Below are 227,709 nucleotides of genomic sequence, written 5' to 3'. Positions count from 1 at the left end.
GCCAGGCTCTGACTGGAGAGTGGGGGTCTTGGTCTCTGAATATAACAGCCACTGTGAATGCAGCAATTTTATGGAAGAGGAAATGGGAGAACAGAAAGATTAAGAGACTTGCCTAAAGTCACTCAGCAGTGGAGTCAAGCCAACTTACCCCAGAGCTCTGGGATCTAATTTCATACTCTATAGCTTGCTTTAGGTAAATCATAGGCAAACAGGGTGTCATGTGCTCACTCTTTCCTTCTTCTGCCTCATTTGCAATTCTTCCAGGGGATATTACTATGCTCAGTACAGAGAATTAGTTAGCAGTAAAGCCAGACCCACTCCTGCAATTTACCGAGAGCTATCCCGTGGCCACCGTACCGTATGGACCATTGGCAGCAATACTGACCGCCCAGGGGATCCTCCTGCCGAGCACTGGGAGGCAGGCTGGGGCTTGCATCTGCCTGGGACAGATGCAGACATCTGATAAAGGCTGGACACTGGGAAAACAGGATAGGGGCAAAAGAGCCCCCTCTTTGCATTGAGGTAGTCCACACTTAAACCCAATTCTAGCTCCTGTCACTGCCAACAATGAGGTAGTCCTGGGTAGGGAACTTCCCGTCCCTCCGCCTCTGGCTCTTCAGCTATGAAGTAACAGTGCACTCAGCCTCAGAAATGCTGACACATTGTGAAGAGAATAAGAAGCAAGAGAAGGTGTGGTAGAACAATGCATCTCACAGAATATGGACTTGTCCCCAAAGTGATGCTGGAGTTAGTACGTGCACGGTGGCGGCAGGGGGCATAATGGGTGCTGCGGGTGAGCATGGTGGGGAACCCTGGAAGCCAGATTCCGGTCCACTTTAAGAGAAGCCCGGTCTGATGTGCCTCAGCTGTGAAGGAAGACGAAGTGGAACACCTCTGGCTCAGGCTATCTCAAGACCCAAGGGAGACCCAGTCAGAGAAGCCGCAAGTTGTGAACTTACTCCACTTTGTTATGGAGTGAGGGGCAGGGATAGACAAAGCACTTATGGTACTTACGGTGCCCACGTGAAGTAACAGCAACTCATGTCTGCCATCCCAGCCTCATGGACACCTGAGGTAGAGAGATGCTGTTGACTTGATTCCAGGAACCATAAGAGTGAGGATGCAGAATTCTCAGCTAGTCCTGAATGTTCCCTTTCTCCTTCCACAGGCTGCATTCCCTTCTAGCAGCTGGCTGTGGATACAGCCACTGAGGGGATTGGAAACCTCTCACAAGCTTTGTGACCTCACCAGCCAGGCAGATTCTGCTATCAACTCCAGCAGCACATGGCTGCCCATATGGAGACCTAAGACTGGCTACAGCTCTTTGCTAGAGACCCTGGTGCTATGACATCCATAACTGGATCAGGCCAAATATACCTGTGCAGGTCCCATGACAGTGTATGCACTCTGAGACCAGGTGACTCTTCCCCAGCAGGCAAGCCCACGTGGCTGCTTCCCAGTGGAGAGCCCTCAGCCTGTGGCTGCACCTGACTGCAAAAGCGGCCTTCATGTAAGGGTATTTCCTGAGTCCTGATGGAGAAGGGGATGCCTCGTGGAAAGTATATAATTTTAAGTAGAGAGCATCAAACAGAGTTAGAATCCTGGCCTTGCTATGCACTTGCTTAAGACATTTGACAAGTTACCTGCCCTTTGTGTGCCTTGCTTCTCCTCTTCAACATGAATATGGGGACAATTCTTGCTCCATAGGGTTGATTTGAAAGGGGAAATGTCTGATTCTTGTATTGTACCTGGCACCTATCAGCCCTCAAAATGACACACCACTTTCCCTGTCATTTGGAGCACACATCTCTTCTCAGCCCTTTTCCACTGGAAAGCCAGGCCATACTTGTTGGCCTCTCCTTGTCTTTTATTTCTCCATTCAGACCATCCCCCTAGGTATCCTTCAGATGTCAGCTAGAAGAATGTCACCTGCTCACCAGCCAACCTGAATATTTTTCACCACCACATTGGATCCGTTCCCTTCATTGCTCAATTCACAAGTATGAATTGCATTTGCTCATTTTAAGACAATGTTCTGTCTCTTCTACTAAATTGTGATTTATAAGGTCAAAGGCAAAGCTTTTCTGTTTACTGTTGTCATGGTTACTAATCTTTTTCTTTCACTGTTCATCCACTGCCTAACCTGGTGTCTTTCACATTTATGATTTAGGTTTACTGAGTGGACTCAGGAAGGGAAAAGCCTCTGCTGAGTGCCTTCTTGAGGTTGGATTTTGTATCAGCCATGTTGAACAATATGGACTAAATTCCTGACTTGCAGGACAGATGTCCATAGATCTCCAGAAGGCTGCCTCAAGAGCAAGAACCAGTGAGGGTGGAAAGGAAGGCCTTTTAACAACTGGAAATGCAGAATTTCTAAACAAAAAACCCTAACTCATTCCCTCTGAGCCCTGCAATCCTTTGAATGAGGACCTCAGGGACTTCTTCCATCTGAGACCAGCTCTGCCTCAGAATGAAAACCACCTCCACCCCACTGAGTGGAGTGTTGTCTTCTTTGCTGTAACCCCTATTTCATCCCGGAACTATCCTCAATGATATCCTTAGTTGGCTAGTGCCCTATGTATGGCAAGGTTTCTCTCAGCTTTCCAAGGGGAAGGGAACAACTGGATCCATTTGCTGGGCTCCCCCGGTGGGTAGTGCTGAGGAAGGACCAGGCCCACTGGTTCCTCCCAAGGAGATGAGGAGGAGGATGAGTGTCAATGGCTAGGAACACACCACCAAGCCAGGAACTCACTTTATTGTTACAAGCAGTTACGTTACTTATATAATGTTGAAAATGAGGGTGGGGATTTTAAGAAGCGGGGGGGGGGGGGGGGTAGGTAAGGGCCAATAGTAAACCGTGACTTTTGAAATGATTGGTCCCAAGAGCGCAAGTGGAATTCCAACTCCTATGAGGAAATAGCAGGCCAGAAGCCATTAGGTGTCTTGCTGAGTCATAGCTGGCCAGAGGCAGATCGCCAAACTTTAGCTAGGCTCAGGAAGTTCCACTAGGCCTCACGCCCGGCCCTCTCAAGGCCCAACATCCATTCATTGTTGCTAATATTGTCAGGGGTCAATGTGCTATGTCCTTCTGCCAGTAGAGAGGTCTGTTAGCAAACAGTCTTTGGGACATAAGATAACTTATTATGTTAATTACTTTTGTCATTACTGTGACAGAGAGAAAGGCAGATAGAGAGAGAGAGAGAATGGGCATGCCAGGGCCTCCAGCCACTGCAAATGAACTCCAGACGCATGTGCCCCCTTGTGCATCTGGCTAACATGGGTCCTAGGGAATTAAGCCTTGAACCAGGGTCCTTAGGCTTCATAGGCAAGCGCTTAACAGCTAAGCCATCTCTTCAGCCCGCTCCATGGTGATTTTTAAGTCCAGTCAAATTGGCAGTGAAAATTAACCATCACATTTACTAAAGGAGAGGATCTCCAGGCCTGAACAAAGGTAAGAAAGCTGAGCATATATACACATGTACTTTCTTGGGATCCATGGCTCTTGTCAGATGAGAATTTGAATAATTCACCTCTCAGGTGAGGATTCTCTCTGCAACAACCTGTTACAGTTATCTTTTCATTTCTGGGACAAAACACCTGACCAAAAGCAGCTTATAGGAAGACAGAGTTTATTTCAGCTTACCATCTTGAGGGGAAAACTGTATCATAACAAGGAAAGCATGAGAGAGCAAAATCTGGCTATCACATCTTCTTACCACAGCTGGGAGGTGACAGCAAGAGTGAGCTAGCGCTGGCAAGGGGCTTGGATTGTAACATCTCAAGGCCCACCCCAAGTCACACACCTCCTCCTGCAAAGCTTCACCTCCAAAATTGCCACCACTTGGGGATCAAGTATTCAAAATACATGAGGTTGTGGGTCACATTTCACATTAAAACTACCAGCTCCTGCCAGAACACCTCTGAAAACAAGCACAGCCCCGAAACCTGTATTTCCAGATCAGGATGGCTTCAAACATCACAGAGCCCTCTCTGGGTGAACTTCAACTTCCTTAGAATTTGTTTTCCTTTCCCACTTGTCACCATGTGTAGGATGTCTGCTTCCATTATTTTCAGATTTTGGGACATCTTCTCAAATCATACTCTCATGCTCTCAACTGTCCCTCATACACTGTAGAATGTTTTATCTTGGGCTGAGTTCCTGAAATAGGCACATCTCAGGCGTTCAAACACTACTATAATGGTGGTATTGCAATCACTGAGTAATGCCATGATTCATCAAGTATGAAGTGATTATATGTTGATGTGATCAAGACCCAAAGTTCAATACATGAACAGGCTGGTTCAAGTCATAACAATGTCTCAGTGATGCTCAAACAATATTGTTGGTAACACACATTTTGATATGCTTTTTAAAAAATTATTTTTATTTATGTTTATTTGAGAGAGAAAGAGAGAGAGAGAGAGAGAGGCAGAGAGGGATAGAAACAGAGAAAGAGCGAATGAGCATGCCAGAGCCTTCAACCACTACAGATGGACTCCAGATGCATGCACCACCTTGTGCAGCTGGCTTACATAGTTCCTGTGGAATTGAACTTTGGCTTTGCAGGCAAGTACCTTAACAACTAAGCTATCTCTCCAACCCTTGTTATCCTTTTTGACACTGGGGGATAACTGTAATATTTTAAATATTCAGCTGTAAGTTGCATAAGCATATATAATTATAATGGTATTTGAATTTTTATTTCATACAGTGAAGATCTGGAGATGATAACCAGAAAATAGAGCTAAGTCAAATCTTTTTTATTAAAATAAAAACTTTTTTTTCTGTCATTGAAACATTGTGTGGTAAGGATGCCCAAACTCCACAATCATCATTAATCCCAAGCAGGTTGGGTCTCATTTTATCATTTTTAACATTTGAAAACCATTTTCTAGCATCATGACCACATATATTGGTGGTACAGCACTTGCCTAGCAGGTTTAAAGCCCTGGTTTTTATCTCTATATCATCAGCACCTACACACAAAAAGCAGTCCTTCTTCCTGACCCATTGTATCATAAATTCTAAATCTCTAGATAAGATGTCAAACCCTAGAAGGCCTTAGAACATTCAGCAATCAGTTAGTTTCCTGTCAAGTCATTACTCTTCCTTGTTTTTCATTTCCTCATTTATTTCTAAGCCCTTAAGGCTATTTCCCTTCTATGTCTATTTCCAAAACAGTGGGAGCTATGGAGGAAGTCTCTCAGGTTTTGTTTTGCAGAAAATATCCTCAGTTCTTTTTTTTTTTTTTTTTGAATGATATTTTCACTGGGTATAGAATTCCCAGCTGGAAATCGTTCTTTCAGCATTTGACACCAAGGCAATTTAAAAAATATTTCATCTTTTGAGAGTTTAGTAAGCTCTTAGCAAAAGGATTGATCCTAATTACCTTGCCTGGCATTTCCAGAAAGAAAGTTGTTAAGCTTTCTTAAAAATACCTATTGATGGGCTGAAGAGATAGCTGAACAGTGAAGGTATTTGCTTTTGAAGCCAAAGGACCCAGGTTTAATTCCCCAGGACCCATGTAAGCCAGATGCACAAGGGGCACATGCATCTGGAGTTTGTTTTCAGTGGCTGGAGGCCCTGGTGTGCCCATTCTCTCACTCTCTCTCTCTCTCTCTCTCTCTCTCTCTCTCTCTCTCTCTCTCTGTCTCCTTGCAAATAATAGAACAACATTTAAATTTAAAAATACCTATTGATACAAATTGACTTTTCTTAACCTTATGAGATCTTTTACTTGCATTAAAGTGGAAATTTTGTAATTTCAGGATTAGATGCACCACCTGCCCTTGTAGCACTGTGTTATAGAGCCATAGCACTGGAAAATAAAAACTATATCTTCCATAGCTTTCGTTTTGTTTTGTCGTCTTACGGCACTGTAGGTGGAACCCAGGGCCCTGTGCATGCTAGGCTTATGTCCTACCACTGTGCTGAATCCCCAGCCCTTTTCAAAGGTTTTACTAAATGTCTAAGTAGGACATTTGATAAGGCAACATTCACTTATTATTTAGAGTTCCTACTATGTGGCAGGCATTATTCCTTTCTGTAGTAATGATTGAACCTAGAGCCTGTGCTAAGCAAGCATTCTATCAAGTACTGTTCTCACACGGAGAACACAACAGGGATTAAAATACACATGGACATTGTCCTCACAAAGCTCACATTCTAGTCAAGGAGAGAGAACAATGCACAGGCAATTACCATACAGGCACCAGAGACAGGCCACTGGAAGCCTTTCTGCAAACCAGTATTAACCATCCAGCCAAGTGACTTTGACAAATCCCTGGCTAAAAAATACTACTAATAATAATTGTATTCATGCATTGCACTCATCAGTGTAGAAATTCTACTAAAGGGGCCACTGGAGAGATGGCTCTGTAGTCAAAGGTGCCTGCTTTCAAAGCCTGCTGGCCTAGGTTCAATTCCTCACCTGTAATGGAGTGTTAGCAGTTCAAGAAAGAGTCCTTGAACCCCAAACCCTGGGTTAGAGTCTATATTTAACCAAAGAATTGAGAAAACCAGACTGAGAAGTATAATTATTAAATCACTACATTTATTGAGGGAAGCATTAAACTAAAGGAAGGAAAATGGATATACCGAATAGTCTGAGAGCCCATTTGGTGGGCCTGGAAGAAACATGAAAAGAGATTTAGAAAAGAAAGTACAGAGAGCTTCTGCGCATGTAAGAGGGATTCTTGTGCCTCAGCCCAGGCTTACCAGGACCTGCAAGTTGAGGAGTAATAAACAGGCAGCCAAGAGAGAGCATGGCCTGTGGTAAAGGTCTCTGTACAACCTCACTGTGGTGGCTTTACCTTCAGGCTCGGGTGAGCCAGAGAGTGAGGGCTGACTGGTCTGACCTAGGTGCTGGCTCAGAAGAGGCCAGCCATGATGCCAAGTTCTGGGGCTGAGCTTAACCAACCGCAATGTCAGGATCAGATTTAAATTCTAGGAAAGGGGAACTCCCTCCCAGGGAGGGGCTCAGGTTGTTCATGGAAAAACAGACCTAGGGAACTCCTGTATTCAAGAGATGAACAATCAGATCATTCTTTGATCTCTAGCAAAGTGGAGACTACAGGGCAGACTTAAGGACATTTCTGTATTTACTTTCTGGGGCCCAGTCACCCTAACTGCCTTATGTCCACCTACGCAAAGCTGGCCGTTTGCGTAGCAAGTAACACTGGTGCACATACGTGTGCATGCTCTTAAAAATATTAAAATAAATTCTATTAAAATCTGGGTGTAAGCAAATGGGGCATATCTATTTATAGGCTTAGTGGACTGCTGTGTTAATTCTTCATAATGATCAGCTCCTTTTCTAAGAACACCTCTTTTACTAAGGCCCTTGATGAGAGCCAGATTCTCCTCTGGTCTATGGTGTCCAAATGTTTTCCTTTATGAAAAAGACAGAATTGAGAGAATGAGACTCCCAGAGCTCACAAGCCTTTCTCAGAGTAACCAACTAAGGATATGTCTGTGATATTGACGTAGGATAGAAATAAGCCAGGTGTGGTGGTCCACACCTTTAATTCCAGCACTTGGGAGGCAGAGGTAAGAGGATCACTAAGAATTCAAGGACACCCTGAGACTACATAATGAATTCCAGGTCAGCCTGAGCTAGAGTGAACCTTACCTCGAAAAGGGGGTGGGGGCATGATCATGACGTGGGAGGAGGGACATGGAAAAGAGGATATGCCGTCCCCATGCCTGCTCTGTTTTTACTGATAGAATCAAACACTTTGGATAAGGTAAAAACAGAAAACTTCTTCAAAAGACTTCAAACTGTCCAAGCACCCTGGAGGGAGCCAAATCACCCACTGAGATAATCCCGGAATCTTTAACATACCCCTTTCATTCCTAGGTCTGTGGTGGAACCAGCCATAAACTCTGTTTACAATGGGAAATTACTTGTTACAAGTTACACTCTTCAAACATGCTAGAAGGGAGGTGTGGTTTCCTAGAAGCCTTCAGGAATATAATTTGAGAGTCACCTGGGGTCCCCATTACAAAGAAAGTTAATTGCAATCCCCACTTGAGGTGGCTGCATCCACACTCCAGGTGCACTTGGCTCTTTTCCTAGGTCACTCTTCTTGAGAGAAGGCCACACCTGTTGGCAGGTGTACTTCTGCTTTCCCTTTCCTGGTATACCTTTTCTTTCTTTCTTTCTTTCTTTCTTTTAATAAAAGTTACCAACTCTGCTTCCCAATGGGCTCAGCCTAAATTCTTTTTGAAGAATTCTCTGGAAACCAGGAGCCTGGAACTCACCTGGGTGGAAGTGCCTAAACGGGGACTGGGTGGAATTTGTATTCCAGACACATGGTGGACATTGCATTCATAACCTCGCTGCAGCTGCTGTTACCTGCACAATATTGAGTCCATCAATATGTCATCATGAATGATGAAGGCAAGCAAAAATAAAATGAATAAGCCAGAGAAACTGGTTGGGGGGGAAAAAAAGCATTCATTGAAAGGGGCATGAGGGTAGGGACAAGAGAGAAGAATGAGAAAGGACTGTGATCAAAATATATCATGTACCTATATAAAATTTGTCAATAAAAATTGTTTGTTCTTTAAAAAGAAACTCCCCAAGCTGCAAGAAGACAAATGGATGGGTTTAGGTAGAGAGTATCTGAGAGTAAAATGTCTTTGTTGCTTGACACCACCTGACAACGAGGAGAGTTGGAGATCACAGTCCATTTTGGTGTTATAGAGGAAAGTATCCTAAGTTTGGTAACACTTTTGTTTATTTTCAGTATCTAGATTTCCAAACTCTTTCTGTGTATTCATCTGAGAAATTTGCTGTGATTCTTGGACTTTAACTTAGTAGACTTCCAGTAAATAATGAAATTGCCTATATCAGCAATTCCTGCATGTCACTGAGGTTGCTGTGAGTGACAGGTGCTTGCAGGGAGCAGAGGTGGGAGGGAGCAGAGAGCGGCCCGCACAGAGCGGGGAAAGAAGGCTGGAGTGTAGGCCCTCACCAGGACTGCTCCCTACGCCCCTCAGCCTGTCTGCCCCTGCCCCACCCTTTCTCCTGGGGCTCTACCCTTTTAAAGTCATGGGTGCTTTCATGCAAAAGTAATAAGAAGTGAAGTAGAGGGCTGGAGAGATGACTTAGTGGTTAAGGCACTTGCCTGCAAAGCCTAAGGACCTGGGTTTGGTTCTCCAGGTCCCATGTAAGCCAGATACACGTGGTGGCACATGCATCTGGAGTGCTAGAGGCCTTGGTGTGCCCATTCTCTCTCTCTCTCTCTTCCTCCCTCTTTCCTTCTGTCTCTAATAAATAAATAAAAATAAATAAATCAGAAATAAAAGACTTTTTTAAAGAAAAAAGAAGTGAAGTAGAACATGGGGAAATGTGCCGGCCTGCAGCACGAAGGTCAAAACAGACCCCGAAGGAGGGAGTGGGAATGAATCTGAGACAAGAACACAAGGAATGGAGCCAAGACAAGTTCTGATCAAGGCTCGGGTTTATTCAGGCAGACACAAGCTTATATAAGGAAGATAGAATTTTCTCAACAATGCCTACGTGCCTAAGGTCAGCTTCACCTGGGCCATGTGGTAACGCCCCTCTATCAGGTGCCTATGCCTTATGTTAAATAACGCCTTTGTGACTTTGTAACTGTCATCTCACCTGGGCTGCCTTCTCACCTAGGCTGTAGGATAAGGCCTTTGTGCTAAGAGATTAAAGATCACCTGTAGTCAAAGAGCAGCTGCAGCTCCCAACATGGAAAGAGGAAAACCTAGCTATTTGGGTTAAAGTCAAGGTGATAGAGATGTGAACTCCAAGGTTTCAAGGTCATCCCTTCTTGTGGAACACTCCCAAAGCATCATAGCAGGACCCTGGGACTCTAATCTAAGGGACAGTATCTAGCATGCTCACAGAAATAGTGAGCATCAATATTTGGTACATAACCAGAGCTTTATGTGTGTGTGTGTGTGTGTGTGTGTGTGTGTGTGTGTGTGTGTGTGTGTGTGTTTAAGTACTTGCCGTCTCTCTGTTTGGCCTATATATTTGTGTACATATGTGCTTCTGCATATGTGGAAACATTTTCATGCATATGCCAATAAGTATGAGCTGGGTGTGAGTGTATATACACAGATGCATATATATGTGGTGGATGTGTGGGTATATATGTATAATATGTATGTGTACATGTGTATAGATAGGTATCCATAGGTTTTGGGGTAAGTATGAAGAGGTGACAGAGGGGGAGCGTGTCTAATGTGTGTATGTGTGCATTTGTGTGTGTATGTCTAGGTGTGGGCATATTTGTGCATAAATGGGCATATATGGGTGCAAGTTTGGGTAGAAACATGTGTGCATGCATGTGAGATATAATTGGATGTGTTTCTCTTTGAGTGTGTCTGTCAGTGTGTGCATGTTTATGTTCACACACTCATACATGGAGTGAGTAATACTTAGTCTGTCTCTAGCAAGGAGGCCTCTCAGGGCTGCCAAGACAGAGGAGGACTGTGGAAGTCTGTGGATGTAGGCTCCATACATGTCCATCATAGCCTTCACGTGTTCTTGGGCTCAATAGAAAGTTAACTGAGGATAATATAATTTGTCTTTCTTTGGTTATATAAAGTCAGTCAAACATTTAGCACAATTTCTGGTCCAAGGTTATCACGCAGTAATGTTTAATTTTGGAGCTCTTATCCTGACTGGAAGTTAGATAAAATGCGAGACCTGCCTGTCTGGCCTTGCTTTACCTCGTCAGCTACCTTGCTAATTGTGGAAACAGCACACAAGCCAACTTGGCCTTTATGAGCCACTTACATCCACCTAAGTCCATGAAGAAAGCAATGGGGTGGGAAGGCAAACTACTGAAATTAAGTAACATGCTTACTGCTCATTGGCCTTTAGTCCACTGCCTTTCTCATTAACCATTTTGAGTGCCCATTGTATCCCAGTGATTCTGCGATCCTCCTCATTGTAGTGTGTATGAGAGAGCCCATCCTATGAACTGAGTCAGAATAATGATGCTAATAAAAAGCCAACCTCGAAGACTTTTGAGTTCTATCTTGACTTGGCCGCCTGGAGACTAGCAAGTGTTCTCCATCTACCCAACTCACCCTCTCTCTTAAGAATACATTAAAAGAATGTTAATGCAAAAGACACAGCTCTCACCTCAAAGGGATAAGAGATAGTTTATTCTGGAGCAAAATATGAGTGACCATGGCCTAGGAACACAGATATTTAGGTTACCCCAAATTCCATGTTCCAACATGTTAACAATTTCATGAAGGTTTTATAGTTACAGAACAAAAGAAAATCATAAATCAAGGCACTTTTCAAATACATTGGCTGATCATCACACAGGCAGGTTATAGCAAAGGGGGAAAATCTCCTCCTAGGTCTAGATGCTATCTGATGACATTTTTAGCCCTAGGGTTGGTGGAAGCTGAGGTCTGTTCTTACATTCCAAAAAGAACTACACCTGTTCACCTGATAGTCATCAGGATGTTACTTCAGACATAGAGTGGGCAATAAATGGCTACTAAGGGCCTAAAGATAGCCCAAGATAATTTGGTTTTGACTTGCAACATTCCATCTCTCTGTGATCACAGGACCTTTATCAGTCCATTCAGCCTTGCTGGAAGTAGGTGTAGCAGAACCAGCTGTTTTCTGGGGAGTTTAGTTCACTGAGCTTATAGCTTTCCTCTTCATTTTGATAGGAAAATGTCCTTTAATGTGTGAAGTCACAGTGATTGGAGATGACTGTTAAGTGCCCATTGCATCTTGACACCCTAACTTGACAAAATTAAATGCTGGCACACCTCTGTGCCTCTTAAAAGTCTAGTCTTAAATGTTATCAGTGCTGAAAATGCAGACAAGTGGACCTCATTACCATATAAGATGGAATATTTGCATTAGACCATTCTAGGCTACACTTCTTACTCTGCTACTTAATAACCACATGTTGCAGTTACTTTCTCATTGCTGGTACAACCACCCAACCAGAAGCAGCTGATGAGAGGAAACGTTTTATTTTAGGCTCACAGAGTTCAGGGGAAACTCCATAATGACAGAAGTAGCTGGATCTCTTCCATAGATCCATATAGAAAGACACCACCAACAGCCAGCAAAACTCAAACAGCCAGAGCTCAAATCTACCCAGATCTACCCCCAGTGACATGCTTCTTCCCCAAAAGGGTTCCACCCACTGGATACTTAAGTTTCAAATTTAATCTTTTATGTTAAAATATTTTATTTATTTATTTATTTATTTGAGAGAGAGAGAGAATGGGCACACCAGAGACTCCAGCCACTGCAAAAGAACTCCAGACACATGCACTACCTTGTACATCTGGCTTACATGGGCCCTAGGGAATCAAACATGGGTCCTTTGACTTTGCAGACAGATGCCTTAACTGCTAAGCCATCTCTCTAGCCCGCAAGTTCAGTTTTAATCAAAAACACCTGAGTATATGGGGCCATATACTCAAACCACCATACCATGTGACCTTGCTTTCTGCTATGAGTCCCAGCCTGCTCAGCAACAAAAGAGAATAGCATTGTGGTTAATCTTCATTGTCAACTAGATTGGATTTAGAATATCTATAGAAATATATCTTTGGATGTGTGTATGAAAGAACGTTTCCAGAAAAGTGTAACTGAGGAGGGAAGACCTGCCCTGAAGATGGACAACATTCAGTGGGCTGAAGCCCCAGACTGAATACAAAGGAGAATGTGGGGCTGGAGTGGTTAAGGTGCTTGCCTGCAAAGGACCCATGTTTGATCTCTCTCCAGATCCAACAAAAGCCAGCACACAAAGGTGACGCAAGTGCAAGTTCATGCATGTATAGTAAGTGGCTGTGATCCTGGCACTCCAATTCTGTCTTTATCTCTCTACCTCTCTCTCTCTCTCTCTCTCTCTCTCTCTCTCGCTTGCTTGAAAAAACAGGAGAACATGAGCTGGACTCCTTTGTTCATCTCTCTATGCCACCTATGGACACAGTGTAACTAGCTGCCTCATATTCCTTCTGCCTCAGATGGAGCTGCTCTCAACACTATGCCTTCCCTACCATGATGAACTTCACCCCTTTACCAGGTATTTTCTCTCAGTGATGAGACAGTAACTAACACAAATATGTACCTCATATTGCTTATAAGGATAGCCTAGGTAAGTGGTCTATGAAATAGAAATTAGGTAGGCAGTCTAGGAAAAGAGAACCCCCAAAGTGAACAGATGTTTTTATTTCTCTTGGCCAAAAGAGGAAAATATCTTTGTGTCTGCAGAGGAAACTGGTATTTCCTTATCTCTTTTTCCCTCAAGGAGTCCCAGCAGTTTCCACCTTGCTGGAGGCCAGAAATAGCAGAAAGGTCTGGCCTTTCCATATCTCTTATTCCCTAAAGGAGTCCTTCTTCCCTAGAAACCTGGAAGGAAGATATGACTAATGCTGTAAGTCACCTAAATACCTGTATTGAGAACTGGACCAGTCAATTCCCCCATCCAATAGTCTTATTCCTATGAAAGACCCCAACGGTCTTCTCAGAATGCCTCCTACTATACAGGACCGTTGCCTCTTTTCTTCTCTGAAGAGAATTTTTTAAATTTATAATTAAATCTGTCTAAGCCTTACCCTCTGTGGCCTGGAATGGATTTCATTCATCAAATTTGTAAGACAAAAACCTAATGGCTACTGACTCGATGGATGTTCTGTGTGACAGTGAGTATCCAGCATCCAACCTCCTGGGTTAAAAGCCCAAGAATGGCTCCATTACTTTCAAGGACCTCCTAAAGTTTGTTTGTTTGTTTTGGGGGGAGGGTTTTGTTGTAGCCCAGGCTGACCTGGAATTCACTATGTAGTCTCAGGGTGGCCTCCAACTCATGTTGATCCTCCTACCTCTGCCTCCCCAGTGCTGGGATTAAAGGTGTGTGCCACCACGCCCAGCTCAACCTCCTAAATTTTTATGTCACTGGTGTTTCAGAGTTTACAGTGGCATCCATTATCACAAGAATCCTTTCCACCCCAACAAAAATTCCTGCCCTGTAATTCTTTCTGCTTTCTCCACCTCCTTATTGGGCCTTACAAATTGAGAAATAATGTGGTGGCAAGTAACACACAACTCTAGCATTGCTTTTCCCCCATAGTCATGGCTCTAGGCCAACAGTGGTTCACAGAAGGGAACACACATGTGTCTGTGTCTCCAGAAGGGAGATTAAACCTGGGATGAGACAATTAGAAAGAAGGCATTTCAAAATTTGGGAGCACAGATGAATACCAAAGTAAATTACACCATAAGCCAGATGTTCCAAGAACTCCTTTTCCATTTTTCTTGCCTGAAGGAAAAGTTTCTGTTCATAAGAAAAACAATGAGCAGAAATTGCTATCACAAAACAGCAATTCATGGTTCATGGTTATTTAAAATGATCCCATTCGAAAACAATCAAAGATATGCATGATGATTTATAAAAAGAGTTGTTCATTTCAGTGGTATTTATCATATGTAAAGTGTGGAAACATCTCAAATGGCTCACTATAAAGGATTTGTTATATAAAATATGGTACTTTCCTTTGGATGGACTGCTATATGACCATTAAAAATCATGTTGTTCAAGGCTCAGGGAATTTTGCAGAATGGGGGGTGGAAAATACTGTAAGAGCCACAGAGTGGGAGGGAATATCTAGAAGCATTAACCCCCTCCTTGACTGACTGCTGCTATCACAACTCAGAATCCACAACACCATAGTGAACACCAGCAATCCTTACTAAAGAGGGTGCTCGATGGAGTGGGGTCAGGGAGGTGGGAAATGATGGCATATACATACCATGTATCCATAGAAATTTCAACTTAATAAAAAAGTTATGTTTTGGAGAATATTAAACAATTTGAGGAAATGTTTGCAGCATTTTTAAAGCAAGAAATGTAGGTGGCCATATCTGGAAGTGGGAAACCAATCAGAATCATATCCAGATAACAATTTTGTGTTCCAATGTCGAGCTCCCACTGATCTTGAGCAATAAGAGGGTCTACACTGTTTAAATTCTCTCTAAATTAAAAATGGCTATCCCATTTATCTGGTGCTGACTTCACTCTCTGTTGGAGATTCTGCTTCTCTTTTTTCAGACAGTAGCTTGACCTGAGGAGATAAACGACACAGTGCACTTCACCCCGGCCCCAGATGAAACCACAGAGGAATTGGGGACATGAGCAAGAGTGTTTCTGTCTTGGGGAACCGGATATCAGCACAAGGGTGAAGGAGATAGACACTGAGGACACTCAACACCTACCAAAGCAGAGATCCAGAGGCTTCTAACAGCCCATCACTGAAGTACACTTAAATTGCTCCCAGCATGGCTCAGGGAATTTTGTGGAAGAGGGGGCAAAAAGATTGTAAGAGTCACAAGTTGTGACATTTTGCACAGAGACATTGCCTCTCCCCCATAACTGATTGCTGCTCCCCGCAATGTATGACTCACAATCCCCATGGGGTTGACCTGCATCCCCAGTGAGGAGGGCCTCTTTGGAAAAGGGGCAGGGAGGAGGGAAAGAATGGTACCAACATGTGTTGTTTACATACTAAGTATGTCCATAGCTAATAAAAATAAATTTAATAAAAGAAAGAAATGTAGGTTGCAGAGTACAGTATATTATCATATTTCATGTCACCATGTCATCCAGATATCCATCAGCATCAGCTGGAACTTCCTAAATTTTGGGATCCAAACAAGATGAATTAAAATTTCCAAGTCTTTCGGGTTCAAGTTCCAAGATGCCTGCTACTGTTACAATTCAGTCTGCTTTTTTTTTCTTTAGCATGCATGTGTGTGTGTGTGCCATGTGTTTGTATGTTGGGAGTATGTGTCCCTATGATGTGTGCCAGTGGAGGATGTTGGGCATAACTTCTCTATCTCTCTTCTACCTGATTTCCTTGTAATAAGGTTTCTTACTGAACCTGGAGCTCACAGGTTTTTTTGTTTTGTTTTTTTTTTTTAGCTAGGATGGCTGTCCAGGAAGCCCCAGCAATCCTTCTGTCTCAACACTGGGGTTACAGGTATGTGTGACCATACCCATCATTTTATGTGGGGGCTAGGGATCTAAACTCAGGTCTTGGGCTTATGCAGCAAACACTCTTACCCACTGAGCCACCTTCCCCCGCCCCTCACCTGCCTTCGGGCAGCCACTTCCTGGTGATTTGTACAACAGCCTTGGGAACCCACACAATCACCTAAATGCAGAGAACAACAAAGACGATTCCACCTTCTCACAAGGCTGTTTCCTCCCACCACCTCTGTCTCATTATGTTGCTTGAGCACTTCTCAGTCCTCTCATTCTCTTTGCTCCCCCACCATTGTCCTAGGGATGCCACTTCTCTCTCTCCTTGCAAACTAGCCATCCCACAGCTCACTCTAAGGACATCCCCAAATTACATGTTCCAAACTTCCACATCTTTGTCCATCTCAGCAAAGCAGTTTCATCTTGCTAGCCACACAGCATGTAAGGCCTGGACTCTTTCTCTTTCTGCTTTTTGGCTCAAGCCATAGCCAGTCCTGCAAGAAATCTTGCTAGTTCTGTCCACCTCCACTGTAACTCACGTGGCCCAAATCATCATCACTTAACTGGATGTTAGCAGCAATTTCCGATACCCCTCCCCAAATCCTCCTTATCCTCCTACTATCCATTCTTTTAAAAAATATATTATTTTTACTTATTTATTTATTTATTTATTTATTTGAGAGATAACGAGGCAGAGGAAGGGAGAGAAAGAGAAAGAAAGAATGGGTGTGCCAAGGGCCTCCAGCCACTGCAAATTGACTCCAGGTGCATGTGCCATCTTGTGCATCTGGCTTACGTGGGTCTTGGGGAATTGAACTGAGGTCCTTTGGCTTTGCAGGCAAGTGCCTTAACCACTAAGCCATCTCTTTATCCCCTACATCCATTCTTAACTTAGTTTTCATAACCTTAATCCTCTCTTATCCCTTGCTGGCTGAAAGCCTGGCAAGAGTTTCTGTTTCAACCAGAGCCAAAGTGGTTCAGGATGATCCAGCCCCAGTTGCTCCAGAACCACATTTCTTTTGTATGTTGTTTCTTATTTATTTATTTTATTTGAGATCCATAGTTATATGAATCTATCTATCTATCTATCTATCTATCTATCTATCTATCTATCTATCTAAAGGGAGAAAGAATGAGCATACCAGGGCTTCTAGCTACTGCACACAAACTCTAGACACACATGTCAGCTTGTGCATCTGCCTTATGTTGGTACTGGAGAATGAAACCTGAGTCCTTAGGCTTCTCAAGCAAGCACCTTAACTGCTAAGCCATCTCTCCAGCCCCTTGGACCACATCTCTACTTCTACTCCTCATTGAACACAATCTTATCACAAGGGCATCCTTGCCACTACTCAAGCACACAGGCATCATCCTGCCTTGGAATTGCATTCCAGTGTCTTGTTCTGTCAGAGGCACGCTTGTGCACTTGCTGAATTTCCTCATGTCCTGTGCTTTCATGGTCAAGGGTATCCTTCTCAACAAACTTGCCTCCTAAGCATATTTGAAATTCACTTTGAGAATCACGTAAATAATAAACTCATGGCCACAACAAACTGCATGCTAGATAGAATTGTGCATCTATACAATGGGTAGAATGCCTATGTATCCCAATAAATCACATGTTGAAATCTGATCCCTCCAGTGTGACAGCATTTATAGGTAGAACCTGAGGGAGGTAGTTATGATTGTGGCCTTGCAAAAAGGGCTCCAGAGAGGTCTTTTGACCTCTTTTTTTATTTATTATGTATTATTTATATTTATTTATTATGATTGTTATTAATATTATTTATTATTATCAAGGTAACATACCCTTTTATGTTAATTTCTTTTCCATCACTGTAATAAAGTACTTGAAGCAATTAACTTATAAAGAGTAAAGATTACTTTGACTCATAGTTCTGGAAGTTTCAATCCAAGCTTAAGTGGCCCCATCCAACTAGGGCAGCAATTGTGGTTCATGGAGGGAGCACATGTGGAGCAAACAGCTCACCTCATGATGCAGGAAACAGAGGGAGCAAGAACTGGCAGAGTCCTGTCAAGGGCATATGCTCACTACCCCTGCCTCATAAAGGTTCTGTCAAGTCCCAATAGTGCCATCCTGAGGATCAAGCCTCGACCAAATGGACCTTTGAGGGACACTACACATATTTACACCATAGTACTTATTTGCAAAAAGGAAGAGAGAGAGAGAGAGAGGGAAAGAAAGAAGGAAGGGAAGAAAGAAAGAAAGAAAGAAAGAAAGAAAGAAAGAAAGAAAGAAAGAAAGAAAGAAAGAAAGGAGTTCAATGAAAGATTTTGTTTTTTGTTTTTGTTTTTTTCAGTGAGCCTATAGAATCTTGGTAGCCCATTGCGCTCTGAAGTGTCATTCAAAGTCCCTTCCAAAGAGAGAGCATGGACACATTTGTCAGATTCATCCAATGTACCGACTAAATGTAGCCTGGCTTGAGTGGTACAAATACCATGTCTGTTGGAGACCCCTCGTGTCCTTCAGCATAGGTGACGGCGGGGCCTGCATGAGGGGCTCTGGTTCACCTGCACTGCCTCGCTCTCCCTCTAGTCCACACAGCTGGATGCTCCAACCTCATAGGAATGTTTATGGGTCCCCCGAACACCATCCCTACTATGCCTTGTACCCCTGCTGCCAGCTCCAGTGTTCCCTTCTGCTAAGTCTTTGGATCCTAGACAAGCAGAACTTAGAGACTACGTCCAAAAGCAAGCTTCCTGTGAGTCCTCATAATCCCCAGATTGGCTCAGGGTCCCTTCTTCAGTTCCCAGTTCTTCCTTCCCTGGAGTTGTCTCCCCCATAGCATCATGACACTTCAGTTCCAAAAACGTAACAGGAAAACAACTCACCTGGGATGTTCACCAGGAATGCGGACTCCTGTGGTCTATGTATTAGAGATGCAATCTAGAAAACTCATGTTTAAGACGCACCCGATGTGACCTGTTGCAAGTGGCACAATGCACACAGCTTGAGACATTCTCTTCTTGTCCACATATGCACACTGAGGCCAGAAGACAACCTTGGGTATTAGCCTCAGAAACATTTCTCACCTCCTTTTGTGACAGTCTCTCATTGGCCTGAAGCACACCAACTAGACGGGCTGGCCAATGAGCTCTAGGGTCCCTCCTGTCTCTGCCTCCCCAGCACTTGTATTACAGGCACCTTCCTCACACCAAGCACTTTAAGTGGATTCTGAGGATTGAACTCAGGTCCTCTGGATGCTTGCAAGGTAAGCACTTTACCCACTTAACTATCTTCGCAGCCCCAAGACCATTAACTCAAACTTTCTGAATCTAGAGTTCTTGGTTTTCAATACCTAGTGGGCATGCTTGCACCAAGCAGCCTGTCACAGCTGTAAACTCTTCATGTGTCACCTTCCTCAATTCAAAACAATAACAATGCACCAGCTAGACCATTAATATACCAAAAACTTGTATGGAATCTAGAACAATTTACGAAGAATCTATATTGGAACTGGGTACCTAGCCTTGGCATCAGGAGAGGAGATATTCAATAATTTCTCTAGCCTCTTCAGTAGCTTATCCCTTCTCTGGCTGTGATGTCCTGGTGACACCCAGGGCCTCCGCAGGGCTATCCCATTGCTAGATGAAACACTTTCCGTTGGTATTTTTATCTTTCTTCTTTCCCATTCCCAAGGACCTGTGAGCCATGTTGCCCCATAGGTCCCCATGCACCAACCCTTCCCTTCTCCTACTCTCGTACCTAAGTCTCTGCCTCAACTTAAGTTCATCTCAGGCTTGGAGGGTGAGGCAGGAGTAAGGTGTTTCTGAGCCCTGGAAATGGACAAAAGGGAATGAGAAAGGAGAACAGGGCTCTGGACTCAGGATGGTGGTCTAAAAGAATCTAGTCCTATAGCCAGTCACAACTGACTTTTATTTATTTTTTAAAATTTTTATTTATTTATTTGTTGAAGAAAGAGGGAGAGAGAGAGAGAGAGAATGGGCACACCAGGGCCTCCAGCCACTGCAAATGAACTCCAGATGCATGCACCCCCTTATGCACATTGCTAACATGGGTCCTGGGGAATCGAACTTGGGTCCTTTGGCTTTGCAGGCAAATGCCTTAACAGCTAAATGCCCTCCAGCTCAAGACTAACTTTTGAACACTCTGGAGCGTTCCTTGTATATGATGGCATTTGGAACTCAGGGAGATGATGCAGGGAAAGGAATGAGACTGTGAATCCAAGAGTCTTTGCCAAGAAAAATAAAATTATCTGAGAATGAAGGGGAGAGTATCAAAATGGTATGGACAGTGCCAACTATGCTGAATGTAGAGACTGCACCTCGGGGTGAGGGCAGGGAACTGGCTTAGTAAGTGAAGGGCTCACTGTACAAGAATGAGACCCTGAGTTTGGATCCACAGCACCCCCATGAAAGGTAGGCATAGTGGTGCACACCTGTAATCTCAGTGCTGGGGAGGAGAGAGGAGTACCCAGAGAGTTCACTGGCTAGCTAGTCTAGCCACATCAGTGAGCTCGATGCTAAGTAAGACATCCTGTCTCAATGAAGGGGATAGAGAAAAATTGAGGAAGACACCCGAAATTCACTTCTGGCCTCTATCTCTTTCTTTGTCTCATAAACACACACACACACACACACACACACACACAAATACCCATGCACACCACACATACAAATTTGCAAAAGTCCACTTGTGTATGTCAGGATATACTGAACCTTCTCTACAAACATTTTCCAGTGTCTAGTTTACATACATTTGGATGTCATCTGCCTGGGGTTCACACTTAAGAGAATCCAAGGGAACTGAATGAAGGCTTCTTTTAGGAGAAAGGTGGGGAAGAAAACAGGCTAATGTTGATCCTTGGATTTTAACCAGTTAGGAAGTGGCAGAAGTTCAAAGAAAGAAAATGGAGAAGAAGGAAAAGGGGAAGCTGAATCGGAGTGTGGTGCGTAAGTGGTGGGTATTGATTAAAGGAGACTGGTGTCCATGGAACAAGGCAACAGGAGATTGAGATCTGAGCACAGAGGAAAGGGTCTTCACAGACAGGTAGGTCTGAATAAATAATGGTTTTTAACATGTCTTACATAACTGAGTCTCTGATAAAACATCTGTCCCCCAAACTGTAGTTCATGCCAACAATGAGCCCAATGCACTCACAGAGCCTCCTTCAGCTCCACGATGCATCTGAATCCTGTCCACATTGTTTCCCCAGGAACCCCACCTGAGCATTCTGTACAATCGTGGGAGCAGGCTGCAAAGGAGCTTCGCCCCTGTGCTATGCACCGCCTGTGATATTATATCGTGCTGCCACACTCTCCTAGGGAGCAGAAGCACTTTGTTACTCCATAGGCTAGGTAAACACTGGCTAAATATTGATGCATGCATAATTAGAATGACTCAAATAATTCCAGCATAAAATTATCCTTGCAGTCAGAGAAGAAACAAAATGAAGTAATTTGATCATGAGAATGAATACAAGCTGACTCTCCATGTTTAGTGCAGCTAATTGGAAACCACTTATTATTCAGACCTCACTTTGCCTTCTGTTCTGCATTATTTCTTCTCCTTGCCATGAGAACAAGGAAGGTGAGAGGAGACCCCCAGGGACAACATAGTATTAACATACTGGAGCAAGAGAATTGAGCTTATTTTCCTGCACTTTTTTCCACATTGATTTTAAATTTATTTATTTGAGAGAGAGGGAGAGAAAGAGAGAGAAAATGGGCATGCTAGGGCCTTCAACCACTGTAAATAAACTCCAGATGCATGTGCCACCTTGTGCATCTGGCTTACGTGGGTCCTATGGAATCTAACCTTGGTCCTTTGGCTTCACAAGCAAACAACCACTAAGCCATCTCTCCAGCCCACCCCCCTTAATTTTGTCATCCATAACACACTTTCATGGCCATGTCCAAGATTATAGCTCATTCTGTTCTATTCCACTCAAACAATCTAGATATTAGGATGTGGTTGACATGGTGGTAGGTGTGATCTGTTTTATGATAATTTTATTGATATATAATCCATCTATTGCATGATTCATTCAATGAAATTTGTTCTGATCAGTGACTTAGTTCACAAAGCTGTGCAACCATAACTACATTTCATCACTCCAAAAGAAACCTTGTATTCATTAGCAGACACTGTCCCCACCCATTTAAATTCAAATACCCACCTCCAGCTCCTGGCCACCACTGTCTGTATTTTTATCTCTATGGATTTGCCTTTTGTAAGCATTTTCTGTAAATAAAATCCTACAAGGTGTAGCCATTTGTATTTGGCCTCTGAAACTAATGAAGACTCTGTGTTGTGTTTTCATGGTCTAGCCATGTTGCAGCATAATGTACCCAGTTAATTTATTCAGATGTCAATTAATAGAGACTTGAATTGCTTCCTCTGGAGTGACTGTAATCAATGCTGCTATGACTACTGTTGTGCAAGTACCACACATGGAATCTTTCACTTGGTTTTGAAACAGGACTTTCTCACCCAGAGACTTACTAAGTTGGCTTCAAGCTCACAATACTCTTACCTCAACCTCCTGAGTGCTGGGACTACAAGCCTAACACCATGATGCCTGGCACTACACACATAATCTTGAACCTTGATCTATTGTAAGTGCTGTTCACACTGCTGATGGGGTGTCAGTGCACCCAAAGGCACCATCTCATTTCATCAGCTTAAGGATGAAAGGTCCAACCAGGACCCATATCTCCTCAGTTTTGGCTGCAAAATCCATGTTTCTCATCTTGCTTTCTGTCTTCTAAATTTAGAGGTTAAATGGCAGGAGGAGTCATTGATTACTTCAAGTGATGTATTCAGCTATAAGACCTTGGTTATGATACTTCACTGATCACAATGTTCTGTTTGAAAACCACCACCCCTAAACACATACTCCCTTGGAGAAGACATGTGAAGGTATGGAAGAAACACTTCTGTGTGTATCAGGGCAGTGTTGTCAGGAGATGGTGGTATAAAGAAGCTAAAATTGGGATGGAGAGATGGCTTAGCAGTTAAATGCTTGCTTATGAAGCCTAAGGACCCCAGTTTGAGGCTTGATTTCCCAGGACCCACATAAGCCAGATGCACAAGGTGGTACATGCATCTGAAGTTCATTTGAAGTGGCTGGAGGCCCTGGCACACCCATCCTCTCTTCCTCTCTCTGCTGCCTCTTTCTCTCTCTGTCTGTCTGTCACTGTCAAATAAATAAATAAAAGTAAACAAAAAAAGAAGCGAGAATCAGTTTTATTTTCTGAGGAATGGGAGGTGGTCTGAATGCTTGTGTTCCCCTAAAGTTTGTATATTGAAATCCTCACCCAAAGTAAAGGTGTTAGAAAACAGACCCCCTTGGGCTGGAGAGATGGCTTAGCAGTTAGGCGCTTGCCTGTGAAGCCTAAGGACCCCGGTTCAAGGCTCGGTTCCCCAGGTCCCACGTTAGCCAGATGCACAAGGGGGCGCACGCGTCTGGAGTTCGTTTGCAGAGGCTGGAAGCCCTGGCGTGCCCATTCTCTCTCTCTCCCTCTGTCTGTCTCTCTGTGTCTGTCGCTCTCAAATAAATAAATAAATAAGAAAAAAAAGAAAACAGACCCTCTGTGTTTAGGGCTGGTTTGGTCACAGACACAATTAAGGGTCTTATAAGAAAAGTCTAGAACAAAGTATGGTGGTACATGCTTGTAATTCCTGGGCTGGGAAGGCAGAGACCAGAAGATACCTGGGTTTGCTGACCAGGTAGTCCAGATACATTGGTGAGTCCCAGTTTCAGTGGAAGACCTTGTCTGACAAAATAAGGTAGAGAGCTATTGAAGACGATACCTGACATTCACACACACACATGTACCCACACACCCCAGCACGTATGTTTCTACCCACATGCATGTGGACATGGTGTGGGAAGGGGTATTTTGATCACTTTCTAGCATGTAAAGTGTAATAAGAAAACAGCATTTGTAAATCGGAAAGCCCTCACCCGAGCCAAACCCCATTGGCTTTCTGACGTTGGACTTCCACTCTGCGGACTTGTAAATGTTTGTTTACATTTGTGTGTGCCAGTCTATGGTGATTTGTACAGGAGTCTGACGTGAGTGAGGGGCTGTGTCAGAGAAAGGCTGGAGGATGGGAATCTGAAAGATGTCTCCTCTTTCCTCTAGATTTCATCTCTCTCTAGCCTACTGGACCGTCCCTGCAGATGGACAAGGCCTCCCTTCAGGGTCTTTACAGTGCGTGTCACACTGACAGTGCTCTTCGGTCTGTCTACCAGATGTTGCCAGCACTCTTCAGACCTTGCCCTGACTCTGTCTTTGGCCATTTATTTCTGAGAGGGTGGTACAGTTAGGGTGGCTAAACCCCTGAAGTTAAAAAAAAAAAAAGGCATGAAAGCCTGTACTTGCTAGAAATTCAAGATGGTCTGACTTCTTATCTTTTGCCTAGTTCTCTAGACCTGTTTTTCCACAAACAACCTCTGGGAGAAAGGTCTTACATAGGATTTAAACATTGTGGTTAGTCAGGTTCAGCCCCTGAAACTTGGTGTCAGGGCTAGGCCCTTCCTGAGACAGCCCCTAGCCCTGACCAACTAGCTGTCCCTCTGGTTCACTTGAACCAGAAGACAGCCCATCACAATAAGATTATAAATATCTTTACAAGTGGAGGGCAGGCTCTCAGATCACTTGGGAACTTCCAGCTGTGGGTGAGTTTTTCCCTCAGCTGGGCCTGAGTCTGGCCCTAGCCCAGGCCCAACTGGGTTGAGCCAGGGGAGGGCCCCCTAGCCCTTACTCTCCATATGGGTTCTTTATCTCCTCCAGCTCCCCACATAGCAGGAGTTCCTCTAACTTTGTTTTCTCTCTTTTCTTTCCATGGTTTTTCTAGGCCCTCCACATCAGATCTCTAGCCATGTAGGTCCCTTTCTTTGGCCATATACTTTGCTCAATAAATATAATTATCCTTCTCAGTCGTCGTCTTCTTCTTCTCCTTCTTCTTCCTCCTCCTCCTCTTCCTCTTCCTCCTCTTCCCCCCCCTCCTCCTCCTCCTCCTCCTCTTCCTCTTCTTCTTCTTCTTCTCCTTTTTGGTTTACCGAGATAAGGTCTCACTCTGGCTCAAGCTGACCTGGATTCTACCATGTAGTCTTAGGGTGGCCTCGAACTCACGGTGATCCTCCTACCTCTGCCTCCCAATTGCTGGGATTAAAGGCGTGCACCATCATGCCTGACTCTCAGTCTTCTTTTTTATTCAATTCTTTGATTGAAATTAGAAATGAACCTAGGGTTTGGGGCTCAAGAACTTTCCTGGACCCCTAGCACCCCATTACATGTCTACCCAACATTCCCTTTTTTCTTTTCCCTAAGAAACCTATCCATGCTTCCATGCCACTTCCTCCATGGTGGCTCAGGGACTGGGCCTTAGGAAGTCAGAAGACAGTGGAGAGCAACAGTGTAGGAACCCCTCAAAGGGCACAGTACTTTGGGGTACTGGTGTGTAGCAGAGACTACAGGCATCCCCTCTGCCTTCCCCTCACTCTTGTCCCATGCATGCATGCCCATCTTACTTGAAAGTCCTGACACCAGCATGTCCGTGCTTCTTTATGTGAGACAACCGGCAGTGATGGGAGTCAAAGCTCCTCATAGGCACCCTCAACAATAACCAGTGCTGGTGATTCACAGTGAACACTCATTTCTTGAGTAGGATAATTCTGAGAAGATTCTAGAGCTCTCCCAAAGGATCAAGCTAGTGAGCCTCAGTGACAACTGTATGACTTCCCTTTCCTATATTATTTTCCTGCTGGGATCCTGTTGCAAAACAAACTCTATTAGTTACCTTTCCCTGCCACTGTGGCAGAATTCCTGACAGAAGCAACTTAAGGGAGGGAGGATTTATCTGGGCCCCTGGTTCGAGGGTTCAGTGCATCACGACGGGGGAGGCACGGATGCTGAAGTGGGGCTGGGGTGGCAGAAGCTTACAGCCGTGACTTCTCATGGGTGCTGATGAGGAAGCCAAGAGAAGTCAGCCGAGCTGGGCTGTATCCTCCAAGGCCCTCCTCCCAGCCACCTACATCCACCGGCTGGGCCCCACTTCCTACAAATCCCAGGGCCTCCCCAAAGAGCACAACTAGCTGGGGATAAATTTTTCAAACATGTGAGCCCAGAAGAAAACATTTTGCATTGGCTCTTCATCCCAAGGGTTGGTTTGGAGGAAAACTCAAAGTAAGACCAGGTGTTTTCTTTCACAATCCAATCACACCAGAATTCCTTGCTGACACTACTCTGAGACATTCCCTCCTCTTAAGTGGGGGCATATCAGCTATCTTCCCGTTTGTGCCTCATTTTCTGAAGGAGGTTCCAAAGAGGCGGGTTAGAAGCTGAAGTCTCCTGGAACGTACTGTCGTTTCAGGATGAGCATCATTGATATTTGGGTAGAAGTAGCAGTAGAGCAGGAAATTTGTACTGGATGCTAAGCACACCCACCACTGCTGCCATTTCCTGGGACTGTTACCTCTAGTGTCACCGTCTCAGCTCTCATGATGAAGTTAGGTATGTGGCAAGCACTCAACACAGACTGACTCTCAGTTAATAAAGGTATTCCTTACATAGAAATGAAGAAAATGTATCTCAAGTTCAGGATCTTCCAGTGTTGGTCATACTCTTCTCTCCTGGCACGTGCTGTATTAGTACAAGGGTCAAATTGCTGTCAAATAAATAAGCAAAACCCTGAACCACTGGCACAATAAATAAACTTGTGCATGTGATCAAATAGTTAGGTTAAGTTCACACAAAAGTAAATAAATGTTAGACAGAAAATAACAACACAGCTGGGCATGATGGTGCACACCTTTAATTTTAATACTTGGGAGGCAGAGGTAGGAGGATCACCATGAGTTCAAGGCCACCCTGAGACTACATAGTGAATTCCAGGTCAGCCTGAACTAGAGTGAGACCCTACATCGAAAAAAATAATAATAATAAAGAATACCACCTGTGAGTTGTATCAGTGTTGATATTTTGGCTGTAATATTATTCTATAGTTCTGCAAAGAGTTATCATTGAGTGAAACTGAGTGAGGCATATGTAGGAGCTCTCTGTATTACTTTGTAAAATGGCATGTGAACCTATAGTTATAAAAATTCCCTTTAAATTATAAAGGATCAAAAGTAACACAGGCTCTCTAAATTTGTTAGGCTAGTGAAACAGCTCAGCTCCACAAGGTCATTCAGAGGTCCAAGTTCCCTTTGTCTATTGCCCCAACATCTTCAAGGGTGCTATCTTCACCCATGGTGTTGAAGCCATGTTGGTGACCCAGCAGAGTTTCAGCCACCAACAAGGAATATGGGAGGGCATTTCCTTTTCTACAGCACCTGCAGGGGTTGCATGTGTCATTTTAATCCCACTGTACTGGCAAGAACTTGGCAACAATAGACCTCTAGTTCAGGTGAGGCTGAAAAGTAGTTTTGATTCTCAGTTATCTTGTGCTAGAAAAACACTATTACTGGGCTGAGGAGATGGCTCAGTGAATGACATGATTACCATGCAAGTGTACCTGAGTTCCAATTCCCAGCACTCATGGAAAGTTGGACGCTGTAGCATGATCACCTGCAATCCCAGCATGCCTGTGGGGACAAGGGAAGCAGGGACAAGAGAATCCCCTCAGAAGCTCAAGACCAGCTAGCCCAATGAATGAGGTGGTAAACAAGAGACCCTGCATCAAACAAAGTCAAAGGCAAAGATTCAGGCCCAAAGTTGTCCGCTGTCCTACACACACACACACACACACACACACACACACACACACACACACAGTTTTTAATTTTTTTTAATTATTTTATTTATTTATTTATTTATTTTATTTGAGAGAAAGAATTGGTGTGCCAGGGCCTTTAGTCACTGCAAATTAACTCTAGACACATGTGCCACCTTGTGTATCTGACTTTATTTGAGTACCAATGAATCAAACCTAGGTCCTTTGGCTTTGCCAATAAGTACCTTAACCACTAAGCCACCTCTCCAGTCCAATTTAGTTTTTGATTTTTAAAAAAGATCTTAGCTTCTTTGCTACTGACTTGGGGGAAGGAGGCTCATGAGCCAAGATATGCACAAAACACAGATCTTGAGGCTGGAGAAGGCAAGCAAACAACATTTTCTCTAGTTCCACCATAGATAACCAGACCAATTGCCAATATCTTAACTTTTACTCAGTGAAAATGATTTCCAGTTACTGATCTCCAGAACTATAAGAGAAGGAAGTTGTGGTTTTAAGCTACCAAGTTTATGGGAATTTGTCACAGCAGTCACAGGAAAGTAATACTTCATCACACAATGAATAATCCAGTTTCAATCAATGAGGAAATATCTCCTAGCTACATTGGTTTGTTGAGAGATGGTAATATGATTCGTGACTATCCAATCAGAATCTTCCCCTGGATTGGTTTTGGAAATAGCAAAAAGTAATTGCCTTTCTAAAGGGTCTAGGATATAGGGAGTTTGTTAGCTTTGACAGACAACAAATTCTATCCTTTTGCCACAGAGAAAGAGCCAGTCAGAATCCAGCAAAGTGAGCTTAAAGACAGAGGGAGATCCGGTTGTGCTTGAGGCCCAGAGTTAATAGTCCATCTTTTGAGTTTCCATGTACAGAAGTCCATCATTTTTACCTTTGATTGGTCTATACTGGATGAATGTATACAATTTTCAATGCGAAAATACTCAGCAGAGTTGCTCTCCAAGTTCCTCAACTTGAAAAGATGACTGAATGCAGTGACAAGCATGAGCTTCAGCACCTTGGCAGTCCCTCGTGTCCTTCTGGGAAAATTCCAAAGGCTTGAACTTCCTTGTCCAGATTCTGTAGAAAGACAGCCTTTTGCTGTTAATTCCAGTAAAAGTCCCAAGGAAGACACTGAGTGGATAACCATGGGTCACATGAACAACTCTTAGCCAATCACTGCAGCCAGGCAATGGGATATCTCTTTGCCAGGAAACTCAAAACAACATGAAGTTTTAGTCTTCACTATTTAACCACTTTGTTTAATCAGTCCTGAGAAGGGAATGAGGACTACTAATAAGATATTTCAAATGTTTTTAAAAGGAAAAAATAAAACCATTGACCCAAATAGCATGCTTGATAATTCTTAATAAGTGCTACAAATGCTTATAAAAAGTGTTAAGATGTTTAATTGCTGGATAAATGAAATATAAACATTCATTATGTTGCTGGGAGAGTTCTTTAATACATAATGGGGAAAAGCATTTTATCAAATGCACTGTAAGTAATAAATGCTTATTTCTTTTTCTATAACTAATTAATTCCTAAATTGTTAATCAACATTTAACTTGCTTAATTTTGTTTTATTCATTCCCCATCTCAAGTTTTTTCTTATTGTTATTATTTCTTATTCTCATTATTATTGAAGTAGGTTCATCTAGAGGCAGAACAGCAGAGAAGAAGGTGCTTAAAGTGTGGACAGACTTTAGCCAGAAACCATGACTTTCAACCCCAGCCCAGTCGTTTTTTTCCTTCTGTGTGTCTCCAAGCCACTTAACACTACTTGATTTCCTGGGGCTATAATAAAGACTCTGCTACCCATCTCAGAGAGTCATTGTGGTACTTGTCTTATGTCACAGCACTTCCAGGACAGCCTTTCTCAACGATGCCTCTTCTTTTACTATGCCTCAGAATTGCTTGGGACCTTCGCTAAAAATGTAGATTTTATTAGGTCTAGAGTAGATCAGAACCTAGGCCCAATATTTATAACAAGTTCCATATGATGTTGATGCTACTGGTCCAAACTTTTGGGCAGCAAGGTTTTATTATGTCCACCAAACTTATAATGATGCCTTTATAAACTGTCTCAAGAGAAGTCATTTGTTTCAGTGGTAGCCACTAGTATATTGCCTGTGCTGCAGTAATAACCCTACAAGTGCTCATGCAAACTATTCAAACCAAAAATACTTTTTAAGGATATGAAAGCAGGAGGGGACTAGTTGGGAGAAAGAAGGGATTCATCAAGGCTGAGAAGAGGAAAAAAGAAAGTAAAAAAAGAAGCAATTTCTGACATAAACTAGTCCAAAAGAACATCTATCAACTTGGACTTTGAATGGGGACAATCAGATAAATGACATTCACTTATTCGTTCAGCAATCTATAAAGATGTTTTCTGTGCCAGACACTAATCATGGTGGAGATGCACCTCCAATAAAGGGAGTCTCTGACCTCACGGAGCTTTTATTCTAAAGATGATACAAGAACATTTCAGATGGACTAAGTGCTAGGAAGGAACCAAAAAAAAAAAAAATCAAGACTTTAAATAATATAATGGGAGGTCAAATTTGTGTTTTCCTTTCTGTGGTGACCTTGAAGGTTACATATTAGACAGGATGACATAAGGTGAAGGAAGCCTGGGTCTTTGGATGAGAGGGCAGAGCAGAGCTGTCTCCTTCCCAGCAGACTGGATTAGTCTGTGAGGATAAAAAATGCACCTTTATTACACCAAGCCATTAAGACTCGCCGTATATTACAGAAGCTTGTCATGCTCACTCTAAATATATACAGTTGTTACATCCTTGCTGGGATTCTAAAGTTGTCCTTTTTAGACTTCTCAGCGCTGGAGTTGCTCTCCACTACTTAGAACCACACAGCCTTAATGCTGGTGTTTGTGAGAATTTGCTGAGGTTAAAGTTGTGAAAGTGTTTCCTAATATATAAAGTGATGCACATCTCTGAGGGAAGCTGACAGCAAATTGATCTTTCTGAAATGCCCCTGCTGTCTGGATCTATTATTGGGGAAAAACAAAACAAATTGGATATTGACTTATTGAGGTCAATTTCTTTCTCTGATCATTTCTCTTAGTTTTCAAAATTTTTTACGTCAATTCACTAACTTGCAGTGAAAAACTAAAGAAGTGATTATAAGATGTGCTATTTTCCTTTAAATGTGTTTGCATTTTGAAAAGGCCCTTGGGGACAGATGAGTATTAACATTTAAATTCACCCCTTCTCATGTTTATCAACACAGGAAATCTGGGTATCCCCTAGAGGACCCTGGAATCGCCCATGGGAAATCTCCCTTCTGTGCCGTATCCTCAGGGGTTCTGTCTTCCACCTGCTGCTCTCAAGAGCATATAGCTGGGTTTCCACCCACGGAGCACTCTCCCTCTTTTCTTCAGATCTTCACACATCCCAAGGAGCCACTGGGTACAAACCTGTCTCTGTCTCCTAAGATCTGTGGCAGAACCACAGCCACCCATGAGTCAGCAGGAAAGCCAGGGTCCTATCAAGGGCTTGGCTTGCATCCATAGCTTCATTCATTGTGTATTCCTGTGGTTGAATTTGTCTTTATGCCTTTATTCATAGTCTTATGGAAAACTGAGCAGGAAGTGGCATAATTCACATAAGCCCCTCTGAATCTGAATGTGGGTCCCATTCAGCTGAAAAGAGCAGCACAGGAAGTCAAACCATCCATCCTTCAAATTATCAAAATGAAATCCTCCCCTGCCATGGGCCCATTCCAAGACACATATGGAATGTGTACACAGAGCGTGCGACTTTCCATAGAATCATACTCCTAGCAAGGAGACAAGAAGACAGGCCCATTAAGAAGACCTTTAACAAGGAGGCTAACCTTCCTTTCCACGTGACTAAGGTCTTGGTCTCTTCAGGAAGAAACGTTAGTCTTGGCATCATTACCTGCTCAGTTTCTAAAACACCTGAAACTAGAAAACCAAGGAAAATCAGGGACACAAGAAAATGTGGGCATACATAAATATGAAGATTCATGGAGATTGAATGTCCGGTTCCTTAGGGACCCTCATCCATCTCCTATGGACCGTCTACTTGTGTATCCATTCATACACCCACCATCCATCCATCCACTCACCCACACATCCACCTACCCAGCCACCCACCCACCTATACAGACACACACCTCCATTCATTCACCAATCCACCATCCACTCACCCACCCACCCAGCCAGCCAGCCGTCCATCCATCCAATCCATCCATCCATCCAAGTTTATGAGTCTTGTATTCATCCTCGGCGGCACAGAAACAAAAACGGAAATGGAAATCTAAAGGCAGAAATTAGAAGTGGGAAGAGCAGTAGAGGTGACCCCCGAAGGGCTCCTGCGACGCTGGGACAGTCGGACAGGGGCATTTGGGAAGATTCACGGAGTGAGCTGGCTACCCCGGGCCGGCTGTGGCGGGGCACAGCACCTGCTCATCATAGAGAAGATGGGTCCTCCGGGCTTCCTAGAGAGGCCCGGAAGTGGCTCCAGGGAACCGGTCTGACAGCTCGACAGCTCTGGCTCCCACGCGAGTTCAGCTAGCTAGTTGTGGGCTGCCTCCACGGGCCGAGCTGCCGTCTGCCGCCGTGAGTGAGCCGGGGTCGCCAGGGCCGTCGCTCTGCACGGGGACCCTGGCCTGGAACGTGCCCGGGCTGCGCGGGGGCGGCGGGCAGCTAAGCGTAACAGTGACTTTTGAGGGTGACTGACAGGGGGCTGCTGAAGGTGACAAGGGACAACTTCGGGGTGTGGTTGTGAGTAACGCCGACCTAGTTGGCGGGCCTAACATCTTCCTCTCCGATTCCAAGGTGCTGGCTCGGGTTGGCTTTCTAGAATGTCGTCAAGGCCCCAGACACCGGCTCTCCTGTTTTGCTCCTTTTGTTTTTTGCTCTAGTTTTGCAGACTTCGGGATCCACGTAGAGCTTTCCGTGGGTACCTAGCCGTGCTGGAGTCAAACCTCTCGTTTACATCGTATTTTAGGGGAAATAGTGCCTCCTCTTTGTGGAAAACGATTTGGATTTACCACTTACAATAGCAATGTGAGGTTCACATTTAAAATGCATTATAATTATTTTTTTTTTGTAAAAAGGTAAGTACTGGTTGTAAGTTAGATTAGCTGGGTGAGTCACAGGAGTGAGAAACCCCAGATGAGAGTAACTGAAAGTGGTGAGATAATGGAGTGGCAGGCCTTTAACCCAGTCCTGATGTGAAGTTCTGTACATGGCTCTTAGTCAGGCCTGGCTTCAAGCCTTGGACCCAGCTATCTCACTGTGATGAACAGCAGCTCAGGAACCAGGTGTATCTGACTCCACTGCTCATGTCATAATCACAGTAGCTCCTGGGCCCAAACAGAGGCCCCAACCTGAAGCAACAGAGTCCACACTGACCTGAGTTGTGCAAACTTTTTCAGTCAACTCATTCTGCAACCTGCCAGCGTGGAAGGTAGAACCTGCCTTGTCTATGCCTATAAAGGTGAAAGTTCTTAGATTGGAAGTCAGGAAATCTGGGCTTTAGGCTGTTTTACCAGCTGTCTGTGTGACCCTGGTCAACTCACTAAATTCCTCTTATCTTTGTCATCTCTTCCCTAAAATGAAAACAACAGCTGTCTACATGTATAGTTTATTACAGACGAGGGGCTTTAAAGGTGTACTGCTTATACTTCAGGACGATTATGAGTTAGTTACTGGAACGTTCAGCTTTACAGAGATGATGAAAACAGCTTATCACAGTGGACTCAGAGTTAATCACCCTGTGTTTCTGGGCCTCAGTTTTCTCATCTGTGAAATGGGATCCACTAATTAGGATTTGTCACCTAGGACTGTGATGGACACCAAATGAACTAATTTGTGCACAAGGTGTAGCACCAATGTCTACCACAGAATAAGGCCTTAGTAAATGGCAACTGACACCACTTGAATAGGAAGTGGAAGCCATGATGTCCTTGAGGAGGGAAAAGGCATGGGTATGGGAAGGGTCGCTGAACAGCTTACAGTGCTCATCCCACTTAGATGACCTGTGTCCAGTCTGCCAAGTGCAGATAGCCTGAGAGGAGGGCTATTCTCCCATGGAGGTTTTAAAAAATATTTTTGTTTATTTGGGAGCAGAAGGAGAGAAAGAATGGGCATAACCAGGGCCTCTTGCCACGTTCCAGATACATGTGCCATTTTGTTTATCTGGGTAATGGGGAATCAAACTCAGGACAGCAGGCTTTTCGAGCAAGTGTCTTTAACCACTAAGCCATCTCCCTAGTGCTCACATGGAGTAATTAGTATTAGTTGGAGAAACTTATTATAAAATTATTAGCTCCTTTGTCATTATAATTGTGGAGATTGCATGTGCTTCTTTTATGTGTGTGCATGTGAACATGTGTGTGTGAGTGTGTGCCCATGTGGAGGCCGGAAGAAAACGTTGGGTATCCTTCGTTAGGAATTCTGTTTATCTTTCTTGAGACAGGGTCTCTGTTTGGTCTGGAGCTGGCCAATTAGGCTAGATTAGCTATCCAGTGAGCCTCACAGATCTAGCTTTCTCTTTCCCCTCAGCACTGGGAATACAGGCAAGCCCAACACACCCGGCATGTTTGGATGGGTAGTGGGGATCGAACTCAGGTCCTCATGCCTGTGAGTCAATAACTTTACCAGCTCATCTATCTCCACAGCACCACAAGTGCCTTTTGTGCACAAATATCTAGGGGACAGGAATTGGAGTGGCTAGCTGGACAAAGAGATCTGACACTTTCGATTAAGACCCTGAGCCATCGGCAGCTGCCCACCAGCTTCTGTTATACTCAGAACTGTGCTGTTGCCCATGTCGGTTATGTGAATGCCAATTTTTCACCAAATGCAGTGCCCACAGTTAGCTGTGCTCCAAAATATGTCCTGCCTCTTGGATTTTATACTACACCTCCCTTTCATCTCTCTCAGGGTTTCTCCCCCTGACATCGCGAGTTATGTGTTCATCTTTATTGCTTTGACAGTATCATATTAAAAATGAATGAATCATTTTCACATCCTTCACAAAATCCACAGAGCACCATCGAGTAAGCCCTGTAGCTTCGAGATGTTTTCTTGCTCTCACCCCGGTAAAAGAGGTTACTTCTAACCAGTGCTTTGTATAGAATTTAAAATATTGAATCACAGGGTCACATGACCTGGAGATAATTTTAATCTTCCTCATGATGAACTTTGTAAATTTTTGAGCCATAGTCTTACTCATGTAGCCCAGGTTAGCCTTAAATTGGCAATCCTCCTGCCTCTGCCTTCCCAGTGTTGGAATGGCAGACCTAATATTTTACTTTTATGCAGGCCATTTTGAACAGTTTTGAACTGCTCAAAACTCTGTTGGTGAAATGTTTAATGGCATCTAGATTTCTGCACTGCACTAAAATGCCAGAGGGCCCATGGCATCATGGTGTTGAACCACAGGGCTGGAGGAGCTGTGTGCATAATCTAAGGTTTTTATTACCGATCCTTAGATTTAATTAAGCCTCTGTACATCTAAAGCATTCTCAGTCATCTTTTATTACTTTCTGCTCCTAACTTCCCCATGAAATGTCAACTTTATTACCCTCACTTTACCTTAGCATTATCAAGAGGTCAGACAGATTTTAAATTGCTTTCATTCTTTCCCCTGTTTGTAATTAAGGTTCCTTTTTTTTCTTAATCATGTGCTTAACTTTAACCTGTTTCTGCAAAAATGACAGCTCAGGTCAGATGCTACCTCCCCCGCCCCAATAGGAAAGCAATTACTGAACAAAGCTGCATTTCTAGAAGGGCCTTCAAGCAGTTGCTATGTACAGGCAGGTCCGAGTGCACAACCCTGGAAGGAATAGATGGAAGGTAATTAATAAAACAAACTGTAAGTGATATGAAAATGGGAAAACTGGCTGGAGAGAAACTGTATAGAACTTTTTCTCCTGGTTTTATCATTCATGAGAATTTCCTGGCGTGTTTTGCAGAACAGGTTTGCTGTGTTTTTTGTGTGTGCTTATTTTATAAAAGGGGGGAGGTGGTTTCTTAGAGTGTCCTTAATGGCTTGTGACCCCAGAAGGCTTTCTACACCTGGAGGACAGGTTTTGTTCTCTTTGCCATTTGTTTAGCTAAAGTGTTTTCCTTCTAGTTTCTCTTCTGGTCTACTAGTCAGCTCGGTTCCTGCCACCGCCCCCCTCCCCCATGATTCTGGAATGGCAAGGGAGTAAGGAGCAGCACCCATAGGCTGGAACTCCTCATCTGTAGTTGCACATGAGCCATGAGTGACTAGTGGTCTTGTCAATGGAATAGAATGTGGAATTCTAAAACCAAAGAATAATTAGAATTTTTTTTTTAATTTGATAGGAGGTCTCATCCATGTTTTGGGTCTCTTAAATTAGGATTCTTGTAGAGATAATTGAAATATCTTAAACTCTTATCTGGCATCCTGTTAGTCATGATTCTTACTATCAAGTAGATGGAACACTTCCCATATCCTGTTTCCATCAGTGCTGTTACTTCCAACTTCACCTGGGGGCTGCCTCTCGTGACCCCAGGTTCTTGCCACCTTTTTCCCTGCTTCTCACTAAGCACACCAGAGCTTAATCCTCAGCTATCACCCTCACACCCCACTCCTCATCCCTCCTTGCCTGGACTCTGTTCTTAGCTTCTCCCTCCACCAGGGGAAGATTGCTCTTCACCCTGCCAGTTCCCTGCTATAACCCCCCACAGCTTCATGTTGTCCAGAAAATAGGGTTCCAGTTCTCCAGAAGAGGGCACAAGGTGACCACTAATGACTGGCCATCCTTCTGGTCCAATATGCAGCTGCCTATGATGGCTTTAGTTCGTGTGCCAGCTTCCCTGTGGCACATCCATTTATTTGTAGTGTGCCTCCACTTCCTGCCAAGCTCCCTGAACCCTTGTGTGTCCAGGTTCCGCTCTGAGTCTGCTCTTTCAGACATGTTCCTGGTCTGCGCGTCAGAACTGGACTTTCCCCCTCCATGTACCACCTTCCTGTTCCCACAGCATTGTGCCTCTGTGAATTTAGAACAGCTATCTCTCGCCTTTATTCTTGTGTTAGGTTTTCATTTTAAATGTCTCTCAGGCTGGAGAGATGGCTTAGTGGCTAAGGCGCTTGCTTATGAAGCCTAAGGACCCAGGTGTAATTCCCTGGTACACACGTAAGCCAGATGTACAAGGTGGCACATGTATCTGGAGTTTGTTTGCAGTGGCTAGAGACCCTGGCAGCCTGTGCTCACGGTCTCTCTCTCTCTCCTTAAGCCTCTTTCTCCCTGTTTCTCTCCCTCTCTCAAACAAATAAATTAATTAAATAATTGAATGTCTCCCAAGTACTTAAGTGCTAAAGGCTTAATCCTCATCCGATAGCCCCATAGGGATGAAGAAGTGGAATCTATAGGAGGTGGGGCCCAGTGGGAAAAAGTTACATCATTAGAGGGAGTGTGTCTTGGAAGTAACTATTGAGATCTCATCCCCTTCCTCTCTTACTTTGCTTACCTCCACATGAAGGGTAGCTTGGCTCCTCCACACACCCTCTGCCATGATGTTCTGCTTCACCACAGGTCCAAAGCCAGCAGAGTCAACTGGGCTTGGATGGAAACCTCTAAAACTTGTAGGCCACAATAAACTTCCTGCTATTCAAGTCTCTGTCACAGTAAGACAAGGATGACATCTTGTTCTTCAGATTTGTGCAAAGGCCTCTCTCCTTCATTGAAAGGTCTAGGATACCAGAGCTCTGCCTCACTGAGCTTCATGCATTTTTCATTCTTTAACTCAGTACTCCTTAGATGTTTCAGTTAAAATGTAAGCATTAAATGGCATGCATAACAATGGTTCTCAGACCCTGTGGAGCCCTGAATAATTTGTGCCTGTCTCAGTTTTATTAAATTGGATATGCTTCATGGTATTTGGAATCATCCAGTTCTGAGCATCCACCAAGTTCTGGGTTCAACTAAGGATGCCTCAGTGGAAAAGGCAGGCCTAAGTTTTTTGTTTGTTTGTTTGGTTGACTTTCCATGTGTATGCATATGTGTGGCATGCATGAATGTGTGTGTACATATTCACATGTGTGTGGAGATACATGTGCATGTGCAGATGTACTGAATGTGGAGGCCAGAAATCAATGTTAGGGGTCTTCCTCAGTTGCTTCCCACCTTATTCTTTGAGACAGTCACTCGCTGTGCTTGGAGCTCACCCATTTGGCTCATCTCACTAGCCAGCAAGTCCCAGGGATTCCTCTGTCCTTCTTCCCCAGCACTGGGATGATGGATGTACACCACCACACCGGACATTTCACGGGGGTTCTGCTGACCCAAACGCAGCTCCTTGTTCCTGCTGGACTTATTCCATGGGAACAAGACCAGACCAACAAGCAGAAGGTAGGCAGTTTTCGATAGTGAAATGTGCCCTGAGAACACAGAGCAGCACTTAAGCCAAGGAAATTTCAGTCAGGTAGGGTTCCCAGAGCCCCTCTGAGGAAGTGATGTCTGAGTTAATGTGAAAAAGGCTGCAGCAGGCACATGTCATGCCAGGGTGAGAGCAGGATGCACTGGTAAGCTTGGCATCTTTAAGGAAAGAAGAGGAAATTCACATGGTTGGGGAATAGGTTATCATAAAGTGGGCAGTTGAGGACAGGTCATTGACATGAGGTCAAAAGTCTGGATTGAACTATCAGTAAACAATATTACTGGATCTGTAAATAGCATTTGTGATAAAGTCATATGGCTATGTTAACAAAATTGACTACATTTATCTTTATGGACACTCTGATTACAAATAGGAGCATTCTACACCAGAAAACAGGACCAGAATGTGGCTCAGTGGGAGAGAACTTGCCTTATATGTGAGATACTGGGTTCCATCCCCAGCTCTGAAAAAAAAAATGCATACATGAGTCACCATTAGATATGTTAAAGATGGGCTGGCATGTTGGTCTTCTTGCACTCTCCTGGAAGCATAATGATTGCACTTGTTTCATGGAACCCTCAGAACCCAGCTGCCGTCCTCCATACCACCTTGCCTGAACACTTCTTACACCTCTTCCATATCCTGAACCTCTGAGACCATCACTTAAACCTTGTCTTTGGCTGTGACACCAGAAGATTCCCTATGTTGGATGCACATCACCTCAGTGGCCACAGATCCACTGTACACAGACTTCCGGAGGAGCATGCTGAACTCTGTGTAACCCTGTGCTATGAAAGCTGTCATTGAGGCATGTGAAAATATAATGACATATCAGATTCCCAAACAGCTGAAAGGAAAGGGAATCTGAAAGATGGCTTATATCAGGTGGCCATACCCTATCAGGGGGTGAAGGGTATTTAGTATTGTCCATACAACCTTCATAAGCTTGTAACCTCACCTGCTCTACCACCTGGATAAAGCAATAGGCTCAGAGCAATTAACTTGTCTGAGGTGATATAACTGTGAAATCAACACAAAAGTCCACCCTTGTCTCAAAGTGCACCTTTTAGAGATAAGAATGAGAGGGTTCCTGGGGTAGACCTGCCATGGGTGGGACTCCAACTAAGCTTGGGAAAGTAATTTAACCTCTCAGATTTGTTTCCTCACTGGAAAACAGGAGTGTTATTCTGGAGAGTTCTAACACCACACAGCACACACGTGCAGAGAAGTGACATGTAAAGAAGCATCAGCTCTCAGCCAAGGTTAAAAAACCACTTAGTGGCAGAGACTCCTACCTTGTGTTTCTACCCCAGCCTGCCCAGTCCTTCTATTGCTTTTGCCTATGTATACACACTGACTTCACACTCACAGCCCTTTGCACACATATATCCTTCTACCTCTGTAGCTCTAGCCCATGTTGCTCTCCCCACATCTGGCCACATGTTCTTCCTGGTACATATTTAGTAACCCAAATCTTGGGCACCCAGCACTGAGGGAGCTGGAGCTTCTTCTGGTCTCCCTTCTAACTGCACCTAGGTGTTGCTGTTGCCTTGAGTGAATGTGTTTGTCACATGCCTAGGACGATCTGTGCACAGCTGGGTCCATTTCTGTCTCTATGTAGAATGAGGAAGATAGCCCTTTTTTGCTTGTTTTGCTTCGTTCTTGAAAGGAAGGAATCTTGAGGCCTTGAGAGGAATTTGGGGAGTAGAAACATAGATTAAAAAGGGAGGGAGAAACCCAAAGGCATTGAGTACTTGCTGTTCAAGTACCATCAAGATGTCTGTGGTGGAGGGAATGTTTGCTACATAAAGGAGGTATTTTTATTCTTTTTTTAGTATAAAATTAATAAAGTAGTATTAAACAAGCCATGCTGAACTAACATTTTAAACACAAAAGTGTTTGAAGTTTTCTACAGAGTTCTGTCTTTGATTTTCTGGCACATGGGGAACATGCTTCTCCCTAACAATTTTGAATGAATTCTTTTTTAAAAGATGCTGATCTTTTCTGAGAATCAACAGTAATGCTTTATATTTGAAAAATGCTTTATGGCTTTCAAAGCACCAGCAGGCACATTATCTAAATTTAATCTCCACCTTGTCAGGCAGGCATGGAAGATATTACTGTGTTCGCTACTACATATAAACAAATATGAAGTCCAATAAGTATGAGCCAGGCATGGTGGCACACACCTTTAATCCCAGCAGTTGGGAGGCAGAGGTAGGAGGATCGCCATGAGTTTGAGGCCACCCTGAGACTACATCATGAATTCCAGGTTAGCCTGGGCTACAGTGAGACTCTAGCTCAAAAAAACCAAACCAAACAAAAAAAGAAGTGAAGGGAAAATGGCTAGTATGAATAAAACCTAGGTCTCAAGGTGCCTCCTCCCACTGAACTATATTGCCTATTTATTGTTTTCTTTTGTTTTGATTTGTATTTTCAGTGCTTAGGTGAAACAGTAGGGCTTTGCACATACTGGATGAGTAATCTACCACTAACTATAGCCTCTGCCTCATTTTATTCTTATTAACTCAGAATTAAAGTGAACCACATTCTCCTGCAGGTTATAATACTGTTGCATACTTCTTTTTATAGGTACTGTTATCCCTTCACCATCACACATGGCTATCCAAAGATCCCCAAAGGAGACTGTCCTCATTACAGGAGGAGGTGGATATTTTGGCTTCCGGTCAGTACATCTACAGAATATGCTCCTGGAATCACTTTACTGGTAGTGGTTTATAAAAGCATAGCTTTCAACCCTGACATTAATGCTGCAGAAATATATTTCTTTGAATTGTATTTGCTTGCTGCCAGACTTTGAAATTGAAAACCACAAATATATTCCACTTCAGCAAATATTTTATATAATATTCTTCATAATATTTAGAAACATTCCTTAGAAATGCTAAGGAATCACGATCTGCTGATTATTCCCATCACCAAAGAGAACTTAAATAAATATACTAGCTATGTTGTTGACTCTTCTTGCCACTGAGACCAAACGCCTGACAAGAAGTAACTAGAGGGAAGAATGGTTTATGTTGGCTCACAGTTTAGGGAGATACAGCCCCCCCATCATGGTGGCAGGGTCATATGTCTAGTCAGGAAGCAAAGGACTAACATAGAGTGGATCCAGGCTATCAAATCTCAAAGCCCAATTCCACCTGCCCACTTCCTTCAGCAAGGCTCCACCTCCTAACTGCCTTATAATCTTCCAAACCAGTTCCAACAACTTTAGAGCAAGTGTTCAGACACATGAGCCCATGGGAGTCTTTTCACATTTAAGGGACAGCAGATATTATTTCACAGTGTGTCACTGTCATTTAGGGAAATAAAAGGATTCTCATTTAAAACTTTAAATAAGACCCAGAGCAATGAGCATGTAGGGTAAGACAACTTGGGTCAGCCCCATCATGAATGGCAAATAATTTGCTACATTTTCCTAGACATAGCTGAAGGGTGAATTGATCTAGATTCTGATCTTTTTCATTTCAAAGCCTTGGCTGTGCTCTGAACCAGAAAGGAGTCCATGTGATCCTGTTCGATATTAGTAGCCCTTCCCAGAGCCTTCCAGAAGGAATCACGTTTGTACGTGGAGACATCCGCCACCTCTCTGATGTGGAGACAGCCTTCCAAGATGCTGACATCACATGTGTATTCCATATTGCCTCTTATGGTATGTCTGGGCGGGAGCAGCTGAATCAAACCCTGATTGAAGAAGTCAACGTGGGTGGCACGGACAATGTCCTCCGGATCTGCCAGAGGAGAGGAGTGCCCAGGTTAGTTTACACAAGCACATTCAATGTCGTCTTCGGAGGTCAAGTCATCACAAATGGGGATGAGTCACTGCCCTACCTGCCTCTCCATCTTCACCCAGATCACTACTCCCGAACCAAATCCATCGCAGAAAAGAAGGTGCTAGAAGCCAATGGGTTAGCCCTGGACCAAGGCAATGGGGTCCTCCGAACCTGCGCACTGAGGCCAGCCGGTATCTACGGGCCTGGAGAGCAAAGGCACCTTCCCAGAATAGTGAGCTACATCGAGAGAGGCCTGTTCAAATTCGTGTATGGGGATCCCAGCAGCCTGGTTGAGTTTGTCCACGTGGAAAACTTGGTTCAGGCTCATCTTCTGGCCTCTGAAGCTCTGAAAGCTGACAAGGAACACATTGCCTCTGGGAAGCCCTACTTCATCTCAGATGGCAGACCGGTGAACAACTTCGAGTTTTTCCGGCCACTGGTAGAGGGCCTGGGCTACGAGTTCCCGACCACCCGCCTGCCACTCACCCTCATCTACTTCTGTGCTTTCCTGATAGAGGTGGTGCACTTCATTCTGGGTAGACTGTACAACTTCCAGCCCTTCCTCACCCGCACCGAAGTCTATAAAACTGGCGTCACACATTACTTTAGCTTAGAGAAAGCCAAGAAGGAGCTTGGCTATGCCCCTCAGCAGTTTGGCCTGCAGGAGGTGGTGGAATGGTTTAAGGCCCACGGTCATGGCAGAAGTGCTGAAGGTCAGGACTCCGGATGTCTTCTTTGGGATTGGGTGTTGGTCTTTCTCTTGGCTGTGTCCTTTCTTACTTGGTTCCCTCCATCCACGACTGTGTCAGCATGAAGAGGGAGCAGACATCAAAGCAGATCCCAGAGGCTGCTGCGATTTTCAAGAAGTGCCACACTCTTGTCTCCATGTCACTGCTTAGGGATGGGTTCTTGGACTAAATCTTTCTTCTTTTGTCCCAGTGCAGGAAATAAGGGAGTAAATAAGAACAAAAGTAAGTTTGAAGTTTAGTTTCTGTGTCCTTGAACCCTTACCTGGGTGGGCTGTAAGTCACTTGGGAGGCAAAGAGGGGGCTTAGTTGGGTTGGAGATATATTCTTTGAATATCTCAAAAGCCAAAACTGCACTTGTTTCCATTCCACAAACTGTGTGTACATAAGATTGACTAACCCTCAGACTGGCATGGAAATAGCAAAAACTAACAGGCTTGAAAAATGTAAAAAATAAAAGATAAAACAAAAATCACCATATTGAGTCAGATCATCCCTAGCGGACCCCTAGTGGACCAACCTCAGAGGATAGTGAGTGTTGAGAAGTGAGCTAGCTGTGTACAGTTTGTGTTAGAGATGACCCTTTGCCTTTTGTGATACATTCCATCTGCGTGACCATGGGCAATGTGGGTTAAGCAGAGAGACTTTGAGCTTATAGCAGCCTTCGAGGATTTTTGCAGTCAGGTTCCCATTTCTGGCAGAAATCACCCAACCAAGAGCAGTTTGTGGGCAAAAAGGTTCATTTTGGCTTACAGACATGAGGGGAAGCTCCATAATGGCAGGAGAAAATGATGGCAAGCGCAGAGGACGGACATTACCCCCTGGCCAACATTAGGTGGACAACAGGACAAGACAGTGTGCCAAACACTAGCAAGGGTGCACTGGCTTTAACACTCATAACCCTGCCCCCAACAATACACTGCCTCCAGGAGGCGTTAATTCCCAAATCTCCATCAGCTGGGAACCTAGCATTCCGAACACCTATGTTTATGGGGGACACTTGACTCAAACCACCACAAGGATTAAATTAGGAAAAGCATCCAGAGTGCCACTCAGCACGCACAGCCATTATTATTCTCAGTGGCCATCATACATTCCTTAGGAAGGTTTTCTTCCTGGGACTGTTCTCTTCAGATGGCCTATTGTTATCTGAACTTTCTGGAACATAAGGTCATTCTATCAGCACCTGAAAAATATGTGTTCAGTGTTTTTAACATTGGGTGTTCTATCAGTAGACTGAAGTTTAGGAAACAGCTAAAATCCAATGGCTAAGCTGATGATGCCATTGTTAATTTGAAAATCAAGTATAACTCATACAGTGGGTCTCTTACTGGCTCTGAAGGTGACTTCCAATGAAGAGAAATGGAAGCATTTTCTGAGGACTATAGTGGAAGATATTCATGTATCCACAGTCACCTGGGAAACAGAATGGAAGAAAACAGCCTTTACCCCAGTGCCAGTGTCTCATCCACAGATAGGTGGTTTGAACATGGTGGGGGACATCACTGTGGAGGACCATTTGTTAAATCATTCTGGGAGTATCTGAGAATACAAATCCACAAAATGCCCCTGTTGAATGCTGCCTGGATATTTTGGGAAAAGCTGTGAGCTTGGTGCCAGAAGACCTACACCATAAATATTTTGTATGGCCTTCACCAAGTGCTTGGAGCCTCTTGAGATCTTTGTGTTCTTATCTAGGAAATGGGAATTTGCTGCAAACTCACTCATCTTCCAGGGTGTGTTGTGACAAGATGTGTTGAAAGGACTTTTAATATATACATTGCAATACAAATATGAGGTGGTGGTTATTATTTTTTATGAAAATATAAGCCTTAGGAAGAAGGCTTCACTTCAGTCTGGGGTGATTTCCATGAGTACACACAACATACTTAGGGTCCTCTGTGGCAGGTTTCTCTGCCCTCCACAGACTTTCAAGCTAGGAGTAACATGTCACAGCATATCCACATGAGAAGCTCAGTGGTATACAAGGTAAGTACAGTAAAGCACATCTGTCACCACTGAGAGCCAGCACAGGCTTTTAGAACATGTTTTTTTATCATGTGTGCATGCACCTCATGGTGCATGTGTGGAGGCTGGAGAACAGTTTCTGATGGTCTTCACCTTCCACTTTGTTTGAGGCAGAATGGTCTCTTTGTTGTTCCTTGCTGAAAATCACCAATTCCCCTGCCTCTGCCTCCCATCTCGCCTGATAGGCATGCTTGGATTATAAACCCACACTGCTGTGCCCAAATTTTAATGTAAGTGCTAGGGATCTGCTCCTCACACTTGCACGTCAAGCACTTTATCCATTAAACCATTTCCCCAGTCCCCAGAATGATTTCAGCAATGTCTTTCAAGTGAGTAAGGACTTCTCAGCTTTCTTAGGCCAGGAATACTGACTAATAATGTTTCCCTCTTACTCATTTGGGGAGTCTCCCTGTACTGAAGCTACTGACATGAAATTCAGTACATGTGCTGCAGTGTCAGCCGGTATGCAGATTTTTGGCACCTATCCACTCCCTTCTTGAAATATGGCTGATTTACTTTGTGTGAACTCACACTTTTCTGATGGTTCTACTTTTTTTTTTTTTTTTGGTAACAAATTACTCGTTGTATCACTTTAAATAACTGGTATTACAACCTAGGTTCCTTGGGACAGGCTGCATCTTCACTGGGTGGCTCTTGCTTAGGGACTGTCCGAGGGTCATCTCATGAGGTCAGCTGGCATTGGCAAGCACCTGCAGGTTTTGGCTGGGTCATCACATGACTTAGCAGGAAGCCTTAGGTCTTACGAGGCTTCTCCGGCGGCCTGCCTAGATGTCCTCAGGACATGGTGGGTGGATGTCCCCCAAAGCAAGTGATCCAGGAAGGTAAGGTGGCCCCTGCAGCACTGTCTTTCATGGCTTGGACTCTGGTGTTACATACTGTCACTCCACAGTTTACTGAGCACAGAGATCAATCTTGCTCCATGTGGGAGGTAAATTAGTGGAAGGCTTTGGAGATATTCATGGAGGCTGGACTCTAGCTCATGTGAGTCCTCGCTATTTCTAGGTAGGCAGTATTTACAGTTACACCTTTTAAACAAAACTTTTTATTTATCTTAGAGAGGGGGGCCAGATATATAGAGAGAATAGATATGCCAGGGACACCAGCCACTGCAAACAAACTCCAGATACATGCTCTACCATGTGCATTTGGCTAATGTGGGTCCTGGGAAATCAAACCTGGGTCCTTAGGCTTCACAGGCAGTGCCTTAACCACTAAGCCTTCTCTCCAGCCCTAGTTACACACTTCTAAGCCTGCTTCCTGCTAGCAAGGCTTTAGGGCTCCGAAGCATTATTATATTTTGTGCTCCCTCCTATTTGGCCCAAACTGTCAGGGATTATAGCAGATATCATGATCTTGAACACTTTCTGTGTTTCCTATGTGACTTATTGTAGTTCATACCACTAGACAGAAGCTTAACCCACAAATCTCTCTGAGCTTGATCTTCTACTGAAGCTTCTGTTCAGGCTCCTGAGGGACATGTGCTTGAACGTCTGCAAAGCCCTTTGTCTGAATAGTCCTCTGAGGAGCCCCCTTAAGCCTCTCTGAGGTCTTAAAAGATTTCAGAGCCACATCATGCACCATAATTTCCTCGGACTATCCTTTTACACAGGTTGGCTCTTCAGTGGGAGCTCCAAGAAGAGGCAATCAATCAGCGGCCAGCGTGGAGCCTGCCTACACTCTCCTGCTCCATTTTTCTCCCCACTTGTAAATATCATTCTGACCTATTAATAATTTACTGTCTCCAACCATTTGAGACTGGGAGAAATAGCTAACCCACATTAGGATTTAGCTAAGTCAATACTTAGTAAGTAACTAAGGATACTGAACATAGGATATGGTGGAGATATTAGATGCTGTAGAATGCCCAGGAAAGGGTGAGAGCAGAGTAGATAGATTTCCTTTTGGAAATCCTTGTTTGATTCCCATAATGCAATTTCTGGTCACATGGGCAGAGAGTGCCATATCATGGATAATAGCAGTCCCAGAAAAGACAAACACTTGATTCAAGCACTCAGTGACTTTCCCTAATCAATGACACTTCTCAAGCCTGGAGGTGTTTTCAGGAGACGGTTTCCTAACTCCCATAGCAGCTGACCTCAAAACAGCTGGTATTACTTTGTCATTGCCTCAATTGGATTGTAAACAACTGCTGAGGAATCTCCTATCTTCAATTCCTTTCCAAACCTGCAGGACACCTGGCCTTACAAACAGACTGGAAGATAGCCTAGAGAGAGGTTGCTTCCATGCTCCAGTGTGTATGAAGGATGGTGCCCCCTTAGAAGCCTACCCCTTTGGTTTCCATCTCATTCAAATCATCACTGTTTGCTCCCATCCCTTGCTTTGGAGGAAGACACCCCATGCTGCTTTTTCATGACAAAAAGCCATCCCCAGCCATTCCTTTGGACTGATCACCTGCATGCCTGGTCAGTCAGAAGGCTCCCATCCTCCTCTGCACAGTCACTGAGCCAGGAAGGACCCTCAGTTTCCTCTTCTGAGCCTTTTCCCAGAGCCTGACCGAAGTTCTTGCTGCTAGGATTGCTGATTGGGATGGCAGGCTTTCCTCCTCCCCAAAGGACAGAACTGAGCCCTGATGAAGGTTGCTGGGCTCCTCCATCCCCTGTTAAGTACAGCCAGGACGTGGAGGCAAGAAGCAAGCACTCACATTACCGTGGTTTCATGACCAGCTCACTCTGGACTAACTCATCCATGCTGATTCTGGTACGTGAATGTCTACATTTTTTTTTTTCTGTTTGGGGGTCCTTCAAGTTGTTTTTTTCTCTGGGAATTGGACAATGTCTTTACACAGAATCCACAGTCCCTAAGCACCTGGGAAAAGGTAATCATACCAGTGTTTTGCAAGGTCAGTCACTCTCCATTCCCATCTGTGCCCTCCTCTTACAAAGGAGACTTCTTTTGATGACTTCTAGCTAACTGAACATTTGCTTGAGTTTGTCCCCCAGAGTTGGCTAGTTTCTGTGTTTGCAATCATGTCCAGATCATGTAGATTTGGGCTGGATGAAAGTCTAGTTCAAGCTCTCTCATCCTGTAAGAATGGACAAAGCATTTCCTTCCCCAGAACTCACGCCCATCAGGACGGGAGCCACGTGTGCTTTGTGTCTTATATCCCAAGAACACAGGAAAGTTGTTTCATGTATCCAATAAGGTTTGTTGACTGGGTAGATGCACCTCCAGGTGACAGCCTCTCATCTGAGATGGCATCCACTCCCTAACTATCCTCTCCTTTAAACCTGTAACTGCTAATCCCACATAGTAAAAACACTCAAGGTGGAGTGAAGATGGGTAAAACCACAGAGCAGGAATCTCTGAAACTGGTCTTTTCACTGTAACACCCAGGAAATAAGAGGCAGTGAGAAGGGTGATCAGAACTAATGATTCATTTATATGTATGTTGTCAAAATAATATAAAAAAATTTAAGTAGGTTCAGTGGCACATGCCTTTAATCCCAGTACTCTGGAGGTAGGAAGATCACTATGAAATCTAGGCCAGCCTGATACTACATAGTAAATTCCAACTGAGCCTGGGCTAGAGCAAGACCCTACCTCAAAATAATAATGGTAATAATATTAAGAAGAAGTTGTGTTGTAATATGTAAAGGGGCCGTATACATGCACACTTCAAATGCTTTCCCTGCAGTTGCAAAACAGAAGGTCCAGTATTTATTGTCTTCCACCGGAGCCAGCCCAGGCCACAAACATGTGCTCCCTTGTAAGGTGCTAGGGGAGAGGCTCTTGGATTGTGAAGGCAACTTCCCTGTCTAGTGCTATGCTACAGAAGGTGCCAATTCCTCTCCACTGAGACTATGAAAGGGCCAAAGGGACTCAGCAATGGGCCTTAGGATGCAGGTACCACCCACCAGCTCTTTCCTCAGGGCCTGTCTGCTCTGTTGCCTAGAAAGCATGCCACACCTCTGTAAGCTTTCCAGCCACCCTGAAGACCCTTGCTTTGGCCAAAGGGCCTCATTTACAAATCCACTTGGTTGAGCCTGGTTAGCTGTTCTTTTAGTGCATGCGAGCAACTATTTGTTAATGAAAATCCAAGAAGAAATAAAGTCAGCTCAGTCCATAGGATCTCAAATCTATGTAAACACATAGAGCTCCTGTACACCAAGGGAGAAAAAACACTAAACAAGCATTTGTTATTGAACTACATAATTATGACTGCAGCCAAATCTAACTCATTACAAAATTGCATAGAGCAAAGTGATCTAGGCACATGTCTTTTAGCCAGCAAGGGATTTATCTGCAGAAATTTACAATGTTCATGATTACCAGAACTGGATGGAGCATGCAAATAATTAAAATTCATTACTGATATGTAGAATTTAATACTGGCAAAAGGTCTCAATCTCTTTTTCTTTAATCTTCCAATAGAGCCCTTCTTACGAATCTCAGTAAATGTTTTTCTCTCTCTCCTTATATTTGTGTGTGTTATGAGAATGGGGCTTTTGTGTCAATAATAGTCCCTAGGAAATAATGATTTGAATACGTAATGTGGGATATTTTATATATTGCCCAGGTTTTAAGAGGAATTATTTGCCATTTTTCTGGGGCAATTACAACACCCCCATTGTGTGAGAGACATAGGGAACTTTGCTCAACATGTTCAACAGGAGGATAATGATGGATGAACCAATCACCCCACTAAGCTGATCTACTCAGATGAATGTTCTCAATGAGTAATGGCTACTGTTTGTTGGGCATTTATGCCATGTGATATTCTCTGTATTTCTTGGACTTATTTGATTTACTCAGTACTTTAGCAAGTAAGTATGTTATTCTTTCCTGTTTACAAGCAAGAACACTGAGGCTTTGGGAGGTAGTGCATTGCCAAAGTGACCCAGCTAAGAAGTGGCAAAGCTTAGATAAGAATCAGGCCCACTCAAATCCAGATGCCAAAATTCATGTTAAAAGTGACTTTCTTAAAGCCAGGTGTGGTGGCATACGCTTCTAATCCCAGGAATCAGGAGGTAGAGGTAGGAGGATCTCCATGAGTTCAAGGCCAGCCAGCCTGGGACTACAGGGTGAATTTCAGGTTAGCCTGGGCTGGAGTGAAATCCTAGCTTGAAAAAAACCAAGTGACTTTGTTGTTTTAACATAAGATAACTCAAGGCCAAACATCACACAAACAGCATTGGCAATGAAAAGAAAGCATTTTATGTGTTACGAAAGATAAGTAACTGTAAACGGGATTCCTTGCTATACAAATTCAAAATAAGCTATGTGAATAATTAAAGCAGTGTATGGCTGGGGAGAGAGCTCATCTGTAAAGTGCTTGCTGAGTACTACCTGCATTCAATTGCTGGGGATGGTAGCACACCCTTACACTTACAACCCTAGTGTTGGGAGGTGGGGACAAGGGGACCCCTGGAGATGGCTTGGCCAGCTAGTGTCTCTTGCCTTATCGCTGTAAGCTAAGACTTTTAGTACTATATTAAATAAAAGAGAAGAAAGTAGGCACCCTTTTCTTGTTCCTAATTTTAGTGTAAATATTTGAGTTTTTACCCATTTAGCATAATGTTAGCTATAGATTTGTTATGTATAGCCTTTATTACATTGAGATATAATATCTTCTATTCCCAGTTTCTTCAAGAATTTTATCATAAAAGGATGTTAGATTTCATCAAATAGCTTTTCTGCATCTATTGAGATGATCATATAACTTTTGTCATTGAGTCCATGTATGGGAGGTATTACATTTATTGATTTGGGTATGCTTACCCTGCCTGCATCTCTGGAATAAATCCAGCTTGGTCATGGTGAATGACCTTTTCAATGTAGTTCTGTATTTGGTCTGCAAGTATTTTGTTGAGAACTTTTGCACCCATGTTTAAAAGGACATTAGCCTGTGATTTAATTTTTGTTATGCCTTTATTTGGTTTTGGTGTCAGGCAATACTGATTTTGCAAAAGGAACTTTGTTAGGGTTCCTTCTTTTTCTATGTTACAGAGCAGTTTGAGAAGCAATGGTGTTAGTTCTTCTTTGAGGGTCTGGTGAAATTCACTAATGAGTCTATCTGGTCCTTGACTTTTTTAGTTGAGAGATTTTGTTTCTTTAAATAACTGTTTCATTCTTACTGTTTGTTATAGATCTACCTAGATGGTTTATCTTTGTTTAATTTTGACAAGTCATATGCACCTTGAAATTCATCCATTTCTTTTAGATTATTCAACTTAGGGGGATGTATATTTTCTTTTGTTTTTGTTTTTAAATATTTTTTTTAATTTTTTTGTTTGTTTTTTATTTACTTATTTATTTATTTAAATTTTTATTAACATTTTTCATGATTATAAAAAAATATCCCATGGTAATTCCCTCCCTCCCCACCCCCACACTTTCCCCTTTGAAATTCCATTCTCCATCATATTACCTCCCCATTACAATCATTGTAATTACATATATACAGTATCAACCTATTAAGTATCCTCCTCCCTTACTTTCTCTTCCCTTTATGTCTCCTTTTTAACTTACTGGCCTCTGCTACCAAGTATTTTCCTTCTCACACAGAAGCCCAATCATCTGTAGCTAGGATCCACATATGAGAGAGAACTTGTGGCGCTTGGCTTTCTGGGCCTGGGTTACCTCACTTAGTATAATCCTTTCCAGGTCCATCCATTTTTCTGCAAATTTCATAACTTCATTTTTCTTTACCACTGAGTAGAACTCCATTGTATAAATGTGTCACATCTTCATTATCCACTCTTCGGTTGAGGGACATCTAGGCTGGTTCCATTTCCCAGCTATTATAAATTGAGAGCAATAAACATGGTAGAGCACGTACTTCTAAGGAAATGGGATGAGTCCTTTGGATATATGCCTAGGAGTGCTATAGCTGGGTCATATGGTAGATTAATCTTTAGTTGTTTTAGGAACCTCCACACTGTTTTCCACAATGGCTGGATCAGATTGCATTCCCACCAGCAGTGTAGAAGGGTTCCTCTTTTTCCACATCCCCAACAACATTTATGATCATTTGTTTTCATGATGGTGGCCAATCTGACAGGAGTGAGATGGAATCTCAATGTAGTTTTAATCTGCATTTCCCTGATGACTAGTGACGTAGAACATTTTTTTAGATGCCTATATGCCATTCGTATTTCTTCCTTTGAGAATGCTCTATTTAGCTCCATCGTCCATTTTTTGATTGGCTTGTTTGATTCCTTATTACTTAACTTTTTGAGTCCTTTGTATATCCTAGATATTAATCCTCTATCAGATATATAGCTGGCGAAGATTTTTTCCCATTCCGTAGGTTGCCTCTTTGCTTTTTTCACTGTGTCCTTTGCAGTGCAAAATCTTTGTAATTTCATGAGGTCCCAGTGATTAATCTGTGGTTTTATTGCCTGAGCAATTGGGGTTGTATTCAGAAAGTCTTTGCCAAGACCAATATGTTGAAGGGTTTCCCCTACTTTTTCCTCTAGCAGTTTCAGAGTTTCAGGTCTGATGTTAAGGTCTTTAATCCATTTGGACTTAATTCTTGTGCATGGCGAGAGAGAAGAATCTATTTTCATCCTTCTGCAGATATATATCCAGTTTTCAAAACACCATTTGCTGAAGAGGCTATTTATGACAAGCCTACAGCCAACATATTACTAAATGGGGAAAAACTGGAAGCTTTTCCACTAAAATCAGGAACAAGACAAGGGTGTCCACTGTCCCCACTTTTATTTAATATAGTTTTGGAAGTCTTAGCCATAGCAATAAGGCAAGAGACACACATAAAAGGGATACAAATTGGAAAGGAAGAGATCAAGTTATCATTATTTGCAGATGACATGATTCTATACATAAAGGACCCTAAAGACTCTACTAGCAAACTGTTAGAGCTGATCAAAACCTACAGCCATGTAGCAGGATACAAAATAAATACACAGAAATCAGTAGCCTTCATATATGCTAACAACAAACACAGAGGATGAAATCAGAGAATCACTCCCATTCACAATTGCATCAAAAAAAAAAAATAAATAAAGTACCTTGGAATAAACCTAACCAAGGAAGTAAAGAATCTCTACAGTGAGAACTTTAAAACACTCATGCGAGAAATTGCAGAAGACACTAGAAAGTAGAGAAACATCCCTTGTTCCTGGATTGGAAAAATCAATATTGTGAAAATGGTAATCTTACCTAAAGCAATCTACATATTTAATGCAATCCCTATCAAAATTCCAAAGGCTTTCTTCATGGAAATAGCAAAAACAATCCAAAAATTCATTTGGAATTACAAAAAAAACCTCGAATATCTAAAATAATACTGAGCAACAAAAATAAGGCTGGTGGTATCACCATACCTGATTTTAACCTATACTACAGAGCTATAGTAACAAAAGCAGCATGGTACTGGCACAAAAACAGACATGTAGATCAGTGGAACAGAATAGAGGACCTAGATGTAAGTCCAAGTAGCTATAGCCACCTCATATTCAATAAAAATGCCAAAAATACTCATTGGGGATGTATATTTTTAATGTATGCCTTTATGGTTTATGCATTTCATTAGTATCTGTTGCAACAGTTCCCTTTTCATCTGTCACTTTATTTATTTGTGTCTTCTGTTTCTTTTGGTTAGTTTTACTAAGCATTTATTTATCATGTTTATCCTTTTAAAGAACAAACTCTGATTGATTCTTTGTATATTATCTCTATTTCCTTCATTTCTGCACTGACCTTATAATGTTCGTCTTCTGATTTGGGGTTTGGCTTTTTTTCCAAGCTGTTAGGGTATATCATCAAATCATTTATTTGAGATCCCTCTAATGTCTTAATAGAGGAAATTATGGTTATAAACATTTTTAGCCTGCCTTCATTGTATCTTATAGGTTTTGGTAAGCTGTGCTTTCATTATCATTTGATCATAATGTTTTCTAATTTCTTTCTTTTATCAGTTATTCATTTATCAATTGATAGTGTATTGCTTAATTTCTGAGTTGTGTATGTTCTATATTCTCTCTTGATGTTGATAAGTAGTTTCACTCCATTGTGATTAGATAGAATACAATGAATTATTTCTATTTTCTTGAATTTGTTAAAATTTTATTTGTGTCCTAATGAATGATCTGTTTTAGAGAAAGTTCCATGTGTTGCTAAAAAGAAAGCATATTCTGGAGCATTTGAATAGAATGATCTGTAAATGTCTGTTAGGTCAATTTGTTCAATAAAATGTCATTTAATCCAAAGGTCCCCCCCACCTCACTAGCATGACCTATCAGTTGGTGACAGTAGGGAATTGAAGTTGCCCACTACTACTGTCTGGGGATACTCTGTGACTTAACATCTAACAGTGTTTGTTTAAAGAAATAGGGCACACTTGTATTCTGTGCATATATGTTAAAAAGTTTAATGTTCTATTGTTGGAGTGTTCCCTTAGTCAATATAAAGTGAACTTCTTTATCTCTCCTGACTAATTTTTGCTTGAAGTCTACCTAAAATAGCAACACCTGTTGTTTCCTTCGACCATTTGATGTACCATTTTCCATCCCTTCACCCTAAGGGTCTTTTTTAAGATAATATTTTTTAAATATATTATTCATTTATTTATTTAAGAGAAAGGGAGGGAGAGAGAGAGATGAGGAGGCAGATAGAGAATGAAAATGGATACATCAGGGCTTCCAACCACTGCAACAAGCTCCAGACGCATACACCACCTTGTGCATCCGGCTTGCATGGTTACTGGGGAATTGAAGTGGATCCTTAGGCTTTGTAGGCACGTGCCTTACTGCTAAGCCATCTCTCTAGCCCATCTGTCTTTTTGTAAATATATTTTTATTTATTTACAAGCATAGAGAGAGAGAGAGGTAGAGAGAAGAGAGACAGGGAAAATAGATTCACCAAGGCCTCCAACCTATAAATGAACTCCAGATATGTGCATCATTTTGTGCATCTGGTTTTACATGGACACTAGGGAATCAAACCTGAATTGTTAGGCTTTGCAAGCAAGTGCCTTGACCTCTGAGCAATCTCTTCAGCCCCAACACCTCTTTTCTAAATTTTGGAAATTTTTATTCTATGGTTTTGTTGAAAGTACTTATTGTGCCTTTTAAAATTATTTTTTATTTATTAGAGATTGAGAATGGGTGCAATAGAGCCTCTAGCCACTGCAAACAAACTCCAGATGCATGATTATAACTTGTGTATCTGGCTTTTGTGGGAATCAAACCTGGATCCTTAGGCTTTACAGGCAAGTGCCTTAATGGCTAAGCCGTCTCTCCAGCCTCTTACTCTGCCTGTTGACTGAAATCTTTTTCCTTCTATGCTGATGATTCTTAGATTTTACTTCTTTATGGTATCCCAAATATCTTGAAAGTCTAGCTTACACCTTCTTATTAATTTATCTTTCTTCTTTTTAGAAGGTCCAAATTCTCCACCTCTTCTTTAAGCTCAGATATTATGTCCTTTTCTTGTTGGTGGGGTTTTCTACAGTGTTTATATTCAACTTATTGTGTTTTTAATTTTTGGCATTCCTGGTTGGTGTTTCTTTAGCATTTCTACTTTTTAACTCATATCTTGTACCAATCTCTTGGTTTCATTCAACTTACTGTGCTCTCTTGAAATTCCTTCAGCTTCTTCTTAATACCCATTTTTACCTCTTTGGACATACTTATAATCATTCTTTTAAATTTGCTGTCTGGTATTTTATCTAATTCACTCTTGTTGGAGGCCATTATTGTGGGATTCATGATATCTGGAGGAATTGTGTTGGCTTGACTTTTTGTATTACTCATATTATTGTCTTAGGATTTTCTCATCTCAGGTTATTTCATTGCTTGGGTTTTTGGTTTGTTTTATCAGCTGTATGCTTAGGTATATAGTAAAAAAGTTATACCTTCAGTCTAAGGGCTCAGGGTACCTAGGGTGACCTTTATATTACTCCAGGAGTAGAATACTAACATCAGAAGTAACCAAAGCTGGTGAATATATCTGTTATACAAATGTCATAGTAGTGAATTAATAGCCATGGTCCCTTCAACTTAAATAACTGTTAGAATATACTGTGATTTTGATTACTTATAAGTGGGCAAGATATGGAGTGGGTTAGGATAGGGACTAGTGTTAACTTTAAGAAAATAGAGGTGGCAAAAGTATCTGAGAGAGGGAAGGTAAATGCTGTTAGTGTCCACAGATTTTGGAGGTTATTAAGGTTATGGAAGGGTGGAGTTATGGAGTTTAAAGAGGAAGGGATACGACAGAGAAAATACAGAGAAACAATTGGAAAGAAAAAGTACATGAGCTGCCTGGAGAGATGGCTTAGTGGTTAAGACACTTGCCTGCAGAGCAAAAGGACCCAGGTTCGACTCCCTAGGACCCATATAAGCCAAATACACAAGGGGGCGCATGCATCTAGAATTCATTTGCAGTGGCTGGAGGCCCTGGCATGCCCATTCTCTCTCTCTGTATCTCTACCTGCCTATTTCTACATCTCTCTCTCTCTCAAATAAATAGATAAAAATAAAAAATTTTTTAAAAGTACATGAGTTGTATGTGGGAAGTATTATAGAGAGGTAACAGTAGACTGGATAGAGAAAAATACAGAACAAACCTAAAATCCAACTGAAAATATATAAACCCAAACAAAACCATCATGAATACATATGCAAAAATGGATATTAAAAAATCGAGGCACTAAGAGATTAAATATATATTTAAAATAACCAAAAATTAACCCAAATGTATAAGTGATTTAAAAGGTAAAATATACTAAATGTGCATCAAATCTAAAACATCAGAATTTTGACCTTGGTGGGATGGGTTTTTAATTCTTTCCCTCCATGTGATGTTTCCTTTTGTAACCTGCCCTAATATGGGAGTTATAATTCATACTTTCAGATCAACCCTATAGAACCAGATTTGGGATATGTATTGTCTCAGTGTAGACAAGCCAAGTTTCCTTTCAGAGTGAGATTCTATATCACCTACACTGATGTGTGAAGATGATTCCCTCCTTGGACTCTCAGCTTGTCTCAATTGGGCAGGTCTTCAGATTAGCTGGTCTCAGTGCTGTGTGGGAGGGGGCAAGTGGGAGCCTTGGGCTTCCTGCAATCTCTGGTGTCCCCTACAGGTGGTTGGGGGAGGTGAGGCTGTGAAATGCTTCTTCCGGAGTTCAGCTGGTCTCCCCTCCTTTAGATTCTACTGATTTTGCAGGGATGGTGTAAGTGGGGAGAATGTCATCTCTATAGGTCTTTATCTAAGTAATAGGCATTCTGACTGTTGTGATTCACCTTGCCCTAAAGGCTGATACTGTGAATTTTTTCCATATACTTATTAACCATTTGTATTTATACTTTTGAGAAGCAACTTTTGAGGTAATTTGCCCATTGTAAATTGAGTACTTATTTTATGTAAAGTGTTTTTGAGATCTTTACATATCCTGACTTTTGCACTTTGTCAGATGAAGGCTGGCAAAGGTTTTCTCCCACGGAGTCTGTCTCTTCACTCCGTGTTTTCCTTTACTGCACAGATGCTCTTTAATTTGATACAGTCACACTTGCCAGCTCTTGCTTTTTGTTTCCTAAGCTTTTAGAACCTAGCCAGGAAACTTGCCTGTGCCAATATCTTGAAGTGTTTTCTCTGTTTTCTTCTAGTACTTTTAAATTTTCAGGTCTTTTTTTAAGGTCTTTGATATATATTTTGAGAGTAATTTTTTACATAAAAGATAGAGATCTCCAATATGGATATTTAGTTTTCTCAGCATGATTTTTTTAAAGGCTGCCCTTTCTCTAATGTGCTTTTGTCACTCTTGTTGAGAATCAGTTGGCTAAGATGTGTAAGTTTATTAATGGATCCTTTATTGATCTACACATCTGTTTTTGTTCCAATACCATGCTGTTTTCATTGCTATGGCTCTGTAGTATATTTAAAATCAAGCATTGTGCTGCCCCCAGTTTTTCTCTTTTGCCCAAGGTTGTTTTGGCTTTTGAGAGTCTTTTGTATGAATTTTAGGGTCATTTTTTCCTAGTTTGCTGAATCATGAGTATTTTGATGGGTATTGAAATGAATTTGTACATCACATTGGATAGTATGTATATTTTAACAATATTAAGTTTTCTAATACATAAATACATGTCATCTTCCTACCTTTTAGTTTCCTTTTCAATTTATTTCTTCAGTGTTCTGTGATTTTCATTATATATGTCCTTCACATTCTTAGGTTTAATCTTAGATATTTTATCCCTTTTTAATATATTTTTTTAATTTTTTGTTTATTTATTTGAGAGCAACAGACACAGAGAGAAAGAGGGAGAGAGAAGGGCACACTAGGGCCTCCAGGCACTGCAAACGAATTCCAGACGCATGTGCCCCCTTGTGCATCTGGCTAATGTGGGTCCTGGGAAATTGAGCCTCAAACCGGGGTCCTTAGGCTTCATAGGCAAGCGCTTAACCACTAAGCCATCTCTCCAGCCATTTATTTATTTATTTATTTATTTATTTATTTATTTATAAGCAAAGAGAGAAAGAGAGAGAGCATGGGTATGCCAGGGTCTCTAGCCACTGCAAATCAACTCCAAATACATGTGCCTCTTTGGGCATTTGGCTTTATGTGGGTACAGGGAATTAAACCTGGGTTGTTAGATTTTGCAAGCAAGGGCCTTAACTACTGAGCCATCTCTCTGACCAAATTATTTTATTCTTTTGTAGTCATTATGAATAGAATCACTTCTCTGATTATTTCTTAGAAAATTCATTCATTAGTGGTATAGACAAGCTACTCATTTTGCATGTTGGTTTTATACCATGCTGCTTTACTGAGTTCATTTATTACTTCTAATAGACTAGGGTTTGTTGTATAGAAACATTATCTTGAAACACAGAAAATGTTAAGTATTCTATTATGTGAGTGCACATCACGTGTGTGAATGTGTATGTGGAGGACACTAGACAACCTCAAGTGTCATTCCTCTCAGATAACATTGACTTTTGATACAGGTTCTCTCATTGGCCTGAGCTTACCAAATAGGCTAGATTAGCTGGACAGTGTGCCCTAAGGATCCATCTGTATCCCCATTGCTGGGGTTACAGGAACATGTCATCACACCTGGCTCTTTTATGTCAGCTCTGGAGATTTAACTCAGGCCATCATGCTTGCAAGAAAAGTACTTTACTGACTAAACCATCTCTTCCCAGCCCTTTCTTCCTATTTATATGCTTTTTATTTCTTTCTCTTGCCTCTTATCTCTGGGTAAGGATAAGAACGATGAAGGCTTGGCTGGAGAGATGGCTTAGTGATTAAAGCACTTGCCTGCGAAACCTAAGGACCCATGTTTGATCTCTCTCCAGATCCCACATCAGCCAGACACACAAAGATGAGGCAAGCACAAGGTTGCACATGCCCACTAGGTGGCACAAGCATCTGGAGTTCAATTGCATCATCTAAAGCCATGATGTGCCAATTCTCTCTCTCTCTCTCATAAAAATTAAAAATACATAAATAAAAAATAAAAAAGTAAGAATGATAAGGATTGAAGAGATGGCTTAGAGGTTAAGGCTGTTGCCTGGGAAGCCTAAGAACCCACATTTAATTCACCACTACTCATGCAAGCCAGATGCACAAAGGGACATGTGCATCTGGAGTCCTTTCTAGTAGCTGGAGGCCCTGGCATGCCCATTCTCTCTCTCTCTCTTTATCTCTCTCTCTCCCCCCCTTCTTTCTCTTGCAAATAAATAAAATAAAATAATTAAGGAAGAAAAAGAATGATGAGAGTGGACCTTTTGTCTTATTCATGATCTTAGAGAAATACTCTGTTACTTCCATTGTGTGTATTAGCTCTGAATTTGCCATATATGGCCTTTCTATACCTAATTTGTTTCAGACTGAATGATGGAGGGATGTTGAATTTGAGGAAATGCTTTTCTTCACATCTATTGAGATGATCATGTGATTTCTGTCTTTGATTCTATCTGCACAGTATATTACATTGATTAAGTTGCATGTACAGAACCATCCTTACCTCCCTGAAATGAAACCACCTCCACTATAGCATATGATTTTTTTCTTTTTTTGGTTTTTTGAGGTAGGGTATCACTGTAGCCCAGGCTGACCTGGAATTCACTCTGTAGTCTCAGGATGGCCTCAAACTCACAGCAGTTCTCCTACCTCTGCCTCCTAAGTGCTGGGACTAAAGGCGTGCATATGATCTTTTAAATGTGTTACTGAAGTCTAGTTCCAAATATTTTCTTGAGGATATTTGCATCTATGCTTATTAAGGATACTGGACTATATTTTTTTTTTCTTTGTGTTGTTCTGGTTAGGTTTGGGTAGGTATCATTTTACCATGTTTTTCTGTATTTCCTCATGTTTCTGTGTTAAGATTTATGCCGCTGTTGGAATGAGTCTCTCTTCTGCTTTAACATGATGAATTTCTTCGCAAGCAGATTTCTCCTTGTGATATGAGTGTGAGGGTTACAGTCAGTTTCTTATTGCTGAAACAAACATCCAACCAGAAGCAGTTATGGCAGGAAAAGGTTTATTTATTTCAGGCTTGCAAAGTCCAGGGGAACACCGTCAATGGCAGAAGAAGCTGGATCCCTGCCATAGAGCCAAGCAAAGAAACACCACCAAACAGCCAGCAAACACCAACCACAGTGAAATGTCCGTGCAGTTTCAAAATGGGAAGATGCAGGCACAATGACACAGGAGCAGTGTACCCTCAGGTGCTCTCAGCAACAGCACCCTGAGAGTTCACATGGGATGTCACCAGCTCCCTCTACTGGCAGCTGCTGCTCAGACCCCAGTTTTTGTACCTCTTTAGGCCAGTAGAACTTGCTGAACTCTGTCACCTTTATCCCACAACCAGAGTTTTAGGCAAAGCTCCAGCTCCAGGAGTTCCAATGAACTAGGTTCAGCAGCTCATCCCACTATGCCAATTAAAAACACAGCTAATGGTGAAAAGCAGAAAGAGGAGGTTTGATCAATGGGACCACACTGGGAAGATGATTAGATAAGGAGGTTCATCCACAGATCCCTGACCTGAGCTGTGAGTAGAGGAAGGACGGGGGGGGGGGGGGGGGGGGGGAGGGAGGGAGGGGGCACAGGCTTCGCATGGTAAGAAGCCCTGGTGAAGTGTTATCTGATTGATCTTTATCTCAGTGCTGGTTCTACAAGGTGGTTCAAAGATGTTATCACTGGCATCACCTTGGAGAGCAATCTGGTTCCCACAAGATGCTTACTGTGGCTCCTGGGCACACCTCACCATCACAGATGATTGCTCTTAACTGGAGGGTGGTCTGTCCTTCAAGACTTTGTGGTTTCTGGACTGTAAGTAACTGCCGGTTCAGGATGATGACTTTGCCAGGGGGGGTGGGGTGATGGTTAGTGAGAGTCCTTAGGTCCCTCAAATATGGTTGTAGAGGACCCTAGTCTCTGCTTCTCTTTATTCATGTTCTGACTCCTCCTTTGAGCCTGCTACATGCTCCCACCATGATGTTCTGTCTCACCACAGGCCCAAAGGAACAGGACAGCTGGTCATGGACTGGAACTTCTAACCTGTGATCCCAAATAAACCCTTTCTCCTTATATGTTGGTCAGTTCAGGTACTTTGTCCCAGTCACAGAAGGCTAACAATGGAAATTAGCTTTGTGAATGGTATGAAGGTTTCTAATCTGACATTTCGATAAGCAGTCAACATGGGTGCGAGAGTATCTCTGTGGCATATGCTAATGTAGACTCTCTCAGGCCTACAGGAGGGCTATACCTGGATCACATAGTAGTTCTGATGGTATAGTATTTTTCTAAGTAAGTATGGAGGTTCCTAAAATAACTAAAAGTGGGTAGCAGTGCAAAAATCCATCTGTTTTTTAGGACAGCTGTCCTGTTCCTCTGGGCCTGTGGTGAGACAGCACATCGTGGTGGGAGCGTGTAGCAGGCTCAGAGAAGGAGTCAGAACGTGGATAAAGAGAAGCAGAGACTAGGGTCCTCTACAACCACATTGAATTCGCTAGTGACTGACCACTTTACATTTCTCATCCACAGTGCATAAGGCTCCTCTTTCCCATATCCTCGCCAGCATTTGGTATCATTTGTTTTCTGGATGGCAGCCATTCTGACTAAAGTGAGCTAGAATCTCAATGTAATTTTAACTTACATTTCCCTCATAACTAAAGATGCTGAACATTTTTTTCATGTATTTATTAGCCATTTGTATTCCTTCTTTTGAGAACTCTGTGATCAGTTCTGTTGCCCATTTGTTAACTGAATGATTGGAGTTTGCTGGTGTTTGACTTCTAAAGTTCTTTATAGATTCTAGCTATTACTTGCCTGCTACCTTGATGTTTTATCTGAGTTGTCAATTATCTGAACAATAATTGACCTGCTCATTCTTCGCAATTCAAATTCTTTCTTCTCTACCTCTCCCTCCACCCATGTTTATTTATATTTAGCAATGAAGATAGAATAGTTTCAGTTATTAAAGATGTATAAAGTCTTGTGTATGTTTACCAGGACATGTACCCTATTTTCAAAGTTGCTGGTCTTGACGTTTTTTACCTGACTCTTAGAATCAGATTATAAGCTCCAATAAAAATCTCAAATCTCTTTACGTTTGCATTAATATTATAGCTTAATTTGAAAAAAAATAGCATACACAGTTTTAAGATGTTGGTTTCATAAATGTGGTACAGCTCTCTATTGGTTTTGTTTGCTTTATTGTTATTACTATTGTCTTTTTGCAAAGATTCATAATTTTCTTGGATAACTTTTGTTTGGTTTATTCTCAGTAAAATTCAGGCTCATTGTAAGAGAGGGTGAGGACTTGGAAGGTACAGAAAGGAGAAGGAAATTAAGGTATTTATGTTTATTTTACTTTTATTAGAATTATTCTAATATGGCTAGAAAGATGGCTCAGTTGGTAAAGAATTTGCCTTGCAAGCATGTGGACCTGAGTTTAATCGCAGAGTCCTTATTAAAAAGCCAAATGTGGGCTGGAGGGATGGCTTGGTGGTTAAGGCATATCCCTGCAAAGCCAAAGGACCAAGGTTTGATTCTCCAGGACCCACATAAGCCAGATGCACAAGAGGGTGCATGCATCTGGAGTTTGTTTGCAGTGGCTGAAAGCCCTGGAATGCCCATTCTCTTTCTTTCTATGTCAAATAAATAAATAAATAAAACATTTTTTTAAAAAGCCAAACATATTTCTTCTTGGCCTTTTGGCTAAAATCAAGTGTACAAAACCAAACGCGGTGGCATGAATTTGAAATCCCAGCACTGGGAAGGCAGAGGCAGGAGGATACTTGAGGTTTACTGGTCAATCAGTCTAGCCTCAGTGAGCTCCAGGCCATGGAAAGAACCTGTCTCAAAACAGCTGAACCAGGCATGGGGCCACATACCTTTAATCCCAGCACTCTGGAGGTCGAGGTGGGAGAATTGCTGTGAGTTCAAGTCCACACTGAGAGTACATAGTGAATTCCAGATCATCCTGGGCTAGAGTGAGACCATACCTCAAAAAAACAAGAAATAAAAACAGGTGAATAGGTGCCTGAGGAGTTGTCCTCTGGCTACAAACATGCACACATGTACACACACAGTAATGGTATGCACACACCTGCAGCCACACAAGCACACAAAGACATATTCTCATGTGTAATGGCTGGCCAATTGAAACATATCTGAAGTTTATACATTGATTTTTGTGTCCAGACATTGCTGCATTGTTGCTGGTTCCACAAGTTAATTCAGGTTTTTCTTGAGGTTTTTTTAGATGATTATGTCAGTCTGAAAATACTGACAAGTTTGTCTCCTTTTCCAATTTTTATCTTAGTTCTTTTCTTATTTATTTGGCCAGAATGACCAGTGTAGAATTAAATTATCCCAGTGTCTGTGTGTGATGAGCTTGCATCTGTATTTATTTCATCAGGTGTACAGTCTCCTGTAGGTTTTTGGTAAATACTCTTTTCAAGTTAAGGCAGGACTCTTCCATACTGGGTCTACTCAAAGTTGTGTGGAACACGAGTTTAATTTAATTTTTTTTTGAAATAGTTTCTCTCTATGTAGCCTTGGCTAACCTAGTTCTCACTATGTATTCCAGGATGACATTGAATTGTGACAATCATCCTGCCTTTGCCTCCTGAGTGAGGTAAAGACAAAGGGATCCTTGGGCTTGCTGGCTAGGAAGTCAGTGAGCTCCAAGTTCATTGAGGACCTTGTCTCAAAAATAAGATGGGGAGTGACTAAGAAAACATCCAACATTGACCTCTGTCCTCCACACACATGTGCATGCACCCCATTCATATCACATGAAAAACAGTTACTGTCTTTTGGGAATCAGAATCCTCAGTCTCTTCTTCTTCCCCTGGAGATGTTGAGTCAGCAACAGAACATGGGAAAACTTTCTTTGCGAGAAATCCAGAGACCAGTTCATTGGCCCCTGCATGGTGGATGAACACAAGATCAGCTGTTCAATGCTAACAGGCAGTCATGAGACTCACTCTAGTCCCTCCCCAGGTCTAGTTATGTGATCAGGAGAAAATGCCAAGCTCTTGGATTAGATTTTTCCCAGGAAGAAAAGCAACTGGATGGTACTTTCAAGGTTAAAATTTTTTCATGGGTCTTGCCTAGGAACAGACATCTCTTACATGTCTTGAAGTGCTGATGGGACCCAGCCTGGGGCCACTAAGAGCCAAAAAGAGCTAGGTGCTCAGTGCTCTTCAAAGGACAGCAGAGGGAGAAAGAGATCACAAGCTCCTGAAACCCGCAAGCTTTCTACTTGGAAACTGACAAGTTCAGAGAAGACAGTCACAGAAATGGTTTGGATGCCGCTGGAACTTCACCAGGGTGGAGATCTTGCCAGAAATGAAGCAGTCTGTAAAGACTGGGAGAGGTAGGCAGCTGCTTTTTCAAATGAGTAGACACCAATGTAAAGCTACAAGGAACAAACGGACACATTGCAGGAAATGGTCCAAAAAAATTAATCTCTACCCTAAAAAAGTACAAGCATATGAATTACCTGGCATTCAAACTGTCATGCTTAATGAACTCAGGAAAACTAAACAAAACAAAATTTACATTTTCTGTCATAAATAACACACACTTCTTAGGTGTTTACTAGTCACTGGGGAAGGCTATTAAAAGGTACTTATTGATTAAATATCCCTATATTTTTTCTTTCAGGGACTGTTTATCTTATTGACTTGGAAAGAAGGAGTCCTATTAAACTGGAGTTCTTTGATATTTTATTAAAGTATTCCTCACTCTCTTTTTCTCACTCTCTGATTGTATTTTGATAAATGCCAGTTATAAATTTCAGCAGAGTGACATTCAGCAGCCTAACTTTAGGTTAATATTTTTGGTGCTTTTGTTTAAGCAACCTTTCTCTGCTCCAACATTGTAAATGCCTTCTAGAAATATACTATTTTCTTTTTTATCATTTTTGATCTATAATCTAACTGGGCTTCATTTTTTTACATAATTTGTCATATAATTATTTTAGGATAGAACTATTAACACATATTAATTATATAGATCAATGAGATTCATTGTGATTTTTAAAGGTTTTATTTACTTATTTATTAGAGACAGAGGGAAGAAGGAGGAAGAGAGGGAGGGAGGGAGAGAATGGCCCTCTAGTCACTGAAAATGAACTCTAGATGTATGTGCTGACATGTGCATACATCTGGCTTACATAGGACCTGGAGAATGGAACTTGAGTCCTTAGGCTTCACAGGCAAGCACTTAAACTGCTAAGTCATCTCTCCAGCCCATCACTGTGGAATTTTCACACATGTAAGCACTATCCATTGGATATATCCATTCTTCTACCTTCATCTCTCTCTGCCCCCAGCACCCTGCCTAGTCCCCAGTCATCCCTCTTCTGATTTCATGGATGTATTTTTTTTCCTTTCCACATATAAGAAAGTACATGTGATATTTGTGTTTATGTGTCTGGCCTATTGTGCTTGACATGATGTCTTCTAGTTCTTTCTATTTTCCTACAAATGTCATGAATTCTTTCATTAGTGCTGAATAATAATGATTCATGGATGCATACTATATTATCTTTATCCACTGATGGGCACCTAAGCTAATTCCATATGTTAGTTATTGTTAAAGTACCACCATGAACATGGAAATACAGGTATCTCTTTTAAAAGTGCACTGACATTTCTTTTGCATATATTCCAAGGAGTAGGATAGCATAATCACATGGTAGTTCTGTTCTTGGTTGTTTTTTTTTTTTTCATTTTTTTTGAGGAAACTTCATAAAGTTTTCAGCAGTGTCTATACCAGTTCACATTTCTATCAACAGTATATAAGCATTTCTTTCTTATACATCCTTACTAGCATATTGATGGTGGTGGTATTTCATCGTAACATTCTAGCTGGGGTAGCATAGTATTTTATTATCATTGTGTTTTGCATTTCCCTGATGGGTGATAATATTGAACATATTTTCACATATCCATTTGGCCATTTGTAATTCCTTCTTTTGAGAAATTCTGTTCAGATCATTCATCTCATTTGGATTACTTTTGTGGTATTAAGTTCTTTATAGTCTTCATTGTGCAGATGAATGGGATCCATTGACATTTCCACACAGGCATAAATGGCACCTTGGACCTGTCCATCACCCTGGATATTAAATAGCACTGACAGGTGAGCATCTGGCAAAGATTTTCTCCCATCTTAAAAGTTGCCCCTTCACTCTGCTGATTGTTTCCTTGCCTGGGCTTAGTTTTCATTAGTAAGTTCTTGCTGGTATTTCCTGGGCTTTTGGAGACTTAGCCAGAAAATGTTGCCTGTACTAACATCTTGAAGTGTTTCTTCTGGCTCTTTCAGTGGTTTTGGTTTGTACTAAACTCTTCAGTCTACTTAGAGTTGGCTTCTGTATACATGATAGGGGCATAGCTTCAGTCTTCTATATGTAGATACTCAAATTTTCCACCACCATTTTTTAAAGAGGCTGTCTTTTCTCTGATGCATGGTTTTGGTAATATTTTTACCATTATTACTGATTTGCATGTGTTTAACCATCCTCCCATTACTAAAATGAAATTTAATCAGCATATGATCTTTTTAATGTTACTGAATTAATCTTGTCAATCCTTTTTATATATTTTTCCATGTATAATCAGCAGGGATATTAGTCTATAGTTTTCTTTTGATGTTTGGTTGACAGGGTTGTTTTTTTTTTTTTTTCTTTTTTTGAGACAGTGCCTCACCATGTATTCCAGGCTGGCTTTGAAGTTGCAAGTGCCCTGCCTTTGCCTCCTGCATCCTGGGAATATAGAAGTACCCCCACACCTACTGGTCTATAGATTTCACTTCTGTTTGTAACTTACCATGTTTTGGTAGCAGGATAATACTGGCCTTGAAGAATGGGTCTGGAGGAGTTCCCACTCTTTCAGTTCCATGGAAGAGTTTGAGAAGTATTGTGATCACTTATTCAAAACTTTAATTCAGCAGTGAAGCCATCCAGCCCAGGGCTTTTCCACATGAGAACACATTTATTGCTGATTAAATTACATCCCTTGTTATTGGTCTGCTCAGGGGTGTTTTTGAAACTACTTGGATCAACTTTGATAAGTCAAATATGTTCAAATATTTGCCCATTTCTTCTAGTCTTTCCAATACATTAGCACGCAGTTTCCAGAATAATTTTCTGTAGAATCATTAGTAACATCTATTCATTTATCTTGAATTGAGGTTTTATATTTATCAAGTATGTTTCTTTTCAAAGAGCCAACTGGCCCTTCTTTGTACTGTTCTTGCCTAGGTTGCTCAGTTCATATTTTTCTGCTATTATCTTTGTTATTTCTTCCAATTTGGGACATAATTTGTTTTTATTTTTTAAGACCCTTGAGATGTACCATTTGGTTATTTTAACTCTATTCTTTCTTTCTTATTTAGGCATCCATTATTATGAACTTTCCTTTATATATTGTATTGCTATATTTCAAAGATTTTAGGATGTTGTAGTTTCACTTTCATTTGTTTTACAGAAATTTTCATTTCCCTCCTGATCTCCTCAGTGAAACACTGTTGAACCAAAGCTGTGTTGTTCAACCCCAATGTGTTTGTACAATTTATAAAATTTCTCTTTTTCTTTATTTCATAATTCATTTCACTGTGATCAGAAAAGATGCAAAACATGATTTCAAAATTAAAAACGTTGGGGCTGGAGTGATGGCTTAGAGATTAAGGCATTTGCCTACAAAGCCAAAGGATCCTGGTTCTATTCTCCAGGACCCATGTTAGCCAGATACACAAGAGGGCACATGCATCTGGAATTCCTGGTGAATCTTGGTCTCTCCAGCTTCTCTGCTGTGTCTAAGAATAACCTATCCTCCTTCACTTTTCAGAAGAATAGTGTATTTTGCTGGGGTTTTGCTTAAATCCCTCCCTATGCTGGTTTTATATGGCTCCTAAGCCACCATCTTACTCTGATGTCCACCCTGTTTGTTTTAAACCTTGTATTGGTTGAATATTTCTTTGCTATGCCAAATGCCATCTTTTACTGTGCCATTATGGGGGGGAGTTGTTGTTTGGTTGGTTTTTGGTATTATGGCTCATTTAAAAGACCTGGGACTGTGGGGACATTTGAACATCATTGGGATTGAAAAAAAAATAAACTATGAGTGCTTTTAAAGTTGGACAAAATGCATTGCATTTTCACATTATGAATGGTTATCATTTTATGGAGGCCAGGGGCAGAAGGTGATGATTTGGTACTGAATGATAGGTCCCCAGCTGGTGGCAATTTGGGAATTCAAGCCTCCTGGATATAATGTATTATTGGAATAGTCTTATGGGTCTTATATCCAGCTTTCCCTTGCCAGTATTTGGCACAGTCTTCTGGTGCCGTTGTTCACCTGATGTTGGCCAGGAGGTGATGTCCATCCTCTGCTCATGCCATCATTTTGCTCTGTCATCATGGAACTTCCCCTTGAGTCTGTAAGCCAAAATAAACCCTTTCCTCCCCCAAGATGCTCTTGCTGTAATGTTTCTATCAGCAATACACAGCTGACTGCAACAGAGCGTAAGCCTGCGAGGGCTGAAACTTGCCAGTAGTTGGGATTGCCAGTTTTGTCCTGTCTCCTGGGACTCTGTCAGTTCGATTAGAAAGCAAGAATATACCCCCAGCTGTGGAGCCAGGCAGCAGGGTAATAAGCTGTCTTGTCTCTGTTGTGCTGCTATTCCAGATCCCTTGACTTTTCAAGGTTTCCATTTTTCTTCTGTTGGCTCCCAATGTTTTCCTATAACCAGTGGCTTCCGCATGCAGCTGGGTGTACATCTGTCGTTTCAATTTTTTATTTTTATTTTATTTATTTGAGAGAGAAATTGGTGTGCCAGGGCCTCTAGCTATCGCAAACAAACTCCAGATGCATGTACCACCTTGTGCCTCTGGCTTATGCGAGTACTCAGGAATTGAGCCTGGGTCCTTTCAGCTTTGCAGGCAAATACCTTAACTGCTAAGCCATCTTCCAGCCCTGTTGTTTCCATTCTTGGTGGATGTGGTAGTTAGCACAGACGTCAAATAGATGCAGGAGTTTTATTCAAGTTTGTAACTTGGCTGAAGGAGGTGACTTTTGGGGCAGATCCTATGGTCCAGCCTAAGGTGTGTTTGGGGGCTGATCTAGAATTCGAGCCTAAGGTAACCAGAGAACAGTCAGAGCTCTGCCTGGGGTTCCGAGTTTGCTTGCTTATGGTGCTGGTGGTTGTATTTCTCTCCACATGGATCTGTGAAAGGGGTCAGCTTCTTCTGCCATTATGGAACTTCCCCTGGGTCTGTAAGGTTCAGTAAATTCCGTCGTCCCATAACTCGTGCATGGCTTGGAAGTTCATCCCAGCAATGTGAAGCTGTATCAGGCAGAATTGGTACTGAGAGTTTGGGCATTGCTGTGTGATAAATCTGGAAATGTGGATTTTGGTCTTCTCAGAACTTTTGTTTTGGATGAATGGACATGGATTTGGTACTGGCAACTGAAAATGCCTTCCAGAGCAGTAAATCAAGTTTTATGGACTATTCTGATGAGAGTTTGAAAATTCTAAATATAGAAAGAATTGTCTTTGGAAACTTTATGAACTTTCTAAGGGGAAGGAAAGATGACAAAGAACTTTGTTGGAACTGAGGTACTGACATAAAGGGCTGGCTGTGTTCTGCTGCCCATGCCTAAAGGGTTTGATCAAGGTTAAATTTGTCATGTAATGATATGTTTGGATAAAGACATAGAACTGAGAAATTTAAGATTTAAGGTTGGAAAGACTCAAGCAAGTTTAAAATTACTGGCACTAAGACTGGTTACTGAAGCTGACTACTGTTAAGCAGATAGCAGTATGATTAAAGATGGCCCAACTGCTTTAAATTGAAACAATAGAAAGGAAAGACTGAATGGTATAAATACAAACTCTTTTGAAAAATGTTGATTGAAAGGAAAGGACTTGCTCTTCAAGGTCATGATTTATTTTGTCCCTGAATTAAGAATATGGCTGTTGTCCTGCACACCTGGAATTGGTTTTGGAAGCAAAATGAATGTATGGAGTGGGTTGTGAGGTGCACACAGTTACAGGAGCCATTGCGGAGATACACTAAATGAGGCAGGGCATGATAACCCTGACAGACCAGTGAAGCCATTGAAAGGTTTAGGTATACCAGGACTGTGCAAAGGCTACAATGGAGGCTGTTGGCTTAGGATGGAAGGTTCCCTAGCTATTCAGTCCAACTGGAGGAGTAGAATTGGAAAATGTGGAGACTGTCAGTCATTGGTTATGATATCAGATTTGAAGTGCAGATGTTTGCTTGATGGTTATTGAGTTTCTCTTGGTCCAGTCTCTCCTTGTTATGCCTGATAACAGTTGGAAATGTTTTCTCTGTGCCTTTATATGTTGAAAGCATGTAACTTGTTTTGATTTACAGGACTCACAGTTAAAAGACAGTCTTAAATCTCAAATGAAACTTAGAACTTTGGAACAATCTTTAGTTGGTAAGACTATGGGGACATTTCATGTTGGACTTAATACAATATAAAATGTGAGATCATTATAAATCTATTGGGGTCCAGGGACAAAATGTGATAGGTTAGATGTCCCCAAGTAGAATCAGGAGTTTTATTCAAGCTTAAAACTTGGCTGGAGGAGGTGTCACTGTGGGTGGATGCTAGGGTCCAGCTCTAAGGTGGGTTTGGGAGCTGATCTAGAATTCCAGACTAAGGTATTGCAAAGACCAGTTGGAGCTCTGCCTGGGGTTCCTGGTGCTGCTGGTGTTATTTCTCTCTGCATGGACTTGTGAATGGGGCTCACTTCTTCCATCACTATGGAACTTACCCTGGATCTATAAGCTTCAATAAATCCCTTCCTCCCATAACTGTGCCTGGTTTGGAAGTTCATCCCAGTAATGTGAAGCTGACTCTGAGAGTGGAGGAACAGGTAAATGCTGTCTGCCTCTGTTTAGGCACTTTGCCCCAGTCCATCCCACTTCCATAATTTTTGTGTGTAGTTAATGTAGGGGTCAGATTTGAAGTTCATAAGTGAAGCTCAAATAATTTTTTTTCAGTGAATACACAATGAACAAACCACTAACTAGCATTGCCAGAGAAGTTCTCAGCTAAGTCTCCACAAGACTCATTTTGTGTCTCTGTGGACAAGAATCATTTGAACTGTAAAGACAAGGTTTTCCACAGCATCAGAAAGCCTGGACAGTTCATAGAAATACTGTTCTTTGAATTTTCCTGTGAACTAGTTATAACTTTTTATTAATAAGTTAATGGAATTTGGACATGTATGCATCTTACAATTTTGAGTTATGACTGCATCCATTTTTTAAAATGATCACCTGGTAGATCTAATTTCCTCTTTACTTTTTTACTATACCTTATTCATCCTATAATAGAATTTTGTCGTGGGTTTTTCTGAAGTCTTTGGACTAGTGTGACCTATCTGACCACTGGAGGTACATGCTAAGACAGTCATAGGATAACACATGGAATGGCATCCTGAGGACCAGGTCTGGGTGGCAAAGAAAGGGAAGTGACAGGCTGGGGAAAGCATTCGATAGGGGAAGTGCTTGCCTTACAAACACAAGAATCTGAGTTTGGTTCCCATAACCCAAGTATAATAAAAGAAAAAAAAGAGAAGCCATGTCTGGCAGGCCTGCTCTGCTCCTTCCACTTCTGGAAGTTCTTCCAAAAGCTGATAGGCTGAAGAGCAGCCACATGATAATTTTATAACTTTCTCTACATAGTTTTTGCTAAAAGAAACACCAATTTGTAACCTCAAGAAGAGTGTGATAGATAAAAGAGAAACTTTAAAAAGATGAATTGTAACTGAACCTATCTTGTGGCTGAATTATTTGTTTGTTTCACTTGGTATCATAAAAGTGAAGAATAGTATGTTTGAAAAAAACAGTTCCGGGCAGATGCTGTATTCATTCAGACCATTTTTTTTATTCTTTTAAATGTAATAGAGTCATTTAGTTTATACATCAACAATAGCCAACATCTGTGTGGCTCATTCACATAATTCTCTATGTACACACAGCACATATTATTTATATAAAAATAAATTAAGTTTTAATAATGAAACAAAAGCTTACAAATGCAGCTTTTTAAAGCCTAGTGAAAAATAGGAAACAAGGATGTTTCTGAAAGAGATGGCTTCTATGGACTATGGCTCTTAAAGGAAATATTTTGAAAATTAAAAACCCAAGACACATCACTGAGAAATTTTAAATGCCAACTTTATAATTCTGCATATTTCTGATCTCATTACTAACTTTTATAGACAGAATATGGCTTTACAAATACTTCCAAAAAGTTAAATATGACCCACGTTCAAGGTTAAGTTACATTCCTTTTACAGTGGAAATGATGGGGCTCCTTGTAAGCCACCCTTGCAATACAAGTCATCATTTTGTGCTCCTAAATTAGCTATCTTAAATGTTAAGTTTGGATTCCTTGGAACTGAATTTTGTAAATCTGTATGTCACCTTGGACGTTTATGTCTAAATTGGCATCTAAAAGCTTTCATCACAAATAGTTGGAAAGGATATAAATGTTGGCATGTTGTAGATGTTGCATCTTTAAATAAAACTGCTAATATTCTTTTTTAAAACTGCATCAAGAGGCTCTAAATATAAGTAATGACAGATATTACCCTCCCTTCAAAAATGACATGAACAAGGGAAGTTTTTAATAGGAAATAACACATTTTCCCTTTTACTCTTCGAATCTGTGTTTTTGTAACAATTCCCCCTCAAAACTATAGCCCAATTACTTTGAACTTCTATATCATTTAACCATATATCTGTAACAAAATTACTTCTTACCCTTTAGTCATGGGCACTAAGCTTTTAAAAAGATTTCTTCAGGATTAAGCTTGATCAAGAAACACATACAGTATAAATCTTAACACCTAAATTATTAAACACAGTGAAACATAATTGGAAAGAAGAAACAGACAACAGCGGCTTCTCCCTCCAGTTATTGTGTCAACTGGAAAATGATTCTGTCATTTTAAGAAAATGCCAAGGCACAGCATAGATGCTGTTCTTTCTGGATCTTGTGTGTGGAGTCGGTGAGCCCTGCTCACAGGGATGGAACATGGGAGAGTCCTGTCAAGCAGCATGTATGTGTTAAAAAAAAAAAAAAAAAAAAAAAACGAGAAACTGAGCTGGGCGTGGTGGCACACGCCTTTAATCCCAGCACGCGGGAGGCAGAAGTAGGAGGATCACCTTGAGTTCGAGGCCACCCTGAGACTACATAGTGAATACCAGGTCAGCCTGAGCTAGAGTGAGACCCTACCTCAGAAAACCAAAAAAAAAAAAAAAAAAAAAAAGAGAGAGAGAAATTGGAATTTGACACAACAAAGCTCATAGGCATGAAGACTAGAATTTGATCCCAGTGCCAACATAAGAAAAACATCCAGAGGAGCTGGGAGTGGTGGCACACACCTTTAATCCCAGCACTCCAGAGTTCAAGGCCACCCTGAGACTATATAGTGAATTCCAGGTCAGCCTGGACTACAGTGAGACCCTACCTCAGAAAAAAAAATCCAGGAGTGTTGGCACTGATCTATAATCGAATGGAATTGGAAACAGAAGGTTCTCTGTAGCTCACCAGCTAAGCAATCTAGCCTAGCTGGTGAGCTCCAGGCCAATTAGAAAACCTGTCTCAAAAGAGGTGTGGCATTCCAGAGACTGACACCTAAGGTTGTCTTCTGCCCCTCCCCCCACATTAACATGTGTACTCACTCATAGCCAAAAGAGTCAGAAATCTACTGAATGCTCTGTCCCTTTAAAAGAACTGGGAACTTCCAGACTTTTGAACCACATTCAGTCTCTCACCTTCTAAACATCCACATTTTAAATCCTACACCTTGAGTCACAGTCTGCAGCCACAGCATCTGGGAAAATTGTGCTGTCTTAAGAAAGATTACCAACAGCCCCACCGAGAAGGGCCCTCAGTGAAATGGGGGCAGAGAAGAGGGGATGTAAGAGGATAATGGGAGAAGAATGGGACCAACACGGGATTTGTTCATACAGTCAAGTTCATAATTAGTTTTTTTTTTTTTTTAAATGCAGTGAGAAGACAAAGATCTGAAAAGTAGATACCTGGAAAGTTCTGGAATGTTCCAAGGTTGGCTTACCACTGATCAGTGGCTTAAAGACCACTGGCCCTGTTGGCTTATGTTTAGGTCATAAGTAGGATATAAAACACATAACTGTGAGCTTTTGTTGCCTGACTCCTTGTTAAAAGAGCAGCAGCCCCAAAAGCTTCCTACAGTAGACTAGACCCAGGAGTCAGGTTTGCCTGCAAAGCCTAAGGACTCATGTTTGACTTGCCAGAATCCATGTAAGTCAGATGCACAAGGTCACGCATACACAAGGTCACGCATGTGCACAAGGTGGTACATGCATCTGGAGTTTGGTTACAGTGGCTGGAGGCCCTCGCATGCCAATTCATTCTCTCTGGCCCTCTCATTTATTTATTTGAGAGAGAGAGTGAGCGATCAAGTGCCAGGGCCTCCAGCCACTGCAAACGAACTCCAAATGCATGTGTCCCCTTGTGCATCTGGATAACATGGGTCCTAGAGAATTGAACCAGGAACCTTTAGCTTTGCAGGCAAACACCCTAACCACTAAGCCATCTCTCAAGCCCTTGCCCTCTCATTATAAAAGGCCAGTCTCTTGGGCTTGCCTCAAAAAAAATTTTTTTTAAAGTCTTATGAACCATGGAAGCTGATACTGGAAATGTGTGGACTAGGTGGGCTAAGGTTTCCTGTACACAGCTTTGCCCTCCATTTAAAGAAATTGGATAAATGTCCCTATAAACCTAACATTATAGCTGCTTGTTTAAATAGCAACTGAGCTCTTGGCTAGGACCCAGGGTCTTTGCAGCAGTCACATAGCCAATCAGGGTACCTGAGTAATTATGAATAGGGCCACGACCTCCCAAGGAGCAGGCAGAGCAAGGACACACAAACGTTTGCCTAAGTTGCCATTTGGGTCTCTGGTAGGCTATTTAAAACATGCCCAAGGTTTCTACCCTCACTACCAATAACTAGACACCATCAAGCCTCTATTATCAATTAAATCTGCCATAAGGACCAGACTCCATCATATCCCACTTCCTGTGGATTCCAGGCAGCTGGTCTGTCTAGCCAGCTGGCAGGCTGGGGTAGCGCATACGCACTGAGCTGAGCCCACAGAGGGAGACAGAGCTACTGGAGCGCCAGTGACTTTAATTGTGGAACCATGTGCCTTTTAGTTAAAATTCTTTTCAGAATCAAATGAACTACTTCCTTACATTCCCAGCTCATCTTCTGTGGGAGTCATTACCTGGGTCACTGGTAGGATCTCATTGGCCAGAAAGAAAATCCTGTTCCCTGAAAGGTCAGTCATAGAAAGCTTAACAGAGGGAGACTCTTGTTTTTATTCAGTGAGGCTGAGAACATGACAAGCCAAACGTGAGGAGCATATTTCTGAGATCCTCTATCAGGGTATAAGTTAAAATTGGCCAAGGTAGAAAAAAAAATAGCAGGAAAACACCCCAAGTCCTGGCCACTGGGGCATCTTCGGAAATATCTTGATGGTGGCTCAAGGACAGAACAACGTCACAGATAAGTCTCTTCCCAGGGCTGAAGAGCAATCTCCTGCCTACCAGTGCACACGCACGTGGCCCTAGGAGTAGAACTTGCTGTTGCTGACTCTCTTCTCTCTCAACCTGAAATGAAACAGATCAGCCCGTCAGCACGGCAGGACACAGGCTCCCCACAGAACACTGTGGCCGTGCTCTAACCACAGTTGCAGGTCTGTCGTGGATGCATGGTTCAGGGCTGAGAGGGGAGGCTCTGACTTCCTCTTGGCAAAATGGAGTGACAGTAAAGATATAGAGAAGACACCATGGGTGAAAAGCTTCTACAGTGCTCCAAGGGTGCTAGAAATATACTGAAATGCTACTTGGAATGGTGGGACAGGTTAGGATACAGGCGGTGACCATCCCTTGTCCATGATACAACCACATGCCTCCCCTGGGGAGGGTCCTACCCTGATCTGAACAGCAGGACTAGCCTAGAGTTGATCCCCCAAAGAGGACAACTGAGGCATTTGTAGTCGCTGGAGCTGGGGCTGGGGTGTACGGTGCATGCCTAGCATGCACGAGGTTCTCAGTTTGACTTCAAGCACCACAAAAAACCAAACAGTTAGTGGTTACTTATTTTCATTCTTGCACTGCAATGCTCTTCTAAGGGAGGCAGTCCTACTTAGGGAAGTGGCCAGTGTTTAAAGTATTACTCTAAGTTCATTTATGGAGCAAAGAAAACAGATTGTACTCAAGGCCCAGAGGCCCCAGGATTGCTGCTGCAGCGGTGGGGGGGATTACCTCCGGTTGCACTTCTCCTGGTACAACTGTAGCTGGTTCTCATTGACATTGAATTCCTTGATGAGGGCATCTCGGTTGGTGCTGCGCAGGTTCTGGTGTGTGTCGTACAGAAAGAGCTGGTTGTTCAGCTCTTCCTGCCTCCTCCGTAGCTGGCGGCAGGAGGAGTAAAGTTCCTCTTCACTCTCCTGGAGGAAGGGAAGGAGGAGAGAAACAAATGTATGTGTGACCCCTTCCAAACCAGTATGGGAAAGTGTATGTACCCTACATGCATCTGAAAGAACAAGAGCAGAGACTTTGTAACTGGGACTTTCTCTGAGAAGCCAGAGCCTGTGTTGACCTAAGATTAAAACTCATAATTGGGGGCTGGAGAAATGGCTTAGTGGTTAAGCACTTGCCTGTGAAGCCTAAGGACCCCGGTTCGAGGCTCGATTCCCCAGGACCCACGTTAGCCAGATGCACAAGGGGGCACACGTGTCTGGAGTTCATTTGCAGTGGCTGGAGGCCCTGGTGCACCCATTCTCTCTCTCTACCTCTTTCTCTCTGTCGCTCTCAAATAAATAAAAAGTGAACAAAAAAAGAAGTTTTAAAAACACTCAATTGTTTCTTAGATAGAAAATTAGTTTATAAAGCCCTTGGTCTTCAAAGTGTTGCTTAATTGTGAAACATCAAAACCACAAAGGCATTGCATGGCTCCTATTTTTTAATCAAATTTGTTTTTTTGGAGTGTATAACCTTGGGGCTTTTACCTAAGTGCAAAAGCAGCCACATGTGTGAAGAGAGGGTGACAGGCTGGCAGAAGGCAGATAATTTAAGATCTAATGAGAGTCTTAAAAAGCAAAGTATCTGGGCTGGAGAGATGGTTTAGCGGTTAAGTGCTTTCCTGTGAAGCCTAAGGACCCCGGTTCGAGGCTCGGTTCCCCAGGTCCCGCATTAGCCAGATGCACAAGGGGGCGCCCACGTCTGGAGTTCGTTTGCAGAGGCTGGAAGCCCTGGCGCACCCATTCTCTCTCTCTCCCTCTATCTGTCTTTCTCTCTGTGTCTGTCACTCTCAAATAAATAAATAAAAATTTAAAAAAATATTATTATAAAAAAAAAAGCAAAGTATCTGAGGACTGCAGAGATGGCTCAGCAAATAAAAGCACTGATTTGCAAAGCCTATCAGCCCAGGTTCAATTCCTTTGCCACACAACACAGCACACCCATACACATAAATAGTAAATAAATAAATAAGAGTAACTGGCTCTAGTATTGATGAATCCAGAAAACATGAAGCTAAATGAAAGAAGCCATTCTGAAAGAGCACATGTTACATGAGTGGGCAGATGTACAAAGTACCATTGTCAGGAGAGAGAATCGTGACAACTAATGAATATCATGTCTATAATTTTTGGTTTACATGTGTGCTCTCCTCTACTGCTCTACTTCCTTACTTCCTTGAGAAGGGATAATGCCTCTAAGTGAACCCATAACTCACACCATGTTTTGGTTATACTGACCAGTGAGTCTCAGCAATCCTCCTCTCTGTGCCCCTTGGCCCTGTGGTTAAAAGCATGTGCAGCCATGCCTGGTTTTATGTGTTGGTGGTACAACCCTGCCCTCCTCCCCGGGGCTTTAGCCTGGGTACTGGGGATTGAATGCAGATCCTCATGCCTGTACAAAAAGTACTATGACTGAGCTACCTCCCAGCCTGAGTTGTGTTGTTGTTTTTTTTAATTTGTTTTTGAGGGTGATAAAAATGTTCTGAATTGATTGTGAGATGGTAAGTTTTACAACTCTGCACATGAAAGGAGTGATTACATGATATGCTAACTAAATCTCAATAGATCCATTCCCAATCTGTAGAAAAAGTCAAGAGACCAAGATGATATCTCCAGGCAGAGCACATGACTTGGTTCTATCCAAGAATGAAGTCTCCCCACCATCACCACTGCAGGAACATGACCCAGCCAGGCCAGTGAGAATGATACACAGGACTTCGGCTGGTCCTTGGTATACTTTTTTTTTTGAGGCGCACTTGCAGGGTGGTGTGTCCATTTCCTGACAGACGCACTGTAGCCCTCTACTGTCATGTTTACAAAGTTGCCCATGAGGTTGGAAGACAAGCAAACAGAACCACTGAATAAGCACCAGGGTGACAGACACACAAGAGCTTCCCTCAAAGAAGAAAGAGTCCCCCCATGTGCTACAGGTGCAGGAGCTACGAGGGTGAGAACAGTGTGTGACTTCCTGGAAGATTTCTCTGTGGTATGTGATGCTATTTGATAGTTCTTATCCCATGATAGAAAGTCTGTCCAAAAAGTTTGTCAATCCTGCCAATGCTTTCTCAATGGAGTTTAAAAAAATAATTTATTAATTTGCAAGCAGAGAGAGAGAGAGAGAATGAATGAGTGTGCCACGGCCTCGTGCCACTACAAAACTCCAAATGCATGTGCCACTCTACATCTGGTTTTATGTGGGTACTAGAGACTAGAACCAGGTCCTTAGGCTTTGCAGGCAAGTGCCTTAACTGCTGAGCCATCTCTCCAGCCCTCAACAGACTTCTTGACAGTTGAAGCTCTTTTGCATTTCAGAAAAACATTCCACTCCATTAAACTATTTCCTTGTTCATCTATAAGTAACTCCTCCTCCATTCAAGTTCTCTCATGCAATCACAGTGGTTTGGCTTTGGTATTCCCATCACATCTGTAGTTCCTTCCTTTGGGGATGTCTGGAACCCTTCAAAGTCACCCATAAGGATCAAGATCAATGTCTTACATGCTCCTGTGAATGTTGCTATGTTGACCTCCTCCCATGAATCATGAATGTTATTACAGCCTCCAGAATAGTGAGTCCTTTCCATCACAGGAATCCCTATGTTTAGCAGCTACAGCCTTATGAAATGTATTTCTTAAATAATAAGCCCTGAAAGTCTTTGATCCATGGGCTGCAGAATGGATGCTATGTTAGCAGGCATGGAAACAACATTAATCTTGTGCATCTCCACTAGGCCCCTGGGTGACCAGCACATTGTCAATGAACAATAATACACAGAAACTTTTTGTGAATAGAAAGTCTCAACAGTGGGCTTAAATTTTGCTATAAATCATGTCATAAATAGATGCACTGCCATCCGGGCTTTGTTGTTCCATTTAGAGAGCGCAGAGTAGATTTAGTATAATTCTTAAGGGCCCAGGGAATTTGGGAATGATAAATATTCATCGCCTTCGACTTCAATTCACCAGCTGCATTAGCCCCTAACAAGAGTCTGCCTGTCCCTTGATGCCTGGCACACAATGCTGTCTGTAGTGACAGAGGTCCAGGGGAAGCTGTTTCCACTTTGAGACCATACAGCACCTTCATCAGCAACCCTGTCTAGGTCTCCTGAGTGGCCTCCAGCTTCTGCGCCAGCACCTGCTGTTCCCCCATTCTCTCACGCAGAGATGGCTTCTTTAACTGTCATGAGCCAGCCTCTGCTAGCTTCTGTCCTTTCTCCTGCAGCCCCCCACCCCACATCTTAGCTTTCTCAGAACTGAGGAGCCAGGGCCTTCCTCTGGATGAAGCTGTGACTGACTTAATCTTCTAACGAGATGACTGGAACTTTCTCCAGTTGCCAACAAAGCTATTTCTCTTTCTTGCCATTTGTGTTCATAACGCAATTTTTCTTCAAAAAAGCTAGCTTATGGCCTGTCTCAGCTCTTGACTTCCTCACTGAGCTTAACTAGTTCTAGCTTGCCTTAAAGGGATAGATGTATAATTCATCCTTTCACTGGATCATTATTAGTTGGGACTCTTGTTTCTGAAGGAGTGGAGGCCACAGAGAGGAGAGCAATCAGCGGGTGAAGCAGTTACAACATACACATCTGTCATTTAAGTGAACCGTCTCACACGGGAACAGTCTTCAGCATCCCAAAACAATTACAATAGTAAAATCAAAGACCATAGTAGATAAAATAATATCATACATGTTGGTGATGCTGTGAAAATTAGCTGTATGTAACACAAAGATGCCAAGTGAGAAAGTGCTGCTGGGAAAGGTATGCATAGGGTCTTGTTCCAAACAGAGTTACCCCAAGCCTTTAATGTTTTTGAATATGTTTGTAAAAACTCCAATGTATACAAAGCAAGGTTTACCTGTATAGGTATAACATGCATATTTTATTATGCTCTAGGTAATTTTGATTTCTTATTTAGGAAATTCTTATTTTCAAATACTGAGCATTTTCAACATGTCAAATTTTATTATGTTATAGCCAAATAGTGACTCATGAGATCATTATTTTTAAAAATGCATGAAGGTTTGCTTGCTAATCAAGCATACAATGAGGTTCATAAAGTTCCTGAGACAGAGATGTGAACAGAATATATAATCCATTTGTACAACACACAGTTGTATGTCTCTGAAATCACGTTACTTTGAACTTCTGTTGTACATGAGATTACTCAAATTATGAAAGGTCTCTCTTTATCCTGTATCTGAAGAAGCTTTTACTTTATACATTTTGGAGCCTGATGTTTCCTACTGACTCTCTGCTAAATAGAGAATTTTTTTAGCACTACATATTCTTCTTGATACTTTTTAGTGCTTCGGTGGTTTGTGAGACAGGCTGTGTTCCAACCCACAGGTACAAGCAATCCTCCTATCTCAGCGTTGTATGTACACAGGACTACAGGTGTGCACTGCAAGCCTGGCTGCCTCCACTTTCCAAGTAACTCCTTGTAACTGCGGCAGTGTTAGATTTCTCTCTTCATAAGAGTCCAGTCCACTTAGTAAGTTAAAAACAAATTTCCACTGTGTCATTGTCATGACTGTTCATTCCTTTAAGGCCTTTTTGATCCTTTACTTTTACTCTCTTGGTTAAGTTTCTGTTTATCTCATTTCCTCCTTGGTTCTCTGTGCTTCTCATTCTTTCAGTAGCACTCTTCTACAATGATCCCAATTAACGGGGCATTTTGAGCTTTCCCTTGGCAGGGCACCATCTGCCCGATTCCCCAGTTATCAACATCAATACCCTTGGGACACTAATTGTACCTGGCTCCTGTGATCAATATTTTTAGCTTCAGACAATAGGTTTCATGATAATATATTTCTGTTTCACAAATTTTTCCCTGATACTTAGCATCACAAGATTTTAATAACAGTACCCCTGCAAGATGTAATTATTCTACAGAATAAGCCATTGCCTGGTTTTCATCTCTGTGTCAATCTATCTAGAAGTTTCTCTTCTGAATTAAAAAAAAAATACTATTGGTTCAGGGGCTGCATGGAGGTTCCCTTCATGTAAGATTCCTGCACATCCACAAATACATTTTTTCCTGCTCTGATAGGTACGTACTATGTTCTCTCCTCTTCCCAGTCTATGAAAGGCATTTTTCTGCCTTCTAGTTTTTTGGTACAAGCTTGATATTTGACTTTACCTTATAACTAATCTAGTGTGCTCAGAAGCTTGGGATTTTTATTTATCCTAACAGTTAATTTTTTTTTTTTTGTACTATGATTAAGGCTATGGATGGTGTCTGTGTTTCATCCCTCCTGGGACCCAGGGAAGTCATGAGGCAGAGACACTCCCCTCAGTGAGCTGTCTGGCTGTTGTTCCCACCTCTTCTTCCTTTATGGTCTCCATCTCACAGTGCTGTTGCTCTGGATTTTCAGACAGTTCTTCCACTCTGTCTATGGAACACTAGTGTAGATATCTTTCCTTGAATTTAAAAATGCATTACAGGGCTGGAGGGATGACTTAGCAGTTAAAGCGTTTGCCTGCAAAGCCAAAGGACCCAAGTTCAATTCCCCAGGACCCATGTTAGCCAGATGCACAAGGGAGCGCATGCATCTGGAGTTTTGTTTGCAGAGGCTGGAGGCCCTGGTGTGCGCATTCTCCCTTTCTCAAATAAATAATTACATCAGTAGTCAAGGTATTCTTTGCTTCAAACTCCAGAAGCTCTTCCAGGGCTCTGCCTGGGCATCTTTGAAAGCTCTATGGCTTGTGTGTTACACTGTCCACCCCCATGGCCAGCTCCACGCAAGTCTTCCTTCCTCTTGTTGTCATGTGCCAGTTATGGTCATTGCAGCTCAGAGTTTGGTCTGCTCAGAAGACACATCACATTATTGGGCCTGGAGTGATAGTTGTAGCAGTTCTGCTTTTTGGACCTAGCACTGAGCAAACATAGAACGTCTTTCTCAACTCAAAGACTAGGGCCAGCTCAGCTCAAGAGTACAGATGCTGCTCCTCTGGGATCCTTCCAGTGGGTTCATTCCTATGCCTTTTATGCTCCTCATGGGTGGCTTGAACATTTCTGCATTGTTCCATGATTTTCAAAGCCGCTGATATGCTGTGGTTCTTCTCTAAGGAAAGGACACATCAGCTACTTCTCCTTCAGGTAGAGCCCTACTAAGCTGGCCTTTCCACAGAGTCCCTCCACCCCTTGGCACCTGGCTCCCACCCAGCACACAGGCAAACACAGTCTACCCCAGATCAATCCTCAAGAAATGCTAGGAAAGCCCGTTTCCTCAATGTCTCCTCCAGGTAATGGCTAAGATGCACATTTAAGCTTCCACACTCTTCCCTGGCCGGTTCCACATCTGAGTGGTGGTGGCCCCCCTCCACTGAATGGCGACACTGGCTATAACATACAGACTGAAAACAAATTGTTTACTTTCAGAGAACAATTCACCATGGATCAAAGAAAATGGTCCTTTTGTTCTGTGATTTATTATTCCATTGCCAAATATCTAGCCATGGGGAATAATTTTTAATCAAAAAAAGTTATATGAAGACCTTTATTATTTATAAAGGAAAAAAAAAAAACCCTGCCAACAGCTACAGGATGCAGCAGGAGACCAGCTAAGTGACCGAGGGATCTGTGACTGAGGAAATGAAACATCAATGGCTTTGAAAAACCATGTAACAATGCAGAGGAAATGCTTCAAACCATCTGTGCAGTGGGAAAGGGGCATGTGTGAACCCAGCTTTGGAAATATCACATACAAAAAAAACTTACAAAGAAAAAAAACCACAGCAGGCCACTAACAGGCTGTTTATGGGAATTTTTTCAACTCTCCCTCCTTTTTTACTCTGCTCCCCAAATTAAATATAGTAGGTAATAAAATGAGACTAAAAATACTTAAAAATCACATATAGGGCAAACTCCATAAGGGACTAAGAATTGATAAAGTAATTGCGACATGAAAACGGGCTCCCCAGAAGAGGTTTAAAGTACTTATTGGCAGTTTTCTGGGGCTTTAAACTCTATTTCAGCAAATGTTTCATGAGTAACCTTGGTCAGGGCCCTCACTGGATCAATCCCTTGCTCACAAAAGTCCTGCTGGAGGCTTTTCTCAAAGTCTCTCCCTGGCATTCAGAGGCTATGAGGATAAATCCAGCAAGGTTTAACCGCGGGCACTAGAGAAAGCTCAGCATACTACATGTGGCCTCCACAGCCTCCAACAGAAGCCACCACTCTCCTGTGGATGGAGATGCCAACTGGCACCTGGGAGTGGCACAGGACCAGGTGACAGATGTGCAGCTCAGATGAAATTTGCACACACTGAGGTGGTGCTTCCTAAAGCTCTCTTGGAGAGAGCACATTTGCAGAGAGACTTTCCGTCTGGGACCCCACTCAGCACAGCAAAATTCCCAGCAGCAGCCAACACACTGGGCTTCCCTCATCGAGGAAGCCCAATCTAGATAAACACAATTTTCTTTCAAATGTACTAATTTTCTCTGCCGCCGATGATGTCTAATCATTTAAATTATTTCTAATGTTTGTGGGTGTTTACGACAGCCCTGCAAAGCAGCAACAGGACAAATGCTGCCCTGCCTCCATCTGAAGCAGTTTCTCTGGAAACTGTCTGCAGATGGGCTTTATGGACACAGAGGGCAGCGCAGCGACAGAAGGGGGAGACCAGCAGCAGGCGGGAAGAGGGGATCTGACGCAACAAAGCACCTTCGAGCTTCCTCACTGAGGGCTTAGGCATGCAGGTCTACAGTTCTACCATCCTCCATACCTGGAAAATTGAACCTAAGCAGTAATTCAGTAAGTACAGGGATACCTACTTGAACACAGGCCTTAGTGATAAAGGGGGGGTGGGTGGGAATGTCCATCTACATGCCTGGCTCAAAGGCATGCTGCCAGTCTACTTAATGCCATCACAAAAAAGTCCTTCTCTTTCTCAAAGGAGGACTTTGTCACCCAGGGGACATTTGACAATGTCTGGAGATAGTCTGTTATATGAGGTAGGTGCTACCAAACATCCTACACCACACAGGACAATGCTCACAACTAAGCATATTCTCATCCCAAATGTGAATGATGCTAACATTTAAAAAGAAAAAGCCAGGTTTGTAGACAAAACTGAAAAACATACAAATATGCCTAGAAAAATGAAGTAGAGACCTAATGCTAACTTTCTCTCCTTTCCCTCTACTTACAAAATTAAGACTCCAATCTGGCCTATTGTTTCAAAATTCAAGCAAAACAATAGCTCTGGCTATAGACGTATTAATGATCTCAATCTTATTCATGATAAACTGATATGCTGATATGAGCATATTCATTCTAAAGAGGAAAAAGATGAGACCTAGATATGAGACTTAGGAGTTGTCTGTTGGCTAGGTCATTATCCATGGCATAGGAGCTCTCCTGACCAACCATTCCTATCATAAGAATAGTTATAGAAGAAGAAATTGTTTAGTCCATAATTTAAGATTAAAATGAAAACTCTAACTTTTACCTAAACATTATATTTAGTCTTACAGTTTGAGATGGAAAACTTTCTATCATATATCCTCTGAAAATGGATATATGGATATATGGATCATCACGAAATTATGTTATATACCTGAGAATGGTGCCTCTAGCTGTCTAAAATCTTTTGGCCCCCAACTCCTGTATCTTTCATGTCTGCTCCCTTCTTTGATCTTGTTGCACCTAAAATTCTTTCAAGTAGGAAACTATAAAGGTTGAGAAAAGGGAACACAGGAAAACAGTGATGCAGAAAAGCCGCATGCTCTCACTCCTAGTCAAGCTTATGAATCTGTACTGTGTGGACTGTCATCATGGTGCCAAAAGGCATTCCCACCCCTACCACTCCATATGCAGGTTCTCAGCTGTGTTCTAGAAATGCAAGCAAGGAAGTTCCAAAATCACGGTTTAGTTCTTACAGCCAAAACAACCACTTCACAGGCCATGAATTCTCTCTACGTAGAAAACAACTGAGATGAAGATCTGGGAACAAGACCAAGCCCACCTCCACACACTGGGGTCCAGAATAGCCAGAGTCCTCACGTGATCACACTACTCCCTGGATGCATCCCTCTTTGTCATTCCATGGTGGAAGAACAGCAGGGCCTTGGCAGATGGGCCAACAACAACACTGGCCACATGTGTCCGAGTGTGCAGGAGCTTGGTGCACTGTTCCCATCCTCTTTAATATCATTCAGTGAGGCAGGATCTTTCGGCTGTACCCATCTCTTATGGTAAAAACATGAAATGGCCTCCATGGGCTCATGTGTTTTGATACTTGCCTCCCAGTCAGTGGCACTGTTTTGGAAGTTGTGGACCCTTTAGGAGTTGGAGCCTCTCTGGAGGACGTAAGTCATTGAGGCAGGCCTTCAGGCTGACCACCTACGCTTACTGTCTGGCAGCTGCCCAAATTCCCCTGCCATGCAACCCCCTCTTGCCATGCCTTCCCCGTCATGATGGATCTATTTAAATCATGAGCCAAAATCAATGTCTCTCCCCTTAAGTTGCTTCTTGTCGGGATCTAGTCATGGAAACAAGTACCCAATGGACTACCCACACAGGTTATTCAAAGGAGGGACCAAGAATCTTCAAAATCCTAGCAAAGCAAGAAAAGAAGAAAGGCTCCTTGGCAGTGGGAATACAGGAGAGTCCCTCCTCATGGGAAGCAGGGGTTTCTCCCAGATGGGCCAGGATTGTTCCTGTTGCATGAATGCTCACAGATCCTTTGATAGGTTAACCCAGGATCAATAATTGGGAAAGGCATCCAGAAAGCATAAGCTCATCTAGAAGAACACTGCCCAGGCCAGGCTGATGAAGAAGTGTGACTATGAGGCCCTCAACTCCTCCAGTCAGCACTGCCGACTCCAGACTGCTATAGCATTCTCCTGGAAAGAAGGCTGTGAGGAAAACCCAAGACCTATGGGAACCTGCAAAAGAGGCATTCTTCTTCTATGACTTCTCCTACTTAAACTATCCAAATTCTCAATAGGTTTGAGTCTCCTAGCCAGCAGCATCCATATTCCCTTTCCACCCCACCCCACCCAACCAACTGGCATTGCTCTACTTACTAGGACCGGCCGCATCTCACAGAAAACCAGGAGAGAAGCTAGCTCGATGTCTTCACTGTACCCATTCTTCAGAGGGATGGATCTAAACCCTGCAGCAGAAGGAAACACAAATGCAATCATCAACATCAGTCATTTGCTTTCTCAGGGACCATGTGCTCACTCAGAGTAGTCAGTGCACCATGCTAGAGGCTGACTTTCCAAGAGCCAGAGGCCCCATCCAGAAGGTCCAGAGAGAGACTGGCATCCTTGACAGACAGCTCTACATGGAGAGGGAAGTTACAAATATCTGCCATCCAAAAATGAAAATGGTTCACTAAGAAGAAATTAAAACCCACAGAGAACTCCACGTTGGATGTACAGTGGTTGCTAGCATGGTTCGATTCCTTAAATACTGCTGGGGCCAAAAGACTTAAAGGAATAATGAATCCTCTACCCATTGCCTGCACTTTACAAAGCAGGGGGCCAGGGAGTATGTTTTATCTTTAAAGATTTCCAATCATCCTGTCTCTTGGCCATTTGTGGCAGCATTGATCATCCTCCTCTGGAACCAACTTCCTAATTACAATTAAGGCCTGTATCTGACATCCCTTTAAATGTGTCTTTTTATTTAGGGCTGAGGAGGGGTGAAAAGGAACTGAATTTCTCCCCAGTCCCATTAAGTGATGTTCGAGGCAATCCATCTCAACAGTTGGCTGGTTGGCTTCTTTTAATTTAGTGTAAAAGAGTACACAGTAAGCATTTTCATTCTTTTTTTTTTTAATTTTTTTTTATTTATTTATTTGAGAGCGACAGACACAGAGAGAAAGACAGATAGAGGGAGAGAGAGAGAATGGGCGCGCCAGGGCTTCCAGCCTCTGCAAACGAACTCCAGACGCGTGCGCCCCCTTGTGCATCTGGCTAACGTGGGACCTGGGGAACCGAGCCTTGAACCGGGGTCCTTAGGCTTCACAGGCAAGCGCTTAACCGCTACGCCATCTCTCCAGCCCCATTTTCATTCTTATGCATGCCACCATGACCAGTCTTCCTGGCCATGCAGATGTTTTGTTTGCCTTTCTTTGAAAAGTCACAAATAAAGAGTATGTTATGGTTTCTGTTTAATATTACATCTTAGCCATTCATCTTGCAGTCCTATTTGTCTTAAAAGTTTTGATTTACATGTTATCTACTGAGTTTCCAGGACAAGCAATGCCCAAAATACACATACACACACCTTTTTACCTTTCTTCCAACTTTTGGCTCACTTTTCTTAGTGTAAAATGTGAGATCTCTATAAGTTGGTTTCATCATTTTTATATAATATGCATTAAATAACTCCCTCTTGACTTCAGATGAGGACAGAGGCATGTTCACCCAACCCTGGATCTCCCATATTTCTCTTCCCCCAACTTCAAATAAAAATGTTGTTTCTAAATTAGCATTGTATAGAATATTTGTATCCCATTACATAACCATTATAGGAAGCCTTGGCTATATCTTTGTGATGTGTGTGTATGAGCACACGTGTGACATGATGTGTGTGTGGATGTCAGAGAACAACCTCAGAGGGTCAGTCCTTGCCTAATTAGAAATAGGGTCTCTCTTGTCATTCACTGCTACATATATCAGGTCAGCTGGCCTACAAGCATTCCAGATTCTCTGTCTTCACCTCCCATCTTGTGCATGCAGGGATTACAGAGCTGTCTGGTAATATATCCATCTTGACATGGGTTGTGGAGATCCAAACTCCAGTCCTTGGGCTTGTGCAGCAAGTACTTTTAACCATCTTCCCAGCCTCCCCCAGACCAACATTTTTATAAAAATGTAACTGAGGCAAGTGAGATAGCTCAGTCAGGAAAGTGCTGATCTTGCAAGCATAGGACCTCAAGTCAATCCCTAGTGCCCATATAAACATGGGATGTTAGTGGTACACACTTGTAATTGCAGCACTGGAGAAGAAGATAGGCTGATCCCTGGGGCTTGCTGGCCAGCCAGTGTAGCCTACTTGGCAAGCTCCAAGCCAATGAAAGACCCTTTCTCAAAAGAGGTAGACAGTGACACCAAAAGTTGTACTCTGGCCTACACACACATCCAACTACACAGCAAAGCTAAAAGTTTATTATAAAAAACACTCATACACTTATCACATGGATTTTACTACTGATCTTTTGCTATATTTCATCACCTGCATCTTCTTTATAATTCAAAGAAACATGAACACATCACTATACCTACCCTGGATATGTCAAAATGTAGTTCATTAACCAGAACCCAGTGTTATTCTGAGACAGAGCCTCTTTTGCCTGATTAAAAAATTTGCATGCAATGAAATATACTAATATATTTATAAACTGCTCAATGCTTCACATCTTCTTACCAAACTTCCCTGTGAGAATCTTGGTTAGTGAAATGTGTCCTCTTGTGTTCATGTGATATATAATCCCTGACTTGTGCATACACTGAAGCACCTGTCCTTTGACATTATAGGTAAGTGATAGTTTAGGTGAGTATAAAACTTTCAGGCCATGCTTTTTATCCCTATAGGATTTTTGGGAACATTGCTCTATTAAATACTGTTGTCAGAAAGAATTCTAACATAAAATCCACGTCAGAGGTGATGTGATTTGGGAACATTTGTTGGTTTATTTGCTGGGTTTTGTTTTTTTTTTTTTTTTTGTGGTTTTTCAAGGTAGGGTCTCACTCTAGCTCAGGCTGACCTGGAATTCACTATGGAGTCTCAGGGTGGCCTCGAACTCATGACGATCCTCCTACCTCTGCCTCCCGAGTGCTGGGATTAAAGGCATGCACCACCATGCCTAGCTTTATTTTTTTTATCTGAGTAGATAGTCACTGAATTCCTACAGTCTAGCCCAGTGTGACTCCAACTCAGTAGAGTTGGCAATCCCCTGTGAATCCTGTTAATATCCAGACTCTGACTTGGGGTCTGTGATTCTGTCAAAACTGGGGGTGGGGGAGTTCGGTTTAATTAGCCATACTGTGGTAGCCTATGAGGGTGCCAGGTAGCTGCGCACTTCAACAGCGGGGCAGGACTCTCTGACGCTCAGTGTGTGCTGTGAATGAGGCAGCCCGGCTGTGTCGTCAAGGTGTCTCCAGGCCCGTGGGCCTCTTCTCAGCCAAGGCACTCGGCAGCCTCTCATGTGTACCAGTGTCACTTATGAAAGGCAGCTCATTCTTTTTGTTTCAGCAGCTTTTTCTGGGGTTGGGAGATGAACAGAGAATTTTTTTTCTTAAGATCAATATTTGGGGCTTTTAGCACCCATGTGGAACAAAAAGTCTCAGGAAAGCCATCTATAGATAGTAGGAAAATGAGAAGTGAGTCCCAGCTTGGCTCTTTTTGGTATGTGACCTTGAACCAGTTAATTCACATCACTAGGCCCAAAAGTACTTATATTTGAAAGCAGAAATAATAAAAACTCCTTTCACAGGATTACCATGAGGATTAAAAGAGCAAGAAATTAAGGTATTAATACAGAAAGTGCTGTTTGCATCCCACCTGAGCACCAAGCTGCTTGGAAGCTTAAATGCAGCCCTTGCAACAATGGGCAAAGCTTACGTTCAAGTTGCCCAGGCCCATGAAGTGTTCTACACAAAGGGAATGCCCACTTTGTACCCCACCTCCCAGGAATATAGGTGTTCTAGGCATGGCTAGGAGCTGGAAAGATGGTCCCTGCTGTGGTTGTCTCAGTTAGGGTGGGAAGGTCCCCCTGTCAATCACCGTTGAGTTTTCCTCTTTGTTTTTGTTTATTTAATTCTCCAAGCTAATCCACTTTCTAGGTGAGTGGACTCACTGGAAGGCACCATGGTGGAAGTCTGACCTCTTTCCAAGGCTCTAACCCTCCTCCACCTTCAAGAGGACATTAGGGTGAGGGGCAGGGGCAGAGGCAGTGGCTCAGTGGGTAAAGTGCTTGACATGCAAGTTCACACAAGTTCAGAACTCCAGTACCCATGTAAAATACTGGGTTTTGTGACATGTGCCTGGAACCCCAGTTCTGGAGAAGTGAAGACAGAATGCCTGGGATTTGCTGGCCAGCTAGTCTAGCTGAAATGGTGAGCATTAGGTTCAGCAAGTGACCCTAGCTCAGAAAACAAGGAGGAAAGTAACTAAGAAAGCCCCCTGACCTAAATAAATAAAGAAGCCATTAAAGCATGGGGGAACAAGGTGGTCAGAGACCAGTTACCACTGGTTCCTTAAGGGCATGAAAACCAGGACTGGGAAGATTTACCAAAAAGCTACACTTCCTGACTGGGAGGCAGCTGCTTATTCATGAGCCATATTTACTAGGCTAATCTACAAAAGCATAAGGCAAATTAGAAACTGCAGCTTAACGGCTGGGCTTCAAGTCATCTGCAGTGTTGGAACATTAGCCCATGAGGGTTGCTGAATATCAGGCCTTGGGGACTTCCAAATGTATGCTCGGTATTAGTATTGAAGTAAATTATGAAAATGGATATTAAATGGGTATATCTACATGGCTGAAAAGAAATCAGGTTTCAACATTTCTCCAAATCCTTCCTTAGGTGTGTGCTGGTGTTGTGGGTGGCAAGATGGGTGGCTGTGGCCTGGCCTCCTCGTGTTCTCAGTGCTACCAAGGAGAGCTGGCCGAAATTCACGTTTCTGCGCCCCATCCTGGGTTGAATGACAGCACCCTGTGGTGGGCCCAGGAGTCAATATTTTCTAAATGGAGTCCCCAAATGCCTGCTAAGCAAAATTAAATTAGCACCTATTTTGAAACCAATGAGGTTAAGACAGGAAGTTGAGAAACTACTTGGCATCGTGCAAGTTTTAACACAGACTCAGTTCAAGTTTGCATGGAGCTCATATTTCCAAACATAAGAAGACTATATTTTGACTAAAATGATAGTCATCTCTTTAAAAATGACTAGGAAAACAAGAGAACAGTGCCCCCCCCCACCAAGGAATCCAGAAGGATCTTATATCTCATACAGCAGGGGAGATGGCTCAGTAGGTAAAATGCTTGCCATGCAAGCATGAGGACCTAAGTTCAGATCCCCAGAACCCATGTAAAAGCTGGATTGGATATGACAGTGTGGGTCTGTAATCCCAGCACTGGAGAACAGACAAGAGGATCCTGAGGACTTTCTATCTAGCTAGTCTAGCCAAACTGGTGAATTCCGGGTTCACTGAGAAACCCTATCTCAACAACAACTACAAAAACGAGTGGAAGATACCTGACATCAACCTCTTGCTTCCACACACACACAAGCAAGCATATATACCGCACATGGAAAAGAAATGCTAAGGAAATGGACAAAGGAACTTCAACATGCAGCTGGGGCCTAGAGGGTTGAGCATACACATGAAATCCACTGGGAAAGGAAATGAATGAAATTGCACCATGAAAGGACAGCCACCTTCAGAGAGGTGTCTCAAATTAGCAAACAAGCCTAGCTCAGCTGCCCTGGGAGTCATCAGCTCAGCAGCCTTGACACTCTAGTTATGTGACCAAGCTTACCCTGATCCCTGGCAAACACAAATGACCTTTCTCAAATCATGAAGGGCTCGGGTGTTCTGTTCAGCATGGAAGGAAGGCCATTCAAAGGAGTAAATCCACCTTCCCAATCTTGTACAGATCATGGATTATGAAAGCTTAGGCGACTTGGACCCAGGCTGTGGCACCCCATTGATGCTCAGGGCTTTCCTTGTCATGATGCCCACCAGGAACATGGAGGTGGGTAGATTTCACCCTGTCTGGAGAGTGACTGTATCATCTCAAAATGACTTCAGTGCCAAGCTGACGAGGGACTAACACATCAGTTTTGTACAGAGATGTCTAGCTTTAAAGGGCACGCTTTGCACTACCATCCATCCACTTCTGAGTTCAGTACCATGGGAATGCCACTTTTGTCATGGTTTAATCCAAACTGGGAAAAATGTTTTTGGGTTATTTTCAAAGCCAACCACATAGATTTAAAAAAAAAAAAATTAAAAGAAAGATGTTCACCTTGATTGAACATCTTCACAGAAACACCCCTTACCTGACTTAATGCCTTTAATGGGGTATGTGGCGTGAGCCAGGAAGTTGGGGTCACTGAACATATCTTCCTCATAGACCACAAAGCGCAGAAAGGCAAGATTTGGATCATAAATTTCAAATGTCACCTTCTCCTGCGTTGGAGCCCAGACAGGGCTAAGGCCATTGTCATCTGGAAGGAGATCAGAACTGGTTAGAGGCCACAGGAGTGCTGACCCTTTCCAATAAGCCAGTCTCTGCAAGCTCATGTTTGAATCTCTTAGCCATCGCGTAATAAATATGCATCTATGCAAGACCTAAAAAAACCTGAATGGTTATTGTTTTCTCTCATGGTGCAGATCAGGCCCTCTGTTAGGAGAGGAACAAACCAGCTCCCCCGTCTCACCTCCTGAGATCCTCCTGAGATTGGAGAAGGGAAGGAAGGCAGCCTGCGGAGCAGAAACCGGCGGGGGTAACAGGACAGGCAGTGAGGACACCCAAGAGCTGCAGCCCTTGGGCCGAGGAGGAGAGTGAGTTCATGGCAAACCTGACATCCTCCAAAAAGGCTGGTTTAATTGGTGGGCACCTTGTGAGAAGCGCTAGGAAAGTGTAGTGATTAGGAAAGTGCTACAGTTTCCCCAGCCGCAGGCTGGAGTGGAAGGGAAACTGACAAACGATCACTGCAGAACTGCCAAGGAGCAGTGACCTGCTTAGGGGTCCGCTCCCTTACCCCCGACAAGAAAGGGCCAGGTACTCACTCACAACCGTGGTCTTGAACTTGTTGTTGTCATACTCGGCTCCACAGACTTCCACCTCCACAAAGGGGCAGGCAATACTCCGTCCAAGTTTGGGGAGGTGGCGTGCACCAAGAACCTAAGACCCAGAAGGTAGGTGGGCATTGGAATTTCCCTGGATCCACACAGCAATGCCCCATGGTATTGTCAGATCATACAGGTTCAAAGCTAGCATGGTCACTGGAGAGGTCATCAGGCCCTCCGAGGTATGGATGCTCAACGACCCACCACCACTATCCCTCCATGGATGAAGAAATGTCAATGGAGAGTCACACTGTGTCCCCAGGTCTTCAGAATAGGCTTGATAGGAGCCCTAGGCCATTTGGCTCAACAAGGGGTCTCCCATGAGTCTAAGAACACGGGCACCTTGCCACTGGATTTCCCAGCCCCAGAGAACAGATAGGAGATAATGGGATGCTCTAGTTTGGGGTTTGAGACAGGGTGCTGGGATTCCAGGCATGTACTACCATGTTTTCTGACATTCTTATTGTAATTCATTTCTCCATTGTCCCAAAATGTTAAGAGCTGGATTAATTTAAGTATATTCCCTTTAACAGAAAAGGGAAAAGAACTCTACTCCTGAGCAGAAGTTAACCTGACAAAGAACCCAGATTCACATCTCATACTGCAGGCAAGGGCAGGAAGCCAGGAAAGGTTTAGAGAAGATCCCCAAGAATGAACTTGAAGTGCTGTTGTGACAGTAGTGGCTTAAACAGCCCCCAGGGATGCCCACCCACTCTACCTTAACAGAGAGCGTCATCAGGATTTTCCGCTGCGATTCTGGTGGCATGGGGTCATACTTCTCTGACCGCATGCTCTCAGGCTGCAGGACGTAGCCCGTCCGCCCATTGAGTGAGAACAACGCGTGGTTCATCTGCATGTACTTGTCTGGAAGGAGAGCAGAGAGCCACTGTGGAGCAGCTGGGAGACACCAAGCCTTGTACCAGGTGCTCCTGGACACAGGTCACACAACTTTCCTGTGATGATTTGGGTCAACCCAAATCTGACTCCAAGAAAATACAATGTTAAAAAATAAGCTCACACAGGAGGAGTATCCTTCCAAGAATAATACAAGATTGAGTACCTGAAGAGATTAAACCCTACTTTTATGGGGTGCAGCTAAGTTGTAGAGTATTTGTGTGGTGTGCAAGGCTTGGAGTTACATCTGTATCCCCAGTACTGGAAAAAACATACAGCAAGCTAAAAATTTCTATATCAGGAACAACTGCAGGCAAGTTAAATCATTTCAGTTTCAGTGATAAATATGTACACATAAAAATTTTAACCCCTTAAAAGCTGTGGCATATGCTACAAAAGCCGACTTTATTGGATAAATTAGGTAAGGTGTGTGAAGTGTTTGCAGGAAAAAAATGTAAAAATGCCCCTTAAGTCAGTAAAAATCAGGCTAATGTCACTCATGAGAAAACTGCCCCTATAAGAAGCTACAAGTATGATATAAAATCAGTTGTCACCTGTCCATTGGAGCAAAGACTGAAAGAGCTCTGGAAAACTACAGTGACAAAGGTACTCCAGTGGTGTGGGTGTACACATCCACTCCAACACTGGGAAGGTCTTCTGCAAAGTGCTCCAATTCAGGCACAACTGGACACAGGTGCCCAATGCTTCACCTCAGAATAAAATGCGAGGGCCAAAGGACATACTGTGGCCATCTGAGCTGCCTGCCCACAGCTGGGCACCTGCACCTGGCACTGATGCTCACAGGGAGGTCTAGGAGTCAGTGGTGCCTGTCATAGCCAGTGATGAGATGTGAGCTGGGTGTTCCTGGACAGGGAGAACCATAAATAAATGACAGTTCTATTCAGTGGGATCCACGTGCTATGAAAAGAATGTGAAGTAGGTTTTAAATTACAACAAGTGCAAAGCTTTGAGAGCTTGAGGGTTTTCCCAGCATGTGAATACTCCTGGAAGACCATGAGTTTAAAACCCTCAGAGAGAAAAAAAAAAAATGGCCACCCAGAGGAGGGAGGCAGGCCCCAAGACTACACTGAACACCTGGATCCAGCTAAACCTGAAGCTGCAAGTCAACCCCTAAACCTTTAATTTATATAAGCTCATATATTTCCTTAAGCCACAGGGACATCACCTCTGTCACCCACAATCACAGAGCCTATCTCAGCCAAGTGCCACTGTTCCCTATATCACAGACACTTTGCACTAACTAGCATTCTGGCTGAACCTTGCTGGGTCCTGAAAACCATGTGCTTCCAGACACCACATCCCACCAGCTACCCAGGTGACTCTTCTGCCTGGGATGACATGGTCAGCACCTGGTCCAGCCAGCCTGGGTACTTTCAGTCCTCCTTTACCTGCAGTCTGGAAGTTGAGTGCCACCATCTGAGAGCCACACAGCCATAGGCGGAAGGGGTCATAGTTTGATGAGTCGACTCTTTGGCCTTTCGGGTAGACACGGGTCAGCCCCTTCTGATTGTACCGCAGGAGATCGACAGGCTTCTGTCTGACAATGCTGTCAGCCTTTGTCTCCACGAAGGAGCGGATTTCTCGGAAGTCAGGGTTTTCTGCACACACAAAAGCAGGTCACCCCTTCCTCTGTGTCAGAATCTTACATGCATTTTCTTTTTCACGGGAGCATATATGTGTACAAGTACAGATGTACGTGCATGGAAGCCAGAGAACCACCTCAGATGGTGTTCCTCAGGGAGGTAGGGCCTCTCATTGCCATGCTGCTCACCAATCAGGCAAGACTGGCTAGCAGTGAACATCAGGGGTCTACTTGTCTTTGCCTCGCTAGGGCTGGGACTGCAAGTGTGTGCCACCATGCCCAGAACATCTAATTGAAGTCCTCATGCTTGCAAAGCAAGAACACTTTATCAACTGAGACATCTTTTCTTACTTTTCTGGGCGATGACTTAGTGTCCAGGTAACAGAAGGAAAGGAAACCAGGACTCTCTTGACAAGACATTTAGAGGCTATGATTATCATGCCATAACTTATACCACTTGCTCTTGGAAGCTCCAAGTATTAAGGGGAGGATCTTACACAATAAAAAGGGACCCAGTTTTTCCACAGTCTTTCTATAGCTGTGTTGTAATTTACATTTTTCTTAAAACTACTTTGACCCAGATATCTCCAAAGCAGTACAATCATAGAAAGTGGCAGGATGAGTATATCTCAGGCAGAAGAGGAAGGTAAAAATCATAGGTGTAGAAGATACAGGAAGTAGACAGGCTTCCTTATCAAGAATGCTAACAATGCTAACACCACACGATGAATGAGCCCAGCATCCTGGAGGAGAATTAACTACCTACAAGAAAGGGATGAGACAGGAGTACCACCATGTAGTCAGGGTAAGAGAATTTCCTTCTGAGTTGGGTGTGGTGGGGCACGCCTTTAATCCCAGCACTTGGAAGACAGAGGTAGGAGGATAGCCATGAGTTCAAGGCTACCCTGAGACTACGTATTGAGTTCCAGGTCACCCTAAACTAATGAAAAACAAAAAACAAAAAATGTCCTTCATCTTTCCTTATATAAGGCTTTGCTCTCTCCCATCCAGATGTGGAAGAACATCAAAGCAGTAATCAAGTTGAGCTAGGGTTCCTCCTGAGTTTCAGCATCTTTTCCCCAAGCGTGGAGGGGCCAGGGACCCACCTTGAGTGAGATTGAACTCTGTAGTGCAGTGCTATTTCCTGGTCTACTTCCTAGTATCATGGTGTCTTTTTGTTTTGTATGTATGTAAGTGCACACGTGGATGTGTGGAGACCTTAGGTCAATATCAGATGTCGTCCTCAATCATCCTCTACCTTTTTAAAAAATATTTTTATTTATTAGAGAAAGAAGCAGAGAGAGGATGGACACACCAGGCCCTCCAGCCTCTGCAAATGAACTCCAGATGAAAGCATCACCTTGTGCAGCTGGCTTACATGGGTAAGAGGGGATTGAACCTGGGCCCTTAGGCTTCACAGGCAAGTTCCTTAACCACTAAGCTATCTCTCCAGGCCTGTTCTCTACCTTTTTGAGACAGTATCTTTGGGTGAATAGAGCTTAATAGGCTACACTAGCTAGCCAACCAGCCCTAGGGATACCTGTCTTTATGCCCTGGCACTAGAATCCTAAGTGTATGTACCACATATGGCTTTTATATAGGTGTCTGAGATCTGCTCTGCTCCTCATGCTTGCAAGGTAAGCACTTTCTAACTGATCCATTTCCCCAAACCCTGGAATCTCACTCTTTAGACAAAAGACATGGAATTCATTTAACCTGCCCAAAGTAACAAACTATGAATGGTATCATCAAAGAACTTGACATTTTAGGGAATTTGATATAAGATTTAATCCCTCATGGAAGTCTGAATTATGGTGCCCAGGTCCTAAGCCCCTGATGAATGTAAGCATGCCATCTGAAAAGGAACACTGTAGATGTGGTTATTTAAAGGGTATGGAGGTGGGCAAAGTATCCCACATATTCAAATGGGGCTACTACAACCACAGGGTCCTTGTAATAGCAAAAGAGGAGGGAGAGACTGTGTGACCACAGAGGCAGAACTTAGAAGAGAGAGGCCACACTCGAGGACTGCCATCAGAAGCTGGGAAGTGTGGGAAGGGTTATCCCTGGCTCTTCGGTAAGTTCAGACAGCACTCTGTTCTGGCCCAGGGATATGAATTTTCAGACTTTTGATTGGCCCACTGATGCTGATTTGATCCTCCAGAACAGTGGGAGAATAAATATATGTTGTTTCCAGCCACCACATTCATAGTAATTTGTTGCAGCAGCCATAGGAAACAGATCTCACTGTGAGTGAGACATCAATCACTCTGTAGAGACATCAATTCAGCTTCTGCCTTGAGAAGCAAAGGCTCCCTGCGCCCTCACTGACAGTCTCAGACTCCAAAGCAAACAACAGCATCCACCCCAGCTGGACTGAGTCCTAAAGAGACTTACCTAAATTGTCCTTGGTTTTGCTGGTTGGCTTGCAGTAGACAACCAAGTCGGAGAGCTCGATGGCTATGGACTGGTTCTTCTCCCAGTACTTCATGTTGTTCTCCTGTTAACGACAACACTCGGGGCTGCCTCTTTATGCACTGTGCATTCCCTCTCTCAGCTTGTCTGGCCAGTCCTCCTCTACCCTCCTGGACACTTGGGTTGTGTTTTTGTATTGCAAACAGCCCTGCCCTCTCTCCTTCCCTGCTCCTTGCTGCCAAAAATTCTCCACTGCATGCTTTCCATCCGGAGCTTAGACACTGGACCAGCCCTGGCAAGGTGGAGTGCTCCTACTAATCCCAGCATGGTGGAGGCTAAGGCAGGAGAACTGCAAGTTCAAAGCCAAGCTGGAAGTGGATGGAGGCCAGGGGAGGCTGCGGAGGGCTTTTGCCTTCGCCCTACTGCTGTCGGTCTCCTACTCTGAAGTTGCGTTGTTACAGCTCCTAGAACTCCAGTTCTCCAAAGCCCCATGGGTCCCACACACAGCCCTCCATCCCACACATCTCTGAGTCAGACACAGCCTCCTCCCTACCTTCCACTTGCCCATCACAGTTCTGTCCAGAGGACTGTCTCCCAAGGACCCAAAATATGGTAGGGATAGGAAGGTACCCCCGCCAAGGACCCACTGTGCAAATGGCATCAGGTAAAGATGAACTCGTTTTGCCCACTCATGCCTCCCTAGACCCTATCAGCCTCACACTGGCCAAAGGGACTACTGAGAGGATATTTAGAAAATAACATCACCACCTGGGAAGCACTTTGTTTCCAGCATCACATGCTAAGTACTTGAGGGATATTATCTCTCCCTCACCTTTGTCCACACCTTCCCTGAGAGGCAGAATTTATCTCCATCTACACAGAAAGGTTGAGTAGCTTATTCCAGGGTTCACAACTTCACAATGTCAAGACCAGATGCCTATGCTACTGATCTGATCCAAAGTCCCTATTCTTGCCATGCCTGTCCCATGTCATAGTTGTGCTTTGCCTCTTGTTGGAAACCAGGTCCCAGAGGAGCTTCCACTCAAATGCCAGAGTTCAGAGCTCAGGTTCCCTGGAAAACACAATGACCTCCAGGCTCCTTCCCTTTTATCCACACCCTCCCTCCTCTGCTGATGTAGAGGAGTCTCTGCTTGAACCCCACCCCATCCTCTGTCCCTGACAGCCTTCGTGGAGAGAGTTCTCTCCTACCTCAGCCTTGCTACCCCTCTCATCTAAATGACCCAATCAGTGCCACTGACTGCTAAAGCTCAGACCTGTACCCCAGTGAGATGGGGGTCTGGGAATAGCTGGTATCAGGTGATGTATGATGACTGTGTGAGGAACAACAGAATACTGCAGTTAAGCTAGAACTAGAACCAGAGATGCAAGCTCTGATTGTTCCTGTTGGCTGACTCTATCAACTGAGACCTCTCTGTGCCTCAGACTCCTCAACTAGAAAACAAGACTATTATCAGTCCTCACCTCGCTGGGCTGCTACGAGAATGTAACAAGCACTCTGTCAGACACGCAGCCTCAACAGATAATGGCTGCTCAGATGCCTCTAGGCAAAGCTCTGGAAAGTCACTCTTGGTAAATACACAAACAGAAGCACCCAATTCCTCAGTACATATGCCTTCAGTCATGTGTGCTGATGGAATCTCTAGGACCAACAAACCTTGGCAAAGAAAAGCAGCAGCAAACAGACCCTTTATATGACCACGTCACCAAGTTGGCCTCAAACAAGACTTTGAGCCTCCAAATGTTCTTCCTCACTCATCTCATATCCAGCCTTCCCTAGGGGGGATGGAGCAGGTAAAGAAGGCGCCCGTCTCTCATCCATATAGCAGCCAGGCCTGACAATATTTAGCTTCTGAGATCTGGGGTGTTAAGGGGGACGTGGTCAATGGTGTGGCGGCATATGCCTGTCATTCCAGCACTCAAGAGAATGAGGCAGTGAGATCCAAAGTTTCACACCAGCCTAAGCTTATGGAAGGAAAAGGGTTTAATTCAGCCAAGCAAACAAAAACAAAGCCAGGTACATTGGTACACTCAGGAGGCTGATGCATGAAAATCCCTGAAAGTAGGAGGCCAGCTCAAATAGTCAGTGGATAAATGATGTCAAGAAAACCAAAACTCTTCCTCTGATCGTCTATATTATCAACTTGAAGGACCTAAGTTTACCAACCGTAACTGTGGGTGGCACCATTCTATAGTCTGGGGTCCTGGAGTACAAAGAGGGGAGAGAGCTGGCTGGACGGCAGCATTTGTCACTGTTTCCTGTACCACATGTGCTGCGGTGCTGGCTTCCTGCTCCTGCCATGCTTTCCCCACCATGATGATTCCACCTACTGGAACTGTAAATTGATCGAATCCCTTTTCCTTCCATAAGCTGCTTTTGCTCAGGTGTCTTGTCCCAGCAACAAGAAGGTAACTCAGACACTTCCCAGACTTCGAGTGGTCACTCTGGACGCCTGTTGCACAACTTTCACTATAAAGCTGAATCCCTAGGAACATACAGCTCAATGATGGTGACAGAGCTCAGAGCAAGGGCGGGAGTGGGACATGTCACACCCATGTCGAAAGTGCTCAAGTCTAGCCTGGCACATAGTATAGAGCTGAGACAAGGCAAGAGGCTTGGTTTTGTTTTGTTTGGGGTTTGTTGTTGTTAGTTTGTGTCTGCATCAGGGTCTCATCTATAGGCCTTTAACTCACTATGAAGTGGCATAAGCTGGCCTCAAATCTGTGCCAACCTTCCTACCTCAACCCCCCCCCCCAGGACTGGAATTATATAAACCATCATTAAACCATCATGCCAGGCTAACTTCATTTCTTTCCTACATCAGCCAAGGATATCAGTTCAAAGTGAAATCTTGGTGGCTTCTTCCAAACTGCTGGACTTTTACTCTCTCTACCTGAAGACATTGCCCCAAGGGCCACCTGAGAATGTGGAATCACAGCATAGCTCCTTGGGCAGGCTTTGGAAATGCACTAACTAAATGGAACTCGCTGTCTGGTCTTTGCCATCAACTGCAGGCAGAAAGAGACTGCAAAAGTCCAGGTCCCTGAGAGGTCTCTGGGAAGGCCGTGGCAAGGAACTGTGGCAGTGGGTTAATTGCTACCTCATGTTAGCTGCACACGGGCAGGAAGGAGCAACATGCCTTGTCCCTATGCCAGCCCTCATCTGGGGAGGCTGTACTCAAAGCAGAAACTTTGTCACCACTTCTGACTCCTGTGTAATAAGACTTGAAAACTGGGCTGTAGAGATGGCTTAGCTGTAAAAGATGTCTGGTATGAAAAGCCTGACAGCCTACATATGATTCCCCAGTACCCACATAAATCCAGATACACAAAGTGACACCTGTGTCTGGAGTTCATCTGCAGTGCCAGGAGGCCCTAGCGTGCCTATACTCACTCACTCTGTTTCTCTGTCTCTTGAGTAAATAAAAATATTTTTAAAAGACTTTCTCATGAAATGTGAGCCAATGTGAAAACCAGATGAGAAAGAGAGTAAATGAAAGAGAAGGTCACATAGCTTTGACAGCAGACCTTCATCAGAGCCCTTCCTGTAGCAGGAGAGAGTCCATGAGGAAGGGAGGCAACTTCAAGTGAAATGACATCTTCCTCCACAAAAGAAGGGGTGAAGTCAGGTGTGGTGGCACACACCTGCAATGCTAGCACTGGGGAGGCAGAGGCAGGGAGATTGCCAAGTACAATAAGATTCTGTCTCAAAAAAAAAAAAAAAAAACCACAAAAAACAGGGGCTGGAGAGATTGCTTAGTGGTTAAAGGTGCTTGCCTGAAAAGCCTAAGGACCCATGTTCGACTCTCCAGATCCCACAATAGCCAGACACGTAAGATGACTCAAGCACACAAGGCTACACATGCACACAGAAGGCGCATGCATCTGGAGTTTGACTGCAATGTCTAAAGGCCCTCGCATGCCAATTCTTTCTCTCTATCATAAAAAATTACAAAAAATTTTGAAATTACAAAACAGAACATAGAGAATAAATGTGCCATGATGTCCTAGATGGAGGCTGTTGGGCATCACCTCTGGCACACCTGTCTTGAGCCCAGCACTGCAGTCATCCTCGGACATGAGTATCTGGGAATAAAGTATACAGGGAAAAGGTGCCAAGGGCTTGCTTATCTTCTCTTCTTAGCTCAAGGGACCCAGAATCTCAAACGCTAGATGCTCAGGAGGGTCACTTTCTATTAAGCAGAACCAAATAAGTGGTGATGACAACCCAATGACTGACCCACAATGAGGCTACTCCTAGAGGGAAGACTGATCCCTTGAATGAAGCTCAGGGCAGTGGTGCCCCAGCACCTTAGATCTGTACTACAGCAGGGGCACTAGAAAACAGGTGGCATGTCCCATCCCCATCCCCATCAGGGAAAGTAGAAACCAACAGCCCTGGTCACCATAGTCCATCCCAAGTTCCCAATGACAGTACAACTTTTGAAAAAGCAGAAAAGGTTCTGGGGTGGGAAGGCTGGCTCCACCACAGGCAGTGGGCATTGGGCATCATTCTTCTATACCCATCTGAGGACCTCACAGAGGACAGGTGCAAATGCAACAGGATCTCTGCAGTTAGGCTTCTAAAGATGGTAACTTAAGTGTGGGGATGTTGTTCAGTGGTAGAGTACTTGCTTAGCATGTGCAAGGCTCTAGACACTATCCACAGCACCACAAAATAAATAAAGAGCCAAGACACAGAAATCCATTTTCCAAGATGTGGGCAATACTCTCCCATGCCACCCTCATCTGTAATGAATCAAACACATCTCCAACTAAGCCCTTGCTGTGCACAAGGCCCCACCCCTGACACTTAGTGTGTGTCACCCTCTCCCCTCCATCTTCACTTAAGCTTTTCAGTAGAGTATTGCACCGGTGCTCCCCTTAGAATAATCCAGACAAGGCTGGCCCCATCTGGAGGAGAAGTTTCTCCACAGGGAAATGGGGTCTAGGGCCTGTCTATGGATCAGGGAGGCAAGTTCAGTGGGTGTGTGCTACAGGAAGGGTCTGGGCAGCTTAGTCAAGCATTTACACCCAGGTAACAAATACAGGCCCATCCTGGGCTCACTCCAAGCAATACAGCACACACATGTAGACCATAAAGGGCTTGCTGGGGAAGGGCAGGCCAAGCCAGGCCACACAGGGGCCTACCTTGGTATCCATCTTCCAGGTGATCTCCCGTATGCTCTGAAACCACTCGAACAGCTCCTCCACGCGGTCTGTGGCAAACTCCACAGGAGGGTCTCCCTGCTTCTTGGGCTCCAGGATGAAGACAAATGGCTTCTGGTTCTTCCCATGGGGGGCCTTTACTACAGAGATGATGAGAACAGTACGGATCCAGCAGGCAAACAAAGACACCAGACTTCACACTGTCTCTCGTATGACCTCATTCAAACGGTGAAGCAATGGTCACAGTGCTGAAGGGGACATCTGCCTTCTATCTGGTGGGGTCTGCACTTTAGTACACATTACTGCTTAAGGTGTACAGCACACTCATTCATGTCTTATGAAAAGATATGTCAAGCCCCATCTCTGTGAACATGACATTAGTTAGCAATAGGGCTTTTATGGGTATGCCTAAGAAGCTCTATGTTAAATATCCTGGGCCGAGGATAAACCCTACATCCAAGGAAAGGTGTCCTTATAAAAGACGAAGAGCAGAGACCCAGACACGTGAGAGGTGGCCACGTGAAGACCGAGGCAGGGATGCAAATGAAGCAGCCACAAGCCAGGGAACACGAAGGCTTGCCAGCAGTCAACGGGATCTCTCTGCGTGGAGAAAGCATTCCGTACAGAAGAAAAGCAAGGTATTGCTATCTGCACAATATGGGGAGCTGCGATTTCTGAGCTTTGAGCTGTCAGGCAATCTTATCTGCAGATGACCAGTACTGTGTCCCATTCACTCTTTATGATAGCCTCATGGGGGCACTGAACTTGTTATGCCCATCTTACAAGAGACAAAACAGATGCTCAAGAGAAGGAACCATTTGGAAGGTCATAGCTAGGGGTGGCCAGACTGAGATGCGGATCGTCCTGATACCAAGGCCCTGCAGCTGAGCCATGTTCTCTGATCTACAAACATGAAGAACAGGACAATACAGGGAAAGGGTAGACATAAACACAATGAGCACCAACCACAAGGATGTGAGTGCCAAGTCCCCATCCTTAGCACGTCTGGAACTTTCCACAGCACCTAAGGCCAGTGCTCTGGTCTCTCATTTCCCATCGGTTCCTTGAAGCAAAGAAACACACACCCCTCCCTCTTCCCTCCTAGACCAGCACAAAGGGAAAACTGGACACACAACAATGGCAGAAAGCAAAGTGCTGGAGGTTCAGGCAGGAGCTTCCGCAGACTGCCGTTATCTGAGCCTAGAGGACCATGCACAAGCCTCCTAGGGAGCTCATAGGAGGAAGGAGCCCAGTTCAGGAGTCAGCAGGCTACAGGGAATATAAACGTCTGCTCAGACAGGAAGGCAGCTTAAGCTCTTCTCCCCAGCCTCCCTGCAGTCCCCTGGGAGCTATGCTGTGCCCATTTAAATACAGACAACCCCTGAACCCAGGAAGCTTTGTGAAAAATCACAGCCACCACTGTGAACACCACCTGCTGGGGCAAGCACTTTCATGTCCTTGGTGCCCCAGTCCCCACGTAAGCATGTTGGCTAGGTATGATGGCCAATCTTCATTGTCAACTAGACAGGAGTTAGAATCACTACAGATATAAAACTCTGGGCACGTGTGTGAAGGGTTTTCTAGACTGGGTTAAAATGAGGTGAGAAGACTCACCCTAAAGGTGAGTAGTGTCATTCCATGGGATGGGGGGGGGGGGTCCAGTACTGCAGTAAAGAGAGAGAGCCAGTTGGACACCAGCATTCGTCTCTCTGCTTCTTCTACATAGTCAACGTGACCAGCTGCCGCACACTCTCGCCACCAGGCCCTCCCTGCCATGAAGGACTGTGCCCTCAAACTGTGACCCAAAACAGACCCCTCATCCTTAGGGTGCTGTTGCCAAGTGTTTTGTCATAAGAAGAAAAATAAGTATGACACTAGGTGTTGTGTGGGAGCGGAGGATCAGAGAAAACCAGTGGGCACATGGGCTCAGAAGCCTCACTCCGTGACTCATCTTGGCTCTTCAGAAAGCAAGGGAAACAGGCAGATCCTGAAATGATGACATTGACACTGATACTGACAGAACCAGTGCCCAAATCCAAGTGGACAGGGCCAGCGTTGGATGTCCCCCTGCTAGAGCTTGTTCTGAGGTCAGCCTTAAGGGAATCTGGGAGGGAATCAGGCTAAGAAAACATGTTCACATACCAACATTGTAGGAATTGAGGTCCAATATGCCTCTGCAAAGAGACCCAAGGGGATTGTCTTCAATAATCTGTGAAGAAACAAGACATAACTCTGGGTAGTCATAAGGGGAATAATAAAAAGACAACCACTTTCCAAAGCACACCGTTTAGCCTGCTTGCCTGCGGAGCTGTTTAAAATGCATTTTCATTACAGCATTCGTCTACAGGGAGAGCACTAATAGCCGAGCACAGAGGTGACAGGAACCTGGCGGCAGCAGGTGCCCACGGGATCCACGTCTCATTTTCCTATCTGCAAAACCTCATCTTGTGAGTTCTAGAACTGGTCTCCACACATCCTACACCCTGTGTCAGACACTAATATGGAATGAGACAACTGGGCCTGTAACAGCCTTCCTCAAGAACCTGCCATGGTTCCCCACGTCCTATGGAAACAACAGCTATGCTCTACCATCTGGTTTCCGAGGGTTTCTGAGCTCTGGTCAGCCTTCCCAGCCCCACCTCCCACTGTAAGCCTAAACCATCCTGAAGACCTGCTGGAACAGAGGAGCATCTACCATCACTGCACGGCCCCCACCTTCCTCACCAGGCTAGTGCCAAGTATTCAGATCAGGGAAGGAAGCACAGAGCAGATGCACTGAGGCGGTCTCTGCCCAGCCCACACATGCTAGACACAGCTGTCTTCCCACTATACCTTGCTCAGGCTGTGCCTTTCCTGGAACTTCCTTTTGTCTGTCTCTTGATATAGCTTGAATTTGAAGGCTCAAATATCCCTTTCTCCAGGAGGCCTTCCCAGGCTGTCTCACTTTCCTTAGGAATCAAACGCTATGGACTCTGTGGGTACTTGAGGTTCTCGTTACAAAGATGGAATCCTTGATGTGGAGCTGGCACCCCACTCCAAGCCTTTTGGGTAAAGGATGGCTAGGTAGAGAAGCCAGGTTTACAAAATCACCAGAAGGCCCCGTCTCACCTTCCAGCTTGGCGTCTTGCTTACGAACCCCAGGCACGTGCTGCATGTCTGGCTGTTTCATTTGCAAGATGCTCTGAGCAAAGGACAAATTCCCTGTCTGGCCGCTTGCGCTCCAGTGGGAATTGTCCTGCACTTTCAAAGCTCTGCAAAGCAGCAGAGCCTGATTAAAACACCACCAGCTTGTTATGGCAACTTTCAACCCTGACAACTTGGGGACAGTCCCAATTTCCACGTCATCACTCTGTTTCCCAGAGACCTCAACTAGCACATGCCAAAATGCACCCCCTCCCTGGGGCTGGAGAGATGGTGCACTGAGTAAAGTGTCTGCCTCATAAGCATGAGGACTAGATTTCAGGTCCCTAGCACCCATTAAAAGCTAGGAGTGGTGGTACACACCTTTGATCCCAGCACTGGGGAGGCAGAGACAGAAGGATCTCTGGGGTTTGCTGTCCAGCTATTCTAGCCAAATCAGTGAGCTCTAAGTTCAGTGCAAGATCCTATCTTTAAATCAGACATGGTGGCATACTCCTTTAAACCCAGTACTTGGGAGGCAGAGGTAGGATTGCCATGAGGTCAAGACCAGCCTAAGACTACACAGTAAATTCCAGAATCCTAGAGCAAGACCCTACCTCAAAAAAAAAAAAAAAAAAAAAAACTTGTCTTTTAAAAATATGATGGAAGGGCTGGAGAGAGGGCTTAACAGTTAAGCGCTGGCTGTGAAGCCTAAGGACCGCGGTTCGAGGCTCGGTTCCCCAGGTCCCACGTTAGCCAGATGCACAAGGGGGCGCACACGTCTGGAGTTCATTTGCAAAAAATTTAAAAAAAATATGATGGACAGCAACTGAGACAGACACTCAACATCACATGCATGCCCATACACGTGCACACACACAATAAACACGTTTACAAAAGCTTCATCCCAAGACGGCTTAGGGAACACCTCCAAAAGTGATGATAGATGGATACTCACCTGCTTCTCCAGCTCCTCGACATCACCTGCCGAAATGTCCTCAACATAGTTGGACGGGAAATACTGCTGGATTCGGGTTCCATAGTCCCCTTTCCACCTGCAGAGAACAGCGGCACTAAGTGCTTTCCCTCCTGCAAGGCAGCAGTGATAACCCCTCACTGGAGCTCCCAGTGCACACTTGGCTCTGAGTTGGGGGAAAAGCGACAGGTGATCAAGAGACAAGAGGAAGTCATTACTCTCTGTGACAGCAAAGACTTTCAAAGGAAGAATCTGCCACTTAAACATTCACGGCAAGTGACGGGCATTCATTTTTCTTCCTAACACGACCATAGTGTTTGGTCATGGAGACACAAAGTCCAAAGTCTTCAGTGGGGGCATCCAGCCCATTTGTAGGAAGGCTATAAATTTAGACACGAGGGCATATAGAGAAAGCTCTGGAGCCAAGAGTTTTAGAATGAAATCCGAGCTCCACCTCTACCTTAGGCTCCCCATCTGTAAAATGGGGCTAATACTAGGGTTTACCTTGGACAGTATTAGGACTATCTGGGTCAACATATGCCCAGCACTTTGAACTGTGCCAGCATACGGTAAACACTCAACAGTGCTCATTCTAGGACTGAGGGTACAGCACATGGGCTACTACCTGCAGCTGGGGACTCATTCCAAATACACCTCTGACCAGCCACAGGATGATGGCCTTCTAGGACAATAGGATCCAGCTTCATCGGTCTGGTACCACAGCCCATCGGACTTGAGCCCAGGACTTCTCAGAGCCCAAACCGGACACTCAGTCCAGATAACCCATCTTCCCTCACTGGCCAGCCTAGCCACGGGCCCTGTATATACTCCTATTAACCACTGAAATGTCAGGCCCATAGCTCCTCATCGAGGGGCCATCCACGCTGCCACCTAGGCTGAGGGCTTCCCTGTGCTTCCCTGGCCTTCTGTGCCCACTGCTGTTTTAACACACACACCCTCCATCTAACTCAGAATTATGCATCTGCCCTCCCTGCTCCCTGAGACCCTCCTTCCTCAGTGCCAGAAAGCACTTAATGACTTTCTTTGACCTGAGCAAGTAGGGTGAGGACTGATGGCACCATCCACAAAGTGGCTGCCTGGTGCTGGCCTTTTCCCCACCCTTCTCACCTTCCTGTCTGCAGACCCAGCTCGGGCCCAGGCTGCCTGTATGCAGGGTGACCATGAATACTGCTTTTCCAGCACTGAGCACATTATACCTGTTGCACGTGTGTAATTAGTAATAATAAAACCATATTTTTCATTCTCAAGTGTTTCCATTTGGTTCCCTAGCTCTATAAGAGAATTGGGCGGGGGGAGAATATAAAAAAACCCGCCTGACACAGGCAGCCCACTGGTGGAAATCTCACTATCAAAAAATGAGAAATAATGGGCAGCCGGCCAGAGCCAGGGGGATTTACACTTAGTTGCTTAATTTATCCCAAGACAAAAAATCTTGCAAGTGTGGGCAGTATAAGCTGTACATTGCTGGGATGCACCTCCAGACCACACACAGTTTATGGGAAGAAGGGACTGATTTCAGGCTTACAGATCCAGGGGAAGTTCCATAATGGCAGAATAAGCTGGCCCCCTTTCCCAGATCCAGGTAGAGAGAGAGGAACCTACCGCTAGCACCACCAAAAGTAAGCACGACTGGGAACCCCAGGCAAGCTCACTCTGCATACCTTAGACTGGAATTCAGATCCACCCCCAATGGCACAACCTGCCCCCAAGCCTGAGTCTGCCTGCTAGGGGCAGAATTTTAATAACACCTAGGTCTATCAAGGGATACAAATTCAAACTACCACAGCAGGCAAGCCCCATCAGAGGCATGGGAAGATATGAGGCTGTCTTCCACACACTGAAAAGCAGTGTGACTTGGAGTTCTTACCTGGGCTTTATCAACAACTAGATAAAAGGGCATTCCCTGGGACAGGGGAAATAGCTCAGTTGGTGAAATGCTTGCCTTAGAAGCATGAAGATCTGAGTTCAATCTCCACAACCCATATTTAAAAGACCAGACACTTTGACGCTTGTAATCTCAGCACTGAGGAGGCGGAACAGGTGGATTCCTGGGGCTCTCTGGCCAGCTAGTTTAGCCTACTTGGCAAGTTCCAGGCCAGAGAGCAAGCTGTCAAAGAAGAAAAGTAGATGGTGCCTAAAAAACAACTCCTGGGGCTGTCCTCTGTCTACATGCATACATCCATCCATGCCCTGGGCACTGAGCATGGGATTCCATGCAGATGGTAAGGGAACACCTGGGACCTGGAGATGCCCAATCCCAGCTGTGCTGCTCAGAGGGGTGGGGCCTCAGCAATGCTAAACCCAGGCACTGGCAGAGGCAGACAGACAGCACCAGGTTTGGCAAACTGGGCCTACAGTAACAGAGACATCTTTAGGGAGGCCGGAGGAGGCAGCTCCAGGCTGGCTCCAGCTTCCACATAGGACTCTGCAGTTACTTGTCTTTGGCTTGGAGAACCAGGTGAGAACTGGCTTGAATAGAAAGATTTCAAAATAAATTCCAAAGTCCCTGGACTAGAGTACTGTGTAGGAATACAGGGCGGGGTCCAAGCAAATGAATGAAGTTGTGTGGGCTCTGGAATGAGAGGCCTAACTTTAAGCCTCAGCCTGTTGTGTAACCCTGAACAAGTTACTGTGTTTCTCTGTGGCTCAGTTTACTCATCTGTCAAACACAAGCAACAACAGAAATGCCCTCAAACGGTTATATGGATTAGACAGGCATTCAAATAAAGTACCTAAAATAGTGCATAAGCTGCCAGTGCAAAGTGCTACTGAATTCCTAAGTCAGGCCCGGTTTTCATGCCAAGGAAGAAATTCCAGTCTTGTGCTTCTGGATACAAGCAAGTTCTTCTGCTCTCAGAACCACTTACCTGGGGACTTGTTGATGGACAATGACTTTTCTCCAAGGTAGAAAAAAAACATAAGTGATAACTAAACCCGAGAAAAACCTAGGTCCCTTTGCCCTAAAACTGTACTGCCTTTGATCTAGATGCCACTGTATAGAACACAGGACTAAACAATAGCTCAAGATTCTAAATTTTAAGTTACAACATAGACTGATATAATTAAAAGAAAGTAAAGCATTAGTAGCTATGCCTCAATGACCGCATAGGCATGGTACAGACAATCACAGTCATGACTCTACAAGGTCCTAAGGAAGGTTTGTATAAACAAGCATGATGGGCTGGAGACATGGCTTAGCAGTTAAGGCACTTGCCTGTGAAGCCTAAGGACCTATGTTCGAGACTCCTCAGAATCAACATAAGCCAGATGCACATGGTGGTGCATGTGTCTGGAGTTTGTCTGCAGTGGATAGAGGCCCTGGTGCACCCATTCTCTCTCTCCCTCCTTCTCTCCCTCCCTCTCTCAAATAAATAAAAATGTATATATTTTTTAAAACCAAAATATGAAAGTAATTAGCAGAGTGTTTGGCATCCAAGAAGGTCTCAGTAAATAGTAGCTGCAGTTGTAATGATAAAGTATTGCTTATATGAAGTGCAAGATAGATGATACATTGATAACTGTACCATTTCTGTTTATCTGCTCTCCCCAAGGGAGCATGCATGGAGCCAACTTCCCAACAGCTCCACACAGCAGGTCAAAGCCAGTCCAGAATGTAAAACAAAAGGGCTCAGAGCTTAGCCAACATGTGAGGGTCACCACAAGGGGAAACCAGTCAATTTCACCTCCCAAAGCCCAGCCTCACTGAGCCTTACCAGCCCCCAGGCTCCTTGGAGACATTGTGGATGAGGGCACCCCGGCAGAAGCTGAGCTCATCGCTGCGCTTGGCTTTGTAGTCATACAGAGCTTTCACTGTCCTCTGAGGCTTTGGGAGAAAACAAGAAGAAAAAGGTCAGTGAGGTGACAGGAGCCTAGGAGGGAAATAGCACCATTTGCTTCTCATTGAGGAACTGGAGGCTTCAGAGGCCAAGGTTGTAGAGCCATCTGCTGGTGAATTGTTGGCATTGCAGAGGAACCAAAGCCCAGGGAACAGAGAACTAGAGGTAGGGTTACATGGGAGAGACCCAGCATTGCTAATTTCTCAACATTGAAGGGATATGTCTTCTGGATAAAGCCACAGCCATCACCTCGGAAGTCCTCAGAAAGTTGCTGTATTCAATAATTGTCTCAGAAGTTCTCTATTTCCTGGACATGTCAGTGATCTCACTACTATTTTTATGTTCATTCCCTAAGTAGCCATCTGTAGGACAGTGACATCTTGCAAGAAAAGCTGAGGCACTGGGGCATGTCGTTACAGCATTCAGAAGGCTGATGCAGAAGGATTGCAAATTCTAGGCCAACCTGAGCTACACAGCAAGGCCCTGTCTCAAGACTTAAAAATCAAACAACAACCAACAAAATAAATCAGGAAGCTGAGAAAGATCCATCAAATACCAGGTACTGTGTCAGTAAGAACAAGACAGAATTACTCAGGATAAAAATCTTCAGTGAATTTATTTGATAGTTGATACTTCGCAAGTATAAACCTATGACAAAATGAACACCTACACACAAGAAAATACTAATGGGAAAAATATCTGAAATTGTCAAACCTGTTTAGATCTGCAGCTTCCCTTTCCTCCCACCCAAAGAAAACAGAAGCATGCATTTACAGAGACTCGGGAAACCTGCTCCAGAGACAAGCTATGGAGTCAGTTACATGGGCTCTAAGAAGCATACAACCTGCTGAGCCTTAATTTCTCCATCTGAAATGGGAATTAAAACAGTGCATATTTCACAGGGTTTTTGAGATGACTATATGAAATGGCAATGCCTAGGGCTCTTCTGAGCCTTTTTCATGCATGCGTGCACATGTGTGTGTACACACACAGGTGTGTGTGCACTGCATATGTAAGGCCAGAGGACAACCTCAGGTGTCATTCTCAGAATACCATCCAACTTTTTTTGAGATGGCATTTCTCAGTGGCCTTCAACTCACCAAATAGGCTAGAATGACTGGCCAGTGAGCCCCAAGGGCCTTCCTGTCTCCACATCTCCAGTGCTGGGATTATAAGTGCAAGCCACCATGCCCAGTATTTTATGTGGGAACTGAGGATCAAACTCAGATCCTCATGCTTATGAGGCAAGTACTTTACTGACTAAGCTACTTCCCCAGCCCATTCTGAGCCTTTTTTTTTTTTAACCTAAAGTGGCTCCTTTAATTCCCACAACAATATCAACTGAGTAGTAGTAGTATAATGCCCACTTTACAGATGAGGAAACTGAGGCATGGCCAAAGAACCTTGGCCAACATCAGCCAATTGAGAAGTATCTTGGCCCAGAAATACATGGATAAATGTGAGTTTTCTGCCATGTTCATCAGGTTCCAGAGAGAGCAATATGGCTTCTAGAAGCTCTTTCACAGGGATCTCCAACTGAAGGCCATCCAGGCCTGCTGTCCTTCCTTCTTGCTTCCATCCGGACATGCTCCCTCCAGGTGGTGTAAGAACTGGAGCCAGGCTTGTGGTGACATGGAAACAGCATGGCAGAGGAGAGTATCATCAGATGGCTTCCTTTCTCAAATGAGAAGGACCTCACAAGATACAGAGAAGTGACCAGCCATTCTGTGACCAAAGAGACATGTGGCCAAGAGGATACGCCTCAGAGCCAGTCACTTGGGTCAGTTTCAGCTCCAAACTACATGGCCTCAACAATGACTGACCCTCTAGATACCTCACTTTTCTCATTGTAAGATGTGTCCTAAATGGTACTTACTTCATAGATCTGGTATAAGCTACCACTATCTAATAAGTGCCCAGAACTGTGGGTGCTTCACTTGTAGTATTCAACATGCATTACCTATCATTACTGATCTATTCCTTCAGGTTTTGAAATCTTACTCAAAAGAAAAACTCTATAACACCTTATGCAAGACTAAATTCATTTTAGCATTAACTAAAAGAGCAAAAACTAGACTTGACCCAAATAGCCATTGATGAGGAGACACTTAAGTTGACAGAATGGCTAGAATGTTCTATACTATTATTAAAAATATTTTTATGTTGGGGACTGGAGAGATGGCTTAGCAATTAAGGCACTTGCCTGCAAAGCCTAAGAACCCATGTTAAATCTCTCTCCAGATCCCACATAAGCCAGACGCACAAAGGTGAGGCAAGCTCAAGGTCGCACATGCCCATTAGGTGGCACAAGAATCTGGACTTCAATTTCAGTGGCTGAGGCTTTGGCACACCACTTCTCTCCCTCTGTCTCTCTCACGCACATAATTAAATATAATTATGTAATATATATATAATTAAATATAATTATGTAATATATTTATATATAATTAAATATAATTATGTAATTATATATATATACATACATACATACACACACACACACACACACACATACACATACACACACACATAAAATGCTGGGCTGGAGAGATGGTTCAGTTGTTAAGGTGCTTGCAGGCAAAGCCTAAGGACTCAGGTTAGATTCCCCAGTACCCACGTAAAGCCAGATGCACAAGGTGGCACATGTGTTTGCAGCTGCTAGATGCCCTGGTGCATCCATTCTCCCTCTCTCTCTCCCCCTCTCTCTCCCTCTCTCTCCCCCTTCTCTCTCCTTTCTCTCCCCACCCCCATCTCTCTCTCTGCCTCTTTCTCACTAAAATACTATTTTTAAGTTAACATGCTAATCCATGAACTACACCTGAGTTGTTCAGCCTGCCAACCCCAATAGTTTTTTGTTTGGTTTGTTTGTTTGAGACAGGGTCTCTCTCACTATGGCCTAGAACTCAGTATGTAGCCCAGGCTAATCTCAAACCCATAGCAATCCTCCTGCCTCAGTCTCCTAAGTACTGGGAATACAGGCAGTGGCCACCATACCCAATCCCAAATGGTCACTAAGAAATATGGAAGTGGACAGGAGGCTATGGTGGGAAAAGGAGGAAGGGAAACACAAAACACAATCTGTTTCTAATATAACTTAATTCTTTGTAAGCTAATAAAAATGATTTTTTAAAAAGAAGCTGAGCAATGGGAACAATGGCCAAGCAGCCTTTGAATCAAATAGAGTTAAAATGCCAGTCAGAGAGGGGCGAAACCCAGAGGGACGGTACATCCCGTCACATAGGCGACTACTGCTTGGGGATGCAAGAGCATGGCTGATGGTTTCTGCGCTCAGCGTTTCCTGCTGCCTCGTCTCCTAGAACAGCAACAGCAGTCATTCCTCTCTGAGGCTCTCACTGTAGACCAGCATTGGATCAAGTTCAGCTTCTCATCATGCTTCACTGGGCCCACTTAGGCAGACTGGAAGATTTTTCTCCAAAATTTGCTTGAGTTTCCATTGTTTTTAAAACATTTTATTTATTTATTTACTTACTTACTTACTTGTTTATGAGTTTGTGTGTGTGAGAGAGAGACCACCTTGTGTATCTGGCTTTATATGGGTACTAAGGAATTGAGCTCAGGTCCTTAGTCTTTATAGGCAAGCACCTTAACTGCTGAGCCATCACTCCAGCCCACCACTGTTTTTATATTGGGAGATTTCACATAAAATACCTGATATCAGCTGGGCATGGTGGTGCATGCCTTTAACCTCAGCACTCGGGAGGCAGAGGTAGGAGGATCACCGTGAGTTAAAGGCTACTCTGAGACTACATGGTGAATTCCAGGTAAGCCTGAGCTAGAGTGAGACCCTACCTCAAAAAAAAAACAATCAAAAAAAAAAAAAAAAAAACAAGAAAAGAAAAAAGAAAACCACCCGATACCCCACTTGTCCCGAGGAATCAGAAGATTTTGACTGTCCTCTTAAAAGGTAAACTAGCCTTTACCCTTGAAGGGAAGGTGTGCTCCCCAAGTGACCACTACCTCCATCACCCCTGAGGTCCATAGACACCAGGTCAAATGCCAGTTGGGATTTGTCATCAAACTTACATAGAAGAGTTAAAAAGACAGGCCGGGCTGGTGGCACAAGCCTGCCATGTCCTAGGGAGATTGCAGGAGCATCACAGTGAGAGGGAGATAGGTAGCATTAGGGAGAGGCAGTCAGGAAGGCCCATAGGAGAAATATGGATCTTAATTCCTGTCCGCCAAGTACAGACAAAACAAATGGGGAGGCTGCTTAACATCACACACACCCTGCTCTCTGCAGCAGCTGCCATGGAGCTGGAATCACCCAGGTGTGCATGGAGTTTGGGCCCCGTCTGCTCTAGACTGCACTACGGTGTACTGACTTCTTCTGTATTCAGCCCCCAGACCCAGGATTAAAAGCCTGCCTGCTCACAAAGCTTGTGGTAAGCTTTTCTCTCTCTCTCTCTCTCTCTCTCTCTCTCTCTCTCTCTCTCTCTTTTCAGGCTCCTGGGCCATTCATCTCCCAGCACTGAAGGTTTTCGTTACCAGTAAGGTTTTGTCCTTCCCACCCTGGCAGCTTGGCTGCTGCGAAGATTGGGGAAGGATGACATGTTATTGCCTTATTTTTTAAGCCTCTCTTTTATATTCTTTTTCATGTTTTTTTTTCTAGGCCCATGGACTTTTACATGGGCCCTCAGATCACATGGATGTATCTACTCTTTACCCTTTGGTTCCTGGACTTTATGGAATAAAGTGTAATAATTCACTAAAATAATTCTTCTCAGTCCTGTTTTACTTCAATTCTTTGGTAAGGCAGATACAAACTTGGGTTTGTGGTTTGGGGTTTGGGTTTGAACCCCCAAAAGTAAGTCCCATCTCAACAAGTTCAAGGCCTGCCTAAGCTACAGAGTGAGTTCTAAGTCAGCTTGGGCAACTCAGCTAGAACCTGGTCTTACATAAAAAAGTAAAATTTGGACTGAGGATCTAGCACAGTGGTAAAGCACGTGCTTAGCATGCACAAGGCCCTGGGCTCCATTCCCAATACCACCTAAAACACAAATAGCTCTTACGGCCCTGCATCTCCATCTGTGTCATCTACCTGAACTTCTGAGACAGTAGTCCCTGCTTGATGAAGTAGAGGAGAGACTGAAACCCCTTAAAAGGAACTCTAAGCACACTACCACATCAAGGAGAAAAAAAGTCTACTTGACCTTCCTCCAGAGGCCGTTGGTGAAATTTGTAAAACCTACACATAGGGACCAATGGTGTCCAATCTCATTACCAACACTCCGCACTTCTAAAACAGAGTTGTTGCTACTAGATAATGCATTCTGCACACCTGAAGGCTTCATTTCTTGCTACAGATTTGCATTGGCCAAGGATTATAAATTTCTTAGGGGAAAAAAAAAAAGAAGAAATTCATCTCTGGATTTCAGCAAAGCCTACCAGCCAGGCGCCTTCCTAAGCAAGGGCTGGACACTAATCACGTGCCAGAGTGTCTCCCAGACATAAAATTCACTATCATTCTTCCTGCAGTAAATGTGAGGTGCAACAGGAGTGAGGAGGAGCTGGGGGCTAAAAGCAAATCTGTCTCTACGTACACAAGGTTACACAGCACAGGCAGGGTGGGAATCCAAGATAGCGTTTGCCTCGCAAGGAGGTCAATGAACCAGACAGAATTCATAAACACTGCGGGCTCAGTCAGCAAGCAAAGGAACATTGAGAAGACTTTTAATTAGAAGCTGTTTGGCCCAAAGGTGGTTCATCAAACCTGAGAATTTTAGCAAGGTGCAGCTGCATTTGGATGGAATTCTATTAACCTTCTCCCTGAAACCAGATGTCTCGACGCCAATCATCACTTTCCAAAAAGTTAGTTTTTGTGGGGAGGAGCTCAAGGCGCCTCCCCTCCCGGATGATTTACAGTCGGCTCATGGTTGGTATGGAAGGTGGAGCTCACAAGGCCTCCCAAAAGATTTCGTCAGCTAATGTTGCTGTGGGGAAGGGGCTCACAAGACCCCACTCTTCCCTGAAGATTTATAGTCAGTTCAAAGTTGCTGTGGACAAGTCATCACAAGGCCCCACTCTGCCCTGAGGACTGACCCCACCCCTCCCTAAGGACTCATAGGCATTTATCTGTTTCTATGGGAGAGAACGCAAGGCTCCGCCCCTCCCTGAGGATTTATAGTCAGTCAAGGGTTGCTATGGAGGAAAGCTGACAAGGCCTTGCATCTGCCTGAGAGTCTATTAGCAGGTAATGGTTGCTGGGGAAGAAGAGACATTTTTTTCAGTGGTGTGGCCACTGGCAAGCTTCCCATGCTCCTCTAATCCCCCACCCATCCTGTAAGTCAACCTAATTAAACTCACTGGGCCACAAAAACAAAAAGCATCCAAGTAGAAGAGTTACTAGGTGGGAAGAAGGTATTTAGCAGGAGTGGGGAAGGGTCAGAGGGGGCTGAATGTGATCAAACTACATGGATGTATAAAAATGTCATAATGAAACTCATTACAACGTACAATTAGTATATGCTAACAAAAGCTTGTTTAAAAATTAGTTTTAGCTAGATTTTCCAGAATATTCCCTTGACTTGATATAACCACCATAGGGGCCAGGGAATGGGGCATGGAGTCCATGTCAATCTGGTGAGTATAAGAATTGGCACTGTACCATGGAAGGGCTGATTTCGCTTGGATCCACATACATCCTGCTGACGTCATAGAGGGAGTTTATATCTCTTTCCTGGAAGGAGAAAAAGAAAGAAAACAAGAAAGACCAGCAAATGTAAAGGCCTGGGGGTGTGACACAAGTGTAGAAGCCCTTGCCTGGCATGTACGAGGCCCTGGATTTGACCCCCACCCCCACCCCGTGCTGACAAGAGAACAAAGTAAATGGAATGTTCCACATGCCTGGCCGCAGGCTTCCTTGTAGTCACCTGTCTTTCAGAGGGACAGCTGGAACCTCACAGAATCTGCTGTGGCTCATAGTAGAGAGAGCAAGGAGCTTTAAAGGAATTCCCCAAATCAGCGAGGTCCCTGTGCTGGCCCATGGGGTGCCAGACCCCGTGTCCTTGAGAAGACAGGTCCTCAGATCCACCAAGTGCTGGAGTGAGCTCCTGCTCCCAAGAGCCTACGGCAAAGAGCTCCCCACACCATGGTCAAGGACTACACACCAGTAGCTTGAAAGATTTACACCAGGGGAACTAGCAAATGTACCAACTGGTGCTTTTTCCCAGACAGCTGTGTAACATTTGCCAGCAGCTACTGCAGAGATCCACTCCTGCCTCTGCCCACCTCACGCTGAGTCCTGGGCCCTGCCAGCCTTCCTGTCCCTCCCTGCTCCAAAGCCCATTCACTTGTGTTCTGAGTTCTGTGTTCCAGCTCACACTTTTGCCCCCTTGGAACATCTTTTCTAACCACTCCAACCCACCACCACGTCCACAACTGACTCCATCCAGGCCTGTTTGCGCCACTGGAATTCAGACTGCTGAAAACACCTCACTTACATACTTGTGCTCTCTCGCTTCTTTACAGCCCAAGTTTTCCCCAGGGCACACTTTGCTCTACAGAAATCCCAGCATTGAGAACACTTACTGGCACATGGTCTATACACAGTACATCACTTTTCAACAAACTAATAGATCCATCTGACAGGAAGTGAAACAGACACCACCAGGTCTCTTCTGACCTCCAAACCCGACAATGGATGGGATAAAAGCCAGGGCCTAACCCTACCCTATCATAACTCACTCCCTAGGGAGCTGTGGTAATATGAATGTAACATACACCACCTACCCCCAGCCTCATGTGTTTGTGATTAGGCTTCATGCTTGATCCCCAGATGGTGGAAACTTTGGGAGGTGGAGCCTCGCTGGAAGTGGTGTCACCTGCAGGTTTACTGGTCCAAACCCACTGGGTGTTCATAGTGAGTTTCCTCTTGCTACTTCCTCCCTGCTATTGCTATGAAGATGTGAGCCAGCTGTCTGCTCTGCCATGTTTTCCCCACCATGGTGGTGAAGCTTCTCCACAAAACTTTAAGCCAAAATAAACCTTTTCTTTTCAGAAGATGCTTCTGGTCAGGTGTTCTGCCTCAGCAAGGAGGAGGCAATTGCTACAGGTCCCTACTTAGCTGTACACGCCCAATCCAGGCTCACTTCATAACTGCATATTAACTTCCTGTCTGTACCTCCAGAAATGCCCCACCACAGGGAGTTTGCATGGGCTGTCCTTCCTTGCATGACTAACTCCTTCTTGGTGAGATCTCTGCAGATCCTTTGAAAACTGCAGCCCCTTCCCCATCTCTGACTGCACAGAAGGTTACATTATCAACCTTCCCATATTTTCCTTTTTAACACACATTACCAATCTCACACTTACTGTATGTATTTTCTTACTATCTGCTTCTCCCAAGCTAGACTATGGCCAGAGCCCTAAGTACGTACCAGACACAAAGCCCAAACACAACGAATGTCTGTGGAGTAATGAATGAAAATTACCATGGTCAACCTACCATATTGTAGCGCTCCAGGAGCTCGGGGGTCACTGGGTAGCGCAGCCTCATCTTACGGTACAGTGCATGCTTCTCGTAGTAGCCGACTAGCTCCACAAGGCTCTCAAAGTAGGCAGATGTCCCCAGCACAAAGTGCCGGCCGTCCCGGTTGATGCGACAGTGCTTCACCTTGCCTCTGGCCCTGGAGGGGGAAGACCACATGGGGTCCACAATCGAGACCTCGACAACGACACAAATGTTATACAAGTCCCACCAAAGGGACACACTTTGTGGTCCATCCTTAGGGGACTTGGGAAATAAGCAGAATGCAGCTCTCCTACGGAACACAAGGCAGCATGAAACAACAGTGTGGGTCTTTTCCATTCAGATCTGGAAGAATTTGTATTTTTGACTCAACAGCTAGCTAGCTCTTCTTTGCTAAGTTTATGCATAGGTGGACAATGGGCTTCAGGAAAGAAGCCAAGAACAAACATGCATTAACAGGTCTCTTCAATAATGTCCAGTACAGGACTTAACTGTGGAAGTGTCTAGATTAGCAGTTGTCAAACTATGACCCAGGGGATCTGTCTGGCTCTCTATGTATTACTGTAAATAAAGTTTCACTGAAACACATTCACTGGGCATTTCTGTATGCACTGCCTGTAGCCATTTCCTCCCAAGGATAGAGATGCATAGCTGTTAACACAGTGCATATGGCCTGTGAAACCTAAAGCACTTATTCCATGGGCCTTTCCTGAAAGTGTTTGCTGATCCTAGCTCTAAAATGCTGATTAATCCCCAAATCCTTAAAGCTTGTCTTCCACTGACCGATAGGGTTACAATGAACTTTTTTATGAAAGAAATAACTCAATTTTTAATCCATTCAAAACATGAAGCAGAAAAAAAAAATACAAAGGAGAGACTCTGCAGTCTTATAAGCAAGAATAGAAACATTTTGAAAACTTAATTTTGATCCTACCTTGATTATAATCAAGAAGGTCTTACAAAAACAAATGCCCTCCTCATGTCCTCACCATAAAGAAATGACAAAAGTCCAAGGTGACAGCAATGCAAATTACTATGAGTTCACCATTCCCCAGTGCATACATGAATGAAAACAGCACACTTGTCCATAGGCACATACAAATGGTATGTGCTGATCAAATATTTTCAAGGACTAATAGGAATAGCCAAAGCAACTTGGGGCAAAAAGAACAAAGCTGGCACTGTGCTATATGACCTCACAACATCACAGAGTTCTGGAAGTGGAACCACATAGTACTGGCAGAAAAACAGAAAGGTAGACAACAAACCCTACAATGGATGGGATAAAAGCCAGGGCCAAACCATACCCTATCATAACTCACTCCCTAGGGAGCTGTGGTAATATGAATGTAACATACACCACCTATCCCCAGCCTCATGTGTTTGTGATTAGGCCTCATGCTTGATCCCCAGATGGTAGAAACTTTTTTTTTTTTTTCAGAAGGTGGCTGAAGCATGGTGTGAAGGGAAAAGGAAGGAAAATCCCAGCACCAGAGAGTCAGGCCAGCAGGGTAACCAAGGGCAATGGGATGGCAGGCAGGAGCACACTGGACACCCCAGGGTAGTAGAGGAGAGGAGAGAGACCAGAAATCAGTCTAGGCATGTACGACCAAGTGACATTCAGTGGAGAAGCCAGGAACATGCATGTAGAAGCAACAGTCTCTGCAGTAAATGGTGGGGGAACGGGGGCTGGAGGGATGGCTTAGTGATTAAGGCATTTTTCTGCAAAGCCAAAGGATCCAGGTTCGATTTCCCAGGACCCACATTAGCCAGATGCACAAGGGGGTGCATGCATCTGGAGTTCGTTTGCAGTGGCTGGAGGCCCTGGCACACCCATTCTCATTCTCTCTCTCTCTCTCCCCACTCCCTCCCTCTTTCTCTGTCAAATAAATAAAAATATTTTTTAAAAAAATGGTATTGGGGAAAACCAAATGTCCATGCACAGAAGGCTGAAGTCATCACATACCACATAAACAAATCAACTCCAAGTGGGTTAAAGACTTACAGGTGAGACTTGGAACTACAGAACCACTGGAAGACAACAGACAGGGAAAGCTCCATGGCACGAGTCTAGGAATGATTTCCCAGACTTAACCCCAAAAGTACAGACAACACAAGCAAACACAGAAGAGACTCCATCCAACCAGAAAGTTTCTACACAGCCAAGGGAATGATCAACAGAGTGAGAGAGAACCTATGGAATGAGAGAGAAAATATTTACAAACTGAACTTTGATAAAGTGTTAATATGCAGAACATTTAAAGAACTCATCAACTCAATAATGACAAAACATCCTCATGAAAAATGGGCAAAGTATCTGAACAGACATTTCTCAAGAGACATGCATGGCCAACAGATATATGAAAATTATTCGACTTCACTAAAAACGGAACTTATAACCACAGTGAGGGCTGGGGAGATAATTTAGTGCTTCAAGTGCTTGCCCCACAAGCATGAGAAACTGACTTTGGACTCTCAGCACCCATGTAAATTTCCAGGTGTGGCAACGTGCACCTATAATCGCAGTGCTGTGGAGGCGGGATCAGGTAAATCCCTAGGACTTGGTGGCTACCAAGTTTGTCCAAATCAGTGAGCTGAAGGTTTAGCAATAGACCCTCTCTCATAAGGTGGAGAACAACTTGAGAAGACACCCAACATAGACCTCTCTCCTACACATGCACACACATACATGTGCATCCAACACAATGCTCTTACACAAACATGCACACATAGCACACACACATACATGCAAACACACACACAGTGAGATATTACCTCACCCCTGTCAGAATAGGAACCAAAGGTGAGGCCACCTGAGAGAGAAGACCTGATGGTAGCAGCCGTGTGCACACGGTAACATCCCACGATGCTGGACCTCTAACAGACTGAGATCCCGGTCTATAGCAACACAATGTCAACCCTTCTGTTTCAGCCTGTTGAATCTGGTGTTCATCACCAATACACAAAAGCCTCCTGACCAACAATATTACATCACAGTAGGGTCCCTGACCCCAGCCCAGGGCCTGGTACACAGGTGGCATTCATGGCACATCTACAAGCTGAATACAATGATTCCCATCCAAACCTAGGAGGCACCACTCAGGACTTCACAGAAAGAATCAAGAGCAAATACAGGGCCAGGGAGATGGTTCAGCAGTTAAACCACTTGCCTACACAAAGCCAGTGACCTGGGTTCAATTCCCAGTACTCATGTAAAGCCAGATGCACCAAGTAATGCATGCATCTGGAGTACATTTGCAGTGGCTGGAGGTCCTGACTCATTCATTCTCTCTGTCTGCTTCTCTTCTGTCTCAAATAAAATAAATTAATAATAATAATACAAATAAATAAAAAATAAAGTTTTGAAAGGGCAAAGGCAGGCTGGAGAGATGGTTCAGTGGTTAAGGTGCCTGCCTGCAAAGCCTAAAGATCTGTGTTCGACTCTCCATATGCCATGTAAGCCAGATGCCCAAAGATCAGACAAGCTTAAGGTCACACATGCCCACTAGGTGTCACAGTGCCTGGAGTTTGATTGCAGTGGCAAAGCCCTGGCATACCAATTCTCTCTAACACTCTTGCTCTCTCACTCTACTCTCTCTAAAATAAAAATAAGAATTAGGGCTGTAGAGATGGCTGAGCAGTTAAGGTGCTTGCCTGCCAAGCCAAAGGACCCACATAAGCCAGATGCACAAGGGGGCGCATGCATCTGGAGTTCATTTGCAGTGGCTGGAAGCCCTGGCACAAACATTCTCTCTCTCTCTCTACCTGCATATTTCTATATCTATCTCCCTCTCTCTCTCAAATTAATAAATAAAAATAAAATATTTTTTAATTAAAAATTTTTGTTTTTTTTTTGCATCTGGCTCTACTTATTTATTTTTTATTTATTTTTTTTAATTTTTATTAACATTTTCCATGATTATAAAATATATCCCATGGTAACTCCCTCCCTCCCCACCCCCACACTTTCCCATTTGAAATTCCATTCTCCATCATATTACCTCCCCATTACAATCATTGTAATTACATATATACAATATCAACCTATTAAGTATCCTCCTCCCTTCCTTTCTCTACCCTTGATGTCTCCTTTTTTACCTTACTGGCCTCTGCTACTAAGTATTTTCATTCTCTCGCAGAAGCCCAATCATCTGTAGCTAGGATCCACATATGAGAGAGAACATGTGGTGCTTGGCTTTCTGGGCCTGGGTTACCTCACTTAGTATAATACTTTCCAGGTCCATCCATTTTTCTGCAAATTTCATAACTTCATTTTTCTTTACCGCTGAGTAGAACTCCATTGTATAAATGTGCCACATCTTCATTATCCAGTCATCTGTTGAAGGACATCTAGGCTGGTTCCATTTCCCAACTATTATAAATTGAGCAGCAATAAACATGGTTGAGCATGTACTTCTAAGGAAATGAGATGAATCCTTTGGATATATGCCTAGGAGTGATATAGCTGGGTCATATGGTAGATCAATCTTTAGCTGTTTTAGGAACCTCCACACTCTTTTCCACAATGGCTGGACCAGATTGCATTCCCACCAGCAGTGTAGAAGGGTTCCTTTTTTTCCACATCCCCGCCAACATTTATGATCATTTGTGTTCATGATGGTGGCCAATCTGACAGGAGTGAGATGGAATCTCAATGTAGTTTTATTCTGCATTTCCCTGATGACTAGTGACGTTGAACATTTTTTTAGATGCTTATATGCCATTCGTATTTCTTCCTTTGAGAACTCTCTATTTAGCTCCATAGTGCATTTTTTGATTGGCTTGTTTGATTCCTTATTATTTAACTTTTTGAGTTCTTTGTATATCCTAGATATTAATCCTCTATCAGATATATAGCTGGCGAAGATTTTTTTCCCATTCTGTAGGTTGCCTCTTTGCTTTTTTCACTGTGTCCTTTGCAGTGCAAAATCTTTGTAATTTCATGAGGTCCCAGTGATTAATCTGTGGTTTTATTGCCTGAGCAATTGGGGTTGTATTCAGAAAGTCTTTGCCAAGACCAATATGTTGAAGGGTTTCCCCTACTTTTTCCTCTAGCAGTTTCAGAGTTTCAGGTCTGATGTTAAGGTCTTTAATCCATTTGGACTTAATTCTTGTGCATGGTGAGAGAGAAGAATCTATTTTCATCCTTCTGCAGATATATATCCAGTTTTCAAAACACCATTTGCTGAAGAGGCTGTCTCTTCTCCAATGAGTATTTTTGGCATTTTTACCGAATATGAGGTGGCTATAGCTACTTGGGCTTACATCGGGGTCCTCTATTCTGTTCCACTGATCTACATGTCTGTTTTTGTGCCAGTACCATGCTGTTTTTGTTACTATGGCTCTGTAGTATAGGTTAAAATCAGGTATGGTGATACCACCAGCCTTATTTTTGTTGCTCAGTATTATTTTAGATATTCGAGGCTTTTTGTGATTCCAAATGAATTTTTGGATTGTTTTTTCTATTTCCATGAAGAAAGCCTTTGGAATTTTGATAGGGATTGCATTAAATGTGTAGATTGCTTTTGGTAAGATTGCCATTTTCACAATATTGATTCTTCCAATCCAGGAACAAGGGATGTTTCTCCACTTTCTAGTGTCTTCTGCAATTTATCGCTTGAGTGTTTTAAAGTTCTCATTGTAGAGATTCTTTACTTCCTTGGTTAGGTTTATCCCAAGGTACTTTTTTTTTATGCAATTGTGAATGGGAGTAATTCTCTGATTTCATACTCTGTGTCTGCTGTCAGCTATTTTGCAATAGGCTCTCCCTCTTTTTAATTAAAAATATTTTTTTGAAAAAAAAGCAAAGGCAACCAATCCAAGCAGCCCAGGCCACTGTAGGCAGTGCCAAGCACAAGAGCCATGCTGGCTGGAGCTGGCACACAATAGGTCCTCAGCAAGCTGTGGTGACAATGACCATCTTCAGAAGGTGGCTGAAGCATGGTGGGAAGGGAAAAGGAAGGAAAATCCCAACACCAGAGAGTCAGGCCAGCAGGGCAACCAAGGGCAATGGGACGGCAGGCAGGAGCACACTGGACATCCCAGGGTAGTAGCCATGCCACAGGTAACTGCTACCACACAGGAACATGGGCCCAGAGCTGCTGCTGCCTCTTGCTTTCACAAGAAGTAATATGAGCTTGGTAGTGAATGTTTGTGCTTCACTTTATCATACAGCTGAGCCAAAGACCTCATCTGGCCCACAGGCCCCTTGCTGGAGACCCTGGAGTAAAGAGCAAAGGCACTGGAGGTGGCATGGAGGCCAGACCCAGCCAGCTGTGAAGCCATGAGACTGTCTTTTAACCTCTGTGGATCTCTAGCTCCTAACTTGGAACAAGTGGGCCTATCACAGGCTATAGTGAAGGGCTCAAGGAGATGAGAGTTTGGAGGCAGCCCAGTGTTTGGAACATAATACACTCTGCATGTGAGCTACTGCCACCAGCAGAACACCCAGGAGACCTGGGGCAGGGGATGTGAACAGTGGATGAATGGGACCCAACACCAACCCTCTCCCACTTTATCACTGTGGGGAAAGAAGTCTGGTGGTTGTGCTGAAATCAGAGCCCATCCTAAAGAGAGGAGGGGAGCAGGTTCTTATGAGAGGAGCCCCGATCTATGAAGTCATCTGTGACTTCATCTATCTGAGTTCAAATCCTAGTTCCACTGCGTGCTTTAACATGTTACTAAACTTTGCTGTGCCGCAATTTCCTGCTTTGGGAAATAAGGATGGTGGCTGTATCCACACCCTAGGATTGCTAGAAGATGAAACAGTTAATCCAGAGCATGATCAACTCTAGGAAACAGAGACTGAGCCCGGGACTTGGGATGTACACTCTTGCCATTACTGTCATCCTCACCACTGACAATGGGACAAGGACACTGAGAGGTTGGGCTCCACATTTGTCCTTCCTACACCTCCTCTAGGGACTGTGTACCCCCTCCCATGGCACCTCACCTCCCCACCTACCTGAAGGTGATAGCATAGGAATCGGTCCCCTCCCGCTTGCGGATGAGGAAGGCTCCGTCCCGGGGGATCCTCATCAGCATGTCTTCCGCTTCTCCTCGGCTCAGCCTGTCGTAGTACCACCTGTACCCAAAGCAGGGAAGACTTCCAAGTCAGCAACACTGGTGACAAAACACTGGATCCAAGGACACAGGGGATTTGGCCCTGGAAATAGCCACAGAAATCACACTGGGACTTCCCCTACCCTGAATATCTCCAAAGACATCATTCCATTTTATTATTTTATTTCATTTCAATGCTAAGGGTTCAATCTGATTGGGTGTGGTTTCTAGGCAAGCCCTCTCCCACATCCCCAGCCTTTTCTTTTTCTTTCCTTCTTTTTTTTTTTTTTTTAAGACATTTTAAGCTAAGTTTTCCTGAACTCATGTTTAGCTCAGCCTGGCCTTAAACCTATGACCCTCCTACAGCCCAGGTTCCTGAGTAGCTGGGATTACATCACAGGCCTGTGCCACCAGACCTAGCAGAAAGGAAACAGTTTTTTATAAAACCCACAAAACTGAGGGATCTACATGAAGCATGGCACGGTAAGCCCCTTATCACTGCCCACCTGCCTAGTACCATTCTGAAAGCTTGCCTCAGGGTGGCAGAGCTATGCCAAGATGTCTCAGGACATCTAAGGCATGGAGCACAAGCTGATTTTGAACATGTTTTTGGTTATTATCATGCATAATGGAAAAATTTAAAAAGCAAACCATATGAAATAGATGTAAAAAAAAAGTCAGTATATATCATTTGGCTTCCTCTGAAATACAAATTTTAACAGCCATCTACTTTAAAATTGTCCTAGGATTTCTAGAATGTATTGACTTGTTTAACCAGGCATACTCTCCTTATATTCTGGATAAAGAAAGGTTAATGAAGATAACATCCTTATAATTCATATCTTGTTTCACATGTGCTCTGACAAGCCCAAAGATCAGCAAACACAAACTAGCTGCGAAATCAAAGTCTAAGACCAAAATAATGAAATGAAGGAGAAAGGAGAAAAAGTGGGGGTTTGATATAAAAAAATAGGGCAAAAGTAAAAGCTGGCAAGAAGGAGAAAATGTGTTCTCCAGGAATTCTGAGACCCCAAAGAGTGAGGATGACCTGGGAATTCTGAGATCCAAGGGGACAGGGCAGGTGACTCAGGAATTATTTTTGTGTTTTTCTTTGAAGCAGAGTTGGAGTTTGTTTAGAGAAAAACACACATTTTTACCAGAGATAAGGACATGGGTTACTCCAAGGTCCTCCAGAAAGAGAGAAACATACTGAAGTGTAGGTATGGGCTTTTCAAAGGAAAGCCACACCTAACTCTCTTTACAATAGTCCTGTGAAGGATTTTGGTGAGTTCTAAAGGGACCCAGTAATTCTGAAACCTCAGGGGGCAAAGGCGAGGGGGCTCTTGGGAACTGGGGTTCCTACACAACCTCTACGTGGCTATCTGCCTCCCACCGGTCCCTGTGACCTACGGCTTGGACTCGTGCGGGTTCGGGTTGGGCACAGGATCGGTGAGCCTCAGCTCGAACTCAGCGCAGCGCAGGTGCGTCTCGCGGTAGTGCTGGATGAGCGCGTAGATGCTGCTGAACAGGAGGTTGTCCGTCAGGTAGTACTTCATGGTGCCGCCCTCCATGGTGGAGCGGATCCGGCAGTGCTGCACTCGGCCCGATCGCCTGGAGGGACAGGGATGTCCTCAGCGCCAGGCAGAGCTGCCGTTTGGACTCACTGCTTTCCATCTGCTGGCTCTGGGGACACCAGCAGGTGATCAAGGGAAGAGCATTACCAGAAGGATAGGGTGTAGTCGTTGGGGAAGGTCTCGCTCTCCCGCACCAGGAAGGTGCCATCCTTGGCCCCTGTCTCTGCACAGTATTCCTGCAGCAGCTTCTCAGCACTGGTCCTCCTCTCCACCTTCTTGTGGAACCATTTCTCCCCAAAGTGCAGCTCAGTGGGGGGAGTATCCTAGTTCACAAAGAGATGAGGGACTTCTGATGGCTGCTACTGCTCTCCCTGCCTGCCACCTTCTCCTCACAGCTCCCATTGGTGGCCTCTGGGAGTCCTGAGACAGGATTCAGGAATTCCCAATACAAAACACAACCCAAAGATGGCCAGCAGCTGGAGGGGACAGGGCAGGGCCAGGTGCAGGGCTAGAGCTACTGTCCAAGTGTCTGTATGCGTTGCAGTGAGCACTAGCAAAGGTCTAAGGCCAGTCAGGCCCTGCCGAGAGCAGGAAGAGCCTTGAATCTTATTGCTAAAGCATGGCCAGCTAGCCAACCAGGTAGAGCTAAGTAGGCTTCAGTACCTGGAGTTTAGGGAGCCCCAGCCAACCCAGCTGGGGATAAGAGAAACCATAAATATTTCCTGTCAGGGAAGCCCCAGAAAACCAGCCTAGTTCCATAAGGCACAAGCAACTGGTTCTCCACCTACCTGGGATGGTTCATCTTCCACAGCCTGCTCAATGTCGTCACTGAAGGATAGCTTGGCATCGGCAATGGCACAGTAGTGGCGGGTCCATTTCTACAGAACCATGCTGACGTTAGTCACCCCTAAAGTCTCAGCCCTACGAGCTTTGGGGCATGAGGACCTGTGGAATATCACCCCAGCATCACTGGGGACTTCCCTGTCCCCATTTCCGACATTCATTGTGATTTTATGTAATTTATTCCTAATGGGGTGGGCCAGATAATGAAACTGAAATAAGATCTATAAATAAGTCAACAATATTATACCATTGTTCATTTCCTAATTACCATACTGTGGTTGTGTTTGTATCAGACACTCATATTTGGGGGCAGTCACTGCAACTCCAAGGGTTAGGAGTGCTTAGCCATGGTATGCTGTGAAAGACACATTGGTCAAAGGCATGTGGAATTTTCTGTGTTATTTTGTGTGTAAATACAGATTTTGAATATAAAATTGTTTGAAAACAAAACATTAAAAATGCAAGAGAAAAAGATTTGATTATGAAGGCAACTTCATTTGGCTCCAAATGGGGAAAAGACAGGGATATCCTCAGAAATCCCCACCAGGGCTCTGAAGGGAAGCTGGCGTAAGGCGAGTAAAGGAGGGAGGACCCGGGCATACCTGGTCGATGGAATCCCACATGTACAGCTCCCCCTGTGTCTTGTGCTCATCTTTCTTGTCCTCCACGTTGACATCAACATCACCTCGGGGGCCCAGCTTCTTATGCTGAGGGTGGGGGGGGGTGGCAATTTTCACACAGCCTGCTTCTCTCAACTCCCAAGATCAGAGGTTTCAAGCCAACAAGAATTCATCTGTGCCAGCCAGTCAGCAAGCCTTCCTTCTGCCTGGCTCATCTTCGACTACATTCAGCTCTGTGCCCCTCAGAGGAGCTCCATCCAGGTATGACTCAGTCCAAACAGCACACACTCTCCTTCCTATCCTTGCCACTCTAATCCATCTAATGCAAGCCCAAGTCACCATTGTTGTCCTCTTCCTCTTTTTTGTGGTATTAGGAGGTTAAGCTTTTCAAGGAATAGTCAGGAACTGGAAATGACACACTGGGATGAATGTCCTCAAACAAGAGTCCCAGAGAGTTATGTGGCTACTTCTACCACATGAGAACACAAAAGACCTCTGACCGGCACCCTGGTCTCATACTTCCCAGCCTCCAGAAGGTAATAAAATTAATTTGTTCTTGATAATTCAGGTAGCTGAATGTTTTGTTATGGTAGCCCCAAGATGTGTAAAGACCGGGTATGGTGACACAAGCCTGTGATTACAGTACTCGGGAGGCCAAAGCAGGAGGATTTCAAATTCCAGACCAGTATGAACTACAAAGCAAGACCCTAAGAAAACAAAAAATAACAAAACCAAAACTACAACTAGTAACGAATACATCCTCCCTAGAAATCGCCCACCAAACCCACTCTGCTCCTTCTCCAAGTGGATGATGGCTACAGACATCAGATTCCAGGTCCCACTGCAATTCAAGGAACTAAGTATTCAGGTGCAGACCATGAGAACAAAAGGACACACATAGTTGACATCTGCTGGCATACCAGAAATAGCTTGCCACAGATACCCATGGATGCCCCTTCCTATAGCCCGGAGCTCCCACATAGGCAAAAATCACCATTCTAGAGCACAGTGCTCACCCCAGGTGTGCCTTGATCCTCTGAAGAGAACGGAGGCAACCACAGACCCCTTTCGCAAAACCTTAGCAAAGAATGCAATTACAAAGTAAGCCAATTACACTGAAATACAATCATGAAGACGTTAAATAAAAACAACTGCAATATACTAATAGATGTGGGTTTTCATTAACATTTTAAATAAGACCCAGAGGCAGATCTAATAACCCCTATTATTTCCAGCAAAGACAACTTTAAATGTGATATGAAAATAGCTGTAACTTCTGCTGGTGACAAAAAACCCAACTGGCTTGCTGCCAACATTCACAAAGAAAGGAAATGTTTCACTTCACTTACAGGTTAGTAAAAACAAGATGCCATATTTCCCACTGGAGTTCCTATGCTCCTCCCCATTTGATGAATTCTTTTTAAATTTTTTTGTTCATTTTTTCTTTATTTATTTGAGAGCGACAGACAGAGCGAGAAAGGCAGGTAGAGAGAGAGAGAGAGAATGGGCACGCCAGGGCTTCCAGCCACTGCAAACGAACTCCAGATGCGTTTGCCCCCTTGTGCATCTGGCTAATGTGGGTCCTGGGTAATCAAGCCTCGAACCAGGATCCTTAGGCTTCACAGGCAAGCACTTAACCACTAAACCATCTCTCCAGCCCCCATTTGATGAATTCTTAGCATGGCTTCTTTGGGGTCCATGAAAACCTCACTGAAAACCCCTGTCCTGGAAGATGGTGAAGAGTGCAGCCCCTGAACTACTTTGTGGACCAAAGCTCTTAGAGCACTCTCCCTTATATGAAAAAGAAACAAAGCCATACCTGTATTAAATCATAGCATATCTGACCCCTTCCTCCTAATGGTACAAATATGCAAATGTTCCCTTGGTGTCCCTGGGGCAGATATAATCATGTATATTGCTCCTATAGGATGAAAAGACCAGCCAGAACCCATGTCACTCACAATGCTTTTAAGTAGTCCTCCACCTGGCACACTAGCCTGGGTGTCCCCAAGGGGAGGAATGGTGCCTGGGTTGATAACACCTCCAATACTCACAGGGAGCAGACCTACAGATGGGTCTGCCCAAGAATGAATGACAACCATGGTTTAGAATTGTGTTTTGGGCCGGCTATGGTAGCACACACCTTTAATCTCAGCACTCGGGAAGCAGAGGTAGGAGGATCACCATGAGTTCAAGGTTACCCTGAGACTACATAAATATATTCCAGGTCAGCCTGAGCTAGAGTGAGACCCTACCTAAAAAAAAATAAATAAATAAAGGAATTGTGTTTTGGGGTTTTGAGACAGAATCTTCCTATGTAGGCCAGGTTGGCTAAAAGTCATGATCGTACTGCCTCAGCCTCCTGAATGTGCCACCACACCTGGCTCACGAGTTGTTACAATTGATGGAGCACCTGCCATGACGGAGGCACAATGCTAAGCACTTTGCACACACCCGCTCATACTGTGTTTCTAACAAGCTAACTATTAGTGGTGGGCTCTAAGCTATCCCCTCACCCGAGGGGCTACAAGCACCCGCAGGTGAAATGACCTTGCCTGAGGTGAAGTAGACCTGGCGCAGAGCACTGACTTGCTGGCACCTCCCCTGGATACCAGCAGCCCTCAGATAACCTACCTTGATGATGATCTTCTCCCGCAGCTGGCTGGGTGAGGGCAGCTGGGCAGCGCTGGCTTCCGTGGGCTTCGTCAGCAGTAGGTCTCCAAACACCTCCTTGAATACCTTGGCCATGTGGCGCTGCTGCTCCACACTGCAGTGCTCCTCGATGGATAGGATCACTGGGAAACTGTGGGCAGTGGGGGCAGGGTTGGCCCAGGGATGGGGAATAGATACCCACCACGACTGCTTGCACTGATCAGCAAATACCTGAGCCACTGCTCAGGCACTGGGGTAAAACAGACACCTGTCCAGTGAGGATTCCATGCATCTCAGGGCCGAAACAGCCCCAGCTAACTAGGGCCCTCCCAACCTCAGGGCACCCTTCATTCACCTTTCTACTACTTGGCTGTTCACCTACAAATAAATGCCACCGCAAGTGATCCTAGCACTTCCTTTTAATCCATGCCCATAATTAAACTTCAAAAAACAGGCCATAGTTGTGTGTGCATGTGTGTGTGGAGGATAGAGGACAGCCTCGAGCGTCATTCCTTCAGCTGCCCTCCACTTCATGTCTTGAGACAAGTCTCTCCTTGGCCTGGAATTCACCCACTAGGTTAGACTGGCTAACCAGTGAGCTCCAGGGACCCTCTTTGTCTCTACCTCTCCAGCAATGGGATTTTAAATGCATGGACTCCAGTCTTCATGCTTGCAAGGCAAGCACTTTCAGATGGCGCTCTCTACAATCCCAGTTCTAATTTCTTAACTTGAAACTTTACATAAAATATGAAGGAAACAGACTACTAAGCACACATGTCATCTACAGTCATCAGTGTTAGTGCTTCCCATGTGCATCTGTTTTAATGTATTTCCTTTTTTATTTATTCATTTGAGAGAGAGAAAGAATGGGCATACCAGGGCCTCCACCTGCTGCAAACAAACTCCAGATACATGCGCCACCTTGTGCATCTGACTTACATGGGTCCTGGGGAAATCAAACCTGGGTCCATTGGCTTTTTCAGGCAAGTACCTTAACTACTAAGCCATCTCTCCAGCCTTATTTACTGTTTTTATAAATTGTATAGGACCTAGTTAAATTCCTGTAATCCCAGAACTTGGAGAGCAGAGGCAGAAGAATCATGAGTTTGAGGCCAACCTGGCCTCAATGATGAGTTCCACCCCAGACTGGAATACAGAGAGAAGCCCTGTCTATCTTAAAAAAATTTAAATATTTAGAGCTTAATAGATTTTTTTCTAGAACATAAGTAAATTCAATTAAACTAATCATAAAATTAAAATCCCTTCTAAGAAAATTTTAAAAAATTAAAGTATAGGGGCTTTCTGTATTCCTATATCACTATGTTCATTTATATGTAATTTGTGGGTACACATTCACATATCATTTGTGCATATGCATATACATATATTTACATATTATTATGTGTATTTTATATCACTTATGCATGTGCAAATACATCTAGTTCTCATTATCTGTGGAGTTATGACCCATAAAGCTGCTAATACTGACAGAAAGCCCCTGAGCTATTGCGCAGGGTTAGGGTCTTTTGAGCCTCTGGTCACAAATCCAGATCCCAATCAATTCAAGACCTTACTTCAAGTATATCTGCTTAAAGACGCCTTATTTCACAAATATGGAGAATTTATTGGCATTGAAACTTTGGCCAACAAAGTCATAACTCCTGTTCATTCCACGTGTGTGTGTGTGGGGGGGGTATGCACATGAGCACGCAAAGGCCAGAGAAAGATGCTGGGCGAACTCCTCTATCACTCTTCGGCCTTATTTCCCAGACACAGAGTCTCACTGAACCTTGAGCTCCGTGTTTTTCACTGAGCTTACATGCATGTGTGGCCACTCCCAGCTTTTCATATGGGTGCTGGGGCTCAAACATAGGTTATTATGCTTGAGCAGTAAGCACTGTTACCCACTAAGACATCTCCCAGCCCTGGAACCCCTGTTTGGATATAGCTGAACACAACGGGCCAGTGTTCTTTGGCTCAAGAACACTACACAGCACTAATGCACTGGGCTCGGGACCACTTGAGACAGTGAAATCACCAACCAAATGTAACCACAGGAAAACTGTGGTACTCGTCAGGTGATAGACCAAGAGCTGAAACAGGAAGGCAAAGAGTATCACTTGGTCCAATCTCTGCAGCGCATGTCCATCACATGACTTGAGTTTCCCACCACTTTTCACATGTCCGCCAGTAACCTTAATGTAAGTCCACAAATGCAATTTGATAAGAAATTAAAAATAAATTTTAGGGCTTGAAAGATGGCTTAGTGGTTAAGGAGCTTGCCTGCAAAGCCTAACTACCTGTAAAGCCAGATGCACAAAGTGGTGCATAGATCTGTAGTTCATTTGCAGTGACTGCAAGCCCTAGCATACCTATTCTCTATCTCTCTTTAGTCAATAGTAAATTCATGAATACAGAATCCACCAATAAGGACTGACTATATATGTATGCATCATTTGAATATAATATGTTTACATATAATATGTGTGCATATGTTTATATATCAGTTGTACTTTGCTCAAAGTACACACATACTTGTACTTGTGTGAGTGTGTATTTACATTTTTTTCTGGAACCATCTCAAAGGAGGTGCAGATACCCTCCATTCCCAAGGAACCATTACTGAACCTCATAAAATTACCATTAATTCAATGCCATAAAATACATAGTTCATACTCCTGCAGTCATTAAGGAAATGCTACACAGAAAATAAGTTTTTTCTAGAATTCATTCAAGGCTTGTGAATTACAGTCATTATGAAACATTATTTTAAAGGCAACTTATTACGAATGTGTTTCACCTTTCACCTCAATGTGAATCCTAGCCTCTCCTATCCTGAGCAGTAGAGAGCTATGCGAGCCTTAGACCTGATCAACACACCCTTGTAGAACCAAGAGAATCTAGTAAGTACAGAATCCCAACTCAACTGGCAGCCAGATATAAACTGAATGGGTGCTATTTATAATCTTTTAAAAACATTCTTAGGGGCTGGGAGATGATGGCTTACGAGTTCAAGGTGCTTCCTCTACAAGCTTGATGACCTTGGTAGGATCCCAAGTACTCATGTAAAGTAGAATACAAAATGGCACACACATCTATAATCACACCGTGCCTATGGCAATGTGGGATATGGAGCCAGGAGAATCCCAAAGCTCACAGGCCAGCTTGACAGGCCATCCCAGTGGCAAAAGAAACAACAGAGACTCTGTCTCAAAGCAGGCAGAAGAAGGGTCGAAGAGATGGCTTGGCAGTTAAAAGGCACTTGCTGGCAGAGCCAAAGGACCCAGGTTCAATTCCCCAGTACCTATGCAAAGCCAGATGTACAAGATGGCACATGCATCTGGAGTTTGTCTACAGTGGCTAGAGGCCCTGGCATGTCCATCCTCCCTCCCTCTCAAATGAATAAATATTTAATTAAAAAGACAGAAAAAGACAAACTCCAAAGTTTTCCTCTGACCTCCTCATGCATGCTGAGGCACACGTGCTCACATGCACATACAAACACACATGTATTCATACAGAGATATGTATACATACAAATAAATTTAAAAATCTTAGTCTGACTATTCCTCCATTTTACTACAAATATATGTTCTAAGGTTCTAGCCCTATAGATACCTAAAGAGTTCAGATCTGTTTTAATTTTGAAGGGAATCCCTGAGTTAGGAACAAGACCACACCCCCTCTGAATGAGGATCAATCCACAACTGCACACACTCATGACCCCAGAAGTGACAAACTCTCTAAAAAAACTATGCCGTTGTTTGGGTCTTCAGTTTCCCACAAAGGCCCACATATGGTGGGGTTCAGTGGGATTCCTCAGGTCATGGTGACATGCCCTTGAAGGCATCTTTGGACCTCCAGCCCCTCCATCATCCTCTGGTCCCTGCTCATGAGTCCATGTGTAGGGAGGGAGGCCTAAGAAAAGACTGAGGCTATGTGAAAAACTTATGGAGATGCTGTACATATTGATTGAAAGGCTTCCTCTTGAGTGGGAAAGACGTTCATAACTTTATTGTCTAACCACAGCCTCTCCACCAAGCTCAAAGAAGTCTGGCAGGAAGTGTAGCAAAAACACCTAACCCTGTTTACTGAGCACTTACTATACATTAGACACAGTGCTGGGCACCGTCTCCCCCGGCCCCCTCCCCACTTAGACTTCACTATGGCCCTTCAAGATACCTGCAGTTGTTGCCTTCATGGTTTAAGATGTGGGGACCACAGCACAGAACCACAAATGCCAGCCAATAACAGAGCTGGCTTTAAACTTGAAGGGAATTCTAGAGCCCAGCCTCATGGGTACCGTTCACGTTGTTCTAAAAGGTTACAAAGCTCCCCTCTCATCCCACTGAGGCTGTGACAGCCACCTGTCAGCTTCTGGCAGTGACTCTGGCTAAGATGGAGCCCAGACCCCTAGCGTTTGGGAAATATAGGTGTGTGTGTGTGTGTGTGTGTGTGTGTGTGTGTATCTGTTGGTCCAACCCTAGCTGATGGGCATACCTCCTAAAAAGCAGCCACTAACCTGGAGGTCACAAAGGCATGGTCTCGGATGGCTTGCACAACGTCATCGAACTTGATCTTGGTGGTCCGCGTCCAGCCGTGGTAGATGATGGGCTTGCCATCAGACCCATCCCAGCAGTCCACTGAGGGAAGAAACACACATACTCAGCACCAGCAAGCACGGCCACCAACGACAGGTGGGTGGAGCAGTGAGGTCAGGCCCTGGTGCCCACACTGGTTTTGACGCCAGGGCGGGCTCCGAGGGTTTACCATAAGCCCCCGGATTCACCTGCACACACACACAGCCACCTACACACTTATAGAATGCAATGCGTTTCTCTGCTGGGGACTAGTTCCAATGCTTCTCTCTCAATAAGACACTCACAGCGTGTTTACTTTCTGACTTCTGCGGTTCAAGCTGTAGCTAGTCTTTTTATTTTTTCTTTGCTAGTGAAAATAACAAAGCAAGAAAGACTTTTTAAAGGCTCATGGTGGTAAAATATGCAAATGGAAATCGACTATGGAGGAGGTGAATGACCCCTAGATTTTCAATCCCCAGAGGAATCAGGAGCTAGCAGCTAACTTCATTTTCTCACAGTTGCTTTTTCCTGAGGGAAAAAAAGCGTCCCTGCGATAGCTTCTGCTAAACTCCGACACCGCAATGCACAAGGCGTGCTTATGGTGACACCGGCACCTCCATGGGTGGTTTGGGTCTTTTTTTTTTTTTTTTCAGCCACATACACTCAGGGTTTGGATAAGTGTCCCCTGAAGACTTATGTGCTAAAAGCTTGTCCCCGAGTGCATTACTGGGAAGGGGTAGGACGCCCAAGGAGGCGGGGCCTAGCAGTAGGCCCTAGGATCACAGCGAGGGGGAATCTTTGAGGAGGGTTCTAGGGTTCCCGGCCTCTTCCTCTTTCTCTTATAGTTCCTAGCTCATGACATAAACAAGTTTACTCTGCCACAGACTCTTGGCTGGACACACCTCATCAGAGACCTAAAACAATGGACTCCCCCACCCCAGATTTGGAATGGTAAGCCAAAATAAACCTTTTATCATTATAAGCTAACTGCCTCAAGCATTCTGTTACAGTGATGAGAAGCGGACTAAAAAAACATATACCTATGCACCTTAGGTACTAGACTAGACTGAGGTTACACAAAGAGGCAAAGGGGTAGTGAGAATAGAGGGCAAGATCAAGCTTCTGCCATCTGACTGTCCTGCCCATAGTTGCTCCCAGAGCCTCCCAGAGCCAACGTGCAGTATAACACTACAAGGCATGTGTCTGCCCCAGCCTCCCACCATACCAGGACACTTTCCCAAACGATTGCCTGGCCAGTGTCAAGGCACCAACCCCTAGTGTCAAGGACAACTGTCTACTGGGGAAACAGGTCTGCTCATATTCCTTATTACAGATGCTCTCAGCCCCCAGCCCCCTCAGCCTGTAAAACCAGAAAGCACAGAGCAACTGTAGAGCTCCGTGACGCCCCTTGCGGCACCACCTAGGCCGGTATGAAGTAAGTACTCACACTCAATGCAACGGCAGCCTGCTCGCAGACAGCGAATATATGCTTCTGTAGATGACTCGCTACGCAGCTGGTCCCCAGTCAGGTACCTGAGGGACAGAGTGGGAACCATGTGCAGACAGAATCAACAGTTCCAGTTCCAGCCATTTTCCTACAAACATCACGAATTCCCCTTTCTTTAGAGCTGAATAAAATCCCACTGTTTCTATAGGCCACACATTCTTGATCTGTGAATGGACATTGAGGCTGGTTCCATTTCTAGACTACTGTGAATAGTGCAACAATGAACACTGGTGTGAAAATGCCACTGTGAGATGCTGACTTAGACTCATTTGGTTATATACATAAGAGTGGTATAGCTGGATCATATGGTAGTTCCATTTTCAGTTTCTCTCCACACTGATTGTGGCTGCACAAGTTTACATGCCCATCAGCAGTGAATACGGGTTCCTCTTTTGCCCACACCCTCACAGGTATTCACAGTTATTTGTTTTGTTTGTGATAGGCATCCTAAAGAGGGTCGATGGATCTCAGAGGAGTTTGAGTTTGCATTTCCCTGATAGCTAAGGATGTTGAGCATTTTTTCAAGTAGGTATTAGCCATTTATATTTCTCCTTTTTAGAACTGTCTTTTCAATTCATTGGGCCATTTTTTAAATTTATTTATTTGAGAAAAAGAGAGAGAGAGAATGGACACACCAGGGTAGACACATGCACCACATTGTGCATCTGGCTTTACATGGATATAGAGCAACTGAACCTGGACCAGAAGGCTTTGTAAGCAAGCACCTTTAATCTTTGACCACTGAACCCTCTCCCCAGCTCTAACCTATTTATTAATTGGATAACTTGGGAAATTTTTGGCATTTAAATACACACATACACACACGCGCATACATACGAATTTACTGGTAGAGAAATCAGTCAGTAAAGTGCTTATCTTGCTAGTATGAAGGCCTGTGTTTGGTCCCCAGTGCACACATAAAATGCAGGGAATAGAGGTGTGTGTCTGTAGTCCTAGCACCGAGGAGGTGGAGAGAGGAGGATCCCTAAGGCTCACTGCTCACTGGCTAAGTAGTCTAGCCTAACTGATGAGTCCCCGGCCAGTGAGAGCCTGTACAAGGAGCTGTATGGTGTTCCTGCAAATGACATCTGAAACAGTACTACTGACTCCATATGCATGTACACGCATGCAGGCAGGCACACACACACACACCTGCACAAACATGCATGCTCCCACACGCAGATGAACATTTATACATACATTGACACATATCACACACATGCAAAAACATTCTAGGCATGGTAGCTGCAATCAATCCCAGGGCTAAGGTAGTAGAAACAGGAAGATTCTTGGAGCCACTGGCAGCCAGTGCAGCCCAGTCGGTAAGCTCCAGGCCAATGAGAGACCCACCCTGTCTCAAAAAAGGTGGATAGTTATTTCTCAGAATACACCAGTGTTTTCTTCTGGTCTCCAGAAATGTGCACACATGTACACCCATCACACATACACATAAAAATACCTCTCTTCTTAAGGGTTCCTTGGCTGTCCCTAGGCTTGGTGGACTCCACTATCCCAAGACACTAACTCTCAACCAATGTACATTGGTAGGGAAGACAGGGCCACCCACTCATTTACCCTGGAAAAGATTTTCACCTTCCCAAACGCCAAGAGCATGGCACATCTAAGGGCTGGGCATGGTGCCCCTGGAAGGGTACCTGGGGAAGTGCCAGCCTACTGCTCTCTGCGGCCTGTAAACCAGGCACTTCACCTCTCACCCTCCCTGCATTCTGAACTTCAATGCTGGAAAGCAACCTCCTTTTCCTCTGTCTTCTGCCATGAGGGCAGTCATCCAGAGATGTCGATTTGAGCACATCACTCTCCGGTGCACATGGCTAGGGGCCGCCTCCTGCCCTCAGTGTGGCTTAGCAAGCTTCCGTTCCGGCTGGCCCTGATGTCCTCTCCTGCTGGTACTCGCTCAGACTCTGAAGTCCAGCTCTGTGACTGCTGTCAGCTGCTCCTGCCCCAGGGCCTCGACAGCTGCTGTTTTATGTGGGAAACTCTCCTTCCCACTGTCTCTCCTGTTCTGCTACCAAATTCCGCTCCTGGCTGACACTCAGTGGAGGACTTCCTTCCACACTTCAGGATGGATGGCCCCTGCTCATTCACTGCTGATCCTTAGAACTCAGTAGGCAAAGAGCCCAGCCCACAGTAGATGCTCCATAAAGAGCAGTTCAGTGGCTTAGAGAATTGCTCTGATGATGGTGACAAGATGCTCAGATTGTAGGGCTGGGGAGACTGCTCAGCCGTTAAGTATTTGCCTGCAAAGCCTAACAACCTGGGTTTGATTGCACAGTAGCCATGTAAAGCCAGATGCACAAAGTGGCCCATGCATCTGCAGCTTGTTTGCAGTGGCTAGGGGCTCTAATACACCTATTCTCATACTCACATTCTCCTTTTCTCCCCCCCCCCCCTCTCTTTGTCTCTCTCTCCTCCTCTCTCCCCCTACCACTGCCTGCAGATAAACAAATAAAAATATTTTTTAAAGAAAGATGCTCAGGCTGGGCATGGTGGCACATGTCTTTAATCCCAGAACTTGGGAGGCAGAGGTAGAAGGAGCATTGCGAGTTCAAGACCAGCCTGAGACTAGATAGTGAATTCCAGTCAGCCTGAGCTGGAGTGAGACCCTACCTCACAAAAACAAATCTTGATGCTCAGATCAGGAAAAGCCAGGATTGCTGGCTTGCTGTCAAAAGCTACAAAGCCTAATTATTTCAGTGCTACCGGAGAATGAAAATGGTACCTCTACCCTTTCACAACAGTCCTGAGCAACGGACACTCATTCTCTGCTCCTCCACTATTGGCCTCGCCAGGGGCACAGGGGCACCAGCCACATCACTCTTTGTGTTGCTGACCCACCTCAGGCTCAGCACAAGACTCACGTGTTGTGGGAGGAGGAGATCCAGTAGTGGGACAAGGGGTTATTCATGTCCTGCATGTCCACCACATCGTACTTCTCGTCCCAGATGCTATTTTCTCGTGAAAACAGGTATGTGAGGAACTGAAAGAGTCACCAACATGAAATCATAGCATGAGGGGAGAGATGGTATTTGGTGCCCACACAGGGGATGGGCAGTTCTAACACATCAACAGATGGCCCCCAGACATTAGTTAATATAGATGGCTCCGATGACAGCCAGCCCTCCCACCCAAGTGCTTTGTGGGCCTTAGATATTACTTCCCTTTTTAACATTTATCCCAAAATATTTTACACTGTAAGAGTATTTGCTTCTAGATAGAAGTTTTCACATATATTTTTATTTATTTACAAGAGAAAGAGTACGGATGTGCCAGGGGCTCTTGACGCTGCAAATCAACTCCAGACACATGCACCACTTGACTCATGAGTCTGGCTTTACATGAGTACTGGGGAATTGAACGTGGGCCAACAGGTTTTGCCAGCGAGCACCTTTAACTAACTGCTTAGCCATCTTCCCAGCCCTAGATAAAAGATTTAAGTCACATAGTAACTAAACATTTGTGAGTGCAACATTCAATTTCAGAAATGGAACATTACCAGTATCAGAACATCAAAAGGACCTAATAGCACAGGTCTGTCATCCCAGCTACTCAGAAGGCTAAGGCAGGAGGATAGCAAGTTCAAGGCCAGCCTGAGCAACTTGGTGAGAATTTGTCTCAAAAAATAAAAGTAAAAAGAGGGCTGGGATATAGCTTACCTAGCATGTGCAAAACCCTCAGCTCAATAACCAATACTGCAAAAGATGGGGGTGGGGTTCCTATCCAAACTCCTAGCACCTTAAGAAAAACTAACAAAAAAAAAAAAATCAGAAACATGAGAGACTCAGGGTGCTTCTGGGAACAGTGTCACATGGGAGTGTCCCTTCTGTCATCCCTCCTCCTCTGTCACTCGTGCAAGGACAAACATAGCCATTTAGAAATAACGTGCAGTTCATTCATCTTGGCATTGCATTGCATCTTCTAGCCGCTGGTCTCTTCCTGGTGCCACACGCCCTCTAGTGGTACAATCAATAAGCCCACGCAGGAGCAGGTCAGAGGAAGAGGACAATGAAAAGCCCTGGTAGCCCACCACCTAGCCCACCACCGGGGAAAACCACTGCAGTCAGTCTGCTGCTTCTGACAGTGGTGCCCTCTCAGAGAAGGGACAAGGAAGGCTCACACGTGAGTGCACAGGTCATCCCCCATGGAACAACAAGCCCCGCCCACTCACCTCATCCACAAACAAGAAGGGCTCTGCGGTTTCCCTCATTGTGTCGTCGATAAACTTGGTCATCCGCTCTCGGACTTTGTTTATATCCTGAGCCCAAAGCTCCTTAAAAAATGGCAATAGAGAATATAAAATCACCAAAAAGAACTGACTGACTTCATCTTTCAGGGTCCAGCCAGGTGTGATCAATGGCCAAAACCATCATTCATTTCCAAATCCATGTGCCATCCAGGCCCACACACAGAGGCCTCACCCTGGCCATGGCGTTTGCCAGAGGTCAGAAAATGTCTTTGGCAAAGTACCAGAAAGTCAACCTTTTAGACTTTGTGGGCCACATGTGATATCTCTTCTCATCTCTCAACTGCCATCACAGTTGCAAAGCCACCACTGACAGATTACCTGCAAATGAGCATAACTACATTCCAATAAAACTTTTACAAAAGCAAGTGGGCCACCTATGAGCCATAGGCTACTTTTTTTGTTTATTTTTATTTATTTATTTGAGAGCAACACACAGAGAGAAAGAGGCAGAGAGCAAGAGAGAGAATGGGCGCGCCAGGGCTTCCAGCCACTGCAAATGAACTCCAGACACGTGCACCCCCTTATACATCTGGCTAACGTGGGTCCTGGGGAATCGAGCCTTGAACCGGGGTCCTTAGGCTTCACGGGCAAGCGCTTAACCACTAAGCCAACTCTCCAGCCCCATAGGCTACTTTTTGCCAGTGCTGCTTGTATTCTATGTGTCAGTGAAGTAGCCAAGGAGCCAGGTGGTTATATTAGCCTACTGTAGTGTCTCCCTGGCTTGGCCTCATCCTACCAAGAATGAAAAGTTGTTTGACATCTTTGTCCTCATGTATGAAATACAAGTAACAGTAGCTATTTACTGCTTAGGGTTTGGGGGAGGAACTTCCTGAAATCAGTATTTAACACAGCACTTGGTACATAGAAAACTTTTAATTCATGGCAATTAGTGAAAATAGTCAGCATTCTTGGACGGTCTTGTAAAGTACTAACATTCTGCAAGTCACATATTGTCACTGTCATTTTAGAGAGGAGGACACACAGACTTGCGATCATCACATGATGATCCCAAGTTTGCAGAGCTCATAGGTAGCAGAACCCAAGTTCCAAATCACTTAGCTCGGGTAAGCAACCTAGAACATCACCACACATCTTCCTGTCCAGGGGTCAGTTACCCAGTGCCACTCAGACGTTCACAGATAACACCTGAAATCTACACGGTCAACTTCATACGCCTTCTACATTGTGTTGGAAGTGTCAGAAAAAAAAGCACTGGTGTCCAGTAGTTTTCCTGTTATCATCTCTACACCCTGAAACCTAGATTCACAGACAAAGGGTATAAAGAGGGCCTAGAGGCCCAACTCTGATGAATGCCCTTTGAGTTCCAAATATTCTAAAACGACTGTCCTGGTGGCTCACAAAAGCAAATGTGCCCCCATATATGTGTGAGGTTGGGTGGGAAGAGGCAGAGGCAGAGGGTGAAAAGAACAAAACACAAAGAGAAGACTCTAGTAGGGTGGTGAAGCCACAGTGAGCCTTGTGGTTGACACTTGTAATTCTCCCTTAATCAGGACGTCAACCATCCAGGAAGATGCCAAATGGTCCTTGAACAGAGAGGTATGAGAAGCTTGGAGTGCTATCAGAAGTATCTCAAGTTTCAGGGTATTTGATGAAAATACCTTGGCTGGCCCACACAGACCCTAGAGGTGCTGGATGTCCCTTCCTGCCTTCCCCTATAAAGTTTGTGCTGCCATTAAGAGACCAGAGCACTTTGCTAACAGACAATGGGACTTTACTGGCCTGTCTGCTTAAAGGACAGAATGCCAATATGCTAGTGGCTAAAAATGCATCCATGTGGTGTGGAGTATTGCGTTGGGCACCTACACCAATGACAAAGAATAATGAGAAAAATAAAACACCGGACGGCAGCTAACCCTAGGGTAACTTCCCCTTGTGACCCATCTGGTGCATGCTATCCTCCATGCCACACAAATGGGGAAAATGAGGTCTCCATCATTAAATAAAGACCCAGTGAAGAGACTGAGACCATCCCCAAGTCCATCAGCTCTAGGGGCTGATCGTTAAATATACCTACCACCCTTTTTACCTGGCTTTGGAGACAGGGCCTTAGTATGTAGCTCAAACTGACAATCCTCCTGCCTCAATCCAAGGAGCTAATATTACAGGTATGCACCACCACACCTGTCTCCTTCAGCCCCTTTCTACAATGTCACTGGACCACCCCCCAAAGACTGCATTAAATGGGGCCCAAGTTTCCATTCCTAGATAATGCTTCCCTTGCTTCATTAGGATTGTGGCTATTTAATCCAAGAACATATACCTTACTCTAAGGTTTTCTTGTGACTACATATAGCCAAGGAGTTTTCTAGAACTATGCTACTTGGCACACTGAGTACTACCGTGGCCATTGCATTCAAGCAGCCATTGCCCCGAGTGTAACCTGGATATTCAGAGTACCTGGGTCCTCATCCTCTGATGCAGTGGCTCCTGCACCCACCCCCGACCTCCCTCTAAGGGCAGCCCAGTGAAGGGTCCTGTGGAGAAAAAGCCTGTGATTCTCCCTGGAATAAAGTTAGTGCCCACTAGGTGGCACTACATCTTTATGCTCAAATCAGGTAGTGTATTCTGCAATCTAAAGTTACTTTTCTTTCCAGGAATGTAATCAAGTTAACTTTATAAAACTTTAATAACTCCCTACTAAACTGAACAACTCAAGACAAAGACAAGCATAGACAAAGGCATGCGAACAGAACCGTGAATCCCTCCACAGACAGTATAAAATCTAGCTGTCACTGTGTCCAGCAGAATTCATGTACCCTTCATTTTAGCTTCCCTGGATTCTTAAGGCTTAGCCTGGGAACAAGCCTGCCCTGCATCACATAAATTCAGTCTCCCATGTGGGCAAGTCATAGGGCTGACAATATAAAATGCTCACTCACTGCTGACCCCCACCTAAGGCCACTGCCACCACTGTCTGGCCCTCAGAGCAGCTGACCTTGTGCAAAATGTGCCTTCTCTAGCCGTTAGTTTATCCACAATCAATAAGTGTTGTCATCTCAGTTACTCAGAAGGCTGGGGGTTCAAAGTTAGCCTGGGCAACTTACTGAGACCCTGTCTCAAAAAATAAAAACTGAAACAAGGTTGCCAGGCATGGTGGCACATGCCTATAATCCCAGCACTCAGGAGGCAGAGGTAGGAGGATCGCCATGAGTTTGAGGCCACCCTGAGACTACATAGTGAATTCCAGGTCAGCCTGGGCTAGAGGGAGACCCCACCTTAAAAAAAAAAAAAAAGTGAAGCAAGGCCTGAGAATATAGCTCAGTGCTAGAGCACTTGCCAAACAAGTGCAAGGCCTTAGATTCAATTCCCAGCACTGAAATGAGGAGAAAGATGGAAGGAGGAACAGGAATAGGAGGAGAAGGACAGTGAAAGTGAAAATCAAGCCGTCACTATTAGTATTATGGCTGTGATTTTAAAAGTAAGTCCCCAACTATGAGAGACACGCATTACAGTATTTACAAAAGTATGCTGGGGTTTACTGAGAACTCTCTAGCCAAGGGAAAAAGGGAGCGGGGCTAGGGGCCTGAAGACAGTACGAGTAGAGGTAGAAGAGAGGAAATAAAATCGCAACATGTTTCTGATTTTTAAATCTGAGCAATGGGGGCTGGAGAGATGGCTTAGCAGTTAAAGCACTTGCCCGCAAGGCCTGAAGACCTCAGTTCAATTCCCCAGTATCCATTTAAGCCAGATGCACAAGGGGGCGCATGCGTCTGGAGTTTGTTTGCAGTGGCTGGAGGCCCTGGTGTGCCCATTCTCCCCCTCTCTCTCCCTCCCTCTCTCTCTTAAATAAATAAGTAAATTAAAATTAAATAAGTCTGAGCAATGCGTGTAAGTGGCTCACACAGCCTCCATCTGCTCCTGTATGTGGGAAATGCTGACAGCACAAAGGGTCTTTTCTTTTTAAGGAAATGAACATAATTTTGCTATGACCCTAAAAGTGCTCTACAATGTAGCCTATTTTTTAAAGAAGGGAATCTAAATTTTAAAAAAGTCAACAAGATTCTTGTGTTATCATGATAAATTTGACAAGCAAGTCCTTTTAACTGCTGAGCTATGTCCACAGCCCAGGGAAATGTTAATTAGGTGACTACCCACATAGATACATGCTCACATATACACCCAAGTATCTCCTGCAGCCCCCGATCCTGAGATGAGGGCTCTCACCACCACCTAACAGGAAGGAAACTGTGGCACAGAGAGGTGAAGTGAACTGCCCACGGCCACATGGCTGACAGGATGATCGGGTTCACCACCCTGTCACTGTTTCACTGTCAGCATGTCAATATGGGGACTTGGTCATTTTGGGGGGGGGTTCTTCCCTGTGCACCACAGAACAGCTAAGCAGCATCCCACCCTCTGCCCATGCGACACCAGTGTGCGGCACACGCGGCAACGTCTGCGAGATGGCCTGCACACACTGCAGCGTCTTCAGGGATGCACGACACCAGTGCAAACTAACAGCCAACACAAAAGTCCTGTGTGCCTCTGGGCTAGGAGTCCATGTACACACACCATTGTCTCATCTCCAAAGGAGCCACAGCCTGGTCACATCCTCGCACCCACCACTGACGACCTCCTAGAGAGAAGCCCCTGAAGTGACCTCGGGGGAGGAGCAGATCTCAGCGCGAGGGCTGCCCTGTCCAGCACCTTCCCTCTGCCCCTTTCACAGTGAACTCTTCAGAAGGGGCCAACAGGAGGCGAGGAGCCAGAGGAGGCCCCGGGGCACCACACATAACCCAAGACCCTGCCTCGGGGAGGTGCTGCTGCTCTGCGGCGGCACAGGGTCCTTAGAACCCACCGTCCTGCAGTCCTCTCACCTGTTGTTCATGCAAAAGAAACCTCTGGAAGTCATGTAGATAGACAACAGAGGCATCAGGGCGGTCGGTGTTCCTGTCCTCGGGAAAAGTGATGGGGAGGGTGGTTAGAGCGCCATGCAACCGAGGGATAACCTCCACCCCGAACCCAGCCCCACTGTTCCAGGCACGCCAAGAAACTTGGCAGAGATGTTTCCTTCCACCCTGTGCCCAGCCCCACTGTGCCAGTTCCCCAAGAGAGGCACATTCGACAGAGGGGCTCGCCTCCACCATGCTGTGGTGAAAGCCCGCTGGCCCACATAAATGAGACATATTCCTGGCCTAAAGAAGGGCAGGGACACCTGAAATCTCAGAGTGGTCCTGAACCGCCTTTAGGTGCTTCTAAGAGGTGATCACCTCCAGAAGAAGTGTGGAGCTAACGGAAAACCAGGCAATGGAGGCCAGAGCAGTAAGAGACAGGGTGAGGGGTGGTGGGTGCACTGGGCACTGGAAAACAGCTCAGATGTCCTAACCAGGTATGGAAGCTAAAGAGGTTCCTGAAGAGGCTCAGTGCCAGAGAACAAGGAGGGCTTAGCCCCAAGGGAGGAAAGAGTACAGGCAAGGGGCCTGAAAGGAAGATGAGCGGGAGGGAAGGGGAGAGGGAGAGACAGACAGGGCTCTGGTCTGGTCCACCCGGGAAAAAGGAACCTTTACCCTGATCACAGGCAGAGCCCAGCATGGCCAGCAGCTATGAGGAACCGCTCTCAGAAGAGGACCTCTGTGCTACCACAAAGCAGGGATCCACTGGGCTGGTCCTAACCAGTGCTGGTATGGGGCCGGCATCCCAGACAGCAGAGCTGAGCACCTGAGCATAGTAGAGGGGTGGGAAATTGTCTTTTTTAATCTGAGGAGACAGGCTTTCAGCTGTCTCTCTTTACTGCTTACTCAGGGTCCGTGAGTCTGTTGTCTTTACCCATGGATACACTTGTACCCTCCCTTCCTGCCATACAGAGCTTTACACCAAGACTCAGTGTGAAGACTGGACCCCACTCAGCAAGTCCTGGGCAGCCCTGAGGTTCTGAAAGCCACTCCTCAGGCTTGGTCTAAGTGACAGAGGACACTCTCTAGGACTATTAGCTTGATGGTAAACACATTTCCTGGTCAGATAGGCTTGGGAAACAGTGAACACCTTACAGATTCCCCATAATGGGGAATTATGAAACCTGAGGGAAAATGCTGACAAGTTCTGTAGCATAGATTTTGTGATGAGCCCTTAACAAATGGCCAGCACCACCTAAAGCAAGATAAAGAACTCTACTTACTTCAACTCAGCACAACCTGCTAAACTAGGGATGTCCTGTCTCCATCTGACCATTCACTTCATTTTGTTGGATGAAGAAAAAGAGGAAGGGGAGGAAGAAGAAGAGGAGGAAGAGTAAGGATAGAAAAAGAAGAAGAGGAGGAGGAAGAGGAAGGGGAGGAAGAGTGTCACCACTGCCACTTTTCAGCTGCCCTGATGCTCCAGGAAAGAGGCCTGAGGCCCACAAGCTCTAGAGAAGCTTGTGGACTTCCCTCCCCACTCTGCCCATGAGACTGCCGCTTTCCTTCTGCCAGGCTCCATCACGGAATGGCCAGTCCCTTCAGCATGGACCAGTAAGTGCACACAGCAGTAGCCCCTCCCAGGAGCAGGCTGGGCACAAGCACGTAGCCACTTTGAATAGCAGTGACACATAAAAGATTTCTTACCCCAGAATGAACACAGAGGAGTCCTTTTTGAATTCATCAAGTATCTGAAATGCAAACCAGAAGGAAGACATGCAAAAGATAAGAATATCACACGACTCAACTCATGTCATGTCAGTGAGATTTTTACTGTTAAAAAATTATCAGAGGCTGGGGAATAATCCAGTCAGCAAAGCACTTGCCCTGAAAGCTCAGGGACCTAAGTTTGATTCCCAGAATCTAAGTTTAAAAAACAAAGCCGGGTGTAGTGGCACACACTTTTAATTCTGACATTCAGGAGGCAGAGCTAGGTAGATCACAATGAGTTCGAGAGGCCAGCCTGAGACTACATAGTGAATTCCAGGTCAGCCTGGGCTAGAGCGAGACCCTACCTTAAAGAAAAAGAAAAGCTGGGCATGGTGGTGTGTGCTTGAAATCCCAGCACTGAGTGGTGACACAGGAGAACACCTAGGGCTCACTGACAACTGCCTAGTCTAGTCTGCTCGGTGAATTCCAAGCCAGTGAAAGACCCTGTCTCAAAAAAGCGTGTGGAGGCCTGGAGAGATGGCTTAGCAGTTAAGCGCTCGCCTGTAAAGCCTAAGGACACTGGTTCGAGGCTTGATTCCCCAGGACCCACGTTAGCCAGATCCACAAGGGGGTGCACGTGTCTAGAGTTTGTTTGCAGTGGCTGGAAGCCCTGGCGCACCCATTCTCCCTCCCTCTCTGTCACTCTCAAATAAATAAAAATAAACAAAAAAAATTCTTTTAAGGATGTGGAGGACTGGAGAGATGGCTTAGTGGTTGAGGCACCTGCCTGCAAAGCCAAAGGACCCATATTAGACTCTCCAGATTCCACATAAGCCACATGCACAAAGGTGAGGCAAGCACATGGTCACACACACCCACTAAGTGGCCCAAGAGTCTGGAGCTCGATTGCAATGGCTGAGGCCCTGGAACACCAATTCTCTGTCTCTCTTCCTCTGTCTCTTTCTCTCTCTCACTCTAGCTAAAAGCAGCCAGGGAGCACTTCACTTCCTCCCAGCTCCTAGTCACACAGACTCACTGACATACCAACCAGTGTTGTGATAAGGAGCACTCCACTTTCTCCCAGCTCCTAGTCACACAGACTCACTGGCTGAGCACTGTACATACACATGCAAACACATAAGTATGTATGTGTACAGACATATCCACAAACACATGTGCAAGGTACACACACATGCCCATATGCACACACACACACACACAAATATGCACATAAGCATGCATGCACACACAGCCAAACATATACACCCACATATGCACATACACAAATGTATATGCATCCACATATATATGTGTACATGTAGACATAACCTATGTACATACATACATGTACAAGCATATGTGCATATGCACTCACATATGCAGACTCTCTATGTGCACACATGCACCTACATATGCATGTGCATGTATGCACACAAATGCCTATATGCCACACAAGTGTGTACACACATGTATACCCACATACACATAATACACACACACACACACACACACACACACACATACACACACACACACACACACACACACACACTCCTTGCCTTTTTTGCCCTCCTGCTCCATAACACTGTGAAGACTCATAATGTGCATACTTCTGGGAAGGTATGTCCATGTAGCCACTAGCCTATGGCCAACCCTAATGACAGAAAACAGCTCTGCTCCCAACAACCAGCTCCTCTAGCCAAAGTCTTGGTGTCCAAGAGGCCACGGGGTGCACAGCATTCTGGAAAGGAAGCCCAAAAGCTGGAGAAGCCATGTCAGTTTGGAGGTCATCACTGGGAAGGACAATCAGGTCAAATCTGACCTAATGAGGGGAGAAGGTGTCAGAACTCCAGGGTACAACTGCAACCCTGTTTACCCCAGTGATGGCTCAGCTACCAACTGAGGGGTCAGCGAGATCTGGACAGATTTTGCGTGTCAACCACGGTGCCCTCTTAGTCACACAAACATCAGTTGCATGAGTCTGATGATGTCTGAAATAATGAGTAAATTCATGTTCTCTCAAAGACAACAAGGAATTGTCACCCATGAATTGGACTTCAGGAGTTTCCAGCTGGACAAGGGAAGAAGCTATGCCAAAGAGACAGCACACACCAGACCCACAGGGACAAAGGACAGGGAACCAGGCTTCCCCAAGGCTTGAGGGGACCAGACAGAGAGATGTGGCCATTTTCACTGTGGCAAGCATGAGGACAACAGTTCAGCTCCCCGGCATACATGTAAATGCTGGGTGGGTATGATGGCCTGCCTATAATCCCAGCATGCAACATAGATGGGGTAGTCTTAAGGCAAACTGGCCCAATCAGTAAGCTCTGGGTTCAACTGAGAGACGTTGTCTCAGTACATAAAGAGGAAGGTACCTGAAGTGAACCTCTGGCTTCCACATGCATATGCACATATGTACACACACAGAGAGAGATTGTGGCCTGTGAGCTCCAAAGTAGGTAGGTGGTTAGACACAAGGAAGAACTAGAAACCTCAAGCTAGAAACCACGTGGCTGCCCATAAGCATGCACCCAACTCCTAGATTTCGATGTAAGGATCATAAGTCTTTATAACGGCTGTCATGCCAAAGGACCTGAGACATCTCAGCTTGCACCACCCAATCACAAGGCTAACGCTTTTCTGTTCCAGCAGCCCCGGAACGAGGTCCATCTTCTAAAAGCTAGGGGAAAGGCATTCATCCACACAGGGCCAAGAACTGGCAAAAACTCCCCATGCACATCGAGGCTGTACCATTCAAACTCTAAAACCAGGTACAAAATGCAGTGGCCAGACTTGGTAGAAAACCCTCCAGTCGTGGTGATTCCAGTCATCAGCTCCAAACTGCTTTGGGCCAGGTGGGGAACATGGCTGGGTGGGGTGAGCCAAGGAGAGGTGGCAGGTATGCGCTTCTTTCCATGGGGGTGTCGCCAGAACCCATGGGCCTTGTCACAGACAGATCTCAATGCAAGAGAAGCTGAAAATCTAGATCTTAATACGTGATTCACAAATTTTAAACAGAAGCAGTTAATTTTTCAACATTTAAACAACTAGACAGACCAGAAAGAACCAGATGCAGGTGCAATGTGGCATGAGGGCCACCAGGGGGCAACCTTTGACAAGGTTGAATTGTTTCCAAAGTTCCATCAACGTTTCAACCAGAGGGTTCAGGAATTCTGCAAAACTCCTCCCTCCCCCCCCCCAAACCCCCCAGCATCCCTTAACTGCTAGTTTGTCCCTCTGACTGTCTGTCTCTCTGTGTATGTGTGTCTCTTCCACCGCCCCCCCCCCCCCCGCGCCAACATGCACACACTTTAAAATCAAATTATAGAAAAAGCGCTCCGGAGCCAGAGGTAGGAGGATCACTGTGAGTTTGAGGCCAGTCTGAGACTACATAGTGAATTCCAGAACAGCCTGAGCTAGAGCGACAACCTACCTCGAAAAACAAAAACAAACAAACAAAAAAAGCTATAGGTTGTAGTTGAAAGTGATGCACATGTCCGTTATTCCAACTCTGGAGAGACTGAAACAGGAGTGAATTTGAGGCCGGCCTAAGCTGCACAGTGAGTCTGTCTCAATTTTTTAAACCAGTATAAAGGTTAAAATACATCTTGAGCTGGGGATGAAGCACAGTGGTAGAGTGCATGCTTGGCATAGGGCAGGCCCTGGGTTTGGTCTCCAGCACCAATAAAAAAGAAAAGGAGAGACACACTTCTCGTGCAATTTTCTCAGTGAAGACCCCACCTGGCTGGCAGGCAAGACCGCTTGGGTAGACCTTTTAGTCTAGCTCTGCCTCCAGTGACCTGAAATTAAGATACACTACTGTAAAACTTATTTACAACTACTTATCTTGAGTGAAACAAGTTTGGTTCAACCTTGGCCAATTGGAATTGTCATCAAAGCTCACATGCATATACCATCTAAACACTGTTCCCAAGGGCTGGTGATGATTAAAAGGTATAGATATGACCTAGACAAGTACTTGATATAATTTTTCATAACATGGGTTTTCTTGTTGGGGGATCTCCTATTTAAAGGGATGCTTTAGAGTTTTAACAGTTCATATCTACCGATCTGACTGAATGTCTCCATGCAGACGTAAGAGGCTCAGTGGGGGAAAGAGATGGTTTCCCCCAATATAACTTGGTCAGAGTTCAAGACTGGGCCCAAAATCCAGTTCTCTCAAGCCTCTAAATCTTTCTTCCTTCCTGTTTTTCTGGTGTGTGTGTGTGTGTGTATACATGCATTTGTACATGTGTATAATGTGGATGTGAAGGTCAAAGGACAATCTTGGGTATGGATCATCAGATTAACAGATTGCTTCTTGCACCTAACTAACACTAGCTAATTACCTGGGATCCTTCTGGGTGCTGGTCTGCCACAGGGTATCTGGGCCAAGGAGGGCCCATCTATATCCTGGATGGCTTTGTGCCACCAGTTGAGAAGTGAAAAATCTACTCTAACTCTGTCAATGATCTAGAAATATGTTCATGATGATTTTGAGATGAACACAGAATATAATAATCCTCTACGTATGAGAAAGTATTTTTATGAGCCAGGTTAAATTGTGTTAGAACACACACCCTCATACTGAATGCCGATTTCCTGCCTATGCTGGAGGATGGGCAGGAGAGCGAATCAATTTTACTGTGTTACATTTTAGGTGCATTACTTTGATAATATGTGCCAACCCTGTACAGCATACAGTTACAAAGTGGGGCCATCCCTGCAGTGCTTCAAGTACAGTGCATATATTCAATGTGCAGGAGCCGCTGCTCTATGCTGAGGAAGGACTCAACAGACTGCACCCGAGCTCTGAGGGACAGCAGCCAGAGAACATTCATTTATGCAAAACAGTTCCCAAGTGCTACCTTCCGGTCAACAGGATTGTGCATTCTGATTTCAAAGTAGACTATTATTTCAATTTAAAAACTGTTTATAAGCTGAGAAGATGGCTCAGTGGCTAAAGGTGCTTTTCAAAGCCTGCCAACTCAGGCTCATCTCCCCAGTGCCCATGTAAAGTCCACTGCAGAAACTGGTGTATGTGTCTGGAGTTCCTTTACTCCAGGAAAGGGAAGGAGCCTCTGATGTGCTTGAGTCTCTCTTTCTCTCTGTCAAATAGATATATTGTAAAAATGTGTTTGAAATAGGAATAAAAAGCATATGTGACGAACACCAGCACTTGTAAGGTAGAGGCAAAAGGATCGAGGTCAACCTTGGTCGCAGAGCGAGTTTGACGATAGTCTGGGGTGCATGAGACCTTGTCGCAAAATCAGGTGTGGAGGAGAAGTGGTGCACCTAGAGAGATGTCTCCATGGGAAAGGCACTTGCCGCATGAATGTGAGTGTCTAAGTTTAGGTCCCCAGAACCCACACAAAGCTGAATTCTGCACCTAGGGCATCTATGATGAGAAGGGAGCTTGGTGAATGCACCAGTGAACATGAGAGACCCTGCTTCAACAAGGCAGATGGTGAGGACAATGAAGCTGTCCTCTCACCTCCACACATTCGCCAAGGCAAGTAGGCACCTGTGCGCACACATGAACACACACACACACACACACACACACACACACACACACACGCACACCCCAAAGAGGGAACAAGAACACAGAAGGAAGAAACACACATAATAACTCCATCTAGATATGACTAGGATGAATCATTTGCTGAATTTCCTTCTAGAATGAGATAATACAATACAGTTAGTTGCATTTTTTTTTTTTTCCTTTAGCAGGCCGTGGTGGTTTGATTCAGGTGTCCCTGTAAACTTAGGTGTTCTGAATGCTAGGTTCCCAGCTGATGGAGATTTGGGAATTAACACCTCCTGGAGGCAGTATATTGTTGGGGGCAGGCTTATGGATATTATAGCCAGTGTCTGGCACACTCTCCTGTTGCTATTGTCCACCTGAAGTTGGTGAGGAGGTGATGTCCACCCTCTGCTCATGCTGCCATCATCGAGCTTCCCCCTCAAGTCTGTAAGCCAAAATAAACCTTTTTTCCCCCACAAACTGCTCTTGGTCAGATGACTTCTGGCAGCAGTGCGAACCTGACTGCGGCATAGGCTCAGGCTGAGTTCTGTTTGGCTGTGTGGCTCTTCCCATCCCCCACCAGAAAGGTACATGAGAACAGTATGGCTCATGCCTTCCCAGAAGCCCTGCCACAGCTAAGCTCTTTGGCCAATCTAATAAATGAAAATTGTACATTATTGTCATTCCTGGTGCGTGTTTCCCTGACTAAATAAATGAGAGGTATCTCAGACCCATGCCCAGACTTTGAAACATGAGGAAAACAGGACATCAGCTGACATTTCCTCATGAACCCACTTACTGATTTTTGCTGCTCAAACATGAGTTTTTTATAGAGGAGATGAAACTGTTCAAAGCTGAGCTCATCTTTGTGTGCACCAATTTCCTGTAAATATAAAAATAAGTGACCACATAATGTTGGACGTCCACCATAAGAATGCCTCCACCCTCCTTACAGAAATAGAGTAGCTTTTCCATGATGGTGGCTAACATCAAACTTGCATTGCTATAAACCAAAAGTCTCCATGAGCTTCATGATGCTCTGCCTGGAAAAACACCCAGGGACCTCAGCCTGGAGTCCCAAGCAGGAAGAGCCTCGGCCAGGTTTCCAAAAGCCATCATGAAAAACTCCTTCTTTTGGGGAGGAACAGGCAATCTTTTCTTTGGATTTCTAAATTCAGGCATATTTATAAAGTACATTCATGTGATGAATTTGTTATAGAGAAAGGTTAAGTTTGTAAAACCCTGACTCCATCAATCAGGAGTGCAGCACAGCTCAGCTTCATGGCTTTGGGGATTTCCTTGGTCCTTTTAGACCCCAGGTTTCCTCCTCAGGAAAGCTACAGGGCCAGCACTCCCTGCTAGGGCTTCCCTGAACTCAAACAGGACAACACCTGCAAGATGACAGGCTCTGGAAATGCTAGAAAGAGGGCAAGACTGTGACTATGTAGTGATCAATAGTAGATGCCTATCTCTTCCTTTCCCATGGCTCAATCCTACCTATGTTTTCTGGAGCATGTTGAGGGTAGGCCTGAGGATGGCCAAGTCAGCAACACAATGGGTTAGCTGGGGCTGGAGATACGGCTTAGTGGTTAAGCCTGTGAAGCCTAAGGACCCTGGTTCAAGACTCAATTCCCCAGAGCCCACATAAGCCAGATGCCCAAGGTGGTGCATGTATCTGGAGTTTGTTTGAAGTGGCTGGAGGCCCTGGAACACCCATTCTCTCTCTACCTATCTGCCTCTTTCTCTGTTGCCTGTCACTCTCAAATAAATAAATAAAAATAAATTTAAAAAAAATGGATTAGCTAACCCAGGAGCTCACTAGTACACAACAGAATGAACTTGTTCAGTAGGGGAATCCTATGAATAACTTACATTGGCACAGCCATGTGACTGTGCAATCCCACAGGGCCTCCTAGGACCAGATGTTCATTTCCTGACAGCAACTCTCTGCAGTAGGGGAGGAACCATCACCTCCCACCCACCCTCGCCTCTCTCTACATCCCACTACAAGCCACCCTGGCTTCACTGACTGCCCTGCTGCAAGAGAACATAAACAGATCGAATGATGGTTGTGGTAATTTGAATTAATGTCCCCAAACAGACTTATGAGTTTATTAAAGTCTGTCACTTAGATCTCCAGCCCCGGCTAGAGGACGTGTTAGGGAAGGATATGGAATTCTGGCTGAAGGTATGCAGAGTGCCTGAGCTCTGCCTGGGGTTCCTGGAGCTTGCTTGTTTTGTGGGGCTAGTGGTTTGTATTTCCCTCTGCTTGGACCTGTGCAAGGCGGCCAGCTTCTTAGAACTTCCCCTGAATCTGTAAGCGTCGACAAATCCCTTCCTTCCCATAACTTGTGCCTGGTTTGGAAGTTCATCTCAACAACATGTAGCTGTCTGCTACTATGGGGAAGAGAGGGCAGACAGAATGGGTGGTTGAAGAAGTAGGAAGTGGAGAGGAGAGTCAAATCCATGAGAGCTTTAATGAAAAGAGCAACAGCAAAACGTTCCTGGCACCCTATGTCAGACATCTTTCACAGCACTGTGCAAAAGCCACATGTGTTCATGTCACTAGGGAAAAAGCAGACTGCAGGAGTATCTAGGGAAGGAAGATGGATTTGTAGAAGACAGATCTGAGCATGCACGTTTCAAGTCAAACAGCCTAACAGCATGTTCCTTCACTCACTCCATCCTCTGTGAGAGCCTCAGATATGAGCATGCTCCCACTGGCTGGACCAGGACCAGTGAGCTCTGGAGGTACAGCACCTGTTGGATACCATGCCACAGAACTCCAAGGCTGTCATGACTTTCTATGAGTGCCACTAATATCCCTGAGTTCATAAGTCCCCTGGACTGAGCTCCAGTACTTACCACAAACTTATCTTTGAGGAACTTGGCACTGCTGACTTTGAAGTTCACGAGAGGCAAGATGGCCTTTAGCTCTCGGAGGCTGATGCTGGAAAGGAGGAAAAGCCCAATTCTGTCAGCCTTGATGTGGCATGGGTAGAGGGTCTAGCCAGCCCCATTGGCACCCACCTCAGTGCCCCTCCATGAGAAAACTAGAATTAAGACACCAGCATTGAGGTGAACGGGAAATTGTGATGATACAGACTTGTTCCCACCCCTCAGCAATGTTGGTAGACACACAGGATATCCACCCTACAGGTTGGCTGGTGTCTACAAGAAGGGCTGGTCCCCAGTACCCTGAGGTAGCCCTAGAGGCAGGTCTTGTAAGAGACCCAGTGTTGTAGTTACCTTGGGTTTCTGGAACAAAGCACCCCACCAAAAGCAGCCGATTGGGAGGGGGGAGTTATATTTTAGCTTCCAGGCTCAGGGAAAAGCTTAATGATGGCAAGGGAAAGCATGGCATGGGCAGAGGCTGGGCATCACCTCTGCCACAGTAGCGGGACAACAGCAGCAGGAGAGTGAGTTGAGCTCTGGCAAAAGGGACCCAACTATAACACCCCTAAGCATACCCCCAACAACACAACACCTTCAAAATTGCCATCAGCTGGGAATCAACCAAGGCTCTGCCTCCCAAATTGCCATCAGCTGAGTACTAGGAGGCTATCTGGTTCAAATTACCACATTGAATGTGAATAGAACAGTCAGGTACCCAAAATCCTCCAAAACAAAGTAGACAGGGTTTCTACCAGAGATGGGGAGGGGCAGACAGTACTGAACAGCCTGCTATGTGTCAGGCTGCGGGGTATTCATTCATGCCACAGCACACCTCTACCTCCTCAAATCACCTAGCACTGGTCCCAGAGTTCAGAGCAGGTGGAGGTTGCAGATATACATGGCTCAAAGTCAGTGCCGGTCAGTGGTGCGGCCTGGATCGGATCCAAGTTCCAGAATAATCATCTGGCCACAGAAGCTGGTCACAGCAGTGTCCAAGAGCTGAGCTGCTCCCCTGAGCTGCCACCAGCTTCAGTTAGGGAGGACAGAGTGAACATGCCTCCCATGGAAAGGGACAATGGGAACACAGATTCCAGTCTAGCAGTGCCCATTTGAGCACAGCCCTGCTCTGGACCACTTGTCTGCACAACCACAGGCTCCAACAGCTTCATGAGGAAACACCAGGGCCCTCTCCATCTCCCCTGGGGAAATAAGAGCCCTGGTATCTGGGCCGCACTACATGAGACTCACTGCAGCTCACATAACTTGCAATAGCCACACCCAACAACTACACACTATGAGGCAGGTGAGGGGGGTTGCTGGGTGGTCATGGGCATGAGACCCAGGCCCTACAGGCAAGAGAGCTGAGCCTCCAGTGGAGCTGGAGGGTGGCAAGGTCAAGAAGTGACTCTGGCCCAGGTGTGGGCAGAACATGGCCCAATGTCCTCAGTACCATCAACCTTTAGAAAAGGGCTGTGACAGCTAATCTCTGGTTGCCAACTTGATAGGATTTATAATTGCTACAGAAACAAATGTCTGGCAATGCCTGTGAGGGATCTTCTAGACTAAGTTAACTGACAGGGGAGGACCCGCCCTAACTGTGGGTGGCACCACTCCAGGGGTTGGGATCCTGAACTGAATAAAAAGGGGAAAGTTGCCAGGTGTGGTGGCACACGCCTTTAATCCCAGCACTTGGGAGGCAGAGGTAGGAGGATTCTCATGAGTTCAAGGCCACCCTGAGGCTACATAGAGAATTCCAGGTCGGCCTGAGCTAGAGACCCTACCTCGGAAAACCAAAAAAATAAGGGGGGGGGATTAACTAAGCACCAACATTCATCTCTGTCTCTGTCTCTGTCTCTCTCTCTCCACTTCCTGACTACATATGCACTGTGACCAGCTGCTTCCCGCTCCAGCCACCATGCCTTTCCACCATGAAGGACCATGACCTCAAACCAGAATAAACCCTTTCTTCCTTACACTGTTTCTTGTCAGGTGTTTTCTTGTCAGAGCAATGAGTAAGATGACTAATACAAGGACCCTGTGTGACAGCCCAGCAGCAGCCCCTGCGGAAGAGCTGCTACGAATCCAGCCAGACCTGCCTGTCCTCTCCAGCCTTAGTGCCTCTGCTTCTGTCGGGGAACTTTGACTGCATGGCACTCTCCTGTCCTCCCCTGTTGCCAGGACAGCAGCCAAGGCCATCACAGGGAGATGGTGGGTCAGGAGGGCTGCCTGGGTTACTAGAGTTACCCTAGAGTGGGAGAGGGACCCATTCTAACCACCCTACGGGGTGGGCCAGGGGAGGATGAAGGTGGAAAAATAGTAAGTACCAACATTTCAAGAAGTGAAAGACAAAGATATAGTTCAGCCTTGGGAGCAAGTGGAAGGTCAGAGCCCTTAGGAGCCCAGGCTAGATTAGGAGATGCCCATGTCCAAGAACTGAGAAAATGAGGAGAGAGCTGGAGAGCAGCTTGGGGACCAGGGGAGCAGACACAGGACCCAGAGCCTGAGAATCTGCACAAAGGACACCAGACCTCCCTGGTCCAAAGGCCACACCTGGGAGCATCTGAGGTCCTTCCTCCCTCCCACCTCTAGACACATGCACCTCAGTCAGCAGAGGAGACTGTGAGGACTTCCAGAAGTGGGAAAGCAGGCTCTCAGCTTTGACCTTTCTGGGGCTCCGCATGGAGAATACCTCCCCCCAAGAGCTCATCCCTATCCAACGACAGGTACCAAGCAGCAAGGGAAGGCAAGTCTGGCCTTTTGGTCAGGACAGCTGACAGGGCAGTGGCTGACCCCCCTTGGGGAGCAGTGGATGCCTGTATAACCAGCTCCTGTTGCCTGCACACCCTATAGGAGCTCTGCACACCCTATAGGAGCTCACCTCTCACACGCCACCCAGTCAGCCTCCTACGTGCAAACCAACCACTCAGATTGCATCCTGGGTTCATTCTGAAGCCAGGGGAAGGAGGGTCAGAACAGCTCCTCACAAGAGACCACCCATAGCCTCTCCCTCTTCCATGAAAATATTACCAAACACTCAGCCAGGGCAGGGCCCAGGATTCTCCACGCTGCACACCAAAGGAGCAAAGTTGGCAGCCCCTCAAATCTACCTGCTATCCCGATGCTAGACAAAGCCGTCCCCCACCCACAGCTCTTTATAATAATGACAAGCAATTAATGTCAGATGTTTACCTCATGCCAGCCCCTGTCCACGCACATTCTCCTGTTAACTCACTGAATTCCACAGCGCCACACCAAGCCACGGTGCAAGGCAGAGACTCCACTTCTCTTTTACACAAGGGAAAACTGAGGAAGGATAAATCATTTTCTCCAATCCCACAACCAGTGTCAAAGCTACCCTGCACAACTACCTATGGTGATGGAGGTGTTCTATATCTCTGCTGCCCAACCCACCAACAGCCAACCATGCAGAGCCCCTGGGACTGAGGAACCGAGTTGTTTCACTCATTTAAATGGCCACAGGTGGTCAAGGCACTGCATTCACAGGGCCTACAGCTGGAGCCCGGCTTCTCAAGCTGCTGCTGGACCAGAGGCGAACTGTATCCCTGGGATTTGTTAATATGCAAATTCTTAGGCTGGAGAGAAATTCCAGCGGTTAAAGGTGCTTGCTTGAAAGCCTGACAGCTTGGGTTGGATTCCTCATTACCCACAGCAGATGCACAGTGGAACATGCACCTGGAGTTCGTTTGCAGGGCCAAGAGTCCTAGGCCCTGGTGCACCCAAAGTTATTCATATTCCCTCTCTTTCTCCCCCACCTCTCTCTGTCTGTTTTCAAATTATTAAAGTATTTTTAAGTGTAAATTCTTCCCCCCCCCAGCCAATACTCATATAATCAGAAAGTATGAGGAGGTAGGTTGCAGGCTAGATTTTATCACACTCTGCAGAGGCTGTAACATACTCAAGCTTAAAAATCCCCTGGTTTGGGCTGGAGAGTTGGCTTAGTGGTTAAGCGCTTGCCATGAAGTCTAACAACCCCGGTTCGAGGCTTGATTCCCCAGGACCCACGTTAGCCCGATGCACAAGGGGGCGCACGCATCTGGAGTTCATTTGCAGTAGCTGGAAGCCCTGATGTGCCCATTCTTTCTCTTGCTCTCTGCTTCTTTCTCTCTCTCTGTCGCTCTCAAATAAATAAATAAATAAAAATAAACCAAAAAAAACCCTTTTTTTAAATCCCTGGCTTCATAGTAGTATTTAAAAAAAGTTCCTGGTGAGATGGCTTAGCAGTTAAGGCATTTGCCTGAGAAGCCAAAGGACCCAGGTTCAATTCCCCAGGACCCACGTAATGTCAGGTGGGCAAGAGGGCACATGTGTCTGGGTGTCTGGAGTTCATTTCCAGTGGCTGAAAGCCCTGGTGCATCCATTCTCTCTCTCTCTCTCTCTCCCTCCTCAAGTAAGTAAAAATCAAAAAGTAAAAAAATAAAAAAGTTCTCATGCTATGTCATACATGCCTCTTATCAAGAATTGAGGGTAGCCTGGGCTACAGAATGAGACACAAAAGAAAAGCCTCATACCCAAAGTGTTAATACCCTAAGCACAGGAATCTGCACAGGCGTGCTCATTTCAGTCTCAGGTATTAACCACAGGAAACCTATTTGCATCTGAGGAGAAGTGTGAACCCACACCTGTCTTCCACCTGAAGGACAAGCACCCCCCCACCCCCCTGAAGGCCCAACACAGTCCTCCAGGCCTCAGAAGGAAGTCCATTCCGGGTATGCAAATTGGGGATTATGGCAGGGGATGGTGGGCAGAGAAGGGAAAGGAAAGGAAGTTAGCGGTGAGGATGGGGAGAAACGCAGCATCTGCGTCTGCTGGGGACCACAGGAAGATGCCGCCACTGTGGAAAACAGCATGGCCACTGCTTTAAGCACTGCAGTCACCACAGACTCCAGCCTCTCTATTCCAGAGCGCACACCCAGAATCAAGAGCAGGGACCCCGCGGTACCTTCACACCCACATATAGCAACTTCAGTCGCTACGGGTGGAAGAAAACCGAGACACGGGTTCTGCCTGCCCTGGGCCAGCCTGGGCTTGTCCTTGGCCGCCCCTCCGTTTTCCTTCAGGAAACGGGATTAGTCAGTCAGTTGTGGGCAACAGGAAAGGGAGGGGAATTGGCAAGGTTGAAGTTAGCTGCTCTCTCTAGGCGTTTTGGTCAAGATTCATTTTGAAAACATTCCTGAGGCCTCAGAGAAGGTGGGATTTTCCAGGTTTTGGTATTGACATATAAATAGGGCTCAGCTGGGAGGGAGCTTGGGAGAAGAGGTGAGCAGACACCCGCTAGAGACCACAGCCAGCGCTGGCCCCGGCTGGCCTGATGGTTGTTCAATGAGGAGATGGCTATCTACACACGGGCTGGGGAATCCACCCAGGACAAAGAAGAGGCTGGCATCTTGGTTGGACGTAAGATGGAAAAGCAGACGTGCCAGCCAGATATGCTGTCACTGTGCGGGCAGTGGTGACAAGAATGGCCCCTTCTGTCACCCGTGCCCAGTCTCCACAGAGAATCACATCTACGTAAAAAGCAACTGCTAGGGGAGTTCCCCTCCAGACCGAAAGAGACCAGTGTGTAAAACCCTACAACACAGAGGTGTCAGGCTTACACCCTAGGGAGACCTCAGGGCCCAGGGAACCAGATGCAAGATGCTGGGTAAGAGGAAGAGCAACAAGGGAGGTAAGGGGGAGAGAAAACATGGTGTGAGCTCTGGCTGACCTATGTTACAGGCTTTCACCACTTCCAGATTAAAGGTTACAAAAGCTCCTGCTGGGCACAGAGTCAAGAGGCCCAAATGAACAAGAGATGACGCACTGCCCAACAGCAAGTCACCTTCTGGATAGTCAGACTTCCAGGAACACAAGGGCATAGTGGGCAACATCTACTTTTTAACCTGACATATGACACAGAAATATCTAAACCAAGAATAAACCAAAAAAAAAAAGTGTGTATAGCATGTGTCCACAAGTTCACGTATATGCAGGTTCATTTGTATATGTGGGTGTGCATGAAGATGGGTGTGTGGAGGCCAGGGGACGACCTTCAGTGTCATTCCTTAGGCACCAACCTTTTTGAGACAGGGTCTCTCGCTGACCTAGAGCTCACTAATTAGGCTAGACTGGCCAATAAGACCCAGGTATCCTGCCCCTCCACTGCTGGGATAACAGATGAGGGGCATCGCCCCCAGCTTTTTATGTGGTTTCTGGTGATCAAACTCAGGTCTTGATGCTGGCAAGACAAGAACTTTACCAACTGAACTATCTCTCCAGCCTAAGGAAAAAAAAAATATTTTATTTTATAAAAGATAATATTGTGAGGGATTAGGGATGTAGTTAGGTCAGGAGAATGCTTGACTAGGTGTGTGAGCTGTGGCTTCCATCTCCAGCACCATGGAAACCAGGCATGGTGGACCACACCTGCAATCTCAGCACTTGGGAGGTGACGGCACAAAAAGTTCAAGGCAATCCTCAACCATACAGTGAGTTTGAGGCCAGCCTGGGCTATATGAGACCTTGTCTTTAAAAAAATAATCTGGGGGCTGGGGGATTGCTCAGTGGTTAAGGTGCTTGCCTGTGAAGCCTAAAGACCCATGTTGGACTCTCCAAATCCCACTTCAGCTAGACACCAAGGTGAGGCAAGTGCAAGGTCATACATGCCCACTAGGTGGTGCAAGCTGATGGAGTTTGATTGCAGTAGCTGAGGCCCTCGCATGCCAATTCTTGCTCTCTCGCTCTCTCGCTCTCGCTATCTCTCTAAAATAAAAATAATCTGGGCTGGAGAGATAGCTCAGTGGTTAAAAACACTTACTTGCAAAGCCTGCCAGCCTGAGTTCAATTCCCTAGCACCCATACAAAGCCAGATATACAAAGTGGCTCATGCATCTGGAGTTCATTTGCAGTGGCAAGAGGCCTTGGTGCAGCCATTCTCTTGCGTGCGCTTTCTCTCCCCTCATAAATAGGTTTTAAAAAGTTGTAAAATTCCAATGTGAGTCTAAAATGAGACAAGAACTGAAGCAGGGTTAGCACCATGCCTTGTATACGAAGTGCTCCATAGGAGGTAGAGCTTATCATTTCATTATTAATAAGCACTGGATCTGATTAAAAAGGAGGAAACAGAAGGACAGTCAGCCTCACCCATAAAGAAAGAAATGCAAATCTAAGCAAAGCTATGCTGGGCCTTTTCTCCAGTTAACTAAAAGAGAGCAAAGTCCAGAGATGCAGGAGAAATGCGGATATGCTGAGAACCATGGTGGAAACCTATCCTGCCACCACCTCCAACTGTCACACGATTAGACCTTCACACACTCGGCAGCAGGTCATCTCCATCTGAAGATTTGTCCTCCTTTTCGCCTCACCCAGGTTCACCAAAGGCACTCCAAGGTGTCCATATCAGCCTTAGTCACAACAATAATGCAAAAGCTGGGGCAGCTTTACATCCATCTGTATGGAAATGGTTTCTGGGATCACACTGCAGTTATCTAAGGAAAATTCCAGGCCACATGTTTGTTAAAAGAAATAAAACTGACCCTGGAAGCACAGGCAGGTTATCCCAGCTAATCTCAGGGCTGAGGCAGGAGAGGACTACAAGTTCAAGGCCTGCCTGGACTACAGAGGGAGTTCCAAGCCAGCCTGGGCATCTTGGAATACAAAGTAAAGAAAAAGCTGATGATTTGGTTTAGTGGTAGAGAGCTTGCCTAGCAGGCACAAGTAAGTCTAGCTTCAATCCACAGCATGAGAGGAAGAAGTAATGACAGAAATATGCAACATGGAGCTCTGTGTGTGCCAACACAGAGCCTATCCACCAGCCACTGTTAAGGGGACTGCAGGACATGTCACCACAAGGTCCACCTTATCCTTCCCCATGTCATACCACCGTCACTACGTGTGGCTTGCCCCTTCTTTCTCCCAACACAGAGTGTGGGTGACATGGTGATCTTGTCTCCTGCTATGTTCCCAGGACATGAGGCCCAGTGTGCATGACAGAGACGTTGTGTCTGTAGCCTACCTAGAATTTCCCACTGGAAGGGAGGCTGTACACACAGAGGATTTTGTCACCATCAACTCCCAGCACCTGGTGCTCAGTCCAGATCTGACCTCATGAGACCCTTGCCACCATGAGACATGCATCAACTCCCTTGTAACAGTTAAATGATACACAAAAATCAAGGCACCAAGCAAACTGGAAAGCTATGAATGGTCCTTACCTGTTTCTTCTGGTTTGATCTACTGAATAAATCTGCTTTCTCAGCCAACTGGAAAAAGAATTGAGGTCAGAAAGAGGAAAATGTTAGAAAACAGTGCAAGTCTAAAGAAGTTTCATGATATGAGGGATAAAGAACCCTACAGAAAAGGAGGTTCCAGCGTCCTCCCGGGGCAGCATGGGAAGCAGTCTCCTCCATAGCCAAAGACCCCTGCCTGAGCCCAGAGCCCAGGAGACCACTTCCATGAGAAAAAGTAAGCAAGCTTTCCATAAAGTAACAATTCTCTCTGTCATGATTTCCCAAACATTAGAAATATGGTGCACAGTCAGGGGGAGGGTTTCTGGGGAAAAGTAACCCACACCCAAATCCCATGCAGACATCTATCACCAAACACAGTCCTCAGAAGGATTTTATCAGCCACTGTGGGGTGGCCTGCTACAGACCCTGCTTCAGCCAACTTGTGGGTCATTCCACTTAATCCCTTATTTATTTTTTTAATATTTTATTTGATTTTTTTTATTTATTTGCAAGTGACAGACAAAGAGGGAGAGAAAGAGAGAGAGAGAGAATGGGCACGCCAGGACCTCCAACCACCACAAACGAACTCCAGATGCGTGCACCCCCTTCTGCATCTGGCTAACGTGGGTCCTGGGGAGCTGAGCCTCGAACCGGGGTCCTCAGGCTTCACAGGCAAGCACTTAACCGCTAAGTCATCTCTCCAGCCCCACTTAATCCCTTATTAAATCCTTCCAGAAGGAAGCCCTTCCCTTCACACACACACAAAGATACACACACATACACAGAGATACATGCACCAAGAGACACATGCATATACATACATGTGCAAATACATGCAAGGACATACAGAGATACACATATACACAAACATATAAACATACAGGCACAAATTCACACACATGCACAAAGACACAAGCAAATGCATGCACACAGACATTTGTGCACACATCCCAGTGGGGGTTTCTGTCTCCCTCCATTGCCATGCCTGCTCACTCCAGAGGCCAGGGCCAAAGACTGAAGGGACCATCAGACAGCCCTCAATTACTACTGGGCACTACTGCCTAGGAGACTGTAAGGAGCAAGAATGGAATGTCCCATTTGCTTTCCCTTTGCTCCATATTCTCACAGACAGCAGGACAAGGAGTAGTGAATGACAAGATCACGGTAAAGCCATGTGCCTACCTTTCAATCATGGTGGGCGTGGATGCACTCATGGCTTCTTGGTGTAAGATTGTCAAGCCAGAGAGCCACCTATCTGCATCCTCCTTTGAGTCAGCTGTGCAAAGAAGGGGAAGAGAGAGGCTGTGTGAATCTCAGCATGATGTCCGCTGGGAGCCACAGGCCATGCAGACGCACAGCCATGGGGCAGAAGCGTCCCGGGCTGTTTCCAGATTTGCAGCACACCCAGAAAGCACTACCTTCCTGCCATCCCACTCTGAGACTCGCTTCTTGCTAAGCTGAGGCCAGACTGAAGATAAGCCTCTGATGTAGGTGGCACGTGGGTTCCTTACTGTGCCACATCAAATCGCCACAGTGGCCATGGTGAGGGTGGTGGTGACTGTCACTGTTGCTCACTGAACAGCAGCTGACACTGTTGGCATACTCCTGTCCACTGGACACCACTCCCCATGCTTCTCCTGTATTATCTAATCCCGAGCAAGCCCACAGGAAGCTCTGTGAGTCTTTCCATTCAGTACATGAATAAACCAAGTCACAGACAGGTTCAGAGATCTGCCCAAGGCCGCGCAGCTGCAAGTGATCATTGTGTCTGAATGTACATCCTCCAAGAATACATGTGTGGAAATGCTAATCCCATGTGACAGTATTTGGAGGTGGGGTCTTGGGGAGGTGATGACACTTAAGATGCAAGTATGATGGTGGGGCGTCCACAAAGGAATCAGTGTCCTGCTAAAGAGGAGGGGGACATATATGTATGTGTGCATATATGTCCATATAAAGTGAGAAATTAATAAGAGCTTTCTGACAGTTACTAAATGTCCCCACATTGCTCAACTCTCACAGTCCCCCTTGCCTGTAGTCCATTCGAATAACAGTTGTTTGCTCTCTCATCATCCACCACTGCACACACACTTCTGAGTCAATAGTTCCAGAATTAAACCTAAAACTGACTCCAAGCCTCTGCCCCTAGTAAAGTACCTGAGCTTATCACGGCCCTTGCCCTCCTCTCTAGGGCTCTTCATTAGTTCTTGTTGCTTTGGAGTGTGTGTGTGCGTGTCGCTGGGGGATAGGACTGAGGGTCTTGGGCACCGGTAGCAAGCGCTCTATCACAAGCTCTATTCCCAGCCTACTCTTCCACTTTTCATGCATACCCAGAGATTGCCAGAAATCTCACTCCCAGATATGTGCACCTGTGTATTCACATGTGTACATACATGTGGTAGGTGAGTACATGTGTGTGTGCTCCCCTTCCTGCCTCACCACAGCCCAGAGATGATACAGCCAAGTACCCATTTGTGTGGTACATCCATGTGTGCATGTATGTGTGTGACATATGCATGTGTGTATGTAAGTGCCATTAACGTATGTATGTATGCATGTATGTGTGTGGTGCATGTATGTGTCTATATGGCACATGCATGTATGTATGCAAGCAAATGATATGTGCATGTGTGCATGTATGTGTAGTATGTGTGCACATGTGTTTGTTGCATGTATGAATGCATAGTGCATGTGATGCATGCATGCATGCATTGTGGTGTATGCATGTGTATATGTCCATGTGGTGTAGGTAAACATTTTTGCAAGTAGATGGTGTGTGCATACATGTATTATGTATGTGTGTGGTACATACAGATGATGTATATGTGTGTAAGTGTGTGGTGCATGTTTATATAACATGGACGCATGTGTGTGGTGCAAGCATACAGGCATATATATGTGTGGACTGTGATGCAAGTATGTGTGCTCTGTGTGTCCACATGTGCACGCATGGATGAATGTGTGTGTGTCCTGTGCCTCCTGTGCACATAAACATCTCAGGACAGTCCAGTCACATCAGTGCTTGTTATGCAACATCCACTGAAGAAAAGCAAGCGACCAACTTTTGGGGGGGGTTTTGTTTCTTTTGATTTGTCGAGGTAGGCTCTTGCTCTTGCCTAGGCTGACCTAGAAGTCACTATGTAGTCTCAGGGTGGCCTCGAACTCATGGCAATCCTCCTACCGCTGTTTCCCAAGGGCTGGGATTAAAGGAGTGCACCACTACACTTGGCTGAAAGTGACCATCCTTTGTCCAGAAGAGCCCAGTCTAGGGTGACCACAGTGACCATGATTTACTCAACTCTCAACATGAGCAAGGCAGACACTCAGCACACTCTGCACTCTGTCCCAAGGAGAGAGCCATGCTATTCTGTCCACTTCACAGCCAAGTAAACGACAGCTCAGAGAGGTTAAATAACTTGCCCAAAGACACACAGCTACCAAACAGCAGGGCTGGGATTCAAAACCATGGTACCCCAATACACATTAGTGGAGAGGCAGGTATGCACATCCTGTCGCCAAAAGAAACAGGGGCCACAGAGAGAGAAAAGCAGACAAATGTGCACCCACTTGCCAAACTGAGTGTGCTGAGGACGAACTGGGAGCCGTACAGGATGGTGAAGCAGCACTCTTCCTTCTGGCGCACGGCCTTGGCACGCTCGAAATCCTTGGAGTTCTTCCCTGGGCGGATTTCCTTGATCTCCATGATGTCCACTAGGAACAAACAACATGGGTCAATCAGCACCACAGTTCACTGCACACGTGAACACAGTCACACCCTATGGCCCTTCACCAGCTCTGTCCCCACAAGGGACCATGACGCTGTCCCTGCACTGGGGTCCCCATCTAAGCTCAGGTCTCACTCCTGAGAGTGCTCAGAAAACCAAAAGTCCAGCCGGGTGTGATGGCGCATGCCTTTAATCCCAGTACTCGGGAGGCAGAGGTAGGAGGATTACCATGAGTTCGAGGCCACCCTGAGACTCCATAGTGAATTCCAGGTCAGCCTGGGCTAGAGTGAGACCCTACCTCAAAAACAAACAAATAAACAAAAAAAACAAAAGCCCCCACAGGCATCTGCCACCACCTCACCAGGCCTGGAGTTCAGAAGGGTGCAATGATTTGAATGTCAAATGCGGCCTAATGTTCCTGTGTGGAAGGCTTGGTCTTGGTATTGGAAATAGTGTTCAAAGATGGAGCCTTTGGAAGGACTGGAGTTCTTACCTCACAGATAAATTAATCCATTGATGGATTAATGACTTAATAGCTCATTGGAAGGTGCTACAAGCCTTACGAGGGGTGGGGGCTAGGTAGAGGAGGTAAGTCACTGGAAGCAGGTTACCTTAAAAGAGATATCTTGTTGCTGACCTTTCTCTATCTTTCCCCCTACCTCCTTCCATCCCTCCATGCCTCATTTCTTCTTCTCTCTCTCCCTCTCCCTCTCCCTCTCCCTCCCTCCCTACCCCCCCCTCTCCTGGTCATCATGAGGAAAGGGGGTTTTCCTCCACCACAGCCCAAAGACAATTGAGTCAAGTGATCACCGACCAAACAATTGTGAGCCAAAATAATCTTTCCCTCCTTGACGCTGATTTCCTCAGGTATTTTGTTGCAGCAATGAAAAGGTAGCAATACAAGAGGTTTAGGGTTCTCCTTTGTCCTCTTATCCTTCCCAAGACAGACACATTAAACCTGGACAGTGAGCAATGTACTGGAACTGAGAATTAAGGGAAGAGACAGAGAATCTCCTATCAAAACAATAGCTGGGCTGGAAAGTTGGCTCCACAGAAAGATGGGCTCCGTGGTTAAGGCACTTGCCTACAAAACTTAACGACCCAGGTTTGATACCCCAGGACACACGTAAAGCCAAGTGCATAAAGTGGTGCATGCTTCTGGAATTTGTTTGCAGTGGCTAGAGGCCATGGAGCACCCATTCTCTCTCCCTCTCTCTATATATGCCTCTCTCTCTTTCAAATACATAAGTAAAATATTTTTTTTAAAAAAAAGAGCTGCTTAGATGTTCATTGGTAACCCCTCTAGGTCAACTGTCCTACTGACCTCATTTTGATCAACTGTTCCCTTGAGACCCAGCAGTTCTAAGCGCTCTCTGTCCCTAGTCAAGGCTGAATAAAAGAAAACACCTACTTAAATAAACAAAAGAAAACAACTACTTAAAAACACAGAGGATGAGGGCCAGGTAGGGCAGAGCACCCCTGTAATTCTAGCACTCATGAGACTAAGGCAGGAAGAGCATGAGTTTGAGGTCAGTCTGAGCTGCATACAGAGTCATAATGAGTTTCAGGGCAAGCTGAACTACCAAGAAAAACCTTACCTCAAAACACACATATACAGACCAGGAGCTAGGGGTGGGGTGACCACCACAGGAACCCTAGACACCACAGCTTGTTGGAAGAAGACAATGTGGTGGACAGTCACTTTGGTGACCTTAATGGGCCACAGTTTCAAGTATTTGTGCTCCCCAAAGCCACCTGCCCTTGCATCCAGGCTGCCTGTGTGATGCGCCTTAGCTAATAAAATGTGGCAGAAATCGCATTGCCAGGCAGCTTCCAAGTTCACACTCTGAGGGAAGCGAGCTCCTGTGTAACAAGTCAGAACACCCTCATGTTCTATGCTGTGGGAAGCCCAAGCTAGCCATCCAGAGAGGTCACACAAGGCCCCAGGCAACAGCCAGCAGGTGAGGGTGCCATCTTAGTCATGGACCTTCTGGGCCCAATGACCACCTCAGAAGATACCATGCGGAATGTAGACAAGGTCCTCTAGCCCTGATGCTTCCCCAAATTGCAGAAATATGTGCAAATAGGAGGACGGTTGCATAAGCTGCCAAGTACCAGCATAGTTCACTATAGAACAAAAATGAACAGTGATAGAGAAGGGATGGTCTCCACAACACCTGCCTGCTGTGATGGGCCTCCACTCACCCTGCTCAGAACCTCCTGGGTCAGGATGGCCAATGGGCCCAAGGAAGATACCTTTGCCCTCAAAGAATGGCCAATGATCAGTATGCTGGCCTCAGATGATGAGTTTGGGAAAGCCCTTCAGTTGTGGATTGCTTCATGCTGCTGGAATGAGCATCCAAACCAGGCACAGCTTAGGGGAGGAAGGGATTTATTTCAAGCCTACAGATCCAGAGGGAAGCTCCATCAGTGATGGAAGAAGCTGCTTCCATGTATCCAAGCAGAGAGAAACAACCAAACAGCCAGCAAAAAACCATAAACAGCACACACAAAACCAGCAGCAGCAGGGACTCTGGCAGAGCTCAGAACTTTCTACATACCTTTTGGCTGGAATTCAGACCCAACTCCAATACACCTGAAAGCTGGACCCCAGCATCCACCCCCAGTGACACCTCCTCTGGCCAGGCAGCCAGAGACAAGCTTCAACAAAACACCTGAGTCAAACATTCAAACTACCACATCTTCCTTCTTCTGTCAAAAAAATAAAAATCCTGGATCAGGTGAAGTGTTTCATACCTGCAATACCAGCACTCATTCTGGAGGTTGAAAAAAGAGGCCCATAAGTTCAAAGCCAACCTGATAAACATGGAAAATTCCAGGCCACCCTGAGCTAAAACAAAAGAAGTCTTCACTTGGAATGGATCCACTTCGCATGTTCCATGTGCCTTAGGTAAAGCTGAGTCACTCACCAACCACCTTGAACCACATGCCAAATGGGGAATGGAACCTGGCAGTAACCAGGGAGCCTGGCTAGGGTACTGGCACAAGGACAAGCATGTGATGTCAGCTGGGCCCAGAAGCCCATCATGGGCTTTGTTTAGCCAGGGCCATTTATAAGATCTCTCCAACTGTTGACACCGGACACTGAACCATGCCCCTGGGGTGATGGCCCATGGTGCCTGCCACAGAGAGATATCGAGGCCAGGAGAACCCTCAAGTCCTGGATCCTGTCCAGCTCTATGCCACTTGTGCCCCAGAATGAGCTGCCCACATGAAACAATAAACTCTCTTTTCCCTTAGGTTAGTTTCCCATGACTTTCTGTCCCTTACAACAGAGAGACTCATGAATCTCAGTACATGCAAGGAAACAGAGAAAGGCAGGTGTCCCTAGGAAGGAAGTGAGAAGCAGAGGAAGTGAGGAGGAGAGGAAGGCGGCATGGGCTGTGAGCACAGGCAGCTCTGGCCAAGGATGATGAGAATGGTGCCAAGTTCCTAGGTGAGAATACAAGTTCCTCTTTTATAGGGGTTTGTTTCATTTTCCTTTTTTGTTTGTTTTTGTTTTATGTTATTGGTTTAGCTTGGTTTGGGTTTTTTGTTGTTGTTTTGGCTTTTAATGTTTATGTGTTTGTTTTTGAAGCAGGCTCTCACTCTGCCCAGGCTGACCTGGAACTTAACTCTGCAGCCCCAGAGTGGCCTCAAACTCACAATGATCCTCCTACCTCAGCCAGAGAGTAAAACCAGGCACCACCATGCCCAGCCTTGGTTTAGTTTTTTCAAGGCAGGGTTTCACTACATAGCCCAGGCTAGCCTCAAATACCTCACCCTCCAGCCTTAGCTTCCCAAGTACTGAGACTATATGCACACAGTACTATACCTGGCTTGTTGGAGTTCGGGGCAAAAGAAAAAAAATTGTGCATCGTGTGACATGAAAGCAAAAGGGAGACTTGTGGGGATAAAGGAAAGAGACCAGCAAGAAGGGAGTGGGAGGACGGAGAAGGTGGGTGGAGGACGGGGGAGGTTGTTAGAAGAGGGGGATGAGTAAGAACAACATATAATGACATATGATGAGAATACCACAATGAAACTATTACGTAAGCTAACTTCAAACAATTAAAAATTGTATAAATTTACTATGTTTAACGTAATAGTTTGAAATGTGTATGCAATGTGAAATGGCCTCACAGCCATCAGTTTTTTGGTCAGGACACCTCAGATACTCCATTGGTGATTTTCAATATACAGCCCATGGTGGCTGACACGGTGAGGAGAGAGCCTTCCGAGTCAGCACTGACACAGCGGAACACGTGGCGTTCTCAGAAAGCGATGGGCAGTGGCGGGCTGGGGCAGAGACTCCGAGGAAAGGTAGGTGGGGTAAACTGAAGGCTTTCTGTTTTCCTCCTGTGGGCCTACCTCAATGATAAAGGCTGGGGGACAAGAGCCACCCAACGTTTGTGCTGCATCAGTGCCTGGGGGTGAGAGGGTCCTTTCATGCAGGTCTTCATGTGATGCAATTTCATGGAACCATGTCACAAAAAAAGTAATAAGAGACACAGCACAAGAAACAGATGGTGAAAACAGATTAGCGTCTGTAGTGTGGTTCGCAGTATGGTGACTTGGTTAGGAGAGGTGACTGTACTTGGGATCCTGGACAAATGGTCACAGAAACACATCCACATGATTTTTGCCATAGCCATGTGAGTCTAAGACTATGTGAAAACAGCTGAAATTCTGCTTGTCAATTCTGGGCCACCCTTCCATGGTGGCTGGTGTCACCAAGCTGTGTTGAGGTAGAGAGCCGGGCTGGGGGTTCCTATTTCTGTTCCTCACACAGCCCAGACACTTCCAATCTTATGGGAATATGACCAATCTGCAATATGTTCACACAGAAAAGTTAACAATGAATAAAAAACTTCAGACAATATAACACTATCTTCAGGCAACATTGTCAATTCCATCTCAAAATTGCTCCAGAAGCTGTCAACTTGTATCCATTCCCATGGTCAATACCATAAGCAGAGCTTCCTCCCCTCAAAGTAGCTTTCATGACCCTCCTGCCGCAGCTTCCTAGGTGCTTGGATGGCATGCCTCCACTACCACACCTAGCAGCACCCAACAGCTTTGGCAAAGTTGTAGAAACTTCTATACACTTGTTACCTAGCATTTATCTTTCTGCATGTGTATGCGTGTATGACATGTATATGTACATGTGTCCTCATGTGTGGGGGCACATGAGTGTGTGGAGGCCAGAGGCTGACCTCAGATGGTCATCCTCAGGAAGACTTTCCACTTCCTTTGGCATGGTCTCTCATCAGCCTGGAGTTAACGAATTGGTCTAGACTGCTTGCCTGACTGCCAGCCCCAGGGCTGTCCCCCCTCCCAGCCCTGGGTTTGCAGACACTCATTTGGCATTTGTTGACATGGATGTTTTGTTACTTGTGGGGGGAAAATGGAGTGGGTTGTTTTACATCCTTCAGAGTGTTAAGGGATGTGAGGAAACTGGTTGGGGTGTTCAGACTGATTTGTATCCATAAATATGAGGGAATTTACTGCTAGCCCTCAAAAGCTGCTGTCCTTTACATCCTCTGAGTGTGTTAGATTCTGCTAAGGGGGAACACCCGCATTTACATCTACACGTGGAAATGCCCAAGGAGACGGATCAGAAGAGTCCCTGCAATTTGCTGACAACAGGCATCGCCATCACTGGTGAGAAGAATGAAGGGCACTGATGGTCACGCGGGGCTTTATTTGTGCTCATGGGGTTTCTGGCAAGAACACACAGTCATTAAAACAACTGACTTTCTTTACAAAGCAGGCTGAGGGTAGCAGAGCTTGGCCCTTGTGTTCTTGTGTGGTGGGGCTCAGAGGCTGAGTTTCCTGCTTGAAGAAGTGAGATAACGGCCTTGGGTCTTTCCCAGGTCCCACCACCCTCCCACTTCCTGTCCTCTCCACCCAATGCCTTCTAACTCTCCCTTGGGAGGGTCCCCCTCATCTCCTGTCTTCCTTCCACTCCCTTTCCTTACACTATCAACCCATTGGCTATTCACACCTGGGACTGGTCTTCAAACACCAGTCTCCTAGATGAATATGAAGGCTCATGCTTGTAATCCTGGTACTCAAGAGGCTGAGCAGCAGGATCAAAGCCAGCCTGGGTTATCTGAGACTTTGTCTCACACACACACACAAAAAAAAAAACCCTTCATTTTCCTTTCTTCCCCCACCCCCACCGTTCCTGATCTCTGACCTCCCTCAGGTCTCCCCCCTCCCCTGGCACATCCTCTCTCCCTGCACACCAAGGACATGGCCCTCTCTCCCCTTCCCATACTTGACCCTGAGTAACACCATCTGCCAATGAGCTTCGTGGATGCTCAAGACATCATCGAGGGGGAAGACAAGCAGAAGATTTGGTGCTCACCCGTTCCACCGCACCTTGCCCAATCACAGTCATTCAAACCTCCAGGCAGTCCCAACCCCACACTGAGCAGCATGACAGATGCCAGGATGAAGGTGCAGATGGGGTCCCTGCCTGGAGTGCTGTCTGGGAGAGAGGACAGCCTATCCAAACAGGCTCAGCAGCACATGTAAGTCCACATCTGTATTCGAGAGAGGAAGAAGCCAGGAGGGACTGGTTCCCAGGGGCAGGGAAGGTGGCTCTGGATAGGTGCTCGCCTGGGCTGAGTCTTGAAGCTATGCTCAGCCTGTAAAGGGAGGACTAGTCTGGTGAGAGAATGCTGGAGTCCAAAGACCCCAGTTCAAATCCCAGCTCTATTCCCTACCTGTATGAAGCAGGTGGAGGCTCATCCAAGCCATTTCCCTTGCTCCATTTTGTTTTCCTCATCTGCACAGTTGGTGACATTGCTCAATTGCTATGAAACCCAAAGGAAACAACCTGTGGCCCTGTAAGGTCTCTGTCAAGGTTAGGCTATTAGCAGGAATATTCCCATCTCTCCACAGCACCTTCCTCACTGCTGCTCCACTTTCTGTAAGAAGAGGCAGGGCCACTGTCAGTCTCAGCCAAGGACCTGCTTGAAGAAGCCAAGGGTACCAGGTTGTTTCACACAGAGCTGCATCTGGATCATTACACGAGGTGGGTAAGTCAGGGACAAGGGCACAATCCAACACTACCCTTGGGCAGTTCACCAGGCACAGAGCCCACGTTCTCAGTGCCCTCCGGTAGCTGCCTGCATTTTGGTCTATGCTCTATTTATGTTCAGAGGTGTTAGTCCGTGAGTGAGTTGGAAGTGATACTTGGGAAGTTGCAGCTTCCTCCTGCCCCAGCCGCTCATTTTTACATGTATATACATATGTGGGATGTATACGCTATGTGTGTTCATATGTGTGGACACACATGTATGCAAGTGCATATGAGTGTGTGTGCACATGAGTGTGGAGGCCAGAGGTCAGTGTTGGATGCCCTCCTCAATCACTCACTACCTTATTTTTTGAGACAGGGTCTCTCATTGAACTTAGAGCTTATCTAGTCAGCTAGCCTGACTGGCCAGCAAACCCAGGGGTCCTCTTGTCTCCACCTCCCAGCCCTGGAATTAGAGGCGCATGCCACCACACCCCACATTTCATGTGAGTGCTGAAGGTCTGAACTCAGGACCTCACTTTGCCCATTACCCTAGCCTGTCCATCAAGGCAAGAGCACAGACACTTTCTGATGTTGAACCTGGATCAGTTCAGCCTCCTCCTCTTCCGGTCCAACTGAGCCCTCAACAACCAGCAAGGGCCCTTTCCCTGCTCTCTGCCCCTGGGAGTGGGGCTTGCTCTAGGACACAATGAGCACACACTGGTGCTGGAGACGGGACTGGGGCACAGTCCCAAGCCCATGCTCCCTCAACTCACCAAGCACAAAGCCCACATGCTCAGTGTCCTCTGGTAGCTGCCCATGTTTCATTCCTGGTATTTCTAGGGTGGGAATGTAGCAGCTTAGTGGTAGGGCACTTGCCTGACTTGCATGAGGCCCTGGGTGCCATCCCTAGCATGGCATTAAAGAAAAATAGAATTAGATCTCAGGTGTTTGCAAACAGAGAACAAAGAGCATCTTTATCCGCTGACCCATGCAAACCTCCAGCATGGACCATCAAGTTATCCTGTCACGTTCACTGCTGCCGTGGCCCTCAGATCAGACGCATTCTCCTCCTGCTTGAAATGAGGTGAAAATACTTCCACAGCCAGGGTATGGAGAATGACTCTAAACAGAATCCCTGCCCCCTTTGCCTTACCTTCCTGATGATGTATTTTAATATGCACTGGAAAAAAAAAAAAAAAAACATACTCAAGAGTGTAATAGTCAGTTTCCCCTTGCCAGTGTTTGGCACACTCTCTTGCTGTTGTCCTCTTGATGTTGACCAGCGGGTGATGTCCAGCCTCTGCTCATGTCCTTGTTTTCCTCTGCCATCATGGAACTTCCCCTCTAGTCTGTATGCCCAAGTAAATGTTTTTCTCCCAAAAGCTGCTCTTGGTCAGGTGTTTTCTGCCAGCCACATGAAACTAACTGCAACAGTATACTGGTACTAAGAGCAGGGTCCTTGCTGCTAGACATCTGATTGTGCGGTTTTTGGCCTTTTGGAACTGCTTTTTAAGAGGAATGTGGAAGGATTTAAAACCCTGGCCTAAGAGATGCCTTGTGGTGGTGTAAGTACAGCTTGATGAATCATTCTGGTCAGAGTTGAAAGACCTGAGAGTAGTAAAAACTATGGACTCAGAGGTTTGTCTTACGAGGATGAGAAAGAACTTTGTCAGGATTGGCCTAGAAGCAGTTTGTGTGAGAGGTGTGCTGTGTTATAACTGCCCATGTCCTGAGAAGTTGTGCAGGGTTGAATCGCGTAGAAATGGACTAGTGTGAGCAGAGGGATATGGCACAAAAAGAAATGAAGTCTTTGGACCTAAACTGCTGTCCATTCAACTGCAAATGTTTGAGAGATTCCAACCATTGAGACTGGGCCAGCTGATCTGCACTGGGACAACAGGAAGAATGCAGACTCTTTTGGAGGGGCCTGAGTGCTAAAGGAGTGTCCTGCTCTTCAAAGTCTGCTTTATACCCCTCCCCCATATTAACAAATTGGTAGCCCTCCTGGTACTATGATGTATAAAAAATGCAGGAAAGGGAGGGACATTGACTTTTCAACACAGTTTGGTTTTTTTGGAAATGGCCATGGGCAGTGTGAAGCAGGCTTGCTGGATTACCTGCATGGAGGTCTGGTGGAGCCATGTGGATGAACCGTGAGTTCCAGCAGAGACCCAGTGGAGATGCCAGGACTATGGGACTGCTGTCAGGGAGAGCTGCCTGCGGATGAAGTTTTCCCAGACTGTGAGTAGCCTAGCTGGAGGGGCAGAATTGGAGCTCCAGCAACTCATCACTGGTTACAATGATCAGATTTGAAGACTTGTTACTGGTTAGAGTTGTCAGACGTGGATCTACAGAGTTTGATGTTTTTTGTTTTAAATCTTGTATTGGTTGAATATTTCTTTGCTATGCCCAATGCCATGTTTTGCAGTGTGAATGTTTACTCTGTGCCATTATGTTTGGGTGTTTTTTTGTTTTTTGTGGTTTTTTCTTTTTGGTATTTTGACTTAGTTAAAAGACCTTGGACTATGGAGATAATTGAATATCACTGGGGCTGATAAAAACTATGGGGACTTTTTAAAGTTGGCTTGAATGCATTGTATTTTACATCTTGGGTAGACATCAGTTTATGAGGGCTGAGGCCGGAATGTGGTGATTTGATTCAGTCCTCCATAAACTTATGTATTCTGAATGGTAGGTTGCCAGCTGATGGAGATTTGGGAATTGGAGCCTCCTGGAGGCAGTGTATTATGAGGGACAGGCTTATAGGTATTATAGCCAGCTTCCCCTTGCCAATGTTTGGCACACTGTCTTGTTGCTGTTGCCCACATTATGTTGGCCAGGAGGTGATATCCTCTGCTCACACTATTCTTTCCCCTGCCATCATGGAGCTTCCCCTCAAGCCTATAAGCCAAAATAAACCCTTTCCTCCCACGAGCTGCTCCTGGTCGTGTTTTCTGCCAGCCATGACAAAGGGGAACACTCGCCTTTTTCACTCTAACAGAAATATTTTAAGAAGGTTTCTGTGCCTTTGACAAAAAGAAAGCCAGTACCATTCATCATATATAATACAAATTGTAAAATAACAATGACATCAGTAGAAATAAGACAAGATAATTAAATTCCTCTAGAAATGCTCATCCATCCAGGGAAAGGAGAAATTGGCCACCAAGGGGAGAATAAAGCCACAATCTTGACAATGGAAGCAGGTCAGAGCAGGGTTCCATGGGGAGGGGCTTGGTCAGGGGACTCCAGAAACCATCTAGATCTGACGTGGGTGATGGTCATGAGGAGGCACATATGTGAAATGACTGGTACACTCATTATTTGTGCACTTTACATACACAGTAGGGATCTTTCAAAAAGAAACGGCTAATACTGTAGAGTGGAGGTGGGTGTAGTGAAGGGGCAATATAAGCACCTTCTGTTGAAGTATTACTCGGCGTCTTCCTGTCAATACAAGGCTCCTCACATGTGACAAAAGTGCACGTGATGAGATCTATTATGTACAAGTGCACAGAGAACTGGGGAAAGTCAAGTGAGAGCAGCTGGGGGTGGAATCAGAGGCCATATCCAGGTTGCACTGTCACACTTTTGTTTTACAAGACATTACTACAGGGAGATTGGGTTATTTCTGTATTCTTTCTTATGGGTTTATGAAAAATCTGCAATTACCTCAGTTTTTAAAATGCAAATTAGAAACGTACAGAAAGGAGGAAAAAAAACATCTTAGTGTCAAACAGACTTCTTGTCCCTATCAGAAAGACGGGCAGGGAGAGGAGAAGGAAGCCGTCAGCGGTCCGGGCTCCCGGCTGTGCCTGGGGGTCAGGCTTTCCTATGGTGCCTGAAGCGCTGATCCAAACTCCCTCCTACTAGGCACAGAAGAATGATTCCTTGCCCCTCCCAATGGCCGATTCTCCATGCCTTCAGTCACACTATTTCCAGCCAGGCCAGAAATAGATGCTCTTGCAGCTTTTTGATAAGCAAGGCAGCAAAACCAGAGGAAGTGCCTGCAGGGGCCAGAGCTGGCGGAGCCATTGATGCTCTTCTATAAAGGGCAAAAGTTCCATGGGTTCCGAAGCCGGCTGGGAACATAATTCTGATGAGCCTTGGGGGCCAGGACCATGGCTCAGTCAACAAAGCGCCTGCTGTACAGAGTTAGTACCTGAGTTCAGATCCCCTGAAGCCACATAAAGCCTGATCCTGCAGCAGGCTTCTGTAATTCCAGCACCAGAAGTTCACGGGTCAGCTGGTGTGGTGAGTGGAGCAGGACACAAGGCACCCTGACTCAGGTGAGGAGGAGGTGAGGAAGGACCAACACCAGAAAGTTCTCCTCCAGCTTCCACAAGTGTACCCACACTCACACATATGAACACTCGCACACACCAAAATGAAGGAAAGCAAAGGTGTGCTCCCCTCCCAAAGGCTGCCCTTGACCGACCTCAGCCAGCCCCACACACTCATCTCTGTCTTTGACTCTAGTTGCTTTTTATGTGGGTTGATATTTTCATGGTAGAGCAAAGGTCCTCAGCTCAGCTTTGACCACCTGAACCAGGGAAACTTCTACGGCTTTGTCTCTCATGCAATACATCTACCTTCCCAGGACCTCTTGGCTCCAGAGAAAACCAAAGAGAAGAAAGGGAGAGGGAATCGCCATCAGTCAACACTGAGGCACAGGCATGCATGGCACCAGTGCCCTCATGTGACGTTCAACTGTCATCACTGTGCCACAGATGGGGGAAGTGAGACGCAGTGTCAATGACTCATCCAAGATCACACTGGTCAAACAAGAATCTGAGCAGGCTGACCCTAAAACTACTTTTTTTGTGCAATGCTAATACTTGAGCCCAGAGCCTTGCAAGTGCTCTACCACCAAGCTACATCTCCAGCCCCAAAGCTTAGACTTTTTATTTTCCCATGAGCATGTCGGGGTGGGGGGGTGCATGTGAGGTCTGGGAGTGAGTGAGGTGACAGAGGTCAAAATTGTTATGTCTTTCCTAATTGTTCTCCACCTTATTTTTTTAAAAAAAAGATCTCTCAATAAACCTAGAGCTCACCTATGTGTCTAGACTTCCTAGGCACCACGTCCCACGGATCCACTTGGCTTTACGTTCCCTGCTCTTGGATTACAGGTGGGCACCACCACACCCTACTTTTATGTCAGTACTGGAATCCAAATTCAGGTCCTCATGATTGAATGGCAAGAACTTTCCTGACTGCAGCATTCCCCCAGCCCAAAGCTTAGACTCCTCTACCCAGAAAATGATGAAGGTAGAAGTCAAGAAACAATGTCCTCTCCCCTGAAGCAGGTCACACCAAGAAATTATTGGCTCCATAAATGGTTTACAGGCTTGTAATTAACATACGGCAACGCCGGCTTTGATCAAGCATTCAGTAGTCACGGAGGTGACTCTAGGACTGGAGATCCAGCCCTCCTGCACCTATCCACTTATTGCGTGACCTTGATGGGATTGTTTCACCTCTCTGAGTCTCCACTCCCTCAACTGTGAGAGGAGAAGGGTCGGTGCTGGCAATAAAAAAAAAAAAAAAAAAAAGTCTCCTAGTCATGAAAACCCTTACTGACATGGATTCTAACGAAAGAAGATGCCAGTCTTATCTTCCATGACCCTGGAGACCTAGTACAACCATATAATACTGAGGGTTGTACTGTGCTTCCCAAAAAGATATGTGGAAGGCCTAACTTCTGGTACCCGTGAAGGCATCCTGCTTTGGAAACAGTGTCTTTGCAGATACACTCAAGATGAGGTCATGCTGGAGTAAGGGTGCCATAATCCAATGGTCAGCATCCTTGTAAGAAGAAGAAAGACAGGCATGGTGGCACATGCCTGTAACCCCAGCATTTAGGAGACCAAGGCAGGAAGATCACAAATTCCAGGTTGGTCCAGGCTACGCAGCAAGTTCAAAGCCAGCCTAAGCTACGTAAGGAGACAAGGCAGGACCTCATCTCATAGGAACAAGAGCTGGGGGTGCAGCACAGTGGCAGATCAATCGCCTTGCACGTGCCATGCCCACAGTTCAACTCCCAGCACCGAAGGAAAGAAAAAGAGAAAATTAGACAAAGTTGTACACAGAAGAAAGAATGGCAGAAGCAGAGATGGGGGTGACATGTCAAAACCCAGGAACTGCCAACCACCAATGCAGGCTACGAACATGCAAGAGGGAAATCTTCCTCAGCCCTTCAGGGGAGCCAGCCCCACCAGCACCTCAAGTTTGGTGTCCACCCTCCAGAAGTGTGAGAATGAGTTTGCTGTGTTAAGTTGCAAGTGGCGCATGTCGGCAGCCCCTGGGCAGTGACGTGGCACAACAGGTTTCTTAGCGCTTGATCAACAGCTGTGCTCAAGTGTTGTGTATACGGCACATTATTAACTGCTTTCCCAAAGTCACCTCACTTCATGCTCTCAACATCTCTGTGACAGAACTATCACGGCACCCATCTTGCAGATGCAGAGACTAACCAACAAGAATCAAATAGGTTACACAGTTAATGACAGAACTGACACCCCAAACAAGCAGATGGCACCACAGAGCCAGGTTTTCTCCACCTCCTTCCTCTAAGTGCAGTGGTCACATTTCTCCATGCAGAGGTCAAATACCTGACAAAAGCAACATGAGGAAAGGTTTGTTTTTGCTCACAGTTCGAGGGTACAGCCTATCTATCATCGCAGACAAGGCAGGGCAGAAGCAGCCCGAGGCAGCTAGTCACATCGCAACCACTGTTTAGGAAGCAGAGTGGTGAATACTGGTTCTCAGCTCACTTTCTCTTTTGATTCAGTCTGAGACCCCCGCAGCCCATGGGATGACGATGGCCACAGGGTAGGCCTTCCCTCTTCAATTACCCTAACCTAGAAACTCACTCATAGCAGGCCCAGAGATTTGTTTCCATCAAGTTGGCAATCAAGATTAATTATCCTAGAAGGGCAGCACCCATGGGACCAGACAAGAAAGGTGTATTTCCCTCTGGGTCCACAGGGTGTAATCCAGGCCTGAGAGAATAGAATGCTGCCAAGACTATATCAATAGCATCTATCTCGGTACTGGGTAAAGACCTCCTCCTCACCAACCTGTAGGAATCAGAATGAGCTGTAACCAAACCAGCCAATGCATACCCCCAGTTCATCACCCAGGTGCTCCAGTGCTGCCCGGAGGGGTTAAAGAACACTCGTGGGGCCAGGCGTGGTGGCGCATGCCTTTAATCCCAGCACTTGAGAAGCAAAGGTAGGAGGATCATCATGAGTTCAAGGCTACCCTGAGACTACATAGTGAATTCCAGGTCAGTCTGAGCTAGAGTGAGACACTACCTCAAAAAACAAAAAAAAAAAAAAAAAAAAAAAAAAAAGAATAATTGTGGGGTTGGGAAAATGCTTAGTCGGTAAAGTGCTTAGCAGGCAAGCATGAGGACTGAGTGCAGACCCTCAGCACGCACACATAAATGCCAGGCACTGTGGTACATGCCTGTAACCCAGCACTAGGGAGGACAAGGCATGAAACATACATATACACATGCAGTAAGTTTTTTTCTCAAAAATACAGAACATCTGTCATGAGAAGCCCTTGGAGATGGGAACTGGGCTTTTGTCACCAAGGGTTCCCTTTCAGGGACATCCTCCCTCACTCACTGCCATGCTCAGTCTTCACCTTGGCCTGCCAGACTCCTCGCAAGCGTCCTTAAAAACAGTCACAGCCCCGAGACGTCCCCCCAAAACCAAGCAGTAGCAGCCACTCAATGTTCAAAGTCCTGTCCATGCATAGCAGTCTCTCCCGCTGCCCTCGGATATGCCACTATTTTTATCACCTTCGTTTTCTAGAGGAGGAAACAAGTCTGGACCGGCTGGACAAGCTGGGTCTGATCCGTGCTGGTCCATACCAGGTTCGTTGCTTGGCAGCATCCCGAAGACTTGCTCCTGGACTAAGACACTCACACCCACTGATAGAAATTCTGCTGGCAGCTAATAGCACATGGAATGGCGCCAAGGTCAAGTTCAGGGCACAAACACACCTGACTTGGACAGAGAACAGACGGGACCTCCTTACTGAGTATGTGGTGGATGCCAGAGCTGATTTCACCGGCTCCTTAATCTTTCTGCCACCCTTGAGAAAAAAGTCCCTTTATCTAGAGCTGACTGTGGAAGAGTGAAGTCATCCACACAGGGCCACCTGGCTGGGTTTGGATGCCAAAGACATTAGGGCAGTGAGAAGGGGTGGCTGTCCCATAGTAAGAGGCCTGAAGGCAGGGTGAGCCCAGCTACTCCCCCGTCCACTCCTGTTTTCTCAGGGGCTGTTCCCACAAGGCCCTCTCCAAACACCTTGGGGTGAGCAGAGATTAGATTTGGGCTAAAGGTGAGTCCTTTACTTAAAGTAGGGAGATAACTATGGGCAAGGAAGTGACAAAGGCATTCAGGATTTCTGGCACCACAGCCAGCCACCTAAGAAAGACACACCACCTGTCCACCTGGTGAGAGATCACAGGACAGAAGCTGAGACTTCCAGGTGCCTTCGGTTTCACCCGCAGGGACTCAACCACACTGGCCCCAGGCTAGCTCAAGGTCCTTCATCTGGTACTGGGGAGATGTCTCAGTGGGCAAAGTGCTTTCCATTTAAGCATGAGGACCTGAGTTCGGATTCCCAGAAAACCATGTAAAAACCAGTCATGTTGGTACACGCCTATAATCCTAGAACTGGAGCAGTGGAGACAGGAGGATCCATAGGGCTTGCTGACTAGCTAGTCTAGTGGAATTGGTGAGCTCTAAGCTCAGTGAGAGACCTTGTCTCAGGAAATACAGTGGAGAGGACTTGAGGAAGACCCCCAATGCCAACTGCTGGCCTCCAATGCATTGCACACACATGCATGTATACACACACACACACACACACACACACACACACCCATACACACACCAAAAAGAAAAGGAGAAAGACAAATAAAACAGGATCCTTTAGCTGATAACAGAGCCAAGGCAAAGACAGGGCTTAGAGGGGACATTGGCAGGTAGCAAGGTTGTCTCAGAGCCCTGGTGACCCAACCCTACACCCAGGCCATGTCCATGAAGCCCCCTGGGCCTAGAAAACTGGCCTTTAGAGGTACCATTCTCATTCTTTCCGAAGTGGTTTTCATTCAGGGTCCTGAGCTCCAAATGCAGAGTCCTGTGCTGGAGCCTTCCCCCAGGACCAAGGTCACAGAAGGAGGACCTGTTCTGAGGGAGACTAAGCAGGGCAGAAGGTCCACTGTCAGCCCTGGCTCCAGTGCCCTCTCTGTGGGCCACGCCTTCCTCTCCCAGACTTCCCCTTTCCTGCTTCTTGTCACCTCTCACAGCAGCCACTCCAGGCCCTGGATGACCTCCTGGGCCCGGAATTGGGCAGAACACACAGGGGCCTTCAAGCAGTTACGATTGAAACTGCCCACACCTGCCTATGGTGGCACTTATCCTGCTCCCTGCAGCTGTCACCCACCAGGACTACATGGGTCTCTGCCTCATTCTCAGCATTGTAGAAGCAGTGTCTGGTGTGGAGGAAACAGATGAATACGATATCATTCCCAGAAGTTTCATCAGCATAGCAAATTGGGTTCAAAAAGTGGGGAGCAGGAGAACATGCATTAGAAGATATGTCCTTATCCCCCTGCCACTTTAGTGGAGGATTATTCTTGAAAGGTAGCAGCCCTATGTGAGGTGGAGATTAGGAGAGGCAACTGATAGTCTTCACCATCCTGGCCACCATAACAATGGCGAACATCCGTCCAAGTGTTCACTGCATGACCATGACCTCATTCATGCCCCCACACTCCCACGATTAGCCCCATTCCTCAGAAGAGACTCTCTCCAAGCCCCCAAGCTCAGTATTGGGACTGGGTAGAACCCTGCAAGACCCCTGTAAACGTGGGTCCCTTGGGCACAGGACCGAGCAGGGCCTGGCCCCATCTTCACCTTTGCAAATGAGTCCTCCCTGTGGTTAGCAGGCCAGCCCTTCATTTCCCCACAAGGCTCAGCGTTTTGCAAACCAAGGTTTAGGTGGCGGGTGGCCTCCCAGCAGTTCCTGCTGCTGCCAGCTGGGAGGTAAACAGCTTCCTTCCCTCTCAGAGAGGTGGGGCTAGAGCAAGAGATGGGGCTGCTGGTGGCCACAGCCACCCTCCAACTCAAGAGGGCCAGCCTGAGTCCGCCTGGCCCCAGCAGCTGAATCCCCTAGGGGGAGGTTGATTTGGCTCGGTGACCTGGAGGCAGAATCTACACCTGGGGTCCAGCACACCACCCACAACCCCTCTGGTCTCCACTTCTCCACCAGCAAGACGGAAATTTAACAGCCGGGGCTGGGACGAGGGAGACCGCTCACTCAGTAAAGCGGTGGCTTTACAAGTATGAAGACCTGAGTTCAATCTCTGGTAACCAAGTGAAAATGCCGGGCATGGTGGCGTACTTCTGTAAACCCATGGCTTCGGAGGCAGAGACGGGTGGATCCCTGGCACTCACTAACCAGCCCTGCCGCCAGCTTCATTAGGCTGACCAGCCACTCTAACCCTGTTGGTGAGCTCTAAGCCAATGAGAGGCCTTGTCTCAAAAGCAGTGGGTGGTGTTCCAGAAGATGACACTGGAGGATGTGCTCTGCCCTCCACACACATGTGCACACAATTGCATGCACACCTACATACACGGCACATGTGAACACACAAGGAAATAAAAAAGCAGACGTGGCTGGTGATCCAACAGCAGTGGCGTGAGTGCTTAAGGAAATTAGTTCACACCTGAGTGCTCAGCAAGTGGCTGACACACAGCCGGCGCTTGGATGGCCGTCATTTGCAGGTTACCATGGTTGATGACGGTGTGGACTCATTCACAAATCAGTTTACAAAGACTCGCTGAGGGCCCAAGTGCCCAGCACTGTTCTGGGAGATGGGGATCAAACAGCGGACAAAACAGACCAAACTCCTGCTGTCCAGAAATGGAGTTCCAACTGATCAGTCAATATCCATCACTCCTGGTAGTGATAAATGCTGCCTAGCCCCTAAGCAGAGTGAGGCATGACGGGGAGAGGGGAGTGCTCACCGAAGGTGTGATCACAGAGGCCTCTGTACAAAAGCTGATACCTAAGTTGACATCTAAGAAAGTTATTCTAGACAGAGGAACTAGTAAGTACAAAGGCCCTGAGGTGCGAATGTGCAAGGGATGTTCTACTAAGAGCAACATGATCACATGCTGGGACAACACAGTCTGCTCCTTAGAGCCTTCACAACCTCCCGTGCCTGTCCACCTCACCTTTCCTGCCTAGACTCTCTGTTCACACCAACTTCACACCTACACTTACACTTGGTCATTTTCTTGCCTTGACTCAGAACCATCCTCCCCCCCCCCCCCCACCGCATCTTTCTCCTGCCTTTTGACTGTGGCCCAAGGTATCTGCTGGCTTCCACTGGGGTCCTCTGTAGTCAGCTGTGATCCTTTAGATTGTACAAGGGAAAGGGAGGGTACAGAAAGTTTCTAAATGCATATGAGGTTTTGTCACTTTATAATTGATGCCATCTCTGTGCCCTTAAAGTTGCCTTTTTTGGTCTTCATCTAGAGTGTTAAAGAATCCTGGATGCCAAGCATACTCGGTGAAGAGGCAGAAAGTGCCCCTGGGGTTGGTGCTGATTGGTGAGGCTGGATGTGTACTCTCTCCACCCAGAGGTCTCTGCGCTGGCCGTGGCTCTACAGCTTACAGAGCGGCCAAGCTGCTGCGGCACCATCTGCAACTGCACAGGAGCAAAGCCCTCAACGCAAATGCCAGCATCTGAGACACAGCACAGCAGCTCTCCGCAGAAAGAGACAAACCTGAGCTCGGAGCAGTCTGATGCCATCAGCACCCTGCCGGGGTTCTGACACGGCGCGACACGCCAGACGCCAGCTGGAGTGCAGTTTAAAGGAACCTGGCAACTTTAATTTCTGGGTTTTTTTTTTTTTTTAGTGCATATGATGTGTGTTCATGTGCAGGTGAACATGAGTCATAATTTGTATGCAGAGATCAGAGGACAAGCTCAGGTGTCAGTCCCCTTCTCGCTTGTTTGAGGCAGGGTCTCTTGTTGTTCAGTGCCACACTCACCAGGCTAACTGTCCTGCGCACATCTGGGGGACTCTCCTGACTCTACCTGCCTTCTCATTGGAGGTGCTTTAGAATTGCAGGCATTCACTACTGGGTCAGCTCTTCTGTAAGTTCTGGAATCCTAACCCAAGGGAGGCAAGCGCTTTGGCCACTGAACCATCGCCCCAGCCCCTTTTGTTTCCAACACAGGGTCTCAGAAAACCAAGCACAGGAGATGTAGCTCAGTGGTAGGGTGCTTCCCTAGCATGTGTGCAGGCCTGGGCTTGACCCCTAGCCAAAGAAAGGAAAGGAAAAGTCTCCAGCACACATGATGAAAAATACTAAGAATCGACAAAGCTAAGGGGTAGCTGCAAAGTAGCATTTATAGTATTTTGTACACATTGCAATCACACAGGTGCCCATAACATACAAACATATGTACATCACACACAAGCCCCCAATTCTACACGTAAGTGTGTGTATACAGCTGAAACACTTCTTACCACCAGGACTGGGGAAAAAGAAGCACTTTACCACTGAGCCACACCACTAGCCCCTTGCCACATTCCTTTGTGTCTTGGCGCCCATGCACATGGCGTTCTGCTTTTATTGTTACGTGATGGCCTCAGGTTATGTCACCCATTCTGCTGACATGGAAAACTTCATCTGCCCTTTTCATCAGCTGCACACATCTCATTGTGGGATGGCAGTGTATTCCGCAAGTCCTCTGCAGTCACTAAGTTTGCTGGTTTTATTTGGCCACTGCAAACATGCGCCCAAGGCCCTCATTATTATTCTTATTACAATGAGATAGTTTATTATGACAAATTCAAACACTATCAGTAGCACTGAAGCCCCAAGTTCTCTTCTTCTTTCACCCACTCCATCCCCAGCGCCAGAGAAATACAGACACACACACACAGAGAGAGAGAGAGAGAGAGAGAATGGGTGTGCCAAGGCCTCTAGCCACTGCAAATGAACTCCAGGTGCATGCACCACTTAATGCATCCAGCTTTATGTGGGTACTAGGGAATCAAACTTGGGTCTTTAGGCTTCACAGACAAATGCCTAACTGCTGAGCCATCTCTCCAGCCCCTATTCAGTGACTTTTGATGCAACTCCCCAAGAAACAGAGGACTTAGCCCCCTTCCTCCTTCTCAACCACAATGCTGAAGTCACCCAGGACTGAGCACAAGTTGGAGCGGGTGGAAGAGCCCGCAAAAGAGCCCACACAGGAGGCGCCTCTGCCACGTGCTAGAAGCAGAGCGTGCTGCTCTTCATGCCCCTGTCTGCCCTCACCTCTTCAACACAGGAAGAAATGTGGCTCAGGGAAGTTAAGAATTTGCCCCAAATCACACAGCTTACAACTGGTGGTTCTGGGATTTGAACCTGAGCCTCTCTGGCTCTCATTGTGTACTATTCTCAACTAAAACATTTGGTGGCTCTTTTTGAGACTTTTTTTTTTTTGGCTCAACAACTTGTTTGCAGTAAAACCCTATCCTTTGGGTAGAAAATTATGCAAAGCATTTACCACTACCCCCACTGACTTGGCAGCCTAGCAGACAGCAATCTATTTTGGGGCTTTGCGCACCAGTGATCCAAAGACACCCCCCACTCAACTCACTGCTGTGGCAGTCACTTCCTGAGACACGAATGAGGCCAGCGGGTGGGTCAGCCTAGTAACTGTCACACCAGACACAGGGCAGGCAGAGCCCCGGGTGACAAGCAGAGTCGCTGCCAAGCAGAACAGAGACGAGGGCCCATCTCAAAACAGAAACCACCCATCTCAGAAGAGGCAGTGGCTGCCTGTCAACCTGTGACCAAGACATGCATGCAGCAGCTGAGCCCCACCCCAACACACAGCCACCAAGGCTGTGCACCGACATCTTGACACTGCTCCTGAGAGCCCCAAACTGGAAGCACTTCCAATATCCCCCACTGTGGAATGGGCTGGTTTGCTAAACATCACTGCTACACCACAGCCACCGGCCCCCTTGCAGAGGGCATGACTCGGGTCATCTGCATGGCAATCGGATGAAGTGGGTAACCTTGTCCCTCCTTTTACAGACAGGGAAACTGGAATGTCCAAGGTCACGCAGCAGGAAAGGGAGTAACAAACTGTGATGTATTCAGAAAGTGGGCTGCTACCCAGCAAGAAGAAAGACCACCTAAGTTCTCAGTAAATAGATTACTTATACCTTTGATTTCAACAGTTCCCTCCGCCACCAAAAAATTCTAATGAATTCCCACTAACTTGTGGGAAAGGAAACAAGTCTCCCACATTCCTAGTCCACCTGAATATCAAACGGCATGATGCTCCCTCCCTCCCCTCCACACAGCCCCCTATGTCAGGGTGAGCAGTTAAGCAGCCTGTGGTTTCCATAGAAACTCATGACAAGGGGCACCCTCAAGCAAGCTGTTCCAAACATCTCTGCCCACAGCACCAACCACTCCTGCCACATCTTATGAAGGGTGTTCCCAGCTGGTTTTGCTCTAGCCTGGCACTTGTCCAGGCCACAGAGACTTCCAGAAAAAGAGCCCTTTGCTGGACATGGGGGTCCTGAAGCTCAGGCTCTGGAGCTCTGCTTTGCTGCAGCAGGCGAGTGTCCTGAGGCCCAGGCAGAGCCTGCTCAGTGTCTACACCAAGCTTGGAACATGCCAGCCACTGTAAAATGTGCCAGACTCACAAAGGGACCAAACAGCCCCCTCCGACCGACTAAGGGAAAGGGGCATTCATTACCCACATGAAGATACGTGATGAGAGCGTAACAAAGCTGTATTCGTCACTCTCCTCCTTGTTGTGACAGAGTACCTGACAACAAGCAACCTAGGGGAGAAAGGGTTCATTTCAACTTTCAACTTCCAATTCAAGGATACGGTCCATCTGGTGGAGAAAGCATGGCGGCAGGAGTGTGAGGCCACTGGTCACATGGTGCCTGCAGTCTGGAAGCAGACAGCAATGAATACTGAGGCCCACTCTCTCCTTTTATTCAGTTTAGGTACCCAGCCCATGGGATGGTGTTACCTAAGTTACGGCTTGGGTTTCTCAACCCAAGTAACCAGATCTATAAACTTCTTTGCAGACAAACAAGCTTAGAGCTACATCTCCTAGATGATTCTAGAATCAGTCAAGTTGATAATAGAGAATAATCATCACAAAACTCCTGAAAAGAAGGGTCCAATGGAAAATGACAAATGGGGGTGCATTCCAGACAAAGGACAGGAAGTGAGTTGCAAACTCAGCCTCGGGCTCCAGCAGGCAGAAAGAGCTCACTCGAAAAGGAGCACAAGGCTCAGAGGACAGCGCTAAGTGTCTCCCGGATCCCCAAAACAACCCCACGAAGCAGGTGTTGCAATCCCCACTGTATAGACCAGGCCCGCCAGCCACAGGGAGGAAGTGATGGAACCTGGGGTCCCCTGAGAGGAAGAAACAGACAAGAGATGGAAACCAGGTCTCTCTTACTCCCTCACTCCTGTCCTCAGACTTCCCCTTCCTGTCAGTCTTAAGGGCTGACCCGGCCTCCTCTTCTCCAAGGATGCAGAGCCTCTGTACTCTATATATAGTCCACAAAGGCAGTAAGCCTGCCTGACCTTGGCCTGACACAGCATGTTCTCAAGAAATGTGTAAAATGAAAGAACCACTGTCCTGGCTGATGCTCTGCATATGTGGTCAGTGTCTCTGAAAGGGCAAGTGCAGTGTGGGCGCGTTCTCCTCCAGCTGTGTTTACTATAGCTGGAGATAAGTACATCTGACACAGGGTGCACAGAGCTACTCCCAGCCTCACATCAAGAAAGCAGACAGGGGCCAAAGAGATGGCTTAGCAGTTAAGGCACTTGCCGGCGAAGCCTAAAGACCCAGATCCCATGACACACAAGGTAACACAAGTGAACAAGGTCACAGATGCACACTAGGTGGCGCAAGCATCTGGAGTTCAATGGTAGTGGCTGAGGCCCTGGCATGCCAATTCTCTTTTGTTCACTCTTTCTCTCTTCACTCTCATAAAAAATATATATATATTAAAAATGGGGCTGGAGAGATGGCTTAGTTTTTAAGGTGTTTGCCTGAAAACCAAAGGATCCTGGTTTGATTCTCCAGGACCCACATAAGCCAGATGCACAAGGGGGCACATGCATCTGTTTGCAGTGGCTGGAGGCCCTGGTGCACCCATTCTCTCCCTCTTTCTTTCTCTCTGCCTCTTTCTCTCTCTCTCAAATAAACAAATAAAATACATTTTTTAAGTTTTAAAATATTAAAAATGTATTTTTATAAAGCAGACAGAAAGCCTCAGGATGGTAGGAAATAAGGATGACATCGTAGGATACTACAATACACAGCCATTGCCTCCCCACCAAGAAACCAAGTCTATTTCCCCTCCTTGGCCTTGTGACCACTTGGATCAATAAGAGGACAAGACAGAAGTGATACTGTGTAAGCTCAGAGACCAGACCTCAAGAAACCTCAATGTTCCTGCCTGCTTGCTCAAAGGACATGTGCTTGAGTGTCAGGAGGGGCTCTCCATCCTGCTGCAGGAAGAAAGATCATGTGGAGGACGACAGGGGACCCCAGCCACCTCCAATGACCAGTCTGAGCTCCCTGTTCCCAGTCTACTACCCTCTCCCCTCATGGAAGGTCCCAGAGCTGATAAGCCAGTGTACTCAAGGTCAAGGTACCCTTGCCTATCACAGCCTCTACCTTCAGGGCTGGTCTAGGACTCTCTCCAACTAACAGCATGAAGCAGAATGAACAGTGCCAGCCTCAGGTGTAAACCTTAAGATGGCCTGTAAACATCCCCACCCACCCAGGCCTTCAGTGGACTATGTCTGGGTGGGGGACTTGAGTCAACACCAGGTAAGGCAGAGCCACCTGCCCATGGAGCGCTCTTGGAGCCCTAGCCCAGTGAATGGTTGTTTGGATCCCAAGTTATGTTGATGTGGCTTGTTATACAGCAAAAGTGAAACACCACCCCTAAACTGACTGCCAGACCTAGGGATCACATCCTCTTCCCAGGGTGACTGGCCCCAGCAACAGCCTTGACCTGGATGTGCCCTGTGAAGCAGAACCATCTACCAATGATACTGCCAAGAAACTTCTCTCACGGAGCACTGAGCCCAAGGTTTCCAGGTCTTCCTACCAACCCACAAGGTAGGTGCCATGCTGTGCCCACCTTACTAATACAGACACCAAGGCCCCAGAGGAAGTCACTAGACAGCAGCACATAGCGAGGACAGTACAGGTGAGGCTTGTCCAACTCCAAAACAGCTCTTAGGTAAGATGCATGTAACCTCAGGGTCACTCCAGGAAGTGTGTGCTCACACCCTTTCGAGGATACAGCCCATGGGACAAGCAGGGCCATCGATATGCTAATATATGTGTTCAGCTGCTGTTTCTTGGGCTGCCCTAGAAGGTCTCCCCGTAAAGATGCAGAAGTTACCTTCATTTTCACTATGACACACTCGTGGGAAGGTATGTGACCAGTGTTTGCTTGCTTGTCACCACTGGACAGTAAGATGCTAAACACCTCATCTCCTTCAACCAGAGCTAAATACAGTTCCTGGCCCCTAGAGAATGAGCAAGTTACTCAATGAACAAAAGAAAGAATGGGTGGAGCACTGGCAAAGGCACACACTGTGCCATTGTAAATAGCAAAGGTGCCAGAAAGCACCAAAACATAGAAAGTATGACACCAAGGGACCATGAAGAGGACACGGGTTTTCAGTCAAGAGCTAAAGCAAGGCAGAATGTGGCCAGGCACACATGTGGATGACCCCAAGTTCTCACTGCTCTTTGTAGGCCCCAGCATGAATGTCCTGTGCTTGCACAAGTATTGGTCTGAAGCTTACAAAAACTGTAGCAAAGAGACAAATTCATAAAGAACCAGGTGCACAAATAATGAGGATTAAGTGAAGATGCTGAGAGGAAAATTCGTGGGTAGATTAACATGGGGAAACAAGAAGGCCCACAGAGCCCCATTCTACCCGCATGTTTGTTTTCTGACACAAGGTAGAAGCCTCTTTATGTGTCCCTCAAAAGCAGGCTGTGAGACAATATGCAATATTCATGCAATATGCAAGGGCATCTCAGACATCACTGGGAGAGAAGTGTGACAAGAGACAGGAAACACGGCAGAAAGAGGGAGTAGTGTGGGTCATTACCCCTATGGGGAACTCTGGGAACCAGCATAGGACCACATCATAGTCCTCCCAACTGAGGGAGGGGTCTGGGTCCTGATCCTTCAACTCTCCAGCCCCACTGCATATGGGTCACGAACATTCCCAGCTTCCAGCTTTCCCTGCACCACAGCTGAGCAGATACCTCATACAGAGTCCCCACTACTGGCAGCAAGCAGCCAGGGTGGTCGGATACGAGAGGAGAAGGGCAGGCACAACCAGCAGTTTCTGTTTCCTGGGCATGTGGCTTTTGCCTGGATTCCCACCCTGGCATCACACAAACCAAGTGTGATGGAGCCCACCTGCAATCCCAGCACTTGGGAGACAGGAAGATCAGAAGTTCAAGGTCATCCACAGCTACATATCGAGTTCAAAACCAGCCTGGGATGCATGATAGTCTGTCTCAAAAATAAAAATGTGACCCATCTAAATGAATGCAGGCCCAGAGCTTACACCACACTGGCTCCCTCCCTGAAACCCCCACACCTCAAAATAAACTCCACCCTCATCCCTCCCCAACCAAAGAGAGTTTCAGCCATAGAAGGTAGGACTTAAGCAAGCCAGTGTCTAAAATGCCTGGAGGGCACTGCCAACCCCACGGGCACCACTCTTAATGGAGCAGGGCCAGCATGCCATAAACTTATGTTATGGGGGCTCTTTTCTCCCTTCACCCTCACCTACAAGCACTGCGGTGGGTTCCAATCCACAGAACAGGGAGCAGAGGCCCATGGAGGGGAAGATATCTGCTCAAGGCCATATGTGATAGCAGCAGAGCTGGGATCAGTTTGGGGTTGCAGAGCCTTCCTTGGGAACTACCACAGGCTTGCTCGCTTGCGCGCGCTCTCTCTCTCTCTCTCTCTCTCTCTCTCTCTCTCTCTCTCTCTCTCACACACACACACACACACACACACACACACACATTTTGATTTCAAAGCTTCATGAATTCACTCCCTTTGAAGATAGAAGGGATTTTCAGAACAGCCAGAGGGCCTTGAAAGTGCATCATGCCTCTGACTACTGGATTGGTAGTGCCTCATAAAGTCAAAGCCAAGGGGTCAACCACATAGCCCAGCAAGTCTACTCCTAGGGACATGTTCAAAAGAACTGAAACGCACATATATACCAAAACCTACACGTTAATCATAGCAAGACTAGGCATCATAGCCAAAAGGTAGAAGTCACCCAGATGTTCACCAGCCAATGAGGGGCTGAATAAAATGTGGCCAATTGACACAATGGGAAATTACTCAGCCCTACAAAGGAATGAAGTACAACCCATACTGCCACACAGATGAACCTCAAAAATGTGATGCCAAGTTGGGGGAAAAACATATACACGAGGCTGAGTGAGTAAATGCTTGCCTTGCAAGCACAAGGACCTAAGTTTAATACCTAGTACTTAAGGACAAATGCCAGTATGGTGACGTATGCCTGTAATACCAGCAATGGGGAGACCAAGACAGGAAGAGCCCTGGAGCTCACTGGCCTATCGGTCTAGCCTAATCGGTGAGTTCCAGGTCAATGAGAGATTCTGTGTCAAAGAAGAGGTGGGTGGTGTTCCTAAGGATAAATCCTGAGATTGTCTTCTGGCCTCCACACACAATCACACACATGTACACCTAACCACATACATGTATGCACACCATACATACATGCATATCCTCACAGAGAGAAGACAGACAGACAGACAAGCAGGCCAGAGAGAAGAAAAAAAAGTGAAGGAGGGAGAGAGGTAGAGAGGAAGAAAGCAAGTCAGCCAGCCAGGCATAGTGGTGCCTGCCTGTCATCCCAGCACTCAGGAAGCTAAGACTGAAAGATCAGGAGTTCAAGGCCAGCCTGAGCTATACTATAAGACTCTGTCAAAAACAAAGACAGTAGATTAGACATTGTTTTGAACTGGGAGAAATGCAAAATGAGGGAAAACTGCGATTGGGACTGGGGTCTCCACTGGGGATGACAAAAATGCGCTGGAATTATGGTGTGGGTTTGTTGATTCTTGCCTCTGGGGACACAGGACATGGAGAGTTTTGACTTTTTGCTGCATCTAAACAAATACGAAGATCACTCATTCACCATGGGGGCATGGGGCAGAAGGTGTTCCCAAGCCTGACAGGAAGGAGTATCCCAAGACAGTGGGTCTCAGTCCTCTTTGCCTAGAAGAGCTGAGGCCAGGATCTTCACTCCTGGGGGACCCTAAGGTAACCCCAGAGCACTGAAGTCAAACACACTTGCTCTAATGTTTCCATCACTAGCACCATGACAGAAGTCACACAGCAATCCGTAATTCTAACATCCCTTTAAAAAAAAAAATCCCAAGTCCTGACCATCAACTGGGAGCATCATGACTCCTCCCCAGGTGGGTCATGAACCCCAGAGGACACAGCTGTCTCGGCGAATATCATTCTTCCTACACTACCAGCCAGTTCTAGGTTCAGAAGCCTTGCACCAAAAAGAAGCCATACATTTAGAATGTATGACAGAGGCTGCTCAAATCCCTTGTTCACAGCATGGCCACTGCATCTCTTCCCTCCATGACTGGAGCACAAGGCCAGAAAATATACAAGGGGGAAAGTTCTAGAAAGTAACAAAGAAGCATGGAGCTGGGCAGATGGCTCATTTGGAAAGCACTTGCCTCACACAAGCATGAGGACCCGAGTTCAGAGTCCCAGCACCCATGTAAAAGGTAGGTGAGGTGCTGTGCACCTGTAATCCAGTGCTGGGGAAGTGGAGACTGGAAGAGTCTTGGGGCTTGCTGGATGGTTTATGTAGACAAAGCAGTGAGCTCTAAGGTAGCTCTAAGATCCTGTCTCAAAAATTAAAGTGGGCCGGGCGTGGTGGCGCATGCCTTTAATCCCAGCACTCGGGAGGCAGAGGTAGGAGGATTGCCATGAGTTCAAGGCCACCCTGAGATGACAGCGTTAATTCCAGGTCAGCCTGGACCAGAGTGAGACTCTACCTCGAAAAAAGAAAAAAAAAAAATTAAAGTGGGACATGGATAGATGGCTTAGCGGTTAAGGCCTTTGCTTGCAAAGCCAAAGGACCCAGGTTTGATTCCCCAGGACCCATATAAGCCAGATGCACAAGGTGGCGCATGTGTTTGCAGTAGTTGAAGGTCCTGACATGCCCATTCTCTCTCCCTCCCTCCCTCCCTCCCTCCCTCCCTCTCCCTCTCTCTTTCTCTCTCTCCCTCCCTCTCCCTCCCTCCCCCTCTCCCTCTTCTTCCATCTCTCTCAAATAAAAATATTTTTTTTAAAAAAATTAGAAAGTAAATAAATAAGAATAAGGTGGAGAAGGAAGAGCTGGCACAAAGCCTATGAAACATGAACTGGGAGGCCCCTCAGGCAAAGCAAGAGAAGGCTGACCTCAGCCCAGCAGCAGAAGGGCCACCAGGCACACCAGCAGACAGCACAGCCACAGACAGGCACATGTGTCCTACTTCCCTCCCCTGGAAGGAAGGACTCAGGGCTAGTGATGATGGCGGAGACACATGCGTGCATCCAGAGGTGCGGATGCTGGGAGATGAAGGCCATCTGATCTGTCTGAGCAGAGTATCATTGTGATCACCACAGCACTTGACACGTGGGGACCACTTTGGGGCTTAGTGAACAAGGAAATGGGAAGTGGAAAAAGGAAACAGAGGACATCTTTTAGGATTATGCTGTCTACTCTGGTACCTACTGGCCATAGGCAGCTGTAGGGAACTCAGCAGGCGAGTGGGCCGGCGACAGGAAGGGAAGCGGCTGTTCAGATCTCTTGCTCACTTTTTAATTTTGTCTGTTGTCTTCCTGTTGCATTTCAAGTGTTCTTTGTTTTGGACACAGACCCTTTATCAGCTGTGTTTTGCCAACATTTTCTGACCTTTAGCTTGTCTTTTTTTACCTCTTAATCTAAAGTTTTGAGGCACAAGGTGACTGGGGACAACCGTCTTTCGTAGCCACCCCTGAAGAGCCTGGTGACCTCGTAGAGACCCTCATGATCACTTTATGGATCAGTGAAGTGGGTATACTAGTTACTCTCCTTGTAGTTGTAACAAAATGCCTGACGAGAAGCAACTTCAGGGAGGAAGGGTTTACTCGGGCTTGAGGTTCACGAGGACACAGTCCGTCCTGAAGGGGCAGGCGTGGCGGCAGACACGTACAGCAGCCCACAGTCAGGAAGCAGAGAGCGACGGACGCCGCAGCTCAGCTTGCTCCTCCTTTCTGCTCAGTCTGGGATGCCAGCCCATGGGATGGTGTCATGCATGTTAGAGTGGATCCTCCTACCTGAACACACCTAACCTAGAAGCTCCCTCGCAGACATGCCCCAGACATGCCTCCTAGGTGACTCTAGATCCTTTCAAGTTGAAAGTACTAACCACCACAGTGGACGAGAGTCACAGGCTGACTGTGGTGACCAAACACTCCATGTGAAGACGTGTACACACCACATGGTCACAAGTAGTCTTACAGTACCCACGTGTGGCAGGCAGGTGCTCATCAGCACAGTAATTACCACGCCTCCAAAGTGCTCCCAAATATTCACAAACACGCCACTCCCCCATCCTGACGCTGGCAGCACTTTGAAACACTGGCCCCCAGCTCCTCTGAGAAGCTGCTAGTCAAACAGGAGACAGCAGAGCTCAGTAGGCAGTGAGGAAGTGAGGACGCACCTGCAGAGCTGCATGCACAGAGTCCCTAAACATAGACGCCCTGGGCCAAGACTCCAAACTCAAGTGCAGACGATCTGGGCCGTACCTTGACCACAGCACACAGGCAAGGTTGAACATACACTGAGGAAATGAAGACTAATTCTCACCTTCAAAAAGTGGTCTTTTGAGGCTGAGGGTGTGGTTCAGTGTAGAGTAGCTACCACACACAAGACCCTGGGTTCCACACCTAGCACCATGAAGAAAGAAAAGAGAAAGCAGGTCTTTAGAAAAGCAGAAGGGCTGGGTTCTATCTCATAATTAGAAGACTTGCCTAGCATATGCAAGGTCCTGGATTCAATTCCCAGAACTGAGAAAAGAGCCAGAAAGAGGAGAGTGAGGGAGGAAGTAGGGAAGAAGGGAGGGAGCTGCTCTACACTTCAGTGGGGAATCACCTTCCGTGCTCAGGTCCATGTGCTTTGTGCTCATGTTTCCAGAATGGTCTCATTAACGCTGTAGCACTAAGAGGCAAGTGCTAAGGCAAGCTAGAAAGGCAATGCTGTAACAACAAAAGATCGTATAATGAATTCATTCTCACTCATGCTTCTCTCTATCTCACTGTCTGTCTACCTGTCTGTCTGTCTCAGCAGGACTGGGAATTGAAGCCAGTGGTTGATATCAGCATGCTAGGAAAGCACTCTGTCGGAACTACATCCCCAGCCTTTTTACACTCTTTTGAGATAGGATCATACAAAGTTACCAGTTGGTCTTCCCAGGCTAGCCTCAAACCTTGCAATCTTCCTGTGTCAGTGTCCTGAGTTCAGGCTTGTACCACCAGGCCCAGTTCATAAGATAAACCCCATTCATAACAGAGCAGCAAGCCAGCAACAAAATGCTAATCAGAACCACAATCACAACAGATACAACACCACCGCACTAGTATGACTAGCATCAAAAAGATAGTTAAGGACTGGAGAGATGATTCAGTGGTTAAGGTGTTCGCCTGCAAAGCCTAGGGCTCCAGGTTTGATTCCCCAGTACCCACATAAGCCAGATGCACAAGGTGACTCATGCATCTGGAGTTCTTTGGCAGCTAAGAGAGAGAATGTGTGTAAATAACATGTGATCCACAGTGTCAACAGCACTGAGCAAGAGAGGATGTGTGCAGAATCCACATTACAATGTTGATGGACTGCAAAAACACTATACTCTGTCAAAGAAGACAGGTGGAAAGAGTCACTTACATTGGTGATTCCTTTATAGGACATATCTAGAAGGCAAATACCCAAGGTAGACTTGTTGCCAGGAGTACAGGAAGTGGAGGTGACACCAAGGGTCTGTGATTTTGTCGGGAAGAACAAAAACATTCTAAATGGATTGTGACGGTGTTTGCACAACTCTGTGAGTATATTAGCAGCTACTGAACTATACACACTTGTGGGTGAATCTGGTAGTGAATAAGGCTATTGTTTTAAGAAGTGGGGCTGGAGAGATGCCTCAGTAGTTAAAGTACTTGCTTGCAAGCAAAGCCCGATGGCCTGGGTCTTATTCCCCAGTTCCCACATAAAGCCAGATGCACAAAGTGGCACATGCATCTGGAGTTCGCTTGCAGTGTCAGGATGCCCCAGTGACCCCATTTGCTCTCTTTCCCCTCCCCCACTTTCTTTCTCTCTGTATGCCTCTTTATGTATCTCTTAAATAAGTAAGTAATAAAATTATTTTTAGAAGAAGGGATAAAAATCCATAGACTCCACATCCAGAAAAAGTAGTTTCATAAGGTGGTAGTCACATGAGGGGCAGCGGAAGGGGGAATGCTCCAACGGCATTCATCTGGTAAGCATCTCCCGGGGCGGGCTGGTGCCAAAAGCTGGAAGTATCAACAAGATTCCACCCACCGCAAGGAAATTACTTCTAGTCCTTTCACTCCAGATAAAGCCTGCCTGGCAACTCTGAATGTGTTGTCTTGTGTTTTTGGAACCAACATTGTATCAGGAAGTCACTAGAGTCTTATTCTTGAGAAAAGAAGGGCTGGAGAGATGCCTCGGTGTTTAAAATGCTTCCCATAGAAGCATGAAGGTCTGAGCTGGGATCTGCAGCACCCATGTAAATACCAGGTGTTGTGGCACATGCCTGTAATCCCAGCAGTGGGATTGTCCAGTGGAATGTCTCTCAGCAGGAAAACATCCAGGGCCTACTGGCTAGTCTGTGTAATTGAGCTTGTGAGAGCCCCTGTCTCAGGCAATAAGGTAGAGAAGCAAAACATGGAGATATTTGATGTTGACCTCTGGCCCCACCGCCACAAGCATACATACGTTTGGCCTCACACATATGAGCATACATCCCCACATGCACATCCCAGACACACACATACAGAGGAAGGAGGGAGGGAGGAAAATGACCCTCAAGTCATAACACAGAAGCTGTCAGAGCAACTAGAACTGAATCCCAGCCACCCACCTGGGAACACAATCAGACTTCCCTCCACATCATGGAGGGGACCATGAAAGCATCCGTCTCCTGGGGCTGATGTGTGGATGAAAGGGGGCTGACCCAGCTGCCTTAGCCCACAGGAAGAGCTCCAGAGCTTTCCTACCATGCAAGTGGTCATGCTGATGCTAGGGCGGACCCATAACTCTTTGACTAAGAGGAGCCTGTTCAGGCCTGAGGTTTCACAGCCTGGGCCAGGACAAACACCCAACAGGAGGGAAGGAAGCAAAGACCACACCCGCAGCCCTGGGTTTCTGGAGATGAATTGCATGCCTCTACAAGCGGAAGCCTGGACCCTGGCAAGGGTGCAGGGTGGGCATGAAGGAGGAACAGCTTTTTGAGGAAAACTGATCATGTTCTACCTAAGCCCACCACACAGCTATGTTTAAAAATGTATCCTATGGAAAACGCCAAGAATGTGCCTAAATTTAACTACTCAAATGTTCCCAGGATCTGCATTTGACACAGGAAAATATGAAAGTATATAATATCCAAAAAAATAGGGCACTGCTTTAAAAAACAAAAACAAAAAACAAGCTTGAGGGGCTACAGAAATGGCTCAGCCAGCAAGAGCACTTGTTGCACAATCATGAGGACCTGAGTTTGAGCCTCAGCACCCTTGGAAAAAAAGCTGGGCATGGCCTCATATGTTTGTAACCTCAGTGCTGAGCAGGGCAGAGACATGAGAATTTCTGGGCCTCCATGATCTCACAATCTGGCCAAAATACAGGGAGCTCCAAGTTCAATAAGAAACCTCTGTCTCGGGGAAGTAAGGCAGAAGAGTGACAGAGGAGGACACCGCTTGCCACTCTGGCCTTCGTGTGCTCAGAGTGTGCACAGCTGCACATATATATATGCACACACTAAATGTGCACACACACCCCCTACACATACCACATACACGAGACAAAACGAGCTTAGAAGCTACAGTTATTCGAAATAATATAGAAGACATACTTGGTGCAAAGGAGATTTCACAATTAAAAACAATCTAAAGTCCAGATCTACCATGTGTACTTGCTGAAATTGTTCGTGGCAGTTAAAATAAAGCTGATATCAACACAGAAATCAAGAAAAAATACAGATTGCTTGAGGAATAGATAATATGCAGGATGTTTTAAATGCAAAGATAAGTCAAACATGGTAATTGTGAATTAAACTGGGTTTTTTCTGGGGGGGGAGCAGTGTTGACACTGACTCACTATGTAGCCTTGTCTGACCTAACACTCACTATATAAGCCAGACTGCCCTAAACTTGCAGTAATCCCTGTGCCTCTGCCTCAATTGCTAGGATGATAGACAAATGGTCATTACTGTACCATCATGCTGATTTCTCCAGGGAAGGAGTGGTATACATGATGCTTAGCTGTGCTTATATTTGATTTCTGAAAAACTGAAAAGATTCAAAGCCATTATTATAACTTGGCAACACCTGTTAGAATGTATTAGCATTCTGTTGCTGCTATAAAAAGTTACCACAAATATGGTAGCTTAAGACAACTTGAATTCACTGTTATAGTTCTGGGCAAAACTGATTTCTTCTGCAGGCCCCATGACTAGTTCCCTTGACTTTTCCATCTTCTAGAAGCTGTCTCTATTTCTTTGGGATATGGCCCCTTCCTCCATCCCTCAAAGCCAGCAAGATAACATCTATTGACCTCTCAGACTCTGACCTTCAAACCCCTTCTAAGACCCAGGCTCTATCATCTAGGACCATTGCCCAATCTCAAGGTCCCACACCTGCCAAGAGCCTTTGCCAGACAGACTCATAGACAGCGTGCAGGGAGAGGGTGTTATATAGAAATACAACTAGTAGGAAAAGCATAAGCAGCTCTCTCATGAGTGCTTCAAGCTACATGTAGAGTCCTCTAGAGTCCAGTGAGATGGACGGACACCATGCTAACCCATGGTCAAGACCACATAAGTGGTAGAGCCAAGATTCACACCTGGACAATTAATACTGTATAGCTCTTGCTCTCTGTTTCTTTTTTTTCTTTTCTTTATTTATTATGTTTTTATTTATTGTACTGTAGGCTGACTCCAAGGGTAAGTGCTCTGCCATTGACATATATCTATAGCCCTTTTTAAAAAAATCTTCTTATTTTGAGACAGGGTTTTACTAAGTTGCCCAGGCTAACCTTGAACTCACTGTTTTTCTTTGTCTTTCTTTGATGAGGGGCAGGGAGGTTGGGCAGGATCTCATGTGGCCCAAGATTGCCTCAAACTCCCTGTATAGCTGAGAATGACCTTGGACTCCTGATCCTGCTGCCTCCACCTTTGATGTGCTGGTTTACAGGCACATTTCACCATCCTGGAACTAACTCTACTCAAAGACAAGACAGGAAAGCATCCACTTCTTGGGGCTAGCATGTAGCTTAAAGGAGGGTGGACCAACCACCTTAGGCTTCAGGAAGGGGTTCCAGAGCTTTTCTGCTATCCACATGGTCATGCTGATACTGGAAAGGATCCACAACTCTTTGAACAAGAAGAGCCTGGTCGGTCGTCAAGCTTTGAAGTTCCATCTTCCTGCTTTGACCTCTCAGTTTGCCAAGGTGACAGGCTTGCATCATCATACCCAGCTAGTCCTATGCTTTTTTACACCATGGGGCATCTGTCATATTACTGAGTGTGTTATTCAAAAAATGCAAAAGCCAGGATGGTTCACAGCATGTTAACATCCATGTCCCAGATGGAGAACTGAGGGGCTGTGCGCCTCCCACCCGCATGTGCGGTTTTACATGTTTCTAATAATGGGACTTGTGTAACGTGGCAGAGGACATAAGGCTGATTTCACTTAGGAGATAGAAAGCCAAGCAGAGGGACCGCTCAGGGGTAACTTAAACAGGAAGCCCTCAGTACACCAGACCTGGTGTCTCTTACTTCCCCAGAAGCACAGCCCTCTTTGCATGCCCTGTGGAGGTCATTCACAGGGGCAGAGGCTGGCAGCAAGTGCCAGCCCCTGAGTGGCTGGATGGGCTACAGAGGACAGGGGACACCTGGACAGTGAAGCCTGGCCGAGTTGGAGGTAGAAGACATAGCAGAAGGACCAGCAGGACCCCATGAGGCTGGAAGGTGGGGCCCCTCCTCTCTTCCCTTTATAAGTCCTGCTGATGTAGTTTGACTACTTTCCATTCTACAAATGATTAAGTTCCCATTTTCTCCTTTCTCAGTGCACAATCATTCACACATATTTTGCCTCCCAAAATGCACACCCATCTATGACCGCCAGCAACAGTTGATAGAAGATGAAAGCAGCAGTTCATAGTTTCTTCCTGAAGAACCTGAGGCAAGTGCAGATCTGTCTACTGAACCTCCCCAGGGTCTATGCACATGGCTCCTGCAAGCCCAGGCTGCCCCCATCACAGAAGAAGGGAAGCAAGGGGGTCTGGCTGCTGGTCATTCCATGGTCACATACCCCAGCCCAGCAAAAACCCCAACTTTCCCTTCACACCAGATTTGACACTGCCAGAAGAAAAAAGAAGGAAAAAGTTCAAACTGACATCCTGCCCTGCAGCATATCATCTAGTCTCCATAGGACCAAGTCTCCTCATAAAATAGGCATAGTTTCTGTGTCATAGGATTACCAAGGAGATTGAACAAACCGCTATAAGGAATGTGCTTACCCAGACAGCACACAGTGAACATTCACTGGAGAGGTGAGGGGACGAAGAAGGAGAAGAAAGAATGAGAGGAGGATGAAACAAAAGGGAGGAGAAAGAAGAAGAGAAAATGAGGAGGAAAAAAATAAGTGTGAAAGGAAAGAAGAGAAGAAAAATGAGGAAAAGAAGGAAGAGGAGGAAGAAGGGAAGGGAGAGGGAAAGGAAATGGAGGAAGAGGAGGAGAAGGCAGCAGTTGCCACACCACACAGCTTCTGCCACCACATAGTAGCTCAACAGTCCAGCTAAGCCCCAACACTCCGCTCTCACCACCAAGGAACTACGTATAAGTGAAGATTTTAGGACTTTCCAGACTGGGTGCCACCAAATGCCTCGGCCCAGGATACAAAGAGTAGAAGAATTGCCCAGCTGAGCCCTGTCCAGTTCTGACCCATAAACCTGCTCATTTGCATCATATGCACCAGCAGCTCCTGCTTCAAGATGCAATCCTTGCTGGCCACCTTACAAATCCCACCCTCCATCCTCCACACGAGCAGCTCCTTGCTGTTCGTTCCTTTTCTGTTTCTTACTGTTCCCTACCCATAGATGGAGAACACCTCTCTCACAATGCATGGAGACTGAAGTATGAACTCATTTTACTGCTTGAGAGGGAGAACTACAGGGCAGGAATTCCCAGCAAAATCCTGTCTCAAGCACACCAATATGAGCTTAGGAACAACGGTCTAGCAACCTGTGGCAGGGAGGAGCATGCATTTGGTTTTTGATATAGATATCGCTATGCAGTCTAGACTGAGCTCAAACTCTCCATTCTCCTGCCTCTGCCTCTGCCTCTGCCTCCTGAACATATGCCACCCACACCTAGCTCTAACATGGGCTTTTACAAGTGTTTTTTGATGGTCAGCCAAGTTTAGGACCTGCAAGCCAACAAGAAACTCACTGTCCACTCTCAGTTAGGTACACCTGTGTCTACCATCAGTGCCAGTCCCTCTTTAGCCCCCATCCCAGCTGCAAGAGTTTCTGGACGGCCTGGGACAGGACGCCAGGCCAATGCAAACAAGGGAAGACTGTCTGCACATACAGGAACAATGAAAGCAGGGCTTCTAGCCCTGTGTCATCTGAGACTTGCTGGCTCTGAAGCCAGGAGAAACTTTTCAGAACGCTGTTCCCTCTCAATCATAAGATACACAAGTAAGGCTGTGGTGCAGTCCTGTCATCCAAGCTACTCAGAAGGCTGATGCAGGAGGATTAAAAGTTCAAAGCTAGCCTAGGAAACTTAGTAAGACCCTGTCTCAAAATAAAAACTAAAAGGGGTCTGGAGAGATGGCTCAGCGTCTAAGGCATTTGTCTAAGAAGCGTAACAAATGGAGTTCAATTCCCCAGTACCCACATAAAACCAGATGCAAAGTGGCACATGCATCTGGAGTTCATTTCAGCAGCTGGAGGCCCTGGTGCACCCATTCTCTTTCTCTCTGTCTTTCTTCTTTCTTTCTCTCTGCTTACAACTAAATAAATAAAAATATTTTTAAATAAATAAAAGGATGGGAAAATAGTTTAATCATTAAAGTGGTTTTCATGTGCAAGCACAGGACAGGAGGCACGCGATCCCCATTATCCATGTGAAATCTGGGCAGAGCAGCACATGCCTGCAGTCATAGTACTGGGGAAGCAAGATAGGAGGCTCCCAGGGGCTCAGTGGACAGCCAATCTAGCCAAATCAGGGAGTTCCAGGTTTGGTCAGAGTCTGTCTCAGAAAATAAAGTGAGGAATAACTTAAGAGGATACAACCATACATATCCATGCACACATGCACATGCATACCTGCATGCATGCTCACATACATGCAAACACACACACACACACACATATATACCATGCACATACATACTTATTTACAAAAATGATAAATAAAATAATTAAAAATAAAATGATGACTGGAGTGCTTATCTAGCATGTATGAGGCCCTAGGTTCAACCCCTAGCACTGAAATAAAAAATCAAATTAAGACTATATCAAATCTACCAGTGAATGACTTAGTGTAGAACCCTGTAGCCGTGAGGGTATGGAGGTGTTCGGTGTTGCCAGAATCTCCTTACAGTTAAAACACATGGACCCTTGACCTCATAAATACCTCCTCTAGGAAGCTGCCCTGAGAGAGCACGGTACATGTGCACACAGAAATGACACAAGGACACCCCTCCTTCAGTGTCAGCTGGAATGGAAATGGTACATACACTCTCCAGAACTCTAGTGATCCCTAAGTGATTTGGCATTAGCATATGACACAGCAATTCTACTCCTAGTATATGCCAAAAAGAAACTGAAAATATACATCCATACCAAACTTGTACACAAATGTCTTCAGTCATGTTCTTCAGTCTAGACAAAAGGTAGGAACAACCCCAAGTGACTGTTTGCTCAGGACTGGCAGAAGGGGCAGGGGGCAGGATCTCTTCTTGAAAACATTCCAAAACTTATTTCACTGTGGTACTGGCTTGCATATATGCATGTGTGTATATGTGTGTGTACACACACACACACACACACACACATATATATACACAATTATATATATAATGTATGTATATCTACATATATAAATATACTGTATATATATACATAATTACATATGTGTGAATATTATATATGTGTATGTGTGTGTGTGTGTGTATATATATATATATGTATGTATGTATGTATATATGTATTGAACAGGGTCTCAATATGTAACCCAAGATGATATTAAACCCATGATCTCATACCTCAACTGCCCGAGCTGGGATTATAGGCAGGAACCACCATACCACTCTCGCTGCAAACCAGTGAAATATATATATAGTATCAATTATTACTCAATGCAGAGAATCATTGCTGGAGCTAATAGCAAATGATTGCACATATTACAAAGCTTCCACTTACAGGTTCAATTGTTACAGCTGAGCCATGTGGGCCACCACAAGAGAATGAGGCAGATCAATATGTGCTTGTAAGAAATCACTTCTAAGTGGAAAAAAAAAAATCACGGTGCAGAAATATTAGGCAGTAGTATGGGGGAAACAAGCCCATACCAATTACATAAGCATATTACTAGAAAACAAACAAAAAAAATTGGTAATGACTTGTTTCTAACGCATGTGCAAAGGACCAATGGGGAAAGACACTTATCAATTGATTTCCCCACCCCCAAGAGTACTTTTTTATTTTTTTTTTATTTTTTTATTTTTTTTATTTATTTATTTATTTATTTTTTGGTTTTTCGAGGTAGGGTCTCACTCTGGCTCAGGCTGACCTGGAATTCACTATGTAGTCTCAGGGTGGCCTCGAACTCACGGCAATCCTCCTACCTCTGCCTCCCGAGTGCTGGGATTAAAGGAAGAGTACTTCTTTTATTACAGGGTCCCCTTATGTAACCCAGGATGGCCTTAAACCCACAGTTCTCTGTCTCAGCCTCCCAAGTGCTGCTAGTCCACAAGTACATTTTGGTGTTTTGGTTAAAAAAGAGTAAACTGGCCAGGCGCGGTGACACATGTCCATACTCCTAGGGGAAGAGAAGCAGGAGGATTGCCACATGTTCAAGGCCAGTCTGGTCTACAGGGTGAGTTCTACACCAGCCAGAGACATATCACAAGACCCAAACAAACAAAAAGTTTTTTTAAAAAAACCTAGTTAATAAAGAAAAGCAAATTTCTAGAACAGAATATTGCTAAATCCCTTACTATTTGCTAAAACAGTCTTAGAAACTTTAGGGACTGAGACAATAGTAAGGGAAAGACACAGAAAGTCATCAGGACCAGAACTTCATTTGAAAGCTATAAACCATTGAGTGGGGCTGCAGAGATGCCTTAGCGGTTAAGACTTTTGCCTGCAAAGCCAAAGGATCCCCTTTTGACTCTCCAGGACCCACATAAGCCAGATGCTCAAGGGGGCGCATGCGTCTGGAGTTCATTTGCAGTGTCTGGAGGCCCTGGTGTGCCCATTCTCACTCTCTGTGTCTGTCCCTCACCCCCCCTCTTCTCTCTCTCTCTCTCTAATAAATAAAATATATTTTTTAAAAAACATGGAGTGGTACACTCTGTGCATTTGGACACCAAAGCAAAGACCTCTTACTGTGGTTTGCAGGTACTCACAAAAGCCTTCGATCTTGTCTGCTGTCTTGCTCCAAGCCACCTGCCGCGTCTCCATGATCACCTGCACTGTCCTCCTCTCTGGAGTGGACTTGCGGAAGCTGAACACGGTCATCACCGTCCCCAGCTCCAGGGCTCTCTTGATCTGACTCTTCTCATATTCGGGAAGGGCATCCATGTTGACCATGGCAGTCATTGTTGGTGGCTCCAGGGAGAAGGAGGGAGACAGGACCAATACAGAGGCTGTAGAGACAGAATCAAGGAGTAAAATGATTTTAATAAGCTAAAGTGGGGTTAGTGAACAGGGTATGGATGTTAGCAGCCAAAACTCTGTCTCACACCCATTGTGGTGAGTTTTAGAAAGTTCTAGTTCCAGTGGAGTCAATGACTACTCAGAGCCCAGGTGGAAGGCAAAGGTATAAATGAAGTCCGGATGAGGGAGGGGTATCTGGCTTCAAGGACCCAACCACTACACCAGCTTTGAATAACCAAATCGCCTCAGCTTGGCGAGTGACCTACTCTCTTCCAGTCTAAATTTGAATAACCAAACAAGCCAAGACTGTCTTCCAACCTCCTCTCGCCATCACCATGTCTATCCAGTTATGGGAGATTCCTAAGCATCCTTTTATGCAAATTAGGAACAGAGAATAAATAATAAAATAAAACCAAGAAAGTAAGTCCAGGATGCATCTGTGAAGACCTAATCAACTAGTTCCTCTAGGCAGCAATGAAGCTTAAAGGGCAGAAAATATCTAGACCCAGGTCAAGGTCAAATCCCAGTGTGAGTTCTTGCTGACCATGACCCTGACCTCTCCACACCTCTGCTCTTGGCAGTCCCAGTTTAGTGCCTGTGGTGATGACAGATCCAGAAGGTGTCCCAGGGAAAAGCTCACTCCTGCTAGTGACAGGGGAATTAAAAGAGAGTTGCTTGGGCCCTAAATCTCTGGAAAATCCTAGTCTGGACCTTCTCCAGCCCAAACACAAGCAGCCAATCAGAGTCCAGCCATCCCCACTCCCTGCTCCACCATGACTCAGAGCTGGAATTCTAACAGTCTGCTCACTGGTCCCTGCTTCTGCCCTGGCTCCCCAAGATTCGCAGTCCTGCAGCTAGTGGCATGAATCTAATCACACTGCTCTTCAATAGCTCCCTGAGCCCTCACCCTGAATCTCTCCCCTTTTCTAATTCCAACTCCAGATCTGGAGCTACACCTGCTGCAAGGAGCACCACACCCTCTGGGCTTCTTTTCCAGCCATATAGAAGAAGGTGACATTGGGCTGAAGAGAAGTCTCAGCGGTTAAGGCACTTTCCTGCAAAGCCTAACGACCCAGGTCCTACTCCTCAGAACCCACATAAGCCAAATGCACATGGTGGTGCATGCATCTGGAGTTCATTTGCAATGGCTGGAGACCCTGGTGTGCCCATTTTCCCTCCCTTCCTCCTCACTCCCCCTCCCTCTCTCTCTCTCACATAAATAAATATTTGAAACACTCGTAAAGTGTTTGTTAGCATCAAACAGGACAACCTATCTCAGGCCCTTCAAACAAGGACAGAAGACAGGCCTGGTAGCACTCACCTGTAATCTCAGCAGTGAGGAGTTGAAGGCAGGAAGAACAGGAGTACAAGATCACCTCACAGTGAATTCAAGGCCAGCCTGAGCTACATGAGACCTTTTCACAAAACAAAACAATGTTCCTTAGATGTAGTAATCACGGCTGTTCCCACCAATAGTGAGATGTAGAGGCTGGAGAGATGTCTTAGTGGTTAAAGGGACTTGCTAGCAAAACCTAAGGGTCAGAGCTCAATTTCCCAGTACACACATAAATCCAGATGCACAAAGTGGCACACGTGTCTGGAGTTCATATGCAGTGGCAAAAGGCAATGGTGTGCCCCATTCTCTCTCCCTCTCTCTCTCCCTCTCTCTGTCTCTATCTCCATCTCTCTCAAATAATTTTTTTAAGAAAATAGTGGGTACAATGATTGTAATGGGGAGGTAATATGAAAAAAAAAAAAAAAGAAAGAAAAAGAAAATAGTGGGGAGTTCTCATTCTCTCTCCCTCTCTCCCTCTCTTCCTCTCTCTCTCTCTCTCTCTCTCTCTCTCTTTCTCTCTCTCTCCTGCATAAAAAAGGCCAGTCTGTTGCATTTGCCTAAAACAATAGTGGGGTGTGTATGTAACTCTTCTCCTCCCTCCAGGTCCTGTTAGGCCCCTACAGTCCTCCCTCTATAGCTTTCAAGTTCCAACTAGCACTAAAGGGCTATCCTGGGCCAAAAACCAGGGATTAAGACCCAGATTGTGGGTCAGAGCTGGGAGGAACTCCAACTTGCTCAGGCTCTTGCTGAGCTGCTCCAAATCTTGGACATCTCACTTGTGAAATCGGGACAAACTGCCCTTAGTGAGACAGACACATAGACAGACAGAGGGTGGGGGAGGGAGTGTAAGGACAGACAATCGGCATTCAACTGACAGTATTTAGCAGATACTCAGTTAACATTTTTCAGGCAGGTGGCACACTTACTGATCAATGTGATCCCCATGCCAGGCACCAGGCTGGGAGCCAGAATGCAAATGACAGGAGCAGGGAGAGGCCCAGGCCATGCCCTTTGCCACTTCCTCCTCCATGTGTGCCCATGGCCAAAGATCCCTCCATGGGAGTGCTGGCAATAGGAGATAAGATCACTCATTGCGCTTGTTCCCAGTTCAAAGCTGGCATAGCTCTCTACCAACCATCCTGATACAGAAAGCACCAAACAACTGGGCAGGGGGCAGGAGGGCAGGGAGCAGTGGGAAGGCCCTCACTTGGCCTGGACTGTAACCAGGGGCTTAAAGGATTCAAAGAAAGTTTCTGGGGGAAAAAGTGTTTGGATTCCATCTTATAAAGATAGGAATGGGACTGGAGAGGTTGTTTAGTGATTAAGGTGCTTGCCTGCAAAGCCAAAGGACCCAGGTCCGATTGTCCAGGACCCAAGTAATCCATATGCACAAGGTGGTGCATGCGTCTGGAGTTCGCTTGCAGTGGATAAATGCCCTGGTGCGCCCATTCTCTCTCTATATCTGTCTATCTGCCTGCCTGACTCTCTCTCTCTCTCTCTCTCTCTCTCTTTCTCTCTCTCTCCGTGTGTGTGTGTGTTTGTGTGTCTCTAAAACAAATAAATATTTTAAAACATAGGAGTGAAGATGTAGCTCAGTAGGTAGAGGGCTTGCCTAGCATGAACAAAGCCCTGGGTTTGATCCCTGGTATCTCATGAACTGGGCATGGTGGTGCATGCCTGCAATCCCAGCATTCAGGAGGCTAAGGCAGAAGGATTGTTGCAAATTCAAGACTAGTTTGGGCTATAGAGTGAGACTGTTTCCAAAAAAAAGAATGAAGCAGCAACAATTTTCCAGTCAGAATGGGCTTAACCAAAAACCAGGAGGTAGGACAGATGGTGTGCGCCAGAGCTCTGTTCTCTCCTTGGGAGCAAGTTAACAAAGCCCTCCCAGGACAGAGTGAACAAGACGCCCATGGCTCAGTCCATCCATGGGAAGTGGCGGTTAAGCAGGCCCTCCATAGATGCCCCACCTGCTCTGGTCTCACGCAGCTCAATATGAAATGCCGCAGTGCAGTAGAACACTCGCCTGGCGAGCACAGGCCCTGCGCTCCATCCATGGAAAAAGAAAAAAAAAAAAAGCCTGAGGTTTTGAAAATGGAAATCCAGAGATGGAGAAATTCCTTGATCCAGGTCACACACTCAGGAGGTAGCCACACACCGACAGGGGCCGTCATTCTGATCCTCCAGCCTGTGCTTTCTGGAATTCAGAATTCTAGCAAAGTTTGGCCAGACTTGCCGGCTCCCAGCTCAGGCCTTCCAGGTCTCAGCTTCAGCCCCGGCAGCAAGGAGGCCTCTAAACAACCTTGGTCCCAGAAATGGGCACCAGCATCCTGACAATTCTGCTTTGCTTCTTCCCAAAAACATGAAGCTGTCTTGAAATGCCTTTTCCTCAACCACAGTAAATAACCTGGCCCAACATCAAAAAATCTGTGGCATAGATGTAAGAAGAGACTTTATCATTTTGCTATTTCATGTCCTTCACATTGAAGTAAGCTTGAGTCTATGGCCACACCACCCTGAACATACCCATCTCCTCTGAAGTAAACTTCTGCTGCACAGGAACCCCAAACCAGGAAATAGGGATGACATCTCTAAGGAGTTCTCTGCATGTGCAGGGCAGTGTAGGATTTCATCCCAAGCCTTGAGGGGCAATTCTAGAATTTGGCCTAGCCGAAACTTAGGACAGTGGCCAGCCCTCCTGTAGTGACAGAGCCCTGAGGCTCATCTTACACCCAACCTGCAGCACAGGGAACAGTCTTCATCCAAGGTACCAGTGTCTACCACTAGAAGAGGGAGTGTAGATAAGTGGACATTTTTTAGGTCAGCCCCTAAGCATCTTGTAAGGTGTAAATCATGCTTTGATTCAGCAAGAGTGCCTGTGCAGAAAGATATACACAAAGGTGCTCTCGGATCCGTTTGTATAAATAAACAAAACAGGAAACAGTCCAACTCCTCATCTCTTTGGGAGTCCCTTAAGTAAGTCAGGAGCAGCACATTTGGGAACGCCCAGGCCAGAGGTGGTGCTGCAGGCCCATCATCCCAGCACTGAGGAGTCAGAGACAGGAAGAGAGAAAGTTCAAGGCCAACCTGAGCTACCTAGTGAAACTCTGTCTCAAAATAATAAAAATGAGTGAATGTGGTGTAAGATGAAAGAATGAGAAAAAAAATTATAAGCAAATGGACCTGGAAAGATTCATGACCTATTAGATGAAAAAAGTTGCAAACCATGAAGTTACAATATAATTACATTTTCACAAAGGCTATCTGCTTGTAAATCCAGAAGAAGGGTTACTATTAGCGGCTGGGCTGGAAGAGGGCAGAGTGGACAGCTCACCTTTATGTTTCTTTCATTTTTTATTTACTTATTTTTTTTTTTTTTGAGGCAGGGTCTCACTCTAGTCGAGGCTAATCCGGAACTCATTCGGAAACAGTCCAGGCTGTCCTTGAACTCACAGCAGTTCTGCTACCTCAATCTTTCCAGTACTGAGATTGTTAACTTGAGCCATCAAGACTCCACTTTCTATCAATTGAAACAGATAAGCCCTTCTTTAGAGGCGGAGCTGACTTTTCGAAATTAAGTGTTTCCAAAGGATTTCTCACCAATAATTTACCACCAACTTCACCCAGGAGGTTTTACAAAGGGACTGTGCATGGAGTCCCCACTTCACCTCCTCCAAAGAGGCTCCGCATGTCTGCCTAGACAGGAAGACAGGACAGCATGGAGCAAACTGCGAACCAGAATCCTCAGCGACAGCCACTCTGCCGCTCACCAGCATTCAAGAGGGGTAACTGCCTGGGGCCCGCCCAGACCCCGATATTCTCTAAGACCTGTTGCAGAACCGAAACTGAGGTCCATGGCCTTGAACCCGAAGGTCAAGAACAGCTGGGCACCTCTTCCATGTCGCGGGGTGGTGGTGGAGGCGCAGGCTTGGGGCTTCGGGTTCCAGGGGGTGAAACCCAGACTTGACAGAGGTCCGTAAGCTCTGTCTGGGCAGGTCACACAAATAGAACTGAAATTCAAATGAAGTTCTCTCCCGGAGAGGCCACCTGTTTTCCCGCGCGTCACCATCACCCCTCCAGTCTCTCTCTAGTTCAAGATCAAGGCACTGAAAGGACCGGGCATCAACGCCCAGGGTCCGAACCGGACGCACCCTTCCCACGAACTCCTCGGCTAGCAGGCCGATGACGTCTTTGGGATTCCCAAACAGGTCCAGGAAGCGCACAGGCGTGCAGCCTTGTTTCTGGGCGCAACTGCCGAGGGAGTCCCGAAGGGTGCGTGTAGGAAGGGTGCCCCGCCCCCACCCGCCGCCACCTGTGCACTACTGGGAAGTGCTGTCGCCCGAGTTCAAAACCAAGACCTCCGGGCCGAGGAGGTCCGAAGGGAAGCCACGCGCCTCCCGCGCAGGACCCTTGGCCCCAGGAGCCTGGAAGACCAGTGCTCCCGTGACCCCCGCCAACTCCCATTCAAACCCACGCCGCCCCCTGCGCGCCCCGGTGAGGTGGCGCCAGCCTCGGGGGAGGAAGTGGCCGGCAGCTGGGCCCGGATCACGCCGTCCCCAGCCCGGCCTGGGCACCGCCGCCGGCCCCCACGGAGCGCCCCACCCCAGCCGGCGTCCGCTGCGCTTGGCCGCAGGTCCCCACCGGACGCAGCAGCCGGCGCTCGGGTCCCCCTCCCACACACAGAGAGAAGCGCGCAAGTCCCCCGGCACCCCGCGGGTGCTCTGGTCGCTCTGGGCCGCTCACCTGGCCGTGTCACCGGAGCGCAGGTGTCCGCCTGGCCGCCACCCGGCCGCGCTTCCCGGCCGGCTCTGGGGTCCCGCGCGCAGCCACCGCCTCCGGGTCGGACACTCCTGCAGCGCGCGCCCTCCGCCACCAGGCTCGCTACTTCTGCTTTGGCCAGAGCTGCGCGGCCACGTGACTCCGTGGGGCCGCCCCCCCCCCCTCCCGTCTCCGCGCCTCCCGGCCCGAGGCGGGCTGGAACCCGCCTGCCTCTGCCCCAGCACCCCAGAACTCTCCGGCACCGCCCAGACCGGGAGCCACGCCTCTGCCCCTGAGGCAGCCAGAGGGGTACCTACCTGCTGGACGTCTCTTGGCCAAGTGAAGAGGGAATGTCCCAATAACTTAGTCTACGGAGTGCCTACTGTATACATATGCCATCGGTGCATCTAATACCCTCCTCCGTCACGCACCGAACTTGCCCATTTGTGCCCTTCGTTTGAAGTCAGAATCCTACCCTAAAGACCTTAAACACCCCCAGCCAGGGATCAAAACAGTGCAGGTGTAAAGGTGTGCTTTAAGGAACAGAGGATGCTAGACTATTGATGTCCCTTTTTCCTAGTGAGAAAAATGCAACAAGTGCTTTAGAAAATACAGTGTTGCTTCCCCCCCCCCCACACACACACACACCCTTTGCGAAGAATGACCTTGAACTCCTTCCTGATCTCTCCACCTTCACTTCCTAGTGTTAGGATTACAGGTGTGTGGCCACCCCCTCAGTTTATGCAATGCTAGGGACAGAAGAACCCAGGGCTTCAGGCATGCTAGGTGAGTGGTCTACCAACTGTGCCACATCTCCAGTCTGGTGAGAGCATTGTGTGTGTGTGTGTGTGTGTGTGTGTGTGTGTGTGTGTCCCTCCCAGGTTGGGCCTCTACTTGCGCCTTGAGACAGCCTGTGTAAACCACTGAGCTAGCCCTGAGCCTTGCAGGTCTCCTGCTTGGAATTCTGGTCCTCAGACTTGCAGAGCGAGAGCCTTTAACCACTGAGCCATCACCTCAGCCCCTCAAGTGGAATTTTAATTAAATCTTCTTTTTTTTATTTTTATTTATTTCTTTGAAAGCGACAGAGAGAAGGAGGGAGAGTGAGAGGGAGGGAGAGAGAATGGGCGCACCAGGGCTTCCAGCAACTGCAAAGGAACTCCAGATGCGTGCGCCCCCTTGTGCATCTGGCTAACGTGGGTCCTGAGGAATTGAGCCTTGAACCAGGGTCCTTAGGCTTCATAGGCAAGCGTTTAACCGTTAAGCCATCTCTCCAGCCCTATTTAAATCTTCTTGTATGGCTTTGATGAAAGTATTTTCCTTGTGATTAGAGCCAGCCTTACAGCTGTAACAGGCACTTGAATTTCACTAAATCACTCCAGTGGGGGCCGTCTTGAATTTAGGAATGTCACTCAATGGAAATGCCACGTGGGGCCCAAAGAGTCCACCTGGGACTTTAGAAGTTCTGTGGATCAGTTCCTGTCATTGCCATGTGTATGCTGACGTGGAGTTTTTAATCTTCCTGGCAAGCCTGGAATTTCCTAAACACCCAAAGTTCTTTATTATTTATTTGCAGGGACAGGGAGGGGAACAGAGAGAGGGAGAGAATGGGTGTACCAGGGCCTCTTGCTGCTGGAAACAAACTCCAGAGGATTACACCACTTTGTGAATCTGTAGTCCTGGCATCTGAGAGGAGGATCATCCTCAGCCCATGTCAAGTGTGAGGCCAGCCTGGGCTCCATGAGCCCCTGTCCCAAAACATTTCTCTTCTGATACATATTCTATAATGTATAAAATATGTTAGTTCAACCACACAAGTGTAAGTATTACAAAACCCAAAACCCATATGCCTGTGTTAGGAGCTTGTTAAACCTCTTTGCCTGACAAAAGAAGCTGAGCGCCATCAAAAGCTGTGCACCTATGTCCCAGCCTAGGCTCCTGAAGGCCTGTCCCAACAGACACTGATTGTGGCTGGCATTTTCTCTAACCCATGGAAATCAGCAGGAAAGAACATGTGGGATATGTTTCAAGACACATCAAGAATTCTATTTTTATCTATAAGTGCCAGCCTACAACATTTCTAGAGTTAAAATGACCATTGTGTGTGAAGTGATGGTTATAGTAGGGGGCAGTTTGTTTAATATTTTGTTTACTTGTTTCTCTCTCTCTCTCTGGGGGGGGGGAGGTGTGTGTGTATCTGTTTGTTTAGAAATGGGGTCTCAAGCTGGGTGAAGTGGTGCATGCCTTTAATCCCAGCACTTGAGAGGCAGAGGTAGGAGGATCACAGTGAGTTTGAAGCCATCCTGGGACCACAGAGTGAGTTCCAGGCCCACCTGGGCTAGAGTGAAACACCACCTCAGAAAAGAAAAAAAAAGGAAAGAAAAGAAGGACATGGGCTCTCATGTATCATACCAGGCTAGCCTCACTTTACCAAGTAGCAGAAGATGATCTTGTCTTGCCTCCAGCTCCCAAGTGCTGGGATTACAACACAATTCACCACCACTCCCAGTTTATGCAGTGCTGGGAATCAATCCCAAGACTTTTTGCATGTTACATAAGCACTCTAACAACTGAGCCACATCCCCAGCCCTTGTTTGTTGTTGATTTGTTTGTTTTGTTGTGTTTTCTTTGAGACAGGGTCTCACTTATGCAGCTAATCTGGCCCAGAGCTCACAATCCTTGTGCCTCAGCCTCCCAGGCACTGGGCTCACAAGTATGGACCACCATGCCCAGCTTCTTTTCCTGTGTTTAATCCCTTTTCTTCCTTGCCTCACTTTCTTACTACTCCCCCAAAATCCAGAGCAAAGGGCAGAAGTGGTCAGGGCACCTCAGTGCTTCCTCATACTTCCTATTGTGCAAAACAAAAGTAAGACTCATATAAATGGAAAACTCATATAAAATGACACTTCTATTTCTAGGAACATTGAACCCAGGAGACCACTCGGTCTCCTGTCTTATGGACAGAAAGGCCCTGCCACTGGTCAGCATCCTGCTGCTCAAGAGTGAAGTCAGTAGGTGGTATCGTCAGGATTTGAACTCTAGTCTGCCTGATGCCAGAGCTCATAGCCCGGCCCCAGCATTAATAAGTGTTTAAGCAGCAGGACATGAGTTTGCAGCCATTTCACACAGACTCACAAATGGGTCAGGAAGTGGCCTCAAAGGGTGGAGGGAACTTTCTTTTCCTTTTCCTATAAAAAGAAAGGAGTGGAGCATGAAAATTGAGCTGAAAGAAAAGGAAGAAACTGTCTTTATCAACATGATCTCAACCTTTTCTTAATAGTTCAGGAGATGATGAAGCCTAGGCTTTATAGATCTTATACATGCAAGGCAAGCACTCTACCACTGAGCTACATCCCTGGCCTGCTTTATTTTTATTTTTATTTATTTCCTTTTTTGTAAAATTTACTTATTTGACAGAGAATGATGGAGAGAGAATGGGCATGCCAGGGCCACCAGCCACTGCAAAGGAACTCCAGACGCATGCTCCCCCTTGTGCATCTGGCTAATGTGGGTCCTGAGGAATCGAACCTGGGTCCTTTGGCTTTGCAGGCAAATGCCTTAACCACTAAGCCATCCCTCCTTATTTTTATTTTTTGCATGTATATGTGTGTATACATGTTTGTGAGCACTTGAGACAAGGTGTCACTAAGTGGCACCGTCTGGTCTCAAACTCATTTTCTGGTCCAGGCAAGCCTTCAACTGGTCCTGCCTCGGCCTTCTGAGAAGATCAGTTCTTTGTTTTGCACCCTCACTTGTCCTCAAGCATGCAGCCGTGTTCTCAGTGGCCCTCTCTGTTCACCAGTACTCTGGCACATTGGACTGCTCAGTTCTCTGTGCCTCGGGTTGCTCCTTTGCACAGTGGGTGTAATGTTTGTACCCACAGCCAGGGTGACAGTAAGGAATGAATGACATCATAGAGGTAAAGTTTTCTCCACAATTCAACAATCAGGACTGGCAACTTTTAATACTGTTACCAGGAAAAACGAAAGCTCACGCGAACTATGGACTTAAAGAGAGAAGATCTGGATTCAAGTCTGAGGTCTGCCCCCTCCTTGTCTGAGAGACGGGAACTGCTAAGTGGCCCTCTCGGAGCCTCCACCTTTCTCCATCGTGACACCAACCTTGGGAATATCCAGATCGGTAAATCTACAAACAGGAAGGACACTCAAGGTTGCCAAGGATGAGAGGTCTGAGGGTGTCTGTCAGAAGGTGATGGCTAATAGATTCAGGGTGGCTCTCTGGAGGTGATCGCAATGTTGAATAGTTCTGTGAATTCTAAAGCTACCGAACCACATATTTAAATGGAGAACTGTGAGGCATGTGGGTTGTATCTCAATGAAGTGGTTTGTTTAGAGGTTTGAAGGCACTGGCTGAACACCATGTCCACTTATTCCAGTATCATTATTGACTTGGGTGGGAAGGGTCTCTCAAACCTGGGCCTCCTTTCCCCACCACTGAGGGCAGCGGTCAGGCCTCACTAACGCTTCTTCCATCCCCACCTCCAACAGCCACCAGAAAGGCCCCTGAGCACCTTTGAGTCTGGTTCCCCTTCCTGGCATTGTTGAAAGAAGTGCACAGCCCCTGGGGACAGGCCGAGTCCCAGCTGATGGTTGGCTGGCCTCTTGGAGAGGAAGTGCCACCCAGAACCAGCAGACCTAACAACTCCTACAGCAGGGTGGGCCACCTCTACTGTTTAAACTGAGAGACCAGAGCAGCAACCATCACTGTTCTGCCCAATTGGCCCAAAGTGGGTTGCAGGGTCATATCTCGGTGCTAACATTCTCACCTGTATGGCCTGCTTTTTCCATGAAGAAATAGGGCTCCTGTGGGGAGCAAGTCGGTTAGCCACATCCTAGGCTGGGCACGTCCTAGGTGCTGTTCCTAAGTGGGAGCCTAGAGCTGACACTGCCGTCTCCACACTGGGACAGCTCAACACCTGCTGACCTGAGAACCAGGCTACTGAGTGCAGAATCACGAGAGATGATTTAAAAGCCAAGAAAGAAAGGGGCCTGGAAAGATGGCTCAGTGGTTTAAGTGCTTGAACAGCCTGCCAGCCCAAGTTCAATCCCCAAACCATCTACTTAAGCCAGACGCAAAAAATGGCACAAGTGGCCGGGCGTGGTGGTACATGCCTTTATTCCCAGCACTCAGGTGGCAGAGGTAGGAACTCACTGCCATGAGTTTCAGGCCACCTTGAGACCACATAGTGAATTCCAGGTCAGCCTGAGCTAGAGTATGACCCTACCTCCAAAAACAACCAAACAAACAAACAAAAAAAGGCACAAATGTCTGGCGTTCGCAGCAGCAAGAGGTCAGACACATGTATATACAAGCACAAATAAATAAACAAATATTTTTAAAAACAGAAAGAAATCTAGCCAGTTGAGGTGGTACATGCATGTAATCTCAGCATGCAAGAGAATCTAAAGCAAGAGGTTTGTGGGTTCAAGGTCAGCCTGGAATACATAGTGAAATCCTGTCTCAAAAAATTAGAGGGAAAAAGGAAGAAGGAGAAGCTGAGTGTCAGTTGTGGAGACAGGCGGGCAAAGGTGTGACTCTAGGCTCCACCATATACCTTCCTGTGTCCTCTAGGATGTGACATATTCTCTGAATCTCAATCCCCAGTCTTCACTGAACACAGAAGCCCTGTCCCTAATGGTTAGCGTGAGAGTGAGCCTGTGTTCAGCTGTCATGAAGAGACTAGCAAATCCTCTTCTCATGGGAAGCCCCAGCCTGGCTGGAGATGGGCAGGGTGCAACCAGAAGTTGAAGGACTGGGGCTGTAACTAAGTGGTAGACAGTTTCCCTGGCATGCCCAAGGCCCAGGGTTCCATCCCCAGTGCAACAAGACAACAAAAACAAAGCAAAAACAAAAAGTCTAAGTTGAATCTGCAATGTCCCCCCACAAGTTCATGTTTTAATACCCATTCCCCATTGGGTGGCTTTATTTTGGTAGGCTGTGGCACCTTTAAGAGGTGAGACCTAGCTGACAGAAGTAGGTCACTAGAGGATGGGCCTTTGAAGGTGACAGACTGACCACTGGCTTTGGCACTGTCTGCTTCCTGGCCCATCAGCACGTGGACAGCCACCGCTCCAAACTCCCGCAGCCAGGAACACCAGTGTTCCTTCCTGCAAGCTCACAGAAACCATCCCCCAAAACAAACCTCCCCTCCATCCAGGTGTCTCTGTCCAGCGTTTTGGGCACAGTGGTGCAAAAGTAACTAAGGAGGAGTGGGATCTTTGTATGTTACAATCTTGGCAACCAGGCCTTACAGAGCTTTCAAGAGACCAGAGGAGGACAGCTTCCTCATCACCTGCCATGTGCTTTACAGTCCTATTGGCCAGAATTGGGTCTCAAAGCTAGTCTGTTCAGCAACCCTTAGGAATTGAGATTCCATCTTTGGCTGGATGCTTGGGATAGCTGCTTCCCTCATCTCACGGAAGGGACTGTGTTGGCATGTGACCAAACAAGGTAGTCGTTAGTGGGAGCAAGGGGAAATGACATAGCACAGGCAATCCTGGGGTTTTAAGGTTACATCAAATGGCCCAGAGATAGACAACCTCCAAAGGCCTTCTTTTGGGTTTTGTCTGTTGTTTGTTTGTTTCTGAGATAGGGTCTCATATAACCCAGACTGGCCTCAAACTACCTAAGTAGTTGAAGATGGTCTTAAATTCCTAATCTTCCTGCCTCAACCTCCCAAATGCTGGGATTACCTGCCTCAGGGGTCCTTTTGTTTGCACCTCAGGCAGATAAGCCTTGCAAGTCAGATCTTTCATTCACTCAGCAGACACTGAGCCCTTAATGCTGGTGTTAGGGGAAAGCAGGGACGGAGAGAGCACCTTTAGACTCTATCTTATCAGGACACCTTTGTTCTCCATGTTGTAGAAAGGAGTCTGCATGGGCGTGTTGCCAATGGTTTAGCACACACAGTTAGTGTTTGTTTGTTCTGCATTAACCTCCCTCAATCCAGATGCCCCAGGAGAAGTACAAGGTTGATACCTATAGAAACTAACAAGACTCAGCGCTTCAAGAAGTGCCTCAGCCCAAACATCCACAGAAGGAAAGGATGACAGCAAGAGAGGCCCAGCATCATGACATTGCTGACTACCTGGCCAGAGGGGAGGCAAGACCAAGTTTCTGAATGTCTGACTGCCTTGCTCACCCTATGAAGCCCACTGGCTCAAATGGAAGGCAGTTTTGGATTTCTGTTGTGGCTGCTTTCTCATAGTGCCCATCTACTGCCCTCTCAGGCCCCTGGCTCACTGAGTAAGGCACAGTCTAGCCATTTCATTCCCATCTTTGCTTGTTGGCATTTATGGTGATGGGCAGCATGAGCTCTAATCTTCAGTTACACTAGGTCTGTGTTAGCTTCCCAAGGCTGTAACAACAAGTCAGCACATGCTTCGTGAATCAGCAAGGCCAGTGGTGCACACTTGTAATCCCAGCCACTTGGATGTCTGAGGCAGGAGGATTGGAAGTTCAGAGTCTGCTTGAGCTACAAGCTGCACCCTTTATCCAACCCTTTTTCAAAGTATAAAATGACAGGGCTGAAGAGATGGCTCAGCAGATAATAGCGCTTTCTGTGCAGACATGAGGGGCTGAGGATCTGAGTTCAATTTCTAGCACCACATAAACAGCTGGGCCTGGCCACGTGCACTGCTACCTTAGTCCTGCAAGCAAGAGAGGTCAGAGAATCACTGGGGCTCGCAAGAACCAGTGTGATCCTTTCTCAAGGAAACACATAATGAAGGGGGATGAGTAACTTGGGGAGACATGTGAAGTTCTCCTCTGGCCTCCATGCACATCTGCACACATATTCAGATACATCATACCTTTATATACATGCACATGCATACACCCTGCACCATACCACACACACCCACACACACCCACACTGTACAGCATAAAGAGAAACAAAATAAATAAATGAGTGGAAAGGGAGCTGAGGGATACAGCTTAGTGGTAGAGTACTTTTCTAGTATGTGTTAAGCGTCATGCTCCGTGCCTAGTGCTAGGAGAGCAGGAAGGAAATGAAATGTATGCTCCAATCGTTCTGAGGCCAGGCCTAAACGGTCCCCTGCTTCATTTCTGGCTTCTGATGGCAAATGGAGGTCCCTGTGCATTTGGGTTGGAAGCCACATCCCTGACATCTCTGCCTCTGTCTGTCTTCGCAGACATCTCTCTCTATGTCTCTGTGTCTTTCTCTGACAAGGACAGTCTTTAGATATCAGGCCCTCCCTCAATCTAGAATGGTTTCACTTTGAGATTCTGAGTGCAATACATCTGCTATGACCCCATTTCTAAGTCAGGCCACATTCATACATACAAGGTTTAAGATTTTGACCTTTGGGAAGTCACAGTTCAGGGCTCTGTGTCCTGGGTTCAGTAAATAGGTCAGTGCCATCACCATGGCAGAAGGAATAGCAGGAAGAGGCGTTGGCTACCCCACGGTGGCAAGAGCTGAGGTAAGGGGATGAACTGAGGGCTGACCTCTGACTCCTGAGCTGAAGAGGCTTCTCAGAGGTAACTATGGTTGGGTCTTGGTGGTACTGCTGGGGATGGAGGCCTTGTGCACGCTGGGCACACACCCTGCCACTGAGCTCCCCCACCCCTCAGCTCCAGAGCGAAGTCTGCAAATGAGCAAGAGTTCTCTAAGGACCTCAGAGAAAGAAAACAGATTTGATTAGGACAAAGTGTTGTGGGGCAGAACTGACTGATGCCCTTGAGAGCTTCAACAGTGGTCGTCCTTGCCTGGGAGGGAGCAGAACAAAGTCCCTTGACGACAGTGGTCCATGATGTTCTAGACCTGGATCCGGTGGTTAGGTGCGGTGGTCACTTTATGGAAGTTCATTGCACTTTACACTTATGGCTTGTGCAATGTTATGTATAGGTCAATGGAAAATTAGTGTTTTGCATGTATAGAGTATGTGCATGTTCACGTGTGTAGAGGTGCATGTGGGGGTGGGGGTTCAGGGGCATGTAGAGGTCAGAGGACAACCTTGATGTGTTCCTCTGGGAACCACCCACCTTCTTCTTGTTTTTTATTTATTTATTTAATTTTTTTTTTTTTGGTTGTTCTTGAGAAAGGGTCTCTCACTAACCTAGAGCTCACCAATAGACTAGACTGGCTGGCCAGTAAACCCCAGGGATCCTCCTGTTTCCACTTCCCCAGTGCTGAGATTACACGTGTGTGCTACTATGCCCAACTTAAAAAAAATTTTTGTTGATTTTTATTTATTTATTTGAGAGCAACAGACAGAGAGAGAAAGAGGCAGATAAAGAGAGAATGGGCACACCAGGGCCTCCAACCCCTGTAAACAAACTCCAAATGCACATGCCAACTTGTGCATCTGGCTAACGTGGGTCCTGGGGAACCGAGCCTCGAACCAGGGTCCTTACGCTTCACAGGCAAGCACTTAACTGCTAAGCCATCTCTCTAGGCCCTGTCCAACATTGTTGGCATGGGTTCTGGTAATCAAATTTCGTGCTTGCACAGCAAGCACTTTACTGACTGAGCCGTCTCCCAGTCCCCAAAATTGTTTTAAGCTGGGTCTGATGGCACAAACTTGTCATCCCTGCTTCCCAAAAGGCTAAGGCAGAAGAACTGCAAGTTCAAGGTCATCCTGGACTACAGAGTAGCTCAAGGCCAGCCTACAATCCCCAGTACAATAATAATAATAAAATATTTTTAAGTTTCTTCAATGCGCCAGTGGGTCTCTGTTTCTATTTTCAATCTCTTCTTTCTCTTCTCTCCTCTTCTCCTTTTCTCAAACAGGTCTTGCTGTACAGCCCAGGCTGGCCTTGAACTCATGATCCTCGCACCTCAGCCTCCCACAGGCGTGCACCACTACACCCTGAAAGTGTCTTGCTTGTTACAAAGAACTGAAACTGTTTCAAAATGAGGCTGTTAGAAGCCAGAGCACTGGCCACCCTGGAGAAACTGGTGATGAAAAGTGATCTTGGGCTATGACCTGGGGGGTGGGGATGTGTCTTTCTTGATGGGGTGTTGGTTAAATAATGTCTTTGGTGTTGAAAATCCATTGTCCTGTACATACATGCAAACTGTACTTCTCTTTATTGTTATCAAGAAAAAGATTAAAATATGAGGCAGTTAGCTGTGAGGGGAATCTAAAATATTTCCAACTTACTCAACTCAGTAGCATTCTTTGAACACCTGTGTTGGGCCAGGACCCTTCACTCAGCAAATGCGCCTGATCCTCAAGGCCAGGATGGGAACCTAGTTGTTTTCAGATCTATTTTACAGATGAGGAAAGTGAGGCTCAAAAGCTTACGTATCTGGCTGTTGAAGTTACTTTCTCATTGCTGCAACAAAGCACGTAGCCAAAAGCAGCTGATGAGAGGAAAGGGTTCATTGTGGCGTCCAGTCTCATGGGAAGCTTCATGACGGCAGAGCAATGCGTGGCATAAGCAGAAGCTGGACATCACCTCTGCCACAGCAGGTGGAAAACAGCAGCAGGAGAGTCAGCCAAGCTCTGACTGTACACCCCTAAGCACAGCTCCTCCAGCAAGGCTCCGCCTGCCAAATTGGGATCAAGTATTCAGAACGCAGGAGTTTACGGAGGACATCCACTTCAAAGCACCACGCTGGCTGAGGTGACCTGTCTGGTGACAGCACAGCGAGGCTCTGACAGTCTTTGGGATCTGGAGTCATTTCTGCTTTCACAAAGGGTGATCGCCTCTCATGAGCATTATTCTCAGGGAGCTGTGAGATCCATCCAGACATGCTTGGCCTACCAAGCCAGAGTATGGGGCAGGGCTTAGGGTTCCCACTGCCATGAGTCATTCACACACTCTAGCATGGGCACCTGGGCACCCCAGTGAAAGAGCAGTGAAGAAATGCAGGTAAGACTTCTCAGATGCGGAAAGCAGGCTGGGCACCTTGAACAGACACAGAAAGGTCTTAGTCATAGCCGTAAGGGGGGCTGGCCTATGCCTGCCTTTCCAGAAAGGCCCCTCATAGTGAGCGCTATGGCTTGGAAACTGACATGTTTCCCTGCAGGCTCGTATGTTGTAGACTGTAGAGCTCTACTGATGGA

General features: G+C 45.6%; 3 protein-coding genes across 10 annotated transcripts; 2 read left to right on the top strand and 1 right to left on the bottom strand.

Annotated features, from left to right (window-relative positions):
* The first annotated feature begins 32,229 nt into the window (after positions 1–32,229).
* Sdr42e1 (short chain dehydrogenase/reductase family 42E, member 1) lies at positions 32,230–43,153 on the top strand. 6 transcript variants are annotated; one of them, XM_045141901.1, is made up of 4 exons: positions 32,248–32,336; positions 37,984–38,107; positions 40,728–40,821; positions 41,633–43,153. In XM_045141901.1, the coding sequence occupies exons 2-4, from the start codon at positions 38,077–38,079 to the stop codon at positions 42,744–42,746; spliced, it is 1,239 nt and encodes a 412-aa protein (XP_044997836.1). In that variant the 5' UTR covers positions 32,248–32,336; positions 37,984–38,076; the 3' UTR covers positions 42,747–43,153. The 6 variants fall into 6 exon arrangements, with proteins under 6 accessions (XP_044997837.1, XP_044997836.1, XP_044997840.1 ...); XM_045141904.1 differs by lacking the exon at positions 32,248–32,336 and adding an exon at positions 38,718–38,943; XM_045141902.1 differs by lacking the exon at positions 37,984–38,107 and having other exon boundaries at positions 32,230–32,336.
* A 32,417-nt stretch (positions 43,154–75,570) lies between these two features.
* Plcg2 (phospholipase C gamma 2) lies at positions 75,571–216,691 on the bottom strand. 3 transcript variants are annotated; one of them, XM_004659586.3, is made up of 33 exons: positions 216,641–216,691; positions 210,312–210,551; positions 170,038–170,181; positions 167,653–167,746; positions 166,456–166,503; positions 158,216–158,300; positions 156,150–156,233; positions 149,818–149,861; positions 148,096–148,168; positions 143,180–143,281; positions 141,873–141,991; positions 138,934–139,019; positions 137,429–137,549; positions 132,889–133,057; positions 130,237–130,341; positions 129,580–129,669; positions 128,939–129,114; positions 128,628–128,828; positions 127,120–127,239; positions 120,132–120,312; positions 118,293–118,364; positions 111,545–111,654; positions 107,793–107,889; positions 105,857–105,923; positions 103,697–103,854; positions 98,510–98,612; positions 95,919–96,128; positions 94,334–94,479; positions 93,556–93,670; positions 92,823–92,990; positions 86,829–86,917; positions 76,543–76,727; positions 75,571–75,885 (listed from the first exon to the last, which is right to left on the bottom strand). In XM_004659586.3, the coding sequence occupies exons 2-33, from the start codon at positions 210,502–210,504 to the stop codon at positions 75,843–75,845; spliced, it is 3,798 nt and encodes a 1,265-aa protein (XP_004659643.1). In that variant the 5' UTR covers positions 210,505–210,551; positions 216,641–216,691; the 3' UTR covers positions 75,571–75,842. The 3 variants fall into 3 exon arrangements, with proteins under 3 accessions (XP_004659643.1, XP_044993568.1, XP_044993576.1); XM_045137633.1 differs by lacking the exon at positions 216,641–216,691 and adding an exon at positions 212,824–212,937; XM_045137641.1 differs by lacking the exons at positions 148,096–148,168; positions 149,818–149,861; positions 216,641–216,691 and adding an exon at positions 212,824–212,937.
* LOC123458624 (basic proline-rich protein-like) lies at positions 215,616–216,951 on the top strand. The gene is made up of 3 exons (XM_045143276.1): positions 215,616–215,682; positions 215,735–215,847; positions 216,106–216,951. The coding sequence occupies exons 1-3, from the start codon at positions 215,616–215,618 to the stop codon at positions 216,949–216,951; spliced, it is 1,026 nt and encodes a 341-aa protein (XP_044999211.1).
* The last annotated feature ends 10,758 nt before the right edge of the window (positions 216,952–227,709 follow it).

The sequence above is a fragment of the Jaculus jaculus genome, chromosome 1 (genome assembly GCF_020740685.1).
Source record: "Jaculus jaculus isolate mJacJac1 chromosome 1, mJacJac1.mat.Y.cur, whole genome shotgun sequence".
Classification (NCBI taxonomy): Eukaryota; Metazoa; Chordata; class Mammalia; order Rodentia; family Dipodidae; genus Jaculus; species Jaculus jaculus.
The sequence above is the reverse complement of the archived record's forward strand: the minus strand, read 5'-3'. Positions and strand labels throughout refer to the sequence as shown.

Coding starts and splice junctions, on each gene's coding strand:
- LOC123458624 (XM_045143276.1), top strand. CDS start 215,616: ATGGAGCAAACTGCGAACCAGAATCCTCAGCGACAGCCACTCTGCCGC. Junction 215,683..215,734: donor CTCACCAGCATTCAAGAGGG/GTAACTGCCTGG, acceptor GACCTGTTGCAG/AACCGAAACTGAGGTCCATG. Junction 215,848..216,105: donor GGGGCTTCGGGTTCCAGGGG/GTGAAACCCAGA, acceptor ATTCCCAAACAG/GTCCAGGAAGCGCACAGGCG.
- Plcg2 (XM_045137633.1), bottom strand. Junction 141,992..143,179: donor CCTTCTTGTTTGTGGATGAG/GTGAGTGGGCGG, acceptor TGACTCTTTCAG/TTCCTCACATACCTGTTTTC. Junction 129,670..130,236: donor TGTGGGATTCCATCGACCAG/GTATGCCCGGGT, acceptor ATGGTTCTGTAG/AAATGGACCCGCCACTACTG.
- Sdr42e1 (XM_045141901.1), top strand. CDS start 38,077: ATGGGAACAAGACCAGACCAACAAGCAGAAG. Junction 38,108..40,727: donor ACCAGACCAACAAGCAGAAG/GTAGGCAGTTTT, acceptor TTCTTTTTATAG/GTACTGTTATCCCTTCACCA. Junction 40,822..41,632: donor GGTGGATATTTTGGCTTCCG/GTCAGTACATCT, acceptor TTCATTTCAAAG/CCTTGGCTGTGCTCTGAACC.